The following is a 288,358-nucleotide window of genomic DNA, read 5'->3' on the forward strand; positions in this document are numbered from 1 at the left end:
TCTGTTCCCTGCCCCCCAATCAATTTTTCAACAAGTAATTCCAAAGTCTTAGTGCCAGGTGTCTTAGAGAGTGAGAAAATTAAGTTTTAACTAAAATGTATGTCTTACAAAACAAAGGAACAAACAAAATACACCTAATGGTGCTTTTAGAAAGAAGGCCACTGGGTGGATGATAGTTGCAAAATCAACAGAACTATGTTGTGTGACTGGGCCCTACATCACATCTTCCCACTTGGGTACCCCATCTCCTCCCTATTCCAAAGACCAGGGGGCACCACCAGATCTGCCTTGGAACATGGAGTCATGTAGACTGAGCCTGGCAGCAGGACTGCTCCCTCCTTCTTTGGGAGAGAGGCCCCTGGGAGCAACCCCACCTATCCTCCAGGCAGGGGAATGGGGTGGGTCTCAGGCTCCAGCCAGAGTTTTGTCACCAGGCCAGTGGTCACCTCACTGCACCATGTTATGTGATGGAAGAATTTCCACATCTGCAGGTGACTCTGGAGTGGTTTGTGCTATGTCCCTTCAGATTCCTTCTTGGCTACAATTCCCACACATGAGGCTCCAGGAATGTTTTTGAGGTTCTTGACTCAAATAAGGTGGGAGTGCACACAGAGAGCCTCACTCCTCACTGCCCAGAACTCGGAATGACCGTGAGCTTCCTTCCATTCCTAACCCTCCTTCTTGGGATCCTTCTTTTAAAAATTTCCCCTGCTTTCCTGAATACCTATTTCCTCCCATTTCTCTGAACATTCTACTCCCTTCCTCAGAAATCACATCACAAGTTTCTTCTTGTATCTTACATATTCCCCAACTTCCAGAACTTCCTGCAACTGGACAAAGAGGAGGGCCCGCTTTAGTTTCCTGGGTAGAGGCCAATCTCCAATCCCCACCACCATCTGTTTGACGAGTCAAACGACAGACATACATTCAGCCTCTTTTGCTCATTGGTAAATTGGAGATAAAACTCACCCATTTCTCAGGCTTGCTGTAGTATCAAAAACTGGCTTGCTGAGAGGTCGCCATTATTACTACTGATGGTGCAAATGGAACACCATTTTAGTTTCAAAATGGTGTTTCCAGCCAGGTCAGCTGCACCAGCACCTTTCCCATAAAGTTAGACCTCAAGGCTGCAGGTCGAGGGCAGCCTAAATGTGGTCAGCCTGCTGAGACCCAACTCCCAGCCAGCTTGCAGGTTCCTCTCTTGGACCCTCCAGGAGCCTCCATACTGTGGCTACTCTTTCAGAGGTCTGTTCAGCCAATGATGGCTTCCAAAACCTCCCCCTTCAGACCAGACCCTGTGGCCATCCCCTGCTCTGCAGAGCGACAGAAGTGGGGTCCTAGGGCAAATGCCAGGCGGAGCTCTACAACCACCTTCCAGATCCAGATTCAAGGAAGGGCTTTCCCGACCTCTTTCCAAGTTCACTCCCACCTTTCTTTTTATTTATTTATTTATTTTTTTGAGACAGGGTCTCATTCTGTCACCCAGGCTGGAGTGCAGTAGGGCAATCACGACTCACTGCAACCTCCACTTCCTGGGCTCAGTGATCCTCCCACCTCGGCCCCTTGAGTAGCTGAGACTACAGGCGCGAGCCACCACGCCTGGCTAATTTTTTGTATTTTTTGTATTTTTTGTACAGACAGGGTTTCATCTTGTTGCCCAGGCTGGTCTCGAACTCCTGGGCTTAAGTTATCCACCTGCCTCAGCCTCCCAAGGTGCTGAGATAACAGGTGTGAGCCACCGCCGCCAGCCATCCTGCCTTTTAACTGGCAAAGCCTGGGGATGGATAGTTGGAGGTGGCACAGAGTGCGGCACGTGACAGTTCTACAGACTCAAACCTGGTTCTCTCAGGTTTTCTAGCTCAGTTGAAAATAATAGTTTACAGGGTGGGATGGGGGAGCATTGGTATTTCATTCCTTACAAAGCTCCTGTTGGGGCTGGAGGGACAGTCTACAATATGTCTGATGAGATTTATTGTCTTATGGGAGTCCAGTTCCTTTATCTTATTCCCAAAAGTTTTGCCTGAAACCCAGACCCCGTAGTAAGACAGCCACCAGAGTGTGTCGGAAGTCACTGAGAACCACATTTCTTCAGAGTAGTTGGATTTGGGGAACAGGGAGCAATATTTTTTCTACAAATCAATTCTGCTGAAGGATGGTGTGCCCTCCCACCCTCTGAAATCCCAGGAAGCTTCTGTCATTGCAGTAGCAATTCAGCGTCCACTTGGTAAAAATAGCTTTTTAATTTATTGACTGGCAAAATACTCTATTTATCAAACCATTCTGGGTTCTTCTAAAGATAAAATGGAGGTAAAACCCAAAAGGAAAATTAAAGCTTTAATGCAGTCTTGCAGACTTCTGCTTCATTTCATTGTAAATTGCGTGCAATAAAACATAGCATTGGCAGCCTGCATAAAGCAGCTGTATAATTTTCTTTTGTGCAGGGAACTAATTCTGAAGACTTCTCACCTAAGAGAAGGCTTACGATGGTGGATGACTCCCGTACACTAATTATGTCTTCCTTTATATCTTTGGCTTGAACTCTAATTTGCTTACAGTTTAATGAACATCAGTTCTTGCTGAGAAATATCTAAGTACCTGGGAGATTGAACACTTAGGCAGTCAAATGCTCTCACTCCCAACACTAATCTTCAAACCCTCTGCATTCTAAACAGACTTCTAAAGGAGAGTGGCTCTTTAAAGGCTTGTGAATCACTTTTGAGCAGTAACTGTACACTTAAATTAAAAGCCATGATCTGGCAGGAGACTTGGGTTGTGCTTTAAAAAAAAAAAAAAGAAAGAAAGAAAGAAAAGAAAAGAAAAGGCTTTCCTAGTTCAGGTACAAGGCATGAATTGCCGGTTTCTATCATTGCCTGACGCAAAAACCATAAATTCTATAGCTGTTTGTTTCCCTGACTTTGGTCTTCCCAAGAGTTTCTCCAAAAAGGTTTAGTTACTTTCTGCAGGTGTTTTCCCTTTATCTCTGAGAATTTAGAAACTGAGGAGCTGGAGAAGCAGGGAGGGGGTTTCCAACCTGGACCTTGCCTCTCATTTCCAAGGTCTCTTTCCTTTAACACTTTACTCCTGGAATGGTGATGCTGAGCTTACTTTGATGGCAGATAATTTCAATATATATCATTACAATTAACGGCCATTATGTGCTTCACTTGCCATGACTTCTCAAATTTCAGTATTTGAGATGAAGGACCATTCAGATCAGCACCGGAGGGCGAACGTACAGATTCTGGTTCAGCAGGTCTGGAACAGGACCTAAGAGTCTGCATTTCTGAGCAGCTCTCTGGTGAGGGTGCCGCTGCCGCAGGACAATGCAACACACTCTGAGTAGTAAGAACAAAGCTCTGGACCTGGATAGTCTGAGTTCATATTCATTATGGCGTCTAAGGTAGTACTCTTACAGATGAGGCCACCGATGTGCAAAAGGAGGAAGTAACGTACCTGAGGCCACCGAGCTGTAAATGGCAGAGTCTGAATTTGATTCCGTTCCATTTGATTCCAAAGCCTGAGAATACAACCCCTGCACATCGCTCCTCCATTTTTCAGTAGGTGCTCTTGTGAAAAGGAAGACATGAAATGAATTGGTTCATTGCTCTTAATCCAGAATATTCTGTGGGTAGTCCTTGTAAAGCCAATAAGCCATCTCTTAATTTACCACCATTGTCAATCAAGGTTTGTCTCCAGCTGGGCATCACTGTGTTGCCATAGGAGAACCCAACCTTGACAAGCACTGAGTAGCCAGTGTAGGCTGGTCCAGTGCTCCTGGCAAGGCAAGGGAGGAATCAGCATGATGGAGATCTCTGGTCACATCTCTCTAACGCTTTCAGCACTCCCCAAGGAAGCCATGTTTTCTCTGATGACGTTGGGTCAGATTACTCAGAAGTGGATTGTAGGCGGACAAGGAAACTTTTGCACTTCACTTGAGAATTTAAAATGGCACAATGTGTTGCTTCTTCATTTGGGTGAAATAACTCACTTTTTTCTAACACTGCACACTTAAGTCAGGGCCCTAAAGAGAGGAGCAACAGCACATGGTAGTTAAATGTGTCCACACTGGAGCCAGAATGCCTGGGTTCAAACCCTGGCTTAGCTAGCTGCTATGGACTTGGGTAATTTACATAACCTTTCTGTGCCTCTATTTTCTCACCTGAAAAGGAGAGGATGATAATATTTCCCTCATAGGCTTATTGTGAGGATTACAGAATTTATTCAGGTGAGGTCCCTTGCCATAGGATAGCACCTCAAAAACGTGAGCTGCCATTATTAACAGGAAGCTGGAACAGCCTTGCGGAGAGTGCTCCCTGAAATGTGGGCGATGTTTCTTTCTTCTATACCTATAGCCCCAGGAGCTAATTTTATTGATTCTTTACAATAGGGAATAATGGGAAAATAAACTTCTGCAAACAATTGACACTATAAGTAGTCCAAAGCAGAGAGAGAGAAAAATGTATAGGGGAACATTAGCACCTTTATGGATGATGCTTCTGTTTACACGTTGAGTCTTGAAGCTATTCAAATTAAGACCTTCTGCTTTGACTACAGCTGTGTGCACAGGCGATGTTTGCTGAGCCCAGTTCCTGTGCTATCATTGCAGGACTGAAATGCAAACATACTTGTAAAGAGGAAACACACTTTTATTTCCTAAGGGCCCTCTAATCAAGGCAAAAGCTATTACTTGATCGCATAATTAACCTTAGGAATAGAAGTGTAAACAGCACAATTCATGAATTTGTTAATTGGTCTTCCCTGCTACTGATATTAGCCCAAGTTGATCTGTTGTTCTCCTCTGTTGATTATCTTAAATAGGAAGTTTTCTAATTTGGATTTCTCCAGGGTAAGCAAGGGAAAAGAGTGAAGTAAGATATTTTTAACAGATTGAGAATATTCTGTAATTTTTTTTTCTTCGAGGTGGACACAACTGGAGGGAAGATACTATATATCTTATCAGATTTGGACCTCTTTCCAGATTTCCATTCTGTGCAGTGATTAGCCACATAGCTGGCTTTCCCCCAACCTCACACCCCAGGCAGTGAATACACAAAACAACCAGTAATGTTTCATAGGCAGCCATGCTTCCTGGACTCTGAATCTCAGTCTAATTTGGTTCTAATTTATTTTTCCCATTGCAATGACTCCTTAGCTGAGTGGAAATAAACAGAAACACTGAGGGGGGTGTGTGTAGACTCAGGTCCTGCAGGTGGAGAATGTGTGTGTGTGTGTGTGTGTGTATGTGTGTGTGTGTGTTAGTCTAGGGTGGGGAGGCTTTGAGGAATATAGTACCGGGATCCCTCTCCTATGAGTTTTAAAGAATTGTACTCACCAACCAGGACACTTGAATTCTGAGAAAAGTGGACATGGCACATCTGTAGTAGGAACTTGGGCCAAGTTCCAGAAACAGCCAATCAACACTTCAGAGATTCTTTCATTCTTTCATTGGAGTCCCTCGTTATGACACCTAGTTATTCAATTAAATTAGACCTTAAGCCTCTAAGGGCTGCTTTAATTTAAAAAAAAAAAATCACTGAGGGTAGTGATACTAGGCCTGATTTATTCACACATACCTAAAAATATTTGCAGAGACATCTTAGGAATCATCACTGACAACTTCAGAAAATTAAGAAGCTGCCCATTTCAACCAACAGGCAACTTCAGTTAAGAAGGAATGGTTAAAAAGCCCTTAACAAAGAGAAACTTGCTAGTGGTCTCTTTAGCTGCTTTGAAACCTTAAGGAATCTTGCTGGGTAAGAGTCTAGGTCACCAAGCGGAAAGCCACAGTGAAACATATACAAATGAATAGCCCGTGGCTATGGGATTCAAACACCACAAACCACCAAGTGCAGAGACATGGAATGTCTGTGGTTTGGGGGCTTTCTGGCAATCTAGGATGTGTTCAGAAGGATCAGGTGGCAGCAGTCTGTCATTTAGACCTTAGGACTTAGCCTGGAGAGCTGAGCTGACACAGGGAGCCTCCCAGGCTGACTGCCACGCCTGTGGGTGGGCCTCTGAGGCTCTCACTGGCTGTAGGCCTTTAGAGAGAGCAGCCAGGGCAGATGATTTCATGGGCAATGTCTCTGACTGTCTTGGGCAGATTTGGAAAGTCAGGAGTAACTCACAGTGATGGCACACCCTGTCACAGCTGGGCTGCGGACCAATGTACACCCAGACCAATTCACACTGCACACTTCCAGGTATGAAAGACCTTTGGTCATCATGGGAATTATGAACTCACCCTAAGGATTCCATGTAGTGGGACTAACAGAGGTGCACAGAAGTCCTTCCAACTCATTGCTTCTGCTCTTCTATGGACCCCACTCGGGCCTTTTTGAAATTTTGATCTAGAATTTCAAGGGAAAAAATAGAGTCCCAGAAGGGATACTCTGAACTTCACTTTATGAAAATTTCAGTCATTTTCATTTTACTGAAAAGCATTTCCACGTGGAGAAAACACTTAAGATACCTGGTGGGAGAATCTGGAAATAAACCTCAATGAAAGTTAGGAAGAGGTGATGGGAAAACAGGTTGGAGAGGGGAGAGGGCACCTATATCCTTGAGGATCCCCAAGTGGCTGGTCCTCTTGATATAAAATGCATGGGGTTACAACTCAGTTTATCCATCTGCACATGCTCAAATCAGAACCTGAAGTCAAAAGCTCTGGATTCTGCTAGTTCCAGATCTTAACATATGATGGTTTCCACCTTGAGACTGATGAATGCTGCTAACAGTGATATTATCAAGTACTTTTTATTAACAACTCATGAGCCAGAGACTATGCTAAGCACTTACCTACATCATCTGTTCAGTCTTCAACAGCCTGATGAGGTTAGGACTATTATTGTGCCTGTTTTACAGATGAAACAAGAGACCAGAGAACCGAGGTAATTTGCCCACACATGGATTCCATCCTAGCCTCTATCTAGCTATAGAACTCCTCCAGGAAAAGCACCCCGAAGCCCCTCTTTGTGACATGAGACTGACTAGATAGATCATTCTTGTTGATGGATTCTACTGGCATGGGTAAAGAAAGGTCACTATTTCTGAAATCTGCCATACTGATTTTTTTTTTGCAGAGGGTATTGGTATTGCTTTAAAAAATATATTTCTAGCAAAGTAATGCAAATACTCAAAGTATATGAAAATGCTATAACCCTCCACTTTCCCCCCCAACCATAGAGGCAAATATTTTTAACTTTTAGCTAACTCTTTTGATATATATATATGTCCCATCTTTATATAATATGTGCATCTTATTTTTTCATTTTAGACATTAATAACTTCTAATTATGGTAGATGAGGATTTAAGTCTCCTTCTACTATCCTCTCCCACTCATTGATGTTTTAGCAATCATAATCATAGTATTTACATTTTTATGGCTACATAAATATAGTTTAGTATAGTTTCTAGGGCTAACTAGTATACTATGTTTTTAAACATACTTTTAAAAATTAATAATTGCCTTATTTTTATCTGTTGCATAGCTTTTTATATATTGAACCTTAAAAAATTTCTAAATGTACCATCAGCTGTTTGGAACCCTGAGACTTTTTTTCTCTAAAAGCTCTGGCATGATAATAAGATGATTATCATTTCCTTTTGTACTCTTGGGACCTTTCTTCCATTACTTTCCCTGCTTACACCTCAACTGCTACTTCTTGAATTCAAATGCCCCACCTACCATCCTAGAACTCCCTTCACCCATCTCCTGTGTTAAAATCCCTATTTTCTGTCACGTTTTTCTTGATTGTGGTTTGTTGGACCACATATTCATTTCAGAAAGAAAAGGTTTCTGAGAGGGAGTGCTTTGTGTCCTTCCATGCTGAAAATGTCTTTATTCTCCCTCCCACTTGATTATTTGGCTGGTGTAAATTCTAAATTGAAAATACTTTGCCTGTACAATTTTGAAGACTTTTGTCTTCTATTATAGCATCCAGTGTTGCTATTGAGAAGTCCAAAATTCCAATTCTTATTTTATTTAACCCCGACTTTTCTCTCCACAAGTTTTTAGGAAGGTCTTTTTAAGCCTAGGTGCTTCAAAATTTCATAATGATGAACATGGATGGGCAGTTTTTATTTCATTCATTTATTCAAAGGGCACTCAGTGGGTCCTTGCCATTTAGGGGTTTTCTGTCATCCAATTCTGTTCATTTTTCTTGCATTTAAAAACATTTTATTCTTTGTTTTCTATTTTCTGTTTTGGACGCCCTGTTATTTGAATGTCAGATGTCCCAGACTGATCCTCTTAAGTTTTTAATATTTTTTCTACTGATTTCCATCTCTTCCTTTAACTTTTGTTTGATTTCCTCAATTTTTATTTTCAGTTTAAGGTTTTCTTATGAAATTTCTATTATATTTTAGTTTCCATGAGCTCTTTTAAAAATTGTACCCTAGGCAGGGCAAAGTGGTTCACACCCATAATCCCAGCACTTTGGGAGGCCAAGGTGGATGGATCATTTGAGCCAAGGAGTTTGAGACCAGCCTGGGCAACACGGTGAAATCCTGTCTCTAGAAAAAAATTAAAAATTAGCCAGGTGTGGTGGCATGAGTAGTCCTAGTTACTCAGGAGGCTGAGGTGGGAAGATCACCTGAGCCTGGGGAGGTCGAGGCTGCAGCGAGCTGAGATTTTGCCACTGCACTCCAGCCTGGGGGACAGAGTGAAACTATGTCTTTAAAAAAATGTATTCTGTTCCCATATTATAAGATGCAATATCTTTTTGAGGGTATAAAACTTTCTTTCTCAAAGCTTATTTCATGAGTTTTTGGCTTACTTAGTCTTTTAAATCAGAGTCTTTTCTCAAACGTTCTTTGATTCTTGACTATCTGTTCATATTTTACAGACAGATGCTAAAAAGTGAATAGGAAGCTCTGTATGGTTGGGGCTCTTAGAATGAGAAATTTCTCCTCTGATTGGGTAGGGAGCCAGCAGTTTCACTGAAGGAGTCCTCCAATAAAATGCCAGTATCTAGAGACTTTTTCTCGCAGGTTGTTCACTTCTCTGGGAAAGAATCCTCTGATATATTTCAGACTGTTGGCATTCTAGGAGACGGTTAGGGAGAATGTAATCTCCATTTTTGTTTCTGAGCCTCTTCTGTGCCTGTGTGCTCAGTGCAAGGTGGGGTGAAGTGGAAAGTGGGATAGGGGGTAACACAGAGGTGGTCCCCTGGCTGAGAAAAGGATGTAGGGCTCCAACCATTCCATGTGTTCTCCTTTTCAGCTAGTCCCCCAGTTTTCAGCTCCTGTCTTACCTTTGCCTTTCACAGAAAAGGAATTAGCTTGCTTCTCATTTGTATCTCCCTTTCTGGGCACATTAGATTGTAGCTTTTATACTCTACTCAACTAGAGTAATCCACTCCTACATCTGTCTTCCTACATCCAAAGTTGATGAAATCTTTTGTCTACTCAATTCTCTTCTCCTGCTTCCTTTCTGGGGTCCTGATTTTTAGATTTCTCAATTGAAATAGGTTCTTTGGAGAGAAAGAAATAATTTGTCATCTTAGACTGGATTGCTTTTTTTTTTTTTTTTGAGACAGTTTCTTTCTTGTTGTCCAGGCAGTGATGTGATCTCAGCTCACTGCAACCTCCACCTCCCGAGGTCAAGTGATTCTTCTGGCTCAGCCTCCCGAGAAGCTGGGATTACAGGCACCTACCACCACGCCCTGCTAATTTTTGTATTTTTAGTATTGATGGGGTTTCGCCATGTTGGCCAGGCTGGTCTTGAACTCCTGGCCTCAGGTGATCTACCTGCCTCAGCCTCCCAAAGTGCTGGATTACAGGCGTGAGAAACTGCACCCAGCTGGGATTGCATATTGCCTTCTAACAGGGAAGACTACTGTCTTAGGTTCCCGGCACATTTTGGGAGGCAGTTCAAGCACTGCGTCCTGGAAATTTTACAGATTTCCTCTTCCAGATAAACTTTGAAATAGTAACCTGAAACATAGTTACCAATATCTTGTTAGTGGTAGTAATAATAACAAAGATGACTAGTATTCATTAAACACATAATTAGGTCAGTACTGTACCAGATGCTCTATGTTATTTCATGTAACATTCACAACAGTTTCTTCTTTACAGATGATGAAAGAGGTTCAGAAAGATTTTAAAATCCTTTCAGAGTTGCATGAGCGGCTGAGATGGAATTTGAACTCAACTGTCTTCCTCATTCCTGATTCATAATAAAATAATAATAATAGCTACAACATTTATTGAGAATTTCCTAGGTATCAGTGTAAGTTCTGCATGGCCCTGACTTTCCTGACAATACAGCATACAAGCTTGCTCCTTCACTTGCCTAGTTGTCTTTAGAACACAAGTACATCAATGGTGAATTTATTTATTTTTAACGTTTTTTATGTAACGAAAGTATCCACCTTCTGCAGAAACAGCATTTCTTTCCTCCTGAATTATCTGGTAATATTCTTTCTTTTAATATGCAATTTTACCTACTTTTCCTGAAATTTCATTACTAAGGAGATGGCTTAGAGTAGGTTCTTTCTTCTTAGGCAACTCACTCTCTTTTGTTTCTGCAGTTGAAAATAAGCAGGAGGGGATTCACACAGCCAAACCATACCAGGAATCTACTACACATTTGTTCTTCAGGCCTCCCCTGTTGAAAACCAGGCACTTGCTTGAATAGCTTTATGTCAGCTTCTAGTTTGACAGGTCAAGGCTGAGGACTACATCATTTTCTGGCATGACCTATGAGATACTACATGTTCCTGTATTTTCAAGGCAGTTGTGAATCAATATATAACATAGTGGTTAAGAGGTTGGGTTCTGGAGCCTCAATGCCCAGGTTTAAATCCCAGTTTCTCCAAGTTTTGTTTTGTTTTGTTGACACAAGGTCTTGCTCTGTCACCCAGGCTGTAGTGCAGTGGCACAACCACAGCTCACTGCAGCCTCAACCTCCCATGCTCAAGATATTCTCCCACCTCAGCCTCCCAAGTGGCTGGGACTACAGACGCGTGCCACCATACCAGGCTAATTTTTCTATTTTTTGTAGAGATGGGGTTTCACCATATTGCCCAGGCTGGTCTTGAACTCCTGGATGGTCCTCCTGCCTTGGCCTCCCAAAGTGCTGGGATTACAGGTGTGAGCCACTGCACATGCCAGCCCCCCTTTTTTTCCTCTTGTGTCCTTGAGCAAGTTACTTGATATCTTTGTGTCTCAGTTTTCTTATCTGTAAAATGAGACTTTCTATTAATAATAATAGTAAGCCATGGGATAGTTGAGAATATTAATAATTTAAAAATATTTAGAGCCATGCTAAGTGTTAAGTGCACAATGGCAGTTAGCTACAATAGTTTATTACAGGTAATAACAACAAACAACCCTTTAACAAATACTATGTGCCAGGCACTATGCCATACATTGTCTTATGTAGTCCTCATAATGTTTCCTCATTTATAGATGGGGTAGAACACAGAAGTTGAGACAGGCAGACATGGATTCATGTTGAAACTGATGAAGCTAATCTTGAGGCCCTCATTTAACAGATCCCTGGGAGAGCTAGGGGTTGCTGGGAGTTGTAGTATTTCAGGTGGGCAAGAGAAGCCAGGCTGCAATCTGAAGCATTTCTGATAATTGCCTAAAGAGATATTCTGTGGCTCACACCTGTAATCCTAACACTTTGGAAGACCAAGGCGGGTGGATTACCTGAGCCTGAGCTCAGTTTGAGATCACCATGGGGGTAACATAGTGAAGCCCTGTCTCTACTAAAATACAAAAAATTAGCCGGACTTAGTGGTGCACCCCTGTAATTCCAGCTACTCGGGAGGCTGATGCAGGAGAATTGCTTGAACCCAGGAGATGGAGGTTGCAGTTAGCCGAGATTCAAGATTGCATCACTACACTCTAGCCTGGGCCACAGAGCGAGACTCTGTCTCAAAAAAAAAAAAAAAAAAAAAAAAAAAATCTCAGAAGGATCTGCATTTCCTAGGCTTCTAGGCTTCAGTAATTTATCATCTTTCTCATTCTAAATGTTTATTTTTGGATCTAATTGTATTTTTTTTTAAGAGAGTCCTTAAGTTTGTAAGCTTTAGGCTCCTGAAACCCAGATCCAACCCTGACCAGAGAGGTATGCGGTTTCACTCTTTATCTCTATACCATACTGTGTTCTTGCTGGATGTATTTAAGCTATTCAAACTCCCTTTAAAGGAGTGGACAGCATACTCAAATTGAAAGACTCATAGTTTTTCTAACTACATTTAGTAAGGAGTAAGGGTCTGATGAATCCTTAGTGGCTGTAACTAAGTTTAAAAAGCCCTGCAAATAACCTTCCCCTCTAGGTGAGTAGCAGGGTTTAATGTCTCTTTTATAATCGATTAACCTCCTGGAAAAGGGAAAATTGGCAATATACTTTTGTGGTCTATTACATTTGAATCTTTGATTTGCAAGTGGCTTCAAAATAATTTTACTTGCAGAGCATGGCCGCTGAAGCAAAACAGAATCCAAACAGCCTTCACAGGTTCTGCCATTATAGATATTCCAAAGGAAAGAATGAAACATCAAAATGTCCACTCAGTGGCTCCTTGTCCTTAAGAATCCTGGGAAGAATCAGATCATCTGAAATAGAAACTCTGCTATTTTTATACCCAATTGCAAATTGGGAAGTCGCCAGGCTTTTTGTCTCAGCAATGAGTCTTCCTAGGAACTGGATCTAGAATTTGTTTATACTTCACGCTCTGGTGAAAGGTGCATTCTGAATCCTTTCAGCTTCTGATGCTTTTCCTTTCCCTGAAGACCCCTTGAAATTTTTTGTCTCATTCAACCTAGAAAGAGAAGGTGGCAGGGGACAAAGTTGGCAAGAACCTCACTCATTTGGGCATCACTAGTATTAACTGAATGGATAGGACATGTTGGTTAGTCAACAATGCCAGATCTTGCTATGTTGTTTGCAATTCAAAGCAATGACTAGGCACTCCCCCAAAAAGGAGCTGGGTGCAGCTACTTTGGATCTAACTTCATATCCATCTCCTGGGCAGCAGAAAATGCCCAAATCAAAAATTATGCATCAACTTTTCAAATTACCATATGGTTGCTTGATGCAGGGCTCCAGGAACATTATGCACACACATTCTCTTCAGACATAGAGACCACTAATCTATCATGGAGAGGAATATTAGGAAGTCTCCTCTTGGCCACCAACCCCTTCCCTTTATGACCCATTCCTTATTTTTGATAGATGAAAAAAAGAGGCCTAAGGGAATGATGGTATGACTCAATAAGAACAAGAGGCTTATTCTCAGTTTCCAAAATATTCTTGTGTATGTATGTGTAACTATGTGTAAACACATACACACACACATAAACAAAAGCCATCTTGAAAATGCAGTAAGGCAGAGAACATTAAAACAATCTGTGTCAGAAGCATTTATTCAAATTCATTCATCAGCAAACCTAAGCCACTGCTACTATTAGAATTACAAATGGCACTGCAAAATAGGAGGTTCTCTTCCAATTGCTATAAGGGACAAGGCTGGATCCTTTATTGGCTGATGAACCTGAAGGAGTATAGGTTACAATTCTGATTTTTATTGGGGCCGGAGATGACTAAAAGAATGAAAACGAAGCTGTGTCTGAGGGCGGTATTGATTGGGGAGAAATATTTCAAAAACTTTCCTTCTCCTGGAGGGAACCAATCAGAAAAAAATGTAATGTGAATCTATTTCTGCTATGCAAAGCAACAGAGCTTCCATGTTTCTGGTTTCAACATGGAATAGAGGGAGTTACAGGGGCAAGGACAGTGGTGAGTAGGCGCCTCTGAGATGTCTTCTCTCCTTCACCTCTGTACACCTTTGCTTCACAGTGTGCAATGTGTATCTCAGGGAGAGGTGTACAGAAAACCAGGGCTCAGCTGGGTCTGGGAAAGCTGCCCTTCATCCCCATTTCACTTTAGGGAAGAGCAAAGGAAAGAGGTCTTTTGTAGCCTCTAATCAATTCAGGGAAATGGAAGAGTTTACAACAGACTAGCTTAAAGCCAGTAGAGAAAATGGCTTAAAGAAGTTAATACAAATAACTAAATGTCAATTACTTTTTTGAAATGAAACAAGGCTGGTTGAAACATTTACTTAACCATTTGGTAGGCATTAGCTTTTGCAACCTAATGAAATAGCTGTGGTAACTGAATCTCAATAAGGGGGTTTCAAAGTGTCAAAATTATAAACAATTCTAATAAAAAAAATGAGATAATCAACTCTCTTTGCTCAATTCAACAAGTATACTAAGTACCTGCTACTGGCTTTTATGGGTTACTTTTGTGTCCTAATTTCAGCCTTAGTTTCAGGCAATGTTTGATATTTGCGAACCTGTAACATCTAAATATGAAGTGTGCCTATATCTGTTATGAAGATTTAAAAATATACAGTTACATAAGGTGAAGTTTTTCATTAAAAAGGCCACAAAATGGAGTTATCTTAGTGACCTTTTTACAACAATTATACTTTGATTCCTGTAGAAGGATGCTAACATTTTCCCTTCAAGCAAAGATCTCTTGTAATAAAGATTATTCATTTATTCATAAAATGATGTTTAATGAACATCTAAACACAGTCATCCCTCCATTATTTGTGGGTTCTGCATCCACAGATCCAACCAAACGAGAATCAAAAATATTTGAAAAAAAGGGTGGCTATGTCTGTATTGAACATGTACAGACTTTTTCCCTTGTCATGATTGCCTAAACAATACAGTATAATAACTATTTACATAGCATTTACATTGTCTTAGGCATTATAAGTAATCTAGGTATGATTTAAAGCATACGGGAGGGTTTGTATATGTTACATGCAAATACTATGCCATTTTATATCAGTGACTTGAGCATCCATGAATTTTGATATCCACGGGGGTGAGGTTGGGGAGATCCTAAAACCAATCCCCCTCAAATACTGAGGGATGACTGTATATACAAAACTACTGTTAGGTGCGCAATATCAGTCTATCTCACAAGGCTTCTGTAAGACTCAAATGAGAATCTAGATGGTTCCACTTAAAAGAACGGATTGCTGTACGTGTGTGTGTGTGTGTGCGCGTGCGTGTGTATGCTATTTTTATTGCATAATCCGAATGAGTAACAAATATATCCAATTCTCAAATATAGAAAGTTATCTGGGTATATTTACTTAAAAATTTTTAATAGAAGCTACCATTTACTGAGCTCTAAATGCCATCGGTATGCTACATGCTTTATGTTTCACCTAATCTTTATAATAACCTTAGGAGATGGGTATCCTCTACATCTTAAATGAGGAAACACGAGGTCAAGAAACATGGTAAAGGTCCCAGTGACTAGACCATATTAGAACTGAGATGAATTCAGGGCTATTTGTCTGCAAAGCCTGTGAACTCATTCTATTCTCTAAAGTTCTAAAAATGGATGTTTCTCTTCAATTATATTCTAGTTAAGCCTCATTTATATGCTCTTATGAAAAATCAAGCAGTTTCAAGAACTATCAAATAGAATTACAACTTTTTCTTGACAATTCACAGTCATCAATGTGAACAGTAGTCACGGTTTGGGCAGTAACGTGGTTTACTCTAAAGACCCTGCACTTCACGGCCTAGTAGGATTTTTGCCTTGCATTCAACCAGGTAGTTTTTTGTTTTTTTCCTTTACCCTGTCACTTTTCCTTGTTATTTTTGTGTCTGTAATTTGCTGTGGACTAATAAACCAAATAACCAAATGTACAGGAATGGTATCTAAAGCAGTGGTTCTGAAACTTTAGTATCCACAACTCACCTGGTGAGCTAGTTTAAATGCAGGTTCTTGGGTCACACTCCCAGATGTTCTGATTTAGTAGCTTTGGGAGAATGAGGCCCAGGATTTGCCCTATGAGTAAAGAACATATACTTTATGACTATGAGAAAAAGGGGAGTCCATTTTCAGTAGCTTTTATATTTTCATCTACGGCCTGGTTAGTTGAGATTACTGGATATATATATATATATATATCTATATATAGCCTGCTATTTGAGATACTAAATATCTTTAGAACTACATAGTTTCAAAAACAACTTTATTTTTCCCCCTTACATTATAAAATTTAGATTTTATAAAATTTAGATTTGTTGAACAAAATGGCTACAGAAGAGTCAGAAAGTACCAGAAAAATGGCTTATTTCCCTCTCAAACCTTGCTTTAGTCTGTCAAACTTTCTTAAAGAGCAGCATGTATTTAGTCTTTGGAAATATGGGTCTGAGTTCTGGCATTCCGCTAGTTCTATGATTTGACAAATTGCCTAACCAGTCTCAGCTGCAGATTTTTGCTCGTCTTTAAGATGGGAGATAATAGTGCCTACTTCTCAGGGATAGTGGGAGCTTGAGAGAGAATGAACAAAAAGTATCGAGGGTAAGCACTTAATACGTGGTCAAAATTTCAAAATGAATTTGTTATTTATAAGGCTTCTAGTTGTAATTATCACAAAAGTTTTGTGGATTCTTTGAGGGAACCAGATTTCATATTTATACACCCCAATGCAATCTACAGAGATGAGCACAGTGGAGTGTCCTCCTTCATCGTCTAGGAGAGAAATAAAATTTGCAGTTGCAGCACATTATCCTTACTTTCGCTGTATAAAACGGGCTTGAAGTATTGATTTCTATGTCACACAGCAGGAGATGTAAAGAAACCAAGATTTTGCTTATTTAAATATTATAGACAAATCCTAAATATTTATAATGAAGGATTATTACTTCAGTGGAAGAAACAGGCATACTAACATGAAAAAACACATTTTATTGCACTTAAGTTATAAGAAAATAAAATTTCTAAGTGAATCAAACCATAGACACAATCCCTTTAAAGGTTGTTTTCCTCCATCATGTCAGGTTGTTACATAACTAAAATTAACCAACTTGAATCTGATTGTTTTAAATCAGACTATAAATAAAACAAACAAAAAAATAAACGGAAGGAGGAAAAAAAGATCACCTAGGATACAGTGTTAAACCACTTTCACAGTTCAGCTTGAGTTGTGGCTCTTGGAGAATGAGGCAAACCATTTGACTTTTTCATTCATTTTGTTTGTTTGCATGTGACGCCTTTACTACAAAAACTGAATAGTTTCTGCTTTGTCAGTTACTCAGAGCAATAAAACTGTAACAGTTGTTTTCCCAAATACTGTAAAACACTAAGACTGACCAGCAACTTTATTTTAATTTTGTGTTTTATATATTTTTAAAATAATTTGTCAGTTTTACGATGTACGTTCGTCCATTCACCACAGCCCTCAAAAAGAAAAGTTTCTCCACAGAACAGGCAAGTAATAGCTCTGTTCCAAGGAATGTGTTTTAATTTTTGCCCAGATAAAAGAAAATAAGCTTTGCACACACTCTCAATTCTTTACTTGCAGGCAAACTTCACTCTTTATTATCTGAAACTCTTCCATTCTCAGCCTCTTAGAGGCACAGATGGCTCAAGTTTCAGTGGCAAAAAGTCTTTTCTCCATAACCAAACTAGAGCAAATTTGGAATTCAGTCTGGGACTAAAACGTCACAGCAGAAAAAAAATAAAAAAAAATAATTTGCTTTTTTTCTTTCTTTCATTTAGCAGCATAAATAAGTTTGGCCACTGGGAGTACAGTACAGGGGTGGGACAACAATCCCATATTTGAAGACCTACTTCTAGCACCAGCATCAAGAATTAAATCCATCTCAGGACTCACAGAACCCAGGACAACTTGCCACCTTTGAGCAACATATGCATTGAAGAATGTATATGGAAGCAACAGTAAATAGATTAACAGAGGCTAATACTGTGATTGATTGACATTGGCAATGGTTGGCAAAAAAAAAAAAAAAAAAAAAAAAAAAAAAGCTTTTCATGATAACTGTACAAAAACAATTCACAGTAATTTTTTTAAGCTTTTCCACTCCAGAAAAATGACTTTTTGTTGCAGATGCTCTCTAATTAGAAAGTCAACCAGTACTTGTTTTGATGTTATTGCAGTTCCTTTCTAGGTGTCTAGTTGTCAGTGGTAAAAGAACAGGCTAGCAGAATCTGTAATGATGTTTCAGCATTAACACTGCCCAATGACCACTGGAGAAGAAAATAAAGAAATAATTGCACCTGGTTTGATTTAGAAAGTCTCATTTTGCAAAGCTGCCCTCAGTCAAAAGTGAAGCCTTTTATGTGATGAGACAGCAGACGCCTCTCTTGTCAGTTATGGTTTGTCATCTCTTCTTCTTTTCCTTCTTAGTCTGTAGGTCTTTTCAGTCTGTTGCCCCAAGCCAACATCCTGCACCACTGAGAACAAGGGATTTTTTTTCTTTTTCTTTTCTTTTTTTCTTTTTGCAGGGGGAAGGGCAGGGAGTATATCGTCTACACAATTGGACAAATTCATCTTTTCTGCTCTTCACTTCATGTCCACATCAAAGTCCAGCACCAGCAGCTTGGTTTCTTCAGTCCCATTCCGACTCCCAACTGCACACACCAGCTTTGTGTTTGAGGCTCTGATCCGCCACACAACTCCCCCACTCCCCCCACTCTCCAATGTGACTAGGTTTCGAATAAATTCACCCGTTTTCAAGTCCCATAGTTTTACAGTTCCATCATCTGAGCTGGTAATTACAAAGTTCTTGTTGAACTGTAAACAGGTCACAGCACTCTGATGCTTGTTGGGACCTAGACAAAAACCAAAAGAATTTAATTACTGGTTAGAAATAATGGCTATGGGTTAGTTACATTATAATTTGTAGACTTCTACTTTAGAACATACAATAAATGCAACATTTGAAATGATACATATTTAGAAACCCATGTCCTCAGTATTTTAGGATCAGCATGGATGTAAGAAAATCTGGTAGTGATTTGTAACTGAAACATTAACTTTCAAGAGGTCTGTCTTCCAAGAAGCTTGGTTAGCTACCAGACAAATATCTTATTTTCTGGCTGTGTGAACGACAGCATTCCTTGGTGAGGATGCAGATAGTGCAACTTCGTACCTTCTGCTGATGGACAAATGAGCACTAAGAGATCTATTACCCCACCACTATGAACCACTCAAAGCTGAATGGTCACTATTCCAAAACTCTGAGGAGAGACAAAACCAATGAGTAAAAAGCTACAATGTTGCATATCAGATGGCCGCACGGAAAAAAACACTTTCTAAGGGCTATAACAAATAGAAAAAGTTAATCATGAGGCACTGCTGTACCTCATCTAATATTAGTGATTTTCACTTGTTTCTTTCTCTATTTTAGTAGGCACTATTATTCCTCTCCATTCCAGTTAAGCACGTGACTAAGCAGAGGCCAAAGAAATTTTCTATCAAGGATGCTTTTGTTTTTTTCAATAAGGCAGCCCTTTAAAATTGGACTACAAATTCAAAATGCAATGGTCAATCAAAAAATATAATGAGTATGTTGCTTCTATGATATAGCCAAGATCTTTCTTCTCACTGTTCTTAAAGGTTAAGTAGAGTCAATTGAACATGCAGGAAGTGATTAAACAATTTTATATTACATATTAAAAACACAGTTTAAAACATTTCCTCAAGAGTAGACTAGTTCTGTAAGTCAGGGTGAAAATATTCATAAACTTTTCTGAAGTAACCATTCTATATGAGGTTGACTCTTTTTGTGATGCTAAAGCTCCATATTTCTCTTGAATAATGAACTCATTTTTAATGAACAAAATGAAAGGTAACTAATACTTACCTTGCAATGTTTGTAAACACTGTCCTGTTTTGATATCCCAGATTTTAACTGTAGAATCTGCATTCCCAGAGACAAGAATATTGTCTTTGAGTTCCATTCCACTTGTTAACGACTGGTGCCCTGTTAACGTGTGAATGCAATTCCCTGTCTCCACATCCCAAACACGGATTGACGTATCAAGAGATCCACTCACCACATGGATACCATCAAACTACAAAAGACACAGTTTATTAGAATAGAAGTATGGATACTCTCCCTATCAATTACTGACCTTAATCCTAGTAGGAAAGGGGAAGAGGATGGGAAACAGGTAATGCCAGGAACAAAATGAGGTACTAAGATAAAGTGGCAATGAGGATAAAGTGCATGCTATCAAGCAACTCTACAATGTTATCTTCTCACACACTTCTATCAGAAAGGCTCATCTTTATGTCAAGCAGCTTCAAAGTAGATGCAGAAACAACTTAAAATGAAAACAAAGCACCTAAAATGAACAATATGTTAATTTTCAAATAATCTGGCCCCACCTAGCTATATATCATGGATGACTGAAAGAACTGCTATTTGAGTTTTACTTCCCACTAGGAAGCTGAGACTGACATAGCTTACGATTAATGGAATGCTTATCAACACCTAAGGCATCAAAAGGGCTAGAGATAACTTTCGTAATGTTCAAAAGTAAGTTCCATTAAAAACTGTGTGTAAAATAAAATTTCATCTATAAGAACCTAATGCTAATTAGGAAATGTGCCAAAAGATAATTGTATCTGGAATCAGAAGAGGTGGCATTTTGATATCAAAAGCAAACTACATACTACCTCTTCTCCAGCTTCCCAGCTACACCAAAAGTCAATAACAGTCTATCATTTCTATATAATAATGTGGCTACCTCTTTTCTCAATCAAATGGTTTATTTAAATTAGAATATTATATTCATTAAGCTTCTGAACATATCACAAACAGGTGCAGCCAATTCCCCTTCCTCCAAATTCATCACCTTTTCTAATTTAGCAAACATTTTTATCATACTGTCAATATTTCATGACATGGACAATATCCCTTCGATAAAGAAACAAATATCCTAAGAACAGAATTGACAGTACTAAGATTATGTATTAATTTGCTGAACATTAATGGGCAATAACTGGTAAATAAACCATATAAGCTATAGGAAATATTTTTACACTGAAAATGTTGCCTTTCTGGAAATAAAACAAGATTCATATTCTAAACTTCCTGTTCATCTAGTTAATGATGTCAAAATATGGCAATGTTTTCAAGGATATGGGCTTGAAATATAAACCAAAAAAAAGAAATCAGTTTAGTCAACTTTACTTCTTTATGACTACAAATCAGTGGGCCTGGGACAGTAGAGTGCTTTATGCAAAAAGGATCTATTTCCACTTTGAATGGGGATGGAATCACAATTACATGGTCCATCAACTTTCAGCTATCAAAGCAAAGGGGCAGCTTTTGGCCATATTAATCTTCTGCAAAGGAGTTTCTTAAAATCCAGGTTACTCTCCTATGAGACTATTTAACCATTAATTAACATAGCAAAACTTAGAGCCCCAAAGTGTCAGGTTGCAAAACAAATATTTGTATTTAGAGGAAAAACAGATCACAGAAAATCGAAAGCATTTAAATAATTTTGAAATTTACACTTTCTTCATGCCAATTTTAACGTATATAAAAACAGCACAGAATAATCTGATTAATCTTTTTTGGACTGTACTGGATCAGCAATTTGACAGTGATTATCTGAGTAAAACAACCTTATGATTCATCAGGAGAGCATTTAAGGGAGAGATAAGAGATCTTACCTGTAATGAATAGACTCTATTAGTATGCCCCTGCAACGTGTGTAGACAGGTTTCAGTCTCTGGATCCCACACCTTTACCATAAAATCATATGCTCCACTAACAACCCTCCTGCCATCATATTGAACACAGCGGACTGCTGCAACATGACCCATCAAAACATGTAAACACTGGCCTGTCTCAATATCCCAAACCCTAAGAGTGGCATCTCGAGAACCGCTAACAACTCTGCAGAAGGAGAAATAGAAAAACAAAACAAAACAAAAAAACCCACGTTTAGAATTTTTAATAATATGAGAAAACATGGTAGATTTAGTCAAGGTTTTTTAGCTTTTTTTTTTTTTTTTTACACAGCAACAACTGTTTTCAAAAGAAGTCCTAGGTAAAACCTTGGTATATAAACATAATAAGGGAATGGGAAGTTGGGAAGCCTAGAATGCTGCATGCTTGGTTCCCTGACCTGTGGACCTTAGTTCAGCACCTTAAGGTTCTGTGGGACTGAGTTTGAAAACCACTGTACTGTATTTTTTAAAAAGCAGCAGAAGCTGCCTCTAAATATATACAATAAGATTTTGATTTTAGAAATAAAATGTTAATGTGGGCTTATGTATAAAATGTTAATGGGAGAACTCTAGGTGGTAGTAGTTTAAAGAATTTAAATTTTCTTTATGTTCTTTGCCATTTTCCAAAATTTCAATTATGAATGCATATATTCCCTTGTGATTAGGTAAAAAATTCAATAAAGTTTATACAACAAAACAAGTCAGAATTTGGAATTTAAACAGCTGCAGATTTGTGTTTACACTATACATTCCAGTAAAAATTAACCAGTTTTAGACATGTCCTCAAACACAGGCTGCTTATGCTTTTAATGATTAGATTTATAAATATGCAGTAGGCTATAAAAATATTAAGAGATAAAAATTTTAAAAGATATGTACATCTTTAAAAACAATGGCTATCCCTTAAACATTTGGTTCAACATTAGTGCTATACTCTTCTGAAAACCAGAGCAATATGCAAATACTGTAATCATTTTTGGATTACAAAACAAAGCTGAACACTCAGGTATCCTTATGTCATTCTGAAGAGATAAAGAAATACCACAGTTTCCATATTTTAAAAAAGTAGATAATGAAAGGGTTGAGAGAACCCTTTGATTGAGAACATAATGTTGAGAGAACATAATGGAAACTGGAATACAAGGTCTCTTGATGCTCATCTCCCAAATTTTAACAGTATAGCACACTGTTCAAAGTAGAGGTAAATGACGATTGAAAAGGTACTCCTTTTCACATATTACAAATCTAGTGTGAAATCTGCTTAATGTAATCATTCTTAATAAAGAAGATGCTATAGACAGAATTAAAGGTAAAGACTGCCATGGATTCAATGTAAGGACCTTTCAGAGAGACCTTTTTTGACAAATGAGGTAGAAATCATGCTTGTTTAACAGGGGTACGATGAAGATAATAGATAGGATTTTAATAGGAGGGCTTTACAGGAGGAGATAAAAGCAACAGCAAAGGCACTGAGAAGAAAAAGTCAAAAAGTCCAGTTTGGCAGAAACCATTTTGAAAACTGGATCAAGGATTTCTTCCTTAATTCGTTAGTCAACAGTAGGCTCAAAAAGACTTAAGAACTGGGCAGTGACACTATCATAATTATAAAAGGACTGTATGTCAGCTGTATAAAACATAAGATGACCAAGTTAGAAAGCTGTGACAATAGTTCAGAATGAGAGAACAAATTACCCACAGGCCTCAGCTTTTGCCTAGACTTAGAGATAGGGTGGGTGTAAGGTGGGTAGGTAATTTAAAAAGGCTCAGACGCTTGAAGCCTGAATCTGTCCCACTTGCAGAAATAAGAATACCAAAAAAAGAGAGAGAAAACATGATTTCCACTTGAATATGATGAGTCATCAAAGATACAGAACAATAAAAAGGATTAGAGATTAGAGAGTAGAGAGTTTCAAAGAGGAAGCCGACAACACTAGCAAATGAGAAAGGAAATTTACAGACAATCCCCAATTTTAAGACAAAACGCTATGGCTTTCCTAGAATAGAAACATCTGAAGTTTAATAATTAAACCTAATTTAAGAGCACACTGTCACTATTTCAGTAACTCTACACAGAAAGGGCCCAAATTCACAAATAATAGAGGAAGAAGTCCCAACCATGATAAGATTTTCCCTTACCTTTTTTCATGAAGATGCATACAACGCACAGTGGAAGTATGCCCATATAAGGTGTGTATACATTCTCCAGTCTCTGCATTCCACACTTTGAGAGTCCGATCTGTAGATCCACTAATGATGATGTTGTCTCTCATTTGTGATGACCATACTCCACCTGTATGTCCCACTAATGTTCTCAGACACTGGAAAAACACTTAAGATGATTACTTTTGGGTAGAAAGGAAAAGCGATTTAAATAAAATTTAATAGCTCATTAAAATTTGGAGTAAAGTTACTTATTCAATTTGTTTGGCTCTTCAGAAAATATTACATCCATATAAAATGATCCCATCACTATTTATTGTTTTGTTTATTCAATAGCATTATAAATTTATATAAGCACAAGCAATTGAGGAACAAGTATGTAGAAAGCAAACATATGATATAAAACATGACATAATAAAAAGGAAACACGATATGAAAGCAGTTATGATAGCTCTGGCCTGGCCTCTTTGATGAAATAATACTGAAATTGCAACTGGGTTTCTTCCATGGGAATAGATTCAATGAAAGTATGCCAACAGTATTGGGTGTGGCTACATACCACATTTCATCTGAATCTGCCCCAGGGCAGTAGTTAGGAGCCAGTGAAGCTACTTCTAGACAAGTAAAGACAGACATTAAAGCCCTGAAATAAATCCCAAACTAATATTACACTATGGAAATATAAAGCTGCTTTAAAAAATTTTAACATCTGACTTGGAATATTTATAAGATACCTGCCAAGAAGCAACATGGTAAAAGACATTTTAAAAGACATGGATTTTTTTTGTTTTCATACTCTCTTCTGTTATTTTTTAGGTGGCAATTACTTAATTCATGAAAATATTCTCTACTGGACAGATAAAAATAAATATTCACTAGAGAATCATTAAGGTATGATATGGTACACAGTCAAGCTGATTGCTTGGGCTACTTTTTTCTTCAAACTTAACATTTAAATGCCTAGTCCACTCTCATCTCACAAGGGTTTGAGATAAGTATAAATTAACATGATTTATTAAGTTCTAAACTATAGGTAGGTAATCAACAAAGCAGTTTATAAGGAAAAATAAATATCCCTCAACCATGCTTTTGAAAAACATTACAAAGTAATGAGGTATAACTTAGATAGCAAATAAAAGTGGGGAAAAATTGAGCCAAGAAAAAGATAAAAGCACCCTTGAAAATGTTAAAATATCTGTCACAAAGATAGATAAATTATGTAAATGAAAAAAATTTAATGAAACCTTTATCATGAGAAGCATCACTATCCTCATGCCATTGACTTTCACAAATATGGGGAAAAAAGCTAAGTTACGAGCTCTGATATTTGCTATCCAAATAACTGAGAATCAAAAACGAATTATTGTTTTCTTTTTTCCAGTTGCTACTTGCAATGATATACACAAAATTATGACTTTGTGAAGTGTAGGAAGAGTAAACTTACTTTGCCCGTGACTGCTGACCAAACTTTTAAAGTGTTGTCATCAGAACCACTAACTATTCGGTTACCACAAAACTGTAAGCATGTGATCACATGATCATCATGTCCTTTCAGCACCTATAAGAAAGATGTGCAGATTAGAAATATGTTAATTAAATTATGTTCTTTAAAATACTGGTGAAGAGAAAATAGAAGGCATAAACAGGAACAGTAATTTGTAGTCTATCTCTAGAATTAAAATTTATATAAAATATAAAGCATTATTTTTCCTGGCTGACGAATTCAGAATTAAATATTTTCTTGTTTCCATAGTCTATTATTTATACTCAAAACATCAACTATTAAAGTTTTACTGCATCAAGACCTCATAAAGATGGTTCAAACACCAACGTATTTGACAATAATCTATTCCATCTGTTCAAACCAGAAGAATATGCCTCTAATTTTTACAACTTTGACACACAAGAACAAAATAAGCATCTATTAACCACAAAGAGTAACAATTATTAGCATTCTTAAAACAAAAAAAATCATAATATATACATATTAGTATAACAATGTCTCCCCAAATTGTTTTCTTCCAGTTGTAAAAATATGCCCAATAATTTCAAGTGTTTTTACCATTCTTTATATATTTGAAATGTTATTAGACAGAAAACCAGAATTATGCTTCAATTTATAAAAATAAGACACACAAAAGCCACCAAATCCAAAACACAGACACTCCTCAAAAAATCATGTTTGGAGTATGTGATCAGAGGAGGCAGCAAATTCTTAGGTAGAATGTGTATGACACAGTAAAATTCAACAGGATATTGAGAGATTTTCATTTGTGTAAGATAAAAAGATACTCAATTTAACTTATCTTTTATTCAAGCACAATTAGTTGTCAGATTAGAGAAATTAGCAATAAAAGAATATTGTCAGTAATACTTTCAGTTATTTTAAAATATATGGTTTTCTTTCTACAGAAGAGGGATGTCAAATTATACAGTTTGCCAAGTGAAATAGTACACTAGGTACTAACACTGTTTAACGGTTTCTGTTACATTGTGCAGAGTTCAGTTACCTTAGGAGATTTGAGTTCTCCTCGCCTCCAGTTAGTATCAATTCTGTGCTGTCTGATGTATGCACTTTTCCATGGACTGTGTATGAAACCTGGTTTTATTACTTTTCTTCTCTTGATGTGCAATGGTTCATCAATCCCTAAAATGTTACAGTTCAAGAGTAAATTGCCTTCACCAATAATAACAATTATACATTTTATAAAGTATTCCATCTTTCTCTCTGCTCAAAACCACTGAAATGCAAGACATTGTCCAATTTCTAATACTGTTATCACAGTATGTAGCAATAATGTAAAGTTTACATTCTATATGGCATATTTTTGTATTCACTATTTCATTTCTTTCTCAAAATGATTCTAAAATATGTTGGCGAAGATGTGAGGAAATTGGAATGCTTGTGCAAATGGTGCAGCTGCTGTGGAAAATAGTCTGGTGGTTCCCCAAAACAAACATAGAATTAACATATGATCTAGCAATTCCACTTCTGGATAAATAACCAAAACAATTAAAAGCAGAGTCTCAAACAGTTATCTGTACACCCATGTTCATAGTAGGATTATTCACAGTAACTAAAAGGTGCAAGCAATGCAAGGGTCCATCGAAAGATGGGTAAACAAAATGTAGCATTAGATACATATACACAATGGAATAAAAGAAATTCTGACACATGCTATGACATGGATGAACCTTGAAGACATTATGCTAAGTGAAATAAGCTGATTACAAAAGGAAAAATATTGTATGATTTCACTTATATGAGGTACCTAGAGTAGTCAAACTCATAGAGACAGAAAGTAAAAGGGTGGTTGCCAGAGGCTGTGGAGAGGAATAACGGGGAGTTATAACAGGGGGCATGGAGTTTCACGTGAAGATGATGAAGTTCTGAACACAGATGGTAGTGATAGTTGCAAAACAATGTGAATGTACTTAATGCCACTGAGCTGTACATATAAAAACGGTTAAACTGATAAATTACATACATGTTATCACAATTTTTAAAAGATCATTAAAAAAAGATTATATGGAAGAAGGGAAGGCAGAGATTAATCCCACTTCATGTATGCAAATACTTAAGAATAAAGATCTCACTGATTAATCCAAGCCCTACAGAGGTCAAAAGCAGGATGAGAAACCAAGTACCCTGGATCTTTACCTCAAACCTTTATTAACTGGACTAACCATCAATGCTTCCTACTTGACTATAACTATCATGAAGGGAATAATCACCTATAGAGTACCTACATCATGCTCTATGATTCTTTCTAAAATATTCTGCTTCTGAGGCACATAATATTTTTATATTTTATCAAAAATATTTTTCTGGATGTCTGCTTGGAAAAAACAAAAAAACAAAAAAACGGTTCTCCCAATACACAGGATAACTACTCCTCTACTAAGGAAAAAAACAGGTTTCAAGAACATAAGCTCCATGACAGAAAGAGAACTTCAGTTCACTGCTATATCCCCCACCTTGAAGAAATGTCTGGCTCATAGGAGTTGTTCAATAAACATTTATGAAAAGAATGAATTAATACTAAATATTTGGATATTTAATTGGAAATATAATTTCGGGGTTTCCTTTAAATCATCCTCATCTTGACTTTTTCATTGTTTATTAATTCTACTAGTGATAGGAAGCAAATCAGATATATTTGCTATTAGTTATATTGCCTGTTAAAGGGGTTATTTAGCTGTAAGATTCGGCTCATTTGAATGTGTAGAATAATCTGTGGATTTTATCATAAGTAGCTGAATATTTATTTTTTCTACTTGTTTTCAGAATCACTCTGCTTTTCAAAGTACAAACATATTCTCTATGCAGTTTTGAACCTTACCCTCTTCTTTGCATTTCTCTCTCCAGAGAAGGTTGTCTTCAGCCAAAATTCTCCAGTAGCGGCATGTCTGAGCCGCTTGTAGCAGGTCTTTGGGTTCCAGGAATGAAAGCACATAGAGTGCCAACTAAGAAAAAAATGCATAGTATAATACCCATATTTAAATAAATATATATATTATATAATAAGTTAATTATTCTCCACAGGATGAGATACTTGATAAATATAATTCTGCACTCTGATTTCTAAAATTATGAAAGGCAGTAACTTCAGTCCTAACAAATATATACCAGATAAAAAACACACACACACCTTATGGTTTTTATGAACTTCACTCTACTAACTCTTTACCTCTCCAAGGACTACTTATTAAACCTCTCTGTCTCTGCTCTTGCCTTTGCTCTGTGAGCCTCAACTCAATTTTTTTAAAAAATGTTATTAGTTGTTTAACTTTGTTCTCTATCCTACTACAATGTAAATTCACTGAAGATAGGACCTAAATGCTTGCCTGACAGATAAGAAATGAGATTTGTGTATATTCTGTGTGGTATGACTTCAGATCATTTCTGATAGATATATATCATAATTAACAGTCTTCAAATCAAAGTGTTTATTATCATAATGAACTTTTGAAACACTTACATCCTTGACTGTAAATGACAAAGGGGTACAATTATTAAACCATTCCATAGACATATAAAAGTAATTGAGTTCTGATTACCTTACATTACTTATAAGGATCTTCTTGATGGGCCACATAAGAGTTGTATATTTGAGCTAAATCTTTGGTATACCACTGATTTAAAAACTTTGTTTATAATACTTGTAAATTATTAATTTTTTTCAGTGTGTCAGTTCAAATAAATAAAAAGGAAAAATAAAGAGAAAAAAAGAAAGAAGGGGAATTACAGCCTCTGATTATTCAAGTAGCCTCATATATCACATAAAATTTTAAATTATGATACTAGGGAAAACAATTTAAATAGAGCAATTAAGTTCAGTTTTCATATGAACTAAATGACAAGAACTAAAACAAATTATCCGTTAAAGGGTCAAGGGTCATATAGGGAGTAAAAGCACAATTTTAATTATTTTTTGATGCTAAATGTAAATTATATAATATAAATTATGCTTTCCCAATGACTTTGCATATATAAGGAATTCATCATGGGCTGGGTGTGGTGGCTCACTCCTGTAATACCAGCACTTTGGGAGGCCGAGGTGGGTGGATCACTTGAGGCCAGGAGTTCGACACCAGCTTGGTCAACATGGTGAAACCCCACCTCTACTAAAAATACAAAAATTAGCCAGGTGTGGTGGTGCACACTTATAATCCCAGCTACTCAGGAGGCTGAGGCATAAGAATCACTTGAACCCAGCAGGTGGAGGTTGCAGTGAGCCAAGATCACGTCGTTGCACTCCAGCCCGGGCGACAGACCAAGATTCTGTCTCAACAACAACAACAACAACAACTCATCATTAATTACATATTTATTGAGTATATTCAATATACAAAATACTCCAACCAGCCAATATTCAGTTTAATACTACTACTGATGAATGATAATGAAAAACTTTTTGTGAAATAATTACTTTTGGTATATCAGAGAAGACCAGTATTATGCAGAGAAGCTGAGTCATTTAAAATAAAAAGGTCTAACTATATTCAACAATACTCACACATATATAATCTCAATATTGTACTTAACAGATACTCCAAAAGCCACTTAATTTGGGAATTACCAATCAATCGAAGCCTAGGCAAGTTCGCTTTGTGTCAGTATAGCAGTAATGTGATGTGACCATTACTAATCTATGTGGAATTGTAATTTAATATAGAAGCTATCAGGCATAAAAATATTTGTGCAAAAGAGATGCTAATTAATGACCAAGATATTTATCTAAAAACAGAAAAAGGCTATTCTTTGCTTTGCTTTGCTTTAGTTATCTAACTGAAGTAGAAATCAGGTAATTTACAGAAATAGTCAATGGATCTTAAAGACTAGGAAACAACAAATCCAGAACAGCTTAGATTTCAAAAGTACATCCCCAAATCACCAGGTAAAATTTCCAGCATTGTGATTATGAGATCATCTAGTCCAGTGCATTAAAGAGAAATATGAAGAAATACTAAGGCGCTAAAGAAAGTTGAAGTGCTAACTCTACAGGTTACTGGCACACTTTCCTTAAAAGTAGTGAAGACACTAACTCAACCAAGAACTTCAACTTATTAAATGTTTGCTTATTTACATCTAGCCAGTTCCATCAAAACATCTAAGCAATACAGAAAATACACAAAGCAAAACAAAAAAATATGAATTAAAAAATCAGAAAAGAAGGTTTAAACTAGAGAAAAAGTACAGCACAAATATGCTGTCAACAAGGTTATGTCTTACAAGGTTTTGAATTAAACTGTCAAGCCAAAAAGAGAATAGCAATTAGTTGCATGATTCTTACTACGTATTATGAGGAGGAAGTACACCAGTTCCCTCAAAGGAAGCAAGGTTTTGTCATGTAGGGCTCTAAAATGGACTGAATGTCCATATTCCCTCAAATTCCTGTTGAAATCCTAACCCTCAATGTGATGGTATTAGGAAGTGAGGTGTTTGGAAAATAATTAGGTCATGAGGTTGGAGTCCTCATGAATGGAATTAGTACTCCCATAAAAGGGACATCCCCCCCACCACCACCCCCACCCCGCAAAAAAATTACCCAAGTGTGGTGGCACATGCCTGTACTCCTAGCTACTCAAGAGGCTAAGGTAGGAGAATCATTTGAGCCTAGGAGTTTGAGGCTGCAGTGAGCTATGATCATTCCACTGCATCCCAGCCTGGGCAACAGACTGAGACTCCGTCCGTCCAGCCACTATGGTAGGGAGTTATGGGTTTCTTACAGCCAAATCAAATGGTCCAGTTAATGCAGTTTTCTATTCATTTGTTTTAAAGGTAAAACCCAGATTAGTATTTCTTCCTAAAGATCACTTCTGCCAGAGAAAAGCTGTTGAATTGAAACGTATTTCAGATAATTACCTTTTCCTTGTCCAACTCTGTAAGAATTGCTTTTTTTTATTTTTCTCTATAACCTATATAAAAGACAACCACATTGTACTTAAAAGGTAGCCAATATTTTCCCAGACTTGCTGTATTTCAGTGGATTAAACTAGTCAAGGAAAAAAAATTATTTTGAAATGTTGGCTAATCCTCTATTAAGAATTTCAGGTTTTGCTCTAGATCATCTACTATATGATTATGATTTTCTTGGTATTCACTTATAAAGACAATGCTATTCATCACAAGCCTCTCATGTGAAATTAGTGACACTTTTGTCAAGCTTTTTGAGATTAATAAGTAAATGTTTGTAAATAGTTTTGAGATATGTCCAAAGGAATTATAAGAAAAATAAGTCAATTTCCTGACAAGAAGGTAATAATGTTTTAAATAATAATACTTTGTTTCCGAGAAGATAATGTTTTCTATACCATTATTTATCCACTTAGACAATAAAGCATTTTTCAAAATAGGAATTTTTTTTCCTAGTAGTTGAAAACAAGAGGGAAACAGAGATGATATGCTAAACCAAGGCTCTCCCTTAGTCTCCTATCTAACTAATTTCACTTATTTTTCCCCAGGCAGTCTTTAAAAGAACACTTAAACCAAGAGAATCTTTATTGGATTTACCCTGGTTATTGATTATTTGTTTTTAATTCTTAGATTTTTCAAAATATTTTCATATTCTGATCTTAACATTTTGTCTGTTAAGAAGTTATTATGGAAATTCAAATAAAGCAAAACAAACCAAAAACCTCACCATTATTAGAAATAAGAGAAAAAATGAGACTATGAGAAAGCCTGCATTTTAACAAAAATGATACCCTCTAAAATACGGAGGATATCACTAAGTAAACTACAGAGAATATATCAAAGGTCAGTAAAATCACTTTCAGTCAAATACTTATGTAAGTGTTTCCCATTATTAATGCCCTTCTGGAAGCAAAGAGAGCTGACGTCACTTTCATAAGCCAAATCTATTCAAAGGATTCAGTTTTAGAATGAGCTAGCAAAAATAAAAATTTTCTTCTGGGCCAAAGTCATTTTTAAAAAGCATTCAGTAGAAAACACATTTCAGGAAGAGATTTTCTCCACTTTGCTTTTCTCTGGAGTTATGCTTCGTTCCATGCATTAAATATGATACAACTATTTTATTCGTATCCAACGTGCAATTCTAATTGGGACTATCTTTAACACCATTAGGATATTTAGAATGATAATCTTAAAAAATGATTTTTCTGTTCAAATTTGAAGTTTCAGGATCATTTGAAATGGTATATTAGTATTTTATATTGTCTTCTTAGCTGACATATAACTAGTGGCATATACATATTACTTATGAAAATACAAATCATGGTGATGCTGATTATTTAATGTTATATTATTTCTGTTCATTGACAAAATTACTAGGTCTATAATATCAATAAAGGAACTATATCTAAACTATGCCTTATAGTTAAATGCCCATATAATCAGTCTATGATAGTTTCAGCTTACATAAAAATATAAAAAGAAATAGGCATAAATAATTCCCAAAGAAGTGCTGTTAGCATGTAATTAGTATGGGAAATCTGTATTTGTGTAATGGAGATGGGGAGGAGAATGATTAGAAAAATATACATGTGAAATTATAATATTTGTATTTAAAATAATTACACAATGTAAGTACCAGAGAACTAGAATTCCATAGAATCATAAACCTATTGGTCTTGATGGGACTTAAGATATACAATAAAATAAGAGAAAAAATATTGCTATTTTAATATGGTCAGAATTTTAAAAAATCTACTATCATGAATATACCAAGATAACTAAAGGTTGGGCTTCAAATAACTTGGCAAAAAAATCTTGGTAAATAAATAATCAAATTAGTGAAACTCAATAGTTACTCTCACATATATGACTTATTCAAGTAGTGGAAAGGAGTTACTTAGCCCACATGCATACTTTAATCTGACAATTACATTATTAAGTCATGGCAATTTATCAATTTACAGCCCTCTTTACCACTAAATAAGAGTGTCAAACTGACAATACTGAATACCATAATTAGCATGACAATGTTTAAAGGTGGTAGCTGTTGAGTTATATATTCAAATAACACCCAATGAAGAATGTAATTGATAATCTTTACCTCTTTAGGGAGCAATGAAATGAAGTCTCGTTGAAACTGGGGTTCTATCACTTGCATCATATGTTTTACTTGTGTTGGTTCACAACTATCAATGAGTTCATCTAAAGCAAGCAATTTCTCTGGTCCACTCCAGCTCTATCAAAGAGAATTAGAAATTTTTATTGTTTTAACAGATGTCCCAAATTACAGGCTTATAAAGGAAAACTCACATCTACACACAACCATAGTTGAACAGGGTAGAATTGTATAAAAGTGGATCCTTATAGTGACACTTTTTCCACAAGGCATTGAAGAAGGCATTTAATTTCATCGCTTACCAACCACTTTTATTTTGTAAAAGGTTTAAAAAAAATCATGTTTGACAGAAAAATATTTTTTCATTACATTATTATAATAGTTATATGTTCATCTACCACCAAGTCACTAACTGAGAAGCCAAAATTTTATTCCAGAAACATCATTTTGGGTTACTGAGTAAATAATAGAAAATTTTGACAATTTCTCTACATTCTTTCTAGTAAGCACCATAAAATTAGATGGTTTTAATAAGGCACTCATCTGAAAGGAGACGAGCAGCATCATTCAGAGAAAAATTAGTAACTGGATATATTACACATTTGACAACTGTCTTCCACAAATTAAACAGGCTTTGATTTGTTATGTGAAAACAAATACACAATAGAAAATAGAATAAACAATAAAAACAATAAACAATAGAAAATAGTAGCTGATAGTGGTAAAATTAGAATATAAACAAAGGCCAAAAGAGGGTAAGAAAGAGATACACTATAAAAACACAAAAACACACAATCATGCTTCAGAAATAAGAGTTCCTTTAAATGACATCAGGGGATTATCTTAAAACATTATCCCAGTGAAGAACACCTGCACAGAAAAGCCATGGTTCTTAAAAGGAAAAACTAAAATGCCATGTGAATAATTCAAAATGTTACAATTTCACACATTTAATTAACCTCATAATACTTAAATGAAAGAACATTCTTAGCAGGCCTTTGTTTCTGCAAATCTATACTGATTTAAGTACCATTTTAAGAATTATTGTGTCCACTTTGGAAGTGGGTGAATAGAGAATAGGTGAGGTTTTCAGCTAAAAAGATCTGGATTTTGCCATTCCATTTCTTGTCCAAACAAAACTTGATCCAAGACATGAAGTGTATAACAATTGACAACAGATATATTAAGGATATGAGGAGCTGTATTTGGAATACTTTTTAAAGTATTTACCCCTGTGGAATCTACAATGAACTTCTTCTCTTCTTTCTTATCATAAAATATGTATTAAATTGGCAATACCATAAAACATTTCAATGGTATTTATTTCCATAGTATATTCCATTTTACCACCTAATGTTAAGGAAATACAGGTTCCAACCAGTTGTGTCCCTTCCTTTTGCTTCTACAAATACATGTATCCAGAACATTCACCTTGAGTCTTACATTGTATCTTTTTTGGTCAGGGGATTTATTATACAAAGAAATGTAAAATACTCATAAACATGTATATGTACACACATGACTAATTAAAAGCAGTTAATTTGAAGTTTAATTATCTTGTTTGGTTTCTCTCACATAACTTCAAACACTGGTTTAAAACTTACCTCTTTGACATAACTGATAGTGATCAATCTCCACTCTTCTCTCTCCATTTGGTATCAATAGAACAAACTCATTAATTTATTGATTCACATCCCTCACAGGATTTGAGGTGGGTTTTGATAATATGCTATTCCTCTCCATCTACATCATAGACAATGCATGGACACTAACACGAGGACATGCTCATTTGGAGTGATGGTAACTATGCTGACTTGATTAAAATGTAGCTTAGGCCAGGTGTGTTGGCTCATGCCTGTAATCTCAGCAGTTTTGGGAGGCAGAGGCAGCAGGATCACTGGAGCTCAGGAATTTGAGATCAGCCTGGCAAGATAACGAGACCCTGTCTCTACAAAAAAATTAGAAATCAGCCAGGCATGGTGGAATGCGCCTGTAGTCCGAGCTACTCAGGTGGCTGTAGCAGGAGGTCAAATCTGCAATGAGCTACGATCACACCACTGCACTCCAGCCTAGGTGACAGAGCGAGGCTTTGTCTCAAAAAAAAAAAAAAAAAAAAGCTAATATATGAGACATATCTTTTATCAAGGCTTTTGGAGGATAGGGTGTAGAAATTAAAGAAGACAAGACAGATGAACAGATGACAAACAACCAATTCAGACCTTAGCTAAGTATTTGAAACTGTGTCAGAAATTTCCATATATTTAAGAAAAAGTACATGGAAAAAAATTATGCCTGTATAACAAAACATATCTAAGACTCTAAACAATATTTGAAACAATGTATTTTTATTTTGTTTTAAAGAATCTTTAATAAGAATCAAAGACAATTTAAAAGGTCTCAATTTAAATTATCTATACACTCAGCAGATGTTACTTCGTGTTATCTTATTAAAAAGTATACCACTGATAGGCCGGGCGCGGTGGCTCATGCCTGTAATCCCAGCACTCTGGGAGGCCAAGGAGGGCAGATCATGAGGTCAGGAGATCGAGACCATCCTGGCTAACACGGTGAAACCCCATCTCTACTAAAAATATAAAAAAAATAAGCCGGGTGTTGTGGCGGGCGCCTGTAGTCCCAGCTACTTGGGAGGCTGATGTAGGAGAATGGCGTGAACCCGGGAGGAGGAGCTTGCTTGCAAGTGAGCCGACAGAGCGAAACTCCATCTCAAAAAAAAAAAAAAAAAAAAGTATACCACTGATAAAGACAAGTAGCAATAGAAAATGAGACTGTTTCCACTGACCACACATATTCAACTGTCCTATTGTTTAAAATCACATCTCTTTGGTGATTCTAAACAAAGATCTGGACCATAAAAACAGCTTTCCTCTCTCCAGCCTGGAGTCCTTCCTGAACTCCAGACCTGTATTATGTTGTTGCTTTTTCAACATCTATTTTTGGATATGTAATTGAAACTTAACATGTCTATGATCTTTCTCTCCAAATCTGTACTTCCACAGTCTTCCTCATTTCAGTAAAATAAACTCTATTTTACTAGTTAGGCCAAGAAGTCTTTGGTCATTCCTGATTCCTCCCTCTCTTTCACCTCAGATGGTTTTGATCCAAATGAACTCACAGCCTTAAACTTTAAAATATATCCACAATCTGACTATTACTACACTGGATTGAGCTACCAGTATGTGTCACCTAGATTATTCCTGTAACTCCCTAAGTGGTCTTCCAGCCTTCTACCTTTGGCTCTTCATTCTATTCTCCACACTACTCAGTGCTACTGTTAGAAAGTCTTAAACCTTCTTAAAATCTTCTAATGGCTTTCCATTTCACCCAAAGTAGAAATCAGTCCTTAGGTTGGCCTACAACATACTACTTTCCCATTACTTTTCCTTTTATTTATTCTGCTCTGCCATTCACACTCTTTCTGTGCTGTAAACACTCCAGGCACACTCAGCTTCACAGTATCTTTCCTTGCTGTTCCTTGGAACATTGTTTCCCTAGATACCCACATGCCTTGCTTCCTTACTTCCTTCCCTGAGCAACCTCTCTAAAATTGCAACCAGTTCCAAACTCATCCACCTCATCCCCTTCTGACTAGAATGCAGGTTTCATGAAAAAGGGTTTTTTATCTGTTTTATTCACTATTGCATACCACACCCAAGTAGGGCCTAGCACAGAAAAGGTGCTTAATAAATATTTACTGAATAAATAAATGAATCCCAAAAGAATCAGGAAATACTCTCTCTAGATTAATGCTATCATTTCAACTCTATCTCTAGAGAGTGTTTCTATTCTTTATATTTGATGGTATCACTAGGACTTGCTTGCTTATTCTGGCTCCAAGAGTGGTTTCAAATTTTGTATATACACAATTTAGCAGCAAGGGACATATACATTAACATGAAAACCTTGCAGCTAATGACTATCTACGTGTGTATGTGTGTGTGTGCGCACACATGCATGTGTATATGAAGTAACAACCTACAACAACAATTAACGAAGAATAGTTGAGAGATAACTGAATTGGGGATCAGGAAATAATTTTAGGAGATACTGTTATTACAATTAGGTTACAATTTAACGTCTTCAGGCCTTAGTTTATCTGCAAAAGCAGAGTGTTGGATAATTATTTTAATTATTATTTTACTGCTACTTGAAAAGTGGTTGTCTCAGAAAAGAGAAAAAAAAAAGTACTTCCTTTGGCCTTTCATGGTAGCCATGTTGGAACATATTCAAAGGGAGAGGAAAAATATTCCAGGTTCAGAAGCAAATTTTAATTTAAGGACAAAATTGCAAATGCAAATTTGAAAATTCCCCATGGAAGTGGTCTTTTATTTCAGGTAAATTAGGGCACAGAGGTAGCAGAGTAGAGTAGAAGGAGCACTAAACTGCAATCAAGAGCCTGGGCTTCCCCAGGAAACTCACTGTAGAACAACATGGAAGTCTCTTAACGAGTCTGAGTCTCAGAGAACCCACCTACACAGTGAGTGGCTTGGTCCAGGCCAGTGGTTCCCAAACGCAAATCAAGGATAGCAAGAATTACTGAGTTCTAAAACCCGCCAGCAGATAGTCTGATTCAGTGGCTGAAGACATTTTATTTTTTAAACAAGCAACTCATCTAGTGTTGATGTAGATGATTCACAAAGCAGCATTTGGGAACCACTGGTCTGGATGATCTTTAGTGTCCCAATTAGATAGACTGTTTTATGACCTTGGGTAGTACTGCATCTGAATTTCATGTAGTAAACAACTCACTTCTCTAGCCCCTCTAGCACATGGTTATCCAGTCTGTTTGAACAGTTCCAGGATTCAAGTAACTTATTATCTCCCATTCTACTGTGGGCCAGTTCTAATTGCTAAGTTTAACTTAATGCCAAAATCTGACTCAAAGAACATGATTCAGGTTTTACTTTCTGAAGAAACCAAGAAAGAGTCTTTTCCTACTTTTATACAAAAATCGTTAAAATATTAAAAACAGACATCACATTCTCTCCTGGTCTTCTCTAGCTAAATACATGACTTTCTTCAAGTCTTTCACACAGAACAAGGTTTTTAAATCACTGTGTCCCAAATACATTTCAAAGTAATAATAAATTCAATTTTTGGCACTATCCTGTAGTTTTTAATCTTTTGTTGACTAGCGAATAAGATGTAAATAAAGTAGGTTTGAGAACATGTACAACTTCTAAGTGTTCCCATGAAACCTAATTAAATCTTTCAATGGAGAAGTTTTTCCTCCATTTTTAATATCAAAACACATGTATTTTATACTTATCATTTTAAAATATTTTTAGTATAACATCTTTTCAAAGTACATAAATAGCTTAATTCCAATATGCTTTAATTAAAATAATGTAAAGCTAATGACATCTGTGTAAGGTTAAAGTTCTTCCATACCACTTTATCTTTGATCCTCATAGCAATACTGTGAAGCTAGTGTTAACGGTCCCTTTTTAGATCTGAGAAAATTTCTGAGGTCCACTAAGATTATTTCTTGACCAAGGGAAGCAATTAACATTTATTGAGTCTCCAATATATTTCTAAGTATAACTTCAAGCAGATGTACATGTTTTCTCCCCTTTGACAACTTTTTAATATTATGTGTTTTATAGAGTGTGAAAATAAAGGCAAGAATGGTTATATATTAATGAAATTGTTTTTAAGAGACAATGTCAAAATTTGAACTAGGAACTTGTCCTTCTATGTCATTTGTGCTATTCTCAAGATGCTTCTGAATACAAATTTCAATATAAAATAATGTTCATGTAATTAATGTCTTTACCTAGTCTGAAAATTTCAGTGAAAAACCATTTATTAGCACCTGAATGATATAAACAAGCCAAAAAAATGACCAACTCGCTTCCCTAAATTAATCTGAAGCATCAATCTGACTGCCATACAAAGTGGATCAATGGTTACTGAAAATTCAAATGGTATAAAATTTCTATTTTTTTTGGTTTTTGTCTTTAATTTGCACTTCTATTTTCCAGTGGCATTCTGTTTCAGTCCTCTTTTATGCAAAATGGAATATCATTTGTTCATACTCAATTTATAAACAGAATACAGAGTACTTTGTCAGAATAGATGGAACTGGACCAAAACAATGCTGTATCACTGCCTTAGGAGCAATAGCAGAACAGTAAGGAGACAAGCTCTCCCATACTGCTTATTATGCAACAGAAAAGTCATCATGAAATGCCCCCACAGCATATTTGTAGAAATCATGCCAGTTTAATTATCCCTCAACTCTCTCACATAGGTCAACTCATGACTCCCCACTTTATTATGAAATTATCTCTCTACAAGTTAGACATTAAAGCACTGTAAGCCTTTAGGCAAGTGAATCATTTCTAGTTACTCTGGGACCAGCCCTGAAAATAAAGGGCAGTGTACAACAATGAGGCCCTGGGTGTGTCAGAGACAGACATGGTACTCAAAAGAGGAAGGTCCTGATCTACCTGTCTAGTTGACCTTTTGTTGCTACAGATTTCTTTGCTACAGAATATTTATCTGAAAAAAATGTATATAATACTATACCTGCAGGGGTAATTCCACATGCTATTCCTGTTAACTAAGAACATGTTTTCTTCACTGCACCTACTCCTTTTACAGGACCAAAAGCTAGTCTAACATTCTTTAGCTTATTGAATAAAGTTTTTTTTTTTTCACATTAACATTTCTGAAATTGGAATGCATCTAAAAAAACTATGGTGTCTCAGATTTGATGAAATACAGTATGCGGTAACATTTGGACATTTTATTTAAAAAGCATGAGCTAGCTAAACAAGCAAACGGTGTACAATGAACTCTCTAAAATATCCTGACTAAAATAAAGCTGAAATGCCTCTTCCTATAGATCAATACTAGAGAGTCCCCTTTAAATTGAGAAATATCCTAGATAGCAAGCAAAGAATATTCTGGTATTCCAAAACGTTGGAAAAAATGAGCCCTACCACAGAAAAAGTAAATCTTACTCTGAACTACCTTCTGAAAAGAAATAAGCCTTTTCATATAAAATAAGCATTTTGGAGGTTATCTACAATGATGATAAAACTATTGCTAATAGTGTAATTTTCAATCATGTTGGTATTTTCTTATAAAAATGATATGAAATCAGTGAAATCACGTGATATGAAATCAGAATGATATATGCTGTTCACACTACATGCATGTGTTAGCATGGCAACACACAACCATATTCCTACTTCTCTGGCTTAATCAGAGATGATAAAAATCTTTAAATTATTTTTTTAAGGCTATACAAGTGTCCGAGTTTTATTTTTGCCTCTTATTGATGGATACATTTCCTTTTAAAAGGATGGGACAAAATTAAAAATTTAGAATTCTGAGGGTGTGCATAGGAAAAAATAAAAATTAATTAACATTTTACAAACCATCATGAACCAGAGGCAAAATAACTCAGGAGGAAGGGTAGGAATAATCCCTGGGGAAAAGGTAAGTTTAATCAACAAATGACTATGAAAATGAAAACTTAAAAAAAACTTTGTAATTACAGTGGCTTATAACATTTTAATAACAATAAAATCTAACTTTCATTCCTCTAACCCAGATTCTTTAGTACCATTGACATTTTGGGCTGGACAATTCTTTGGCATGGAGATCGTCCTTTGTATTGCCTCTGCTTACTAGATGCCACCAGCAGTGTCCTGCGCCCCATCCCCTCAGTTATAAAAATGAAAAATGTCTTGAGACACTTTTGTCTCAACCAGGGGAAAAACTAATCCCTGTTGAGAGCAAGGCTTAAATCTTTCAGTTACCAACCAAAAAACGGTTATCCTAGTTTTGCAGAAATCACCTGAAGGGTAGAAAACAATTTTAAAAATCCATTTAAAAGCAATACTGCTCCAAGTTAGTTTTCTACCTACAGAAGAAAAAAAAGACACATTTATCTCATATCCAACTAGGTATTTAAAATATTAGGGTTTACAAAGTGAACACCTTAAAAATCTGAAACACTGAAAGTCAAGTAAAGTATCATCTTTACCAACGATTATTGCCTTATGCATTGATTAAATACCTAACCATTCATGCAGCCAGAGGTAGGGTAGTATATTCTTTTTACATTACTATGGAGGCTAATATCAGATATCTTTACTTTACATAATTTATATTATTTATTATTTGCAACAAATAATTGAGTAAGTACTTAATCCTTGCCATGTATTTTGCTAAACACTTGATTTATATACATTATCTTACTGGAAGAAGAGATAAATCAATGTAATATCAATATCTTAGGTTATAAAATTCATAATATTCAGGGTGTGGTTGTAACCAATCTTCCCTGTACATGTCCAAAGAATATAAATACTATTAAAATATAGTAATCAGGATTCAAGCATGGTAAGCCATATACAAGCATGGCACTGAAGAAAAGAAGCTGTATTAACTCTAGCTAGTATGGTTCTTAAATTACTCTTAAATGCCTAACTTACAAGCAATGCAGTTTAGAAAACTAGACAACCCAGAAATTCAAACAAAGGAGAAGATGAAGGAAGATCTTATTATTTAAAAAGCAATAAAAAAATCTCAGTGCACAGTTACACAAATAAGTATTGGACTTTCTCAATTATGACACTCAAAAATTGAGTTCCCTTGTTTTTAATAGCATTTTTAAATTGAAATATACAGCACATAACATTCACCATTTTCAAGTGTATACTTCAGTGCTTCCCAGTATATTCATCTTGCTGTGCAACCATCACCACTATCCAATTCCAGAACACTTCCATCACCCCAAAAGGAAAATCTGTACCTATTGGCAGTTAGTCCTTCTCCTCCCCCCACTGTCAGGCAACCATTAATCTACTTTCTGTCTCTATGGATTTGCCTATTCTGGACATTTTATATAAAGAGAATCAACATGTGGCCTTTTGTGTCTGGCTTCTTTCACTTGGCAGAATGATTTCAAAGTTCATCCACAGTATACTATGTAAAAGTGCTTCCTTCTTTTTTTACGGATGAATAATCCCTTATTTTGCAGCAATTAAGTGAGGCATTTCAAGTACTATGTTTAGATATGTCACCTGAAACATTTTTAGCCATTCCTGGAGGCCTGTAGGTGGCTGGACAGATGTAATTCGGCGTCGTTGTTGCCCTTGGCCATTGGCTGCTCTGAGGTCCCCAAAAGTTGTTGGTGTTGCTGAACATGGTACAAGCCCAGTGGTACTACCAAAAAAAAAAAAAGAAAGGATAAAAGGAAAAAAAAAAGTGAAAGCAAAGATAGATACTTATTAATAATCGATTCTAGTACAAAGAATGATGATCTGGCATATTTCAAACATCAATTCAATTAATTACATTTCTTCCCAGAGATCACAGGTACACAAAACCTACTTGCTATTCTTACAGTAAGTTTCCTCCCTCCTACGTAACACCTGTTATTATCCCAGAAATGCTAATTGCAACCAAATAACAGAATCTCCATGACAAAACTGCAAGTTGTTAATATATACAAATAATGTTAAAATATTTCCTTAGAACATACAAGTCCCACTTCTCCTATGACTGGTCTTCAGTGACATAAGTAAAGTTTAAATTTTCTTTAAAAAAGGGTTGTGATACTTTATTAATGTTTTAAAAAACTCAGACATAGAAATACTATGTTCAAATGTTTTGAATTTCAAGAATCACATTATTCCTTAAGTTTGCCTCAGATGCCTTCAAAATTGTCTATAATATTTCTAATTTTTTATTGCTATTTATAAAGCTTGGTCTGAATAGTTGACAGGACTCAGTCTTGATTAGAAATACATTTATTCAAAACAGGTAAGTATTAAGAACTTATATGCAAAACTAAATAAGATCATCTAAACACTTTTATACAATAATTTAAATTTTGAGATTTAACTGTCTCAAACAAACCTGAAATTCAATTCTGCCACTAGTAAAATAAGGACTAGATGATCTCTCTAAAACTGTCTAACTACCCTAAAAATGACCAATTAATAGCAGAAAGAATATATAACTATATTACTAATGTATTAAACTTTCCTTTCTAATTTCTGCATGTGATTAAACTAAACTCAAGGTAAATATTGGGTATCCATTTTAAAGACCTTGGAAAAAAAGCAGCAGGAAGGTCTGGTTTAACAAAATTATATTTGAAAAGAAATTCTCACTCAATTCATTGAGCTATGTTGATTAATTATTTTAAATTCAAAGAACACTTACAAATTGCATCATAATAGTTAACAATCAAACTCTGATAAATTACTAATGAAACAACTCCTCCAGCTTTTTTTTTCTATCCAGCATTATTTTGTTAAAAAATGTATCTCAGTCACCAGATTTTACAGAAAAGTCTTCTTATCTACTCCCTTTAAATCCTCTAATAGTATAAATCGAAGACAATCTTTAACATTCAACAATTAAATCTATCTTTTCTTCTTTCAAATTCAAAGGTAAGTTCTATTTTCTTTTTCTCCAAAATAAAATAGGATGTGTTTATAACAAATTTTTGATGGAAAAATCATAGTTTTATCTTATTAGCAAATCTGTCAAAAATATCACAAAATATCAAATATATACCTTCCTAACTGAGAGTCTCCAAAAAAACATGGAAATAAATATGCTGTTTGGTCTAATTTTGCTTTAATAAAATTATATATTAACAGGCTAAAAATAAAACTTCTGCCTTTTCAGTTGCTTTGTCAATATAAAAAGTGAGCAACTAAAGACAAATTTTACTAAAATGTGTTCTGTAATAAAAATTCAGCACTCATTTATTCTAAGTTGCCTTAAAAACAAGTGAACAATGTAATACCTTTGTCCTGGTATCGGCCATATTAATAGAAGACTGATACATTTAAAAAATAGCATTAACAGTTAGTTTAACATTAAACGCAAATTTCTCATCCAAGAAATACTTTATCATGACTAGAAGGGAAAAGCAAAATGAAGTGAATAGTTTCACTTGTCTCTCTATCCCTCCACACCCTCTGGTGGAAGTGCCAAAACACAGTAAAACTGTCAAAAGGCAAAGAGTAACAGGAAGGGGGACAGTTAACATAAGAAAAATCACACAGAAAAGCAGCTCCTGAATAAGAGATAGCTTTATTTTTCTCTTCTGTATTATCTCTTCACTTTTTTAATGTTATTCTAATTATGATGATTTTCAAATTTCATAAAGCAGCATTTGAAAGAAATATTTTTTACAACTGAAATAAAAACAAGCTATTTCTCTGTAAGAGGCACAATCTGTAACAATGTTCAATAAAAAATTACATCTGAGCAATGTTAATTTTAGTGCATCTTATAGAATAAAAATAACTAAATTGAAATATTTTGAGAGAAAGGAAGAAATGTCATAACCATGAAGTTCTTATGGTTTCTACTGTTAACTTTCAATCACTTATTTTAAAAACTGGCAATTATACAAAAAATTCTGTTTTAAAGACCAAAAAAAAAGCTCTAAGACACTTTTGTCATTTAAATTTTAAAATATGACATTCCAAGTGACATTCAAAGCCACTTTTAATTGGTTGGGCAACAGACATTGTGCTTAAGTTAGCCTAATAACTGTGAGAGTGGGAAAAGTTTTACACTGATGTAAAATCCAAAAATAATGGGGACTGAAGTAGAAAAAGATTACAATTATATTTCGTTGTTATGGAAACTATTCTACTGGTATAGAAATGTATGTGTTAAAAACTTAAGACCTACCAAGCCCATAAAAGAAAATTTCTAACATATTAATTTCATGAAATAAGATTGAGTTAGTAATTGTTTTATTTCACTGCTAATAAATGTATCTTCAAATTTCCATACATAAATGTCTACCCTAGAACAGCTGTTGCTATAGTAACAAGATACAGGGGCTCATATTCATATTTTATGGTTTACTTTTTAGAATTCCTTAAAAATTGTAATTTTAAATTTTTATTCACAAGATAATTTCTGCTTGTGTCATACTTCAAAATGTATTAGTAACAAAACATAAACTAAGGTGGCATTCCTCTTATTTAAAATGATATAGTTCTCAATTTCTGGTAATCTCAAAATGTGTTAGTCAACCGTACTAGTAACATTATTATTCTACAAGAATAAACTAAAACACTTTCAGAATCAACTCTAAAAAACTGAGAATCATGAGATAATCAATCATTATATTTAATATTACCTTGTATATTCTGAGACTTTGCATGGTTTCTTTCCCAAAGAAAAAGAGCGGACCTCAGAACCATGGTCCAACTTTCTTTTCATCTATAAGGTAAAACAAACAAGATATGTTTTTAAAAAATCATCTAACTATCAAATCTTGAGTCAGCATGGTTAATATTTTAAATTCTTAAATTCTCATATACCTACAATGTTAATTAAATATATAAAATAAATGTTTCATAGTTTCTTCTATTTGTTCTACTTTGTTTTACTCTGAATGGAATGGAAAGGTGAATTTTTCCCCCTAATATTTTATCCAGAAGAACAGTGTGTGATGATTTGAAAACTGATATTCATTATATATATATTCCTTGAGATAATAGATCTTTCATGTTTTCCAATTTAATAACCAACATAGGGAAAAATCTCATGTTAATCCACACAGAAAATAATCATATTTAACGTGCCTTCCTCGTGAATCATTTTTCTTTAAAAACATGTTTTTAATAAAGATAAAATTCAAAATTGTAAAATCAGAAATAATTATGAAAGTAACAAACTCAATTTTAAACACTCATACCATTATAAGAGGGTAAAGAGCAGTATAAATAGTGATAAGGCATAAAGCAATTAATACGGGCAATAAGGACAGTTTTAAAAAGTAAATCAATAATAGGAGAAATCTGGAGATAGTATAACAACGCTGAGGGGAAAAGTTGTCAATTGATATATATACAGAATATAGCTCTATTGACAGATACTCAGGACAAAATATTCTAACTTGAAAAGCAACAACAGAAAGGTTTTAAAAGAATCAGGTATGCCTCTCTATAAGGTGTATCCAAAATCTACATTTTAAGGTGTTTCATTATGCCATGTTATACTATAAATATAATCAGAATTGTTTCTTGTCAACATCAATATTGAAATATTTTTATGTGACTGTATGTATATTTTAAAACTAGAAAATAAAATCTGGTAAGATTCCACTTTTTCCATTTCAACAACCTCTTTTTAAGATTTGTGTCCACTAATTAATCACTGTATTACTGCAAGTTATAGGAGGAAAAACACTCCAAAGTGATACAGAGCTATCCTCATGTTTATAAGTAGGTAAAAATCCTTGCTTTGCAGCAGCCTTATTTTCCTACCTCTTGCCTTACATGGGAACATCATAACATAGCATGATACAATATAAATACTAAAGAGACTAAAAATGTTTTAGAGCCACACTGAATAATAAAGACCATGTTTTTGTCATCACGAAGAGTTTTCTAAAATACTGGGATGATGTTACGACATTAGGGGCTAGAGGTGAGGGTACAACAAGCTCATCTACAATTTATACCTTAGTTCATGACATACCTACTGGAAAGAAATGGAATTGATCTGGCTGGTTTCTTCCCTTCAGAAGTTTATGTACTCATTACATTGTTTTAAAGTGATTCCTCTCAGAAACCATTATTTTCTTTCTCCAAATAATTTTATTAAAAAGCAAATATAAATATAAAAGCTGAAGTATATAGGTAGCCACGTGTTTCCGTGTAAATAATTTATAGATACACATATATATATATACATACATGCAAATGAATCCATCAGGAAGGTCAGTCAGTACAGACTATGTTAAAATCCAGTTTTTTGATAACTTCCACAAACTCTTATCTTCATAATTAGGAGAAACTTTGATATTTATTCTAATTAAGTTTGTAATACTGGCTTTCAGAACTTCCCAGGATACCTTGTAAAAAACATTGGTGCAAATACCATTTGCCACTAAAAGCAAACTTTATTTCCATCTTAGAAATCCTTCAATGAATAAACATGCCCAAAATGTGTATCAAGGAAACCACTGGGAAAGGATTTTATTTTAAAAATATTTTATAAAGGAAAGCACCTTCTGTATGACTAGAAGTCTTTTAAATACTGTACTGTTTACTGAAAATACTGACTTCAGAACCAAAAATTAATTCTGCAATTTTTGAGGGGTACAGAAAGTAAACATGATCTCTTTAAATATAAATCCCAAATAGTCTCATGATTCTATACTTTTAAAGAGTCAACTAATGAAAAAAGAAAAACTATATACAAGGTATAGAAAAATTGAAGGCAAAAGGTTCACTAAAAGCCAACTAAGGATAGAGTATTTCCAGGTCAGCATTTAACGGAGCCACATTTCTAAAGTCTGAATGTATTTTTAGTGAAAAATTCTCAGATTAAAATATACATTTTATCTTAAATTTAAAGCTTTTTCCAGCTCACAGTCTTTCCACTATTTGCTTACATTCATGATATAAAACAGAATACCAGACATCCAGCCACCCACCAAAATTAGAGGATACTGCAGCCATCTCTGATGATACAGATTTTCCTTCTCAGGCAGGCATACACACACAATCACATAGCATAGGAAGAAAACAGCTTACTTACTTTGTAAAAAATCATTTTTAATGTGCCGTAGAAACCCATATTTTCTGTATTTTTCCCCTTCAGTGATTCTGTGCCCCCGTGTGTCCGGCTGCTTGGCAGTCTCTGACAATATAAACCTTTTTCAGGTAGGTATGTCACAGATTCTAATGTGGACATGCTCAGGCACGTCAGAAAAGGAAGATTAGGGAGCAGAACCGGCAACAAAACTCCACAGTAAAGGCAAATGCAGCTCAGTATCAAACCGCTTCTCGGGACACACATACATACATGCAGCTTGACTGAGAAGAACTCGAGGGAATAATGAGAGAGAACGGAGAAGATTATTGGAGGAGACTATGCCCTGTCAAAGCCTTGACTGAACAGATTCCTCCCTCAGCAGCAGAGGGATCAGATTACATCTTCCCTTGAACACAGAATGGTGCAGTCCAGGATTCAGCAATGCAGACTGCACATCAATTATATGGTGATCCGCTCCAGGGAACCCGTAAGCACACAACGCACTGAACAGAGGGAGGATGTGGGCAGCAGAGACCGCCCCCACACAACAGCCCCCTCTCCCCTTTCAAACTTTCAAGAGGTTATTTTTGTATTTTGTAAAACCTGCATTTCTGAAGAGTTTTAAATAGCAAGGAACATTTCCACAAATAAGTCTTCTCAGAAACATTTTGAAAATAGGATATATTTTCATACGGTCCCCCTCAACGGAGGCAAAGCATGCTATTTTCACTGTCATCCTACCGTAGTCCTGGCACAGACTAATCAGATTTTTCAAGTAGCTTGGATGGTACAAAACAGGCAATCCCAAAAAGAGAAATTAATATTCTCTGGGGTTGACTGACAATAAAGTAAACTGGTTTGGAGCCGACAGCATTTGCAGAAATTATGTAATCTAAGTTATATTTCAAACTGCATATTTTGGTATTGATTTAATAAAAACATTCCCTATGCTTTTCCATTTCAATCCTTTAAAACATACTAATTTTCAGGAAAATTGCCATACACTTCATCAATTCTTACTAATCATGAGAATATCTTTGTAAGATTAACAAACTAGTACTACCTAAGTGTGTAAAGTTTGGCCAAAAGGCTATTTTATCCCCAAAACAGCAAACACTGCGCTGGCTGGAGAGGCTTACTTTTATTTGCTAATTTAATCTGGAGTAAACAGGAGGCACTGGACTTCTATCTCCAAAATTATTTTTGACAATCTATATTGCTTATCATTAAAAAGGCATTTTACATAATAAAGGTGCCAAAGTTTGCCAGAAGGCAACATTTTTCCTGGAATGACTACTACACAAATCTAGATATTTCATCTTGCAACTTCCTTCACAACTAGCTTCAGGGACAATTATAAGATTCCTTGAACTAGAAAAGCCCATTATTAAGGTTCTAGTTAATTTACTCCTACCCTCCCCATTAGTGTTCTTTATTACAAGTAAATTGTGTGCCTATAGTTACCACTATTTGAAGTAAGTTTCTCCAGAAAAACAAAACAAAACAACCATTTGGACTTACTAACATTTTAATACTCTCTGCTATGGTGGTAAATGGCTTTCTTTAGTAAAATGGTTCTAAATACTGCATAAAGTAGTATCATAATTTTAAAAATAAAAATGTTTACCTTTATAACTAAGACATTATGTCAATGCAACATCTTTTACTTTAAAACATAAATAAGATAACGTAAAATTTTATGAAGATGTACATCTTGAGTCTTCTAGAAATTATATTCTACTGTCTGCTTATCTTTAAAAAAAATCTCCTACCTGGCTCTTAAATTAATTCTTACCCTCAGGAACAATATGTATATGTACTCAGCAGAAGTTAGTTATCTAAATAATCTCACTTCGAAGGGAAGCAAAAAAACAAAAAAATGTAATTGTTAGGAATGGACCCATAAACCCTTTTGTTAGAAGTTCTGAGGACTCAAGATTTAGGAAAGGGGGGAAAAAGTGATTTTCCTCAATGTTCTGGGCTATGAGAACACCTGAAATTTCATCCAGAATTTGTCAGCGGTAACAAGCTTTTCATAAGACAGGTGTAATACTAGTGCTATAATAGTATATGCTTTGGCTTCAACTGAAATCATATCCTATTTCTAGTTGAACTAACCTTTTCAAATTAAAACTACTCAGTTAAGAAGAGACCAACTTTAATGAAGTAAGGGATACTGTCTCAAAACCTAAAGAAAATATCTCTTAACTTTGTATATTCAAAGGACTGCTCCCATGGTTATATGGCTCCTACTTAGGGCTGTGAGTTACAGGAAAACCTGTTCCCTACAAATATTGTTTGTATGTGGGTACTGTCCTGTAGATCCATGTTTTATTACCAGGTTTGTACGCTTCAAACATCAAAATGATATACAAAAAAGTCTACACTGAGAAGTCTTTCTACTACCACATATCCTCCATCTACCATGGTTCCCACTTGGGAATGATTTTTATTGTTTACCCTTTAAGTGAGAAATGAGTAAGTTTATAAGTACTAATGAAGACCTTGTCTTCCCAAGTATTTAAACAATTATCCCTAATATCTTATGATGTTAATTTGAACTGTGAAGAATCTGTCAAGCAAAACTAGTCAACCAAGCCTCTAACTGAATTTCAAATTAACAGAATAAAAATGATTTTCAACATTCTCTGATGTACTATCAATGAAAACTGTGATCTATTATATTACTGTCATCATAATCTAAATATGAACAAAGCAAATAAAATCACTCACATTTCTATTTATACCACTCTTGACTAAAATATAGTTTGAAACTTTATTCAGATTTAAGTTTTTAGTAATATAATATTTAAAAATTTTTATGGGTTTGTGTCTGTATTTATCTATCTTATCTCTGTGACAAGAAACATTTTAAACTTTAGATCAGTCTATTATCTCTGTTAAATAAGTTTTTTTAAAGTATTTTATGCCTTACACTAAAATATTAAGTAGTATTAATATTGCACTAAAATATTAAGTTCACAGGAAAGAAGGTCAACCAAACAGCTAAGAAACCAAACAGCTAAGTTAGTCAACCAAACAGCTAAGAAAATGCTTATGTTTGTCATCTATATTTTTAGAATTACTATTTCACTGTATTAAATATATTTTCATTACAATAAAGTAAATTTTCATGTAATTTCAGCTAGGCAATCATTCCTCTCATTCTATAAAAAATTAATTTTTGTGTTGACTGACAACCTAGAAGCATTATTGAAATTCCATTAGCAAAGGGAACGACCAACAATAAGGTCCTAGAAGAAAATCCATCTGCTAACTCAGACCCAATGCTCATCTTATCACAACTCCACTGTGCTAAGTGTAGAAGTGGAACTAGTGTGCTAGCATAGAAGTTGGCAGTAACGAGGGAAAAAAAAAACAGCACAAATATATGATGATATCTTTGCCTGTGGGGAATGATGCCACAGAATCATTAACCTGTGAGCTCCTACCAGAGAAATGGCTCTCTCTGAGCAAATAATTGGGATGACTTAAGGGCAAGTTGTGGTTGTGAGCAGAAAGAAAAAATAGTGCACATACAGTGAGAAAAATATAAACAAATGGTCTGAAGCGAATCATGTATCTTCAGAGAAATACTTATCTTTATACATAATGTCAACATAAAGGATGAAGTAGTTAATAGAGTACTTTACCTCACCTTGACTCTCAAGAGTTCATTATTTCCGTCTTATATATAGTTCTATTACTGCAGTTATCATAGTTCATTGTCATTATTTTTATACATCTTTCTCCCCTATCTCCTCCCTAAAGATTCACATCTTACTCAAATTTATTTCTAGGGCATCCAGAAAATGATACAAAACAAATAATTAATATTTTTGAATTGGCCATACAAGCAAATATCAGAAACCACAGCATTATTTTTCTAAAGCTTAAACATATATTACAATCAGTACTAAAAAGTTTAACTCAACTAAAAAGTTTATAATTAGTGGAAAATACTATGAATACTATTAGTTCTTTTCATTACCTTGCTAACATTTAAAAATACACTTCCATTTTATAATAGTAGGAGAATGTGTTTATATTCCTATGTCAGTGATTTTATTATTATCCTGACAACACTTTGTACTCTGGAAAGGACTAGGAAACCACCACAGTTAGCTGTCTTGCCCTGAGCACAGAATTTAGATTACAGACAGTTCAAAATTACAGACAGTTCAAAATTTCAACATCAATGAAAGGAATGCCAAGCATGTTGAGACTGAAATACTTTTTGAAATTTCACTAACTCACTGTCATTAACTTTCTGGGATGTGAGTGCTTATTAAAAGGTTTGCTTATTAAAACTGGCAAACTAATAAACCTGTTCTATTACAGATATCAACTGGAATAGTATATATGCCTAGCATTTACATTTTCACTAACACAAATAGGTGGCAGTATTGACCAATAAGCAATTTTCCACATTTATTCATTCAGTAAGCATTTGTTTAGCACCTACTTTGTGTTGGGCACAGAATATTATATACATTAACTGAAACTTTGTTCTTTCTCCATTGGAAATATAGTCAATTAACACAAGAGCATAGTGTAATGTAATATACACAAACATCTGACTGTTAGAACTTATACTGAAATTAGTTCTAAAAAATTTTTGAGAACATGTAAAATAAAACAAGATGAGCCAGCTTTAGTTCAAAACTACCACCTAAGTAAACAAATACTGTGACACTAGTGCCTTAGAAAAAAATCCCAAACACTAAACACTGTGATAGGTAATCTTACTTTACTTAAACTTATTTCTTTGGGGGAAGGGGATGTTTATAATAATATATATAATCCAAACCTCTGTAAATCAAGCTGCAAATCAAAATGTTATAGCCGACTGCTTTTAAATAAATTTTAATATAAGTATAATTACAGAAGTAGTAGTTTTTTTTTTTTTTTTTTTAAAGACACAGTCTTACTCTGTTGCCCACGCTAGAGTGCAGTGGCGCAATCTCGGCTCATTGCAACCTCCACTTCCTGGGTTCAAGAGATTCTCATGACTCAGCCTCCCAAGTAGCTGGGATTACAGTCGTGTGCCACCACACCGCACTAGTTTTTCTATTTTTAGTAGAGATGGGGTTTCACCATGTTGGCCAGGCTAGTCTCGAACTCCTGGCCTCAAGTAATCCGCCCGCCTCAGCCTCCCAAGGTGTTGGGATTACAGGGGTAAGCCACCGTGCCTGGCCAGAAGTTTTAATTCTTGAAGTTTAAGCTATTTAAAACTCTCCTTACAAAGACACAGCCTCTGATGATTTGACACAAATCAACTGCAGTATTAGTTCCAACAGTGTAAGTTTTTTCATTCCTTCAGATTGGGCCAAATTAGTCATCTGATGGACACATGCACAAATGTATTTATCTACAAATATATAAATATACATACATACATAATTTGTACCCAATAATGCAAGTTAAGAGTTCTATTTATGCCAGCCACAGAATAAAACAATATGGCGGTTTTATTTGCTCCTCTAAAATTTATATTGTCACAAAGCTGTCAGACTAATACTAAGTCAACATCCTCTACTTTTCCACAGACAGCTGGCATCAGTGCAATAATTTGACAACAAAGTTAGCAAGTCACCCTGGAGTTTACTGATTTATCCAGAAAGCAATGAATCCTTCATGCTTAAAATCCAAAATAAACTACCAATAAGCGTTCGGAATTCATAAGTTTCCTCTCAAAATTTTATTGTGAATTTCTTATAGTAATACCTTCAGTAAAGTAAGACAGATATCATGGGAAAAAAAGTATAAAATGTAAGTCTGACTTCAAGAAAAATGAAACCACAAATATGACCCAGGAAAGAATTTAACATGGAGAAAGAATGAAATCAAATTTCCCTCAATATAAGGCCTAAACCCTATTCACTCTTCTGCTTTCTTTACACAAATCCATATTTATTGCTGCTGTTTGGGATTTTCAAATATATTTGCCTGACTTGAGAAGAATTTTCCATAGGTGTGATATATTAATCTTGTATTCATTTCAAGAACTGTTTAAAATTCTGGCATTAATTTCCTAAATTAGTGATTAGTCATGATAAAAAAGTTTTGAGAAGAGAGCTAAAGACTAAAAAAAAAATAAGGTATAGCTACTAAATCAGCAAAAAACATTAACAGCAGGAAGCCATAGAGTGATTTTGGATGTCATCTAATTCCTCTGTTTGTGGAATGAACACAAGCAATGGAACCAGAGAAACCTGGATTTAAGCGCAAGTTTTGCCATTACCAGAGTGTAATGTTAGGTGGTTACTTGACCTTTACAAGTTTCAGTTTTCTCTTTTTATAAAACAGTAATGATATACACCTACCTTACCCACCTAAACTACAGAGTCACTGTGAGGACACAGAAAATGCCTAGCACATAACAGATACCCTAGAAATGGTAGCTGTATTTAACAGGTGAGAAAAGTAGGTACAGAATTAAGTGTCTTGCTCATGCTTAAATAGCTAGCTATATTTAGAACCTTGGTCTCTGGTCCCAAGATCAATAATTCTTACTGATTTCCATTAGATATGTGGTAGCTCAAGTTAAGCTAAAACACGAGACATTGTTAAAGAAGAAAAAGGTGTTATATTTTGCAAATAAGTATGTATGTAAACTACAAGTAAATCTTGATTACTCAGTTTATTGAATCATTATTTTAGGTCCATATTAACTATGCTTCTACTACATCTGGGAAATCTGAGGCAAAGGCCCGGTGATGGGGGAAAGGTGACAGAAACTGAGAGAAAAATTTAGGTTAAAAAAACAATCAATTGAGAAATAAGTCACCTCCTATGTCCCAATATCTGCGAAATGCTACCAAGGGCAAACAAAAACACTGCAATTACCTTCCTCCCACAAGATACTTAAAATCCAGGTGACAAGATAAGAAATGAGGCTGGGTGTGGTGGCTCACACCTGTAATCCCAGAGCTTTGGGAGGCCGAGGCAGGAGGATCATTTGAGGCTACGAGTTCAAGACCAGCCTGGGCAATATAGCAAGACCCCATTTCTATAAATAATGAAAAAAAATTACCTGGGCATGGTAGTGTGCACCTGTAGCCCTAGCTACTTGAGAGGCTGGGGCAGGAGGATCGTTTGAGGTTGCAGTGAGCTATGATCACAGCACTCTACTCCAGCCGGGGTGATAAGGCAAGACTCTGTCTCAAAAACAAACAAACAAAAACTACCAAAAACAAAACAAAACAAAACAACAATAAAAACCGCGAAGACAGGTGAGGCAGGAGAATCGCTTGAACCCGGAAGGCGGAGGTTGCAGTGAGCTGAGATCATGCTGTTGCACTCCAGCCTGGGCAAAAAGAGCAAAACTCAGTCTCAAAAAACAAAAAACCCCACAAAGACAAGAAACAAATAGAAAGCAATACTGGACTATATATCAATTGCCAAATTGGGTGGAGTGGGTCAGAAAATGGAGAAGTTATTTTAATAGTCTGAGAGTTCATAAATGATATGGTCTTGCTTCTGTGTTTAAAAAACAGAAGTTTGGTAAGTGTTGAGAGGGAAGAAGGAAATTATCACCTGTGGACCTGAGATGTAAATGGAAATACGACTATTATTAACTTGCAGGATTAACAGCATCTATTAGACTTCTAGTCACCGGTCTTACAAGGTTCATTAGGGGATAACCCATGTGATGCAATTATTTCTCCTAATTGAAACATTTAATACTAGAGTTAAAATGTTATTTAACATATTGTTAAATTTCTTCAAAATACTTCCTGTCATGACTCATCATTCCATTTTAGGGCATTATGTGTCTTTCTGTACTAGGAGAACTTTACTGTGTGGGTGTGAAGACTGTTGACTTTTTATTTTAGTTACAAACACTGACAAACAAGGGGACTTTCTGTTTGAACAGGCATTCACACCAGAAATCATACATACAAGCAAGTTGTACTCCTGAATACATGGCGTAGGGAAATGGTGAAGAAAACATTCATTGAAATTGTATATTCCCAGAAAAAGTTAATGAAAAAACAATCCAAAAAGTTACTCGGGGCAACAGGGGAGTACACAATTCACTGATTCTTGCCAATATGTGGCTGAAAGAACCTCTCCTATTCAAAAAGGTATAGCTCACTAAGAAAATTTTCATCTTGTTCTACCCCAGCCCTTTCTCCCCACACCTCTACTGTCTGGCTCCCAGACTCAAAGCCTCCTTTCTAAAGAACAGACTTCACTACAGAGCATTTTGAAGTCTCAGAAACTGTTCATCATGTACAGAGCTAGGTGACTATAGAAGGGTGACTGTAAAACTAGAAGGTATGTGAGATTCGATAACACAATATTAAGGTACTGTCCTTTTGAAAAAAAAAAGCATATATTTCACGTGTGTGCGCACTGTGTATGCACAGAGAAAAGCCTAGAAAAATATATTCAAACATATTAAATATATATATATATATATATATTAAAATGCCAGCCAACATTTGGCTGGCAGATACAGAAAGTCCAGATTCATACTTACTGCGCTTTTTAAAATATAGGCATCTCTTCTCATCAAGCGTCTTACTAATTTTCCAGAATAATTCAAAATGACAAGGCATAACTTGAACCAATCTTTTAAAACTCTAGTTATGAATCAAAGTCTGTGAATTCAAACTGATTTCACTAATTCAAAAATATTTATTGAGTACCTATTTTGTTTTGGTGCTAGGCCAGTGAGAAACAAAAATAACACTGGGTTCTTGCTCTAGAAAGTGTGCCTCATGGTGACCTTTAATCAATTCTTTGTTTTTATATAGCTTGCTTGTTCTTTAAGTATTCAAGTGTTTGACATGGCTGTCAAGTGAGTAGGGAAGAACATAGTAATCAGGCCCCCAACTACATTTTAAAAAGAGGATTCTATTCATTTTTAAAACATTAATTTAAATTTTAAAGCAATTCCTATATACATATATATACTTTAACAAATTACATTATTTGCTTTAAAAAAAAATCAAGAATTCTATGACTAGCAAATACTTACATGATTCCCTACCTGTTTAGGAGATTCCAAAAGACTCTGAAGGTTCAGTAAATATTTTCAAGACAACTTAACTTGAAAAGGTATCTAATGTATATTTGTCTTTTATGTGCAGTGAACTGTAAGACTGATAGAAGCACTTTGCTATCTTCTCAACATTCTCATAGAAATATTTTATTTACAGATTCACTTTCTTAAAATTTATTTTAGCACATGATTTAAAAAATGTTTACCAATAAATACTTGAGATCTCCAAATGTTTGAAAACTAACTTTTGCCAGGCATGGTGGCTCACGCCTGTAATCGCAGCATTTTGGGAGACCAAGGCGGGTGGATCACTTGAGGTCGAGACCAGCTTGGCCAAGAGTGAAACCCCGACTCTACTAAAAATACAAAAATTAGCCGGGTATAGTGGTGTGCACCTGTAATCCCAGCTACTCAGGAGGCTAAGGCAGGAGAATTGCTTGAACTCGGGAGGTGGAGGGTGCAGTGAGCCAAGATCACAACACTGCACTCCAGCCTGGGAGACAGAGCTAGATTCCATCTCAAAAAAAAAAAAAAAAAAAAAAAGAACAGAATAGAACGAAAAAAGAAAAGAAAAAAGAAAGCTTATCACATTTAATACATGATTCTAAAAACTCCTTTATGTGGAATGAATATCATAAGTTTCCCACCAGTTGCATGAAGGCATGGTATGTAATGATGGAATGATGACTACTAAACAAATATGAATTATAACTAAAATTACGAACTGCTCCAGATCTGAACAAGTGCATATAGCTGTGGTCTGTTACGAACTGCTACATGGTAAATTGAGAACACTTTTTAAAACTAAATCTTAGATTTCTTAAAATCTAAGTTTATGAGTCAATGTATGTTCATAATTATACAATATGAAAAAATCCTATGAGGAATAGTCTAAATCTACCCAAAAGAATATAAATTCAAAGCTAGCAAAAGGATGCTGAACTTTAGTGTAATCTTAAAATTCCAGTATTTTTTTAGTTCATGAGATAAAGAAGACACACACACATTCCTTTCTTCATTTTAAACCTTTCCTTTAAAGTTATTCCATCAACAGACAACACAGCATATTAAAAAAGAACTTGGGGCCAGGCGCAGTAGCTCATGCCTGTAATCCCAGCACTTTGGGAGGCCGAGGCAGGTGGATCACAAGGTCAGAAGTTCAAGATCAGCCTGGCCAAGATGGTGAAACCCCGTCTCTACTGAAAATACAAAAAAAATTAGACAGGCATGGTGGTGGGCGCCTGTAATCCCAGCTACTTGGGAGGCCGAGGCAGAGAACTGCTCAAACCCGGGAGGCAGAGGATGCAGTGAGCCGAGATTGCACCACTGCACTGCAGCCTGGGCGACAGAGTGAAACTCTCTCTCTCAAAAAAAAAAAAAAAAAAAAAAAAAAACGAAAAACAACAACAACAACAAGAACTTGGAATAGTTTTCAAGAGAAGATAAATGAAGATATGTTAATCATCATGATCACAACATAAACAGCAAGGATTAAAATTAAGTGGTATTTTCTAAGATATTTTTAGTCACCTGACTTTTATTAAACCATTGCAATAAACAGATTTTGTTAGACTAAGATGTAATTTACCCCCTACCAATCCATTTATTTCAAAGACTTTAACTTTGTGAGATTCACAATATTTGTTTATTATATACAGGTAGCACAGAAAAAGCTAGTGACTGAGAGTAATTCATGTGAGCCTCTAACTCCAAATTCCATTATAATATTATCAGTTTCATCCAAGTGAATCCTGAGTCATATAATGATTCTCCATTTTCTAAACAATAAAACAAGAGGGAGAAAAAATTTAGCAGTGATTCAAATGTTATATTTTTAGATACAGATCTACCACATTTTAGAAATGTTTGTCCAGGGTTACTAAAAGCCAAGCACCAAGCAAAAAAGATGCAAAATTGAGCAAGATGTAGTATCTATCCTGGAAGCACTCCCAACTCAGGAGGGAAAGACAGGCAAGTCAATAAAAAATGACAAATCCATTTGACTAATAGGTGAAACTGCTTAATTTGTATGACAATATATACAACTAGAAAGAGGAAGAGATAATATTTTCAAGAAATACACATGGCAATATTTTAAACCAAATGTATAAAAGAAAAATAAACACTAGATTTTAAACTGACCTGAATGCTCTTTCAGCGCCCACTATCAAAGATGCTGCAAACTTTATTCCGGTTTGAATAAGCAACTCCTTTTCAAAAAGATGTTTTCTTAAGAATACAATGTATACAAGGAAGGAAACTCACTATATGTCAGGCACTCTTCCTGGGTGTTTTTCTTATATTAACTCAATGAAACGGTTTAACAACTTTCTGCAGAAGGTACTATTATTATCTCTATTTTACAGATGAGGAAAGAGGCACGGAGAGTTTTAAGCGACCCCAAGGTCACTTAAGGTAGATGGGATTTGAACTTAAGGAAGTCTTGGTCTTCAGTTTACAAAAAAATAAAAATAGGGTTCTCTATATACAAAGCAAGAAATATTGGCAGTTTAAATATCTCTAAGATGTTTTCTTAGCTATTTCAGTATGCAAATGTGTGATGTGAATATAAAATCCACACTAGAGCCACTGCAGACTTGCAGAAAGAAGAGACAGACTATGCAGCTAATTGTGTACTGTGATACACTTTATTTCTGGGAATTCACCAGGGGCAGCTTGACAACAAGTTAATACACTACTGCCAGTGGCTCCGCTTGGTTAAGAACTGCTCTTATAATCTTTGACATTATATTGAGGCCAGGCAGTCATCAGTGGGCATACTGGAAGAAACACAACAACAAATGGGTTTTGCTTCCTTTTCCCAAACCCTCTCAGGACTTCTATGTCTTACTCTGCTTCCTTCATGTCCTATGCTTTATTTCCCTAAAATATGAAATAAAAGAGAGCTGAAAACACAAACATCAAAGGATCTCCATTGGACTGTCCTTTCAACGAAGGTACTAGGTTTTTTCTTCCTTACCAAAATGATTTGAACCCTATGGAAAACTGGCAAAAGTTATGAATCATAATATTTACGAAAGAAACTGCTTCAAATGCTCTGTTGATTACTCAAACCCAAATACACTTAATAAGGGACTATGACTTCTTCATTGAAAATTTTTTTAGTACACAGCCTAAAAATACTTGACTTACTAACCAAGTAGTAACATATACACAGGATTTTCCATCTGAATACATACAGCACATGCTTTTCAATATGTGGCTATCATTTGGGCCCTGTTTCTTAACTTCATTACATAAGGCCTTTTTTAAAGAGCCAATCCATCTTTAATAATTGTCCATTTGATCCATGTGTGGTTATCATTCTTAGCAGTGAACATCTGTATTGATACATATGTATCTCTGTGATTCTATCCTACACTTTATTGTCTCAAGTATCTCTATAATTATATTCTACCTAAGATACATAATTACAACACATGCAGATTTATATGGTTATTTTAGTCTGCCACAGACACTCTCATTCATTCAATATAATAGTTACTTAGTTGTCTAACATAAGCTAAACTAAGTCTTTTGTCTGTTTCATGGCTGGAGTTCACAGCATAGTGGGCAAGATAATGAGACAAAACAAAGCAAAACTGCAACTGTGGTAAATGCTGCAGAGTGTTCGAAGAGTGTTAAGAATGTTGAGGTTTCCACGTAGTCTGTGGGTTCAGAGAAGGCATCTTCTCTCTGAATGAATGACTGAGCTAGGTTCGGAGCAGGGAGGGGTAACCACCTATAGCTAGAGGACACTGAACAGAGGTAGGATGGCAGGTGTAAGATGAGGCTGAAGAAGTAGACAAGGGACAGATTTTGGGTTTTACCATAAGAGTAATGAAAAGCTAATGCTGCATATTAGTTAAGAAAAAGATATAATCAGATGTATTTCTTGAAAAAATCATTCAAAGTGTAATGCTGAAAATAGAATGGCAGTGATTGAGAGTAGATGTGGAGAGACTGTGTGAGGAAGTTATTCCACTTGACCAGGCAAGAGATAATGATGGCTTCGATTAGCTAGGTAGAAACAGAGATGCATAGGAGTGGGCAGTTAAGAGACATTTAGGACATCAAACTGATAGGATAGTAACAGATGGGTCATGCATGGCAAGTAAAAAAGAGGAAGGTATCAAAAATAACACCTGTTTTCTCACTTGTGCAATTGGATAACAAGGACTGGGTTAGTTGGTTGTTTTTGTTTTCTGGGGGCCAGGGGTGAGGAGGATCTTGAGATATCTTGGAGATAACTGGGTATCCAAATCTAATGCTCCAACTGGTTCTGGCCCAGAAGAAAGGTCTGGGTTGGAGATGAAAATATGTGAATTATCTGTATACAGGCTATCTCTGATTTCCCAGTGCTTGAAGCCAACACCTTGTTACAGTGTGAGCACATTAAATATTTGTCTGTCTTCTCCAATAGACTGTAAGTCCCATGAGGGTAGTATTTTGATTCTGTTTTGATTCTTGTTGTATCTCAGCTCCTCACATAGTTCCTGCATATAGTAGGGTACCAATAAAAAATGTTTATATGAGATAATTAGCAACATAAGACATATTCTAATCAACAATGGTAGAGCTACAGAAATAACAACAGAAAACCATTAATTTTCAACACAATTTTAAAAACTCATAATTTTCTAAATAAGAAATGATGATGTAGGTGAAAAATACATTTTACAGGTTTATCATTTTATAATTATACTGTCTATTGTTTATAATACTTAATATATTTCCCCCTCAGGGAAAAGTCATAAAAGCATTTCTAGATATTTATCAGTCATACAGTCCAAATACAAATTAAATTGGAAGAAAATAAGTTTGATGAGCAATAAAAATGCAACTTCACAGTTTAGGACTTCTGTACCTTTAAAATGCCCAACAGAATCTAAACTTTCACTATTAAAAGGAATACACAGTTTTAGCAATGCTTGTTAAAGTACACCACTTCTCACAGATCTCATTTAAATCATTTTATTTATTCATAGTTATTAACTTCACAGACAATATTTTGTACCTCCATTTTACTGACAAGAAATCTGAAGCATGAGTTTCTGAGTTGCCAAAAGTGTTGTAACTTATACTAGCTTTAAAAACTAAATGCAAATCAAAACCACAATGAGATACCATCTCACACCAGTTAGAATGGCGATCATTAAAAAGTCAGGAAACAACAGGTGCTGGAGAAGATATGGAGAAATAGGAACTCTTTTACACTGTTGGTGGGACTATAAACTAGTTCAACCATTGTGGAAGACAGTGTGGCGATTCTTCAAGGATCTAGATACCATTTGACCCAGCAATCCCATTACTGGGTATATACCCAAAGGATTATAAATCATGTTACAATAAAGACACATGCACACGTATGTTTATTGCGGCACTATTCACAACAGCAAAGACTTGCAACCAACCCAAATGTCCATCAATGATAGACTGGATTAAGAAAATGTGGCAAATATACATCATGGAATACTATGCAGCCATAAAAAAGGATGAGCTCATGTCCTTTGTAGGGACATGGATGAAGCTGGAAACCATCACTCTGAGCAAACTATCACAAGGACAGAAAACCAAACACCGCATGTTCTCACTCATAGGTGGGAACTGAACAATGAGAACATTTGGACACAGGGCGGGGAACATTACACACTAGGGCCTGTTGTGGGGTGGGGGGATGGGGAAAGGATAGCATTAGGAGAAATATCTAATGTAAATGACAAGTTAATGGGTGCAGCAAACCAACATGGCACATGTATACATATGTAACAAACCTGCACGTTGTGCACATGTACCCTAGAACTTAAAGTATAAAAAAAAACTAGCTATACTTGTATATATTTCATATATATTATATATATTCACATATTTTAATCTCTATGAAAAGAACAAGTTCTATTTCCTTTAAAATTAAATTGAATACTACATATGTTACACAAAATTGCCTAGCTTTATTTTGCTTCAGTTGCTTTTCATCAGCATCTCCCATTGGGAGAGGATGTATCAAGAAACACTAGTTAATAAAAAAAGGGCCAAAAAGACTAAGATCCCACTAAAATACTCTAATAAAAATGATGGTTATTTTAATTATACTTCATTCACTTTGGTTTTGTGAATATGCAAAATATGCAAGAAATATTTTTAACAATAGATACATTTCTGGGCATACCATTCACTTCTAACTTTGAATGCAGATAAAACATTCCTCGACTTAATCTTCAACGTAGTCAACACTATACATATTGATATCTAAATCTTTAGTTTTCACTTTCTTTTTTTTTTTTTTTTTTTTTTTTATTACCCAAAGTTGAACAAGGTTGGGTTAGTTTTATTTTTTTTATTTTTTTTTTTTTGAGCTAAACAGTGAAGTTATTTATTTATTTATTTATTTATTTCTTTTATTATTATTATTATTATTATTATTATACTTTAGGTTTTATGGTACATGTGCGCAATGTGCAGGTAAGTTACATATGTATACATGTGCCATGCTGGTGTGCTGCACCCACCAACTCGTCATCTAGCATTAGGTATATCTCCCAATGCTATCCCTCCCCCCTCCCCCCACCCCACAACAGTCCCCAGAGTGTGATGTTCCCCTTCCTGTGTCCATGTGTTCTCACTGTTCAATTCCCACCTATGAGTGAGAATATGCGGTGTTTGGTTTTTTGTTCTTGCGATAGTTTACTGAGAATGATGATTTCCAATTTCATCCATGTCCCTACAAAGGACGTGAACTCATCATTTTTTATGGCTGCATAGTATTCCATGGTGTATATGTGCCACATTTTCTTAATCCAGTCTATCATTGTTGGACATTTGGGTTGGTTCCAAGTCTTTGCTATTGTGAATAATGCCGCAATAAACATACGTGTGCATGTGTCTTTATAGCAGCATGATTTATAGTCCTTTGGGTATATACCCAGTAATGGGATGGCTGGGTCGAATGGAATTTCTAGTTCTAGATCCCTGAGGAATCGCCACACTGACTTCCACAAGGGATGAACTAGTTTACAGTCCCACCAACAGTGTAAAAGTGTTCCTATTTCTCCACATCCTCTCCAGCACCTGTTGTTTCCTGACTTTTTAATGATTGCCATTCTAACTGGTGTGAGATGGTATCTCATTGTGGTTTTGATTTGCATTTCTCTGATGGCCAGTGATGGTGAGCATTTTTTCATGTGTTTTTTGGCTGCATAAATGTCTTCTTTTGAGAAGTGTCTGTTCATGTCCTTCGCCCAGTTTTTGATGGGGTTGTTTGTTTTTTTCTTGTAAATTTGTTGGAGTTCATTGTAGATTCTGGATATTAGCCCTTTGTCAGATGAGTAGGTTGTGAAAATTTTCTCCCATTTTGTAGGTTGCCTGTTCACTCTGATGGTAGTTTCTTTTGCTGTGCAGAAGCTCTTGAGTTTAATTAGATCCCATTTGTCAATTTTGGCTTTTGTTGCCATTGCTTTTGGTGTTTTAGACATGAAGTCCTTGCCCATGCCTATGTCCTGAATGGTAATGCCTAGGTTTTCTTCTAGGGTTTTTATGGTTTTAGGTCTAACATTTAAGTCTTTAATCCATCTTGAATTGATTTTTGTATAAGGTGTAAGGAAGGGATCCAGTTTCAGCTTTCTACATATGGCTAGCCAGTTTTCCCAGCACCATTTATTAAATAGGGAATCCTTTCCCCATTTCTTGTTTTTGTCAGGTTTGTCAAAGATCAGATACCTGTTCTAATAAATATTCTAATATACAGAAACTGAAGAATGTTATTGCCATTTTCACAATGCATCTACACTTTTGTATATAGACGTAGACATTTTAAGTAAATATATTTAAGACTACGATGACAAGTTGATGAGCGATACTAGGTGACAGTATTAATGCTTTTAAAATTATACTCAAGAAAAAACATACTACTATAACATAAAGAAGAATAAAACTGGTAAGTTTTTTTGGAGGAGGTATGGTTTGCCATTTATTACTTTTTTTTTGTAAGAGTCGGTTAATATTCTAAAAAGGTCTACAAAAAAAGCTGAACAACCTCTCAAGCTCTGAATTCATGGCACTGACCTTAGACTTTCTCAGAATGATTTTTAATGCACTCTGTTATTAGTAAAACCTGTTCAAACACATGCCCCATCTGCCAGCACCCCATCTGCAAGAGAGCTTCTTATTCTTGTAGACAGTACAACTTCTGCCTGTTTCCTTCTCTTCTCTACATACCAGCTGTATGGTAATGAGCATGAGCAGCTGAAAAATACTGCATGATAACAAAGCTAATATGAAAACAGCAGAACAGCACTTCCCTTCAATGAAGCAGTTGTAGCATGAACATAGCTGATAAGCTATTAAATACAGGTAGGGGGTGGTTAGAATTTTATTTCTATGTGTGTGGGATGCCCGTGTGTGGGGATGCATGCATGTGTGTGTGTTAAATATGGAATTTCTGTATAAGACAGAAATAACAAGAACCAAGAGAAGCACAGGGTACTAAAGAAAGGTCTAATTTTCTAAGTACTTTTGTTAAAATTTGTGAATCAGTTCTTTAAATGTTTTAAGTCTCAATTCTTATGTAGTAATGATATATCAGGTACCATTTTGACAAGACAGTTTTCAAATTTGTTAAAAGGTATGTTACATTTCTTAATTACCAAATTTTGGGGGCTTCAGTAGGAAAATGGTGTCAGAACTTAAAATTATAATGGAAACTATATACTAGACATTTTAGCAGCTAACATAATATGTAAATCAATAAAATGTATTTTTAATTCTTACATAGCGATTTTAAAAATGCCAATTTAATGACATTTGAAACCAACACACTTATTCTGAACATCTGAGAATCTCCAAACAAAATACCAAGACGTCACACATGATTTTCTTCATGTAGGGAGACATAATGGGGTTAATTTTTACATATATGATAGTCACACTGAATGAATCTACATAATGTAAGTAGAACCAAATCACATTAACTTTTTATGCACAGTATCTTTCCACTCAGAGAAGATTAAAAGTCACTCAGGAAACTGTTTAAGAAAAATTATTCAAAATTTATGCTGTGCATCTTCTTTCACCACTTGAAGAAACTAAAAATGAAAAAAATACTCAAAATCTCTATCATAAGTACTATTACATCAGGAGAATTAATTATAAATTTTACCAACACATTTAAAAATGTCTTATGAGGGCTTCATAATAGTTACAGAACTCTTGTACATAACCATGCTTTCCATGGGTTATTTCATTTTATCCTTACAACAACCTTCTGTAAAAGGTACTACTATTAGCTCCATTTCACAGATGAGGCTTAGTAAGTGGTAGAGCAAAGAACTTAAACCCAGGTCCAATTGACTCTATAATCCGCGCTCTTAGGCACTCTGTTTTTCTGATGTGAACTCCACAAGGGTGATGGCTGGGATGTTTTGTTCACTGTTGTACTCTAAATGCCTAAAGCAGTCTGTGGCTCACAGGTGTTGAATAAAGTGAATACACAGATGGAAGAGGTAACTGCTCAGTTGTCTTCTTTTAAATATTAAGTCGGGGGAAAAGTTACTATATTTTGTAATAAAGTTTGTAATAACCTTAACCATTCTGACACTGAAAAAAAGATGTACCAATTAAAGAATCTTAAAAATAAAGACTGTTCGGTAATCTCAGTTTTGCTCACTTGTCATATTGAAAAATTAAGACTAAAAATTCTCATAAACATTCATTTTGAAAGGATGACACAGAGTAAGGGCAAAACTGCACTGATCCTGGTATTTTCAGATTTTTATGAATCCATTTATTCTCATTTTTATTGTCAGACAATAAAAATGCATTTTTCCTTTTAACTAAACATATTCCTTGACTTCAAATATAAATTAGGGCCAAGAACTTTCATAATATAAGAGATTTTGTATAATACATGTAAGAACATGACCTGAAAGAATAGTTCCAACTTAATGAAGCAGTACCAACCATCCTTTTAAAAAGCAAGATATAGTTATGTTATCTTAGAGAAGAACAAACTTCTAACAGTAACACAGATGTTTAAAACTCACAAATTCAGACAAGATTTACAAAAACAGTACTATACTGCCCCTACATGTTCATGTTAGTAGCAACAATGACATTTTCAAATCTAAAGTGATAATGCAGAGATTTCTATGGATTATTGAAAAGCTGTTTAAGCTGAAATTGTTCCCAAGTGAACGATATGAAATCACCCACACACAAAAATGTAATTAAGTAGCTCATAAGTTTCAATTTTCATGTTCAAGACTAGCAAAGGAGAAGAAATTTAAGAAAATTCCATTCAACATTACCATAAATTTTCTCGAATCCTCAAAACAGATTTTCCTATCATTATATGAGGATACCACAAAATAATCATAAACAAATGGCTAATTAGCCATGTGCTTTTGGGATAAATATTTAACCTTTTCTGTCTCTTTTATGTGTGGGGTTGGGAGTGCTACCTTTACTTGAGGAAGAAAGTTCAAATTAAAAGTCTTGATTTAGTTGTGAGTAAATTCCTAAAGAATGCAAACATGCAATTCCACCATAAAATTAATGTTTCAAGTTAATTATATCAAAATCTTACATGTATAGTGGATCACTGCAATGTTTTTAGCATTACCTACATTTGGAGGTGCTACTTTCAACTATTCTCTCCCTCAAAGAAAAACAAATATGCAAATAATGCCAATGTAGTAAGATGTACGTTTAAGAAATGATGGCTCTCCTAAGGAAAGCCTGCTATTTTATGGTTCAATACCTCTGAAAAATATTCAGCATAGAAAAACAGAATTACAAAAACAGTATTAATATTTGAGAAAGACTCACTGCTTCCCCCATTCCTAAATTGCAGTGAAGTTTATAAATATATAAACACAAGACACTATCAAAGTCACAAAAGAAAACTTTATTAATCTAAGATATTGACTTAAAAAAACCCTACTTTAATAATTTTACCCTTCAAATTTTAGGAGTAAAACACTATATATACAAATAAAGGGACGTGCTGCATCAGCAGATACTTGTGAAAGGAAATAACTGAATTGAAACTGCTAACATTTAGAATGTCATAAACTTTACCAAAAATGCTGGGCCTTTCTACTATTATTTCTATAGTAAAATTAACATCATATTAAAAAATCTTAAATTATATCTACCGTTATTTATACCAAAATATAAACAAATATAACACAAATATATCTACCATAAATTTTATCTACCATTATGTAACTAATTTATATGTGAGATACATGCTAGTTTATGCAACCTTCCCTAGTGGCATGGAAAAAGACAATAAGTCTAATTCTGATCCAGGAATAATTCAGAAAGAAATCACTAAGCTGTGCCTGATAGAATTATTAAAAACACCGAAAGTTGTTTCGCAAAAATATTTTAAAAAAGGAGTTAAATGGAATCCTATTTATCCTTTCAGAGCATCAAAATAATATTTTGTTTGTAATAGATACTATCTAACAGTATTTGAAAACCGGCAGATTATACATTTCAATAAGGCCACTAACATAATTCTATCAAATCAGGTAAATTGTATGTACATGTATGTAGTTATGTATACATATGAAAAAACTATAATACAAATTATCACCAAATGATTTAGAAATGAAAAGTGTATAATTTAATAAAGGAGTCTGATGACACACTGTATGTTGGCACAAACTGCCTTATGCCTTGGAGGACTTCTCAGGACCACTAAAACGTTGAAAGAACTTTTTTTCCTGTTTTGTTCACTAATGTATCCCAAGTTCCTAGAACTGGGCCTGGCTATTAGTAGATGCTTATTTGTTGAATAAATTAATTAAGCCATGTTCATCTAATTTTGATATGTGACCATGAAATGTGGACGATGAGACAAGTCTCTCAGAGACATGAAGGCATTTGTGGATTCCTTAAGGGAAAGGTGTGCTGTCTTATTCATCTTTGTAACAGTAGCAACACACACACAGAGAGTATGCATACTACATATCAGCAGATTAAAATTAATTTTGTGGTGTTAATTTCCCATGGAAATACTGGGACAATTAAAAAAATGTGGTTGAGGTTCTCTATACTCATATAAAGAATAAGTCTATTAGCATGAGCTGTATTTTAATCACTGAAGAAAAGTAATATAAAAGCTCCAAACTATCATTGTATTATATGGTTATAATAGCCTATAATTAGGTTAATAAACTTTAGGTACTCATCTATATATGTATGTTTTAAAATATCTAATATGCATGTACTCAGAGACTTAAGATAAAGCTCAGACTACTCTGACATTTCAAAGTTTGTTCAGTTTTTTATGAGTGGGTGACAGTTGTAAAACTCTAAGGTCTCTGGATTTAGTTCCATGCTTTTGGAGACAGCTGTGTTCCTAAATTCAGAATATTTTGAATTGTAGAAAGGTAACAGAGTGCATATACTATTTATTACAGAACACTTCCAGTACATCACACATTAGTGTTTTTCCAGAAAAACATATGAATATTCAGATAAATAATAAACATGACTGTTTTATGTTAGTTTGGGTTAGGTTTTGCTACCTTTATTTTTAGATTTTCAGTTTTCAGAGCATGCTGGATTTCTGCTTTGCAGACAAGGGACTGTGGACTTATTTCACACTTGTTTACCTTGCCAGGAGCTTAGTTCCAAGTTTATTTTTAGCATATTTTTCATCTGTCTTCTATATTACAAGCCTTAACATTAAGTTAGTTTCTGTAAAACCTAACTTAGTTTAAATTTACAAATTTAAATAGCCTTGCCCTTTGATGTCAAAATTATACAAATTGTTACCTAATTAAAAATTTGTTACATAAAAGACAAAATCATACAAGTTGTTTCCATGGTGTAGTTACAGATTTATAAATCATGTGCTAAGTCGCTTTGTACTCATATCTGACAACTCAGGCACAACCCAATACTACAACATCATCTGATGACAAAAACATATAGAAGGCAGTATTATCAGTAATTAGATATTGAGATCATCATAAATTGTTGGGAAAGGTAAGAATTACACATTTAAAATTCCAAGATTATATGGCAAAAGTTAACCCTTAAAACATTTGGACACTAAGGGTCTGTTCAACAAATGCCTACTCCAGATCTGTATACTGCAGTGGCTGTGATGCTGGAATAAGACTGCTCGAGTTAGTGTCCTAGCTACATTACTTACTAGCTAAGGGGCAAGAACCTTCCTATGCCTGAGATTCCTCATGTGTAAAACAGGTATAATACAATACAACGTACTTCACAAGGTGATTTTAAGGATTAAATGAGTTTATGTATAGAAAGTAACTAGAGTAGTGCCTCTTCTACATCCCAAATCATACTCTATTCTATTACCCTATTTTATTGTCATCAAAATATTAACAGTAGTATTTATTTTCTGTCTCCCCAAACTACAATCTAAGCTCCATGAGGGCATGGCCTTTGTCTATCAAGTTCACTGTTATAACTACAGGTTCTAGGAAAGTTCTCTACTCTAGGTGCTCAATACATATTTTTTCAACATTAATAAATTGACGGCAAGATGTAATTTGCAGCAGTATATTTAATATGAAAAAACATAAGACACGATCCCAAGCAATGATACAAGTTCCCTCTATCACTCCTCTGATCACCTACTTAGCAAACATCTTCATGTTTTAATTCAGGGTTACTGTGAAGCCCTTCCTGAACCACTCATTATTGAGCTCTGGGTGCCTCCTCATACTCCGACAGTACTTTGTAGGTAGGTCCATATAAGCAATTATCATTTTGTACTATAATGGTTTGTTTGTAGTTTTATCACTGTGACTTTTCATTTGTGCATGGGTGTGGGGGATCATCATCTTATTCATAGCCGGTGGCTTGCACAGCACAGAGAATGCAAAGAAAACTGACAATTACATTGCTTACTCATGTTGATGCACGATGTGTGAAACATTCTTAAAGAGAAAAAGACCAAGGGATCTAAAATAGAATGGTCTGATATGTGGTAACTGACAGTAATTAATGCCTTTATTGATAAAGTAAGTAGTGACCATAAAAAACACCAAAGGATCTGGAAATGCTTTTATTTTCCAAGTACCAATGGAAGATATATGCAAGGAAGAGAAGCTTAGAAAGCCACATTTTAGTTTCCTCACTCAAAAACAAACAAACAAAAACAAAACAAACAAAAAAAGACCCCACCACAAAACAGGCACCCTATTAAATTCCCTCTCTAAATTTGCTCATACCACCACCCTATTCTTTCTTCTCTTCAAAGTACTGTATTTTTTTCTCTATTTCAGCATTTTCTGATATTTAGGAGCTACTCTAGACTCCCAAAAGTACCACCTAAATGACTATACCATGTGTGTTTCTTTTTCATTTTCAAAATTAGTAAGTAGTAATTACTTTTAAAATTAAGTGTCAAACTGTATCTGAGTTTCGTTAAATTTAGAAAATGAAATATTCAAAATCACAGCTGCACAGTCATTTAAAAACATTTAGTAAACAAAAACATGCCACATTCTTACAGCACAAAAATTCCTTAAGGATTTTTCCAAGTTTAACAGACACTTCAATGAATCAGCCATAGAAATATTTATACTAACTTTCTCCTGCTTATCTCTGGAAGCATAAAAAGGTATTAAAAATAACCTCTGAACTGTTAAGAGTTTATAACCTAACCAAGGAGATATCTATACAAAGTTGTCATATAACATCATTGAGCAGCCCATATAGTATGCCTAAGGACCAAAGATAACAGCAATAATTGTAGTATGTTTCATTTAATGGATGAGGACAACAGTGGATGAAATCAGTGCCAGAAGGGAGGTTTCAAGAGAGAGGTAAGCTGGACCATGAGGTCATGGAAAGGATGTAGAAAAACAGCCACAAATGTAACCAGTGGATACCAAATAGCCTAGTTACTGGGGAGGAGGGGATGATGCTGGCTTTTAAAACGTTTTATATTTCCGTATGTTAAGGAGGTATCAATATATTTTTATTTGGCTAAGAGTTCTATGAAAGTGATGTTGAGTTTCGTGAAATCCCTTTTAGTCATCAAGACACTTTAGAAGAGGAGACTTGCTACAACTACTTTAAATGAGAATTAATCACAGTGAGAGTTGAATTTTTTTTTTTTTAAGGCAAACCAGGATTGGGGCTAAATGACAAAGCTATGACAGAAATGTAATGCTAAGTAACAGTGCTATAGGAAACAGGCAAGTATTTCTGGCAGCTGCTCCTGCTAGCATGAGAAGTACTCTTACAGTAGAGATTATTAATAGCTATATACTTTGGGAGAGGTTGTCACTTATACTGTAAAGATACCATGCTAAAATTCAGAAATGTAGAAGTATAATCTAATGTGACAAAAATTGAGCAACCATAAGAAGACTCGCCATATAAAAAATATGTTGAATCAATAATAAATTATCAAATCATGCATGTGGGTCATCTATTTAGATAAAAACACAGATCACAGTTTTAAAACCATGAGAAGAATAGAAGAAAATTATAGTTGAAAATAATATAGGTGACAAGTCTATGGCAAATATTATCTCCTATAAGAATAAAAAATAAAATCACTATGAGCGACAAATAATTTTTTAATCAATTGATATATTTTCCTTATGAGGCCTCAAGTAAAAACATATATCATTATTTTCTCAAAATAAAAATTCAGTTCACAGAAAACCTAGAATAATAAACATGGAAGTACAATGATACAGTATCAGCTAAGTAAAGTCCACAAAACTTTGCCATAAGAATAAATGTGCTTTAAAATATAATTTGTCTTGTAACATTAGAAACCCCATGCTGTTTTTGAACTGATGCAATTTTTTCTGAAAAAATTTAATAATATTTATCAAGAATCTAAAGAAGTTCATACTCCTTGACCCAATAAAACTACTTCTAGAAATCTGTGTACAGTGACGTGGTTAAATTTATGTATAACAATGTTCAAAGCAGGTCACAATCTAAATCAACAATAGTGAGAAATTACGATATATTTATATGGCAGATTATATACTTTTGAATACCTACAGCCATGGGAAAATACTAGCAGTATATTAAAAATGAATTAAAGTGGCAGTTTTGTTTAAAAAATTATATGCTTAAAATCCTTATTGTGGTTATTTCTGACCAGTGAGATTACTAATAATTTAGGAAACTGTAAAGACAAGTGTGTTTCTACATTACATATTTAACATGTCTAATAGTTTTATAAAGAGAAGTAAAAGATATTAAATATTGGAGGGAAATAAAAATTCATTATATAGCCATTGAACTCAGACTTTGGAGGATATTAAATTACTAAATGTGAGAGGGTAATAATTCCCAAATTTGCTTTACCAACAGAGCTTATGATGGTCAGTGTTTTGGGTATGTACAAAATCTTCATATTAATGAAAATTTTATTGTAGAATAAATAATTAGAGATGCTATTTTCTGAAACAAAGCAATGCGACTGTTTAATAAGCCTAGCAGACCTTGCTGAAAAGTTCTAACGAACCAACAGTCTACTACAGGAGTATAATAGATTAAAATTATACATCCTTTGAACTAACTGAAGTTTACACATGCAAAAACAACAAATTAGGTTATGGACTAATTTGTTATGAGAATGAGAAGATTAAAATTTTGAATATAGGCTTGTCTATTATCATGAATAACTGAACAATGAAGAAAAACCTGAACCTAACACAGTATTGCTAAGAGGTTCTATGAGAGGTGCTGTGTTTTTTTGGTCATAATTGTCAAAAGTACTAATTGATTAACTGATGAGAATGGTACTGCATTGTCTTTTGAGGATAGTCACCTGTTAGGCATCCTGTTCTCAGTTGCCTGACCCCGGACCCTGCAGTATCACCCCTCAGTTTACAAAAAGACACAGGACAAACATGCATATGGTCTGAATATTCCAGTTTTTTCATGACTAAAATTGTTACATAATCTGTGAGATAACTTTATAACTCAAAAAAAAAAAAAAACTTAAAAGAGATTACACAAAAAATTTTAAATTTATAAAGGGACTGTGCAACAAAAATTATTTGTAAGTCAATTGTTTGAAACTTTGTATTGTCTCATAGAAACAATGTCAACAGCAATAGGCCCCCAGACTAACCCTACAAGATACTAATAGTTGAAAAGTGTTAAGTTCACAAGAAAAAAAATGTATATGTTACAAAGCATAGTAAAAGAACAGCTAGTACCTGCAGCATTAGAGAGTCCTGAGATTAAATACCAGCATTACGAACTACCTGGAAAACTGGGAGAGTTATCAACTTGTCTGAGCCTCAGTTTTCTCATCTACTGAATGGAGATAAAACTTACATTGTTTCATTAACATTTAAACTATTTAAGGATTAAATGGATTAAAATATAAAAAGTAGCGGAGGAGTACCTAGAATACATAGTTGGTTCTTTTAAAATGATAGAAATCATCAATATCATTATTATACATTTAGAAGATAAATAATAAAAAGCAGTATGTTAAAATTCTAGTGATTAGGCCAGGCACAGTGGCTCTGCCTGTAATCCCAGCCCTCTGGGAGACCGAGGCAGGTGGATCAACTGTGGTCAGGAGTTCGAGACCGGCCTGGCCAACATGGTGAATGAAGCCCTGCCTCTACTAAAAATACCAAAAAAAAAAAAAAAAATTAGCTGAGCATGGTGGTGGGCACCTACAGTCCCCAGCTACTCAGGAGGCTGCGGCAGGATAATCGCTTGAACCTGGAAGGAGAAGGTAGCAGTAAGCTGAGATCGCACCAGCCTGGGCAACACAGGAAGAGTCTGTCTCAAAAAAAAAAAAAAAAAAAAAAAAAAAAACCAGAGTGATTAGATACACAAAAATAAAATTTTTCCTCCCACACAAAAGAACTAGAGAAAATGAGTCTTATAAAGGAAAGTAATGGCTTAAAACTCCAGAACCCCATTCTAAAAACTCACCATAAAATGAAACTTATACATAAGCAAAAAGCTATATGCAAAAGTAAATTTACTACAGTACTGTTGTAACAGTAAAAACCTGTTTTTCACTGTTTTTATAAATAACATTTTATTAAAACACAGTCATGCCTATTTGTTTAAGTACTGTCTGTGGCTGCATTCATGATAGAAAGGCAGAGAGAGCTGAGTGCAACAGAGGCCAACTACACGGTCCACAAAGCCTAAAATATTTACTGGCCCTTTGCAGAAAAAGCATGTGGACTCCTGATTTAAGATGACGATACATAAGATGTGACAGTAACACCTTTTCAAGTGACACACAAATATTCTACTTTTATTTCTATTTTTATTTTAAAGAAAAATAATTTTAAGTACAGTATTTGGAATAGAATTTGATATGAATATAATCACTATGAAATTGTTTTCAACCACTGGAAACATCAGTTGTGTATTTCACTATTTCCTGAGTTCCTGGATCTCAGACGCATAAATCCTCGTCCCTTATCTGTGCTCCATCCTTTCCACCAAAGCTCTACTCCATTCTCTCCTGTGTTGCTGACGCCTATGCTACACAAACTCAAGAATATATGAGGCACTCTAAATACAATATTTGTCTATAAACCAGCACAGTCAAACCAGATATATTTAAGTCCCAAATAAACCAACAATTGCATGTCATTTGGAAATTTCTACTAAAATAGTAACACTGAAGAATAATTTTAAGAGAATATTCTAAATGCTTAAAAGTGCTCCAAGCAAAAACAAAATGAGTCAAGAGATGAAATTTACGCATTAAAAGTCCATTTTCTTTCAACATACAATTATTATGGTGGGCATGGTGGCTCATGCCTGCAGTCCCAGCACTTTGGGAGGCTGAGGCGAGCAGATAAAACATTTGAGTCCATGAGTTCGAGACCAGCCTGGGCAACATGGTGAAACCCCATCTCTACAAAAATACAAAAATTAGTCAGGTGTGGTGGTGTGCACCTGTAGTCCCAGCTACTTGGGAGGCTGAGGTGGGAGGATCTCTTACGCCCAGGAGGTGAAGGCTGCAGTGAGCCGAGATGGTGCCACTACACTCCAGCGTGGGAGACAGAGTGAGACACTGTCCCAAAAAAAGCAAAACAAAAAACCATGCAATTATTAGTTGTAAGATGCATCTTAATATAATTTCTCTTATTACTAGAAAGAAAAAAATGTTGCTAGGTAAGCTATCTAGTGCCATCAAGATGTATCCTTATTTCATATATGCTTATAACGTGAAAAAATAATGCATCTTAGGATTTAAGAAATATAACATTACCATAATTAGGCATTCCAATTTCAAATAAAAAATAGTTATTTTTCTATAACCTATAAAATAACTGGTTAAATATCTTTACCTAATTATTTTATAGATTAAATAATATTTTCCTGTAAAATTTATCTTCCCTTAAAAGACAACCAAGGCTTCTTCTAGTTAAAAATTGTATTCTCAAATTTTTCTGATACTAAGAAATACCTGCAGAACTTATTTTTAATAAGTATTCCAGCTGATATTTATGACCAGGAAAATCTGAGAAAACACGAACAAATTATGAGGACTTTAAGACTAAAAACATTTTTTTCTTTCTCTCTTCTAATTTTAGCTTTTTTTCAGAGGCAAGATCTCACTCTGTCACCCAAGCTGGAGTGCAGTGGTGCCATCACAGCTCACTGCAACCTCTAACTCCTGGGTTCAAGAAATCCTCCTACCTTGGCCTCCCAAAGTGTTGGGATTACAGGTGTGACCCACCATGCCTGGCCTAAAAACATTTTCATTTGAAGGTAAATGATTAATAGCTAGGTTGCTATTTATTTACTGTTGTTAGTATTAAATCCAATGCTTATAAATTATCTCAGATGAGCAACTAGAATAATTTATATAATACATTAACTACCAGTACTAATATTACACTTAATAGTAAGGTAAATTAATTTCCTGAAAATATTTGAAGAGATATACATTGAAGTTATAGTTATTACGGCTACCTTAAAATTTTTTCCACTATTTTCAAACTTTTTTTATTTTGTGCAAAATATTAACTGTGCAAACATTAACTTGATTCAGTATCTATGATGACTGGAAGGAAAATACCATGCTTTCAAATTTTAATAGATCAAGACTGCATATAGTCTCATAAGCAATAACTATACATTACATTCAGCTCACGACTTGGAAGGAAAAAAGTGGTCTGTAAAATACAGAAGAATGTTTGCTTTGTGTGCTTTGCTGTCAAGGTGTATAGCAATCTGCTTGAAAGAAAGTAAAAATACCCGATGTAAAAGCCATACAATACGTCAGGTACAAAATATTATTAATTATAACATATTAAAAATATCTTTAAAATTTCCAATAAAGAAAAATGGGAAAGTTAATAAATAACACAGAAAATGTAAATCAACTAATCATTTGCAAAAAGGAAAGAAAGGATATAATTTCACAATCCCTCTAATATTTCTAGTAGTCAGTGTCAATGAGTTATGCAATAGTAAATTACTGGCAGGGAGGCTAAAATTGAATGGGTTCATTTTGCTTTTTAAATATCTTCTAAAAATTTTTAATATGAATTTCATTTTTAATATTTAGTTTTATTCTGCTATTACAACTGCAAGGCTATAACTATAATTTAAAATAACACAGTAACCTAGAAAAGTCAAATTAAATAGTGACCCCAGAAAGCCCTCAGGAAAGCCTTACAGTTCTCTATTAATTTATCTTACAGAATCTTCTTCTATGTCTTTTAAACTTAATGTCCATGTTAGAAGACAAAGACAGGAAATATATACTGTAACGTAATGAGGGAATCTCCCATATGTACTTGTTTATTAAAAATATTCAATAAAAAAATTAACTTGATTATTAACATCTTAACTCTTTAATTTTAAAAAGCCCTACACTTCTTTTTCTCAATTTTTAATTTTATTTGTATTGGTATTTTCTCTTACAGAGGTATAAGATAATAAATTCGTTTATTAGTGACTTTAAAGCTATTTGAGGCCTCTATAAAATGCTCAAATCAGAGCAGTGACCTCATTCAGAAGAAGCTATTAAAATGACAAGGTGAAAGCAGACAAAATAAAAGAAACACTTTCTTAAAACAGTAAAGTACAACAGTAACAAGAGGGTGCTGGGGATATTTGTATTCTGTTTTCCATGTTTAAATTGTATTACATTTTAACCTCATGTAAAAGTTTTCCAACATGGCTGCCACTTGTTTGGAGTAGAAGTGGAAACTACTCAAAAAGAACTAAGCTAACTAGAAAATGTGTTTTTATGAAGGTTAAGTTCCAGCAAATAGAAGATTCTCTTTATTAAGGAGGAAAAATATTCTTCCAGTGTTATGGATTATTCTATTTAATAGAATATTTCCCCTTTAACTAAAAGAAAAAGTACAATACAATTATGTGTCAATTAAAAACAAGATAAAACTTTAAGAAATGCACAAGAAGATAGAACCCTAACAGTGTTGATATACACAAATACACTCATTTAATCCCAAGCAGTGGTTTGTTTGTTTGTTTCAGGCTCATAAACCTATGTTAGATCTAAAAATATATCACTCTAATAAACAATTTGAAACTGGCAATTTCAATTAACTCAGGAAATACAAAAAATTGCTCATGTTAACAGGGTTAAAACTTGTTGACCGGGGAGAGGAGTACGTAATCCTGAGAAACATCCAACAGATCATACAAGTTCTACAAAACGTTTGTTAGTTCAGGATTGTCTATATATAAACCATATTGTGACTGCCACACAATAGCATGCTATTTTTATTTTATATAACAGCAAAAAGTAGTGTTCCTATTAAGTTTGAATGTAAGGAATAGCAATTTAAAAAAATAATACAGCTTAAGAGGCCAAAGAAGCCTAAGGATTTGGAATACTTTTTAACGAATGAAATGCTATATTTCCCATGTATAAGGAGAATACCATCAACTTTTTGCCTTTCATGCAAAATAAAAACTACAGATTTATAGTGCTAATATTTGTCAACGTATTTCAAAACATACCTTTTTACACTTACTAATTTTAGATAAATCTGCAGGATTCTAATTTCATGAAAAATAAATGAGACAAAAAGGTGAACTGGGTAACCCTATCTTCTAGGCTCTATATCATATTATAAAACTATCACTTATATAAGTGTTTACTGGCTACACAATGCATTGATAGTTTTAATTTTAAATATCAACTGAAATTTGAGGCATCTCTTCACTAAAAGAGGCCAAAGTACTTCATTAAAATAAACATTCATATTTTTCAAATGTGTGAGACTTACCCGTCTTCGACAAAAAGGGAGGCCTTGGGCAATGATGCTAATGCTAAATATCTTCATCACAGTTTGATGTGGTAGAGGCTCTTTTGCACTTTTAAGATCAACAGGAACCAAGCCATGGTTTAGAGTAGCTTTTCCCGGTTTTGACATTTTAAAACTCCTCTTGGTTGACGAATACTCTCTACATGTAATACAGGCACATTACTAAAAGCTCTAACCACTAAATTTTAAAAATATGTATTTAATAATAGTTTTTAAAAGGCTGAGAACCCAAGGCCTGCTGCTTTTGTCTTTCAACCTTCCCCTACCAAATGTCCTGACCTGTCTGAGGCTTGGTGAAGTGCAAACTATCCTAGAATAGCCAGGAATTATAAACTACTGAAGTGAAAGCTCCTGTTCCTGCCAGTCAAACAGCTGGTGAACCTCTCATACAAAGTCAGTAATGTGAACACAACCAAAGCAGGGCTGTGCTGTAAGGTCCCTTTTAATATTTCTCCAACTAACTAATCTAAGAGTGCTTCCTAGAAAGTGAAAGTAAATTTTTACTTACAAAAATAAAATTAAAAAAACAAACATTGTATCTTGAGTATCTATTAAGTCTTCCTTATCCAAATGTCAGCATTAATATTTTAAGAATGTTTTGAATTGTGTTTCAAATTTTGTTTTGAATTTTTTGAATTGTGTTTACGAATGGTTTAAGAACACACACACACATATATATGTTTGTTCTACCTTAGATATATTATAATGAGCACTATTTTCAAGTGTGTGCTCTCTTTCCCTTTTCCATACACAACATTCTTTATCTCATACTCACTAGACATTAAATACTGTACACTCTGGTTCTCTAATGGCTATTAATACACACTTCAGATTAATCTTTGTACTACAGTTTTCAATTGTCAATCTCTTTAATTCTGAAAAACTTATTGATTATACTTGAAAGCATAACAGTCACCCAATTGATTAAAGATATGTAAAAAGTGTATTTATTTATAAAGTAATCTATGATGGGAAGTAATTATAGTAAAATGGGAGAGTAACTAGCCAGTCCATTGCAAATCCCTAGTGCCTAATTTCTCCTTCATAGTATGGTCAGATAAATCTTCCTAAAACACAGAGAGGGAATGCGGTGTGCCGTTTACTCCTCAAGAAACTTCAATGGTTCTCCAAGGCCTAAGATAAAGTCTGGAGATGAAGACTCTCCTCAAAGTGGCCCCAAACTAAACTTTCCAGCATTATCTCAAATATTTCCCTAAATTAACCATTTGTGCAAGTGTTAATTAATCTTTATACTATAATCCATATTCCTAACAGATAGTAGATAATGACTGTGAACTATCCATTCACAGTGCTCAATCAACTATTCTCTCTTTCCATTCTATTTTCTTCTTCCAACAGCCAGTCAGCTCCACTTATCTCTCCTTCCAACTTTTAACTTCCAAGCTTTTATGGAGTTTTATAGCAGGAATTTTGAGGGAGACAAGAGAGGATTTGAAAGCAGAAAGTTAGAAATGGGTGATTTCTTTTTGATTTTGGAAAGACTAGCATTGCTAAATATTAAAGTGGGCTGCTGGGAAGGCAATCTATGCACAAGAAATAGTCCCATTCCTACTAGTAGACCTTTCTCTTATACCACAATTTAAAATGTAGTTAAAAATGCAAAATCACTGGCAGCAATGCTACACAAAAACAGATTTCTCCAAAGATACGTAAATGGTCAACAGGCACATGAAAAGATGCTCAACATCACTAATTAGTGAAATGCAAATCAAAGCCACAATGCGCTACCACTTCACATCCGTTAGGATGGTTTTAAAACAAAACAAAACAGTAAACAACAAGCGCGGGCTAGGATGTGGGGAAATCAGAACCCTTGTGCATCCTTGGTGGCAATGTGAAATGATTGTAGCTGCTGTGGAAAATAGTATGGCAGTTCCTCAACAAATTAAACATAAAATCAGCACATGATCCAGCATTTCCACTTCTGAGTATATACCTTAAATAATTAAAAGCGGAGACTTGAACAGATACCTGTATACACATGCTTATAGCAGCCTTATTAACAATAGCCAAAAGGCAGAAGTAACTCAAATCTCAATCGATGAATGAATAAACAAAATGTGACATATACAAACAAGGGAACATTATTCAGCTCTGAAAAAGAAGGAAATTCTGACATATGCTACAACATGCATGAACCTTGAAGATATTATACTAAGTAAAATAAGTCAGTCAAAAAAGGATAGTGTATGATCCACTTATATAAGGTACTTGGAATACTTAAATTCGCATAGATAGAAAATAGAATCATGGTTGTCTGAGACAGGGAGACGGGGAAATGAGAGTTAGTGTTTAGTTGGCACAGAGTTTCAGTAGGAGAAAATGAAAATATTCTGAAGATGGATAGTGGTAATGGTTGCATAACAATGTAAATATATTTAATGCCACTGAATTGTATACTTAAACATGGTTAAAATATTAAATTTTATGTTATGGATATTTAACCATAAATTTTAAATGTTTTTAAACAAAAAAGGAAATGACTAAAAATGGAACAATCATCACCAAAAAAACCTCGAGAGATCTAAGGTTAGGAGAGAGAAGAGACAATATGAGAGTGTTGGAAACCAATAAATTGGTAGTAGAAAAAGTGAGAATGATATCCAAGATACCATGTCTACAGCCCTACGAGACAACTTACTATCCTGCAGAATGAATACTAGGTTCATGCTAGTCTTAGCATCTCCTCAAATGTTCACTTTATTTTCCAACATAAGACTAATCGTTTTGTTTGTGAAACATATGTCATATTTTGTCCTTCTCTCATTAGACAATCCCTTTTGCTAAAGTAGGTCCCATGGAATATCCTTATCTCAGTTACTAACACTACCTGTTAATATTACAACAGTTTTCTGTAGTCTGAGATTATTTTCAAAAAAATTCTGTCTCAGTGATATCTTTGAAATCAATTGGATAATTAACCCCTCTGAATTTCTTTTCCTGAACTACATAGAAGATACAATTTTAACAATGTGATACTCCAATGCAGAAAAATTAGAAGAGGGTAATATATTCTACGAGTTTAACATCTTCATTTGGCATTTAGAAAAATGAATCGAAGACCTAGTTAACAATCAGTGGTTATTCCAGTGGTTATTAAAGATAATGTATTGAATATTATAATTTTTCACTTTTACATTTAAAAGCCTTCAAAGAACTCTAAAGTCACATGTATTTACATGCAGACATTTTAAAGATAAGAAAAATCCCTGATCTCAATGAGTCTGATCCTAACGGGGGGAAAAAAGATTTAGAATTGAAAAGAATTTGGATTGGGAAAATTAAAACTAAAATCAACAGTTTCTAGTTTCTAAGAGACCAAAAGTTATTATGAAGTAAAACTAGGCTTTTCATTTTCATGAAATAATTTACAATGACAACAGAAACAAAACATAAGTGAACATAATTAAGGCTGTTTGTACCTCAAATGTTGAGTTTTTTAGTGGATACCAAGTTTTGGTAAGCACAAGGGGGTAACATTCTAATTCAATTATTATTTTTTTTTTAAATCAGTAAATAGCTGCCCTCAACTGGATAATACAGGGCATTGCAACTGTGGCAAACCAAACACTGTAACAGAATCATGTGCTTGTCATAATATATTTTTGGAAAAAGAAGACATTATCAGTGATTGGGCAAAGTGAGTACTAATTTCCAAATATATATACTACAAGTTTCATTTTTTTTTGGAGGATTCAAGTAACAGTACTTCTAACGCAATATTCCCAATCAACACGAAACACTCAAAATACCAAACCTTCAAATATAGACAAAAACCCTAATAAATGAGGGAAATCATAGACAAGGTATATAAGAACCCCAACTGTTAATACTTCAAAATGCAGCTAATTCTATGTGTTCAAGAAAAGATAAAGTCTGAGTCTCAATTCTACTCTTAAAAACATTAAAGATACTCTTTAATTACTACCCAAATTCAGACTCTTAAAAACAGACAAGCTCTTTTAAAGATGATACCACAAATAATAAGGCAGTGCAATATGACAGGCAGAAGCATGGACTCCAGAACCAAACTGACTTAGTCCAAATCCTGGCTTTACCAGGTATGACCTTAATTTAATTCCTTTGTGTCTCAATTTCACCTAGGCAGTACCTACCTCATAGGACTGTTGTGAGGATTAAAAATTAGTTGATGTAAGTATACAGAGTAACGCCTCATATCTAGTAAGTGCTTGATAGTGTTAATCAAACTGTCATTATGATTACTACTACTATTAATGGAATCAAAAATCACATAGAGCTTTGTAGATTACATTTCCAATTTTAAAATCACCAGGAAATAAAGCAGAGATTCTAAAATCCATCTATAACAACTTTGGAAAAGAATATTTTAGAACATACTATCTGTAAGTTTCAGAAAGACTTCTATAATTCTGTCAAAATTTTTGCCAAAATATGAAGCTGTAGTATCTTAGCCATAGTGTCTTGGCGTTTTAACATTCCAGATACCACTGATCATCCAAGACGGGCTAAACATTAGGGAACTTGTAGTAAAGAAAAGGTCTTTATATCAGGTAACTTATTTTGCCCACTTATCACTTCCTGATTTTCTTTCTTCTAAAAATTTGCATCCGCAAAAACAATTATATATAAATGTTACATGTAATAAAATATCACCAATACAGTATCTGTAAAATGCATTACAAGTCCAAGCACTCCAATTAACTTGTAACAACAATAAAAATACCATCATGGCAATTTACTCTGGATTTCCATCTTTTCTTTCATTCAGTATTGTACAAAAGGCTAGAAATTTAACTGCTCCTGACCAAAGCCACAGCATATGAGCAGCACAAAGATTTTCCATTTTTCATGAATTATTCCTGAATCAGCTAAAACAAATCACTCAGAAGATGTAAATCTCCCTGCAAATTCAAATGGACTTTATACCAAGAGTTTTCAAAGTCTTACCTCAAAAACTTTCACAGGAATAATATCAATGTATGTTATTTGAATTCAGTATTATTCACTGCTTCTGTGAATTCAGGCAACAAGTGACTTACTCTGTTGTAGCAACAGAAAGTCCCACATGCTAAAAAGTATACCATTAATGAAATGCAATAAATCAGAATCAAAATCCTTCTGATCAGATAATACGGTATTATCAACCATACTCACTTATTTCACAGATACAGAGAAAGGCAGATTATTTTCTCTACCAAATCAGTTTTTAGTCTTCCTAACATCATAGATATCAGAGTGTTAAAGTATTTCCTTACCAAGCAATTCACAAATGAAAGCAATTCATGGTTGAAGACGGAACAATTTAAACACAGAGGAGAACAATCATAAATCAATAAATTAAACCCTCTGCCTAATGATAAATTAACTATCAAGCTTGTATTAGCAAAAACTGTAAAAAAAAAAAAAAAATCCAGCAAGCAACATATTACTTTAAATGCAGAAACATAAATACAATTAGATTGGGCATCAAAGAAAAAAATATCGCATACCTTTTCTTTTTTTTTTTTTTTTTTTTTTTGAGACTGAGTCTTGCTCTGTTGCCTAGGCTGGAGTACAGTGGTACAAACTCGGCTCACTGCAACCTCCGCCTCCTGGGTTCAAGCAATTCTCCTGCCTCAGTCTCCTGAGTAGCTGGGATTACAGGTGCCCACCACCACGCCCAGCTAATTTTTGTATTTTTAGTAGAGACAGGGTTTTACTATGTTGGCCACGCTGGTCTTGAACTCCTGACCTTGTGATCTGCCCACCTCAGCCTCCCAAAGTGCTGGGATTACAGGCGTGAGCCACCACGCCTGGTCAGGATACCTTTTAAAGTTTTAGTATTTTTTTTTTTTAAGTTTTAGTATTCACAAAAGGTATGTCAAATAAATTAAAATGTTTTTATAAGATTAAAATCACATTTAAAATGATTACTAAAAATGTTCTAAAAGATATTTATTTACATGCTCAAAGTGCTCACTCCAATTACAACTTCCAATTATAATGTATTTGAGACATTACATGTGTATAAACATTCAATGGACAACATACTGCACTTCCCTGCTAATTTTCTTCATTTGGGCAACAAGGGCAGCCCCTAACTAAGAGAAATATGCTTGGGTTCTGAAGCAGCACATACAACATACACAAAGGTTATAAAAATGTGACCTGATAATTGGACATTTGCAAAATAAAAGCATTGCATGTACATGCCTATATACACAGATATGTAGCATTCTCAAAATAAAAATGCCAGAATACTAGATTATATAAGGTATTGTAACTGCTCTGATTTATGGAATCAACATCTCAATGTTAGACATTTAAGCTGTTTTATATTCCAGTTATTTCCAAAAATTTTGCTGAAAATATAAATTAAAAAGTAAAACACAGAAAACCAACCAAAACAAGTGCTAATAAATTATAAGTTGACAGATGACAAAACCATCCTATGGTACACCAGAAACTCTAAAATTCAGGAACCTTAACTATTTAATGTCCTGCAGTACAATTACCTGGAGTTTATACTTCAGATTTCTAGAAAGAGGAGGCTAAATATTTAATACAAACAGATTATCTGACTTCTCTTCAGATGATTGAGATTAAGTCCCTTGCAGGTTTAAGAGTATATTACATCTCTAAATCAACAGAGTGAAAAGACAACCTACAGAATGGGAGAAAATATTTGCAAACTATGCTTCCAACAGGGGGCTGATATCCAGAATTTACAGGCAACTCAACAACAAAAACCAAATAACTTCATTAAAAAGTGGGCAAAGAACATGAATAAATACTTCTCAAAAGAAGGCATACATATTTTTTCATGCCTACAAGCATGAAAAAATGCTCAACATCATTAATCATCAAAGAAATGCAAAGTAAAACCACAATGAGATATCATCTCACACCATTCAGAATGGCTATTATTAAAAAGACAAAAAATAATAGATGTTGGCGAGGATGTGGAGAAAAAGAAATGCTTATATGGTGTTGGTGGGAATGCAAATTAGTACAATCTCTATGGAAAACAGTATGGAAATTTCTCAAAGAACTAATAACAGAACTATCATTTGATCCAGCAATTCCACTACTGGGCATCTACCCAAAAGAAAAGAAATCATTATTTTAAAGATGCCCAAGAATTTAGCTGGTGATTATAATAGTTATAACTTTAAGTCAACTATGATAACTAACCCACATATATATGTGTGTACACACAAACACAAATGGAATACTATTCGGCTATAAAAAAGAATGAAGTGTCTTTTGCAGCAACATGGATGAAATTGGAGGTGATTCTTAAGTGAAACAACACAGAAACAGAAAGTCAAATACCACGTTTCACTTACGAGTGAAAGCTAAGTAAAGTGTACACATGAACATGGAGTGTGTAGCAATAGACATTAAGAGACTCAGAAGGGCGACATGCAGGGACGATGCTGAGAGATGAGAAATCACTTAATGGGTACAATGTATACTATTTGGGTGACAGGTACACTAAAGGCCCAAATTTCACCACTATGTAATATATCCATGTAAAAAAAACTGGAGTACCCCTTAAATTTATACGAAAAACATAAGTATATTACAGCTCTAATAATATTACATATATGGCCTTCTTGTAAGAAGGTTCAATTTGGTGAGCTTTCCTTTATTATAGTTTAGTGAACAATATAGCTAGTTTATAAAATATATCTAAATAAAATGTATTGCTTCAATTCTTTTGTGTCTGCCTTCTTTTACAAAAGGCATGTATGCCTGTGCTGTAAATGTTTTTGTATAGTAATAAGAAAACATTTTTATTGGAAAGAAGCTACAGGCATAATGATTTTTAAAGAAATTTTTAAAAGATGAAATTCAAGAAAAATAACCTCAGGATTTTTCTGATTCCATATTATACTATAATAATATGTGTGGGTGTTTATATATTTTTTCCTCTCCTACCTACTATAGTGGTCTAAACACTAGCATACAGAGTATATTTGACTTTTTTTTTTAATGAGTAAACTTTGGATTTTATTTCTATATTTGTGCCTAAGAACTTTAGTTGTTAAAATACTTTTCCTCATCCTTTCATTAAGCATTTTAAAAAGTACTTAAGATAAAACAAAAATTCAACTATCCCACTAAATTTTCTAAGTATTTCAGAAATGCCCAGTATGAAGTCTTCAATGACTTAACATAACCTGTCTCATGATTAAGGCTTAACTCTTACAGGCTGAGCTGGGTTACCCCAGCTGTTAAAATGGCCTTACACAGCTGCTCACCAAGAATTTAGTTCGTGATTATTATAGTTACACCTTTAAGTCAACTATGACAAAAATGACACAGTAATTACAGGTATTTCAGTCATGCAAAAAGCCTCATGTAATGACAGAGTAAGTGATTTAAAGCAACCTAATTTTCCATAATTCTCAAAATAAAATTTAAGTCTAAGAAAGACAATAACTTCTTTAATATCAGTACTTAAGTCCATAAACATAAACAGTTTAAACATAAGAGTTTAAACTTTCAGTTAAAATAAATTAACATTACTTACCAATAATATCTTTCTCTTATAAAAATTCTTAAGAGTATTGCAGGCCAGGGAGTCATAATACTAATTATACTAATAATTAGGACTAAGGAAATAATATTAATATTCTTTTAAAATACAGTAAGTGTGTGTTTTTTTGCTATACAGCTTTAAAAAATTAAGCTATAACGCAGATGGCTCAAACAAATTGACAGTTCGACAAATTATAAAAATTTATCTTATGAAAAAGAAAAAGCTACACTTACGGAAATATAAAAAATCTGAAGGAGTGCTGGTGCTTTAAATAGGTAAAATAGGAGGGGAAGAAGATTATTTCCTACACTGTTGAGTTCCTGATGCAATTATAAATAAAAATCAATATATTTTGAGTAAGATAAACATAGTACCATACTTCATTTATATAATTTACAGTAATGTGCTATGAAAGTATGTGAGATTTATTAATATTAACTGAAAGTACTTCAGCACAGAATTTAAGTATAGAATTAAAGTACAGAAAACAAGTATAAGATTAAGCAACAGAAAATACATATTTAGAACTTAATTCTTGGACAGGCTGACAGTTGATACCACTGGCCTTTTATGCTGTCAATATTACATACTCAACAAAATAATTTTTCTGAAAAATATTAATGTTATTTTTTGTAGCTGAGGTTTAAATTAAGCTGAGAGCCTAAGTTTTCATTCTTTACAATAAGTAAAACACTAACTGGCTATCAAGAAAAATTAAAAACAAAGAAACAAAACTCAATTCCTACTATTCTTTAGTATGCCTGTAATAGAAAGATCTTGGGATAGAAAGATAGGTAAGTCTAAGGAGACTATCAGAGATCAGTAAGAGATATAAAGGAAGTCTACAGCTATAGGTCTTAGAAAATACGTACACATTGTTTCAGACTGAAACAATGATAAGGGGAAGAGATTAAACACTGACAAGAGTTTCTAGTAGATCATGCTTTGTATCGCTTAATCACCACACCGAAACCTTGAGGTATCATTATCCTTGTCTACTTGTTACAAACAAAACTAAGGCTCAGAAAGGCTTACAAATTTGCCCAAGGTAACACAGCTGCCAGGTAGTAGAGTTGAGATTTTAACCCTGGTATGTCTAATTCCTAAACCTGTGCTTTGTAACAGAACATCTATCCAATTCCACAGAATGTTACATCCTAACTTTGTTGTGTTACTTCCTAAATTAATTGTTCGGAGACACTTCTTTGTCAGTGTTTCAGATATGTAACTTTGTCAGATATAAATGAGTTCTAGATAACTGAAATGAAGTATTGTATAAGACATTTACATATTAAATATGGAATGTTTTAATGTGCCTAATTTTTAGGAAGCCCAAATTTAAAAAAAGAAACAGGAATAACATCAAAGATATTATGACCTCTTATAGCAAATTGTATTCTCAAAGGTAGTCACAACGCTGTCCCCTATCTTGCATGCTCTTCTTGCAATGTGACTCTGACACTCCTTTCACTAAGAGGGAGAGGCCATGTCCTCTTGCCTTAATAACATGCCAGACCTTTGTGACTATTTGGACCATTAGAGATAGTAAAAATGGTATCGTGTGACTTCCCAGGCTGAGTCATAATAAGGAGATTGAGCTTCCACCTTGCTTGCTGGAACACTCACTTGGTAGTCCTGATGTGCCGGCTAAGTAGTACCTTCAGGCCACCACGCTCTGAAGAAGCCCAAACTAGCCCAGGTAAAAAGACCGTATTATATAGAGATGTTCTGAGATGATACAGAAAAAGAATTTCTGGGTCAGCCCTCAGCTGTTCTAGACCCCTGCTTTTGCACCTCCAGCCATGATCTGACTGCCACCCAGAGTTAACAATGGCCAGATCAGCCCTCCTCAAATTACGAACCTATAAGAACAATGAGAAATAATAAAATAATTCTCGTTTGTTACAATCCACAAAGCTTTGACAGTGATTGGTAAGGTGACAATGGATAACCGAGACATCTTATAAAACAAGGAGCTCTAAGTTGGTTTATAGTCATCCTAGTGGAGTGTTAATTTTACAATGTAACAGGAATGGAAAGGATAACAGGTGATTCAAAATGAAAACGTTAAGTGATCATCTTGAGGATGGCAAAATTTTGGGTGACAATTTCCCACCTTGATACTCAATGGAAATGAGGCCTTAGCAAGTTTCTATTCTCATAATAAAACTTTTTAAAAAGTTGCATATTACTTTGGCTTGAATTTACATCTAAAGTCATTTGATGTTATGACCAAGAAAGGAAAAATCAAACTCACTTTTGGATTTCCTAAAATCATGCTTTTGTCTATATTCCAAGCAAACTCAGATGACAAATAAGACAAGTATAATAAAGGAGAAAAACAAATTAGGTTTAAGACCTGAAAAGCCCTTTTAGAAGGTACAATTGATGTTGTCATGTAAGTACATGGGCCTAGCAAGGCCATTTGTTCCATATTTTCAAAAGAAGGTGAAAAAAATCAATATTTTTATGTGAACTCTCAAGATTTTCCAATGTTGGCAACAAATTTAAATGTGTTTTAAAAATACATTCAATGGTAAGCTGTCATGATGAAAAGAAAAAGATTTAAATACCTACTATACGAGGCACCATTTTGTAACTCTATTCTGTTCCCTTCTGAGTAAAGAAGCACAAAAATATAATTAAAATAAAATGTAAGATTAGTGATAATCTGATAGAGAATAATGATTGTCTTAAAGTTTTAATTTTCTTTTCTATACCAATAACAGAGTAAAATGATAATGATGAATAAACCCCAAAACTGAAACACGTAATAAACACTACAGAGGTACCTCAGTATATTTAAGTTTTTCACTCATTAAACCCTAAGACAGATGGCAGCATATCAGTAAAGTACAAACAATTCATTCTAGAAAATTAAACTTATAATGTAGACTTATATTAATAGAACCAACATCTGTAGCTAAGCAAATGAATAACTGTTGGCACTTACTCCTCAAATTCACCAGTACCTTCTTCATACTTCCATTCCTCATTTGCATCTGATTTCAATAACCAAAAACTGCCATGGAAACCAACCAAGTAATGCATCTCCCAAAAGCAACTGCTATTTCTAAAGCAGAGAAACTACCTTTTGCATCAGCAAAAACCAACTGACAGAAGGACAAGGTACATTTGAATAAAACAGACCCTTTTCTGGGGAGGGGGAAAGATACAAAAAAATTTTAAACATCATTTTTAAACCTGATCTATGAAAACAATCATCATTCTTCCTGCATTTCATATAATTAGAGGTTAAAGTTTATATGCAAGATGCTACCCTGACAATACTTATTATAAGGAATGAAGTTAATATCCTATGTCAGATACAGCTAGAAGTTACCCCGATAATTTACTAAGTGTTCTCTAAAATGTATCCTAAAGATAATTTTAACCTACCCAAAACTATTGTTCCATTCATAGCGATTGCTTCATTTGTTTATAATCATCTCTTCACTGTGAAAAACTTAGATATTTTCTGTAGTATCAAGCAGTAATTCTAGAATTTCTACAGAAGTGCCAAAGAACATCTTCCCTTGCATTTATTCCAGTTTCAGCTATTCAGTTCAAGAACACCCAAGTATCATTAAAGAATAAAACTTGCCTTTTCCTCTCTTCTGAACATTTTCATATGAGTACTCAAAGCTCTAAGATTACCAAAATTGACCTGTAGTTTCTTTTATAAATTCCTTCTAAGTTCAGCATTAACAACCAATTAGGGAAAAAATATCTGTCAGGAATCAAGAGTGCTTCATAGTTAGCAGTAACAAAATGTGCAATATCAAACAGCTGAACTCTATGCTAAAAGCCATAATAATGTAGGCAAAAGTCAATGGAATAGTTTCAACCCACCCAAAAGAGTATCTTTGGAACTAAAAATATTTTGCATAGCATTCCTCCCAGCCTGAACTAGTAAGTTAGTTATAGCATAGACTTGTAACATTACAATAATTAACCTTATAATATATAATAGCAAATGCTCTTTAAGGATTTGCTATATGCCAGTTATTGTCCTGAGTACTTTGCACACATTACCTCACTGAATCCTCTCAATAACACTATGTGGTAGATACTACTACCGTCCCTAAGAAACTCTACAAGGTTAACCGTTTGTGCAAGGTCAAACTGCCATGAAGTGACAGAGCTAGCATTTGAAAATCCCCCTGTAGTTTGACCTTAGAGATCACACTCTACCACTACTCATGAGCATTAATGCATTTGCTATAGATATACTGTTGAGGACATGATCTACTGAGTCACTCAGGAAGCCCTATGTGGGAAATTCCTTTTATATAATATTAGGAAAGATGCATGGGTGTGCATAAGTGTGTGCATGTGACATATTTTCTCTTCCCCTGAGGACTCAGTATGTTGTCTTAATTTTATCACAGGGCAGCAGAGACACCAAACTACACACCAGTGTTTTGCAAACTTCAGTTTACATGAAAATCAGTTGAGAGCTTATTAAAAATGCACATCCCGACCCTGGAGTTTAGTTAAGTAGCTCTGGAGAGTAAACCAGAAATCCGTTATTTTTAAAAAGCACTCCAGATGCTTCTGATGCAGCTGGTGCAAGGTAACTCTTTGAAAAATATTGGTACAGACACTTAAGAGTGGACAACCTATATCCTATTACTAGCTTTCTCCAACTCATCATAACTCATTCCTTACCTCTTCTCATGACCTTGCCCTCATATTCTACTCCAGTACTGTCCCTGGTTCTGATTTTCATGTACACTTTGTCACTTTATTATATGTATTTTTCCTACATATAGACCACTTCAAATCTCAAATTCCTTGTGGAAGTTGGATACTCATTTCTTTAAAATGAGGTCAATTCATTTGGCAGTTTAATACCTAAAATCAGTATACCAAACTCATAAGGAAAAGTCTGTAGGTCACCGGCTAAAGCACTTAAAATGCTATGCATATGCCACACTTCCACTCCAAACAACCCAATTCCCATTAATGGATCAGCACTGGAGGCAAACTATCGTAATCTTGCAATGGGTGATAAACATTTCTACAGAAGTGCCAAAGAACATCTTCCCTTGCATTTATTCCAGTTTCAGTTATTCAGTTCAAGAATAATAGTCCATTCTTCTTCCCTACATGATGTCTAGTGAAAAATGGGTGGTCTATGGGTCAAACCAACCCACGGAAGTGCTTTTGCAAAATTTGGACACCAATATATTTTAAAGATTAAGAAATATCATCTGAAAATCTGAAATTCCAATGAATTTTGAAAAATTCAAAAACATGGCAATATCAAGACCCTCTTTTTAGAGAAGTTTTAGCTCCCTGGCTCTTATATTTAGTCCATTTCATTCATATCAACTAACTTTCTGGATCCTATGGTCCAGAGGGTTTTCTGCTTGAAAATCATTCCAGGTTAGTAAATAAATCATTGATGGAAATTAGTTACAGTACAGGTATATGATATTCTAGAAACATCTCTAGTATTCATATTCATACTAACCTGCTTTTTCCAAACCTCTGACTTCTGGGTGGATAAAAGTGATCTCTTACCCTTTATAAAATACTACATACCCTCAATTCTGTACTTGCCCCCTCCCATTAACCCTTTTAAAATGTAATGCAACTAACAATGAATATACGCATTTAGCATAGTAATCTACTCCCAACATCGTCCTTCCCCAACCCCTCCCTACAAGAGCTACTATTAAATTGTGGCATATCTTAGAAAAATAATGGCAATTCTTTGAGCGCTCAATAATCCTGTTAAATGAATCAAGTTTTAACTAGCAAGCCAGTGTTTTCTCCAGACACGTGTTAAAGACACAATAATGGATGTCTTCAATCCATCAATAGCATCTATTATCTCTGCCACTCAAAGAAGGAGTCCATGTGTTTTTCAACATATCCAAATACTGATCTTTTTATTTGATTTACCTTCTTGACCATTTAAGAGTTCAACATGCACCACCTATATTATGCTAACAATAACTCATTTCATTACCTGTGCAAAAGGATCAGAATTCAAGCTCAGACTTCAATTACCTAAGCTCATGTCAATCTGCCAATAAATGTGGTTTTCAGAAAATGGCAGTGATACAGAAAACCAGCAAACACACCACTAAGGCATAAGAAATATTATCAGTTAGAGAATACTGTTTATCATAGCAGTGACTTTAAAATAATAGTAAGTTCATCAATATTCAAGAGGACTAACATCTCAGTAAAATTTAGAACTAAAGATCAAAGTTTTGTCACTCCATTATAGTAACTAATTTGAAGAAATAATTTAAGGTATTAAAATTGGCAAATCAAAGGAGGAGAGACTTAAAAGATAAGATTCTTTTCAGTCTTTGAGTGAATTATTGTTCCTTCTCTCTCTTTCACATGACCCTCTTTTATTTTCTCCTCTAGGTGTAAACAGTGTGTTTCCTCTAAGTTCATCATACTAATCTTCCTTCACCAAAAGACAGTGTAAATAGTAGCTAATGAGAAATGTCCTTATTTCTTCCCCCCGAAACGTAACACAGAAATTAATAATGAAAAGTGCTGTCTAACGTATATCTAACGAAGAAATTAAAATTTAGCCAAGGCCCTACTTAGATCTTGAACTTCTTCTCTAGAAGCTATCAAAGATCCAACAGTATACAGCCCATAGATCATATGTAGCTCAAAATCAGTTCTTTGGAGCCAGCACAATGTTTTTCTTTTTCTTTTCTTGACATTTCTAAAGACAGAGTCTCACTCTGTCAGTACAGGCTAGAGTACTGTAGTACTATCACTGCAGCCTCAAACTCCTGGGCTCAAACCATCCTCTTGCCTCATATTTTTATTCTTTTAACTGAATATTAACACCTTTTGGGGAAGGCATATCTTACGTAGTTCATAAGAGCCTGAACAGTCTTACTGGCTGTTCATGACTCTCTTCACACATTGACATTACCTATTTAAGTTCCTATAAGTTGTATTTCTCATTTCTTTACCCTAAGCAGCCAAAAAAAAAAAAAAAAAAAAAAATTGAAGAAGATTAAATCAGTTGTTTAAATATTCTTTACTCCAGGATGATTAGGTGATTATACCCCACAATATTACTTTCTGTGCTAATACAAGATGACATTTAGACAAGGGAAGTAGCTTCTTTGGAGAGATAATTCTTTTCTCACATACATGCCAAGACGTACCAGAGCAAATAACAATGAGAGGCCTATTCTTTTTACATGTATATGTTCAGATACTTGAGAAATTTTCTAAAAGCATACTTATACTTCCAAAGCATAGTAAGTATGCACATACATTTATCCGAAGATACACTGTTTTATCACTTTTTGTTGTTACTAAGTAGCAAAATGCTAGTTGTTTGTTAAAAAAAAGCAAAAACAAAAACCCTAGGTATCCCACATATTACCTCACAGTGCACATAATTACTGTTGAGTGTATACTCCAAATTCTGAGCAAGACATACTATACTAAAACACAAAGTAGGAGAGAAAGACAAGCACATATTAAATATATTTAAACACATGGAAAGCAGCTCTATCTATAAGGTGCTATATGGCCCTCTAGTGTTCAGTGAAGAAACATAAATTCTTGAGGAATTGTGTGCTTTTGATATGATGTTTCACAGTAAAAAAATACTTTATAAAATTTTCTATGTATGCTAAACATACTAATATATGATTTTTACAAAAACCTAAATATTTTATATCTTTTGTGATTTTACATCTTTGTGCTTTCTTTTGAATTACTATCCATATTAGACTATCCAGTGAAAGAATTCTGAAATGTTCTTAAAATTTTTCCCACAAATAATTGTAATGCTAAATGAAAAAAAATAGCATTTCCAAATTAAGAACTAGACAATACTGAATCTAAGGCAAATTTCAAAGAAAAAACAAAAGAATGGGGTCGTGTCTACTAACTATTTAAACATACCTAATCTCAATTCCCTAACCATATTTTCTTTTCTCTGTATTCTACTTCTGATCCATCCAGCTTGATTCTTTTTATCATATTAATTTATAGAAAATAGAGATTAAGTAAATACACAAAATTATGTCTCTCAGAAGAGAGGCCAAAGATAGAACTGAGATTTCAGGACAAGAGTCAAAGTAAAAGTAGACCCACAAGCAGAAAAGAATCTCATTAATAAGACTGATAAAATTGTAACCACTGGCCAAATGTTTGAAAAATTGATAATACTGTTTAAAGTTGGTGAAATAATAATTTCAAAAGGAACTTACATTTGTTATATGTTTAAAATATATATATCTTACATTTATTGTTTATATATTGGGGTTTTATCAGGAGAGAGGTGGGAACTGAAATATGAGCAAGATACAAAATTTATCCCCAGCTTTTTCACTCACTTGCTAGCGTTAAGCAATTAACATTTTCAAGCTAAACCTTTAGAAGCTACAGGAGGACTCTGTGAAGATCCTATACTTGGCACCAACATCAATCCTTCAAATGTAAAGGAAAGGTAAATTGCCTATGGCATGGAAATTCTGCAAACAACCTTCAAAGTACCACAGAGTCATCTACTAAACCATTAAGAAATAGGATAGAAAGACTCTTAGCAAACTAGGAGTAGAGGGGAGGAACTTTCTCAACTTAATAAAGACTACCTACAAAAAGCCTACAGCTAACATCACACTTAAGGATGGAAACTCAAAGCTGTCCTACTAAGATCAGACACAAGGCAAGAATGTCCTCTTTAACCACTGCTTTTCAACATCGTAGGGGAGGTCCTAGTTAAAGCACAAAGACAAGAAAAGGAAGTAAAAGATACAGAGATTAAGAAAGAGGAAATAACACTGTCTTTTTTGGCAGATGACATGACGCTCTACATAGAAAATCCTAAAAAAAGCAATTATAGCAAGGTTGCAAGATATAAGATTAATATATAATAAGTCAATTATTTTCCTATACACCAGCAATGAAAAAGTGAAATCTGAAATGACAAATACAGTATCATTTACATTAGCAGCCCCCTGAAATAAAATATTTAGGGATGAATCTAATAAAATATGTATAAGATCTACATAATGAAAACTATAAAACTCTGATAAAAAAACATCGAAGAAGAACTAAATAAATGGAGATATATTCCATGTTCTTGTACAGGAAGACTCAATACTGTCAAGATGTCAGCACCTGCCAATCTGATCTATAGTTCCAAAGCAATACCAATCAAAATCCCAGCAAGTAACAGATATCGACAAACTGATTCTAAAACTTATATGGAGAGGCAAAAGATCCAGAATAGCCAAAACAATACTGAAGTAGAGGAATGAAGCTGGGAGATAGACACTATCCAACTTCAAGGCTTACTATAAAGCTACAGTAACTAAGACAGTGTGGTATTGGTGAAAGAATTAAAAGTAGATGAATGGAACAGAATAGAGAGACCAGAATATGGTACAGTGATCTTTGACAATGGAACAAAGGCAGTACAACGGAGAAAAGCTAGTCTTTTCCGCAAATGGTGCTGAATCACTGAACATCCACATGCAAATAAATGAATCTAAACAAAGGCCTTATACCCTTCACAAAATTAACTCAAAATGGATCATAGACATCAACGTAAAGTGCAGAACTATAAAACTCTTAGAAGATAACATAAGAGAAAACCTAAGTGGCCTTGGGTACAGAAATGACTTTTTGCTAGGGTAGAGTGGTATGATCTCGGCTCACCGCATCCTTGATGTCCCAGGCTCAAGCAATCCTCCAACCTCAGCCTCTCGGGTTGCTAAGATCACAGGAATGCACCACCATGCCTGGCTAATTTTGTGCATTTTTTTTTTAAGGAGGAGGTCTCACTATGTTGCCCAGGCTGGTCTCAAACTCCTGGGCTCAAGCGATCTCCCACCTCAGCCTGCCGAAGTGCTGGGATTATAGGTGTGAGCTATGGCACCCAGCCGGAAATGACATTTTAGATACAACAACACAATACTAACAGCATGATACATGAAAGAAATAATTCATAAGCTGGACTCTACTAAACTAGGAATGTCTGCTCTCTGAAAGACACTGTCAGGAAAATAAGAACATAAGCCACAGACTGGAAGAAACTATTTGCAAAATGCACATGGGATAAATGATTGTTATCCAAAATATACAACAGTAAGAGAACAACCCGACTAAAACATGGACAAAAGATCTGGACAGACACCTCACCAAAGATGATTTACAGATGGGAAGTAAGCACAGGAAAAGATGGTCAACATCATATATCACTAGGGAACTTCAAACTGTAACAAAGAGATACCATACACACCTATTAGAATGGTCAAAATCCAGAACAATGACAACACCATATGCCACTGAAGATGGAGCCATAGGAACTCTCATTCACTGCTGGTAGGAATGCAAAATGATATAGCCACTTTGCAAGCCATTTGGCAGTTTCTTACAAAATTAAACATACTGTTAATTTACAATCCAGGAATCACACTCCTTGGCATTTACGCAAAGGAGTTAAAAACTTAGTCCATGCAAAATCCTGCACACAGATTTTCACAAGCAGCTATATTCATAATTGCCAACATGTGGAAGCAACCAAGATGTCTTTCACTAGGGAAGTGGATAAACTGTGGTATATCCAAACAATGGAATATTATTCAGTGCTAGAAAGAAATGAGCTATCAAGCTACAAATATACATGAAGGAAAAGTCAATGCATATTACATAAGTGAAAGAAGCCAATCTGAAAGGCTACATACTGTATAATTCCAACTATATAACATTCTGGAAAAAGCAAAACTATGGAAACGGTGAAAGGATCAGTGGCACTGAGAGGCTGGGGAAGAAAGGGATGAATAGGCAGAACACAGGACTTTCAAGGTAGTGAAACCATTCTCTATGGTACTACATTGGTAGATGCGTGTCAATACACATTTGCCCACACCCACAGAGTGCACAACACCGAGAGTGAGACCTTGGTGGAAACTATGGATTCTGGATAATGATATGACAAATGTAGATTCACTAACTATAACAAATGTACTACTCTGGTAAGGGGGAAGCTGTACATGTGTGCACCAGGGGGCATATGGGAACTCTCTAGGCCTCTCATTCAACTTTGCTGTGAATCTAAAATTACTCTAAAAATTAAAGCTTGTTAATTTAAAAAGACAGAATGGCTAATGCAGGAAGTCTCCAAAAAACATTTTGCAGACCTCAAGGATCAATAATTCAAAGACAAGGTTTCCTTGTAAAGGACGAGTGTATTTCTTCTTACCAGATTGGAGAGATAGAAGAAAAAAGACACATATAAAATACTAGGTAAAGGAATGTAGAAATAATTCACATTAATGGGTCATGGTTTCAGTGAAGCAGAGGGGAGTGGGGGATATTCCCTTTGAGGGGCTGAACAAGTCAACTGTTCAAACAGGTTACCAAATAATAATAAGACTATTATTATCATAATAACTGAAAGAATCAGGAATATAAAAGAAGTATACACACTGACTCCAGCTACACAAAATACATATCCATGTGGTCAATGACTGACAAGTATTATGTAAAAATTTATACACTAATTCTTTGTTGACTAATAATTAGGTTATCAGGGTACCTGATAACACAATAAATATTATTAGGCAATAAAATAAGAAATCAAAGGGCTTAAATAAGAGAGAGGGAGAAAAACAAACTTAATACGATGAGTCACAATAAATATACCACAGTAACAGAGATTTAGTTGAGGCAACGTTTGGGGACATGAAAATAAATGTTAGGGCAGTAGCTTTATAGGTTATTTCATCACAGCACACTCATCCCAAAATTACTAATATTGTTTAACTGAATTTCCAAATGTTAACAAAAGTACAACCTGGACCCAGAATAAGATCTGAGTTCCAATCCCAACTCCACTATTTACCAGCTGACTGATACTAGATTAATTACTTAACCTCTCTTCAAATATTTCTCATCTCCATTATGGGGTTAAAGATTAGAAATGACATATTAGGACTGTTAAGATAAATGAGAAAAAATCTAAGTAAATATACACATTCTGGGAACACATCGAAGGCATTCAGTCTGGAGAAGATCACAGATGAATATGGCAGCAATCTTCTCCTATGAAAAGAGCTGTCACTGCTCTAGGTAGAAGAACAAGGACCAAAGCAAAGTCAGAGATGTCAACATAAAATAAAGAACCCTAACATAAATGACATCTAAAACTATGAAGATACTTCACATTGCAGTATTCCTTTGTAATGACCTCATTTGTAAGTTCAAGTCTGTTGGTAAAGCCACTGGGCACAGGTTTGGCCTTGGTGATCTCAAAGGTCCACTCCAATTTGGGGTCCGTCTTAGGAGACTTAAAATTAGGACTAAAAACCCTTAACATGTTAAATATATAATTAGTTTGATGAAATGGGTAGTTGGGAATACGGGAAGGGAGGGAAGGGAAAGCACTGATGATTTCCTCATAAAGCAGTGGCCACTTTAGAATTATATTTTAAGGCCAGGCACGATGGCTCATGCCTGTAATCCCAGCACTTTGAGAGGCCAAGGCAGGCGGATCACTTGAGGTCAGGAGTTCGAGGCCAGCCTGGCCAACATGGTGAAACCCTGTCTCTACTAAAAATACAAAAATTAGCTGGGCGTGGTGGCAAACACCTGTAATCCCAGCTACTCAAGAGGCTGAGGCAGGATAATTGCTTGAACCTGGGAGGTGGGGGCTGCAGTGAGCTGAGATTGCGCCACTGCACTCCAGCCTGGGCAACAGAGCCAGACTCCATCTCAAAAAAAAAAAAAAAAAAAGAATTGTGTTTTAAAATGGTAGTCACCAACCTTTTTGGCACCAGGGACAGGTTTCATGAAAGACAATTTTTCCATGGACAGGGGAAGTGGGGGGATGGTTTGGGATGAAACTGTTCCACCTCAGATCACCAGGCATTAGACTCTCGGAAGGAGCATACAACCTAGATCTCTCGTAAGCACAGTTCACAATAGGGCTCGTCCCCTATTAGAATCTAATGCCACAGCTGATCTGACAGGAGGCGGAGCACAGGTGGAGCACCCACCGCCCGCCTCCTGCTGTGAGACGCAGTTCCTAACAGGCCACAGACTGGTACTGGTCCATGGCCTGGGGGTTGGGGACACCCATTTTCAAAAACAGACTCTGAAATTGCTCAGAGAAAGGTTTTTATATGAAAAATATTCATGTTTAGAGAGAGCCAAAAGTGCTATCAAGGCTAAAGAACTCTTCAAAGAAAACAATATTAAATAAATATCTTCAAAACAAGAAAAGATACTACTATGCTATTACTCTTCTAATAATGTGTTAAGTTGATCTTAGAAAATTGCCAGGGTAACACCTGAGCCCTAGAGATGTGAACAATCAGTTACACTAGGACTTAAAGAGTTCTATGCTCTTTCCACTATGAAATGGGGGGCTGGGAATAGGGGAAGGTTTCCACTATATTCAAGCTGCATTCTCTTGCAGAGATCATGATATAATGACATTTCTTGTGAGGAATATCTTTTCATCCAATCTTCCATTAGGAGCATTACACACCATGTAAGTTATCAAAAAAGACTATATAGAATAATAATTGGTTTCCAGCAGAGTTATTTTTCTAATAGAGGCATATATGCTTGTTATAACAAAATGGAGAAATTATAAAATGTATTTAAGAAAAAATAACCTTTTATTCCACCACATTCAGAGATAATTCCTAACATTTGGTACAATTCCTTCTGATCTTTTTCTTTGCATATGTATATATGTAGATACATAAACACACACACATATATAAAAATGTATGTGTGCTTCAAAATTAAGATCACACTGTGTAGAGTTTTGAATCCTATATTTTAAATAAAATATTTTTAAGCATTTCCTGTTATTAAATATTCTTTCAAATGTGATGTTTAATGGCTGTATGAATTGCCTTCAACTGATTTCTGCATGTTAGCAAAATGATTCCTAAAGTGGGATTTTTAACTTCTCCTCAGGGCAGTCTCAATGTAACGATCTGTACATATACTGAATACCTGAGTCTTAAACTCAATTTTAATGATGTGCTCATTTACAATTTCTAGTCTAGCTTAGGTACATCTTAAGAGGTGAAATGAGGCTGGGGCATGGTGGCTCACACCTGTAATCCCAGCACTTTGGGAGGCCCAGGCAGGAAGATCACCAGAGCCCAGGAGTTTGAGACCAGGGTGGGCAACATAGTAAGACCTTGTCTCTACAGATAATTCAAAAATTAGCCAAGCGTGGTGGTGCCATGGGTGGTCCCAGTTACTCGGGAGGCTGAGGTGGGAGAATTGCTTAAGCCTGGGAGGTGGAGGCTGCAGTGAGCCATGATTATGCCACTGCACTCCATCCAGCCTGGGCAACAAAGCAAGACCTTGTCTTAAAAAAAAAAAAAAAAAAGAGGTGAAATGACAACTGTTCATGTTACAGTTTGCCAGTCTTCAATTCTCAACCTGAATTAGGACTGAAAACAAATTTACCTAATTTCTACTGCTCAAAAAAGTGAAGAATTATATGTCAACTTAAGACAAAGCTTACCAAAAATGTCACCAGGTAATACTAAATGAACTGCACCATGAAGAGAAGCAAGAACAGGTTCAAAGGAATTAGATTATCTAAATCTAGGAAGGTATTAAGATAGGAGATTTGGACTTCGATTTGAAGGATCTGGCTGGTGGGAAGGAGTATCATTCAAAACAAGTAGAGAGGAAAGGAGATGAAACCAGGTAGAAACTATGGTAAGATATTGGAAGACTTCAAACGTTCTCATTTAGGTTTGGCTTTATCAGTGGGAAATGGGGCACCAGATATCTGTACTGAGGTTATTATCTATACAGAGCTAAAAATTCATTTTTAAAAACTCATCCAATTATTCATACTGCCAACTCATTGTCAAGAATGTGGCGTTACAGCCTGATGCAAACAGAAGCCCAAGCAAAAATGCTGTTAACGTTTTTAAACACTGACCCTCCAATTTTTATCTTACAAGTGCCTGGCGGGTAAGAAAAAGAAAGACTAAGTGATCAAGTCTGTTAAATTATTCAGCAGGCCCAGACTCAAATGATAAGAAAAAGTCAAGCCACTTTTCTATCCACTGACCAGAAGACGGGACTATTGAGAGGGAAAAGAAAACCTGGGGAGGAAAATAAAAACTTGGTTTGGGGAAAGAAACAGTAGTTTTAGTTTTCAGTGGACCACTCAGATGATGATGCCCAACAGACAGCTAGAAATGCAAAACTATGGCTAGGGTGAATGATCGGAGCTTGAGAAATAATTTTGGAGTTAACTACCAAAGTGAAAACAATATTCATGATGATATATTCCTATATCCTTTTTCTTCATACTGTCTTCCCTACCACCAACAAAAACAACATTAAAAATGGATCAGATCATTATAATACACATATGAAACAGTTTTCTTTGGAAGCATTTTGAAGATAACTATTTGTGATATTTGTGTATACTTCAGTGAAGTTTATCATCTGTATAAACAACTAATCAATGGAACGCTATAAAACAATTTTAAAATGGCCCATTTGGTGTGAAGATTATTCTTTAGTCTACAATGAAACCCCATAATTAAAATACTTTTTGAGCTGGGCACGGTGGTCCACGCCTGTAGTCCCAGCTACACAGGAGAATCTCTTATGCCCAGGGGTTCAAGGTCAGCCTGGGCAACACAGCAAGGCCCCATCTCTTAAATAATTAACAATAGTAACTGTCATTACCTGTAGTGAATGAGATACAGTTTATCACCAACATTTAGAGCTATTATGGTTTAAAATAATATCAACAAATACATTTAAAACTATATTAACAGGCATTAATTAGAAATTAACCATGAGCTAAAATTCATTTTGGCATCCATATGGAAGATTCATTAAAGCATTTAAATATACAGAAGCTTTAGTTAAAGATTAGAAGAAAGTCTAGAGAAATTGACTTAAATTCTAATGAAAGGAAAGGGTACATATTTTATCAACTAGGGAGATCTGTGGGTAGCATTGGCTTCAAAATTTATGTCTATTTTTATTGAAGATGGGCCTAGCTTATTATAGTATTCTTCTAATCCTCCTGTGTACCTTTTTAAAAGAATTTATTTCTCTACTTTTTACACTAGAGGGTGATATGATGACTGAATGCTGAAGGTCGTAAAACATACATATAGAGATTGACAACCGCTGCGGGGAATGAAGTGTATTTTGTGGGATTTGGGGTAAGGCACAGGAGACAGAAAAAATGAGGTCACAAGGCCTACATCTGTAAAATATCTGAGTGTCCCAGGCACTATGCTACTTGTTTTACATATATTATTTCACTTAATCCTTACAAAAACCTTGAGAGGTAGGCATTAGTCTTTATTTTACAGATAAAGTAATAGGTTCACTGAGATTATATACTCAAGGTTATATAGTAAGTGGCATAATCAGAATTCAAACTCAGATGTGAAAAGTTCTTATCACTCTAATATGTTAGGGGAAAACCCATCTCACCCATTGTCCCCATTTCTCCCATTTCCATTATCCTCCCCACATGTTTAAAATTGGGCTAAACTAGGCTGAGTCAATGTTTCATTTTTCCTCCTTCACAAAGGTAGGGGACGTGGCTATTCATTGGGCCATGTTTACTAGCGGATGTTATTCAAGATGACTGCCTTAAATAGCATTTTTTGCTCTCTGGACATGTCTATACCAAACAGAATTTGAACTTAAGTTATTTGTCTTGCAGGTAGACTAGGCCAGGGACTTTCTGAAGAAGCTATCATTCTCTAGAACTCTACAACAGAGTGTAACTTAGAGCCCTGTTATATTTCCAATGTTAGCCACATTATCCTACAAAGCTGCTCAGCAGCTCTGGTCCTAGGAGGTGGTTGGAGAATGGCGGACCAGATACCCTGATTGGTTAATGATCCTATTACCTGATTCCTCTATTGTTCAGAACTTATAGACAAGAAAGGGTCTTACGCCTCTAAACTCCAATACACTAGATGCTTCTCCACACCTCCCTCGACCCTCTATTTATTTATTCTGAAACAGGGTCTTGCTCTGTGGTCCAGATCACTGCAGCCTCAACCTCCTGGGCCCAAATGATCCTCCAACCTTAGCCCCCAAAGTAGCTGGAACCACAGGCACATGCCATCACACTCAGCTAATTTTTGTATTTTTTGTAGAGACAGGGTTTTGTTATGTTGCCCAGGCTGGTCTCAAGCAATCTGCCCACCTCAGCCTCCCAAAGTGCTGGGATCACAGGTGTGAGCCACCACACCTGGCTATCTTTTATATATATGTATTTTTTGATAAACATTTATTTCTTATTTGAGGCAAATGGATAAAAACGATTTAATTACTAGGAGGAATCTAACAATCAAGATGGGAAAACAAATAGACCAATTTGAGGTAAGGAAGTTATGTGAGAAGAGAACAGGTGGAAGCCACTAAGATAGATATGGAAGCATCAGAAATTAGTGCTCAAACACACTTCTCTTCATCAAAAGATCAGGATACCAGATCTGGCCTAATAATCACCTCATTTGTTTTTCATGTTAGTAGAAAATTAGTTGATATTGGCATAAAATATGTCAAAGATTCTTCAATATGAGCTGGGTATCTCTTCAGAAAACAAGTTTTTTTAAAAAAAATATGATAAGGATGTTGACAAAGGGAGTTAAAACTGAAGAGAGGTGGATCACGAGGTCAGATCGAGACCATCCTGGCTAATACGGTGAAACCCCGTCTCTACTAAAAATACAAAAAATTAGCCGGGCGTCGTGGCGGGCGCCTGTAGTCCCAGCTACTCGGGAGGCTGAGGCAGGAGAATGGCGTGAATCCGGGAGGCGGAGCTTGCAGTGAGCCGAGATCGCGCCAGTGCACTCCAGCCTGGGCAACACAGCGAGACTCTGTCTCCAAAAAAAAAAAAAAAAAAAAAAACTGAGGAGACAGACATTTATATCTGGAGAAGCAAGTTGACTCTAGAATTTACAGGCTAGCCAAATTTAGAGGAATAGCCAGCACACAACCTCTGCTTTAAAAGCATGTTTTATGGATTCAAGAGAGTATGACCTCTATCAAATTTTTAACAGCGTCATTTATTCCTGATTACTTTAGCCTTGAGCTGTAAAATCTTCAATAATGTTTTGTTAAGTGCCACAAAGAAAACTAGTTAACTGAGCTCTCTGTCCTTTCTATAGGGTAGCTCTGATCACTTCAAATGGGACATAGTATTAGAAAATCATCACATGCCAGAGTCTCTTTGACTGTGTTGAAAATCTTGTTCAGTGATGTTTGTCAAATTCTACCATAGGGGGCAGCATAGCACGTGGAAAGAGAAAGGGGTTTTTTGCAATTAGGCAAATCAGGATTAAAATCTCTCATCACTTAGTGTAATCTGGGGTGGATCATTCAGCCTCTCTGTAACTTTTGTTTATTTATCTGTCGTAGGATCTTTCAAACAGTGTGAGCTTAATAAACAGCAATTCCTGACTACCACTTCCCTTGACTTTTAACATTAAGACAATATGGAATTTTTAACATATATTGCCTGCCATAAGGCTCCCAAAAGAACAAACCTTTAGTGACAAGGGGGGAAAAACTGTCCTCAGAGTTTTGACAGTTTTCAAAATGCTTTCAAAGAATAAAGCAATGCAAGGAAGAATTAAAAATCTTTTTTTCTCATTAATATCATATTTGCTTATGCAGCATATTTAGGGATGATGGATAAAATTCAGTCTAGCTGTCCACAGGGTTTGTTTATGAGAATGCCAAAAAATAAAACTTGAAAGGTATCCTGAGTAAAATTTGTAGAAAGCTAATCCTACGTTAACATTTAAAATGGGATTTCATTTCTTATGCCTCTACTCTCAAAAGTCAAAGTTTAAGAAGACTTGAATGAAACTATGGTCTAGGGTAACATCTGTAGAAGTGTCTTAACTTTATAATGATCAAGAATTTAAAGCTCTTCCAAAATAAACTACTTGAACTAGTGAGAGCTTCTATTTATTGTATTAAAACATGTATACACAGAGAATATTGACATTTTCTTTTTCAGCGAAGCAGTACTAAATGACTTTTTTAAATGCTGTTGAAAGTGCTCTGGGAATACTCTGGCAGAAGGGTTTCAGGAATGGACAAAAAGGACAACATTTAGAAAAATTTCAGACTGAAATCTTACTTGTAGAAGGGTATCACTGTCCTGGCAATCAAATAGCTTTGTATTTTCATGCCATACTTATGAAAGCAGATCATCTCATGATCAACAATGTATCAAAAAGTATACATACACACTTACACAATAAATGCATACACACATCTATACTGTACATGTGTATATATATAAATGCATACACACATCTATCCCTGCTATGGTTAGAGCCCAGTCCATTCTTTTTATCTCGTATGTACACGACAATAATTGTTATTCATGATTCAGAATCACTAGAAAAAAACTAACAAATTCAGTATACTTCGTTTTTCAAGAGGTAATCATCATACACAAAATTTTACATCTTGAAGGTAAAGAAAAGATAAAGCACCTGTCAAACTTGTGAACTGGAAGGTTTCCTACAGAATATAAGGATGACTTTTCCTTTTGGAAAAAGATAATGTTTTGTCTAACTAGATTTTTTTGCTTTTAATTTAAAGTGTAGCAGAAATCAGCAATAACTCTGCATTGTTCCGCAAGGCTTAGTTTTGATTGAACCTCTTTCTGAAATAAGTTAGTGCAATTGGATCTTAAGTATTAAACCCCTAATCCTCTAACTGAACCCTCAGGAAAAAAAGAGATGTTAAAACTCCCTTTTGATATAGTAACCTTGAAGAAGAGGATCAAGACTAGGAGGATAGAACGGAGGAATGACACTATAAAAGGTCTGAGCCTTAACAAAGTGGTGCTATAGTTGTTAGCGGTAGAGCCATCTGGCTGAGATCCAAAGCTACGGCTTCAACACCTTGAGACAGGGATGGTACAATGGATGAAAAATCACTACTTGATGTCATGTCCTTCTTAGATCATGCCAGCTAAATAAAATCTGACTTGCAGGTAGGCTAGGTAAATTAGGGCCTAACACATTTTAGAAAGTTAAGGTTTTACAAGCAGATGTAAAACATGATTTAGCATTTCAAATATTATTAATCCAAGTGTGTAAGATACTTGATTCCAAGTCAAGTTAGGTTAAACAATATGATGTTAAATCAGTTTGTATATTGTTTATGGCCTAAAATCACTGTAAAATGTAAGAAATAAGCAAGTAGGAGTAAGAAGATGAACTACCACAGACATTATTTTAATGTCTATAAAACAAGTATATTCAAGTTAAAATGTTCCTTTCCAAAATATAGTTTAACTTGTAAGTCTACTCTACATGAATATTCATTATTTCTAATTCTCAAATGATAAATAACTAGAACTAATTTGAGGCAACTTTTGAGTAATTTATGCCTTAGAGTGACACTTGTAAATAGACAGCCCACTCCACCAGCTGCATTTTGTAAATAAAAAGTTTCTTCATTACCTCATTTACACAAATCATGTTTCAACCGAAACCTCTATACCCCACACAAGCTACTAATCCCTGCCTGGGATGCAAGGTTTAGACGAAAATTTGATGTTAATAATTTTTCATAGTAATAAGCTCAATTACTTTCCCTCCATTTGTACTCAGATTGTCCCATTATTAGTATTTCTACTTGTAATACTTTCCATTACCTTCTGTAAGACAAAAAACTAGTTCATTTTATTATTACGTATCTTAAGATTAATTTTTAGTCATACAAAGACTGTGAGGAAAGTTTCATTACAAGTAAAATAGATATGTAAAGTTTCTCAGGTTAACAATATATTGAATATACTCACTTTTGTTGTTTTTGTATAGAATGGGGAGGAGAGTTGGTGAACGGGCAGGTCCACAATACTACTGGAGTTTGTGACACTGTTAGTATGTGTATGTTCATCTTCTCTGCTACTATCATCAGACTGATCAAAATCGTCACTCTCCTGGTCCATCTCCTCCTCCTCCTCATCCTCCTCATCTTGTTCACCAGCATGTTCTTCATCTTCCTCTTGTTCTTCTTGGTTTCCTGAGGAGTCCTCATCTACCGAAATAAATCTATTATTGTTTTCTTCCAATTGTCCTTGCTGGGAATCACTTTGGCCTCCAGGTCTAGGTTCTACTCCAACAACTTCACCATTCCTTGCAGTGTGCTCCTCCTCTTGTTGTCTGAGTTGCTGTTGCTGTTCCTCCTCTACCACACGATTCATCTGTTCTTCATCTACCTGGCTTGAGGAAGGGTTACCTCTCAGAGAGCCTCCAGTTCGTCGTCTTTTGCTGCCCACAGAGAGCAGTTCCTGATTCATTTCCAAAAGCCAGCTTGCTACTTCTTGGACCTTGGCTAGACTATCAGAAGATGCAAAGGTTTTCACATTCTGCAAGGGAAAATAGGGGAAAAAACAAGATTTGTACAATCTATATTATGTTCTACTTTCATGTTATATATCTACATTCTAAATATCATTAATGATTGCAAAAAAGTATTGATGCCACCAAGGCATTAAAATGTTCTTCAGTAAACAATATAGAACATTTCAATTTTAAAAATTATAAGACTTTATAAAGACATGCACAAAAACCATAGTAAACAACATTAATCCCTTTTAATAATTTTTAGCATGAAGATTTATAGTTTAATTCCTTTGACCAATAAAACATAATATTTCAAGCAAATAAAACAATTTTAATTTTACATCAGTAGTTCATAGACTATATCCTACATAAAACTTCCACAAAATTTTAAGAAGTATGTCAAAAAAAATTTTCAGTGTTCAGTTAAATTTGGGAAATGCTGAGGTGAATCAGATTAAAAGGCTTTTTACCCTCAGTATTTCCCAAACTTTTCTGATCACAGAATCTTGCCTTCAGATACAGTTTTCTAGCAGGTAACAATTATAATCATTATTATTTTAATTTTTTTACAAATGACTGAACAGAAAATAAACAAAAAATTTATTTTAAAAAAAAGTTCTTAAGTTCATACCCTCTGACCCAGTAACTCCACTTCTGGCAATCTATCCTAAGGAAGTAATCCTAAAACAGAAAAAAAAATTATACAGAGGATGCTCACTGCAGTTTATCCACAAAAGCAAAAAATAAAGATAAAAATAAATGTAAATAAAAATGAAAATAAAAATCCAAATGTTCAATATAAAGGAATCTATGAGATGGGATATATATGGTGTAATCCCTAAACATGACGTTCATAAAATATTTTTAAAAACATGGATGTTGTAATATATTATGCTAAGGGGAAAATGCTGGAAATTATGATTATAGTATGATTTTTAAACTGTATGAAGACTAGAAGACAACATTTCAAAATAAACTGCATCTTAGGCAGTGGTATTACTGATGCTTTAAACTTATTTCTTTTTATCATATTTCTCCATTTTTATATATCAAGCATGTTTACCTTTACGTTTTTTAACCTAGGCTCTAGAATTTTATCTGATACAGCATCTTTTCATGATATTCATTCTTACATTTTATCCTTTGCTGGTATCTATATGGACATCTTCGAAGTCAGATAAAATAATGCCAACATATTGTGCACACACAAGAAATTATGCACCCGTGATCTAAAACTTGAAACCGCTAACAAATGAAGTATTGTCAATTCTAGTCTTTTTCAGAGAAAACCTTTAGTATGATTTACAACAGTGTATCATAAAACACAAACATCAACAAACAGATGCCCATATCCTAAAATTTGAGGAAGGTCTTTTATTTCTTCTTCCCATAATACAAAATGTCAAGATATATCAAATATTAATATATAGCTTATTATTTTATTAGTAACTGATGTGACTGAACTTGAGTTCAGTAAAATAAAATCTGATGGCTAATAAACAACATTAAGTTGTATGGTTTTCTTGGCAACTGGACATGATGGGAATAGAAATGATTCAAGGTCAGGAAGAATACTAATAAAAGAAAGAATTTTAAATTGAAAATGTTCCTCACTTTGCAGGCAAGGTAATCAAGGCTCAAAGTGATTTAGTAAATTTCTCAAGATTACTAGCTTCAAGTAAAGCAGGGACAAGAATTTAACACCCAACTCAGTCTTCTTTCATGCACCTTAAAGTAACTACATAAAATCCTGAAAGAATATTATTCTCTAACACTGATACTGCCTTCTTTTCCAAAACCAGAATCACTACAATACTCAAAGATTATTACTCTAAAACAAATTATTTGCTGAGCATTCAATATGCTTCCTGTACATATCAATTTTCTGGAGGATAATGTTTAGAATAATGTCTCTTTCAAGTTAACCAATGACATTTCATCTTTTTTGACCAGAACCCACAGTAAAACTATGTTTAACATCACAACTCTGCATGCATGCATTTAAACATACTAAAACAATGGTTTCAGAGAAAGAGAATTATGAAACATTTCTGGTATCTAAAGTCCCTATAAATCACCACCGTTAATCAAATACAGTTGATTCGCATTCACAGTAATTGTGTTCTATAAAATCGCTGCAACCACTGAATTAACAAATACTGAGCCATTGCTCCTAGGGGAAATACAGTTCTCACAAGCCTCTGGTCACAACATTGTTGCCAACTGATCAATGCATAAACTTTTTTATGCGTGTTTCTGCCTAAATATATCTTTAATATAGATTGATTCATTAGCATTGAACTCATGGTCAACAGCATTATAACTAATGCCTGAATTAAGTTTCTTTAATACACATTAGTTTATCTTTAAGGCAAATTACAGCCTTCCTGCACTTCGGAACATTAAACAGAACTTCAGGACTATGTTTGGGGGCCATTCTAAACTGCACAATCACTAACAAAAAGCACCAAAATGAGGAAAATGCTTTTTCCTCAGGGACCATGAAAATGACACTTGTTTATGGTATGAGAGCTGCAACAAGAAGGCAGAGCATCACCCTGTAGATCTCAACTAGAAATAGGTTTGTCAGGTGGCTCAAACTTTGTGACACTCTGCACAGTATATGTCCACAAATGACTATGAAAGTATCATTCGTGGCTGTGAAAGTGACTGTGTTGTTACAGTTCTGCTAACCTAACAAAGGATAAATGATCAGAGAAATTAAAAGCTCCATTATAGATATTAATCAATAAATGTTTCAAATAAATTGAAAGTTCAGATAGCTCAGATAAAATAAAGTTGGACTTTGCATAAAATAATGGCTGGAGAAAAGAATATTACTTTTCCTTTTTTAAATGTGGGGAACAACATTCTTCTGGCAGTGTCTTTCAAGGTAGTGGAAAGTCCAGAGAGGTCCTGACCTATGGGTACTTTAAAAAGATGCCTACAGTCAGCTCCATTCTGGATGAAAAAGAGGTATAATAATTTTGCTCTTCAAAAAAATTTAATATAGGTTATTTAGAGAAAGCAGAGCTACTCCATGACTTTCCCCAAGTCCTAGAAAATACAGGGTAACTTTTAGTGACTATCCTTTGTTGATTTAGTAGCATTTCAGGCCTACCTTGGGGGAGGGGGGTATATTTTAGACAACTTTCTCATGAACTTTTTAAACATTTTCTCAATAACCTTGTTTTTCAAAAAGACCTCTGATAATTCAAAACCATTTGAAATGCTTATTCTAGGATGCTTGAAGGAATAAAAGTGGGCATAGATACAGTTATTAAATAAGTGGAGCTCTGAGAGCCTGTCTTATATTGAACTAGAGTTGCCAGCTTCAAAGGAAAATTCCAAGGCAAATACTAACTTTGAAATCATAGTAGACACTGAGGAATACAGTTTATACCAATAAAACAAGAAGTAGTTTAAGTAAATTACTAAAGCCTCTGAATCACTAGGCAACATTAACATTTTCAGAATTTACATGGGCAGGTATAATCCATTAGGCTTGAGCTACAAAGTGATTTAAGAAGCTTTAGGACAAAGATAACAAGAAAGTAAACCAACTGTACTGATCATCAGGAAGAATAACTCAAAGCTTGGAATCACTTTCTGCAAGAAGTTTAGGATTTTCACTGAATTCTTAAAAGAGCCAACACCCTCCACTTCATATATGAACTTTCTATACCCCAAATTAATAATTTATTAATTACTATGATTAGGAGTAAGTACCTGAAATGCATGATGAAATAAGTTTTATCTTATTACTCCACTGCTCAACACCCACTAAGAGCTTCCCATTTCACTCAGAGTAAAAGCCAATGTCTTTTATGGTTTCCTGTTGGGTCCTTCTATCATCTACATACATCCCCACCACTGTGAACTCATATTTTACTACTCTCTCACTTTGTTCCACCCTTTCTGTCACCGTTCTTTCTTGAGGGGTAAAGTATGCTGCAACCTCAGAGTCTTTGTGCTAGCTATTCCTCTTTTTATTTTTTTTACTTCCTTCATAGAGGACTCTGTTCAAATGTCCCCTATTCAATGATACTTCTCTAACCATCCAACTTAAAATAATACCCCCACAGCATCACCTTTTCTTTTCCTTTGTCCTGGCTTTACTCATTTCCACAGCACTATATAAAAGCAGAAATAGTACCTGCTATATAGCAAATACCTACCCATCCATCTACCCATCCATCAATTTATTTCTGTACTATCTGCCTTCCCACACTAGAATTTAAGTTCTATAAGGAAAAGGGACTTTTGTTTTTCATCACTATTATCTCCAGCACCCACAAAAATGCCTGACTCATAAGGCACTCAAAACATTTGTTTACTGAGTAAATAATTATCAAATCTTTTTAAAGACAATCGTACTAAGCATGCTCTTCACCAAAAAAGAACTTCAAGCCAGGTCACAAACACAACGTCAATTACTTTAAATACATTTTTTAAAGTTGTACTCTGTATTGAACAAGTCACTTGTAGTACTTTTGAAACTGGTAGGACATATATCCTAATATCTTAACACATATTTGTAAATTGTCTACTAAGTCATAATAAATCATTTTTCACTCTGTATCAAATTTTTTGTTATTTTCAGCACAGGATGTAAAAAACAACTATGTGACTAAAAAGATTAATACTTTGAAAACAATTATTTTTTGAGTATTTCTGGTTCCATATATTCTATACTGCAGCTGAGAAATCACATTTGTAACTTTAAAGATGAAACTTTCAGGGACTGCAAAATTTGATGAAAAGCTCCTTAGTAATGTACACTAACAAAATCAGCACAAAATGGGCAATACTGGCAAGTGTCATCATATACGCAGAAAGTAATTCATAAAGTTTTATGGATGTACACTGAATAATTTAAATCGACTTTGCTAGTCAATCATATATATCTTTACTGGAAAGGATGCAAAAGACTATTCCTCAGTCCACATGACAATATATGTTTTTTGTTATTTGAATTATAATACATATTTTGTTTTGGCTAAATTTAATCCCTGTGTGATACGCCACCACCTGTGTGATATGGGCTTACTCCATAATAACTAAATTTTAAACTGGTTGTTAAATCTCAAAGACTCTTTTGCCATTTTTGTATCTTTATACTCTGTTGGTCACTAGCTCTCTTTACAACTCTCTCCTGTCCCTTAATTTTCCTTGGTACATTCCTCAGTGCATCCCTCAGGCAGCACTGTTACTGTGCTCCACGGCTAGCTCCTCCCTTCTTTGTTGTTTCTTTGAAAGTCAGCGTTTCAACTATCACAGAAGCTAATGACTCCCCATACTATTATCTCCAGTCAGACTCCTCTACTGAGCCTATTAATTTCAAGAAGGTGTCCCAAAGTCACACCAAATTCATTATTTTAACATCCAAACTTCTACTTCCCCACAACATGCACACATACGTAAGGCCCAAATTTGTTCTCAGATCCTCCTATTATTTTCTCTATTTCAGTGAATGGAATCATATTCTAGCCAGTTGCAGATGTAAGAAACCCAGATGGGTCTTCTTCCTTCTTTTCCTCAAAAATTTAGTCAAAAAGCTATTAGATGGAGCCAAGCAAGTTAGGTGTGTATGTGGGAGGCAGGTAGTCCAAAATTTGGGAGTCAAAGCAGAATGAAAAGAACCTTTCTGTAGTGAGGGATGGCGGCGGGGAGGAACAGAGGCAGACCAACAAGGGTGCAAGGTGGCAAAGCTTGACTCTAAGAAGCATGAGGAATAATCCATATAGTAAAGAAGCTCCCGTAGGTCAAAGGCAGAACAGAGTGACGACATCCCTGTGGGTGGGTAACACAGTAAAGAGTGTCCACATGAGGGAAGGATGTCAAAGGCTGAAGAGGAGGGTGCAGTGGCCACAGTGGTACCCTAATCAGATATCCCTTCAACCTAACCTGCTATGACGAACAGAACTGCTTGACAGCCTCCATCTATCGCACCTTGGAATCCATGGCAACCACCCCTGGCCTTGCTGCCTCTGGGCTTCTCCCAGCAAGCTACCAAGCAGGGTAGAAGTACTAGAATGGGGATTGCTCCAAAAGACAATAGGAGGGTAGTAGGGTGGGGTAGGAGATTCCCTGCACATCAAATCTTGTCTTGACATCTGTGTCTCAGAAGACCCAAACTAACACAAAAAACATCTGTGTTAAGAGTACTGATATCAAAAGCTCTTGGGGCAAAATGTTTTAACATCTGAAAGATGTTATAAAATGGTTAACTTCATTAAACAAAGGTCATTTCACTCATTTAAAGAACAACTCTTACCACAAAAAAAAAAAAAAAAAAAAAAATCCACTTAGCAGTGGAAAACTTCTCAATAGGGTATTTGAACTGAAATGGGTCCTTTAAAGAAAACAGTAGGCTAGAGTCTGTTGAATACTTAAACATTAATGGCTATAGAAACCAGCCTACGTAGTACTTATTTTTCAGTCTCTGTAAGGTGTGAAGAAAATGGCTGGGTTTTCTTTATTTCAAAGGACAACATTCTTGGATTTAAAAGGAAAATGAGCTTTTGAAAAACATGTTATAAAAGAAAATCTTGAAATGTTTCTGTTGCTGTTTGGGCTTGAGAGTGAGGAAGGATATCAGCAAGTCTCAAGTCTTATTGGAAATCACCTGGAGGAGCTGCAGAAAAAAACTAAACAGATTCTCCTTCACTTGAACACAAGTGTAGAACTGGAAAAGGGATCCTGTTTCTAAATGTTCTGACTGTGAAAATTTGACTTGAGAAAAAAGGAAAAAGATCTGCAGTTTTATCATACATTAAAGATGAGTTTTACTAATCTTTCCCAGACAAGATGTAGATTTCTATGAAGAAAAGATTATCCTGCTACTCACAGAAAAACAGTGAACATTATGCTGCAGCAATTTCTCGCACATATGAACAATCTTTTTTTATTCAGCAAACAAGAATAAGCTCAGAAATAGTCTTATTTCAGTTGAAAATGAAATTAACATGATTTGCTTATCTCATGCTTGACCTGGAATTGATATGTGCAGCAAGAAACAAGGACAAAAAACAAATATAATTTTTACATTAAAGAGGTAAATTCACACTAAAGAGATAAATATAATTTTATTTAAAATTCAAAAATAATAATTTTATGCATATATCAGCCTATACAAGAAGTAATCTAACTAGCAGGCATACAATTGAGCCTGACCATATCACCGAGTAAAGAAAAGTTTTTCAAAATCTGGTTTAAAATTGTGTCTAAATTATACTTTTATTCATATTGCTTTGGCTTATGGTTTTAGCAGCTTTACTATTCAACACTGTCAATTAATTTTCATTTTGTAAACATCATTAATTAAAATCAATTTATAATCTTTATTAAATTAAATCTGCTGAGCCTAAGAAAAATGAAGTGCCATTTTGGCTTATGCTAGTTACTTAAGCAAAATGTATTCCATTTCTTATGAGTTTATAAAATTTATAAGAAGATTAATTTCAAGAAAAGTGAAGCTTAATTAACACGGGGTTGAATTTTCCCCCAAGAAAAAGTGATTTAAACATCATTTTCAGTTTTAAGAATGGGGTGAAAATTACTCTTGTGTATACCACATCACATTTGGATCTCACATAATAGAAATGTGTGGTAAGGCCCACTAGGATAAGGTAAACACACACACACATACAGTGGCAAAGTCTTAAAAAAAAAAAAAAAAAGGAAAAAAATGGAGTTTCTCTGCCTTCTGTAATGACCTTCATTGGGGCTGCTATCCTTTGTGAAGATACCACACACAAAGAGGAGGAGGTTAATGATTTCACCAATACTTATACCTCAGAAAACTGCAGGTTCAATTCCAGACCACTGCAATAAAGTTAATATTGCAATAAAGCAGGTCACAAAAAATGTTTTGGTTTCCCAGTGCAATAAAAGTTATATTTACACTACTATTAAGTGTGTAATAGCATTATGTGTAAAAAAATGTACATACCTTAATTTAAAAGGACTATACTGCTAAAAAAAAAAAAATGCTAATGATCAACTGAGACTTCAGTGAGTCCAATTTTTTTGCTGGTGGGGGTCTTGTCTTGATACTGATGGCTGCTGACTAATCAGTATGGCTGTGGCAATTTCTTAAAATAAGACAACAATAAAGTCAGCCACATCAATTGACTCTTCCTTTCATGAAAGACACTATGCTATGTGATAGCATTTTACCTAACTGTAGATCTTCTTTCAAGATTGGAGGCAATCCTCCCAAACCACTGCTGCTTTATCAATTCATCAACTAATTTTATGTAATATTCTAAGCCCTTTGTTGATATTTCAACAATTTTCAAAGCATCTTCACTAGGAGTAGGTTCCATCTCAAGAAACAGCTTTCTTTGCTCATCAATAAAAAGCAACACCTCAGCCATTCAAATTTTATCTTGAGATTTCAGCAATTGCCATGTTGTGTCAGGTTCTACTTATACTTCTCTTGCTATTTCTACCACATCTGCAGTGACTTCCTCCACTGTAGTCTTGAGCCCTTCAAAGTCGCCCATGGGGGTAGAATCAATTTCTTCCCAACTCCTATTAATGCTGATATTTTGACCCCCTCCCATAAATCATGAATGTTCTCAATGATACTTAGAATGGTGAATCCTTCCCAGAAGGTTTTTGGTTTACTTTGTCCATATTCATCACAGGAATCACTGGGGCAGCTACAGCCTTAAGAAATAAATTTTTTAAATAATAAAACTTGAAAGTAGAAATGACTCCTTGATCCACGGGCTACACAATAGATGTTATTACGTTTATCAAGCATGAAAAAAAAAATAGGAATCTCCTTGTACATCTCCATCAGAGCTCTTGGGTTACCAGGTGCACTGTCAATGAGCAGTAATATTTTGAAAGGAATCTTTCACTGAGAGCAGTAGGTCTCAAGAGTGGGCTTAACATATCTATCAAATCGTGCTGTCATCCAGGCTCTGTTCCATTTATAGAGCATAGGCACAGTAGATTTAGCATAATTCTTAAGGACCCTGTGATTTTCAGAATGACCAATGAGCACTGGCTTTCACTTGAGGTCACCAGCAGCATTAGCCCCTAACAAGAGAGTCAGCCTGTCCTTTGATGTTTTGAAGTCAGGTACTGACTTCCCCTGTCCAGCTAGAAAAGTCTTAGATGGCATCTTCCAATAGAGTGCTGTTTCATCTACACTGAAAATCTGTTATTTAGGGTAGCCACCTTCATCAGTGATCTTAGCTAGATCTTCTAGATAATTTGCTGCAGCAGCTTCTCCATCAGCACTTGCTACTTAACTTTGTACTTACACGTTATCAAGACAGCTTATTTCCTTAAACCTCAGGAACCAAACTGCTAGCTTCCAACTTTTCTTCTGAAGCTTCCTCACCTCTTACCCTTCATAGAATTGAAGTAAGTTCGGGCCTTGCTCTGGATTAGGCTTTTGTTTAAGGGAATGTTATGGTTGATTTGATCTTCTATCCAGACACTAAAACTTTCTCCATATCAGCAATAAGGCTGTTTTGCTTATAATTCATGTGTTCACCAGAGTAGCACTTTTAATTTCCTTCAAGAACTTTTCAGCTGGGTGTAGTGGCTCATGCTTATAATCGCAGCACTTGAGGAAGCCGAGGTGGGAGGACTGCTTGAGGTCAGGAGTTCAAGACCAGCCTGATCAACATAGCGAGACCCTGTCTCTATTTTTTAAACATACAAAAAAGTGAAAAAAAGAAAGGAACTTTTCCTCTGTACTCACAACTTGGATGTTTGGCACAAAAGGCCTAGCTTTTGCCCTGTTTCTGCTTTCACCATGCCTTCTTCACTAATCATTTCTAGCTTTTGATTTAAAATGAGAGACATGCAACTCTTCTTTTCACTTGAACACTTAGAAGCCACTGTAGGGTTATTAATTGGCATAATTTCAATGTTGTGTCTCAGGGAACAAGAAGGCCTGAGGAAAGAGAGATGGGAACAGCTGGTTGGTGGAGTGGTCAGAATACATACAACATTTATTCAGTTTGCCATCTTTTATTCTTCTATGGGTGTGGTTCATGGCATCCCCAAACAATTATGATAGTAACATAAAAGAGATCGCTGATCATAGATAACCATAACAGGTATAATAATAATGAAAAAGATTGAAATATTGCCAGAATTACCAAAATGGGACACAGAGACACACAGTGAGCTGCTGGAAAATGGCACCAAGAGACTTGCTCAACACAGGATTGCTCCAACCCTTCAATTTGCTTAAAAAAAAAAAATCATAAGCAAAGTGCAATAAACCACGGTGTGCCTATATAGTAAAAGTGATAACCTGATGCTTTATAATCTGAATTCTTCTAGCCTCTTGAAATCAGAAGAAATTCAGAAAAGCTCAGTGAATTCTTTATGAATTCAACTGAATTACCAGTTGCACACTGGTAGTGGAATAGTGAAGAGGCATGTAAAAAGTAAATTAACTGGCTTCAAGATATGTGTTGTATTCCCAAATCTGTTGAGTTTCCCAAATTTATAAGCCATTATGTAGTTGTAAGTGCAGTAAGTCTGAGTATTGTACTGAAGAGTTTCTATTAGAATCATTAAGACAGACATCAGGCATTTTAAGACACTTTGTCAAACTCTCTGTCTCTTTCTGCTTTGAGATGACACTTACTATGACAATTTAGAATGGAAATGATTGCTGAAGATAATCCAGATGACACTAGACTATTACTGATGAAGCTCTAGGGGAGTTTATATTAGATTAGCAGATCTATAATCTTTTTTAAAAAACTACTTCCTTTAGAGTAAAATAAAATACAGATACAGAAAACTATACAAAAACTTTATACCTTAGCATATTAAGAGAATACATTCTTGTGACCACCACACAGCAATTTGCCAGCGAGCCCAGAAGCTCCTCCAAGTGCTCTGATTCAGTCGTAGCCTTGACTGAACTTAGAGGAAGTCGTTCCCTTCCTCTAAGTAACTCACTTCTTTTAAATTATTCTTAATTACATCCTGTATTTATCATTTTATCAGCTAAGTAAGCCTCCCTAGATAACTATTATTTAATCCTGACCATTTTTAAGAAGAGTTGCTACTTCTATTCAGTCTCTTTTAATCTACAGGTTTATTTTCCATTCTTTTCTTTTTCTTAAAATTTATGTTTGATCTGGCTTTTAGTAGTGTAGATTTGACTGATTATTTACACATAACGCAATTCAGCATATTCATCTGGTCTCTTTATTTGTGGCAAATTGGAAGCTGGATCCAGAGGCTTTATTGAACTTGGTTTGTTCCTTTGTCTAATAATGTGTTACTTCACTATGTGTCATCTAGCATCTGGTTTCCTTCTTATGATTTTAGCAGCTGTTGATATTCACTGCCTCCATCCATTAATACACTGAAGGTGGCAAAATGGTGGTATTCTAATACTCTCGTTTCTTTTTAATTTATTAAAAGAAATGATTTCATAAAGAAATGCTTCCCTTATTTGCTATTTAATTCCTCAGTGCTATAGACCACTTAGAAAAGTTGGTAATGCTGTATTACATGGCTGTATTACTCTAGCATCAGCTAGTTGAGCTATTAGATAATATTTGACTTTGTAAAATATTTTGTAAATTTTGTAAAATTTTGTAAATTTTTATTGATAATTTTAAAAGTATAATTTTCTAAATTTCAGATTGGAGAAATAAAAATTTGCGAAACATGTCAAGAGTACACATTTTCCCAAATAATATACAACAGTGGTTTTATATTTGTAAAAACTTTGTAAATTTTTATTGATAATTTTAAAATTATAATTTTCTAAATTTCAGATTGGAGAAATAAAAATTTGCGAAACATGTCAAGAGTACACATTTTCCCAAATAATATACAACAGTGGTTATCAAACTTGATTTTGGTGCCTATCAGTGGTACCACCATACCTCTAAGGTCCATCAGAGGTAAACCATGTAAATGATAATTTTACCACTGGTACTTTTAAACAACAGAGAACCACACAGCAATGAGAATGAGAATGACAAACTGCAGCTAACAATACAGACAAATTTTACAGACATAATGCTAAGCAAAAACACCACAAAACAGACAGTATAAACTGTATTATTCCACTTTAAAGAGTTCAAAAAAGGCAAAACTAATCTATGGTGTTAAAAGTCACTATGGTGGTTACATTTGTGTTTGGAGGGGTGAGGTGCTAGACTATTTTCTAGAAGGAGTCACTAGAGGAGGTTCTGGAATAGAAGTAATGTTCTATTTTTTTATTTGAGTGTTATTACTTTTCTCAGTGTATGCTGTATTCCAGTAAAAGGTCAAAAAGGGAACAATTATGGTTTCCAGATTTGAGGGGGAAAAACACAACTTTCCTGCTGACAGAATTCCTTGGGAGATGCTTTTTCTTTTTTTCCATTTTTTGCAGAGATGGGGGTCCCACTATGTTGCCCAGGCTTGAACTCCTGAGTTCAAGTGATCCTCCTGCCTCGGCCTCCCAAAATACTGGGATTACAGGTGAAAGCCACCGTGCCTGGCCAGGAAGCTGCTTATTTTAAAATGTACATTGGGATTCGGTAGTAGGAACCAGTTTCTGCATTTTTAATATTTTCTACCCCCACAAGCAGCCACCCCCACAAAGCCACGACTTTGATGTGCATGGTCCAGGGGGCATTCCTTTGAGAACAAGACTTTTTGCATTTTTCTGAAACTTTGACTAACAGGACAATCAATGTTTATTAAATTTAATAAATAAAATGGTTCGAATATATTATGCACTTGACATTAAACAGAAATATAGCTAGAGACACTAAACCACACATCCAAAACTTAGAATAGTTCTATTACTTAAAACTCTCTCCATCTCTTATCATATTTGTTTAAAACCATCATATTCTTAGATCTTTTCATTTCTGTCACTAAACAAGAAGTACCCTGCACCACAGCCCACTTGTTTTAAGTGCCTGGTGAGTTACCGCATGTGTTAACAATGAGTGGAGAACGAAACCTGCTCAATTTCTTAATAGTCTGCTAGAGACACTCGAGTTTTATAATTAGCAACATGTTAAGGGATTCAAATTTAATTCATAAGTTACAAATCACTACATATCAAAGGTACGTAGGGTCAAAACCTCAAATACTAAATCTAATGCTGCTAAGGATCTAGAGTCAGCTAGTTATTAGGCAAATAAAGTGACACTGTGAACATCAAATGATATGTACTCTAGGCAAACTAAGACTTCTTGAAATTTAAAATAAAGCTAATGTTCACTTGCTTTGCAGATCACTGGCTCTGCAGGTCACTGGTTCAGACATCAACTGACTATGCATATGAATCACTTAGGAGTCTTGTTAAAATGCAGATTCTGAGTTGGTAAATCTGAAATGGGACCTGAGTTTCTGCATTTCTAACAAGCTCCCAGATGATGCCATTACTGCCAGTCAATGACTAAATTTTGAAGAGCAATGCTCCACTCTTGTCTACCTGCTTTGTTTTCACTGCTGCCAAAATAAACATCCTAAGGCATAGATATGACAGTGTCAGCTTCCTCCTTATATATTCCACCCTTTGGTGATTTCACAAGTTCATCTTCCTTACTGTGACACACAAAGACTCTCAAAAGTTGCATGTGGCCTCTCTTGAGCCTCATCTCTGAGACAACCTGCCTCATTTGCAGCAATTCCATACCCCATAATTCTATTTTAAGCCCAGCAAAACCAAACATCTCACATATCCTAACTCTTAATTATTCCCGTTTGTAATGTTTTGTTTTGTTTTCCTACTCCACCCCAGGTTCACCCTGATAGTACTTCAATACCCACTTTAAATATTGTATTCTTAGTAAAAATCTTCCAAGGTTTCCCTGGAAGGAGTTAAGTATAACTCCTAAACTCCTAGTAGAATGGCCAACTACAAAACAGATCCTATGAAAAACTTTCTCAGATGAAACAATTAAAATACCAGATAAAACAAAAATTAAAAGAGTAGGTCAGATAGATAAATATAACCACCATGTTGACATGAAGAAAAAAAAAAAAAAGAAATCCATATGGCCAAGTACAAAGGACCCTGGAAGCTAAGCATAGGCGAAAACGAACTTTTGCCCTGAGAGTTTTTCGAAACTTGGAAACCTGGGGTTTCTAACTTATGTACTGGCACAGGTGCTGAAGGCAACAAAATAAGCCAAAGGCCACATATGATAGTTCTCTAATAGGAAACACCCACATAAAGCTGGGAGCTGTACAAGGTGAATACCTATCATTGTTCAGGGTGAACAGAAAATAAACCCACCACACAAAAATGGACAGTCAGGGATTTTTCTGTCTCAGTTTTAGCTCCAGGTAAAGAAGCAGGATCCCCACCCCTGCCTACACCCCAAGAATTTATAACCATAAGCAGGCCCTCACACAGGGCTCTGTGTCGCTCTGAAAACCTCAAGCAGTGACCTTAATTAAAAGTGGTAACCAGGTGGTAATGTCCCTGGGCAACTAGCTGAAGCAAACCTTAGTTTTCTCTGAAGCAATATAAACTCAACTCAAGGCTCAAGAATTCCTACAGATAAAGCTCCAAGGAAGAATGCAGCTTGAGAGATGTATGACTAAATAAGCAAGACAGGTTAAGAGGTGTGGAAAAATAGAATCAAAGGTCTAGTATATATCTAGTTGGAGTTCCAGAAAGATATAAGCAGAAGAATGAGGAAGAGTAAATATTTCCAGAGATAATGGCTACGAACTTTTTTTTTTTTTTTTTTTTAAAACAGTCTCGCTCTGTTGCCCAGGCTGGAGTGCAGTGGCACAATCTCGGCTCACTGTAGCCTCCGCCTCCCGGGTTCAAGCGATTCTTCTGCCTCAGCCTCCAGAGTAGCTGGGACTACAGGCGCACGCCACCACGCCCTGCTAGTTTTTTCATTTTTAGTAGAGACGAGAGTGTCACCATATTGGCCAGGCTGGTCTCGAACTCCTGACCTGGTGATCTGCCCGCCTCGGCCTCCCAAAGGAAGCAACAGAGATCAGACCTGCAACAGGGGGATCCTCCACAAATAACCGGCCACTCAGCAGATGAAAACTGGTAGGTCATTTGCCCACTCAGATAACAGACAAGTGTAGTGGGCCCTCAGCCAGGACTACACGGACAAGAGAAGTCTAGCCTCTGTGAACTTTCAAAACCAGGGTTCTCATTCCATAACAGGGCCTCACAGTAATGAGAAACTGTGGGAGTGAAATAAAAACCGCACAGAATAGAGACAAAGGAAAGAGAAGGGCCACAAGAAACTTGGGAAAACAGAGTCAAGAAATCTCAGAAAACGATTTTAACACTGTACACAATACAGTGGGGAGCTCTGTAAAATTACAAAAACATTTACATTAATAGACGGACAATTTCACAGGCACAGTCAACTGGAGGTCTTTGAGAAAAACAAATAGGATGGTGACAGAGTTTAAAGTCATGCCACATGGGGAATCATTTAATGAAATTGGTGTGGTTACACTTGGAAAATAAGCTAGATAAAATTAGGATTAAATTTCATTTGTGTAGCAAACAGAGAGGCCATACCAAGTAGAAATTTCAAGAAGATTTCAACTTCAGTAAAGGAAGAATTCTGTAAAGATGTAATTGATCAAGAAATGCAACGTGTTACTCAGGGAGTGGAAGCTGCTGATCACTAAAGGTATTTAAGCAGAGGTTAGATTCTCTCTGATCAGAACCACTAGCATTTATTGATCAATGGCTGTGCATTGAGTGCTAATGTACGCATTTGACCTGTATTAACTTAGTTAATATTTACAATACCCTTTGAAGTGCATTATCCATATGCCATCCTCATGAACTCATTAAGATAACCTGGGAGTGTTAAGACCAGGCTTCCAATTAACCTCTGTAATGCATTAGCTTCTGTGACATTAGTCTGAGAACTTAAATGTCTAGAATCAGTTTCTAAACCTGTAAAATAAGGGGATTAGATAAGACTGCCTCTAAACCCTTCCAGATGAAGAGTCTTTGTATGCCTCATAATTCTGAAACCTAGAAGAGCAGTTTCCAGACCTTTTGGTCTTAGAACCTCCTTTACACTCTTAAAAATTATGAAGGACTCCCAAAAGTGTTTTGTTATGTGAGTTCTATCTGTTGAAGACTTACTGTATTAGAAATCAAAACTGACAAACTTTTAAAACATTAAGTATAATTGCATTAACTATCAGAGGAACATCATTGCAAGTTGTATAGTCAAATATACTTGGAAAAGAATGACAAGAAAAAAGCCAGTAACTTCTTAACATGTATTGTGAAAACAGGTCTGACCTTTCAGACCTCCTGCAAAAGGTTCAGCAACCAGTGGTCCCCAGACCAAACTTTAAGGACCATCGACCCTATTCCTGACCTTTGAGAGGTTAGAGAATGATTTTCTTGCCACCTAAAGAGTTGAAGCTACACCCTTTCCCATGGAACCTTGGGTATGTTTTTGGTTTGGAAGATAATTATTCTAATCTTGTAGGAAGTACCCAAAATGAGTCAAGATTTGAATTAGGTAACCCTAATGACTGCTGGTCTCGTTTCTACTGACACCATACTAAACTCATGACAAAGCAGCCCACTGGTGTGGTTATGCTTGGAAAGTAAGATAACATTAGGATTAAATTTCACTTGTGAGGCAAACAGAGAGGCCATACCAAGCAGAAATTTCAAGGAGAAGATTTCAACTTCAGTAAAGGAAGAATTTTATAAATATAAAATTCAACCGGGAGCTTTTTCCTAGTCTAATTTTATACTTACAAAATTTTTTATTTCTAATAAATATTCTTTATTCTTATCTAAAACCATTAGCTCAGCTGGAGCCAAGAATGGTTTATCTTTGACCACAATACTGTGTATTTCCACTGTCCTGGGACTGGAATTCAGAAAGAGAGATTCAAGGGACTACTTTTATCAGATGGATTGTGCCTACGAGGCAGTGTAGCACAGGTTCTGAACCTCATTTCTTCATCTGTAATACAGCATCTATATCATAAGTCTGCTGTAACAATGAAATCACAATTCATAGGTAAAACATTTAACAAGGCTTAGTACAAAATAAGATTCAATAAGAGTTAATAACAGTTATTCTGGAGTTGTGTTGAGAATTGGTAAGGAAGCAAAATGAAATATATTCAAACAAAGCTGAATATATTCTTTGGGTCAGAGTCCAGGGAATTTGATTTCATTGTTTTGCCTAAAATCTTATCAATTCAGATTGTCAAAGTATTTATAATCAAATATAAGTATAGATTGTACTTAACAGATTCACACATAGCTTTCGGAACACTTTGGCTGGGCTCATGCCTGTAATCCCAGCACTTTGGGAGGCCAAGGCAGGTGGATCACCTGAAGTCGGGAGTTTGAGACCAGCCTAACCAACATGGAGAAACCCCGTCTCTACTAAAAATACAAAAATTAGCCGGGCATGGTGACACATGGCTGTAATCCCAGCTACTTGGGAGGCCGAGGCAGGAGAATTACGTGAACCTGGGAGGCGGAGGTTGTGTTGAGCCGAAATCGGGCCATTGCACTCCAGCCTGGGCAACAAGAGCGAAACTCCATTTCAAAAAAAAAAGAACACTTTAGAAAGTAAGAACAATCAAACTGTGTACATGAGTTTTTGGGTGTGGGGAAGAAGTGAGGTGGTGGTACAAATTAACAAGACCCTTTAGTCCTGAAGCAGTCTAGATAAAACACTTTAATCAAATCTCATTTGATTTCTTTTACTTTGTTAGGGGGAAGTTGGGTGGTGGGGGGCAGCAGGGGAGGAGAGGGGAGAAGGCTCATGACCCTGATGATTGAAGGAAAAGCAATGTGTAGGAGGTCTGAGAAAAAGAGTTGTAGTTATCTTAACAAGGGTCTTTTTATATAAAAGAGTCATAATAGCATCATGTCACTGTCACCTGCACCTTGTTTTCTCTTGATACAGCAAGATACTAAGTATGCTGGAAGCCATGCTGGAAGACAGCTTGGCTTAGTGGAAGGAGCATAAATTTTGACTCAGACATATCTGAGTTTCAAATTTGGTAGTGAATCTTACTAACTATAAATCTTTGGGCAAGTAACCTTAATCCAAGCCTGTTTCCTATTTTGTAAACCAGGAATGATTTCAAACTTCGGGATTAAATGAATATGCAGTCACTAATATATTGTTGGTATGTAGTAGGCATTCTGTAAATGTTTGCTGATTAACTGAATGCAGTGGAATCATCTTTACTAACGTGAATATATAACTGGCTTCATACCTACAAGATTTTCTGCTAATATTTTAGTTCTGTATCTTGAGTAGCTAAATTGGTGTTGTAGAAAAAAGAAGGCATATTTTATGGCTTTGTTGTTGTTGTTATTGAATGAGTACTCCAATTTTGCCTGTGCAAGAGGAATAACTTCAGAATGACAAGGAAATCCAGAAAACCAGAATGAAGGAAACCTTTTCAGAAACTTGAAGATCTAAGAAATACCCCTTCAACAAATCTGAAATCAGTGCTTTTGGAGAACAGTGACCATGGTTACTATCTTTCTAGTTCTCTGAACGGCTGAGTTTAGTGGTAAAATCCTGAAGCAGTCCTCATTGTAATAAGAAATTCAAGTTGTGGCCAACTGACAATGCTTTCTCTTAGTTTTAGGTTGAATGTACAACACAGCGTTATTTGTATTGAAAGTGAGGGTGTTTTGAAGTTTGAGAATGTCAGCTACTGCCTTGTTAGGTTTGTCCAGAAATACTGTTCTATAACCTGAAAAACTTTTTAAATTTCTTGTGTGAAAAATTACAGATCATTACATAAGATATTGTTTACTGATTTATCCACTAAGATAGTATAGCTTTATTTGTACATACAGAAGATCTTTATAAGAAAATCATGATATTTCTTACCATTAAAAAAAAAAGTTCTGTCTGTACTAAAAAAAAGAAAGAAAAAAGAACAGTTTTAAGTGGGTTATAACGTTTCTTGGTGTTAGAATTAATGTTGTAGGTATCTGCAGTTTTTTGGGTTTTGTCAGTGGTGGTGGTGGTAGGTTTGGCTTTTTCAGTCACAGTATTGACAGATAAGAACACTAGAGGGAAGAAACCAGGGTAGAAAGAAGTTCATTTTGACTGGTTTCTATTTTAGTTATGCAACTTTCAGAAATTTTCTTATCTATATATCTTGCAAAGGTCTAACTAGGATGGATATTCTTCTGATAATCTTTAAAATTAGTATGTTTAAGCAACTACATTATATTTATTTTTGCATTCAGGGTATATACCTTTGGTCAGTATTGTATCCCCAGTGCCTGACATATATTTCTCTTTTCCAATTCAAATACACATTTTTGAAACCACACTGTGTGCGGTACAATCAAACAGTATCTCCTTCAATATATCCACCCAGCCTTCCTGACAAGAATTTGAAGAGGAAAATGGAATGAGTGTTTCTGAGAGTCTATCTGTCAATAGTGATTGCCAGCCATATTCATCTAACTGTGGTAACTGTTTGCCTTAGAGAGCAAGAAAAGAAATCTAGACAGGAGTTTCTGAAATGGGAAGGAGATGAAATAAAAGCAGTGTGGATATACCTGAGTTTTAACTGCATTCTGTCAAAAGACAAAGTTACAACAGTTTAGTTACAGATCTAACTGGCATTTATTTGCATTTCATGAATCAGGGCAGCCCCCATTCTGCAAGGTAGAATGAGAGGTCCTACTGAGCAACAGCACAACAGTGGGTTTTATAAGGTGGGAACAAGGAAACAGAACAGGAAAAAAAAGCTGATTGGTTAATATCAGGTTACTTCAGTTTACTTCTTCTAAGGGTTTAAAGCACAGGGGATTCAGCTAGACTGGAATCTCCTGTTTTCAGGAAAAAAAAATGGTCTGCTTTGGGATCTATCTGCTTCCTGGAAGTTTCTATTTGATTATGTGGCAGTTAACATGAATGACTACATTTTAGTTTGATCTGGTCCACTGGGGCCTAGGGCAGGAGCACAGTCCAAAACAATGGTGTCCCATAATTTTTATTGAACAATACTCACCAAATGAAACCTCCCAGGAACCCAGATAAAAGAGTATCAAACAGTAGTAAATGAAAATAAAATGCCTAATTTAAAAAGTAAATAACAAGAGGACACTTTTTTCTCCTTGTGGTTCATATTTAATAATTGCCATGCCAAAATTATGATTACTAAGATCGGAATCCTATCTTAAAAAACAGACTCACTAGTTTTATACAGTGGTAGCTTATTCTGAAGCTCAAAACCCTCTTCTAAAATGATTGTGAGGCAGAGTGGAGTCCACAGCTAAAAGGATTTGAATCAGTACTTGCTACTCTTCAGAGTCTCATTGTGATTGTGTAGAGGCTCCCTGTAAAGATGCTGAGTTATTTCTGAAATTTAGCAGATTCTGGTTTTCTCTGGTTCTGTAGTCATTGGCTGTTTAGGGTAGTGGTTTCAAATGTGCTTCCTTCTAGTATAGCTACTTATTTGGTCCTACCATATTCTTCAGTCACAATTCTCTCTACCTCCTAGAGAATGTTTCACCGTGAACTATGTGCTGACTTGGAATACCAAGAGTTGTGAACTCTAGGAAAACTGTCACCTTGCCTGTTGAAGTGGAAAAAAATCAGTATTCCAGGCCTCTGTCCTAGCTTTCTAACATGAGCATATCTGGTATTAGAACAGGGAAGTCCCAACTAAGGAGAGCAAAGAAAAGAAGACAAAAGCATTCTTCAACATGGAACAGATTCACAGTAGGAGTTACAGACAGAGATGTTTTTAACTTGCCTTCAACTAATATGTAATTTAATTGAGGTACTTTTTATATAAAGTAGAATGCACAGTGAGTTTTGAAAAACATATATATCTATGTATACAACACCTTAATCAAGATATAGAATATTTCAGCCAGGTATGGTGGCTCACGACTGCAATCCCAGCACTTTGGGGAGCCAAGGCAGGTGGATCATTTGAGGTCAGGAGTTCAAGACCAGCCTGACCAACATGGTGAAACACCATATCTACTAAAAACAAAAACAAAAAAAAATTAGCCGGGTGTGGTGGCACAAGCCTGTAGTCCCAGCTACTAAAGAGGCTGAGGCAGGAGAATCACTTGAACCTGGGAGGCACAGGTTGCAGTGAGACAAGGTCGCGACACTGCACTCCAGCCTGGGAAACAGAGCAAGACTCTGTCTCAAAAAGAAAAAGATATAGAATATTTTCATCACTCCATAAAGTTCCCTCTTTTCTCATGTCCCATTCCCATTCCAATCACTCCTTAGCACATTTAGATAACTACTGTTCCATCAGTGCAGATTAGTTTTGTGGATTTTTAAGCATCATTTTAATATGATGTTTATATGACTCATACTGCATTACTTTTGTTGTCTTTTTCCTTAATTCAGCTTACTGTTTTTGATATTCGTGTTGTCACATGTATCAGAAATCCATTCTTTTCTGTCCCTGTGTACTTTCTATTGTATGAATATACCTCAATTTATTTATCACTTCTCTTGATGAATGTTGGAGTTGTTTTCAGTTTTTGGTTATTCTGAATAAAGCTGCTATAAGCATTCTTGTGCCAGCCTATTTGTGGACATTTCTCTGTGTAAATAACTAAGAGTGCTTGCTCATAGGGTGAGTGTTTTTTCTAAGAAACTGTCAAATAGTTTTCCACAGGGTTGGGACCATTTTACACTTCCACCAGCCATGTATGAGAGTTTCAGCTGCTTCCTATTTTCACCAACATTCAGTGGTGACTGACTTCTTTTAATTTTAGCTATTCTTGTCGATGGAAAGTAGTACGGCATTGTGGTTTTAATCTGCATCTCCATGGTGGCTAACATTATTGAGGACTTCTTCATGTATTAACCCTTCTCATATCTTCTTTAGTCAACTGTTTTTTTCACCACTTTTTCACTCGATTAAAATTTGCATTAAAAATAAACAAATAAATAAATCAATGACTTCTGTGATTGTTTGCCCTTTCTCAGACAGATTTCATCTTACATATGCAAACACTGAAGTCATGGTGACTGTTGCGCTCTACCTAAAAAGAAGGAATCTATGTGCTCTCAGTCACAGGGTTTTTTCCAGTAGTCTTCAGTCTTGAACTTCAGCAAACAGAAATATCCATAACAATTTAAAATGGACACTTACATTTTCATGTTTAAAAATCAATATTCACTATGCTTTCTAGTTTACAATCTGAAAAAAAAATTATTGACTACTTTCTAGGAAATGGAAAAATTATTCCATGCATCTTACATGTATTTGTTGGTTAATGCTTTTAGAAATTATAGGAAGTAACAGAATACAGTTGTCCCTCAACATGAGTTTGAACAGCGCAGGTCTACTTATACGTGGATTTTTTTTCAATAAATACAGTCAGCTCTCCATATCCACATATCAAAAGTATTCTCCACATTCATGGGATATAGAAACCCGAGTATACAGAGGACCAACTTTGCATATATGTTGGTTCTACAGGACTAGTACACCTAGATTTTGGTGTATGTGAGGGTCCTGGAACCAATCCCCTGCAGATACTGAGGGATGCCTATATATGGACAGTAAGTGTCATATGGACAGCTGAGTTTCACTTCCTGAATGTGGAAAAGAACCAATTATTTATTGTCTGTGTATATACATGAGTATATCCTTGCATTTTAAAGCTCAGTACTATAATGCAAACTTGCTATGTGGTACCAATTAACATCAAAAAGAGGGAATAAAGTAGAAGTAGTTTTTGCTTTCTTCATGAAATTGGAAAGTAAGACATGTGCAATAGCAAGCATGTTCACTTTTCTAGCCTTCTACTTCTTATAATGTATATAAAAAAGATAATATGTTCATCAAATCTGTCCTCTATGCCTTAGTTTACCCCCGTCCTAATAATACTGCATTGCCTTCTTAGTCTCTATGTCCCCAACTTTCTCCTGAATGTTCCACCACTATTTACTGACTTTTTTATAAAGAGAAAAGAGAGGTTCTTGTATCAAGACCTATGCCATTCAATTTCCGTAGTTCCTTGACAAGGATATATAGAAGGGAGAGGGAAGGTGACTTCCTTACCAGCAGGGTAAGACAAAAATCGTTAAAGAGAAGAAAATATCATTTGCAAAGATACAGACATATGAGAGCATACAACATACTGAAATACAAATAGATCAATATTGTTGAGAAATATACAATTTCAGACAAACTGATGTGTATAGATAGAGGTTTGTATAATGTGCTTCAGAGTTTAGATTTTATCCTACAGAACAGTGGTTTTCAGAAATTCTGTAGTCACTCAGGGGTTCCTAATTCTCTGTTCCCCCAACCACCTTTCCCACACACACACACACACACACACAAGCTCTTCCTTTACATGTTTAATATTCTGCCTTCATTTGAGCAATAGGTTCAGCATGCAAAAGGTTTGGAAACTACTAATGAGATGTTGGTATTTCATGTTCTGGCAGCAGTATAGAAAGTAGATGAAAAAGGTGGGAGACAAAAGATAGGCAAATGACTAGGGATGCTATTCCAATAGTTCAAGCAAGAGACAGATGGCATCTGCTTCAACAGGACTAAACAAGTGGGACTGATTGTAGACATCCTTAAGAGGTAGACTTAGCAGGACTTAGTGATATGTATAGTGACAAAATTGTGGAGACAAGGCAAAGGTCTTTTGCAACAAATGATGTTAACCAGAATGATGTCCAAATCCCTCCCCAACTCCCCTGCTTTTTTAACTTTCAGAAAAGTTCTACATACAGTACAGTATTAAGAACTTACGTTTCCCCCAGGGCATTGAAAATAAGTTTCCAGGCCGGGTGCAGTGGCTCAAGCCTGTAATCCCAGCACTTTGGGAGGCCGAAGAAGGTGGATCGCCTGAGGCCAGGAGTTTGAGACCAGGCTGGCCAACATGGTGAAACCCTCTCTACTAAAAATGCAAAAAATTAGCCAGGCATGGTGGCGGGCGCCTGTGATCCCAGCTACTCAGGAGGCTGAGGCAGGAGAATCACTTTAGCCCGGGAGGTGGAGGTTGCAGTGAGCCAAAGATCGCGCCACCACTGGAAACTACTCCAGCCTGGGTGACAGAGCAAGACTTCATCAGAAAGAAAAGAGAAGGTGTGGAAGGGCGAGGCCTGGGGAGGGGAGGGCAGGGGAGGGGTGTCCAACATGATGCACTATCCCCTACCAAACACGTAAGTATGCATTTCTTATAAAAAGGACATTCTTCTTCATAATCACAATATAAACATTAAAGTAAGGAAAATGGCACTGACATATCAGACCGTCTATTCCTCAGAACCCATTTGAGTTTCGTATCTGAAATACTTCCTTGATCCTTTCTTTACTTTCATTCCTTTAACAACTTTGAAAGATTATAAGCCATTCATTTTGTATAACGGTCCTTAATTTTGGTTTGTCTAATTTTGGATTCACATTCTGCATCACAGGCAGGAATATGATGGAAGTGATACTATGTTTCTCTCATTGCTTTGTATTATCAGGTAGGCATATTTCCAGTTCGTCCCATTATTGATCTTCACTTTCAACCTTTCTCAATCTTTCTACACTGGAGGAACACTTAAAATAATTTTCAGATCTCAGGAACCCCTGCATTAAAATGGTTATATCTACAACTCACACTACATTAGCTTGATTACTAAGTTGTAGATATAATAATTCAATGATACTTGTCAGTGCTCTTCTGAGTAGACGATTTTTTTTCTGCGGGTTTGTTTTACAGGCATACCTCATTTTACTGGACTGCAGTTTACTGCACTTCACAAATAGTATATTTTTTTAAAAATTGGAAGTTTGTGGCAATCCTATGTTGAGCAAGTCTATCAGCACAATTTTTTCAAAAGCATGTGGTAACTTCATGTCTCTGTATCATATTTTGGTAATTCTTGCAGTATTTCAAACTTTTCCATTATTATTGTATCTATTATGATGATCAATGATCAGTGATCTTTCATATTACTACCGTAATTGTTTTGGGGTACCACAAACCGCACCCATGGAAGACGGCAAAAATGTTGTGTATTGTGACTACTCCACCAACCAGCCATTCCCCCATCTTTCTCCCTCTCCTTAGGCCTCCCTATCCCCTAAGACAAAACAATATTAAAATTAGGCCAATTAATAATCCTAAAACGGCCTCTAAGCATTCAGGCAAAAAGGAAGAGTCTCACTTTAAATCAAAAGCTAGAAATGCAAAAGAAAAGTTCTTGAAGGAAATTCAAAGTGCTACTCCAGTGAACACATAAATGATAAGAAAGTGAAATAGTCTTATTGTTGATATGGAAAAAGTTTGAGTGATCTGAATAAAAGATCAAATCAACCATAACATTTCCTGAGGCCAAAGCTTTATCCAGAGCAAGGCCCTAACTCACTTCAATTCTATGAAGGCTGAGAGAAGTGAGGAAGCTTCAGAAGAAAAGCTGGAAGCTAGCAGAGGTTGGTTCACAACCTTAAAAAAAGAAGCTGTCTTGATAACATATAAGTACAAGGTAAAGAAGCAAATGCTGATGGAGAAGCTGCAGCAAGTTACCTAGAAGGTCTAGCTAACTAAGATCACTGATGAAGGTGGCTACACTAAACAACAGATTTTCAATGTAGATGAAACAGCCCCCTGCTGGAAGATACCATCTATGACTCTTCTAGCTGGACAGAAGAAGTCAATACCTGCCTTCCAAACTAAAGGACAGGCTGACTCTCTCGTTAGGGGCTGATGCTGCTGTTGATTTTAGGTAGAACAGTGCTCATTTACCATTCCAGAAACTGTAGAGCTCTAAGAATTAGGCTAAATATACTCTCCCTGTGCCCTACAAATGGAATAACAGAGCCTAGATGGCAGCACATCCATTTACTGCAAGACTTTACTAGACATTTTAAGCCCACTGTTGAGACCTACTGCTCAGAATGAAAGATTCCTTTCAAATATTACTCATTGCTCAATGACAATGAACCTGGTCACCCAAGAGCTCTGATGGAGATGTAAATGGAGATTCATGTTGTTTTCATGCCTGCTAATACAATACCTGTTCTGCAGCCCATTAATCAAGGGTCATTTCTACTTTCCAGTCTTGTTTTAGAAATACGTTAGCTGTTTTATATATACATACATAGTGAATCCTCTAATGGATCTGGGCAAAGTAAATTGAAAACCTTTTGAGAAGGATACTGCACTCCAGATACCATTAAGAATATTTGTGTTTCACAGAAGGAGGTCAAAATATCAACATCAACAGGAGTCTGGAAGAAGCTGATTCCAACCCTCGTGGATGACTTTGAGGGGTTCAAGACTTCAGTGGAGGGCTACTCAGGAGGCTGAGGCAGGAGAATCACTTGAACCCGGCAGGCGCAAGTTGCAGTGAGCTGAGATCGCGCCACTGCACTCCAGCCTGGGAGACAGAGCCAGACTCCATCTCAAAAAAAAAAAAAAAAATTTTCAGTGGAGGAAGTCACTGTAGGTGTGGTAGAAATAGCAAGAGAACTAGAATTAGAACTGGAGTTTGACAATGTGACTAAACTGTTGCAATCTCATAATAAAACTTGAATGGATAAGGTATTGTTTCTTCTGAATGAGCAAGAAAAGTAGTTTCCTGAGACAAAGTCAAACAATTTAGAATACTGCATACACTTAATTGATAAACCAGCGGCAGGATTTGAAAGGACTGCCTCCAGTTTTGAAAGAAGTTCTACTGTGCGTAAACTGCTATCAAACAGCATCACACGCTACAGAGAAATTGTTCATGACAGGAAGAGTCAATCAATGCAGCAAACTTCACTGTTATTTTAAGAAACTGACATAGCCATTCCAACCCTCAGTAACCATCACTCTATCAGTCAGCAGCCATCAACACTGAGGCAAGACTCTACACCAGTAAAATGATCGTGACTCCCTGAAGGCTCAGGTGATTGTTAGCATTTTTTAGTAGTCAAGTATTTTTTAGCCAGGCACGGTGGCTCACGCTTGTAATCCCAGCACTTTGGGAGGCAGAGGTGGGCAGATCACTTGAGGTCAGGAGTTCAAGACCAGCCTGGCCAACATGGTGAATCCCGGTCTCTACTAAAAATACAAAATTAGCCGGGTGTGGTGGCGGGCGCCTGTAATCCCACCTACTTGGAAGGCAGAGGCAAGAGAATCGCTTGAACCCGAGACGCAGAGGTTATAGCGAGCCAATATCGTACCACTGCACTCCAGCCTGGGCAACAGAGCAAGACTGTCTCAATAAATAAATAAATAATAAAGTATTTTTTTAGTTAAGGTATGTACACTTTTTAGACAGAATGCTATTGCACACTTAATAGACTACAATACCATGTAAATATAACTTTATATGCACTGGGAAAACAAAAAATTCTTGTGACTAACTTTACTATGATATTTGTTTAATTGTAGTGGTCTAGAACCAAATCCATGGTATCTTCAAAGCATTAATTCTAACAAAAAGTGGCCAGGCATGGTGGCTCATGCCTGTAATCTCAGCACTTTGGGAGGCCAAGCCAGGTGGATCACTTGAGGTCAGGAGTTCGAGACCAACTTGGCCAACATGGTGAAACGCTGTCTCTACTAAAAACATAAAAATTAGCTGGGAGTGGCACACACCTGTAATCTCAGCTACTCAGGAGGCTGAGGAACGAGAATCACCTGAACCCCAGAGGCAAAAGTTGCAGTGAGCCAAGATTACACCACTGCACTCGAGCCTGGGTGACTGAGACTCTGTCTCAAAAAAACAAAAACACTCTATTTTAAAACATAAAGCTATACAAGTAAAGTAAGGGACAAATGGTACGGGTAAACCTACTCCATCACCCAGTACTCCCCTACCCACATGGGAGATGTGCGTGGACTTATTTAACAGCACAGAAAAAATATACAAACATGCACACCCATTGCTACTTCACGTCAATATAGTAGCAGCAATGACAAAACAATGGGACAACTACAGACAACAGACTACTTTCCTATTAAGACATGTTCTTGTAGTGTACATTAGTTCATTCATTCATCATTTGGGTGATGAGGTCAGTATAATGTGAATGTCACTTTAGTCCAAAATTTTCCCCAGCATAGTAATGTTTTAAAGCCAGCAGGGACAAGCTTTCTCACAAAGACAGAGCTTAAGCAATACATGATGACCTTAAGAAAAAAACTAGAAATCCAGAAGAGGGTAACCAGAGGCTAGTTAATGGCTTTAAACTGCTAGGCATTCCACAATGTTAAAACCATCTGGTCAAGCTGTGAGTACAGATAGAAAATCCATGACAATATTTTTCCCATGTTAATTTTTTTTTTAAGGGGTGAGAAGCAACTGATAAAAACTACACCCTGGATCAGATTTACTAGTTTTCACAATTTCATCATAAGTGGAAATGAATGTTCTCGAGGACCTACATTTCAAAGGAGAAAGCATAAATCCTAGAACTTAGAACTAACTGGGGTAAATATTTAGCTATATAATATTTTTATTAGAATGGGCACTGGTTTCGTTACTACAGAGATTACAAGGTTACACAGGAACAAGCCACTCACAAACCGATTTTCAGGGCCCAATTTTGCAGAGCTTCAGGTTTTGTTCAGAGACAACTATACTGTTATATAACAAAAGTAACTGCCTGTATTATGGTATTTAAAGAAGTCCACGGTGGCTCACGCCTGTAATCCTTGCACTTCGGGAGGCTGAGGCGGGCGGATCACGAGGTCAGGAGACTGAGACACCCTGGCTAACCCGGTGAAGCCCCATCTCTACTAAAAAATACAAAAAAATTAGCCAGGTGTGGTGGCAGGCACCTGTAGTCCCAGCTACTCAGGAGGCTGAGGCAGGAGAATGGTGTGAACCCGGGAGGCGGAGCTTGCAGAGAGCCAAGATCGTGCCACTGCACTCCAGCCTGGGTGACAGAGCGAGACTCCATCTCAAAAAAAAAAAAAAAAAAGTCCAACGTCACCTCCTGCTTCATACAGACCTGGCTTTACTTCTTTCATATGTGCTGTTATGGCGCAAACCAATCTGCACTAAAAGATTAAATTTTATTGCTACTAAACACTTAAAAATTATTTTCAGTCAATCCAACATATTGCCCATTTTTGTTTTAAGAAATACTAATAAAAAGGATTGGAGTGAGATATTCAAAATGAGTCAAAATTAGGCAATAACAAATACAGACTGTAATAACATAGGTAGAATATGTGGCCTCTTATGCCAAACTAAATTTAAATTCTGGTGTATACTATGTCTTCTAAAAAAATATTTTTTCAGTTTCTTAATTTTATAATAATGCCACAAGGAAGATGACAACCATTAGAATGACAAATTCTTCCTTTAGAAATAATCTCTTTAGCTTGCAGCACAACACCTTTGAAATTATTTTCTTTATGAAAATCTCAAAGTACTAAGGAGAAAGTAGTACGTACCATCCCTAGTTAGAGAGAATACATTTCTTTACCAAGCAGAACAATAACAATAACAAAAATTGACTTCAGCATTCAAATTTCTGTTGACAACATGTGTTTAAGATGATTCTATCACTTAGGAATGTCAAACTAACCAAAATTTAATTTTGGTAACACAAATTATTAAAAACTTAAAGTATTTAAGTTTACCTGAAATTTTGTTTTACATCAAGGTATTTTTAAAACTTCTTATGATTTTCTGAAACAGATACATCCTGAAATGTCAAATCACTAAAGTTATAAATACCAGTAGAGCACTCTTCAAAAGTGGGAAGGGATATAGGAGCTAACAAAAAAGGGGAGAAAATGGTACCTTGCACAGAACAAGTACACCCATCTAGTAAAGAGATGCAATCTAAGCATTCCCCATCCTACTCCCTGCTCCAAATCATGTTCTATATGCTTTATATAGAATGTCATTTGGACCCTGACTGTTCATACCACCTTCTATTCTCTCTACCAATTCAGGTTCAATACTGTAACATTCTGAAACACTGTTTCTCTTTCTTCATTGCTTAAGTTTATATGTTTTTTTTTTTTCAATAACTTTCACTATGCGTCATGTCTCTTCTATGTAGAAATTTTAAGATGGAAGCGGCAATATATCTTTCTTATTGAAATAAAAACATTGATCAAGAATAATTTCCACTGTGATAAACGGAAAATACGTATCAAAATTACCCAGACCTACCTACATAGAATGTATATTCAGCAACTCGAACTTATATTGCTAAATATGTTCCTCTCCTTATTGAGATGACTGAAGCTTTCAGAGAGCTGTGTACCTATCAACTTGTAGTATCTCAATCTCAAAGGTTTTGTTTCTTTACTCCTCCCTTCTTTGTCGCCTGTCTCTGAGGGGAAAAATGTAATCTCCATCATTTCTAAGACTATTAATACCATCAGTAGCTTTGATTTTCTCAACCCCTAAGCCTTCCAGAAATTTGCTCCATTAGTCACACCCCTCCTGCTTAAAGGTTCAATTTCTTTAATCTTATCTTGTCTCTTTCTGTTAATATTCACCAGTATATGACACTGATTCTTTAATGTCAATATAAAACCAATGTAAATGAGTGAAGTCTCATAAATAGAAAGAGTTGCCCCAATCCAACTATTCAGATTTTGAAAATAATAAAATGCAGTTTTCTTCTCAATTCACTCTTAATAAAGCTCTAATAATAAAACGGAAGTAAAGGAGGAAGCAACAATCAGTATCACAAAATACGCAAAGAGCCAAGACTATATGGCAATTATTTCCAATCTTTATTTTTGAATAACCAATGACTTGCTGGTTATGCCAAATTATATCTAAAAGTTAACCCAGGTCTGATTCTAAAAAATAAATTTTAAAAAGCTCTCTTTGGAGGATAGACTGCTATGACTTTCAACAACTAGTCAATTCCAAAATTTAGGAATTAATTTCCTATATAGAAGCAGAATATGTTACAAAACTTTGCTCCTATGCTCACTTTTCTTTTAAAAATTAAACCTGTTTCTTAAACATTATCTTTAAAAGGTTAACACGATTTTTATTCACTCTTAATCACACATTTTAGGGTAAAGAATAACATTTCACCATCCCTCCCAGAAAAAAGTAACCTCAATCGGAATTTTGATATTCTTCCTGTAAGTTTTGCGATCTTATACAAAATTCAAGACATTTCCAATCTTACTTCTAGGCACTAAAAGATATTGCTTATAATATATTAATCATAACTATCACATAACTTCCCCTACTTATCAAAGCAATGTTGTTGCTCTGAGGTTTCCAACTTCTCATTTCCCACTCCACACAGCTTCCTCAGGGTATTATATCCTTTCTCATAGCATCAGCTACAATCTACAGTGGTGGTTCTCAAACTTCAGTAGAGTTACAGATCACTCTGGAGGCAGGGGTTCTTGTTAAAACGTAAATTCCTAGGCTGGTAGCAAAAACAAAATCTATGGCTCCTTCTAAATTCACCTCTTCCAAGATGGCTTCCCAAGTAACTCTTCACCACTACTCCCAAACATTATTAGTTTAAAAACTTTCTGTTCCAACAGGTTCTATTTCATACCTATGTTCTGAAATACCTTGTAACTATTTTGTCGTCTGTCTCTCTCATTAGGACTGTAAACTCCAAGGAAGCAACTTTTGGCTTCTCTGTTTTAGTATTTCCAGTGGTTTACACAAGAGGTTAGCTATTAGCAGGTGATCATTAAATGCCAGTACACATGTACTGACCAGATTAAAGGATAGGTAACAAATAGTTGAATAAAAATCAGCGATAATGACTCATTATATACTTTGCTCTACACTTTGACAGTCTGAATTAGGAAGGCTTATACAACAGTTTTGTTTCCCAAGTTATGAACACTTAGAAGTTTCAGATAGACCAACAAGGACAATATCAGGGATAAGAACATGGGCCTTTAAGTTAGACATTACTGAGGTAAAAACCTAGATCCACCACTTAATATGATCTCAGGAAAGCTTATAATAGTTTCAGTGCCTCCTCAATGCTAAAACAAAGCTCATATCTAATTAATACATTCTAGGTGAAGATTGAAAGAAGTAACATATTAAAGCACCCAAGGCTGGGCGAGGTGGCTCATGCCTGTAATCCCACCACTTTGGGAGGCCGAGGCAGGCAGATAACCTGAGGTTGGGAGTTCAAGACCAGCCTGACCAACATGGAGAAGCCCTGTCTCTACTAAAAATACAAAATTAGCCAGGCGTGGTGGTGCATGCCTGTAATCCCAGCTACTCGGGAGGCAGAGGCAGGAGTATCACTTGAACCCGGGAGGCGGAGGTTGTGTTGAGCCGAGATCGCACCATTGCACTCCAGCCTAGGCAACAAGAGTGAAACTCCTTCTCAAAAAAACAAAACAAAACAAAAAACATATTAAAGCACCCAAAACCTGGTGTATGGCAGATAACCAGAATATGGTAGCTGTTACTTTAATTAAGCTATTTCTTTAAAATTAAACCATTAAAGTGTATGAAAGTGGGAGAAACATTTTCCTTTCAAAAAAAAAATACAGTAATATTTTAAAATAAATACACAAATTACTAACTTTAATCTACGGAGTTTTATGGATTAGTTAAATTACAATTAAAAATCAAAACCACACAGCCTAAAACAGGGCTTTGTGCTTAACGTGGCTACCCAACTGACTCCTGCATATAGTTGGCGGTCTTTTAAGAACCCAATTCTTTTTAAAAACTTTGAAAATTGATATTTTTTTCTCTTCTTTTGAAAGATACTTTCCACTGCAGATTAAAATCCAATCAAAATTTGCTGGGTGGGTGGGTAAAGGCATATATGCTCCATTTGCATAAACACACTCAATAATTAATACAAGAGTTAAGAATATTAGTATAAAGGGGTCCTTATACTAGCTTAAAGGATTTACAATCTTCTAAAAAATTTTAATGTTTTTCAGAGAAAGTTTGCAACCGTTCCCTGTTTTATTAATTTACTTTGTCCTATTTCAAAGGTTGAGTCTAAGATACAGTAGAAAATTTGAAAACATAAGACATGTAAAGATGAAATATTTCAAATTATCCATAATATCATCATCCAGAGATAATCACTTTACAAATTTGCTGTATTTCCTTCCAGTCTCCTTCTCTACAAAGTGTTACAAACACGTGCTTTAAAAATGGGTGCCATGTTAGGTTACACTACATGAAAATGCTGATATTATACTACTCTTGACCTACAAAACTGGTAATTTCATATGATTTAACCTAAGACCATATGCACTATGTATATATATGTATGGCCATAATTTTCTTATTTTGAGACTTTACATTAAATCATGAGCACTTTCCTATGTCTTACAAAATCTTCCCCATATAACATTTTATGGCTGGATGGTAGTCCAAACAAATGGATATAAAAAACAAACCATTTATCTGATGTTTGAAATTGAGTTGTTTCCAGTTTTTCACCATTATAGATGATAATGGTATGAACATCCTTGTGCCTAAGTCTTCCTGCGAATCTGATTATCTCCTTAGGATAATTCCTAGAAGTAGGTTTTCTGAGTCAAAGTTTATGAATACTTTTAATCCTAAACAAGTTCCTAAAATGAGTACCAAAAAAAAACCAATTTACATTTCACCATAAGTCAGAAGGATAATTTTACAAACCATATATGGTTTGTAAACAAATTCTTAAAGGAAAAGCTGCAAGGCATAGAAACAAGGTAAAACAGGATAACATTCTCAGTATCATTGGTTGTAACAATTTGGTATAACCAAGAATCATGTGAGAGGCTTATTTAAAAACGAAGATCTCTGGATCCCATTCTGGTGATTCTTTCAATGGGCCCTGATGTAAACTGGTACTTTCATCCAAAGTGATAGATACAAGTGATACCTGAACCATACTTTCTTTGTTTGAGACAGGGTCTCACTCTGCTGCCCAGGCTGGACTGCAGTGGCACAATAACAGCTCAGCTCACTGCAGTCTCGATCTGCCAGGCTCAGATGATCCTCCTACATGGCTGTGACTACAGGCGCACGCCACCACACCTGGCTAATTTTCTTGTATTTTTTGTAGAGATGAGGTTTTGCCACGTATCCCAGGCTGGTCTCAAACTTCTCGACTCAAGCAATCCATCTGCCTCTACCTCCCAAAGCACTGGGATTACCAATGTGAGCCACCGTGCCCAGCCTTGAACCACACTTTGGAAAACATTACTCCAAACGGTACAAATATGCTTTATATGAATAATTTTTCCTACGAATTATTGCTGAGCAAGAGGTGAACAAATCACTTCTTATTCAAGACTAAAAAAATTAGGTAATCATTTATATTACATCTTCAGATGAAATTTGGCTTCATCTCCACACTCACAGCTTAACTGAAAGTACAAATACAAACTGAGTATCTCTTATCTGAAATGCCTGGAACCAGAAATGTTTCAGATTTGGGATTTTAAAAAAATATTTGCATTATACTTATCAGAAATTTCAAAATCCAAAGTGCTTCAATGAGCACTTCCTTTGAGTGTCAGGCTGATGCCTAAAGTTTTGACATTGGTTCTGCTATTTCCCAGTTGTGTGATTTTTAGGAAAGTTGTAGAACCTCTCTGAGCCTCAGTTTTCTCATCTTTAAAAATAATCATTAGAGTCTTTCTCATAAATGACATAATTAACATAGAAGTGCTTAGTGCAGGCCAGGCACAGTGGCTCACGCCTGTAATCCCAACACCTTGGGAGGCCAAGGGGAGCAGATCACCTGAGGCCAGGAGTTAGAGATCAGCCTGGGCAACATGGCAGAACTCCATCTCTATTAAACGTACAAAAAATTAGCTGGGTGTGGTGGCAGGTGCCTGTAATCCCAGCTACTTGGGAGGCTGAGGCAGGATAATCACTTGAACCTAGGAGGCAGAGGTTGCAGTGAGCCAAGATTGTGCCACTGTACTCCAACCTCGGTGACACAGCAAGACTCTGTCTTTAAAAAAAAAAAAAAAAAGTGCTTAGTACAGCACTTGGTCCAAAGTAAGAGTTCAATCAATCAACCTACAAACCATTTTGCCTAGGCAACAAAGATGACTGCACAGAGCTTATCTAATAGGCCATATAGGAAGAAAGCACCAATAACATAATGGCCACCCTTCTTAAAAGGTGTTTACTAAAAAATATGCTAGGTACTGAATAAACTCCCTAATGACATTATCTTTGTTAGAAAGCCTAGAAAAAATTGGCAGCACCAGATTTTAATCCCAGGTCTATTCTATTAACCACTAGGATAACTTCCAGAATTACTATCCTACTTAGGAAATATTGGATATCAAAGGGATAAAACAGTATTCTTAGCAAAAACATGTTACCCATCCCCCCGCCCCCCCAAAAAAAGACATAAAAAGTGAAATACGTTTTAACATCACCTACAACTTGATTCTTTAAGAAACTTCATCCTTCTTCCTAACTCTAACTTCTATAGCTTCAAGGTCAGGTATTCTAATACTTCCCACTGGTAAGGGTAAATTGAAATCTTTTTAATGGACATTTTAAGAGCATGTTTAAGGGACTTTAAAATGTTCATACATAATTTGATCAAGGTTATCAAATAGATTAATGGCAGAGCCAAATTAAATCCAACTCTTTTAATGCTCGATCCAGGGCTCTTTAGAAAAGGCAGCTCCACTGAGGCTAGAACTTCACACTGCCCATTTATTTTACATAAAATACTGTCTAATCACAGACCAATCATAGTTATCTTTCTAACTTTTATAAAAAGTAGTCAACACTCTGGTGTTTACTTCCTCGTTTCCTATTTACTGAACCCATCACGAAAAGAAGCTGTCATGTATGGCACTCCAGTAAAATATATCCTTGATTAATTTGCTGGTGGCCCATCATTAAACATTTTCAATATATATGAAATTCAGACACACCCTTGACCAAATCTTCAGTGATATTAACGTGCTTATGTTCATCAGTGTTCACAGAAGGGTTTTTTTCTTGGAAGTCAGGAGAGTCTATAAACTTTTTACCTGTTGAATAATAAAAGATTACAAATACTAGTGTTTAAATTATTTTCAATCTTCTATAATTAATGTTTAAAGTATCTGAATTAAAGGAATGTGCAGACTAGCACAGATAATATTTTCAACTTTCTAGAAACACTAAGGCTTCAAACACTACGGGTGACTATTTGAGTACATCAAAAAGGAAAGTTCTCTTAACATGGTGATTTGAATACCACATGTGATGACAATTTTATGCTCCGTTTCTACTACAGTAAATTGTTAATATTATTTAATTTTTGTAAATGCTTTTAGATGTGGTTGAGAGAAATGGTGTCTCTATCATGGCAAGAACAGAAACAGGGAATGATAAAGAATTCAGTATTTTTATGTGGCAGAGTCTGTATAAAACACTTTACATGAGGTAGAGGTATTGGTGAGGAAGGGAGTGGAAAAGAGTTTCTTTTCTAATCTAACACCGTCAGCAAAATTTTTAAGTAATCAAAGTCTTTGACAGCATCTGAGTTTCTATGACAGTAGTTCTATTTTACAGTTAGCAATATTCCTACACTTCTATATTTGAACCAATTATTTGTTTAAAAGGCATAGAAAAGGAAAACAAAAATTATTTTCAAATAATCACTTTGAAATTTATAATACTTGATATCAGATTTTTAATTTGCTATATCCTTAAACACTACTTTAAAATAGCTTTATATATCCTCATCATTATCCCTTAGAAGCAATACAACTCATATTTCCTAAACGGTGCCGTACTCATGAAATCACTAAGAAAGTAAAAGACCAAAAAAGGATGCAAAACAACTGTAGTACATAACTCAAGAGATCAAGAACCTTACCATCATTCTAATTACAGCTAGAGTCTGAAGCTAATGAAATCTATGAATGTGAGGAATATTCCACTTCATTTAGATGACATAGCATAGTTACCAATAACTCATATTTTAGAGATATGCTCTCATGGTCAATACCAGAATATGTTGATATTGAGCTAGGAATATGGAGGAGAAAGACTATGAATTGATGAATGAAATAATATATAATCTCTAAAATTTCATGAGGGCATACAACTTAACCATAAAATTACTGAGGCTACTCACAAAACTTGAAACAAAGAAAACAAGAAAGAAAAACTAATCTAATCTTTAAAATAAGTGCTGCTGCTTTAAGTGGCCGGCAGTCTCACATAAACTCCAGGCTGAAATCACAACACCCATTAGAGTGTTCCACAGCTCAGAGCAAGCAAGCAAGTGGTTGTCAGTGCAGCTAGTAAATCACCTGATCCTATTACAAAATCAATTACTGCAGTGCATTTCCATTGCTACACAATCTGATGATGACAAAATGATATTGGATATCTACTGCAAGGTCAAGACTGCCAAGAACATCTTTAATTGGTCTTTTATTTTTAATCATTTGGTCTTAGTCATAATGCATCCATTTTCATTGCATATTTTCATTTGAAATAAATCTATGTAGTTACCTTTGGTTGCCTGGGACATTCGATGGATAATCTCTGCAACTGGTCTGATGTATGGCTACAAGAGAACAAATCGGAGCAGCAGGTCGAACGGCTCAACCTCTTCATTAAAGAAGAAATAATGCTGCAGCCACAGCCACACATTGACTTGCTCATTAGATGAGAATTTGACTTAAAAAATCAGAACTGGTGATGTCACATATATACTCAAAATTGTCAAACTGCCTCATTCTTCAGCTCTCTGGCTGAAAGAAATACTACTAAAAAAGAATAAAACAACAGCTTTGCTACAGAAGATGCCAGCCACAAACTCATCGCCAAGAAAAACTCGATATTAAAAACAGAAGTCTCCCAGCTACTCTTTAGAAAGAAGGTAAGGTGCTTTAATATTTTAAATTGTTTTATATTAAAGCCCAAGTACTTAACAAAGGAGCAAACTCAAGACACCCCAAAATTATACTAACCACTTTCTGTCTTCCATCAGTTTAGATCTGTTTGCCTACTCCTTCAGCTCAGCCTATCCAACCTGTTCCCTCTGTAAATGCACACGATTTCAACAACCAACAGGAATGAGCTCCACCCCTCCCCGTCTCCACACACACTGTTCAAGAACCGTTTAATATCTGGAAAAGAACTGCTGCTGCATTGCTTTGAGAAACAACAGGGAGCAAATTACTGGACGGATTCTTTAACTTACCAATCAGAACTGCTGACCTTTTATGACTCTACAATTCAAGAAGCCTGCCAAATACTCACAGTAAGAATAATCAACAAATTTTACTTCTATACTATAGATTAATTTACAGAATTGTTTTCAATCTTATTATTCAATCTGCAATACAAAAATATAGGCCTAAGTATTTTTTAAATAAACAAAATGTAGACAGTAGCTAATACAAATCTTTGAGGACTGATGAAAGAGGGTAGGAGGGTAACTGAGTAAGATATGCAAGTAAAAATTCCCTCTGGATACTTTATGCAGACTTGAGAAGTAATGAACAATAAAAATCTATAGCAAAAATACTGGTGCAGATAATGATGTAATAAACAAGCTGGATAATCCAAGAAGGCTCCTGCTATCATAAATGTTAGAAGAGTTTTAATGAGAAAAAAGGACATATGGCTATATAGGTAGGTATTGACAACTAGTAAAAAGCCATCAAAAACCTCATTGTTTTGATACTGAATTTTCTCCCACTTATTTATCTGCATTTCATTTAAAAGATTATTTTAAAAACCAGAAACCACCCTGAAAACATAAGCAACAATATTAAGTATGTTAGCTATACTATATCTTTTATACTTAAGCATTCTACCTTTGCCAATAATGCACAAAGATATTTGTTTATACCACGTAATTAATCCACATTACAATTTCCAGGACAAGGGAGGGTCACATTAATACAAATACTTTATAGTCTTCCCAAATAATCATACTTCAAATTACTGTAACTTAAATGAACATTCATAGACCAATGATTGCTAATGTAAGAGCACCCTTTTTGGGGAATATAGTCTAAAACTAAATAATAAACACCTTGATAAAGTATGTATTTTAAAACTTCCCATTGTCTGTGACACTGAAAGGTTTCTTATTTGTGTACGTAACATGCTCAATTTCTTCCCTGGTTTAAAGCTAAAAAGATCCAGCACTGCCTCTGCCTTCACCTTGCACTGCCCTTTTGATATTCATGTTATACTTAAATCAATTTCCAGAATATCTAAAAACAGGCATGCACTTCATATTCCATTTTTTAAAAATCCTTTGGTAGATAAAGGCTATGGTAACAAACAAGAAAAATAATGCAGTAAGTAACCTTTTACTCGCCTGCTGGAGGTACTGTCTGCTGCACAGAATTTTAAATCCTTATCTGCAGATGCAATTGAGCTGGGTATTGCCAAGAACTCTGCTTTTCCTGTGCTGCTGCTACACAGCTATTCATCGAAAGAGCACATTATGTAGAAAATCTGAAGTACTATCAAATCTGAAGTTTAAGTTTCTTAAATGAGCAAAAGAACTTCTAAAATCTAGCTATACCCCTGCTCTGTCACATTTTCAGATGCATGTCAGCCACGTTAGCGAAAAATGTCCTAGTGCTGCTATGTACTCCTAGCAAATGGGTAAGCTAGGGAAGCTAAGAGTAGTAATGAAAAAATTAATACCTCATGCTAACGTAAAAACAAGTACCAGGCATTAAAACCTAGTAGGATTTGTGTTGCCAAAAAATGTATAACCTGTCCATAACAATTTGATATTTGTATTAGTTTTCTAATTAAAAGCCTATAAATAAATCATGTGTCTAATATTACCAACAAGCATCAATTAAAAATCCCTGCCATACTGCTATTAATGAAAGTTATCTTACTAGCTATTCAGTCTGCATCACTATTGTTTCTAAAGAAAACTATGAAATAAAAGATTCAAAGGTATAGAATACTTGTGAAACAGCTTGACTTGCAATGTTCCTTCCTCCTCATCCCCCACACCAATATCCCTTGGATCTTATATTAATTATAACTTAAGAGTATAAGCAATATGAGGTATTTTCATTATTTATCATTTTCCTTCCACATCAGCTAATTTGATGTACAGTACTGTTGATTCTTAGGTTGCAGATAGATGGAGCTGGAAGGCAAACCAACAAAGATAAGGTTTAAAAATTAGAAGAAAAAGAAGCATAATATTGTTTATGAAAAAGTTTATAATTAACTTTGTCTAGGTACAGATATGTTTTCAAAGAGGAAAGAACATTAATACTTGCTCACTAACAACAATTAAGGATCTTGAGTATTTCTTCAATTAACTAATGCATTTTAAAGTTGCTTTCCCCTTTAATTGCAAGTAACTGTCAAAACTTGTTTTAAAAATATTTAACAATCCATTTCTATCAAATGATCTTCATTTCCTTAAGATACAAGGTGATCACTTCTCTTAAATGGTAGTCTAAAAGATGTGAAATCTACAAACACAACCCTGAACAAGAGACATCCTTCCTCAATGCTCAGATTTATTTGCATAAATAAGCATAAGCTAATTTTTATAGTTCCCCTAAAGGTAAAAATGTATCAAATAAGAATCCGGCTCCCAGAACTCTGGGATGCTGAGTTGCGTGCAAGTAGATTGCTTGAGCCCAGGAGTATGAGAGCAGCCTGGGCAACATGGTGAACCCCGTCTCCACAAAACATACAAAAATCACTGGGGCATGGTGTCACTTGCCTGTAGTCCCACCTACTTCCTACTTGGGAAGCAAAAGTGGGAAGATCACTTGAGCCCAGGACGTGGAGGCTGCAATGAGCTGTGACTGCACTCCAGCCTGGACGACAGAGCAAGACCCTGTCTCAAAAAAAAATAGAAAAAAAAAGTATCAAATAAAAACTTAGCCAATTGACACTATATTTTAAAAATTATTGTTTCATTTAAAAACACTATTTGTCACACATAGCCTCTGAGAGATGACTCCAGCAATTTTCAAAATATGAACCCTGGGAATTCCTGAGACACATGGAGTCTCTAAGATCAAAATTATTTCTATAATACTAAGATGTTACTTATGTTTTTTACTCTCGAGTATACACAAAGTAAAGTTTTTGTCAGAGTATAGAGCATGTAATATCCTAACAAACTGAATGCAAAAGCAGATATGAGCTTCCAACTGTCTTCCTGTAAGACAGACTTTGTTAATTGTGTAAACATGTAATTAGTTGTTATTTTTAAATAAATTTAATAAATGAAAACTATTTAAACTTCTCAGCTTTATTTTCTAATAGGGTAAATATTAAGAGAGACAACCCACATAAATCAAAGCTTTTTGGGGGTCTTCAATAATTTTTAAAAGTTTAAAGAGATCCAGAGAGCAAAACAAATTTAGAATCACTAAAAATCTTTGCTCACATTTTTTCCTTAAAATACAGTGTTGGTTATTAAAATGAAATTTAGAATCACTAAAAATCTTTGCTCACATTTTTTCCTTAAAATACAGCGTTGGTTATTAAAAGGACTTCAGTAATTTTAAAGCAGAGATTAGAAAAATACTCACTTTAGAATAGCAAGTATAAAATGCTTCTGAATTTTCACTGTCATTTTTAAAACCCAATTTTTAGCCATCTTCATTGTTGAGCACAATTGTTATCAGCTGTGTCTCATAATAGTGTTCAATACTAACATCTTTCTTTTTTTAAGTAGTAGAACAACTACAGCAGTCCATGGAGCAAAATTTAAAAATCTAGCTTATAAATACACGTCGAAAAAGAAAGAAGATCAGTTGTTAGGAAAAGGGAAATGTGACATTATATATTTTTAACATAAAAAGAAATTATAAGAACAGCTTCTAAAACTCATCTTGCCTGTACAAACCACTAGCTTTAAGTAATTTTTTTTCCTGAGAAGAAATACATAAACTTTAAATAGAACCTCAAGAACGGATTGCCTTGAAGTAATAAATAAATTAGGAGGAAAAACACTTTCAAGAATACATTAAAGACAATTAGAGAACTTACAGTATAAAAACTTAATTACTGGCCAGGTGCAGTGGCTCACGCCTGTAATCCCACCACTCTGGGAGGCTGAGGCAGGTGGATAACCTGAGGTCAGGAGTTTGAGACCAGCCTGGCCAACATGGTGAAACCCCCGTCTCAACTAAAAATACAAAAAATTAGCCAGGTGTGGTGGCGCATGCCTGTAATCCCAGCTACTCGGGAGGTTGAGGCAGGAGAATCACTTGAACCTGGGAGGCGGAGGTTGCAGTGAGCCAAGATCGTACCATTGCACTCCAGCCTGGGCAAAAGAGTGAGACTCCGTTTCAGAAAAAAGAAAAAAAAAAAAAACTTAATTATTTATGCTGAGAATATGTTAAATGCTTGAAATATTAAGGCTTTACAGTCAAACAGGAAAGATGATTTCTTATCTTAATTTCTTATGTAGTAGCCCACATTTTCCCCTGTAAATCCCACAGAGTTAATTTTCAAAGGGGTTCTCCTTGGTTCTGTCCTTAACCAAACCCCACGTCACCCCATGTCTTCTAGAACTCTGGTTCATTCAGTCTATTCAGTCATCCACTCAGTCATTCAAATACTTACTCAGCACCTACCACATGCTATGCAGGTATGGATAAGGAAGATGCAGCCATACAAAAACGGGCTAAAATCTCTCCTGCCTTCACTGAACTTTTATATTTCAAGGAGAAGGTACATAAAAAACAAAAGAAATATTTTTCTAGTAGACGGTGGCACCAGGTAAGGAGAAGAAATACAAGAGGAAGGATGAAATGGCCAGGAAATGCCTCATTTTCTTAATGAAAATGTAAATCGAATTTTTAAAGATTTAAGAACATTTTTTAAATGTTGAAAGAGTGGTGGCAGCAAAAACGTGGTCAATGAACAAAATTTGAATTTTTTCAGCATGTGTTGGTTTCTAAAAGAAAAAATATTTTTTAGAATTTTTTTGAATTTTTAAATGAAATTTTTCAAAACGTGGAGAAAAGAATATAATGAACCCCTATATATATATTATCACCTATATTTAACAGGTACTAAAATATTAGCAATATTGCTTTATCTTTCTTTTATTCATTTTTTCCAAGGTATTTTAAAGTAAATTCCAGACATCACGTCATTACTTCCCTCATCCATATACATCATTATGTATCATTAAATAATTTGGCCACTGCCTTTCATACAAAGTCACTATACACATTCAAAATAAGTATATTTCCACGATATTAAGTAATACCAGTCAATATTCAAATTCCCCATCTTATTTTAAAAATGTATTTTCTAGTTAATTTGATCTAAATAATCCAAAGAACTACCCTTTGTATACGACTATAGTACTGCTTCTTATATCTCTTTTACTGGAGAGTAACTCCCTAAGCCCTTTTTTTTTTCTTTTTTTTTTTTTTTTTCCATGCCACTACCTTGCAGAAACCATGTTAGGTGTCTCATATTCTGAAATTGTCTGTGTTTCTTCACTGTGTCACTTACCTTGCACCCCAATCTCCAATATTTCCTACAGATAACTTTTTTCTTTTTGTTATTTTTTCTTTTGCCTACAAATAACTTTTGATAATGACTATTCCAAATTCCAACCTGAATAGAAATACTAGCAATATAGCATCAGACATAGGAGCTCTTCTAACTCCAGAGAAGTACTTTAAGTCTATTGGTAATTTTCAAACACTGGTTGAACTGAATGCAAAAAAATTTAACAGGGTGCAACAGCTCTGAAAGGACAGAAGAGGGAACTATAATATTTAGGAATTCCACACTAAATAGCCCTTTTTTAAAAAAAATTAAACGCTGACTTTCAACTTGGCAATAGCTAAAAATGTAGTAATAATTACTTTATATATCCTCCTTCCAAAAAACAAACAAAAATCCTAGAATGCAGAAGAAAAAGATATGGAAGATAAGGATAAAGACTGAATGTACAGATATTTGTAAGTTGTATCCACTAATAAATATTAGCAAGAGCTACCATTTAAAATTATTCTACCAAACAATGCACTTCCACTTTCCAAATTAATAATAAAAAAGCATATATCTAAATAAAACTAATATATGTTTCCTTAAATAACCATTTTAGTTATAAATTAAAATGTGTTTTTTAAAATTATTTGTTTTAAAGAAAAGTCATCAGGAAATCCAGAAATTAAAGGTTTAAATTACATATCCATTTATTCAAAAGGAAGCTGTAAAAAGACTTTAATATCTCAAGAACATAGTCCACTAAGATATTTGTTCTAAATACTGATTTTTTAAATATAAATTTAATTTATAAAAACATAAATCTGTCACTTTAATTAAAACTACTTTATAACAAGTACAGAATAGAACTGCAAATGTATGTATAAATGATTGCTGCTATACCCAGGCAACACAGGAGAGTTAGTCACATAACTACAGGACGGAATTCAGGTAAGCTTTCTGTTACAATCTAAACAAGGATCTCCTTCACTTCAGTTTCCAATAACATCTTCCTCATTTCCTTCAAAGCCCTCACAAGCAGCAGCACACCTTTAACATTCACATTTCCACCAACAGTCTCTTTATGATGATTTAGGTATTCTCTAAGATGATACACATTTTCTCTACTGTGCTCCTCACTTCCTTCTGGGGCCTCACCAGCAGAGCCTTTAACATCTGTATTTCTACCATCTGTACATTCAAGATAATCTAGGTTTTCTCCATTACGTTCCTCAAAATTCTACCAGCTTCTGCCAATACCCCAATTTCAAAGCCACTTTCACCTTTTTAGGTATTTGTTACAGCGGCATTCCACTTACAGGTAAAATCTATATTGGATGTGGTAAGAAATTACTATAAACTTGGTGTAAAGCAACACAAATTCATTATCTCACGGCCTTAGCTCATGGCCCCTTCCCTTCATCTTCAAAGCACATCATTTCAACCTCTGCTGCAGTCATTCATCTCTTCTGCCCTGATTGGTTTTGCCTCCTTCTTACAAGGACTCTCTGATTACACTGGGCTCACCTGGATAATCCTGGCTAATCTCCTCATTTCAAAATCCTTAACTTAATCACATATGCAAAGTTCGTGTAGCCATGTCAGGTAACATATATACAGCTTTTGGAAATTAGGATATGGACATCTTTCAGGGGTCATTATTTGGCCTACCAAAATACAACACAAAAAGCATGAAATATAAAAGAAATATTTATTTTATTGTTTTGTATTTTTAGTAGAGATGGGGTTTCACCATGTTGGCCAGGCTGGTCTTGAACTCCCGACCTCGTGATCCGCCCGCCTCAGCCTCCCCAAAGTGCTGAAATTACAGGCGTGAGCCACCGTGTCCGGCCTAAAATATACTTTCTAAACGGGTTGACACAGTGGTCAAAAAGAAACTATGCTAGTGATGGAGCACATCTATTTTCATCTTTTAAGAGCATCTAATAAATTTTTCACTTGCCTTTACATTCCCAACTCTCAAGAGGTAGAAGATATGCATCATCTCAGTCAATTAAAAAGAATGATCCAGATATACATCATCCAGCATTATTAAGAAGCCAACACATCTACGCTGTAGGTCAGACATGTCTTAGCAGCCAATATTGTATCAGACAAACCACCATTTCACACACATCCATTTGCACATTTAAAAATGAGAGCACAGTTAACATCATGCTGGATTGTTAACACAGTCCCATATCTACCTTTCAGAGAATCAAACAGTATGACACACATAAAATTGCTTTGTAAATCAGCTCTATTAAGAGTGAACTAACTTACTTCTAACTGGGAAAAAGAGCTTGCAGTATGGATACAAGAAACTAGGCAGGAAACAAAGGGAGGTGGGGGTAGGATCTTGCAATGAAGAACCAACCCAGCTATGTTCAGCTTGCTATGCCACTTCTATGGGCCACAGGAAAGTTTCACCATAAATAAGAGACAAATAAACAATTCAATTTTTTCCACTTTATAGCACAACTGAAAGCAAAACCAATACAGCCCTACACAGGTTGACAACCACAACTGTTCCCCAACTGACATAACTTGTAGAAATTAGGATCTAGCTACTTCCTCTCTGTATATTCGCTCCAAGATGCAGTGAAATGCCCCCTAGGAGAGGTGAGGAGCCCTGCCTAGGAAAGTGGTATTCTCTACTGTCTAAGTTACTACCCAAAACAGTACAGCTGGTCCAGACTATAACTGCAGCATGACTTTACTACCGACACCAGCATTCAATCTACCACAAGTGCTACAAAATATTTAAACCAGAAGGATGACATCATTATCATCGTATTTTCAAAACCATCAGCACTTCACTTTTTCCAATCAAGCTAATTCAACAAAACAGAGTACCTATTTTTTACACTAGCTTCCACCTAGTAAATCAGATTTTATCACTACTCCATCTCTTTGGAGCAAATAAGGTACTATACAGTACCATAGCCAAATCAGCTACAACAGTAGCCATACTGTTGTATGTATACATACACAGAGCAAACTCAATAGTCATTCCAAGACTCTTTATAGACAGCAATTAATTCATACACCCTGGTGATCAATGGAGAGTCACATCACAGGCAGACTGCCCTTATATTCATACAGCAGCGGTTCCAAACCAAGGGGCAGGGCAGAAAGTACACTAGTCCTCCACTTATCCACAGAGCATATGTTCCAAGACCCCCCAGTGGATGCTTGAAACCACAGATAGAACCAAATTCTATATATACTATGTCTTTTCCTATACATATATACTTGTTAGTTTAATCTGTAAATTGGGCAAAGTAAAAGATTAACAACAATAATAATAAAAAAGAACAATTATACTGTAATAAAGTTATATGAATGTGGTCTCTCGAAACATCTTATTGTACTATAATCACCTATTTTCAGACCATGGATGACCACAGATAACTGAAATTGTGGAAAGCAAAACTGTGGATAAGGGGGACTACTATATATGAAATACAGAATAGCCAAATTCATAAAGACAGAAAGTAGATTAGACACTGCCAGGGACTCGGGGAAGGGAAATGGGAAATTACTGCTTAGTAGGTACAGAGTTTCTGTTTGGAATGATAGAAAAGTTCTGGAAAAAGTAGTAATGAACGAACAACACTGTGAATGTAACTGTGCCACCAAATTGTACAGCTAAAATGGCAAATTTTATTTTGTACGTATTTTACCACATTTTTAAGTTTTTAGAAACCTATTATACATTACTAAAATTAAACAACAACCTTAATGAGATATACCATGTTCATAAGTTAGAAGACTATTAATACGTTAATCTGTATGTCATTACATATTAAAAATTGTACAATATGTAAATTCCCAAACTCTATTATAAACCCAACAATACAGCATCACAATTTTTGCTTCAAGTCATAGGTACTTGTTTTTAAAATAAGGAAAAATATAGTTTATAAAAATTAGAGTAAATTATGTATTTACTAGTTTTGATATTGATTTCCTCCTGTAGATAGCACTTGCCATCTGGTGCCATTTCCCTTGAAATTGATTCCTTTAGAAATGCTTGCAGTGGTGGCTGGCTGGTGAAAATTTCCCAGTTTTGGTTTATCTGAACATGTATTTATTTTACCTTCACTTCTAGCTGAACACAGAATTCTTATTTGATAGCTTTTTGCCTTTCAGCTGAATGTACCATATCCATGGCTAGAGGTCGCCATTGTTTCTGGTAAGTTATTTCTGGCTACTTTCAAGAAATTCTCTGGCATTCAGCAATTTGACCACTTATGTGCTAACATCTGTCTTTTGTGTGTGTTTATCCTGCTTGAAGTTTGCTGAGCTTCCTGGATATGTAAATTGATACTTTCCACCAAAGTTGGGGGGGTTTTCAGCCATTATTTATTCCCCATCTGAGACTCCATTTAGATGCACGTTCAAACACTGTATTATCCCAAAGGTCTCTCAAACTCTGCTTATTTTTCTCCATTCTTTCTCTTTCAAATAGATGACTTTTATTAATCTATCTTTAACTGATTCTTTTGCCATCTCCAAACAACTGTTTTGCTTGGCCGAGCACAGTGGCTCATGCCTGTAATCAAAGTACTTTGGGAGGCCAAGGTAGGCAGATCACCTGAGGTCGGGAGTTCGAGACCAGCCTGGCCAACATGGTGAGACCCTGTCTCCATTAAAAATACAAAAATTAGCCAGGCATGGTGGTGCATGTCTGTAATCCCAGCTACTCAGGAGGCTGAGGCAGGAGAATCACTTGAACCCAGGAGGCGGAGGTTGTGGTGAGCCGAGATCGCACCACTGCACTCCAGCCTGGGCGATGGAGCAAGACTCTGCCACAAAATAAAATAAAATAAAATAAAATAAAATATAAAAATTTCATTCCAGTTACTGATCTCAACCCTAAAAAAATTCTCTTTTGCTTCTTCTTTATAGTATCTGTTTATCTGTTTTGATCTCCTATCTATTCACTCAACAAGACTTTATTGTTTTTATTTGCATTATTTTTTATTGCTGTACTGTAAATTTTATTATGTTTCTTCCCAACTATTTTTGATCCATGGTTGGTTGAATCTGCAAATGCAGAAACATGGAAACAGAGGGGTGACCGTATTTTTCTTTAATCCTTTGAACATAGGATTCCTTAAATTCTTCTCATTACATTTAGGGCTATTTTAAAGTCTTTGCCTGCTAAATCCAATATCTGGCTATACTTGGGGTTAATTTCTATTGAATGATTTTCTTTATCTGAAAATGAGTCATATTTCCACTTTATTTGCATATCTAATAATTTTTAGTTGAAAATACATATTGTAAATAGCAAGTTATAGCAACCGGATTTTGTTGCAATCTTTCAAAGGACCATTTGGTTTTCATGTCGTATGATTCTAATGGGCTTGTATGGACTCAAACTGCAAACTTCAGTAAGTCCTCACTTAATACCGTCGATACGTCTTGGAAACAGCAACTTGAAGCAAAACAACAAACAGCAAGGTCCTTGAATACTGTCGTTTCCTTTAACACTGTTTTGTTATACAACTGATGAGAAAAAAATGTTCTGTTATACATTGTTTCACTTAAAGTCAGATTCCAAGAACCTATCAATAATGTTAAGTGAGGACTTACTGTGTGTCTCCCTTGTAGTAAGCAACAATGATTTTGCTTAGTTCTTTCACCTTCCAGCTGCTTCCTTCTTCTAACCTGATGCCCAGGGCATCCCCTCTGCACCTGGGTAGTCTGGTGGTCAGTGAAGGAAATGGGCAGAGATTATACTGAGATGTGTGGCCTACATCCTCTGATGTTATCTTGCTTTCAGTGTTTGTTCCCTAAATTTTAACTCTTCTGTCAACAATATGTTCTGTGCTCTTGATACCTCAAGCCAGCTGTTGGCCATGCAAATTGCATGCAAGTTGAGAAATGTACTGTCAAAAAAAGAAGCAATCACAAATCTCACAGGGTTCAATTCTTTCAGGACCAGATTCCGCTCTTGTTTCTGCCTGTTTTTACACTGGGTCCCCTGGGGTCTCCCCTATGCATGTATAGTTTCGTGATTAGCCATGATTTGGACAGAGTTTACACTAAGATTTTGGATCTTACTTATCGCTTCCATGATTCCCCTGAGTAAATTTCCAACTGCTAGGCTACCCCTAACTTCTTTCCTATGCCACTGAACGACAGGAGGCGAAAATGCACCATAAGGCAAGAAAGCCACAAACATACAATTACACATTGCAGTTGGAGGCTCTCATCTGGTTTTGCCTTCTTTGGTTACTTTCCATTGCTTTTAAAACAGTTAAAGTTTTTCTTTCAATATTTTGTCCAGATCTTATAATTGTTATCTGAAAGATGGTTCACTCAACCACTTCACTAGCATCACTGCATTTTTAAAAAAAGAATCCTGAAATTCTAATTAATGAAAAATTTCTCACATCCTTGATTTCTATTCCTTCCACCAAGTTAAAATCTTTACCTCATCAGACAAGAATCTGAAGTACTCCCACTTCGTCTTTTTTTTTTTTTTTTAATCTCACATAGTACACTGAGTAATTTCTTGTCTGGTATATTACTTGTATCATTATAAAGAATGTTTTTGGCTGGGTGTGGTGTCTTATGCCTGTAATCCCAGCACTTTGGGAGGCTGAGACAGGAGCGTCACTTGAGGCCAGGAGTTCAAGACCAACCTGGTCAACATGGTGAAACTCCGTCTATACTAAAAATACAAAAATTGGCTGGACGTGGTGGTGGGCGCCTGTAATCCCAGCTACTTGGAGGCTGACGCACGAGAATCACTTGAATCCAGGAGGCAGACGTTGCAGTGAGCCGAGACATCACACCACTGCACTCCAGCCTGGGCGACACAGTGAGACTTTCTGTCTCAAAAAAAAAAGAATGTTTTCTGTGAAAACCAGGAAACATGTCACCAGAAACTTCATTTTAAGTTTCAACTCCACCATTACCCACAAAACCATAAGGAAATCACAATCTCTGTGATTTTCATTTCCACCATCTGTAGACAAAAATGTCATCTTCCTCATTAGTCAAACTTAGACCAACATATGACAACTAATATTAACAAGTGTAGACAAGAAGTGGTCAGAGATATTACAGGGCTTGTGACATGAGAATAGGTGGACAGTTAAAACCATTATCTTAAGAAAAAAAAAAAAGACAGATAAGGAGTTCGTTTATGATTCAAAAAGCATTTACTTAATTCCAACCATATATCAAGCATTGTATAAGACAAACTTTTCCACTGGGAAATAACAATTTTGGGGTGCTAAGGACATGGTGACTGAGAAAGTGGTAAAACAGGTCACTAAGAAAAATGTGGTATTTCTGAGTCATCAAATTTGTGATAATCTACATAATGAACACGACACCATCTCCTCAAAATGATGTGTAATGAAAAAGAGCTAAGAGCAAACCTTCAACCCAATTTATATATAAGTGGTATATAAAAGAAGAAAGCAGTAACAAAGAAAACAAACATTTAGCCAGAGAGAGGAGAAAAACCATTAAGGTTTATTACAGAAGACAAAGGAGAAGTGAATGTTAAGCGGCAAAAAAACAAATGCTAAAAAAGACAAGAATGGATGAAAAGTGAAAAGACAAAGATTTAGGCTTTTGGAACTCAAGTTTTATCTTGGAAATAATAGCATGTTTACAGCCAGATCCATCCAGCTAATGTTTATCTACCTAGTTAAGTAAGAAATATGTTTACTTACACTTAAGAAAGCAGAACACTAGTAGAAATAATAGTCAAACTTCAGAAAGTAGTTGAGTAAGAGTTGAGAAATTGGGGACACCTAGAATGGACTATAACAACCTTGGAGATAATGGGAAGGAAGTAACGTACTTTTCAAGATTAAGTCTGATAAGGCAGAGAACCCAGTATGGAGCATAAGAGGAAGAAAAATAGTAGAGGAAAGAAGGGCTAAGATTAAAAACAGAGATAATAAGCTTTTGAAATGAAAACACTTTATTCTTTAAGACAGACTGAGGAAAAAAGGGTATAAAATATGAAATGAAAAAGGAATAAGAGAACTAGGGATAGGACTGTTCGTTTGAGCACAGTAGAATGGTTCCAAATAACTAACATGCAGAATGAAACAGATAAAAAAGATAAAAATTACCAGGAAGGAACTTGGATAAACTAGGAAGGGAAAATGTGAATTTGTACTAGAAACCTCTCAAGGCAGGAAACTGATGAAACTCTAGCAACGCTAGGCAGCACATGAAGAGGAAACAAAAGCAGAAGAAATGAACAGCTGTAATTAATTAAAATGACAGACTAGAAATTGTGTGAAGACAGTTAAAGAGAGTTTGGAAATCTCAGGTATTCAAAATAATAAAGTCAAGACGTCTATGTATGTGGCTTAATCTGGATTAAGTTTTTCATTAAAGAAGTAAATATTGAATAAAAGCTTTTAAGAAATATTCTCTGCAATGATGTGATTACTGCAATAACTTTATTGGAAGAAAAGGGGTCAGTATTACTGTTCAATGATTTGCAGACATTTGTGCAAAAACAGTATTGGCAATTAGAATAATCCAAGTCCAGTTGAGCCTTTCTGAGTAAGATTAGTAATCAAAGATCCATCTAATGAAGAACAATTTAATTGTTCTATTCATATAACCAGAACCAGTATCTCCAAGGTGTATTATGGATCAGCAGAGCAGCAAAGCAGGACATGCCCTGAGAAGCTGTGCTACCTATTATATACGGAAGCCACTATAGACTCTAGTGACAAATTAGTGGTTTAAAGGGTACTTACCTTCAAGAAAAAAAAAAAGTCTCTACTGCCATCAAAACCTTATTTAAAATATAAATACTTAAAGAAAATTAATGTATACTCAATTATTATGATAGTAAGCACACAGAACAAGAGAAGGGAAGAGGAAAGAATCAGATATAAAAGCTATTTTGCCTTAATTCAGCCATAAATAGGTCACCAAAATCCTCTTAATTACCACATTTGATATCAACAATTGGAGATAGCGCTCAATTATGTCTTTTCATTACTGTCATCACAATTGAAAATTTAACAACATCATTAATAAGTTTTTCATTTCCTTTTCCATTGCTAAATTTCCATGAATACTATAACATAAACCATAAGAATATCAATGTATAGAACAATATTACCCATCTGGCCAGGCGCGGTGGCTCATGCCTGTAATCCCAGCACTTTGGGAGGCCAAAGTGGGTGGATACCTGAGGTCAGGAGTTAGAGACCAGCCTGTCCAACATGGTGAGACCCCATCTCTACTAAAAATACAAAAATTAGCCGGGCATGATGGCGTGCGCCTATAATCCCAGCTAGTTAGGAGGCTGAGGCAGGAGAATCGCTTGAACCCAGGAGGCAGAGGTTGCAGTAAGCCAAGATCATGCCACTGCACTCCAGCCTGGGCGACAGAGTGAGACTCTTTCTCAAAAAAAAAAAAAAGAAAAAAAAAAGAGAGAACAATATTACCCATCTAATAGGCACTCAAGTGACTGTTAGCCAAGGAACACCATGATTTTAAATCAACTAACAAGAATATCAGTGATTTTAGCACTATAAAATCTCATCAAAATAGGCCTTTTGTTATGTGAAGTTGACAATACTGTCAAATAACATGAAAGGTAAGAATAGTCAATTCCCCTAATAAAAACACATCTAGCGCATTTATATTACAACCTCAACCTTACACAGAAAGCTAATGCTTTGAAGACAAGTGACATTCCATTGTTACACACCATTTCTCCAGAAACTAAACTAGACAACATTATAGGCCAAAATACATGAAATACACCTTCAACTGATCACATAACGATAAAAAATAAGGAACTAAATTGGTACCTTAAAAATTAAAGACACTGGCCAGGCGCAGTGGCTCATGCCTGTAATCCCAGCACTTTGGGAGGCAGAGGCGGGTGGTCACCTGAAGTCAGGAGTTCAAGACCAGCCTGACCAACATGGTGAAACCTCGTCTCTTCTAAAAAATACAAAAATTAGTCAGGTTTGGTGGCACATGCCTGTGATCGCAGCTACTCAGGAGGCTCAGGCACAAGAATCACTTGAACCCGGGAGGCAGAGGTTGCAGTGAGCCAAGATTGTGCCACTGCCCTCCAGCCTGGGCAACAGAGCGAGACTCCATTTCAAAAAAAAAAAAAAAAATTAAAGACATTTACTTAATAGAGGAAAATCTTACATATTCCATACATAAGTTTACAAAAACATCAAAATATCATTGCTTAAAAATAATCTGGGCCGGGCGTGGTGGCTCACACCTGTAATCCCAGCACTTTGGGAGGCCGAGGTGGGCGGATCACGAGGTCAGGAGATCGAGACCATCCTGGCTAACATGGTGACAACAAGTCTCTACTAAAAATACAAAAAATTAGCTGGGCGTGGTGGCGGGCGCCTGTAGTCCCAGCTACTCGGGAGGCTGAGGCAGGAGAATGGCGTGAACCCAGGAGGCAGAGCTGGCAGTGAGCTGAGATCGCGCCACTGCACTCCAGCCTGGGCGAAAGAGCGAGATTCTGTCTCAAAAAAAATAATAATAATCTGTACAAGATTAAAATCAGTGAGATTATCAAAATCTATTCCTTCTTCACAAGAAAGGTGAGAACCTGATAATCCTTAGTCTAAAAAGCAATGGTTTCTTAAGCTATGAAATAAAATATGCAGTAATTGTCATAATAAACTATTGATATGGTTTGGCTGTGTCCAAACCCAAATCTTGAACTGTAGTTCTCACAATCCCCACGTGTTGTGGTGGGACCCAGTGCAAGGTAATTGAATCATGGGGATGATGACCTCCATGCTGTTCTCGTAATAGTGACTGAGTTCACACAAGATCTGATGGTTTTATAAGGGGCTTTTCCCCCGATTCACTCTGCACTTCTCCTTGCTGTCACCATGTGTTTGTTTCCCCTTCTGCCACAACTGTAAGATTCCTGAGGCCTCTCCAGCCCTGAGGAACTGTGAGTCAATTAAGCCTCTTTCCTTTATAAACTACCTAGTCTTGGGTATATGTCTTTATTAGCAGTGTGAGAACGGACTAATAACATCTATTAAAGATGGCCCCTCCCTTCTTCAATCCAAAAAAAACTAAACATAAATTCACAAGACTAATATCAATAAACATGTCACACACAGCTAATATTTTCACAGTAACACATGGGATCAAAACATAAGGTTTTGCTTAAAACAATTAGCTGAGGAACTGAAGCACAAATACAAGGATAATTGCCTCCTTTGGGCTTTGACTGTCAAACACAAGAAATGCCAATGCTTTTTCGTAGTCCTACGACAACTAAAACTTTGTCATAGACTCAGGCTATCAGTGAGTATTTATTTAAAAACAAATCTGCAATATAACACCAAAAGAACAAGCAACAAAAAACAGATCAGCTGAACTTCAAAATTAAAACTTTTCTGCTTCAAAGGACACCATCATAAAAGTAAAGAGATAATCCATAGGAGAAAATATTTGCAAATCATGTATGTGATAAGGGACTAGTTTCCAGAATACATAAAGAATGTTTACAATATTCAACATTAAAAAGATAATCCTTTTTTTTAATGGGCAAAGGAGCTGAACAGATATTTCTCCAAAGAAGATATATGGTCAATAAGCATGTGAAATGATGCTTATCATTAGTCATTATCAAAATCAAAATCACGATGAGATACAACTTCATACCTACTAGAATGGCTGAAATACAAAACACTGACAATAAGTGTTTATGAGGTCGTGGAGAAATTACAATCCTCATACATTGTTGGTGGTATTGTAAAATGGTACAGCCATTTTGACAGTTCCTCAAAGAGTTACACACAGTTACTATATTATCGAGCAATCCCACCCCATCCATATATACTCAAAAACATATCTACACAAAACTTATAAAAGAATGTTCATAGAAATGCGTTCCTAATAGCCAAAAAAAAGAAGTGGATACAACTCACTAACTGATGAATACACAAATGATATACAAAGAAATATTCAGCCACAAAAATGAATGAAACACTGATACATGCTACAACATGAGTGAAGCTTTAAATATCATGCTAAATGAAAGAAGCCAGACACAAAAGGACAAATATTGTATGATTCTGTTTTTATAAAATGCCCAGAATAGGCAAACCTATACAAACAGAAAGTATATTAGTGGTTGCCTAGGGCTGGGTGATAGAGGGTGTCCAGAAGAAGGATGATGAAAGTAACCTAAGATTACACAGTACTGGTGGTTGCACAACTTGGTGAATATATTAAAATATCACTGAATTGTACACTTAGAGATGAAATCTCCTGGTATGTAAATTTCATCTCAATAAAACTGTCACTAAAATTAATAAATTTGCTAAGATGAAATATACATGATAAGCATATAATGCAAAGACAACTGCTTCCCTCTAACTCAAATATACGCATCAATAGGGAAAAAAATGACAATAAGTTACTCTTTTGTACTTAATACAACTCCAGCAATCAGTTACCACCTTCTAAAGTAGTAAAAATCTGTTTAAGAGATCTCTGTGGCATCATTTGCTCCTAAAAGTATTTATATTTATTACAAATGTACAGTAAACAGAACAGTATAACTGTTGAACATTTAGGCATCTACTGTAGTTACTATAAAATTTAAGAAAAATAATTTGGTCAAATATTTGCTGTTTCAAACACATTAAAAAGTATAATAAAAGAAGCCAATGCTTATCTCTAAATATTTCCTCCTTAATAATCTGTTATTGACTATATTAAAAACAACCAAAAGCCTATATTATGACACCTCATTATGCAATGTCTCAGCACTTCTTTCCCATTTTGAAGCATATTTAATAACTTTAAAATCTATTATGATTAACCAAAGCATTTTATATCTATCTAATCACCAGAGTACACAGGTATAAAATACTATGTAGTTGAAGTAAAATACATTCTGAGATTGACTCACCTACCTTTACTCAAAAATAAAAAAGTAAAAGCCTTATCTATGAAATCATAAATTTATGAAATTCTTAACTACAGACACCTACAAAATTTTTCATATTTTAATCTTGGAACAAAGAATAATCTAAATAGGAAACGCATAGACCCTGACCACAGTATTCGGTTCATGTTGGCAAGTTGCAGCAAACAGGACCTAAATACAAGAAGGAGTCAAGCAATGGATGGCTAAAGAAGAAATCTGTATTAGTGTTTTCACAAAAAAGAAATACTACAAAATCTCAAGTAGGGGAAATCCTGTTTTATTCATAAAATATTAGCATTCCTGCTCACTAAAACCATTTCTTTCCTTGAACTCTTAATATTAAGGCTGTACACTGAAAGAATTTCTGGACACAACATAAAGAACAAGAGAGAGAAGGACTGGAATAGGTTTAAGGAGACAAAAATTCTAGTAACCAAGTAAAATTCAAAATATTAATTATAACTGTAATTTACACTCACTATTGTAAATGTCATTCATGTAGCATATGTGCAAACTTAAGTAACATGCAAAATATTTAACATGGAGAATATTTACTTACCAAATATTTAGATAGCCTTTTTAAAATACTGCTGGTGGTTGAGATTCCCTATATAATAAATTTTTTTTAAAAAGAAGATGAAACCATTTTCAACTTCAGAGTTACACCTACTCTGTAATGTCTACCTAAGAATTCCATTTAATGAGGGTAATTTGTTTCAGTAAAACAGTTTAAAATCCAAACCATATGCTAAAACTTTGGCATATTATACATATGAAACAATTTTTTCATAGCCTTATAATTTAAATTTTATAGGTAATATATAGAGATGCTAATGAATTATAAAGACATTGGCTGAATTTACTAGACCATGTAAAGAATGAGCTCTATCACAACTTAGACAAAAAATTATAGATCAAGACAACGGCATGCTAACAATGTCTTAGGGAAGCATTCATGCATTCAGTTCTTCCTGACAATCAACATCTAATGTAACACATTCTGGTATCTAGTTACCATCTTTTAAGTGGCACCTAGACAATCTAACTGTAGAGTCTACTGAGTTGAAACAGAGCCAATGAAGTGGGAAAATATTTCACACAGTATTCATTCTATGTTTATTAAAAAATTAACATGAGGAAGCATTTAAAAATCCATCCTATGTTGGTACTTAAAAATTAAAATATTTTATGCATAACAAAAAGAAATGTATAATGGGCAAATCAATTTTACTATTTACAAAAGCTAGCGGTTAATAATTTTATAATAAACTTACAAAAGCTAGCGGTTAATAATTTCATAATAAACTTATAGTACAAATCCTTTCCATCAAGTCTCAAGCCCAATTTATTTCAAAAATCTAGAATAAAAAGCACTAAATAATATTTATGAAGCTCTTCTTGTCTGCCAGGCAATTTACTCTGTATTTGAAAAAGCATATACATACATTTTTTAATCACCTCATGCCTCACGGAGATTAAGTCATCTGCTTAAATATTGTAGCTGCATTTGATGATAAAACCCAGTATTTTTAAACTACCAGTATGACTCCTCAAAAACAAAACATGACAAATAAGACATAAAATGACATATTAAGTAAAACTGACTGCCTTCTCTAAAGTCAGGAATAAAGCTGTTTTTAAATTCCTCTTAAAGAATCGCCAGAGTAAAAATCACCTATCATAACTAGCAGAAAATTTTGCCATACTAGAAATTATAAATTACATATAAAAATAAAAATGCTTTCTCATGAGTAAGCCACATCAATAGATCTTCTATGACTACTACTGTTAAAATCAAAATCAGTAAAATGAATAACATCTATCCACAAGCCATAGAAAAGGTGGGAAAAAAAATAAGGTATATTAGAGACCTATGTATAAAATTTTAAATAATAAAGCTTACATAGTGACAAGATAAATACTGTCATGATATTTAGGCATAGATTTAATACATAGCACAGAAAAAAACTGAATTTCATTACAAACAAACAATTTCATTACAATAACAAGGAGGGAGGGAAGGAGGGAAGGAAGGAGGGAAGGAAGGAGGGAAGGAAGGAGGGAAGGAAGGAGGGAAGGAAGGAAGAAGGGAAGGAAGGAGGGAAGGAGGGAAGGAAGGAGGGAAGGAAGGAGGGAAGGAAGGAGGGAAGGGGGGAAGGAGGGAAGGAAGGAGGGAAGCAGGGAGGGAAGTGGGGAGGGAAGGGGGGAGGGAAGGGGAAGGGAAAGGGGGAGAGAGGGGAGGGAGGGAGGGAAGGATGGAAGAAAGGAAGGAAGGAAGGAAGGAGAGAAAGAGAGAGAGAAAGAGGGAAAGAGGGAAAGAAGGAAAGAAGGAAATGACTAGCACAGTGGCTCACACCTGTAATCCCAGCATTTTGGGAGACCCAGGCAGGAGGACTGCTTGAGGCCAGGAGTCCTAGATTAGTGTGGGCAACATAGTGAGATTCTGTCTCTACAAAAAAATTTAAAAATTACCCAGGTGTGGTGGCACATACCTGCAGTCCCAGCTACTCAGAAGGCTGAAGCAGGAGGATTGCTTGAGCCCAAGATTTCGAGGCTGCAATAAACTATGATAAGGCCACTGCACTCCAGCCTGGGTGACAGAGCGAGACCCTGTCTCTTAAAAAATAAAATTAATAAAAATTAAATAAATTAAAAATGAAAATGCAAGCTACAGTGTAGGAGAAAATATTAGCAATGCACATGTTCCACTAAAGACTCATACCCAAAATATATTCTTTAAAAATACTTCAACTCATCAAAAAAGACAAGCCGATTTTTAAGATAGGCTAAAGACCAAACAAAACTTCATAAAGACATACTACTACCCTCCAAAATGACTAACTCTTATCTAAAAAAAGACAATACCAAGTGTAAGCAAAAATCTGTAGCAACTGACATTCTAAAATACTGCAGGTAAAAATGTATAATAATATAATACAAACAGTATGGGAAACTGTTTGGAAGTATCTACTAAAGCTGAAGATAAACCCAAAGACTAAGTGATACCACCCCTGAGCATACACTCAATGGAAATGTGTACATATATGCACAAAAAAAATGTACAAGAATTATCACAGCAGCATTATTTGTAAGAACCCAAAATTGATATAATTTGAATGTCCATCAGCAGAAGGGAGAAATAAACTAAGTATATTCACACAATGAAACCCTAAACCTCAGTGAAAATGAAAAATGCTGTAAGCCAAATATCCATCTCAAAAACATACTGCTGTGGGAAAGAAAGCCAGTTTAAAAAAACTTATAAATCATATAGTCTTATATACTTTATGATTTATTTATAAAAATTCAAAAAAAAGCCAAGCTAATCTCTAATTACGAAGTCAGAATATTGTTTCCCTTTCATGTAAAGGAATATGACAGATACAGGGAAGCTTCTGAGAAGCTGATATCTTGATCTGGGTTGTGGTTACAAAAGTGTGTTCATTTTGTAAAGTTCATCAATATAAAAAGCTCATATATACTTTGTGTATGTAAATTATACTACAATTTTTAAGTTTTTCTAATCAAAGATGAAAAATTACCTCTCAATAACTTTAAGCCGTCACACTAACAATATGTAATTTACTAATTAAAAAATCTGAATTTCCTAATAATGTATTTCAATTTATTTCTATTTATTATATAAAGGTAAATTAAATATCTCTGTTCATTTTATATAAATATGTTTAAGAGTAGTTTCAATATAAATTTTACCAGCAAGGTATTCCTTATGATTTTCTACTAATGGTATAAAAAATTTCCCGTAAAATCTTGCTAATGCCCAGCCTGGCAGCATAGGGAGACCCCGTCTCTATGAAAAATACATCTTTTTACTTAGCTGGGTGTGGTGATATACACCTGTGGTCCCAGCTACTCAGGAGGCTGAGGTGGGAAGATAGCTTGAGCCCAGGAGGTGAAGGCTACAGTGAGCAGTGACCTGCACTGCACTCCAGGCTGGGCGACAGAGCAAGACTGTCTCCAAAAACAAAAACAAAAACAAAAGTCTTGCTAATGCTTTCCTAGACAGACTCAAGTTAAATTTACAAATATGTAATTCTGCACACATTTTAAAAGCATTAATAGCTTAGTAAGATGTTGATTTCAAAAGCAACCAGATAGCCAAGCCAGGCATTCATAAAAACTTTAAAGCAAAGTACTTGGCCCTGTTGCTTAGAAAATCTTACATCTTTTAAAGCAGTACCTTTGGAATCTTTTGAAGAAAAACCTGTATATATATTTTAAAAGATGAGGTCTTACTCTTTTGCCCAGGCTGAAGCGCAGTGGCATTATCATAGCTCACCACAGCCTCAAACTCCTGGGCTCAAGCAATCCACCTCAGCCTCTGGAGTAACTAGGACTACAGGTGTGCACCACCACGCCTGCCTAATTTTTTTTTTTTATCTTCCATAGAAACTGGGTCTTGTTATGTTGCCCAGGCTGCACAAAACTGACTTTTTAAGTCAGTCTAACTCCACAACCTCTCCAAGCATGAAACATGCTTCTTCCAATTCAGATACTTATCTTTCTAAATGGCATATTTTCACCAAGAAAAACTTGAGACTTACAGTGATCATTATGGGCAACTTTTGATATGAACAAAATTGTTAATTTGAGAGGCACTCTAGAACAAAAAAGGAAAAAAAACCCTCCCTTATGAGAAATTTGTCTTTTCTTCCTAAAAGAGAAAGATTAACTTACTGAAAATAAGGGAAACCTCCCCAGGGATCACATATCTCAGCAAAAAAAAGACAAATACTAGACAGACTAGGAATATAGGTTAGGGTCCACTTTGAAGCCAAGAGCCAAAAGTGACCAAATTAAGACAACAGATCCCATCCCAAACCTAAATAGCCCACAGAATCAGATAAAGGCTTATTAGGAAAATTAACCAAACTTTATAACTTCTAGTAACATTAAAGATCTCAGAGAAGACTGCAAAGATACAAGCAAAACCATCTTCCCTTAAAACAAAAGATGCACAATGAATTCAGCGACCGTATGCTGGTCATTCAGCAGTAAGTCTAATGAAGACTGTTCATGAATTCTAACCATGTAAATATTGGTATTTTTAAATCTAGCATGTTTAGATAGTGTTCGTAAATTATTTTCCTAAGAGACTAATTCTTTTGTTTTCAATTTTAATTATGGCAGTAGAAAAGTTGTAGCCAGCCTGGTAAAGGTTTTTAAAAAGCACAGACAACTAGTCAAGAGTTCTAAGTAGTTATGTGAACATCAGATTTTGAATGATCTAGGACAAAGCATTAGAAATCAATTCTCAAATTACCCATCACCTATTTGATTTAGCCTAATTGTAATATTTCACAAATCAAACTAGTACAAATCAACAGTTTATCTCTACCTTATACAGAATTGAATCCTATTATCTTGTATCTTTCAAACATCTGTTTAAAACTTCATCCCATAACATTTTTTTTTTTAGATGGAGTCTCACTGTTGCCAGGCTGGAGTGCAATAGTGCAATCTTGGCTCACTGCAACCTCCACCTCCCAGGTTCAAGTGATTCTCCTGCCTCAGCCTCTCGAGTAGCTGGGACTACAGGCGTGCGCCACCACGCCCAGCTAATTTTTATATTTTTAGTAGAGACAGGGTTTCACCATGTTGGCCAGGATGGTCTCGATCTCCCGACCTCATGATCCACCCGTCTTGGCCTCCCAAAATGCTGGTATTACAGGTGTGAGCCACCACGCCCGGCACAGTAGCAAACGCCAGTAATCCCAGCTACTCAGGAGGCTGAAGTGGGAGAATCACTTGAACCTAGGAAGCAGAGGTTGAGTGAGCAGAGATTGTGGCACTGCACTCCATCCTGGCTGACAGAGCAAGACTCTCTCTCAATAAATAAATAAATATATATTTATTTATATATATTAATAATAATAATAAGAGGCCAAGTATGGTGGCTAATGCCTGTAATCCCAGTACAAGTGCGAGGATCACTTGAGACTGGAGTTCAAGACCAGCTTGTGAACACAGCAAGACCTCATCTCCACAAAAAATAAAAAACTTAGCCAGGCATGATGGCACATGCCTGTAATCCCAGCTACTCAGGAAGGTGGGGCAGGAAGACCACTTGGGCCCAACAGTTTGAGGCTGCAGTGAGCTATGATCATACCGGTGCACTCCAGCCTTCGCAACTGAGCAAGACCCCATCTCTAAAGATAACAGTAATAATAAAAGAGTAATAAAACACCAGGAACAAAGCAAAGATGTGTTTTTACCACTTCTATTCAGCATTGTCCTGGAAAGCTCTAGCAAGTGCAATTAAGAAAGGAAATGAAATAAAAGGTATACAAATTTAAAATGAAATTTTGTAAAACTGCCTTTATTCAAAAGCATGTTGTCTATATAGAAAATCCAAAGGGTTTTATGATTATGATTTTAACAAGTTGTGGAATATAAAATCAATATGTAAAAATCGACCATATTTTTATATATCAGCAATAAGTTAGTACATCAAAAATTTTTAAAGCGGTAGCACTCACAATAGCATCTGAAAAAGATTTACTTCCACAAAATATGTGCAGGATCTGTGTGCTGAAAACTATAAAGCACTGATGAAAATAAAGACCTAAAAAATGGAAAAATAACTATATTCATGGATTGGAAGGCTCAATATTGGTAAAATGTCCGTCTCCTCAGACTGACATGTACATTAAACATAACACCAATCAAAATCTCAAAGTATCTTTGTAGCTATCAACAAGCTGATTCCTAATTTATAAAGAAAATACAAAGGTACTATAATATCCAAAACAATTCAGCAAAAGAACAAAATTTGAGAACACTAATTTCAATAACTACTATAAAACTGTTACTATTTAAGGCAATGATGTATTAGCAAGAGGACACACACAGAAATCAACAGAACAGAATAATAAATCCAGCAAAATATACTTACAAATAAGGGCAATTGATTTTTGACAAAGGTAAAAAGGCAATTCACTGAAGGAAAAGATAGTCTCTTCAACAAATAGTGCTAGAACAAGTAAATATCCATATGCAAAAACAATGAACCTGAACTCTACCTCATAACTTATACAAACAAAAGGTAATGCAAGACAGATCACAGATCTAAATGTAAGACACAAAATAATAAAACATCCGGAAGAAACAAAAAAAACTCTGTGATTTTCAACTAGGCAAAAAGTTCCTAAGACAATTCATAAGAGAAAAACTTGACAGTAATCAAAATTAAAACTTTTGTTCTGTAAAAGAGATTGAAGAATATGAAAAGACAGGTCACATACTCAGAGAAAATACTTGCAAATCACATATCTGACAAAGGACTGTACCCAGAATCAAGAAAGAACTCTCAAACTCAACAATAAGAAAGCAAATAACCTGATTTTAAAAGCCAGCTATTTGAACAGATACTTCACTATCTTCTGTCAGATAAATCAGAGTGGTATATTCATGAAAAAAATTTGCCTTAAAACAAAATAGTATAGAAATGAGCAGAAAATATTACTCGGAGACAATTTTCTATGAGACTCTCATGTTTCTGCACCTCTTTGGAGCAAGACACTCACTACCCTTTTGGTCTGCACTATCCTTTTGAGGATACTTTTACAGCAATAGTGTTGGGAGACAAAGACAGTATCTTGCTCCAAAGCAAAGAAAGGCATTCTTACTTCCCATTATACACTATTATTCAAGTTCTGTAAGAAGCTGAGGATTCTGCATCTGTTATGCAATCCACAGTGTGTACAAGCATCATGTAGCCCTCCTCTTCACACTACTATATGGGAACCAGGGCTTGGAAAAGCGACAAAAAAAAAAAAAGAAAAAAAAAAAAGCAAGCTAATACTCTGGTCACTGCTACTGCTTGCTGCACTAATAAACTGTCCTTCAACTCCAACTCAGGAGTCTCATATCTTTAACCACCATCCATAAAACTACAACTGAGTAACTGCTAGCTTGCAAGTAGGGTAAAATGTCAGATTCTTCACAGTTCTTGACAATGGGACTCTAGTTCCAAAGGGGTAGATCAATATTAGAAAAACATAAAAGTTGTAAGAAGGATCCAAATAAGGCCATTTGGAAGAGTATTAGCAGTCATCGGACCTATCATCTCTTACCAGAGTGACATACTTCTATTTTTGTGTGTTTCCTTCCACCCTCATTGAACACGTATTTTAACAACTATATGCATTTGGAAATCTTACAAAGCCAAACAATGAAAATGTCTCAATCCAATTGCAGCATCATCTAAAGAGAATCCAGTAGAAGTATTTAAAAGAGGAGACATTAAATTTGGGGGAAAAAAATAGTAAACCCAAAAAAAACCCATAAATACTCAACCACTGCATATTTGTCATTTGAATTTTTCATATATCATCCCAGTATTTCCCAGTTTTGCTTCTTAACATTTTTGCATTTTTAGGGTATTCTTAAATATGATCAGGTCAATAACCATCTACTGTGCTGAGTTACTTGTCCTTTTGATCTCTTCTTTTTCTGTGTCCACAATCTAGGAAACATGACACCTTTTCCAGTTTGGTTTATTTCTATAGGGCCAAAAGCAGAAAGTGTTTTTTAATCTGCAAATTTAAATTGCTGACTCTGTATAACTTAACGTGAAACAAAAAGGACAATAAATAACATGATACGAGAGTACTGAGCTAAAATTCTTTACTGATACTCTTTTTCATTTATATAGCTGTAATATTTCAAAACACATATAATTTTTAATACATTTTCAAAGAGGGAGCAATGAAACAACAAAAATTTTATTAGTGAAAATATTTTTCACAAATAACATCAAAATACAAACTTTTACTTTAAAAATATTTTTGTATCATAAAATATACATAAAATGTACCATTTTAGCCATTTTTAAATGGACAATTCAGTAGCATTGAGTACATTCAGACTGTTGTACAACTATCACCACTATTCATTTCCAGAACTTTTCATCATTCCAAATAGAAACTCTATACTCATTAAGCAAACTTCTCATTCCTCCCTCACCCTAGGCCTTAGTAACTTCTATTATACTTGCCAGCTTTATATATTTGCCAGCTTTGGGTATCTCATCTAAGTAGAATCATACAATATTTTCTGTCTAGCTTATTTCACTTAGCACAATGTTTTCAAGGTTCATCTATGTTGTACCATGTACCAAAATTTCATTTGTATTTATGGCTGAATAATATTCTACTATATGTATAAACACATTTGTCCATTCATCTGTTCATAGACATTTGGCCTTTTTCATCTTTTATTTAGTATGAGTAATGTTGCTATGAACACTGCTGTACAAGTTATCCAGTTTGTGTCCCTTCTTTCAATTCTTTTGGAGATAAGCCTAGGAGTGAAATTGTTGGATGATACAATCATTCTACATCAAACTTTTTGAGGAACTAGTAAACTGTCTTTCAAAGCAGCTGTACCATTTTACATTCCCACCAGCAATGCAGGCATGGTTCCAATTTTCTCCACATCCTTCCCAGTCCTTGCTATTTTCTGTGTCTTTGCTAATAGCCAAATTGTATCTAAATGTGGTTTTGATTTGCATTTCTCTAATGACTAATGGTGTTGAGACTCTTCATATGTGTTTATTGGCCATTTTATATCTTCTGTGGAGAAATATCTGTTCAAGTCCTTTACCCATTTTTGAATTAGGTTTTTGTTTTGCTGTTGGGCATAGTACTTTTCTAAGGTTATAAAAAAATTACAGGCAATCTTGCTTTAATGAAATTAACTGAGTCAACTGTTATTCTCAGATTAAAGAACTAAAATAGGCTTAAAAGCAGTAATCTAATAAACGATAAACAAGGATGTAGTAGATCTGATTACACAGCTATTAAATAAAGCAGAATATGATGACGGTGAATGTCCTTCAAAGCAAGCTACTTTGGAAGACAGTTACACATAAGCTGAGCTTTCATCAATGGAGATGAACCTCTTAAGAGATGCAAATGACAAATATTTTATATTTACTGATTTTATCATAGACTATACTGAGTAGTGAAACATATCTTTTAAAACAAGTCTTACAAAGTAATAAAACCATTAAGACATCTAGTCAAAAAAAGTAAAAACAAGGTAAGCTGGTATCTTGATGTTTTCTCAAGTGTCTCAAAGATATCTATTTTTAAGCCTTCAGGGTTGAGAGAGCAATCCAAGGGCAAATGAAAATTTATGTATAACATTTTCTTGTTATATTTCTTTGGTCTCACCTGTCCTAGAATAGTCTCTCGCACACACACCTATCTTTTTCTTAAGACAATGATGTGTGAGGACTCATGGCCAGTTTTCTTATAGAATGTTCCACATCCTAGATTTGTCTGACTGCTTCCCAGAATGTATTCTGACTTACTCCACAACTTCCTGTATTTCTTGGAAACAAGATCAAGTCTAGAAACCTGATTGGATTGTAGATAAACATTAGGCAAGAATACACCCAAGGTTATATCATTCCGTATTACATCATAACAAAAGGAACACGGTATCAGGATGTCCCATTATAAGTGTGACCACTTAGTTCAAGTGGCAATCTACAGATCTATTGCAAAGGCACATTTTCCCTTTGTAGTCGTACAAGATTTACAGAATAATTGGGCACCACTGCATACATATCATGTTCACAGCACTCTTACACCTAAAGGTTTTGGCATCCATTGATGCTGTTGGCACAGATTGTTTCTTTGGAGTTTACAGTAGTTTTCCAGTTCTAACACTGCTACTACAATTCTCTAAAGGAGGGCCTTCCTTTTCTTCTTATCTCTCTGGACTCATGGAGTATTTTTTTCAATCCAAGGTTTTACAATTATAGGTATACCTCATTGTACTGCATTTCATTTTATTGGACTTCAAAGATATTATGGATTTTACAAAATAATGGTTTGCGCAACCCTGCATTGGGCAAGTCTATTTGATGCAATTTTTCAAATAGCATGTGCTCACTTTGTGCCTCAGTATCACATTTTAGTAATTCTCACAATATTTCAAACTTTATGATTATTACTGTATCTGTTATGGTGATCCGTGATCTTTGATGTTATTATTTTAACTGCTTTGGGCCACCACAAATCACAAACATAGAAGATGGCAAGCTTAACTGATAAATGTTGCAAGTGTTCTGACTGCTCCAACCACCAGCCAATCCCTCTGTCTCTCCCTCTCCTCAGACCTCCCTATTCCCTAAGACAAAACAACATTGAAATTTGTCCAATTAATAACCCCACAATGGCCTCTAAGTGTTGGAGTGAAAAGAAGAGTCACACATTACTCACTTTAAATCAAAAGTTGGAAATAATTAAGCTTAGTGAGGAAGGAACGATGAAGGCCAAGATAGGCCGAAAGCTAGGATTCTTGCGCCAAACAGTTAACCAAGTCAAAAAAGGAAAAGAAAAGTTCTTGAAGGAAATTAAATGTGCTACTCCAGTGAACACATGAATAATAAGAACAAGAAAGAGCCTTACTGCTAATATGGAGAAAGGTTTGGTGTTCTGCACAGAAGATCAAACCAGCCACTATATTCCCTTAAGCCAAAGTCTAATTCCGTGCAACATCCTCTCTTCAATTCCATGAAGGCTGAGAGAGGTGAGGAAGCTTCAGAAGAAAAGTTTGAAGCTAGCAGAGGTTATTTCATGAGGTTTAAGGAAAGAAGCTATCTCCATAAAAGTATAAGATGAAGCAGCAAGTGCTGATGGAGAAGTTACAGCAAGTTATCTAGAAGATCTAACTAAGATCACTGATGAAGGTGGCTACACTAAACAACAGATTTTCAATGTAGATGAAATTGAACTCTCTACTGGAAGAAGCCATGTAGTACTTTCCTAGCTAGAAAGGATAAGTCAATACTTGGCTTCCAAACTTCAAAGGATAGGTTGACTCAGCAAGTTAGGAGCCAATGCTACTGGTGACTTCCAAGTGGAACAATGATCACTTATCATTCCAAAAATTGTAGGGCCCTTAAGAAATAAGCTAAATCTACTCTGGCTTGTGCAGTACAAACAGAACAGAGCCTTGATAAAAGCACATCTATTTTACACCATGGTTTGCTGAATATTTTAAGTCCACTGTTGAGACTGTTGCTCAGAATAAAAGATACCTTTCAAAATACTACTCATTGCTCATTGACGATGCACCTGGTCACCCAAGAGCTCTGATGGAGATATACCAGAAGACTCATGTTTTTTCATGCCTGCTAACACAACATCCATTTGGCAGGCCACGGATTGAGAAGTCCTTTTGACTTTCAAGTCTTATTATTTAAGAAATATATTTCATAAGGGTATAGCTGTCATGGATAGGGATTCCTCTGATAGATGTGGGCAAAGTAAATTGAAAGCCTTCATCAATCTGGATGCCTTCAAGAACATTCATTATTCATGAGTGGAGATCAAAACATCAGCATTAACAGAAGTCTGGAAGAAGTTGATTCCAACCCTCATGGATATGAGGAGCTCAAGACTTCAGTGGAGGAAATCACTGCAGATGTGATAGAAATAGCAAGAGAACTAGAAGCAGAGCCTGATAACATGATTGAGTTGCTGAAATCTCAAAATAAAATTTGAATGGCTGAGGTGCTGTTTTTTATAAAAAAGAGCAAAGAAAGTGATTTCTTTAGATGGAATCCACTTTTGGTGAAGATGCTGTGAACATTATTGAAATAATAACAAAGGATTTACAATATTACATACTTAGTTGACAAAGCAGCAGCAGGGTTTGAGAGGACTGCCCTTCAATTTTGAAGTATTTCTACTGTGGGTAAAACACTATTAAACAGCATCACATTCTACAGAGAAATATTTCATCAAAGAATCAACTGGTGTAACAAACTTCATTGCTGTCTTATTTTTAAAAATTGCCACAGCCACCCCAACCTTCAGCAACTATCACCCTGACTGGCGAGCAGTCATCAACATCGAGTCAAGACCCTCCAGGAGGAAAAAGATTAGAACAACTCACTAAAAACTCAGTTGATCATTATCAGCATTTTTTAGCATGAAGTATTTCTAAACTAAGGCATGTACATTTTTTAAACATGTTATTACACACTTAACAGACTACAATATTGTATAAACATAACTTATATGCACTAGGAAAACAAAAATGTGTGTGACTCACTTTATTGAAATATTTGTTTTATTGTGATGGTCTGGAACCGAATCCACAACATCTCCAAGATATGCCTCTGATTGCAATCACTATTTCAGAGGTGGCTACTAGAACTCCTTTGAGTTGGTTCTTTTTTACATAATTCCTCAGTTTTTCACCACTTCCTTGTTTTCTGGCTTGCTGTGTGTTTTCCTAAGAACTGGGATCATCTATTTTTCTAAGACATCTTGAATTCTTTCAATGGGGAGCCATATCTAGCAACCAAGATGCATGTAACCATTGCTACTGAGATTGTCCATGCTTCTTATATTTTCTGGTAGACAGAACAGGGTGGGGGGAGAGATATTTCTTTATTTACTCATGGATTCATACCAATATTTCCAATTAATCTGATGTAAAATATTTTTCTTAGTTCCTTTTATTCTATATTTGTGTCTTTATTCTCTTACAGTGATATATTTTAGTTCCTAATAATATTAATAGGTTAACTTAAAAGTCCCTATCCTATAAGACAAATAAAATAATTTTAAGTTTACCACAAACAATAGACCTACTGAGTTAAATAAATGAGATCATACTACACAGATCATTCTACAGTTTCATGAATAATGTGGGATATTTTGCCATACCTGGTCACAAAGATCTTATTCTTTTTAACCAGCTTGCTAATATTCTAAAATACAGATGTACCATTTCCCTACTGGTGAACATTCAGATTATTCCAACTATTTTGTTGGGATATTATTATTTGGTATTACAAATAATGCTAAAATTAACATACTTGTACATACATCTTTAGGCATATTTCTATGAAAACTAATTTGTGTACATTCTTTGAATTATTTGTACTTATTCATAACCCATTTTTTCAATTTTATTAATTTTTAGAAGGTCTTTATTATGTTTGTTAAAACTTTGCTATATGTTACAAATATTTTCTACTAGACAGTCTGATCTTGTTAAAATGTCTTCTCTCACAGAATTCCATTGTAATAGAGTCAAATCTGTTTTCCTTTTTAGATATATGGCTCTTTATAGAAAAAAAAAAAAAAAAAAAGCTTTTTGAGGCTGGGCGTAGTGGCTACCACCTGCAATCCCAGCTCTTTGGGAGGCTGAGGTGAAGGATCACTTGAGCCCAGGAGTTCAAGACCAGCCTAGGGAACATGACAAAACCCAGTTTCTACAAAAAGTACAAAAATTAGTTGGAAACAGTGGCACACAGATATAGTCCCAGCTACTCATGAGGCTAAGGTGGGAAGACTGCTTGAGCCTGGGAGGTCAAGGCTGCAATAAGCCATGATCATGCCACTGCGCTCCAGCCTGGGCAACAAAGTGAGACCCTGTCTCCAAAAAACAAAATACAAAAAAAAACCCTTTTTGGGTTGTGTGTGTGTGTGTGCACGCACACACTTGCATGTGTATACAATTTCCTTCTCAGTTTTTATTTATTTGGACTCTATTCCTGTATCACTAGCATGGTGTTTTAACTACTATACCACTATAGTATAGCAAGCAACACAGTACAGTATAACAATACCGGTCTTATTTTTATTTTTAAATTTTACACTGGATAGTCTCATTCACATACTCTACTACACATATTTGACAGTCAGGTTGTCAAACTTCCCAAACTTCTCAAAAGAAAAAAACAGCTATTTTGACTAGAACTGCTATTAATTTTATAGACTAGAACTTTGAATAGAGTCTACATTCGACACCATTTGGTTTTTCATTCTGAAAAATAGCTGTCCCTTCATTTGTTTGATCCTAGAATGAAGTGTTATTTTCTTCATACAAATCCTATTCATTTTTTTAAATTTATTACTACTTATTTTATGGTTTTACAGCTTTATGATTGGGTTCCAACATCCATTCTACATAAATTTCTAAGAACTATGTATAGAGGATTTTTTTTCTTAAAATGATAAATATCAAATATACAAAATGAAAAATCAAGATTCTTATTAAAGAAAAAGTAACCATCAGCCTTTGCCTTTAAAAGAGAGATAAAGCAAGAATATGACCGTTTTTGCAGTTCAAATGCACAGTATCTACTTGAGGGGAAAAAGAGAAGCTCAGATACGGCAAAGTGCACCAGTTTTTGTAATTACTTGGCTACACATACAAGGGGAAAAAGGGACAAGTAAACATACTAACAATATTGTAAAAGCTCCATAAAAAGGGAAAATCAACTGCAGAACAACTTACATGTGGCACATTATTCATATAAAATAAATCCACTCACATGGTAATTTTTTAAATTATTAAATGCTCAGACACAAATTTTCCTCAGAACACAACATTTATGCAAAGGAATGTATAGGACGGGTACGGTGGCTCATGCCTGTAATCCCAGCACTTTGGGAGGCCGAGGTGGGTGGATCACCTGAGGTCAGGAGTTCAAGACCAGCCTGGCCAACATGGTGGAACCCTGTCTTTACTAAAAATACAAAAACTAACCGGCCATGGTGGGAAGCGCCTGTAATCCCAGCTACTTGGGAAGCTGAGGCAGGAGAATCACTTGAACCTGGGAGACAGAGGCTGCAGTGAGCTGAGATTGCGCCACCGCACTCTAGTGTGGGTGACAGAGCAAGACTCTGTCTCCAAAAAAAAAAAAAAAAAGTATAAAGCCCAACTAAATGGATAAAGAAAAGAAAACATGAATTCTAGTTAACAAAATTAAACATAGTAATGACCAAAAAAAACCCAAAAAGACTGGGAAACTATAAGAGCTAAGACCAACATTCTAAATATCTAGAGAAAGGAAGATTTTTGTATTAGTAAAAATAACTTTTTAAAAAGAATAAAAGAAAAACATATATAACATAAAACAACAGTAAATATAACATATCAATTAGATTAAACATACTAGTTATATCAAGATAAGTAAATAGGCTTAATCTTCCTATTAGAAAAAGTTTCAAATTGCCCATGTGAAAAACATAATTAAAATAACTATAAGCATAGCACTCTGACTATATACCTTTACTGGGCTATATGCTATAAATAAAAAACTGCATAGAAATCTTAAACTTTATTGAGATTATTATTAGTAGTGGTATTGCTATAGTAATTCCAATGTTATATCATGTATAAGACAGAGCAAATGAATAAACATATATTGATGTTATTGGTAAACTGGATCTTCATTATGGAAGAAGAGGAATATGAAACAAGGAAAGAAAAGAACCTTGGTGTCACTAGGAATTCAAATATCACTAGTTTTTAAAAGTATATTTTCTTGTTCTGTCTAATGAAAAGAACCAATAGAAGCAATGACACCCAGTAATGCATCCATGATGTTGGCTTCCAAATACCATTCCCCACTAAGAGAAACAAGAACTTTTGGTAAAATAGCCAAGTCCAGGTCTGGGGTAAGAAAACCATAAGGTAAGGAGAGAATGTTTTGTTGTGCCACAAAGCAAACTGGTGCTATAAAAATGAGGGGGCATGTCAAAGAAACAGAAACCAGACTGACTGAGTTCTCGCTGGCTAAATTTTAACAATTTGAGTCACCAAAGAATACACAGTCATGCGTCACATAACCACAGGGATATCTTCTGAGAAATGTATTTGTTAGGCTATTCCCTCACTGTGCTAACATCACAGAGTGTATTTGCACAAGCCTACATGGTATAGCCCATTGCTCCTAGGCTACAAACCTGTATACCATATTACTGTACTGAATACTGCCAGGTAACTGTAACATGGTGTGTCTGAAAATATCTAGACACAGAAAAGGTACAGTAAAAATACAGTATAAAAGATTTTTTTAAATCATACGCCTATATAGGGCACTTACTATGAATGGAGCTTACGGGACTGGAAGCTACTCTGGGTGAGTTAATGATTGAGTGAGGAGTGAATGTGAAGGCCTAGGGCGTTACTGTACACGGCTGTAGGCTTTGTAAATATACACTCAAGCCACACTACATCTATTTTTAAACATTTTCTTTCTTCAATAATAAACCTTAGCTCATATAAACTTTTTGGTTTTTAAACTTTTCTGACTTTTGTAATAACATTTAGCGTAAAACTAACATATTGTACTGCACAAAAATATTTTCTTTCCTTTTATCTTTATTTTACAAAGCCTTTTTTCTATTTTAAAAAATTCCTGTTTTACTTTTAAAACTGTTTTGCTGAAACCTAAGACACAAACAAACACATTAGACTAGCCCTACACAGCGTCAGGATCATCAGTATCACTGTCTTCCACCTCCACATACTGTCTCACTGGAAGGTCTTCAGGGACAATAACATGCACAGAGCTGTCATCTCCTATAATAACAATGTCTCTGGAGTACCTCCTGAAGGAACTGCTTGAGGCTGTTTTGCAGTTAACTTTTTTTTTAAAATAAGTAGAAGTACATTCAAAGTAACAACAAAAAGTATAGCACAGTAAATACATAAACCGGTAACACAGCTGTTTATTATTATCAAGCATTATGTACTGTACGCAATTATATGTGCTATACTTTTAGACAACTGGCAGCACAGTAGATTTGACTTACACTAACATCACTACAAACATGTAATATGTTGGTTGTGATGTTAGTCCTAACATGTTATGACAGCTACAACGTCACTATGCGACAGAAATTTTTCAGCTCCATTATAATCTCATGGGATCAATGTCGTATATGCAGTGCATGACTACATGACAATAATGGATTTTAGTTCACCGAATTAATGAAGAAACCATGAGCCCATAGTGAAAGGACAGAAACTCCCTTACAGAAAGAAGAATGCCAGCTAATAAATGTGGAAAGAATAATAGATGTAGAAAATCATTTTGCAAGCATCAATGTAACCAATAATTCAGGCATAAATCAATAACGGATGTTAAAAACACTGGGTGAAAGGCTGTTGAGAAACAATGTTTACTCAGTCTCAAGGCATTACCCCACAGATTGATGATTAATTATCAAGGGGAAAAGGATACTTTTACAATAGAGAAATCAGGTCACACCACCTTAACCAAGTAATCAAACTTAACATCATAAATAACGGAACAAACCAATAATACAGAGGATAAAATAAACTTTAAGTACATACAAATATCAACATGAATAAATCTTGATGTAAATAAACACTGAGTGAAAAAAGCAAGTTAAAAAGTTATGCCAACAATATATTATTATTTACATTTTAAAACTAAACCAGTACTGTTTATCTTTTTATACAAATACGTGGTAAAAAGTATTGAAAACTTACAGGATACCTTTAGAAAAGTAATTACCTCTGAGAAGAGAGGCAAAAGAATGAGATTAGTAATCTTCAATTATAGTTTTGATTTATTTTAAAAAGTTCTGAAACAATGATAGCAAAAAGTTGACATTTGTTAAATTTTGGCAGTACAGATACATAAGCATCTTACATTCTTCCTTGTATTTTTTATATTTTGAAGTATCATTTAAAATTGTTAAATTTAAAATGGACTGCTGCTACATAATTTTTAGTTTTAACAGCCATACAATACTTAGTTCTGTAATTCTTGCTATTTAAAACAACCGTTTTGAAGAACTTTGATTTAGAAGGTCACCAGTGGTTCCTATTTTAATCTTTAATGTAAATTAACAGAAGCAAATTGGCACTTCCAAAATGATTCTAATAAGCAAAATGCATTCCATTTAAACAAATAAAAAATAACGTGAAAAATATGCCATCCAAGTGGCATTACATCTTCTCCAGTTTAATACTTCCTGTATCTCATATTGCTTTTAAAATTGAACATTCTTTGGAGAATTGAAAGTTTGCCTATTTTAATAATTTGCTTTTGTCAATCACTTTGACAAACTCTACAAAATCATCCTATTAAAGTTATTATTTTAAATATCAATTAATAGGTCTATAAAATACCTACTGTTATAAGACTGGTGCACAAAAAAATATAAATTTTTCAAGTGATTTAGCAGTAATTTAGTTCTTCATCATGTTCCTTAAAAGGCTTTAATCTATAATCTATTTGTAAAAACTTTCTATTTTCTCCTTAAGAGAAGGTCAACGGCTTTCACTTCACTTGTCTAACATAATCATGAATTGAAATAAGAACTCTCAGCTCTTTGGAACGACAATGCTACCAGTATGCCTAGGCCAATAAAGCGATTCGTTCATTAATGCTGCTAATAAAGCAACCTTTTGTTAGTCTATGAAACATCAGAAACCTTACAGACTCTAACTTTGCAATTTTTCCCTGTTTTGCCACATGAACTTAAAAGTTCTCTTACATGCCATTTACTTTAATAACTAAAACACTATCATTCAAAAATTCAACCTTCCACTCTAGGTAAGTTAATAACTTAAAAAATATTCGCTCCAACTGCAGAAAATTATTTCTAGATGAAATTATGTTTTAATTAATTATTCTCTTGTGTTTTCCCATAAAAACCAATCTGTATAGAAGTCTGTGCTATCTTCTATTAAACAACTTAAAGGAACTACCCATATAATATTCTCAAAAAGAAAAGCATAAATGTTCATTTATTCAATTAGCACCAATCAACTGCAGTAAGCAAGGCAAAGAAAATACGGCAAAGATTAATACACAATTCCTGCCCTCAAGCAACTCAATTTAGGGAGTAAGCCAGGTATCTGTAAAAATTACTGTAAGGTAGTTTATAATATTAACTACTAAATATAATAGTATAAAGAATATAATTAATTGAGCTTAGACAGGATTTTTTAAAACCTTCCATGAGACTTTTGAGGCTAAATAGAGAGTAGTCTATTTTAGGTAAGTAAATAGCATGTATAGAAACACAGATGAATCAAACGCCAAGGTAAATTCAGAAACTCTTAATTTTGTAAGGCTCAAGGGTATCATGTACGTAAGGAATTATTAGGAAATGTCTATCAGTTCACGAAGGGCCATGTTTGTGTTGCTCTAGAATTTGAACTTTATTCTAGGCAATTGGCAGTAATTAAAAGGCTATAAGAAGTAGTGTATGGTGCTCCGGTCTGTTTTTTAGAAAAGTCACTCCTGAACTACCTGAATTCCCAAAAGCTCTTATTTTCAATAACTTCAGAATACATAAAGCTTTTGGTAATTCAGGTACCTCAAGAGGACATAAATGGTAGGCTTCCAAGCCTACCAAGACATTCGCTAACTTAGGTTTAGCATTTTCTAAACTAACTGCCACTTAAAGAGAAAAATCAATACATGAAATATTGGTTCTAATATTAGTCAACTATTTTTAAACCTCTTCAAAGTATTGGGAAAATATCAGTTTCCAGGAACTATAAAGGCATGTTATTGATACATTTTAAGAGCTGCAGTTAAAGTCAACAGGATGTGTTTAGAATTTATAAAATTAATCTTAAAATTTAGCCCACTGTAATCCTTACTGTGAACATCCCTGGAACTGAAACCTGGCACCCTTATCTTCTTCTGAGCACTGTCTTTTATGCTTACTACCCTCCTCTCAACATCACCCCCCATGCCTACCTTGAAAACTCCATGTTCTTACATGACCCTGGGCTACAGTGAATTAGTCCAACTTGAACCAGCCATACCAATGTTTTCAGTTGTTACCTATTATGACTAAATCCATAAGCATTCTTTAAAAAAGCCTTGCAAACATGTTTTCATTTCTATTAGGGAAGTACCTTCTTCAACCACAAGAAATGGAACTAGAAGTCAATAGCTACAACATGAATTAACTTTGAAAATATTATGCCAAATGAAATAAGAGAGGACAATAAGACAAACATTGTATGATTCTATTTATGAGGTACCTAGAATAGTCATAATCATAAAGACAGAGAGTATAACAGACATTACCAAGAAATCAGGGGAGGAAAGATGGGAGTTATTGTTTAATGGGTATCAAGTTTTTATTTGCGATGATGAAAAACTTCTGGAAATGGACAGAGATGGATGGTTGCAAAATATTGTGAATGTACTTGATGCCACTGAATTGTATATTTAAAAATGGTTGAAATGTAAATTTTATACTATGTATATTTTGCCACCAATAAAGAAAAAAAACCTTAGAGGAAAAATTTGTTACTTATTGGACTCCCTAGAACCCAAAAAAGTAAAAAAGATCTGACACTTAATAAGTACCAGGCATTACATATACTACCTCACATAGCCCTCCCAACAACACTATAAGGTACACTTAGTATCTCTGTTTTAATGAGGAAGAAACAGGCAAAACAAAGTCACAGAGCTAGAAAATACTGGGCATAGGACTCAAACCCTGGCAGTCTGACTCTGTCTCTCAAGCAGCAGCGTAAGTTAAAAAAACATTCATTACAGAAATCTATGTTGTTAAAATTGCCTAAATACTCCATGGAAATATGAACTGGCAAAAATCAAAACATAATCCTGCACCTACAATACCAATAGTGTGTATCCGCATTAAGGACAACATGTTTAATGGTATAATTATAAGCAAAGCATATTTCTTCTATCTTTATTACTTATGAGCTCACACCTTCACTTGGCAGTAAGATATATCAAAATTTAAAACATACAGCAAGCAGTACAAAAAATAACAAAACAACAAGCTCTTAAAGATCGCTGTCCCTGATAAATACCAAAACTAATAATCAAAGGAAGAAGCACATTAGAGAAGAGAGAAAAAAGAGGTGAATTAGAATATTCTTTGTAAAGAGGAAAGGGGTCTTTCACTCACATGGCTTAATACTTACATAGTAAGGAAGAAGCATAATAAAGCTCAAGGGCATTTGAGAACCAACTGACAGGACTTTCCGGACATAGTTCCAGATCTAATAACACAGTATTATTGCCCCTTGTTTTTATCAGATGCCAATAAAATCAGAAAGAAACCATTATCATTTCTCAGTCATTCTCTCACATTCATACATTTTATAATATACTGACCTTACAAAGTAAGCAATAATAGAATAGCTCTTCAATTTGGGTATCCTTCAATTTTTTTAAAAAACTACACCAACATAATCATTCAATAAATGTATTATTATTCTAGACACTAAAACAGCAAGAATAGATATATCTTTCCCTCCAAAAACTTAGGCTTAGTCTAATGTAGAGATTGATAATAGTTAAGCAAATAAATCATAATTAAGATAAAAGCTATGAAAGGACTTAACAGGGGCACTTAAAACTAGTGAGTGTTCTGAATCAGAAAAGTCTTTCCCCCATGGACGTGATGTTTAGAATGATATTTGGAAGACGTCTTAAAAAGTCAAGAGGAATTCAGGATAGTGGTTGGTGGGGAGAAAGGAGTGCTGAATCAGGGTACAATTTACAAGAGAAGAAAATTACATTAGTAAGCATTCTTTATTAAGCTGGTAGTCAGACCACAGGTGCTGTTTAAGTGTCTTCATAACTTTGATTTTAAAAGATCTCTTTATGTGGAAAATTTTGAACACACAAAAAACAAACAAAATAGTATACTAAACTTCCCCACATCCATTACTCAACTTCAGCAACCACCAACGTTCTGCAATTCTTCTTTCATCTACACCTCCCACTCCGTCACCTAACTCAATTATTTCTATAATTTTTAGATAAAATTTGTATATTTTATCTAAGATACATGTATGCCATTGAAATACATACTTCTTAGCTGTACAACTTTAATAGATAAGCCCATGTAACACACACCTCTATGAGATATGGAACATTTTCACCACTTCAGGAAGGCCCCTTATGCACCTTCCCAGTTGAATATCAGCATTTTCCACAAGCAAAAGGCAACCTTTGTTCTGTTTTTATTTTTTCACTCCAGAGTAGCTTTGCCTCTTCTAGAACTTAATATAAATGCAATAATACAGTATCATGTCCAGCTTCCTTTGCCAAGTATGTCAGATTCATCCATGTCATGTTGTGTACATTTGCCATTCTGTAGTTCTTTTACCACTGAGTGGCATTCCATTGTATGAATATACCAAAAAATTTTTAGTCATTAATCCTATTGACATTTGGGCTGCTTCTAGTTGATAGCTATAAGGAATAAACAGACTATAAATATAATTTTTAAAAGTTTTTTGTGGACACGTTTTCATTCCTTTTCCGAAAACACCTAGAAGTAGAATTGCTGGATCCAAAGGTGTATGCTTAAATTTATAAGATATTGCCAATGGTATTCCAAAGTGGCTCTCCCATTTTATACTCACACCAGCAATTTATGAGTGTTCTGGATGGCTTCCTAGAATATTTGTCGTTGACAGTCTTTTTAATTTTACCCCTTCTAGATGGTTTTAGTAATTATTTTATGGTTTAAGTTTGCATTTCCCTAAACTAATGTTTGTATCTTTTGTATGTATTGAAAACTGGGTAATGTTGTAAATGAAAAATGAGGAGCATATTAACATAGGAAACAAGAGCAAAGACTCTGGAGGAAAAGGTATATTACGCCTGGACCAAGAGGCCATGCTTTGCTATAGTGCAGCTATGGCAAAGAGTAACAAATAGTAAGGCTAAGGAGGTAGATTAGGGTCAAATCACATGGATAGGGATTATTATGAGTTCAGATTTGAACTCGTTTTTTTAAGGTACCTCTGAGATAAGCTAAATGGCATTATTAAATAGGTCTGAAACTTAGGCAAATTAAGTGCTGGAACAACAGGTATGCAGTTCCTTCATAAGTGGAAATCAAAGTGGTAAGACTGCCTGGGGAGAAATAACAGAAGTAAGAGAAGCAGAAAATACCAAAGGAGCAAGACTCAAGAAATTTCTACTTTTAATGACCAAGCAGAAGAGAAGCCTGTAAAAAAAGGATGAAGAGCAATAGATCAGAGAGGCAAAATGAAAACCAAAGAGTTTAAAGGATAGTTTTTTGTTTTTTGTTTTTTTTCCAGAGACAGACCCTCGCTTTGTTGCCCAGGCTGGAGTGCAGTGGAGTGCAGTGGCACGATCTTGGCTCACTGCAACCTCTGCCTCCCAAGTTCAAGCGATTCTCATGCCTCAGCCTCCCGAGTAGCTGCGATTACAGGCATGTGCCACCAAACCTGGCTTATTTTTGTATCTTTAGCAGAGACAGGGTTTCACCATGTTGGCCAGGCTGGTCTCGAACTCCTGACCTCAGGTGATCCACCCACCTCGGCCTCCCAAAGTGCTGAGATTACAGGTGTGAGTCAATGCATCCAGCCAAGGATAGTTTTTTCAAAACTGTTTACACCTGCTAGGAGATTATGTGCCAAACTGTCTCCCCCAAAATTCACGTGTTAAAGCTCTAACCCCCAGTACGTCAGAACATGACTGTATTTGGATATAGGGCCTTTAGAGAGGTGAGTAAATTCATCCTCCAGGCCCTAATCCAATCTGGACACAGACACCAGAAATGCATGCATACAGAGGAAAAACCAAGTGAAGACACAGCAAGAAGGCACCCTCTGCAAGCCAAGGAGAGAGGCCTCAGAAGAAAACAAACCTGCCAACACCTTGATCTTTGACATCCAGCCTCCACATTGTGAGAAAATTAATTTCTGTTGTTTAAGCCACCCAGTCTGTGGTATTTTATGGAAACCCTAGCACACTAAGTGAGAGATCAAATAAGAGCAAGTCTAAAAATATTCACTTAATTTACTAACAGAGAGGTCGCTGGTATCATAAGCAAATACTATTACAGTGGAATGAATAAACTAAACAGGTGAGTCAAAGGTGAGAAATGGAAACAATAATTTCTAGCATTTGGCTAGGAAAGAGAACAGAAAGGTCAGTAATGTGGTACCCATGAATGCTTATTGTTTTTATTTTTTAATAGCAGGAATTAAGCGTGTTTAAATACTGACAAGAAGAATCAAGTGTAAAGAAAAGTTAAACATACAAAAAAAGGGAAATCATCAACAGCATAAGGTACTGCAGAGAAAGGGAGAGAGCCTTAGATAGAAAGCAAGACTACCTCTATTTTAACATTAAGAAGGAAGAAAATATAGAAAAGATAGTGGGCAACTAAGGGTTGCACCAAGTACTCCGGTTTTCACTGGAAAGTAATAGGAAAAGTTTTCTGTAGAAAGAGAAAGGGCATGTTGGAGGTCTGAGGAGAACAGATGATTGAAACAGTCATGGTAAAGATGAGGAAACTAGCTGACAAGGATAATGCAATGGATTTCCATGCAGTATTAGGGTCTGTGATCGACAATCATGAATTTATAATTTTTTTTAAATGTCCTTTGAGGTAACTTTCTACTGCAGCATTCAGGTGGTATAGGAATGAAAGAATCTGATAACCGAGTTAATCCAGAATTAGGATTTTACCAAATAAGTGAAAAATCACTTGTCTGAGGAAGAGAAAAATCAGTAGATTTGAGGAGATCAGGGAAATAAGACCAGGATATTGGAGAGTCTATGTAAGGATGCTAAAATGTTTGAGAATTATTGTAGGACCTGGAATGTACAAGGAGATTATGAGGAATACACCACTATCTTCCCAGAATAAGTAAAATCTACCAGAAAGGCTGTAGATAACAGCTAAAAGGAGGTTGAGACCAATAACTAATACTGTTCTAAATGCTTTACATTATTAACTTCTTATAATAATCTATAAGATATGAAATGATACTATACTACTAATATTGATGAAGAAACAAATATAAGGAAGTTTTAAGAAACACCCAAGGCTGCTCTCTTAAACTAATCGTAGGACATCAAATACCAGAGTGAGACAGCTTCAGGGTACAGAGTTCCCAAATAATGTGAAATTTCAATTAAGGAAATTTATATAGTATAAGCTATACTTCCAGTCCTAACACTGTATCAGATCAGATCACCTGAAAAGCCTTCCCACAGAAATTTCATGCAGAAAGGATATATCAAAATAATTCTTTTAGGCTAGGTGCGGTGACTCACGTCTGTAATCCTAGCACTTTGGGAGGTCAAAATAGGCAGATCACCTGAGGTCAGGAGTTCGAGATCACCCTGTCCTACATGGTGAAACCCCATCTCTACTAAAAATTAAAAAAAAGACAAATTAGCTGGGTATGGTGGCACGCACCTGTAGTCCCAACTACTCAGGAGGCTGAGGCAGAAGAATCGCTTGAAACCGGGAGACAGAGGTTGCAGTGAGCCGAGATCACCCCACTCCACTTCAGCCTGGGCAACAGAGTGAAACTCCAACTCAAAAAGGAAAAAAAAAATTATTTTAAATTAATCCTTTAGCCACCATGAAACAGAAATCTTTAAGTGTGTGCCAGTAACATGGAAAAAACAGTAACATACTAAAAAAATATATATTAGGCTACAAGCTGGCAATGTTTCTTCCCTACAATGGGTTGCTGGTCTTAACCTATATTTATCCTTTGACTCATATGTAGAGACTAGAAATGAGACTTTTGGCCCTTAGTGGGAGACTTTAGTTCTCAGACACCCCTTTCTACTCCATACATTAACACACACATAAAGCCAAGGCCCAGGAAAAGCTGCAATTTTAGTAAAGGGGTACTACATAGGTCAATAACAGAAGAAAAATATAAAGACATGGGCTTAGAAAGCAACAAAAACCATCTTTATTCACTAATTATATGATTATCTGCATGAGGTATCCAAGAGAATCTATCATTAGAAGTAAGAGTTTAGGCCAGGTGCAATGGTTCATGCCTGTAATCTCAGCACTCTGGGAAGCCAAGGCGAGAGGATCGCTTAATACCAGGAGTTCGAGAGCAGCCTGGGCAACATAGCAAGACCTCATCTCTACAAATAATTTTAAAATTGGCTGGGTGTGGTGACATGCAACTGTGGTCCCGGCTACTTGGGAACCTGAGGTGGGAGAATTGCTTGAACCCAGGCAGTCAAGGCTGTGGTGAGCAGTGACCACGCCACTGCACTCCAGCCTAGGTGTCAGAGTAAGACACACCGCCTCAAACAAACAAACAAAAACAACTAAGAATTCAGCAAGATTGAGAGATACAAAATCAAGATACAAATAGCAACTTGTTTCTTAGCAATTTGTCTCTTATACTAATTGGTTTGTAACTACCAGTAACAAAAAGTATTTTTATAAAAATTTGCCATTCACGATGGTAACAAAAATCATAAAGACCCAAAAAAAAAAATCTAATGAAGACTTCTATCAAGAAAAAAATGGAACTGGGCCAGGCGCAGTGGCTCACGCCTATAATCCCAGCACTTTGGGAAGCCGAGGTGGGTAGATCACCTGAGGTCAGGATGGCCAACACGGCGAAACCCTGTCTCTACTAAAAATACAAAAATCAGCCGGGCATGGCGGCAGGCGCCTGTAATCCCAGCTACTGGGGAGGCTGATGCAGCAAAATCACTTGAAACAGGGAGGTGGAGGTTGCAGTGCGCCAAGATCACAACAAAAGCAAGACTCCATCTCAAAAAAAAAAAAAAAAAGAAAAAAGAAAAAATAGAACTGCATTGAACAGAAATATCAATGACAGTCAACCAATGTAAAGGTGACAACTATCCCCACTGTAACCTGTAAATTCCATGAGATTCCAATCACATTTTCAACAGGGTTTGTTTTCTGTTAAATTTTCATTAGGGTCAGGTGAAATATGATTAGCTGACCCAAAATTTTCATTAAGAGAGAAGATTCACCTTATCAGATATCAAGATTTATATCAAAACTATTAAAATTAACACAATATTTAATGACATGAAAGCAGACCAAATAAGCTATGATACAGAAGAGCGATTCTACAAATAAACTCATGTAGTAAATCTGAAACTTTTAAACAATGTTAAAAACCAACACGAAGGCCGGGCACAGTGGCTCACGCCTGTCATCCCAACACTCTGGGAGGCCAAGGCGGGCAGATCACCTGAGGTCAGGAGGAGTTGGAGACCAGCCTGGACAACACAGTGAAATCCCGTCTCTACTAAAAATACAAAAATTAGCCAGGTGTGATGGCGGGCACCTATAATCGCAGCTACTCGGGAGGCTGAGACAGGAGAATCACTTGAACCCGGGAGGCAGAGTTTGTAGTGAGCCAAGATCGCACCACTGCACTCCAGCCTGGGAGACAGAGTGAGACTCCATCTCAAAAAAAAAAAAAAAAAAAACCACACACACAGACTATAAGATACTTGCAATGCATATTAGCAAAACCATTAATATCCAGATTATAAAAAGAATCACCACAAATCAATTAAAGGTCCAATACCCAATAGGAAAAAAAATCAGCAAAGAACATAAAAGATTCACAGAATAGGAAACTAGAATGATCAAAAACTATGCAAAGACATTCAACTTTACTATAAATCAAAGTAATGAAAATGAAAATCATCAAACTCCATTTCTCATCTTTCAAATAGGCAAAAAAAAATAGCTAGATAAAATTAAATGTTGATTTAAAAAAAGTGGGGAAACATGTTAATGGGTATAAAATGGTAGCTCCACTTTGGACTGGACTCGGCAATACTTGATAAAGTGGCACCTGAACCCTGTGATTCAGCAATTCTACTTTCAGGTGTCTATCCTAGATAAAATTACACTAAGTACTTATGTACGAGCATTACAATATTATTTGCCAAAAGGTAGAAATGCATTATCTCTATAAAACTTAGCACTATTCAACCTGGAAAACTAAACAGTACTTAAAATGAATGAATTAAATCTACACATGTCAATATGAACATATCGAGAAAAAAACACAGGTCATCTTTTGTGTAAATGTTTTATGTGTACAAAAACAGCAGGGGAATAATCGCAAGGACTTTAGGATAATGAGTACCTCCAAAGAAGAGAGATAAGTATGGGGAGGGAAGAACTTTAAAAGAAAATCAAATCAGGCAAAACGTTAATATCTGCTTGACCCTGAGGTTAGGTACACAGGTGTTTGTTATACTACTTTCTGTACTTTTTTTGTATATTTGATTTCCTAATTTACACAAAATTTTAAGAGACTGCAAATAGTAAGCTTGGTGAAAAGAAATCGCAGGGGGCACAATGGAAGGAACTAGGAAGTATGAGAGAAATAGGCTTTTGTCAAGGCAAAAAAAAACTCATAAAACATTAAGAAGATAGTAATTCAGAAGATATGATCACCTACTAATGAAAACTACTGAGAGGCAAGTCTCAGACTCCTTGAGGAAGATGGAAATTGGGCCTCATGGCCAGACTATGCATCTAACTAGTTTATTATCTCAGCTCATTCACCTGGCGTCACTGTGATTCTCAGCAACTCTCATCACTATATATTATGAGGGTGACTGTGCTGAACCTTGAATCTAATAGGTGCAAGACATTCTGTTGGATAATGCAAGGGATATAAAGAGGCATAGTACTAGTTTTCAGGGAGCTTATCATTTAGTGTGGAAGCTAAGATGCATACAGAAAAACAAAACAAAACAAAACAAAAAAACACCCTGCACTTAATGTCTAAACAAGTGCTACTGGAATTCAGAGGAAGAAAAGAATCCATCAGGGATGGTATAAGAATCTTATGCTGGAATGGTATAAGAAAGGTTTCATAACAATAGTGGAGTTCAAGCCAAGTAGCAAAGAAGAAAAAGCAATTCAAAAGGTACAAAAATTGGCATTCCTGGTAAGAAAAAATGACAGCAAAGGAATGCAGAGCTCTAGGAAGGGAAAAAATGGAGTATAAGTGCTTGACAATTTTTAGATTTTAATTAGAAAAATAAAATATTTTGACAATAAATAAAATCTTTAAAGTTAGACGATCAATCAGGGCTCCAAGCTATAAACAGAATCTATTTGAGGTGGTTTCAAGAGAAAATAAATTTATTAATATATTAGGTGATTCCAAGAATTATCAGAGAATTGAAGAATCCACTTGGAGATATGATGCCAGGAAAAATACCTAAGTCTCCCCATCAAATTGTTCCCACCCTTCAGCCCTAGTACCATGAAAGCTGAGCCTAGGACAATAAGGCTCACTAGTATCTCTGTCACTGCTACCTCTAAACAGCTCAATGTCTCGTCACTCAACATCCACATTAGGAAGCAATTCCAGGCAAGAGCTGTTACCCTGCATTTCTCTGACCCTGAATTCATGTCTTACACAGATGCATCTGATCAATAAAGCCTAGGTCATATGCCTGTGCCCTAGCTGCAAGGAATACTAGGAAATTGAGTTCTGACTCTATAAAACATGAACATGCAAATTCATCCAACATTGAGAGGCTATTTGAAATGAGCAACCACAAATACAGATCAAGTCTATGCTTCCAATCAAGATCCTCAAACCTGACAGATTATAACTAAGCCTTGTACAAATAAAACTCCCTCTGTTCCTCATACGGAGGTAAGAACCAGAGACTTATCAGTTATTGCACACAGCTCCAATATCAGAATCTTTCGGTGATATCCCCCTCCTTCCTGTTTTCTTATATAACCCATGAAGTAAACTGCAAAAAGGGGGCAGCCTCCCGAGCAGCTGGGACCACAGGCCCACATAGCCATGCCCAAAACACAAAAGCTAACTTTTGTGGTTTCTTGTAGAGACAGGGTTTCACCATGTTGCCCAGGCTGGCCAACTCACTCTTACGGTAGTTCAAGTAAGGCCTTCTCCTATAAGACCTAAAATTTTTTGTTCATACAGATAAAGTAGGATCTTAATAGGCTGCCTCTCTATTTTAGACCTAGGGATCCATGATCATTTAGCCATAGCCAAAAAGAATTCAAGTCAGTGCATCTCTGATCATCATGCCTGTCAAGCTACCTTATGAAAATGATGCCTGGGCCTTACCTAGAATCTGGCCACACCCCCTGAAGTAAAAAAGACAATTTCAATGAAAGTATCTCCTCCAACCTACAGACAAAAGCAATTGAATTACTTTTCATATATGCTGGCACTGCCCTCAAAGTATTTCTCATTAGGTTGGTGAATGAAGTGTCTTCCAGACCTCTTAGTAGAGAATACTGGAGAGGGAATAGGGGAGGTAAGTGAATGGTCACAGTGATAAATCCACTCCATCAGTTCTATTTCCTTTAATCTTTTGACTTCTTCCTCTATATTATGCTATGAGTTTTTAGGCATTCAACTTCATTTAGTGTAAGTCAATGCTGAGACCAAAGGAGCAAACAATTAGAACCACTCCTGGCTACTTGAACGAGAACAATGAATTCAGAATCTCTGATAACTGCACCATACCCATACATTCAGCCAAATGCAAAAGCATGTTTCTTTCTCTCTCACATCATCATCATCACCCATTTCTATACATATTCCTGAAGGTTTTGCTGCTTTGTCAGCAAAAAAAAAAAAAAAACTTAAAAAAAATTACATATAATCAATCTTTTTCTTCCCATTGTGACTGCAAAGGTGCAGCATGATATAGTCTGACTCCAGTTACAGGTATGGAAACATGAGTATCATGGGAAGGGGTATGAGGAAACTAGCTTCCCCGTGGATAGTAACTGTCTTAAGCAAGGTTGTTAACACAGGGAAGGATGGCTTCTGCTAGCAGGAGAGACTCAGAGTTTGGAGACTTGAAGTACTATGTGTCCGCAATTCCTCATATACAGAAATTTATTCAAAAGATTATTAGAAGCCAAAAATATCACATGTACAATTTAAAAAGTGGGTATTTATAAATTGCAATTCTGTTTCCTCATATTTTCTTAAAATTAAGCAACATAAGATTTCTTCTATTTGGTTTTGTTACCATGCATTTGATTAATATTAATTATTACAACTTCACACTAAGATCAGGCAGCATTGCGGTACTCAAATTTAAGAGCAATTGAATTTGTGCCTCTAGAGGGCAGCATTTCTCACAGGATAGACAAGTCCGGTTTAAAGTTACTGTGGAAGAAGCTTAAGAAACGCAGGAAGACAAGCTTTAGCAAGTTTCTTTTTTGTAAGATATCTCAAAGCCTTTGATATATTAATGTGCATGGTAAAATATTCAATAGGCCATTATTATGGTACACAGTGTTTCTTCAAACTTAATTACAGAACTCTTTCAAGGACCATCTCTAGTGACTAGCAGAACGCATTTTGGAAACCATCTAAATAGGCAAATTCTCTCAAGACAAGTTCCACTTCCTTCTTTATTCATGAACTTACGCTTCATAGGATTTTTAAAACAAGTTTTCAGACATCTCCTTATATTCTCATATCATGAGATCAAGACTGAATGAAATAAACATCAGCAATAACATTTACTTCTGTAGAAATCAAAAACATGGAGAACTTATTGCCTAACTTGCTCAAAGGATAAGAGCAAAGTAATAAAGAAAAAAAGGTTGGTGCTTTAATAACTAGTCAAGATATGGCCACTACTGGTTTTAAAACCACAGAGGAGTTGAAGTACTTAATTTTAGAAATTGTATATTCATCCAAACTCAGGATATTAAATATTTGAGCTCCACTGAAAATCTTTCCACAATCCACGTCAACTGAAATTGAGCTTGCTAATCTAAAGTTTGTTGTAAACCTGATGAGATCTCGATAGGTCTCTACAGATGAACATCCTTTTTTTTATTTGTGAAAGAGCTATTAAACAAAATTCCTCTCTTTTTTTGGTTTTTCACCCAAATGATGAAACAGTCTTTAGAATATAGATACTTTTCCACTCTCCAACTACTCTAGTAACATACAGGCAAGCTATGATTTCAAATATGTATATCCAAATGCTTTTCTGATCAAATCCTTTTATCCATGAAAAATGTTTGAAATTTTTTCTACTAATTCTTCATGCCTATAAGAGATGCCACAGAGAAAATGCAAGTAGTTCTAAGTAGCTCTTTCTAGGGTGCTTGATTCAGAAGTCCCCTTGGTACTGTTCCTATGACAACAGCCTTATCAAAAATGACTGTAATCTCTAGTCCCAAGTAACCAAAATACTTTAATCACATACATAACCAACTCTCAAAGGTTTAATTTCTAATACATTAGCTATTAGCCACATGTGACGACTGAGCACTTGAAATGCGGCTAGTGTTACCAGGGAATTGAGTTTTTAGCTGTATTTAGTTGTACTTAATTTAAATTTAAAAGCTGAAGCTGTGTAAAATGTCTTTCTACTAAAGAAAGTTTTATTCTTTTGGCAGTACTACATTTCATTGTGACCACTGCACTGCATATTATACTCCACATCTCAGGATACAGTGAGTCATTTCTAGTATTACACATAAAAATACTGATCTAGTCAGTAAAAATTAACTAATTCAGTTAGAATGAATATTTTTCTACTCAGCAATCTAACACCGTAATGCGTTTACTTAAATATGTTTTTCACAAATAACACAAGTTGCAGTGATGCCTATGTAAATCACAACTGGTAACTAAATTGCAGTACTTTTTATTTTTTAATTTTAATATATTTTGAATATAATTAATTTTCTTGCTTTAAAAATGAATGGACAAGAGGAGTACACATTTTTAAAAGTAAAAAGAAGGCATTACAGCAACACACAATCAAGCAGAGATACAGAAGCTAATGCTACCACCAGAACAGTAAAGTAAAAAGAAACTGGAAGAAGGTATGCCAGAAATTTTCTAATGAATGACAATTACAATTAGCTGTGACAGAGCAAAATTAAATGCTATTTCTTGTGTTTTAAAGTTTTACAAGTAGACAGGAGACATTTTCAACAAATACATAGTGAATTTTTATAAGAACTTTCTGCTCTACAGTCAGAAGAAAAGCAACAAAATTAGCCAAACAATGTCAGAATTAAATGTCCAACAAACGTGTTTAAAAGATTTTTAACAAATCTGGGCTTGTAACTCTGGTCAGCTATAAACTGGCTTAAATTCTTGTGCCAAAAGAAAGAAAATCACATTTACATAAAGAGATGGTAAAGAAATTATTTCAATTATAGAAATTTTGTTAGAAAATTATGAGGAATACTAAAATAGATACTTTACAACACGTGGAAGATATTCAATTAAGACACCATCCATCATATGGAAGACCTAATAATATGAAAAATCAACAGATTCAAAATTTGAAAAATTACTATTTCCCTTTAGCTTTAGATGAGCTATGTGATATAAGAGACACTACCTTATTAAATCTTTTTTTTTTTTTTTTTTTTTTTTTTGGAGACAGTCTCGCTCTGTTGCCCTGGCTGGAGTGCAGTGGCGCAATCTCGGCTCACTGCAACCTCCACCTCCCAGGTTCAAGTGATTCTCCTGCCTCAGCCTCCAAGTAGCTGGCATTACAGATGCACACCACCACACCCGGCTAATTTTTTGCATTTTTTAGTAGAGATGGGGTTTTGTCATGTTGGCCAGGCTGGTCTCGAACTCCTGGCCTCAAGTGATCCACTTGCCTCGGCCTCCCAAAGTGCTGGAATTACAGGCGTGAGTCACCGTGCCCGGCCCCAGTTAAATCTTTTAGGTGAAATTTATTTGAAAGAACTTCTAAACTTAAGAAAAGTTGTCACTATATAGCTGCAAAAAAAAATAAATAAATAAAAATCAAGAGTGGCATATTTTTTAATCCTTTACCTCTGTCAAAGAATTTCAGCTAGGTATTAAACAATTAGTTTCTATCACAACAGACAGCTCCAGCTATGTTAGGAATTTTAAAAGCAAAAATTGATGTTTCTCCTATTCTTTTATTCCACTGTATGATACACATTGAAAATATCTGTGTTCAGCTTTCTGAAACAGACTACGAAAAGCCCTATGTAAAGAGTTAAATCATTCAGTATGTACATGCCAAAAATATGAATCCTAGCCAGTTCACGGAAATGTTGAAAAACTAGAAAACAATATATTTAAAACATCTGTGTTCTTTGCTCACTGGGTATAGTGGAATAACTTCACAAAGATCTACTCTAATGTCAACTCTGATTTTAGAAAGAGATGCTTTTCACTATTAAGTAATAAAAAACAAAAATGGCAGTATTGTTTCCTCACTTATATCTCAATGCCTATGAACAAGCTTAACTTGAAGCACCAAAGAAAGGTAGAGTTTATTTATGACCAGGCTACACAAGAAAAAGTAAAATAAAAAGAAACTGGAAGAAGGTATGCCAGAAATTTTATAAGAACTTTCTTATAAATTTACATTGAAATTTAAAGTTTTCATAACACAAATCAATAAAAAAGATTTTATACTTTGCTCTAACATAAATCAACATGCATAAATTTTAATTATAATTGACAGTGTTTTGCAAAGTGGCTGCAAAAATTACAAAAAATCATTGAAAAACACTTTATTTAATATAGATTTGCCTAACATCCAATATCCTTTTGAATATAATGTCAGTAATACAGAGTTGACACAAGAGTTCATGAATTTGCTTAACTTGAGTGGCTCAATTTTGAAATGGATACAGTTCCAACGTGAGGCTGATACTATACTAGCAGGGGACCACACTTTGAGAACCACTGATAAAGACAACTTACAGATAAAATCAATGTGCAATATGCACACTGATTGTGTAATGCACAATATGAATGAATTCTGTGAAGCCAAAACAACATGGTCTACCTAATACCTTGCTTAGTTAAAATCTCAAATATCTAGGATCTGATGGCTGGTAAATTACACACCACCATGTTTCCCTTTTCCAACCTTCTAGAAACTGCAAATTTGAAGTTATTGTCTACTTATTATACACATAGGAGCATATGCATGTATTAGAAATTAAATGATCAGAAAAGACTGAAATATTTATAGACACTGAAAAGCCTAATCAAAAAGGTACTCTGGATAGATGGCAAATGACCCTCCCACATGGAAGTGAACTGAGAGTACCTGAGACAAAGTCAAGATTTTTCTTTTAAAAAAACTTCTGAGATCACTACACCAAATAAACAAATGAGAAATGTAAACATTCCTATACCATATAATATTAGAAGGAAGCTCTTAGAAAAGTTTTTTAAATTGTTATTATCAAATACCCAACAAAACTAAAGAAAAAATTCAATTGTGTTCCCATGAAATAACATATCTGACACAATGTAACTTGTGAAGAAATCCCCCAGGATTAATCAGTGCAAAATGAATCTGCTACAAACTAAACAGAGTCTGCTACAAAAAGAATGACTGTGTATAAACTAATTTCTGTACATCAGGGTAATGTGTCCAGATCATCTAACACGGTTTTAAGACACGAAGACTTTTAAAAAGATGGTAAGATACAAGTACTGGGGGCATGGGGGATGGAAGAATTCCAATTTCCAATAAAAGGAATCAATATTCCTTGGTGAAATGGCTGATTTCAAGGCTGGAGCAGAGAAAAGTACAAGATGAGACTAGAACATTTTGTGCTACTAGAAAGTTAAGCCTTCTGACCAGGTGTGGTGATCTATGCCTATAATCCCAGCACTTTGGGAGACCAAGGTGGGAGGACTGCTTGAGGCCAGGAGTTTAAGACTAGCTTGGGCAACACAGCAAGACACTGTCTCTATTGGAGAAAAAAAAAAAAAGGCGAAAACTAGCTGGGTGTGGTGGCACATACCTGGCCTGTAGTCCTAGCTACTCCGGAGGCTAAGGCAGGGGGATCACTTGAGCCCAGGAAATCAAGGTTGCAGCGAGCTATGATCATACCACTGCGCACTTCAGCCTGCGTGACACAGCAGGACCCTGACTCAAAAAGAAAAAAAAAAAAAAAGAAAGAAACAGAAAGTTAAGCCCTCACAAAATGATGGAGAGACGTCAAAAGGACCAGGGACCTCCTTGAAGAGGCTTCACGGGGCCAAACCTGGGATAATTAGAGCACCAAAATAAACAATGATGATAACAGATGAAATCCATAGAAGAATCTGTAAGTCCATCTGATATAAGAGGGGAAAAAAAATCCACGAGTCCATTCTGATATACATAAAACATTAAATAAATACATAACAAGGGAAAGTTCTTCCTTACCAAAAACCACTAATGTAAATACAGAAGAAATGATGGAAACAGAAAATCACCATGACAGAATCATCAATAAAAGTTAAAGTCTAGGGCCAGGCAGTGGCTCACGCTTGTAATCCCAACACCTTGGGAGGCCAACACAGGAGGATTGCTTGAGTCCAGGAGTTCGAGACTAGCCTGGACAACATGATGAAACCTCGTCTCTACAAAAAATATGAAAAATTAGCCGGGCATGGTGGTGTGCACCTGCAGTCCCAGCTACTTAACAGGCTGAGGTAGGAGGATCACCTGAGCCCAGGAGATCGAGGCTTGCAGTGAGTCATGATCGTGCCACTGCAAAAAAAAAAAAAGAAGAAAAAAAGCAAGGAAGTTAAAAATTGGTAGAGTATGATGAGAAATGTTAATTATCTGGTTTCAAAGTACTTATTTTTAAGTACCTTCCCATAGGATACTTTATTTTTCCTTTTCTTTACCTAGAATCTGAATCAACACTACTTATGAATCACAAAGGAAAAAAAGCAACTAGAGTGGACAAACCTGACTGATACCACCTTAACCAAAGGAACTGAAAGTTAGTATCACTGATAATTGGACAAATCAGCATCATGTGCCTCCAAATAAGATTCATAAAATCATTTTTGCAGTATTCTTAATCAAAAATGCTTAAAATTAATTGAATCAAAGGAAAACATACAAACACAAATTGTGCAATATTCCACAAAATTACTGACCAGTACTCTTCCAAAGTATAACAGTCACAAAAGGCAAAGAAAGACTGGAATTGTTTCAGGTTAAAGAAAACTAAGAAAACATGATAACTAAAATACAACACGTGAGTAATCTCATATTGTGATCTTGGACCAGAGAAAGGCCATTGGTGAGAAAATGGGTGAAATCTGAATAAAGTCTGTAGACTATATATCAGTATTACATGAATGTTAATTTCCTGATTTTGATAATTGTTCTGTCATTGCATAAGATGTTAAATTTTGGGAACTTGAATGAAGGGCATATGAGAATTTACCCTTTATACTATTTTTGCCACCATTTTCCCGAGTCTAAAAAAAAAAGGTGAAACCACCAATCAAAACCAAACTGGCAAGTCAGGATACAGTCTCATTTTTCCTATAATGTCAAATTAATGTATGTATCTGTGAAGAAGCTAGTCTCGTCTCCTGTTAACCCAGACTTTCATGGTGATAATAAGAAAAACGACATGTTTTAGAGTAGATATTGAGGTTAACGAACGTAAACTATTATTGCTTCCTGCTTTAAAAAAAATGAAGGAATAAAGATAAGTCAATAACAATCACGAATAATCTTATATAATTCCTGCCAAAATTTTTACAACAGTAATTCTCAACTGGGAACAGTACTACCCCTCAGTAAGTGTTGGAGTTGTTTTTTGAATCAGTAAGTATATACATTTGTGAAACAATGACCTCACAATGAGGGAGAGGAACCAAGAAAGTTAGGACTATCACTCAATGGGTTGTCCTATTGACACATACTCCCTACACGATGATGAAGAATGTGACTATGGTCAACAATAGGTAGTCCATTTGTTACTGCTATAAAATAGTCTGAAAGGCCCATATCTGCAGAACCTCCTGCTCAGTAAGGTTAAAGAGCTTGTTATAAGTCACACACTCATTTAGGCAATTGAGCTGTGATTAAAACTGAGATCTCCTGTGCTCCTTAAAGTATAAGAGGGGAAATAAAGGGAAATAACACTTACCTAAATATAGCCATTAAGAAACATTGTCAACAGTGATGAATGGGTAGCACACAGACAAAGATGTTCACTGCAGCATTTTTTATACTTATGAAAAAATTGGGAACAACTTAAACTTCCAGTAAATTACAACATATCTCACCATTTTGGTAGAAGAGTTAGAATAATAAATGGCTCAAATAAATGCTAATTCTCTTGTCAATAAACACTAAGTTATAAAAATGATTCTTCTTTCAAGTAAAGTTATGTCAGTATATCTGTACTACTCAATTTTGGAAGAACAACTGCTGATTCAAGATGCCTGTGTACTTTATTTTGATAAATACTGTCAAACTGCTCTCCAAAAAGGCCACAAAAATGTATACTCCCAACAACAGTATGAGAGTAACTTTCCCCCATATTCAAAACTTATGTATTATCAACCTTTTTCATGTTTGTGAAAAATAATTTTTTAACCTTACTCATTGTTTTCATAACAAGTAAAAAAGGGAGGAGAGAAAGAGGAGGGCGGTACATATGAAGAGTACCATAGATCTCTCCAGCCACAGGTCAAGCCTAATACAGGGCAAGAGCAGAAATAGACTTTTCATAACTAAAAACATATTGGGAAAGCTATGAGATTAATCCAAGGTGATGTTAAAAATCAATTAAGGAAAATGCAAAAGACAGTGACTGGGAAAAAAATGAAACTTTCATGAGTTCAGTACTCACTGAGGTCAGTCTATTTAATAAGGCTAACCTCATGACATCCTTCTATATTACCTTTTGCTTTCATTTTTAAATTATTTTTTATGTAAAGAGTAAGAGCAAGGGACAGGGCTTTTTCCCCAAATGAATAGAAAGTTGCTGCAATATAAATTAGCAAATAATCCATCTTCTCCCCCACCAATCTGAAATGCTGCCTTCGATATACATTAAATACCTACGTATACTGGGATCTCATTCTGTCACCCAGGCTAGAGTGCAGTGATCATAGCTCACTGAAGCCTCAAACACCACGGTTAATTTTTTTTTTTTTGTAGAGACAGGGGGTCTTTTCATGTTGCGCAGGCTGGTCTCAAACTCCTGGGCCCACGCCATCTTCCCACCTCAGATGATCCCAAAAAAAAAGTCTGGGATTTTATTATTTTTCTCCAAAAAGTTGGCGACTTCTCTCCCCTTTTGCTCATAACATGCAGTATGAATATAACAGGAAGGATAGGAGCTTATTTAAAATCAGGAACACCTGGGTTAGCATCCTGACACAGCCCCCCCGCCCCCGACCCCCACCATGCCCAGTCCTCTGTGGAGTGCATGACCATGGACAATTACTTAAAAGTTCTAATCCTCCATTTTTTCATCTATAAACAAAGTTTTTGAAAATCTATAGTTTCTTTTTTTTCTATTTATTTCCCTTTATCTCTTCCTCTATGCTTAAAAATATGGGTAATCAAATTTCAGGTGGATATATCTTTTGATTCAACAATTTCACTTTTGGGAAATTATCCTGCAGAAATATTGGCATACATATGAAATGATACATGTACAAACTTATTCACTGTAGTATTATCTGTAATAGTGGACCTGGAAACAACCTAAATGTCCACCAATATGGGACTAGTTTCAAAAACAATAGCATATTCATCACAATGGAATAAACAATACTATTATGAAAAAAATGAGAAAGTTCTCAGTATGCTAATATTAAAAGATCTCTAAGATCTACTGTGAAATTAAAAAACAAAGTATGTATACTATGCTTTTCTCTGTAAAATGTGAGAGAATATCACTATATATTTGTATTTGTTTCTAAGTGTATGTGTGTGTAAGACATTCTGGAAATATTTTTAAGAATAAGTAAAAATATTTCATTTTTACTATTTCAAGCATGTAAAAAGGAGAAAAAGACTGACTCTATCTGGATTAAAAAAAAACAAAAGACTCAGAAAAAAACAAACTACTAAGAAAGTTAACCAGAAAATCAATGATTTGAATGAGTTCCTGTGTATCAAATGTTTATTCAGAATTAAGGTTTTTGTTCACATTATACGAAACTAAATATTTCTTTCAATGGACCAAGGCAGAAAAAAATTTTGTTTTACTATAATGTTTCTTCTTTACTGATACTTGTCTTTCTCAAATTCTCCATACTACACATACTCCTTACTTTGTCAGTATTCAAATTCACTTTTTAAAAATTAGATCAGATGACAAGGTTATCTATATTGTCTACATAATTTTATAATTCATATGTAGCACATATTTTAGACACAGTAAACAACACCAAGATGGAAAATAAGAGTGGAAAACAAAGTAACTTGAAGTTACACTTTGTAAGACTGAATGCAAACTAAATATTTTTCTATTATGTTTATAGACAACAGGAAACCACTGAAAGCTTTGACAAGAATGGAGGAGGATATTAAGAAATTAATGTTCTTGAAGAATGAATGTGATCTCAAAAAGCAGAAACAACCCCAAAGTCCATCAACTGATGAATGAATAAAATGTGGTACCCTCCATACAACTGAATACTATTCAGTCCTAAAAAGAATGAAGTTCTCATGCATGCTACAACACAGAAGAACACCGAAAACATCGTGTTACGTGAAAGAAGCCAAACACAAAAGGCCATGTACTGTATGATTCCATTTATAAGAAATGTCTAAAATAGGCAAATCCATAGAGATAGGAAGTAGATTAGTGGTTGCCAGGAGACTGCACAAAGAGGAAATGGGAAGTGACTCCTTAATGAGCATCAGGGTTCTTTTGAGGTAATGAAAATGTTCTGGATTAATAGTGATAATTACTGCACAACTGTGTGAATACAATGAAAACGACTGAATATTTATTTATTTATTTATTTATTTGAGACGGAGTTTTGCTCCTGTTGTCCAGGCTGGAGTGCAAATGGCACCATCTCAGCTCACTGCAACCTCCACCTCCCGGGTTCCAGCGATTCTCCTGCCTCGGCCTCCCAAATAGCTGGGACTACAGGCGCACACCACCATCCTCGGCAAATTTTTGTATTTTTAGTAGGGACGGGGGTTTCACCATATTGGCCAGGCTGGTCTCGAACCCTTGACCTCAGGTGATCCGCTCGCCTCAGCCTCCCAAACTGGGATTACAGGCATAAGCCATTGCGCCCGGCCTGAATTGAATATTTAATAGAGTGAATTTTCTGGTATGCAAATTATGCCTCAATAACTAAAAAAGCTGTGGGATATGCAAAGAGATCACAGATAGTTAAAATAGAAAGCAACTACACTGGTTTAGCAATGAGTACATAAAAGCCATTGAAGTTTCTATTGTTAACCCTAATCCAGGGAAGCACCATTCAGGTTACTGTGCTCCAGAGTACTCCACTCACAGAGACCCTATTGGAGGATACAGCCCGAGAAAAAGAATACATAAATTTAAACAAAAAGGTAAAAGAATTGTCAATAATAATGTATGTCTGAATGTGAACAGGAAGGAATTATGACAAAAAAAGAAATCTATTTTCTCTTTGATTTTAAAAAGCAACATTCCCAAAGAGGAAATTCAATAAAGTTTACCATTGGTTATCTCTGGACTGAGGAAGTGAAGACAATTTGTTGTCTTTTACCCAGACTTTTCCAACTCTTCAACAATGACATTACTTGTATAAAGAAAACGTATAAAAATGTATTTACCTTTATAAAAATAAAAAACTTTGCATCTCAACCATAGAAACCATTCTGAAACACTAAAGCCCTAACCTATGAGAGTCAAACAGTTGTTAAAGACAATTTCTTGTGGAGTCCACATGCTATTGTCTTTTCCTAAAAAGTTCATAATCTACATCTACACTGTTCACTAAGGTAGTCACTAACTAATGAGCACTTGAAATGTGACTAAGTCCAAATTCAGATGTCTTGTAAGCATAAAATATACACTGATTTCAAAGATTTAGTATTAAAATAAGAATTTTAAATATCGAAGTCTTCATAGTTTTCATATTGATTACATGCTAAAATAACATTTGGGATATACTGTGTTAAATAAAATATATTATTAAAATTAATGTTGGATGGTTCTTTTTTTGCTTTATTAACACAGCTACCAGAAAATTTAAATTTAACTATCTCGCTTACATTCCATTGGACAATGCTGTCTCAGAAGCTACGTGGACTTTTTAGGGACTTCATTTGAGTCTTCCCTTGGGGTTCCCCTTTTCCTTACGTTCTAAGAAGCAACATTCTTCCCAGAGCATTTCCTGCACCTGAAAACACTATACACACCAAGGAGCATGAAACAAGTGATAAATATAAGAACTGACTAGAAGGGAAATCTTTCCTTCATGTTTCCTACAACTCATACTGTAATATGAATTCCCAACAAGAAAATCTGAGATTAATACATTTTGAGATTCTCAGGGGTGGGGAGGTATGTTCTCTAGGGGATGATATAATTTGAATATTTGACACCTCCAAATCTCAGGTTGAAATCTGATCCCCAATGTTGAGGGTGGGGCACAGTGGGAGGTGCCTGGGTCATAGGAGCAGATTCCACATAAACAGCTTGCGCTATCCTCAAGGTAATGAATGAGTTTCCCCTCTGTAAGTTCTCATGAGAACTGATAAAAAGAGCTTGACACCCCCTCTCCTCTTTCTCTCCTTTCCTGCCTCACCATGTGATACCTGCTCCCCTTCACTCTCTGCCATGAGTGGAAGCTTCCTGGAGCCCTCACCAGAAAGCAGATGTTCTGACATCATGCTTCTTATACAACCTGCAGGAACCATGAACCAAATAAACCTCTTTTCTTCATAAATTACCCAGCCTCGGGTATTTACAGCAACACAAAAACAGACTAGGACAGGGGGTATGTGACAGGTGAAAAGCCTCAGTAACACTGAGGCTCCTAAAAGGCTCCTAAAGGCTCAGCTCTTAAAGGCTGCTATTCTTTATCATCAAAACAATTTCTAAAACTTCACATTATTATAAGTGATATAATTCAATTTCACAAGTCAGCAAGATAAGGGGTAATACTAATCTCAACACTGCACAGGTTTAAAAAAAAATTGTAACTTCTAAGAATTTATTTCTTCCACCAAGTAGGCACACAAACAATACTGTAAACTTAGTATGGTTGTTTCCGCTTTTTTTGTTTGTTTGTTTTTGAGACAGGGTCTTATTTTGTCACCCAGGCTGGAGTACAGTAGCACCATCTCGGCTCACTGCAGCCTCTACCTCCTGGGTTCAAGCAATCCTCCTGCCTCAGCCTCCCAAGTAGCTGGGACTACAGGCAAGCGCCACCACACCCAGCTAATTTTTGTATGTTCAGTAGAGATGGTTTCACCATGTTGTCCAGCTGGTCTCGAACTCCTGAGCTCAAACGATCCACTCGCCTCAGCCTCCCAAAGTGCTAGGATTATAAGTGTGAGCTACCGCGCCAGGCTGTTTCTGCCTTTCTAAACCAATGACATATATCAAAACAGAAGCCCAATCTTGGTCTTTATCCATTTCTAAGGAAGTGTAAATAAAGTTGGAGGGATGGTTTTTTTAAAAAAGTTAATTTTGAGATCTAGCATGGCCACATTATTGGAGGCAATCATCCAGTTTCTAAGAACCTTGGTAAACTCGACTATTTAAAAAAAAGAAATACAGAAATCTGAATAAAGTCTACTATCTAGTTAATAGTATAAATAAACAAATGGAATAATAATGCATGCTCTGCCAACCTCATAGAGTATATAATTAAATGCCAATGAAAATAGCCAGTACTTCTATAGCTCTTATTGTGTGCAAGGCACTGTTCTATAAATAATATATAAGAAATAAATTTACAGATGATACAGACAGTATAGAATAAAGACTAAGGTCCCAGGCTCTAGAGCCAGACTGCCTGGAAACAATCCCAGCTCCACTATTAACTAAAGGTGGGACCTTGACCATGTTTAACTTCTCTATGCCAAATTTTCAGCTATAAAATAGGGATATTAACAACACTTACCTCATAGAGCTATCGTGAGGACTGGATGAGGTAATACACACGAAGGACACAGAACAGTGCTTGTCACATAATAAACACTCAAATACCGATATCGATATTATTTGTATAGTGGTGCCATATTAACATTCACTTCTAAGAAAGGAAACCTGTAGTAGATGATGTCAGAGGATACTAATGAGCCTAAGACTTAAAGTCTGAAAATCTTCAAGTACTTATCTGATTCTTTCTACCCCAACCCCTAAATTCTATTTACCAGAATTTAGTTCCACTTAGGCATTTTTAATCTTTTACAGAACATCATTCAGCACTCAATACTTATTTTTTTCTTTTTTTCTTCAAGACAAAGTCTCACTCTGTTGCCCAGGCTGGAGTGCAATGGTGCAATCTCAGCTCAATGCAACCTCCACCGCCCGGGTTCAAGCAATTCTCCTGCCTCAGCCTCCAGAGTAGCTGGGATTACAGGTGCACACCACCACACCCAGCTAATTTTTCTATTTTTAGTAGAGACAGAGTTTCACCATGCTAGCCAGGCTGGTCTGGAACTCCTGGCCTCAAGTGATCCACCTGCCTCGGACTCCCAATGTGCTGGGATTACAGCCATGAGCCACTGCACCCAGCCTACTATTTTATTTATTTATATATTTGAAACAGGGTCTTGCTCTGTCACCCAGGCTAAAGTATAGTGGCAGGATCTTGGCTCACTACAGTCTTGAACTACTACACTCAAAACCATCCTCCCACCTCAGCCTCCCAAGTAACTAGGACTACAGGTGCACACCACCACACCCAGCTAATTTATTTTATTTTTGTAGAGACGAGGTTTTGCTATGTTGCCCAGGCTGGTCTCTAACTCCTGGCCTAACGCAATCCTTTTGCCTCAGCCTCTCAAGTAACTGGGATTATAGGCATAAGCCATCACGCTCAGCTTCAGCACCCTATACTTAGTATTTGCATGTAACTTTTGATAAAATTTTATAAAAGCATATAATTAAAATTTCTGGAAAGGGCAAAGTTCAAATGTATTTAACTATAGTTACAAATACAGTATTTTAAATGGAACCAAGAGAAAATCTTTCACAAAACATTTTTAAAGGCCAACATCTAAGTTTAGCTCTTTTTAAGGTAACAAAATTACAAAAACTAAATATCCTAATGAAAAAACAAAAATACAGATATAAAAACTATGTTCTCACAGTATTAATTAAATATGAAATATCTATAAATAAACTCACTGGGTAGGGAATAGTTCTACAAAGTATGTAAAAGAAGAAAAAATAAATTTTTTTTAAATTACAAACACCAAATCGGCAAACAAAAATAGTTTAAGAAATTACATAAGGGAAGCCAGGCGTGGTGGTTCACGCCTGTAATCCCAGCACTTTGAGAGGCGAAGGCGGGCGGATCACGAGGTCAGGAGACCATCCTGGCTAACAAGGTGAAACCCCGTCTCTACAAAAAATACAAAAAATTAGCTGGGCATGGTGGTGGGCGCCTGTAGTCCCAGATACTTGGGAGGCTGAGGGAGGAGAATGGCGTGAATCTGGGAGGCAGAGCTTGCAGTGAGCCAAGATCGCACCACTGCACTCCAGCCTGGGCTACAGAGTGAGACTTGTCTCAAAAAAAAAAAAAAGAAAGAAAGAATAATCAGATACCCACTGACTTAAACAATTTATACCCAAGAGACTAACAAATGTTGATTCTCAGATTTTCTGCTACACTTCACAAGGATGCCAAACCGTAGGTTTTCAAATCCTAAATAATGTATTTGAGGCTCATCCTCTACCCAAGAATAATCTCCTGCAAAAGATTTAACTCTCACTAAACAACACATTTCACATATAAAATCAGTTTTCTCCATAATCTTAGACAGATTTTGCCTAGATAAATTTATTCTACTGCTAACATATCTGGGACACCTGTCCTGATGATGATTCCAAAAGCAAGACTAAAAAACGAGGGTTAATGCAAATCAATTCAAATGACGGACTTCAATTTCACAATTATTTTGTATAATGACATAAACCGGGGAATTACTTCTTCACGAGTCTGTTAATCTGCCTTCCAATAGGATGATTTTCTATCATTTTCCCCTCCTATGTCAGTACAACTTTCCATTTTCAATAAAAACTTAAGAGACAGCATGCATGATTAAAAGCATAGACCATGGAGTATGACAGATCTAGATTTGAATCCCAGTTCTGCAAGTCAAAATTCCTAACTACGTGTTCTTGGAAATTTCTCTGAATTTGTTTCCTTTGCCATAAAACATCAGTAGCTATTTCATATGAACTGCTGTGAGGAGTACGTTAAATAACGGTTGTAAAAATCCTTAGGACAGTTCCTGACATACAGTAAACATTCAATACATGGTAATAATAATGATCATGTATTACAAAATCTACATTCTTATCTTCTAGATTCATACCCCTCTCCTTCCTTGCTAATTCTTTAAAAATAACTGGGGGTAAAAAATCAATCATTACCAAAAGAAAAAGAGATCTAGTAGGTCACTTCTTCACCTCCAGTTGTCCTCTTTCTTTCCTACACCTCAATAGCCTCAGTCATTACCCATACTTAAGCATACATACTCACTTTATTTGGGCCCAAATGTGCAAAGGGGACCAGAGTCCTTATTTAACACTTTTACTTAATGATGGCTCCTCCGTGATGTAAAAATGATACTACATATTCATCTTTCCAACAAACTCAGCACCGGAACGGACCTATGTTGTGAAAAAGAAATCAGCCAAAAGCACTATTCAGGAAGTATTCATTGGTTCAAAGTTTCACTAATGAGTCAAAAATAGGAAGGTCGACTTTAAGAATAAGATGTTCCAAAATATCTAAGCTACTTTACTTCTAGGATATGCTTTCTAGAAATGCAGAAGAAAAAAGTTCACATGAAAATTTTATCAGCTCCTCGGATTTGCTTCTAATTCATTCAACAAATATTTGCTGAACACCTATGGGCAAGCACAACACTAAGAACTTGGAAACAAAGGTGACAAGATAATGTGTGGTCTCCCCTCCTGCCAACTCCCATAGAACTTATTTAAAAGCTTTCCAGTTTTTTGTCTCTCCCATTCATTTCTTAACATACTATATGTCTACAATGTGGCAGGAATGTTAGGTACTTGGGGGAGCAGGTGTTGACTAAGACAAGACTCTTGCCCTCGAAGAACTGAGAGATCAGTAGAAGAGAAAAATACAAATAAGGATGTTAAGCGCTATAAAAGCCACAGAGATACTGTGGGTAACCAGTGGAAAAAAATTACTAACTCTAGCTATATTAATCAGGACACACTTCCTAGGAGACCAATATTTAAGTAGGGTCTGAAGAGACAAATGTTCCCCAGATGAAAAGAAAAGAATATTCCAAGCAGAGGAAATAGCAAGGTGTAGAGACAAATATACATGAAAGAATATACATGTACACACACATACAAATGGACATTAAAGTATATACATGCTGTATATACGTGGACACACAACCAGTGTTTGGATACAAGTGAAAGAAGTCACCTGAACCACAACATACAGAAAATGGTATGACTTCCCAATTCTTCCAAACATAATACACAACCCTATAAATAGCAGAAAAGTCAGTACATTCAAATTCCAGCCTTAGGGTATTAAGGCTGAATTCTCTCCCAGAAATAAGGGGACAGTGGAAGGAGCTCTGAAGGGTAGATTGGATCTGGACTAGAAGGGATCCCAAAGGAATCCCAGCAAAGAAGAGTCAATTCAAGTGGGAATACAGAGAAAGAACAGAAGCAAGACAATTAAGAGGCTCCTGAAATGGACAAGGAATGGTAAGGGTCCAATTTTTTTTTTTTTTTTTTTTTTTTTTTAAGACTGAGTCTCGCTCTGTCACCTAGGCCGGAGTGCAATGGCACAATCTCAGCTTACTGCAATCTCTGTCTCCCTGGTTCAAGCGATTCTCTCTGCCTCAGCCTCCCCAGTAGCTGAAATTACAGGTGCACGCCACCATGCCCAGCTAATTTTCTGTATTTTTAGTAAGGGTCCAATTTTAAACAGTAAAGGGGAAAAGTGCACACAGAAAAACAAGATCTTAAGTTAAAGAGCCCTTGACTTGGTGAGTAATAAAACATATGGAAAGAGAGAGAGCTCCAAGGTTTCCCCCAATAGATCATTCCATTTACCTTGATACTTGTTTTTTAAGTGTACGTTTGACTTTATGAATACACACTACAGCACTCATATCTCATAAGCCCTCTATTCATAATATACTTTTACATGAATAGTTTGTCATTAAAAAAATTAAATTAGTAAAATCCATCTGGAACCTTTTCTCAGTTTCTGAAAAAAGTGTAAGCACTTTTAGATTAATTTTGGAGTAATTTCCCTGTAACCTTAAAAAAAATGAAACCTACTAACCTTCTTACATGTCTGTCTTTTAAAATGAATGTTAAATGAAGCCTATCCATGTCTGTGACTCAACTATATCAATAATCAGCATTTATACAGAATCTAACTGGCAAAGTACCTTATACAAAGGAACTAAGCTGGGTTTCCCAATGTTGCTTGGCAGGGCTGGCATTCTGGACCAGGTAATTTTTTGTTGTGGGGATGCTGTCCTATACCTTGTTTATACCTAACCTCTACCCACTAGACACCAGTAGCACCCTTCCCTCTCCCCACTCCCCCAAATGACCATCAGAAACATCACCAAATAGTGCCAAATGTCCCCCGGGGACCCTGTTATAGATTGTTATATACTAAGCACTGTTTCAAGCTTCTCATTTACTTCCTTTAATACTAACAAAGAAGTAACCATGAGGTAGGTAGATATCATTTTCCCCTCCTTACAGATAAAGAAACCGAGGGAGGTTAAACAACTTGCCAAAGGTCATACAACCAGTAAGTGTGGTAGCCTGTACTTGAACCCAAACAATGATGGCTCAAGTTCCTGCTCCTAATCACTGTTGAGCTCTACCACTAATGACCCAGCATTTATCATCTGACACTTGAAAAGTAGTATTTTGAATCTTATCTAGCACTAAAACTAAAACTACCACCAAGTGAAAATTAAAAGTTCACAAACTCAATTCAAGATAAATTAACAAGCATTTTTTAAGCACTGATTATATGCACAGCACTAACTTTTAGAAACTAGAGTGGTTCAAAGAAGAAACTACCATTTATTAAGGATGTGGCTGCAGGACCCCTTTCACACATTATCTCTTTGAGATCTCACAACATCCCTGGGTGGTATTATCTTTTTTTCAAGAGAGTAAGCTCAAGGTCAAAATAGAAAAGTGGTCCCTGACCTAAAAACTTTCACAATTTAATTGGAGAGACCAAAAAAACCACATTTTTAAAGAAAATAAGCAAATTAAATATATCAGTTAACAATAAATAAAGGGTAGAAAACACAAAATATGAGAAAGAAAAGTATACAGTTAGACTAGTCAGAAAATAAATCTAAAAAGACGTTTCTAGTATCCCCTCCTCTTAAGAAAATGGCATAGAAGAGCAAAAGAGGAGCAGCTGGGGAGGAACAACATCTCTGAACGATGTGAAATACAAGTTTTGGGGACTGAAAGTTTTGAGATAGCCAATTTAAGTAGTAAGTCAAGGAAATGATGAAAACTATCATTTAAGGCTGCCTTAAAATTAGGATCAAGCTGAAGCTGGAGACAATAAAGCTAGTCTATGATATGCTTTTAGGGTGCCCCTACCTCCAAACACTCTCAAGCACAGCAACAGGAACAATCAAAAAGTATGTAAAGGTTAAGACTGCTAGGGTTGGTTAATGAAAGCTTAGACAAAGTCCAACAACCAAATTTCCTGAGTGACACATCATCTATTTTGTTTTGTGTATTTTATCTCTCCTAACCAGAAAGTAAGTTTCAAGAGAGCAGGATTTTTGTTTTGTTTATTTAGATCAATTCCTGGCATAGTAGGTGTTCAGTAATTCTGAACTGAATCTGCTGCTGAATAAAGGCAGTATTCAAAATAGTAACACGTTCAGGAGCAAAGATCACCAATGTCTCAGCATTCAGAAAACCAGCACCCTCACAGAAATAACAATAACTTAATACTATAATATTTCTTATTATTGCAGCAGCTAACATTTACTGGATGCTAACTTAGCCAGACACTGTGCTAATGGCTTACATGCATTATCTCACTCAATCCTCTTAATTACCCTATAAGGGAAATAGGTACTATTATTATCATCCCAGTTTTAAAAGAAACACACATGGAATAAATAACTTGCCTGAAATCACAAAGCAGCAGAGCTGGAACATGGATCTATCAACTCCAAAGCTTGCCTCTCAGCTAGTATGTCACATATAGAATTATAAGCACCCCTCTCAGAAAAAGCTAGCGAAATAGAGTCAATGAGGAAAAAACAACAGAACAAAAAAACTCCTCTGTAAGTCAAAAACTCTTTGGCCATCCCCTTCTCCTAGCAGGTATGGTGGAAATTTGCCCACCCTAAAATAACACTGATTATCCCATACAAACTAAACCTTCAATGGTTTAAAGAACCCAAATGTTGAAAAGCTATAAATAAAAACCAATAATTTAATCATCATTTCAAAGGGTGACAGATAACAAGTGGTAACACCTCATGTCCACAACCCAAAGAAATAACAGGGTGTGACCTCTGACTAAGACCGAATTCAAAACTTCCGGAGCCACTCTCCCTGATATCTGCCTCTTCTTTCCTCCCTCCTTTACTGCCTCTCTCCCCACCTCTATACAACCCCACTCTCTTCTCCTGCTCGTTTATTTTAAAAAAAAGAAATTTTGTTTCCTGTCTAAATATCTAAATCTGGTAATATGAAAGTTTAGTATTTATCCGCAGGGGGGAAAAAATCCGCCTGCATAACACTCAGTAGAAAAAGGTTTCCCCACTCACTGTATAAGCATTCTAGTTTATACTATCAAATTCACAGAGCAGTCAATTAAGAGAACACCAATCATGCAAAAGAAAACTTACAACCCAAATATTTATTTACACAACCTTCCAGTATTACATACACAATAATCAGGAAGAAATCAAATAAACTAGAGAGAACATGCTCTTCTTCCCATCCAGGAACTTATATAAAGTCTTTTTTGAAAAACTATGAAATGTAAAGATCCCTAGAAGCATAATCCAAATCGTTACCAACAAAGAAAAGTATTTAAAATGCTGAAATTTTTTTAAACTAGAATATTCATTAATCATCTAAACAGAGATCCACTAGCAGATAAACCAATCTAATTTCTACATTTACACCAAAATCTAAAGCAAACTTTCCTTAAAAGGAGAAGTCACAGCTAGCAAGATAATCGGTGCTAAAGAATATATTTTTTTAACTTTTATTTTAGGTTTGGGGGTACATGTAAAGGTTTCATAGGTAAACACATGTCACGAGGGTGTGCTGTACTTATTATTTCAACAACCAGGTATTAAACCCAGTACCCAAAAGTTATCTTTTCTGCTCTTCTCCCTCCTCCAACCCTCCCCCTCAAGTACATCCCAGTGTCTATTCATTTTGTTCATAAGTTCTTACCATTTAGCTCCCACTTATAAGTGAGAACACGCGGTACTTGGTTTTCTGTTCCTGCATTAGTGTGCTACGGATAATAGCCTCCAGCTTCATCCACACTCCCACAAAAGACATGATCTCCTCCTTTTTTATGGCTGCATAGTATCCCATGGTGTGTATGTACCACATTTTCTTTATCCAATCTGTCACTGATGGGCATTTAGATTGATTCCACATCTTTGCTATTGTGATTAGTGCTGTAAGGAACACACGTGTGCATGTGTCTTTATGGTAGAATGAATTATATTCTTCTGGGTATATACCCATTAGTAATGGGATTACTGGGTGGAATGACAGTTCTGCTGTTAGCTCTTTGAGGAATCGCCATACTGATTTCCACAACGGTTGAACTAATTTACACTCTCACCAACAGTGTATATGTGTTCCCTTTTCTCCACAACTTCACTAGCATCTGTTATTTTTTGACTTTTTATAGTAGCCACTCTGAATAGTCTGAGATGGTATCTCATTGTGGTTTTGATTTGCATTTCTCTAATGAGTAATACTGAGCTTTCTTTGCTTGTTGGCCACATGTAAGTCTTCTGAGAAGTGTCTATTCACGTCCTTTGTCCACTTTTTAATGGGGTGGTTTTTCTCTTGTAAATTTAAGTTCTTATAGACGTTGGACAATAGACCTTTGTCAGATGCACAGTTTGCAAATATTTTCTCCCAAGAATCTATCTCAGTCTTTTTTTCTAGCTTAAGATTTTTTTCATATACCTTAAATATACAGTTCTATTCAATAAACAGACTATGAAGGAAAGCATACCAAAACTGTTCTCAACATAGAATTTCTTTCCAAATACAAAAACCATCAAGAAGCATTTATTTATTGTATTGGCCAATAAAACACTGATTATGCCCTGCTCAAAGAAAAGGTATTTCTGAAAACCAATCTTGTATTTAACAAATATTAAGCACAAAAAAAAGGAATTTTTAAAATCCACATACTAACAATTTCCGGAAAAAACAAAAACTAAAATTAAGTAGTTAAAATAGAATCATGTAAACAAAATTATTTCGATCTGAATTGAGATGTAAATGACACAGATAAAATTTCTGTTCAACTTCTTAATGATTTTTGAAAACTTTTTATTTCCAGGGGTTAAAGAGATGGGCAATTAAAAAGGCTGATAACTGAATTAGATCCTGCTATTTCTAAATGGGCAATTTAAACCACAGTCACTATCATAATCACTAACTATTCAAAAGAGGATTCTTTTCTGGTCCACGCACTACTGAGATCTTTGAAAATAAATTCAAATTCCAGTTATGTTCAAATCAGTCTTTCTTTTCTATTAAAAAAAAGCCCAACAGTTCTGTCATTTCTTCAGTTTTTAATAAAATATTAATGAAGTTTTAGATGTTTCTGAAAACACAGAATTACTTCAGTATTATTTGTCAAACTCAAGTGTTGAATTTAAATGTTGGGCTTAATATAAGGCCTGATTTAAATCTTCTATCTACAACACACTGTAAAAGAACTTTAACTTAATAAATTAACACTGATGGGTCAAATGCTATATGGCAGGCACTGGATTAAGAGCTTTGCATGCTTTATATTATCGCATTTAATCCTAACAACCACCATGTAAAGGACACGTTTTCCTCCATCAACAGGTGATGCCACCAAAATTAAAAGGATAATAAATAGCTTGTCCAAGGCCATGAAGCCAAGAAATTATTGAATTATGAATTATTGAATCCATATTATGAATGTATTTTATTAGGTAAATGAGAAGTAAACTAGCTGCCTCTTGCTGACTCCAGGTAGACCTGTTTTCAACCATTTGGTAATTATAAATTACATTTTTAGTGAAGCAACTCCTTCTCAGACCTAGAGAATGTCATGCAAAGGTAAATTACCCCCCATTCACCCCCCTAAAAAGCATGCAATCCTAACAGGCTGTTAAAAAATATACACACTCCGACCGGGCACTGTGGCCCAAACCTGTAATCCCAACACTTTGGGAGGCCATTTCGGGAGGACTGCTTGAGTCCTGGAGTTTGAGAACCAGCCTGGGCAATATAGTGAGACCCTGTCTTTACAGAAATTTTTTTTTTAATTTGCAGGATGTGGCAGTACACACCTATAGTCCCAGCTACTCAGCTACTCAGGAGGCTAAGGTGGGAAGATCACTTGAGCCCAGGGAGTCGAGGCTGCAGTGAGCAAGCATCACACCACTGCCCTCCAGCCTGGTGACAACGAGCGACCCTGTCTCTAAAAAAAATAATTTTATACAAACCACACACACTCTCATAAGCACTGACTAGATCAAGAATTTTTGTTAAAAATTTAAAAATTATATATATACACACACACATACATTCTTCCAAAAACAAACCAGCAATTTGCCTTGAGACTTCACATTTGGAACTGATAATAAACATTGACGGGTTCATTTAAGATGCTGTGAGATGAAAACGCCAAAGCCACAGGATGTGATCCTCTCAGAGAAAAGGCTAAATAATATTAAAAATATTTTGTAGTCTTTTAATATTTCCTAAATTCCAGAGAAGTCATGCAGAAATGAATATCTAACACAATACACTAGGTACATGTACACAGACACACATACACACAGAGAGAGAGAGAGAAAAAAAAAACATGCTATCTCTTTCTTACAGCCAGATTTCCAGTAGCTATCTTCCAGCTAGAAAGAAAGGGCAAAGGTGACACAGCATAGCAACAGAAACTGCACAGTATCTGACTGATCCACTAGCTGTCCCTTAGGTCTGATGGGGGAAGAGCAGAAGATACTCAAGCAGTAAGGTCTCTTGTGCATTTCTGTTTCTGATTTTCAACTACCTGCATGGCAGGATAATACAAGACGAACACTGGCTCTCATATTTTCTTCTTATAAGCCTTCTGCTTTACAGAAATCAAGTGTTAACTCAAAAATTGTAAAGGAACACCTCAGAAAAATTTAGTTAAATGTTAAGTTTGTCATTCCCATATCCAGATCAACTGCTCAGTGAAAACTGCAGATGCTCCCTCAAATGTTTCACAATTCTGAAGTTGTAATAGGAAGAAATTTTTAAAGATACTTGCATGTAAAAATATAATTACTAGAAGATATATATCCCATAGTGTTCAGAAAATGTCACATACTTTGAGAAAATACATTCCATTTAAATATACTGTGAAAGGTATCATGAGAAAGTACCAAGGAGGTATCATCAGAAAGCAGCAAAAACATAAAAGTACATTAAGACATAAAACAGGATATTAAGTGATACTAAAAATATTTTGTAAAATCTTTTAATATTGCCTAAATTCCAGAGCAGTCATGCAGAAATGAACATCTAGCACAATACGCTAGGTACATCTACACACACATACTTTGTGTGTATGTGTGTGTACATTTTCCCCCATTATACTTAATGGGGGAAAAGTCTAAAAACAGGACAAATTAACAGCAAGAATTCATTATTTAAAAGCAACTTTACTCATCTTTTTGTAATGACAATTCAGTCACACTAAAAAAAAACTAATACACATTTTTCCCTGGTCCACTCAAAGTATCAACAAACTAGAATATTTCTGTTTGCAAATATTTCTATTTGCAGATAGAAGACGCACACCTTGTGTCTTTTAAATTGCCAGTCATCCTTAGGCTTGGGACAATGATAAAATTACTTGAAAAGGCAAAAATTAAAAGATTTTTTAAAATAATAAGGAAATAATCCTTTCCAAATAAACAGGAAAGCAACTTTATAGTGACCTTCTAAAAGATGTACTAACATTGTCAGATTATATACTCTTTTTTTAAAAGGAAGAAGAAAAATTAAAAAGTAAATTGTTAGTTCAATTTAAGTAACAATATGTAGAAATATTATATATAAACTAAAAGCAGGTTTCATACTAACTAAAAAGTGATCATTATTGCAAGAGTAATCTCCACCCCTGCCATAAACAAGGGAATCCTAAAATAAATAGGATTTATGAAACTAAATATACCATCATCCAATGTTGGTATCTGCTGACATATGAAACAAATATTTTAATATTAACTGTAATGTAAAATTGCACAAAGTGAATTACACTTTCTGAACAACACATGTGAGAAAGATTCACCCTTAAAAATATAGCAACACTGGCCAGGTGTGGTGGCTCACACCTGCAATCCCAGCACTGTGGGAGGTCGAGGTGGATGGATTACCTGAGCTCAGGAGTTAAGAGACCAGCCTGGGCAACATGATGCATGGCCTCTGGGGTTATCTGGTGGGTGCTAAAATACACTCACACAAACATATACCCTCGAGGCTCTCTAATTCCCTATCAATCCAAAAGTTGTTACCCATCTCTATCAAAAATACAAAAAAATTAGTCGGGCATGGTGGTGCATGCCTGTGATCCCAGCTACTCAAGAGGCTGAGGTAGGAGGATGACTTGAGTCCAGGAGGTGGAGGTTGCAGTGAGCTGAGATCACACCATAGCACTCCAGCCTGGGTGACAGAATGAGACCCCGTCACAAAAAAAAACCAAAAAACATATATATATACACACACACACACACACACACACACACACACACACACATACATATATATATATATACACGTATATATATATATGTATATACATCAAAGCTTTTTAAAGTACACATTTAAATGATTTAAGTGATTTGTTAAGACACACTAGTACTTGAAATTAACAAAACAAAAATTGCGGAGCCAATAATTCTACACACTGAATTAGCCACTACAAGAGATTAAGACTTTAATAGCAGTATCAAACTTTAATGCTCTTATAATTTGACTCATATTATTCAAACCAACCATAAACACTTCTAATTTTACATACGAAGTAAATGCTTTACATTTATTTTCAGAAGGTTTCAAAAGTATGCCCACAAGCTTCCTTACAGATACTTTTGGCCATGATACAAAGCCAGTATATCACTAAATGCCAACGGTGGTTATCTTTAGATAAGAAATGCAGGTAGTCCCTACTTTTTAGCTGCATCCCTTTAAAGATGGTATCACCCCTGACCCTCAATCCATAGTTTTCATCACCATGAAGGCAAAAGTATTTTGTACAGTAGAGTATGTGCTTTATGCAGAATCATTTTAAATGAACTCAGAGAAAAACATCTCATCTAGAAAACAAAGACCACCAAAAATAGCCAGTCCTAGCTTTGTAGTGTAATAAAGCTCATACTGTTTGTTGGTGGATTTGGCAGTTGTCTATACCAGGGGTCCAAAAACGTCGGCCTATGGGCCAATTGGAGCACAGCAACATTCATTCACTTCCTTGTTGTCTACAGCTGCTTTCACACTATAAGAACAGAATTGAAAGTTGTGACAGATCATGTGGCCTGTAAAACCTAAAATATTTACTAACTGGCCCTTTACAAAAATAGTTTGCCAACTCCTTCTCTATGCAATGAGATGTCAGAAGCACCAGAAGACTTCTCCAAGAACCATCTCCAAAGTACAATGAAATGAGCCTATGCATGGCCTTTGGGGTCATCTGGTGGGTGCTAAAACACACACACACACACACACACACAAACATATACCCTCAAGGCTCTCTAATTCCCTATCAATCCAAAAGTTGCCAAGGCAAAGTACATAAAGTTAGTACTCTTCCCACTGTCCTTACTAGTAAATAACGTTAACTATAAATGTCTGCCTTCTAAAATTCATCTGAACATGGCTTCGACTGCACAAAAAATGTTGTGGAAAGTGGAGGGTGACAAGAGAAGGCCTCCATATGGCATATAATCCAATCCCTATATCTTCACCCTAGAATCACCTTAGACCTATCTCCTTGTTGAAACATCTCTTCCCCAGAGTTTCTGCCATTTTAATAATCACTGTTAAGAAGTCAGAGAAGCTACTGGGAAGGTGCAGAATTCCAACTAAGGAACACAAAAAAGTGTGGATATATATTTCCTTCCTCACAATCCTTAATCCTGTTAAAGTCAATACTAAATGCAAGCGGCAAAAATGTCTACATTTTTTTTAAGTGCCAAGTTGCTTTTTTGTTTTTTAATAAAAAGTTTAAAAGGAAAAAAAAAAAAAGCATGTTCAGCACTACTGTGCCTACACAGGGATATCCCCTCCATTGTATGGGACACAAAGACACACACCAACTGTGAACAAGGGAAGCAGCCTTCTCTGTCAGCTATTTTTGGCCTCACTTCGTCATATTAAGACCAAACGTAGGATAATAATGCACAGCAAACTTTAAAACATGAATTTGAGGAAACAAATCTGTCCTTCTATTTATAAATTCCTTAACAATGAAATTATTATTAAGTATACTCTTCTGAACTTAATCTCAAGGGACCTATATACCCTATGTAAAAAAAAAAAAAAAAAAAAAAAAAAAATTTTAGCTTGTTTCAAAAATACAGAACAATATACCCTGGGACTAAACTGGTGGCCACGTTTAAAGCCTGCTCATTCCTTTTTAACTTCCACTCTTTTCCACTTCTAAAACATCTATTTTAGGTAGTGTCTCATTCATTCAGATTTTCCCCCTAACTAAAAATACCCACTTTTCAGCTCTTCACTTTCCATCAGTACTCTGGGAAACCTAAATACTTTGAAAATAATTCCAACTTTACATTTTCAGTATATTACCTGCTAAACTATTTTGCTGTTTTGAAACTGCACCAGTATCCAATTGTTGCCCTAAAATTTCACATCCAAAGCAAAGTTTACTGTCCCATTTCCAAACTCTTTTTTGTAAGAAGCCACTTCCAACACACTAAGCATCTTCTTTTTCACTCCTCCTTCTGTATAGCCCTGGATAGCCACGATATAATAAAAATGTTGGTTCCCTAGAAAAACAAAATCCTAATCCAGGCATAATGGCTTTTGCCTAAAATGTAATTTCTTCCCAGTCATCTGAAACTACTCTCAGGAACACTCTTCTCAGTTGCTTCTTTGAACTGTAATCATGTGTCTACACAAACACAACTGACCCTAACACTACTCAACAACCTCCATCTGTATTCCCTTCAAACCAACTTCGTAATTTTATCTGTCCCTTACCCCTTCCAATTCCAAAAGTCTTAAATATTTTGTCTCCACCTGCTCTTTTCCTCCTAAAAGAAATCTTCCCAGATTTGGCTTCAATACTTCAATTAGTTCTATATGTACACGTTCAAAAGCAACATTTCCCTAGTGAAAAATGTAAAAATACATTCACATCTATAAGTTGCCAAATAATATCTAACATCCAGTGTGGTCTTAGATAAATATTGGTCTATTCCCCCTCTCCTATAGCTTTGTGCAATTTGTGTTTGATTGTCTCCACCACCTACAAGTAAAAGCATCTCAAAGGCAGGGACCCCAAATACTTTGTCATTTCTACCCAAACATGCAATAAAACATTACCATAATTTTTTGGCTGGACGCAGTGGCTCACGCCTGTAATCGCAGCACTCTGGGAGGCCGAGGTGAGCAGATCATTTGAGGTCAGGAGTTCGAGACCAGCCTGACCGACATGGTGAAACCCCATCTTTACTAAAAACACAAAAAAATTAGCCAGGCTTGGTAGCGCATGCCTGTAGTCCCAGCTACTCAGGAGGCTGAGGCAGGAGAATCGCTTGAACCTGGGAGGCGGAGGTTGCAGTGAGCCGAGATCGCTCCATTGCACTCCAGCCTGGGTGACAGAGCAAGACTCTGTCTCAAAAAAAAAAAAATACCATAATTTTTAACCAATCTATAAAGCAATAAAAGTAGGTCCTAAAGTTAGTAAGCAACTTTGACAGAGTGCAACCCACTTTCAAACTATAGTTTCTTAGTTTGTCCTCCCCTCCTTCCCAAAATACAGCTTCTACATGACTACATTTCTCTTTACAATATCTTAGTGAAAGACAGAATACGTGACTCTGATTCTAAGTCTAACATTACATCCACTATTCAGTATTTTCATGTCAGTACACATTTAAAAGACAGAATTTAAAGTTCCTTACCAAAGCATAACAAGGCAACTAAAGAAAAACAATTCAGTGGGAGAAGTTCCAGAGGAGGGAAAAGTGGTCAAAGAAATGAAAGACATTTTTCTAAGACAACAGTTGGAGAAACTGACGGTAGAAACAATGAAAGTCTATAAAATTAAGAAAAGGTGAACTGAGGCTTGTCCTGATAATTCTTAAAACACAAACTCTGACTATGTCCTGAAAGTTTAGGGACACAGGTATGGAATATGTAAATGAATTGTCACTTAATACACAGGCTAATAAACTTGCAGAACTCATTACTTTAAAAAAAAGGACCAAACATTGTTAAGTTTGAGAAAGTTTTAAATTAATCTAATCAAGATCCTGAATGGAGAACTTCTAATAGAGAGATAACCCCAGGCTTACATTCATTCCCACAAAGTACCTCTCAGCAGTGGCTTCAGACAGAACGAGCCCACAGTTGTCTAGATGGACCACAATTCTCAGTATAGTACTGTCTATGCCTTCTCACATAAAATTCTGCTCTATGTTTAACCCTTAAGGTCTGTATATGAAATATTAATTACTTTCATGAACCTTTAATTTGGTACTCTGACAAGATACCTAAAATACAAGTCAAAGGTTTTATAAACTTCAGCTTTAAAATAATGGAAGGAAAAAATCATTCCTGACTTAAATATCAAAGATGTATCCTAAATTGATACAGAAATAAAGACAATTCAAAAAAGCAAAGCCTCAAACCAAATAAAAAAGTGCTGTAATTTGTTACTCTAAAAAAAAAAAAAAGGGGGGATGAAGGGAAAAAAAATCACAACTTTTATAAAATGATTAATGTGATAAATGCTCTTCCCCAAGTAAGTTGTGATTCCTAACAACTCAAGTTCCTGAGTAACTGACATCTGTTACAGTGTCCTCCTGACACACATGAATTGGACCCAGGAACTGAGAAGGTTAACTCCTGTACCAATAGGTACTGAAATGAACCTCTCTCAAGACAGGTTTGTTGTTGTTGTTGTTTTTAAAAAAAGGAATTTTACTTTCAGGGGTCCACGGGGTAAGTAGTTCTCACTCGGGAACCTATATGAGAGTACCCCAGAAACAAAAAGTACACCGCACACACCCACGGTACCAGGAAAAGGTTACAGATACAGATGGCCTCTGTGCGCACATATGCTCTGGCTTCCTCAATTTCCCTTTGCCAATTACTGGCCAGAAAGGTGTGAGTATTCACTTTGGAGAAAGAACTCCTCCAAGAGAAACCTGCATACTTGCATTACTCGTACAAAGAGCTAAAAAGTTACAAAATACAGGCCTCCCTAACACCTTCCCCCCTCCGTGAATAAAGCTAGACTCCCTCATTGATAGACTCCCAACACTACTGGAGAACATCAGCAAAACTCCAGAAGGAAGCGCCGGCATCCTCCCACTTTCTCCCCCTCAATTCCCTCTCCCGGGGCCACTCACACTTTTAGAGAAGAGCCGCGGCGCCGAGAAAGTGGGTTGGTTCCCTTCCTCCTTCGGACTGAGGCGGCAGCTGCGGAAGGCTCCGGCGCGGTACTGAAGAAGAAGCGGTGCTCGTGTCGCTAAACCAGACGGCCACCCGGGTCTCTTCCGCGCTGCCAGGGGAGGGGAGGCGGCGGCCCCGCTTACCTCCTCTTTTCCTCTTTCTGGGTCTTTTCAGGCTGCGACTTCTGCCCGTCCAGGGCCACTTCTGCCGGGACAGTCAGGTTTGGGAGACTCCGGATTTTGTTTTTATAAAGTTTCCTCTGGGTGGAGGCTGCGGCCGGCCCCCCGGGTCCCCCCCGGCCCCGCCGCCCTCGGGACTGGGGCGGGGGAGGGGGGCTCTAAGAACTCCTCCCGGAGTCCAGCCAAGGAGCCGGGGGGCCAGCGACTGGCCAAGGGAGAAGACCCCCGGAGGGGGCTGAGGGGAGGGGGAAAGTGAGGAAAGGACGGCGGCGTCGGTCCTGCTCTCTCCGCCGCCCCAGCCGCCGCTTCACATCGGGGTCCCCGCCCCCCCGGCCGGGGGGTGGTTGCCAAGCTTGGTTGGGGCCCCGATTCATACACTCCAGGGCAAGATGCTACGGCCCTGGGCGGGTGGCCGAGGCGGCGGCAAGGCGAGGGACCCGGCCGGCTCCGCTCGGCGCCGCCCCCGCTCCCGGCTCCCGCATGTGTCGCTGCGGCTGGGACCCCCCCTCCCTACACCTTGGGGGTCTCTCGCCCCACGCCCCACGGGACGAGGCAGAAGCTCCGGCGCCTCCTCAGCGTTCTCTCACCGCGGAGCAGCTACCCAGTCCCGACCCGTGGTAGCCGCCTCCCTGCCCCCCAAGCCGCCGGCTCCGGCTCAGCCTCGGGCTCCGGCTCGGGCTCCGGCTCCGGCTCCGGCTCCGGCTCCGGCGTGTGCAGACGCCGCTGCCGGCCGGGAAGGTGAGGGGGGGAAAGGAGTGCGGCCGCGGCTCCCGCTGGCCCAGGTGAGAGCGAAGGTCTCGGCGGCGGCCAGTGCAGGGGGGCTGGATCTCTCGGATGCTCCTTCGCTCTCACTCTCAGCGGCGGCGGCAGCGGCGGCAGCAGCGGCAGCGCCCGGAGCTCAGCTCGCTGTCTCCCTCGCTCTGTGCGGGGCTCTCGCCTCACTCCAGAGAGAGGGGCGGGAGGAGAGCGGCGCCTGCCGATGACGCAAGTAACCTAGCAACCGCTCTCTTCCCCCTCCCTCTTCTTTCCGCTCTGAGGCTTCCTCCGTTGGCCTTTTTTCCCCTTTCAGCCACCCCGCCCTGAGCGCCTCTGGCGCGCTCTGATGACGCTCCAAGGGAAGAGGAAGTGGGGATCGGCGAGCGGGTGGGTGCGCCTCGGGCCGCGGGACTCGCAGCCGCCGCCGCCGCTGCCGCCTCTACGGCCGCGTCAGAACAGAAGAGAGGAAGGGGAGGAGCCGAGTCGAGCCTAAGCTGCCGCCCGATCTTACCCCTGACCCGAGGGCGGCCTGGAGGCTTGGTCTGTAGCGGTTTCCTTCGGGGCAGGTGGGGACTGCTCCTTTGGGAGGAAGGAGGAGGCCCAGGCCGCGCTTTCAGGCAGCTGCGCGCACCACCCGAAGGTGAGGCATTTGGCCCCAAACAGACCCTCGAAAAGCCGGACTGATCGAGGAGTTACCCTACAGCCTGATCTGCTGCACCTGCTCCAGGGAGAGAGCGCCCCACCCTTCCCGTGGTGTGGGGTGAGACCCGGCGTTGGATAACGTGTGGTCGGGCCGAGCAAATGTTTGATGAATGAATGAATGAATGAATGCCTCTCTCACGTGGCACTCGCGAAGCTCAGAGGATATGGTGGAAGTGCAAGCGCTTTGTAAACTACAGTGCATTGTAAAAATGAGTTGTAATACATTCCTCCCCTCCCCCTAGCCATGAAAGGAAACAGGGGTGCGGCTTGAGTACAGAGTCACAACCTGAGTCTTTAGTGGAAAAGGAGACGAAATGCCGGGCAGGGGAAGGGACCCATCCTCGCGCAGATTCTTAGGGCGGCGGGAAGGGAGGATTGGAAGGGAGCCATCCTCTGGGAGATTGTTGAAGGATTTTTGACTGTCAGGGGAAGAATTTAATAGTGCCTCACTTTTACGAATGGTTCTTTCTTATGATTTGGAGCTTTCGAAAGCTTCTGGTCTTGGTTCATCCGTGTACGTTGTCATCAAGAAATGTTGGCCTGTGTTTCAGGTCTGACTCAAAGGTTATTTTCTTTCTAAAATAAATGTTATTACTATTATGCAGCTTTCCCTACAGATGTTGTCCTGGAAAGGAAAGTCAAGTAAAAACTCATGAAGTTTAAAGTGTAGTTCTCTAGGAAAAGAAATTTAAGATAAAAGGACCAGAATCCTCAGAAATCTGTCTTCACTGAATAGTATGAGAAAAAGATTAAAGCAGCAGCAATAATGAAAGCAGATTCCACAATTCTGTCCCTGGACCCTAGTACACTCTACCTCCTTGGGAAGTAGTAGTAATGGATTTTACAAGTCTTTCCACCTGGAGGAGGGGGTAAGATAGGAGCAAGTGTATTATAGACAAATGTGGGAAGCTCTGGGTTTCTCCCACTACTGCCACTACCATCTGCAAACGGTAGACTAAGGAAACTTTTAACTGGGTAAATCCAAGGGCTCGTGTTCATTAAAATGCTGCGGGAAAGGTGGTGACAGGGGCAAAGGAGGATGTGGCAAAACCAAGGAGAGACTCACAGACTAGCACCTGACCCTACTGCCCTTGACCTGAAGTTCCAAGAGCCAGGTTAAATATCCTGCTTAAATTACCTCGGATTTTTCTGTCTTTACATGACCAATCCCCTGCTACAGCCTTCCAAATAAGACTCACAGTTAATCAGACCAACAAGTGATGATCTCACATGGCTACAAAATAAATATTTTTTGTTTTTCCCTCTCTTCCTATCTTACAGCAGGGGAATGGTGGAAATTAAAGGAGTAAAACACACAGATTTAGGGGATTTTGTGAAGCTAAACACCTCAGAGAGTTTAACCTTTGTGGGCTTTGAAGGAAAAGAGTGCAAACATCAGAGTTCTGCAGCCCAGCGGAGAACACCTCCAGTTAAGTGTGTACCACATAGGGTTTTTCAGCAGCGTGATCTTCTGTTTTCGTTGTCAGTGGCTCCACCTTACAGCCTCGGTGCTGAGGAACAGAAGGGCACTCAGGAGAGCCTGAGCCACTTACTTAGAAAGTATTTAATAACAGCACACTAAGCTTACTGGGCTAGATACCCACCTCAACACCCAGCTTGATAACAGGAGGAAACAGCTGGAACTGGAGACTGGAGAGAAGGAAGTTCATACATTTCCAACTTGGTCTGCATCTCTTTAGTTCCTTGTATTGCTTATTAATCCAGAGGAGAAAACAGCTACTTAATTAAAAATTCCAAAAAATCTGAAGTTTTAGCTAATAGTTCCTTCCCTGGTTCATCAATTTAAGATAAGGATCTAAATACTGTGTTAAAATATAGAAAAATGGAGACTCTTATAAGGTTTTTGACCTCTACACTTGAAAGTGAGCTCTTACAAGACTAATCAGTGTTTTGCTATTCCACATCAGTGGCTTTTACTGTCAAAGATTGTGTAAGCTAAATTATCTGGCAAAATTTTGCTTTCCAGGAATACTATCTATATTAATTTTAACATTTTTATTGTGAAATATAGTTTAAATACATAAAGCAATTATATAGTATAAGTGATTATGAAGGAAACCACCATGTAACCAATCAACCAGGTCAAGAAATGGAATATTTCCAGCACCTCAGAAGTTCCCCTCCCTGCCATGACCTTCCCAAACACAACTCTTTCCCTCCCTCCTAAATGTAGCCATTATTCTAACATTTGTGATAATTATTTCCCTGCTTTTCTTTGTCGCTTTGTCGCAAGCGTGCATCCCTAAACAATATATTGTTTAGTTTCACTCTTTCTTTTGAACTTTATGTAACTGGAACAATATAATATGTAATCTGTTGTTCTTGCTGCTTTTGCTCAACATTGTTTTTAATTCATGTTGTTCAGGTTGTTCCTATAGCTGTAATTTGTGCATTTTCATTGCTGCATATTACAGTGTCCCATTGTAACAGTATGTGACAATATGTTTAGCCATTCTATTGCTGATGGACATCTGGGTTGTTTCCAGTTTAGGATTGTTATAAATGCTAATGTGAATATTCTTCATATATGTATTCCATCACATCTACATCAGTTTCTGTATAGCATATACCTGGGAGTGTAATATGTATCATAAACTTGAATAAATAATGCCAAGTTCTTTTCTAGAGGGTTACACACTCAACACTAGGTATGTATGAGTCCCATTGCTCCACACCTTCACAACACTTGACATTATTGGTCTTTTCGGTTTTGCCAGTCTGGTGGGTGTGTGGTAGTGTATCATTGTGGTTTTAACTGTCATTTCTCTGATTACTGATGCTGTTGAGGCCCTTTTTGTATACAACTAGCTATTTGGATTTACATTTTTGTGGTGCGTTAGTATCTTTTCAATGTCTAAGTTTCTGAGATGCCCAACTTTTCAATATCCTTTCATAGTCCACATTTGAACAGGTAAAGTAATGTTATGGGATGTTTAGGGTGTCGCTTTTCTGGCCAGAAACCTCTGTGGCCTGTGGCGCTTTTGCCCAAGTCTTGCTCAGGCCCACTGGGCTCATTCCACCTTCTTGGCCTGGCAGGCTGTGCTCAGCTTATGCTACCGGCCTGGATCGCACACCTGCCAAGGGCAAGTACAGCATGGAGCGGCAAGGCATGTGTTAGCGAGCGTGAGGTCTGGCTACTGCGCAGTCAGACACACCAGCTGCTGCAGTGGGGCAGGCTGCTCCAGATGCACTGGCTCTCTGCAAGGCTGTGGCTGGACCAGGCATACTGCAAGCAGCTTCCACAGCTGGCACCAGGGAACACATTGGCACCCAGAAGCTTGGAGACGCCAGGAGCTGCAGGGACCCAAAGAAGGAGTCACAGTGTTGGCTTGGGGAGCTCCCAGGTCTGGGCTCCCCGAAAGGCCACAGCCCTTCTCTCCTCTTCACCCGCAACGTGGCAAGCAACGGGGATGTCTCAGCCCCATTTGTGTTATATCTCTTTTAGCCTCGCCATTTGGCAGGTCCCAAGTTCTTGTCCTGTGACCAGGAAGAATGAGGTACATAGACAAGTGGAGGGTGAGCAAGATGTTATTGAGTAATGGAACAGCTCAGAGGAGACCCACAGCAGGTAGCTCCTTTCTGCAGCCAGGGTGTCCCAATGAGTGTTCAGCTGCTAGCAGAGAGGGCAGCTCCTTTCTGCTAGGCAGGTTGTCCTGATGAGTTTTCAGCTCTCAGCAGAGAGGAGAGCTCCTCTTTGCAAGGTAGCTCCTCTATGCAGGAAGCTTGTCCCAACAAGTGTTCAGTTCTCAGCAGGGAGGGTAGCTACTCTCTGCACCTGGTCATCCTAACAAGTGTTCAGCTAGCAGCAGAGAAGGTAGCTCCTCTCTGCAGCTAGTCATCCATCGCCTGCTCAGTTCTGACTGAGACCTGGGCCTCAGAGGGGAGGAAGTGCATGCTGATTGGTCCTTGGGCAGGCCTAGGAAAAAGCACCATAAGTTCCCCCTCTGGTGTGCAGGATGGGCAGTCCAGTCCCCAGGCTTCAGGCCTTCCCCGGCCTAAAGGTGGGGCTTCACTGGGAACCTGCTCCTTTCCACTCTGGAGCCTGTCTGCCTCCTACCACTTTTCATGGCACCCAGGCTATTCCTGCAGAGAGGCGCCTGTGGGGCAAGCACAGAGCTGCTCTCAGCCCTGCCAACCCTTGCCTCCCTCCCATGCTTGTCAGCGCCCAACATCTAGAGGGGGCGGAAGCAGCAGTGGGCTAGCATGTCAGTACTGCCCCAAGCCTGCACATACCCAGCCAGGCTGTGACAGTGCCCGGGCTTGGCCCCAACCCCATTCTGAGATCAGAGCAGGCGCTGGGAGCGGGGAGAGGCCAAGCAGTGGGAACAGACACCCCTGGGCCTGCAGGGGCAAGGGGGCCTTCCCGTCCCCCAGAGGGTGCAGAGTGCGGACATGCCCTGGTCCTGCACCTGGGAGGGTAGGGCTGCCGCCTGCTGCGTGGAGTGTGCAGGCAGCCCCAGCTGCGCCTGCTTGCAACCCAGCGCGGGGACTCCAGGTCCTTGCTGGGCCCTTCTCTGCCCACCTCTCCGTGCCCGACCATGCTGCTCCCCTGCTGGCAAGCAGCTCAGCGTTGCCCCTTCACAGCAGCCCCCAGGGCAGTGGGCTGTGGGAACTGTCGGCCTCCTCCCCACATGCTCCCCACAGTGGCAGTGGGTGATCGCAGTGATTCAGGGTCAGGGTCTGGAGCAGTGGAGGCTCCAGTACTGGGAACGGGTCCTGCCTGGCCATATGAGGATGGGTACGGGGGGCAGCACAGTTGTCCACCTCGGGAATGCGGGGCACAAAGGTCCCACAACTGCCACTGCCACTCCCACAGCCACTCCTGCCACCACCGCTCACACATCCATGCTGCAGCCAGCATGGTGGCAGTGGCTGCTCCGGACAGCCTGCCACTGCCATCAGTAACGCCACCACTTGAGTTATATTTGGGACAAGTTCCTTCCAAAATAAGAATAATTATAGCTTACCTAGTTATATTTTTTTATTAATTTGATTATAAACTTTTTTTTTTAGACAGGGTTTCACTGTGTCACAAAGGCTGGAGTACAGTGGTTCAATCATAGCTCATCGAAGTCTCAAACTCCTGGACTCAAGCGTTCCTCCTGCGTCTGCCTCTCAAGCAGCTAGGACTATAGGCACGTGCCACCACCCGGCTAATTTTTGTATTGTTTATAGAGACGGGGTCTCACTGTGTTGCCCAGGTTGGTCTCAAACGCCAGGACTCAAGCAATCCTCCAGCCTCAGCCTCAGGTGTGAGCCATCATGCCCACCCTATAAACTTTTTTTTTCTTTACTTTTGTCTTTTTCTTTTTCTTTTTTTTTTTTTTTTTTTTTTGAGACAAAGTCTCAGTCTATCACCCAGGGTGGAGTGCATTGATGTGAACACAGCCCACTGCAGCCTCAACCTGGGCTCAATGGATTCTCCCGCCTCAGCTTCCTGAGGCCACAGGGATGCACCACCACACCCAGCTAATAAACTTCTTAAAAGTAGGCCTATAGGGCTTTTTTTTTTCTTTACCATCCAAAATCATGCAATTTTTCAACTATTAGGCTATTGCCAGCAATCCCTCATGGTGGTTTTTATTTTTGTTGTATTTTAGTTTCCTCTGAGAATATAAAGGCAGTTTTAATTCTCTTGAATCTGTGTAACTAAACTTGGTTTTTATTGCTTTGTATTTTTCCTCAAGACAATCGTGTAAAAAGTTGTTTTCCCTGCACATATTTTTTTCATTTCCCAGGTTCATTTATTTTTTAAAAGTCACAGTGGCTTTTTCTTTCCTCCTAACATTCCTGCTACAATTTATGGATTTTTTTTTAATTTTCACTCATTAACATCAAATAGACAACATTGGTATCACTGCCTGGTATATTTTCCCAACATACTACATTTTATTATTTTCATTAATTGCTTATCTCTCAGTTCTTTGTTTAGAATCGGTGATATTTTAAAACTGGAGGAAGGTGAGACCCAGAGAAATTGGCTTACCCAGAGTCAGGAGGGCAAGTAAATGGGAAGCCTGGACTCCACCCCAAGTCTTCAAATAATGGTATGCTTGCCATTATATCACACTGACTCTGTCTTCTGGAACAATAAGGTAAATTAATTCCCAAGGTCTGTAGAATATTGTTCATTTCCACATGGCAGACCTCTTATTCTACAATTGAATAAAGTTTATTTTAAGCCTAACAGCTTTAGGATCAGATTAATATTGATACAAATAGAAATAATTTTTTAAAAAATTAAAGATTAGGCTGGGTGCAGTGGCTCACGTCTGTAATCCCAGCACTTTGGGAGGCCGAGGCAGGTAGATCACCTGAGGTCAGGAGTTCAAGACCAGCCTGACCAAAATGGAGAAACCCTCTCTACTAAAAATACAAAATTTGCCGGGCATAGTGGCGCATGCCTGTAATCCTAGCTACTTGAGACACTGAGGCAAGATAATCGCTTGAACCCGGAAGGCAGAGGTTATGGTGAGCCGAGATCGTGCCATTGTACTGCAGCCTGGGCAACAAGAGCAAAACTCTGTCTCAAAAAAAAAAAAAATTAAAGATTAATATAAATAGTAGCACTAAAAATGGATTAAATGGAAGAAAACTTGCTTTAAAAAAAATAAAGTTTCTCCACTCTCCCCTTCATCCCTTATGGCCAATCTGTCATTGGTCCCTATTGCTTCTTCAAAGAATCGCCATACTTCCTTAATAACTGAGAAAAGAATTTTACCAAATAAAAGTGTTAAATGTTGCAGGAATGCCATTGGATTTGGTAATGAGTTTCTTAATAATTTCATAGTACTGTAAAAATGTTGGAGGTGCTCAGAATTTAATGATATTTTAAAATACAAGAACAGGCCAGGCACAGTGGCTTATACCTGTATTCCCAGCACTTTGGGAGGCCGAGGCAGGCAGATCACTTGAGGTCAGGAGTTTGAAACCAGCCCGGCCAAAATTGTGAAACCCCGTCTCTACTAAAAATACAAAAATTAGCTGGGTGTGGTGGCTTGCGCCTGTAATCCCAGCTACTCGGGAGGCTAAGGTATGAGAATTGCTTGAACCCAGGAGGCAGAGGTTGCAGTGAGCCAAGATGGTGCCAGGACACTCCAGCCTGGGTGACAGAGTGAGACTTTGTCATAAAATAATAAAATAAATAAAATAAAATAATTAAAATACAAATCAACCTGGAAAACTTACAGACTAATGATGAGATTTCCCCTGTGTTACCTTTCTGATCATCTGGGTTTGCAAAAAGATTAATTCTGAAGATTAATGATAGATGACTACTGGTTTTAATAGAAAATAAAATAACTATGAATCATTTATAATCATCGAAAGTGTAACCTTTAGCTTTAGAGGAATCCTTCAGGATACAAGCCAGTTGGCTTTGTCATGAATAGTCATGAAATATTTTATCAATAAAATCCAGCTATTTTTAAAATTAAAAATTGAATCAAACAGGATTAAAAGTAACTTTATAAAAATATTAAGGTAGGCTTAAATGTAACTAAACTTGTAGAGCAAAGGCTTTAAAATGTTCTGGCTTGAAATTCAAAGTTAAATTATTGAATTAACAATAGGGAGTTCCCAAAAGGACCAGCTTTATAAATATTATTAGTATATTTTTTGTTTTAACGTCCAAAAGGTAGTATTGAGTCAATAAAATTTTACTATCACTTACTATTTTCTAACACTAGAGCAAAGTGCTGAACATACAGTGATGAGAAGAGGAAAAAAAAGACCTTGTCCCTCCGTTCATGGAGCATACAGTCTGATACCTAGAATGTGCCAGACTCAGTGCTTGACCCCAGCCACTACCATCTAAAATTATTTAATCTAGGCCGGCCACGGTGACTCACGCCTGTAATCCCAGCACTTTGGGAGGCAAGGCAGGTGGATCACTTGACCTCAGGAGTTCGAAGCCAGCCTGGCCAACATAGCAAAACCCCCTCTCTACTAAAAATACAAAAATTAGCTGGGTGTGGTGGCACATGCCTATAATCCCAGCTACTCGGGAGGCTGATGGAGGAGAATCACTTGAACCCGGAAGGCAGAAGTTGCAATGAGCCAAGATCACGCCATTGCACTCTAGCCTGGGCAACAAGAGCGAAACTCCATCTCAAAAAAATTAAAATAAAATTATTTGATCTATATTTTCTGAGGATGTGGTCTACAAATAAATGAGTCACTGCTTGCATTCTCAGGATAAACAAATGGCATTCTAGAAACCTTCAATCCTATTTGTCATTTTTCAAATTTTCATTATGGCAGTTTTTAAAAATACAGAAACATGGCCTGGCATGGCGACTCACGCCTGTAATCCCAGCACTTTGGGAGGCCAAGGCAGGTGGATGGATTGAGCCCAGGAATTCGAGACCAGCCTGGGCAAAATGGTGAAGCCCCATCTCTACAAAAAATACAAAAATTAGCTGGGTGTGGTGGCACATATCTGTAGTCCCAGCCACTCAAGAGGCTGAGGTAGGAGGATTACCTGACCCAGGGAGGTTGAGGCTGCAGTGAGCTGTGATTGTGCCACTGCACTCCAGCCTGGGCAACAAAATGAGATCCTGTCTCAAAAAAAAAAAAAATACAGAAACATTGAACATTACAATATATAATACACCATAATGCTCATAATACCATCATATGCCCAGGCTATTTCTCTTCCTTTGCCATCTTTATTGCCATCCATGTCATGTTGACTTTTATCATCAAACGCGTTACCTGATGACTCACAGATAAGCTGCAGATCCTCTGGAGTCACATCCACACTGATTATTTTCCCAATATTCCCAGCACAATTCTGTTTAACTCTCCTTGATAGAGTGGTGTCTTAAGGCCATACCCAGCTCTAAAGGAGGCTGAGAAGGCCCCGAGCATTGTTGCCCAAAGTGAGGTTTGAGGTCTATTAATAAGGAAAGCAGAAAGAATAGTTATAGGGTAGAAAATTACCAGTGTCTGACACACTCTTAAAGATGTTTTTATTAAACAAAAGGACCATCTACCCCACAGATGAAATGCCACTTTCTAAACCCCAGAAGTAACTGCCATTGGTTTTTCTTTTAAATGGCAATTTCCCCCCAATGCTCTGCATACAAGTATCAGCAATATGTTGAGTCTCCTTTATGGCTTCTTATAGTTTAAAAATTCTAGCAATTTAATTTCAGGAGCATTCTTTAATGTATGAGTTTGTGGTCTCCAGATAGTTGGCTTTGTGTCCTGTACATCATCATTGCAAAACACATTTTGTTGTGTGTGTGTGTGTGTGTGTGTGTGTGTGTGTGAGATGGAGTCTCACTCTGTCACCCAGGCTGGAGTACAGTGGTGCGACCTCAGCTCTCTGCAACCTTCACCTCCCGAGTTCAAGCGATTCTCCTGCCTCAGCCTCCCAAGTATCGGGGACTACAGGCACATGCCACCACGCCTGGCTAATTTTTGTATTTTTAGTAGAGATAGGGTTTCCCATGTTGGCCAGGCTAGCGTCAAATTCCTGACGACTGATCCGCCTGCCTCGGCCTCCCGAAGTGCTGGGATTACAGGCATGAGCCACTGCGCCTGGCCATAACACGTTTTATTAGTGGTATTTTCAACTCTTTTTTAGGCCCATATATAAGAATGATTATCATTTCCTTTTAAAACCAAAACTAAACATTATGTTTATTTATTTTAAAACAATCTGAAACCTACAGAAAAGTTGCAAGTCCACTACAAATCAGTCTTTTATATTGAGACATTTGGGAGTCAGTTGCTAACCTGATGCCCTATATGTGGGACATTCTCCAACAGAAACACAGTACAACAATTAAAATTGATTTTTTAGGCCGGGAATGGTGGCTCATGCCTGTAATCCCAGCACTTTGGGAGATAAAGGTGGAGGACCATTTGATGCAAGGAGTTCAAGACCAGCCTTGCCAATATGACAAAACCCCATCCCTACTAAAAATACAAAAATTAGCCAGGCATGGTGGTAAACGCCTATAATCCCAGCTACTCAGGAGGCTGAGGCAGGAGAATCACTTGAACCTGGGAGGCAGAGGTTGCAGTGAGCTGAGATCACACCACTGCACTGTAGCCTGGGAGACAGAGCTACAGTCTGTCTCAAAAAAAAAAAAAAAAAGTAAAAATTGATTTTGTAATCCATTTAAATTGATTTAAATTTTAATCCATTTTTAATTATCAGTTGACCTTGATAATTAATAATGTCTAACCTGAAATCCCATCATTTGATCAGTTATCCCGGGAACATTCCTTATAGCAAAAATAATGGATCCAGTTTAGAATATGTGTTGCTTTTAATTGTCACATGTCTTTGGTGTCCTTTCTCTGAAACATTTCCTCAGCTTTTCTTTTATGTCCATGACCTCAGTACTTTTGAAGATTACAGCTAGTTATTGTGGAATATCACTCAGTTTCAACGTGTTTGCATTTAGCAGGAGCATCACTAAATTGATGATATTCGTCACTTTACGTTCTTACTGCATCTCATCAGATGATGCTCAATTTTAATTCCTTCTGTTACTCATGACATTCACTTTAATCACTTGATTAAAATGGTATCTGCCAGGCTTCTCCACAATGAAGTTACTATTTTGTCCATATGGAATTAATAAGTATTTTGTGTGGAGATAAGATCTAGATAAATATTCAATTCCTCATCAAACTTCCATTTTATTGTTTTATTTCTATTAGGCTCATGGCTCCCTATTTTGTTAAATGGATTATAACCTGTTACTATTATTATTTATTTATTTTGATGCTTAAATTGCTCCCAAATTTGGCTAATGGGAGTCCCTTTAAATTGGTGTCTGTGTCATTTCGTCCCATCATTCCTTGATTATTTACTTTTTTTCTTGCACAGAAAAGTGTTCTGGCTCATCTTATACCTTTCCTGACCCAGTATTGGAATCAGTTATTTCTCCAAGGGGTAAAGTTGCTAAATAAAATACAGGGTAGTCAGTTAAATTTGAATTTCAGGTAAATATATATTGCATGTATGTCCCATGCAATAATATCTTCTTTGCTAAATATTTACTGTATTTTCATTTGCCAAATCTGGCACCCTACCAAGGAGCCCTGATTCCTTTAAGTGGTAAATGGTATTTAGATGCCACAATCTGGCCAGGAGTGATGGCTCACGCCTGTAATCCCAACACTTTGGGATGCCAAGGCAGATGGATTGCTTGAGCCCAGGAGTTCGAGACCAGCCTGAACAACATGGCAAAACTCCCGTCTCTACAAAAAAATACAGCGATCAGCTGGGCATGGTGGCATGTGCCTGTAGTCCCAGCTACTCAGAAGGCTGAGGTTGGTAGAACACTTAAGCCCGGAAGATGGAGGCTGCAGTGAGCTGTGATCGTGCCACTGCACTCCAGCCTAGGTATGGGAGTGAGACTCTATCTCAAAAAAAAACACAACCAGAGCAGGTCTGCTGATTCCAGTCTTGTTTCTTGTCCACTCTCTCAGTGGACTCTCAGGCTCTCTCAGTGGACAGTTCTCAGGCTCTCTCAGTGGACAGCACTAGGGAACACACACACACTCACATACACATTTACCTCTATACATGACAACATTGACGTTGATGTTATATGGATACAGAAACATTGCATTCTATGAGTTCACACCGATATTCTAATTCTAATTCAATACCTCAGGGATTATTCCAACTTTCTCCCTTTCCATATTTATGACTCCTTTCAAAGTGAGAAACTGGACTCCCATGAGCCTTAATATATTTATTTGTTTGATCCATCCCCTGGTACATTAACCAAACTAACATTGCTGCCACTGCTCCCTCCCCAGTGTCACTGTCCTCCTCAGTCTGTGCCCTGACCCTTGTGCCAGGCCATCCCCACATGTAGACACCCCCTTCACTCGACTTGTGCTCTGGTAGCTCACCCAGGACACCCCACAGTGTGGATGCCCTCTTTACCTTGCTTGGGTTCTGGTACCCTGGGTCAGGTCACCTTACTGCATGGATCTCTCCTCCCCTGCTCAGGCTCTGCCACCATACAGCAGTCTGTCTTCCGCTCATAAACCCTCCTTGTCCTGCTATGGAACTCACACCACCCAGATCCTTCCCCAGTGGGATATCCCTCAATATCAGTGTGTTTGTATTTAGCAGGAACATCACTAAAGTGATGCCATGGACACCCTCCTTACCTTGCTTTAAGCACAAAAATTTTATATAAGTCACACTTAAGTTTGAACTATTATATTACTCATTGCTGATAATACAAACTGAGGTTTTCAGTGTAAAAGGAAGTTTGGCAGAGGCAACTGGAAAAATAGTTATCCAATGATATTTTTATTCATTTAAATTGAGTTGATACTAACCAATATTTATTGACTAATAATAAAAAGAGAAGTCAAAATTTTAAATGTAAACTCTTGGCTATAAACCTGTATTTCCACTTCTTCCTAAAACCCGCTAAGATAACAGTAAAGGAATGAAAATGGTACAAAAAAATACAAAGAGAACAGAAGAGGTGATGGCAGCAGAAAAGAATTGTCAGGAAATTCTAGAAGATAGAAAGTACTTGGACAAGGAATGACTGACTTAGAGAAAAAAAAGCTAAAACCTATGTTCCTGCACCAGTGTCCAGCACTATCAGGCTGATCCTTGATGCAGAACCCCAGAAAATGTCAGAAATTGAAGTCACTAATTGCCTCTCAAGACACAGGGTAAAGCAGAAAGCAGGCTTTCTCTTAAGCATGAATTAGCAACTAAGGATCACCACATGTTTGAGGAAAGTCTAACATAAAAGTTAAAAAGAAAATTAACCTGGAGAAAACTAAGACAAAATGGAAGTACAAGTTATCAATATTGTGGTAAAAGTATATTAAAATGAAGGGAGGGGGACGATGGGGGTATGCATGAGTTTTAAGATCATTAAAGACTCATCTTTAATTTTAGGAAATTAATAGGTGATGTGTTGATTTCAAAAATTATGACACATATGTATAAGCATGTTAGTTAGATGCAAATACTAAAGTAAAAAACACCTAAAAGAGTGGAAAATGGTTGCTCTAAGGAAGCCATGGCAAATGAGGGGAAAGACAGGTGATACTTGGTTTTCTTTACTATAAGAAACTCTTATTTTCCCCTGTATTACTTTGATAAAAATAATTTAATTTAAAAAATTAAGTTCATACAGATTGATGCATCTTAATATAGCACAGTTTGACAAGAAGGAGACTGTAGTGGAAACAACCAGAACTTGGCACCTAGATTCAAATACCAATTCTGCCCATTTACTGTTCATGTAACTGTACAACAACCCTTGAGATTCAGTTTAGACATTTGTAAATTGGGGATAATTATACTTGCCCTACTGTATTAGCTTCCCAGGACTGCTATAACAAAATACCATGGGCTAAGTGGTTTAAAACAACAGAAATTTATTGTCTTACGGTTCTGGAGGCTGGAAGTCCAAGATCAAGGTGCTGGCAGGTTTGGTTTCTCTGAGGTCTCTCTCCTTGGCTTGCAGATGTCCACCTGCTCCCTGTCTTGAAATGGCCCTTAGTGTGTATGTGTGTGCATTCCTGTTTCTTCCCCTTATAAAGGTATCAGTCATCTTGGATTAGCCCCACCCCATGGCCTCATTTTAACTTAATCACCTCTTTACAGACCTTATCACTATATACAGTTACATTTTGAACTACTGGGCGTTAGCACTTCAACATATTAATTTTAGGAGAATTCAATTCAGCCCCTAACACCTACCTATTACATTCACTCATTTGCTTAGATTTATTGGTCTCCTTCCATGTTCCAACCTGTGCTAGGCACTGAGGATTGAAATTGAGAATCAGATGAGATAATGACATTTTGAAAACCAACTTAAAATACAAAAAAAAAAAAAAACCCACACATTAAACTATAGCCCACCCACATAATGCTTTGCTTGCAGGAAATCATTAAATTGAATGAAGTTAAATGACGAAAATGAAAGCTTTCTAAAAGAGGGAAAAAATGGGAAGCATGGACAAAGTTATAGAATAGCAACTATTATTTTTAAGCGCCTGATAGGTGCCAGGCACTGACTATAAAACTTATGTAAATTGCCTCATTTAATCCTTACTATGACCCTGCTGGGTAACTGTTAACAAAACCATTTTACTGGTGAGAAACCTATTACTAAGAGACTGTAACATCCCTGAGGTTATACAGCTTTGTGGCTTGAATTTGGATCTACTTAATGCCAAAGGAACTCATGTTCCTTTTACTACTCTCTACTGTGAGTCAAAAACATAGAGAACTATGGTTAGGCTCTATTTCTATACATTATTTTTTGTTAAATATTAAATATGTTCAAAAAACCATTATTCACGTGTATGGAGAATAATAATAAAATGAACACCTGTGTACTCACCAGCTGGCTTGAGAAAGAGAATATTGCTGGTACCTTAGCAGTACCTGCATACATCTCTCTAGCCCCATTTTCTTCCTTTTTTTCCCAGAAGTAACCATTATTCTAGTTTTGTGCTTACCCACCTGTGATACACACACACACACACACACACACACACACACAAATTTTCATTTTCCATGTTTTTTTTTTCACAAATAGGACTTTTTATTTGCCATTTCAAATGTCTGAGTGTTAAACAGACTCTTGGACTGGTGGTTCATATCCATCAGCTCATTCAACTTTAGAACCTGTCTCTTCTCCAGTAGCTTTTCCAGAACTGCTACCTTCACCATGAAGCTCCATGAGATTTCCCAATTCAAACTTGGTCTTCTTCAGCATTTTTACTTTTCTAATGAAGACATCATTGAGAGAATAAATAGATTGGTAAGCCTTATCTATGTCTTTTCCAATGCTGTCTGGAATCAATTTACTGACCACTTCTTTCAAGTCATTTCTCTGTACCTCTTGGGTCATGATTTCCATCATCTTCTTCCAGATTTGGCAGACCTGTTTGTGCTGAGCGTAAGAGGTCTTCCATATCTGATTGTTACATTTTTTAGTAAAAACAGTACAGAATAGACAAAGCAAGTAACCATCAGTAGTCTTAACATCAACATGAGCTTCAATCATGTCTGCCATTTTTTGACCATGGAACACATTCTGCCACAGGTAAGATCCATGCCATGGAAGTTAGGCAGTTTTTTCCCCGGACACCTTTAGTAATCAGCTTGAATTTTCTAAATGCAACTTCATAATTTTGCAGATCAGCAAGACTCATTTCAAACACACGACCCTTGAGGCCATCTGATGCAATTTTGGTTCCTTCAGTCCTGGTGACTAGTGTCTTTCCAATATTTCTTATGTTGAACATAGCAGGTGCTTTCACATCATACCAGTCTTTCTTAGAAAATAGATCAACTAGGCCGGGCATGGTGGCTCATGCCTGTAATCCCAGCACTTTGGGAGGCCAAGGCGGGTGGATCACGAGGTCAAGAGATCGAGACCATCTAGGCCAACATGGTGAAACCCCGTCTCTACTAAAAATACAAAAATTAGCTGGGCATGGTGGCACTCACCTGTAGTCTCAGCTACTCAGGAGGCTGAGGCAGGAGAATCGCTTGAACCCGGAGGGCAGAGGTTGCAGTGTGCCAAGATCATGCCACTGCACTCCAGCCTGGTGACAGAGCAAGACTCCGTCTCAAAAATAAAAAAAAAGAAAATAGATCAACCACTTTCTTCTTGGTTCCCCTTTTGCTGCCTTTCATGAGGCACTTGTTCTTGCTGCTCAGAGAGCCAAAAGGCATTTTGCATATTTTCAAAATCTGAATGACTCATGTGTTCTGCTGGGATTCACTTGTTTCCTACTCAATATTAGGTTCCTGACTTATTCAGGCTGATACACGTAACCATAATTATATCCCCAGGGCCTCTGACGGTCTAGTACCACCAACCTGGCTGCTAGAATTCTGTTATTCCCATTTACTCTGGGGCATTTCTTACCAACAATCTTGATCTAGAGGACAAGCAGTTCTGAGTTTCTCAGAATATACTAGCATATTGCTTATCACTTTAGTAAGGGAGTATCCTCTAGGACCTCCCAGGGAACATTGTTGGCTGGTGGGTTCTCTGGTATTACATAGTAAATGCATTCTTGGCCAGGTGCCGTGGCTCACACCTGTAATCCCAGCACTTTGGGAGGCTGAGGTGGGCAGATCGCTTGAGCCCAGAAGTTCAAGACCAGTCTGAGCAACATGGCAAAACCCCATTTCTACAAAAAATAGAAAACTTAGCTGGGCATGGTAGTGCATGCCTGTAGTCCCAACTACTCAGAGGCATGAGGTGGGAGGATCGCTTGAGCCCAGGAAGTCAAGACTTCAGTGAGCTGAGATTGTGCCACTGCACTCCAGCCTGGGTGACAGAGTGAAACCCTGTCTAAAAAAAAAAAAAAAAAAAATGCATTCTTACTTCTAATCTCTTTGAACTTGCTGACCTCTTCTTCATCTCTCTTCTAAGAAGTTCCAGCATCTCCATCTGCTCATTATTTTCAAGTTTCAAGGAGCTGTTTCTGCAATGTATTAGGTACAGTTCTAGGCATTCTGCCAGGATAGTGAGTCCCATGTCACTGAATAATATACCTGTATTAACAAACTGTCCGCTATTCAGTCTTATATTCTGCCCTCCCTGATTTGGCACCTTTAAGATTCATTTCCAGGAGAGTTCTCCCACTTCCTGCTAGTACCTATTTGCCAGGTTTTGCAGTGCTTTTGGTGAATAACCCCTCTCTTCACATAACAGTATTTCCTTGCTTGGCTCATAATAAGATTTCTCATTATTGGTCTAGAAGCAATGAAGAGAGGTAGGGATGGATCTTAGAGACAAGCATCATCCTGCAAGGCATTTGCCCTTGCTACGTGAGGCCTTGGTATAGTCTCCAAGCACCAGAAGTCTGATTTCTCCTAGCAAGGAGAAAGGCTCCAGAGTATTCTCACTCTCAGTTTTAAGAGGAATCTGGGGTTTTAAGGTCCTCGAGCCCATCTACCCAAATATCTCCATCGGAACTCTCAGGGCCCCTCTCCTTTTTCAGGTCCCTTAGTTTAGCATTAGAAATTTGGGGGCTGGGCACAGTGGCTCATACCTGTAATCCAAACACTTTAGGAGGCTGAGGTGGGTGGATTGCTTGAGCCAGGAGTTGGAGACTAGCTTGGGAAACACGGTGAAACCTCATCTCTATGAAAAAAAAAAATTAGCTGAGCATGGTGGTGCATGCCTATAGTCCCAGCTACTTGGAGGCCTGAGGTGAGAGTAGATAGATCACTTGAGCCCAGGAGGTTGAGGCTGCAGTGAGGCGTGTTCGCACCACTGCTCTCCAGCCTAGGTGGCAAAGTGAGAACCTGAAAAAAAAAAAGAAAAAGAAAGAAATAAAGCAAAAGAGAAAGAAAGTTGGTGGGCTGTGAACTCAGCCTCCTTTTTAGCTCTGTTGTATTTAAGATCAAACTTGGGGTCTTATTCTTCAGCTCATTCTACTCTGTCTACAGATGAGACTCCCTTTAAATGATGCCATGAAAGATTTCTGGCTTTTAACCCATGCTCTAAGTCAATGATTACCTCACCTGAGCCTGCTATTTCCTTCCTTTGTGGCTTCTCTAGCAGTTAACAACAAGCAACCAGCTCCACAGTTCTCATAATTATCATTGTCCCTGTATCTTTCAGTTCAAGAGCTACTCTATCAGCCAGTGCATTTCCCCGCCACCTACACACTACCACAGTTAATCACAGGCAAGACTCTTAGTAATAGTGATGCTATAGCACTCCAGAGATCATCACTGCCCCACTTACTAACAGTGATGGGGTTTTTGTTGACCTGCTCTTTGTTGGCCAGCAAGTGATCCAATGCTAGAATCTCATTCTGAGGGTCTCCTGCCTTGGACCATTCCTAAGACTTACTGACTTAGGCTAGGTTCCTCCAAAACTAAGGATTTGAGTACAAGTGGTATGTCTGAAGTGTAAAGTGTACCAGGAAGAACTAGTAGAGTAGTGGAGACATGAGCCAGCAAAGTAAAGAGGCCAGCAGAATATTTAATAGCTAAGTTACCCACTGAGAACAATTGGGGCTCAATCCCACCAAAAACCTGTGGGAGATGTGGAATACACATCAAAATTTTCCCACCCAGCGGGGGCAGGAAAGCTGGGGTGTTTGTCTTTCAACTCCCATTTGCCCTTGGGTAAGAGCTGTTCCCCCAGCATGGACCTGCCACAGAGACAGAGAGAAGCCCTTGGGCCACAGGCAGAGAGTCACAGGTGCTTCCAGTAGCACTGGCTTATACTAGATCATCCCAAAGGACCTGGGGGATGTGGGCAGGGCACTGATGGCTGTCAGCTATACATGTTCCAATGACTTCCTGTCTAAAATAGCTTCATCACCTTTCCTCATCATTACCCTTCCTCTTCAGCTGCTTTCTTTTACTTCTGACATTGTATTATATTTCTATTTGTTTTCTTTGTCTTTCTTTCTCTGCTTTTTTTTGTTTTTTTTTTTTTTTTTTTTTTTGAGACAGGGTCTGGCTCTGTTGCCCAGGCTGGAGCGCAGTGCAGTGGTGTGATCTTGGCTCACTGCAACCTGCTTCCTGAGCTCAAGCAACACTCGCACCTCAGCCTCCTGAGTTGCTGGAACCACAGGTGCGCACCATCATGCCTGGCTAATTTTTCGTATTTTTGGTAAAGGCAAGGTTTCACCATGTTGCCCAGGCTGGTCTCAAACTCCTGACCTCAAGTAATCCACCTTGCCTTGGCCTCCCAAAGCGCTGGGATTATAGGCATGAGCCACCATGCCTAGCCAATATTTATATTTATTTTCTCTTCTGTCTCTCCACTCCTACTAGAATATAGGCCAGGGACTTCATCTGATTTATTCGCCACTATAATACATCCTTATACCCAGAACAGTGCCTAAGACATAGTATGGACACAAAAAAAATTTAGAACGAATGAGTGAATGAAAAAAAGTGATATTTGCAATATAGTTTGAAAACAGCCTCTGTGACTAGGAAGTTAGGAAGGAGAAGGAAATTATTAGAGTTTGAGAAGAGAGGTTAATTGAGTGGAGCCATAAGAAGTGAATATGAATTTGTCAAGGGAATCAAACATGAAAAAGTTGTTCCATTCAAAAACTTTTTGGTTTCAATTGACTAAGAAGAAAACAGCCAATGCATTGAGAAGAAATAACAGAATTTTTAAAATCCTTAAAAAAAAAAAAATGGAATAATCAATTTAGGCAAGGATTACCAATGGACACTAAAACTGTTAGGAAAAAGTAAATGCCAAACAAGATACTCACTTGTGGTTAAAGTACAGCACACAGATTGCTTGCTAATTGCTAAGGAAAAAATATACCTTCATAGAAAAGAGATCTAGCAATCACCACCTTAAACACACGATCAAATTTAGCATCACACAGTGAAACAGCCTATTTACCTCATCATGTGATACAATATGAAGGACCCAGCATGATCTAGGAAGTATTCTTGCCAAAAATAAATCAAGCCTTTAGGCCTAACTTCCAACACATAGAGGTGTAAGTTAAACATCATCACAAGGAAATAATTAGGCAAATCTTTTTTGTCTGGATTTTTTCACTTAGCATAATTATTTTGAGTTGGTTTTTTTCCATCCTGTATCAACGATTGGTTTTTTTTTTAATTGCTGAGTTCCATTGTGTGGGTATATCACAATTTGTTTTTCTATTCACCTGTTGATGGATATTTGAGTTGTTTCCAGTTTGGGGCTATTACAAATAAAGCTACTAGGAACCTTTGTGGACTCATGTTTGTTTCGACTTTTGCTTTCGTTTCTCTTGAGAGAAAAACCTAAGGGTTGAATGGCTGCGTAAGTATTCATATACATTTACAACTGGCACGTATGTATGTAATTTTTAAAGAAATGGTTCAACCGTGCTTCAAAGTATCATTTTACATGCCCACCAGCAGTACCTGAGAATTCCACATTCTCATCAGTGCTTAGTTTGGTCAGTCTTTTTACTATTATCCATTCTATCAGGTGTGTGATGGTATCTCCCTGTGGTTTTAATTTGCATTTTAATTTTATGAAGCCCAATTGATTGATTTTCTTTCTTTTATAGTCCAAGCTTTTTGTGTTATATTTAAGAAATCTTTGCCAAAGCCATAGTCACTTTTTCCCTCTGTTTTCTTCTAGAAATTTTATAGGTTTTTTTGTTTGTTTGTGTATTTGTTTTGAGACAGAGTCTTGCTCTGTCACCCACGCTGGAGTGCAGTGGCGCGATGTCGGCTCACTGCAACCTCTGCCTCCCAAGTTCAAGGGATTCTCCTGCCTCAGCCTCATGAGTAGCTGGGATTACAGGCACAAGCCACCATGCCCAGCTAATTTTTTTTATTTTTAGCTTTTGCGTGTAGGCCCTATGATCAAATTTAAGTTACTTTTTTATATGATGTGAGGTGAAAGTCAAAATTTATTACTTTTGTTTAGGGTATATGCTTATTCTAAATCAGGTGTGAAGTGCTGAGATTGAATATAGAGAAGATACCAGTGAGAAGTTAGACACTGATAGGAAAAGGACTTGGTGATTGATTACAGCCTACATTTTCCAGGACAGTCCCAATTTTTAATTTTCTGTCCTATTTTCCTCCCAACTTTTATTATTAAATAGTTCAAACATACAGAGAAGTTGAAATAGTCCTACTATGTAGAAAACCCATATTCCTACTATATAGATTCAACAGTTGTTAACGTGTTTCCATATTGCTTTATTTAGATATTTTCCAGAACCATTTAAACATAAATTATAGCAACTGTGACACCTTACCCCTAAATGCTTCAAAATGCAACATTAGGCTAGGCTCCTACATAAAAAGTAATACAATTTTTACACCCAAGGAAATTAACAATGATTCCTTATTGTCATTTTGTATTCAATCCTATTCAAATTTTCCCTAGTGGTGTCTACAGTGTTTTCAAACCAGCATTCAATCAAGTTGCACCCATTGCATTTGTTTTTTTTTCTTTTATTTGTTTAGTCTTTTAGTCTGGAACATTCCTCCACCTTTTGAAAAAAGAAGCATCTTCTAGACTGTAGCATAGACAGTACATATTGCATAATTCCATATATATAACACTTTGGAAAATGCAAATTAATCTATACTGACAGAAAGCAGATCAATGGTTATCTGGGGAAGAGGCAGAGTGGGGAAAGGAAGGAAAAGTGGATTGCTCTGAGGAAATTTTTGGGGTGATATGTACATTATTTGATTGTGATGATGGTTCCACAGTTCTGTTCATACATCAAAACTACTAAGTTGTACATTTTTAATATGTGCAATTTACTGTATATCAATTATAATTCAATACTCTAAAAAGCTGGAGGGGACAGAATGTACTTGCTTCTAAATTTGTGATATCCTACTTCCACTTACGGCACTTTACAAGGGATTTGAAGAGGCACCTATCTTGAACAATAGCAACAATACACTTTAAGTTTTAAACTACATTTTATGAAAGTGCCTGAAAACAATTTCAGAAAACATTTTAAAATGCATTTTCCTTTAAAATCAAAAGAAAAAAAATTCAGTGGCTGCTCATTAATTGCTCACTGAATTAAAGAGGGAGCGCACAGAAGGGTCTAAACCTTTCTTTTCTGCCTTTTCTCCCATTACTACCTTATGTACATCCCATCCCAGATTGACTGAAGCCTGTGCTGCTGATGCCTTTGTCCATGTTCTTTCTGCTTGAGAGGCCCTCTTTCCACATGGGCCTCCTTCTTCCTTCAGCTGTCTCTGACAGGCAGAAATCCTACTCATCCTGTAAAGCTTTTTCTGGAAGCTTTGCTGATTACTCTCACCCTAACCAGATGTGTGTTCATTCCCACAGGTACCTCCACCCATGGTTCATCCTGCCCCTGGTGTTCTTTACAGGGCTGGGACCAGGGAGAGGCAAGTGAGGCAGTTACTTGAGTTGCAAATTTTAAGGGGATGCCAAATAACTCAGTAACCCAGTATTTTCAAATCAGCATCTAATCAAGTTTCACTCATTGCGTTTAGTTATGTCTCTTTAGACCCTTTTCATCTAGAACATTCCCCCACCTTTATAAAATGTATCTTGCAGAATGTACCATATTCAGTACATATTGAATAACTCCATTTTCTAATTGTATATAATATAGTATTTTAAATAAATGTCTTAACAAATCAAAATAATGCAAGAAATTGATGTTGAACAAAATATCAGAATTTAAAATAAAGACAGGGTCAGTATTACTGATTCTTCCTGAGCCTTGTGCTCCAACATGGCTCCAGCCAGCACTGGCTCCTTTACAAACTGCTGGGATACAAGGACTCACTCATCTTGTATGCCCTGCCACACCTGTCCTAGGGCCTGGCAAGTCACAGGCACCCATTCGTCTGACAACAATTTTCTGCTCCTTCCATGTATTACTTCCCTCATTAAAAGAAGCAAATAAAACAGCAGCAGTGATTAAGTCATCTAAGGACAGATTCATGAAGGAAAAAATATATAACAGGCTTGTATTCAAAGAAAATAAGAATTAATTCTAAGGCAAAGAATTTCAGCTACATCCTACAAGTGAAGATAGACCACAAGGGGAAAAAAAGCTATTATTCTAAGTATTTTTCATTTTAAAATGCTCTTTTTTATTACCAATAATAATCATCCTGAATAACTGAAATCATCACATCCCCTTCTTATCTTTGGTATAGAAATTTTTTTTGGTCATAAACAGATGCACAATTATTGATATAAAATTTAATATATTACACATAGCCCCATTTCCAAATTTTGTTATCTTTCAGTTATACATTTCTTTCTTGCAGCCGGGATGAAATGAATTGTCTGTTTGTGGGTGTTCACATTCTTTGTGATTTAATAACCATTTTGACTGTCCTCTTTTGTAGGCCTAAGACTTTAAAATAAAATCTAGGAAAAGATTCAATGACAAATAGGGTATCTCAGTATCACCATTGTGTTCCTGTATTAATCAGAGATTTAATTATTTAATTCATCTCTTCGAGCATCATGATATCATCCTATGTAGTCTATTTTCTAATCTGGCTAAAACCGGTTTGGTTCTCATGACTCTGTAATACACGGATAGTACAGAAAACCTCAGTGCTTAAAGGGGAAACAAAACTAAAATAACTTACTGGTCTGCTGTATATTTTCATGTTCTTAGAACTATTGTTTCTAATTTTATATGTACAATTAGACTGCTTTGTTTGGTAATATATTCAATTTTTAACATTATCTAGTCTTATCAGGAGATAAACACAGCAGAATTCAAATGGATTAAGTACTCTCTGTGTAAAAGGATAAATTCTTGCTCCTTAAATTAGGGTAAACTATGCCCCACATTCACTGAAAACTTAAAACTGCCATTAACTATCATGGAGATCCATCAATTTAGTTCCATCTTAAGAGTGAACAATAATGAACAAGGATAAGAAGCATGAAACATGAAATGTTTTTAAATGAAACAAAACTGATTAGAACCTAGGACTAGATTCCTCCATTTGTTAATCCAATGAAATCTACCATATATAAGAGTATCTTGCCTATCTTGGGGGGAAAAACCAGCCAAAGACTTGGAGGATGCCTTATGTATTTTTTCATCAATATTATTGGTGATTCATAAATTGTCTTTTGAAAGTTTAATTATAATTTTAGATTTTATTGCTGACAATAGGCAGAAATGAATTGATGTATGTTAGTTATTTGCTAGGAAGGAAGATCTAATTATTCTTTAGGTTAAAAAACAAAAACAAAACAACAACACAGCTAGAGACCACCTTTTTGGGGGCAGTTGACTTTCTCTTGCTTCATCAAGTTTTGTAGTCAAGAATTAGAATAGGGCCAGGTGCCGTGACTCAGTGTCGAATCCCAACGCTTTGGGAGGCTGAGGCAGGAGGGTCACTTGAGGCCAGGAGTTCAAGACCAGCCTGGGCAACATAGCAAGGCCCTGTCTCCACAAAAAAATATAAATAAATAAAATTAGCTGGGCATGGTGGCATGCAGCTGTGCTCCCAGCTACTTGGGAGGCTGAGGTGGGAGGATGGTTTGAGCCTAGGAGTTCAAGGCTGCAGGGAGTCATGATTATGCTGCTATACTCCAGCCTGGGTGACAGAGCAAGGCACTGTCTCTCAAAAAAAAAAATTAGAAGAGGATCTGCATTGTAAACTAAACCAGGAGGGCTCATTCCTGTTATGCGAAGGAGCTGGTACTGGTTAGTCTGGAAAATGGTAAATCAGTTATGGGATTATGGGTAACATTGATCTCCTCATAGATGATGATGTAAGCAAGTGATTTCCTCAGGGAATGAAGAGAAGAGCTTCAGCATACCTGGAACAGTGCTTGTTGCCTTGGAAAATTCATTGTTGCTGGACACTGAATATTGGACAATTTCAAAGCTTAGATCAAGAACAGTAATCTTGTTTGTCTTGTCTACTCAGCACCCATCACCATGTATGGCACGTAGTAGGTGTTTAATACAGATGACGAAGTGTTTAAAGTCTATAATCATGAAGATATGTGGAGGAAACAACAGCATATAACTGAGTGAAAGAAGCCAGTTTGCAATAGATACATATGATTCTAACTACATACATTCTGGAAAAGGCAAAACTACAGAGATCAATGATTGCCAGGGGCTCACAGAGGGAGGGAAAGAAGGATAAATCGGTGGAGAGCAGGGCAGGGGATTTTTAGGGCAATGAAACAATTCCGTATAATCTGTAATATTAGATACATGTCATTATATATTTGTCAAAACCCATAAAATGTACAATACCAAAATTGAACCCTAATGAGGTTCAAATTTGAGTCCTAAACTATGGACTTTAGTTAATAATAATGTATCAATATTGGCTCATCAGTTATAAATAACACATGTACTGCACTAATGCAAGATATTAATAATAAGGGCAGCTGTGGTAGGGGAAGAAGGTATATGGGAACTCCCCGTACTTTCCTGTTCATTTTTCTGTAAACCTAAAACTGTTCTAAAAAGTAAAGCCTATTAATTTTTTTTAAAAAGTCTGCTTTATTGTGCCCCGACTTTTTTTTTTTTTTTTTTTTTTTCTGAGATGGAGTCTCGCTCTGTCGTCCAGGCTGGAGTGCAGTGGTGTGATTTCGGCTCACTGCAAGCTCCGCCTCCTGGGTTCACGCCATTCTCCTGCCTCAGCCTCCCGAGTAGCTGGGACTACAGGCAACTGCCCCCAAAAAGGTGGTCTCTAGTTATGTTGTTGTTTTGTTTTTGTTTTTTAACCTAAAGAATAATTAGATCTTCCTTCCTAGCAAATAACCACACCTGGCTAATTTTTTTTGTGTTTTTAATAGACACGGGGTTTCACCATGTTAGCCAGGATGGTCTCGAGCTCCTGACCTCGAGATCCGCCCACCTTGGCTTCCCAAAGTGCTGGGATTACAGGCGTGAGCCACCGCGCCCAGCCTTGTGCCCCTGACTTTCATTCTAGGATGATGTAAAAGGAGCTATCAGAAACTGGGTGAATAAATGAATGTGATATCCAAGGTAATATTCATTAGCATCTATTTTGTTTTTTGTTTCGTTTTGTTTTGAGATGGAATCTCACTCTGTCACCCAGGCTGGAGTGCAGTCGTGTGATCTCGGCTCACTGCAACCTCCGCCTCTTGGGTTCAAGCAATTCTCCTGCCTCAGCCTCCCGAGTAGCTGGGATTACAGGTGCGTGCCGGGGAGTAGCTGGGATTACAGGTGCGTGCCACGCCGGCTAATTTTTTGTATTTTTAGTAGAAACGGGATTTCACCATATTATCCAGGATGGTCTCGATCTCCTGACCTCGTGATCTGCCCACCTCGGCTTCCCAAAGTCCTGGGATTACAGGCGTGAGCCACCATGCCTGGCCCTCATTAGCATCTATTTTCTTTTGAGTAAGTAACTATTGAGTGCCAACTACAGGACTGCTAGTCAATGTGTGGTATAGAAAGAAAATAAACTGCTCCTTATCTGAGAATTTCAAATTGTTCTCAGGTTTATTTATTTGTTTTCTCAAACAAATAAAAGAGCTGTTTTATTCTCTTGACCACAAGATTCTTCAAGATGGAAAATATTTACTGCCAAAGAAGAAAGAAACACTTTAGGGAGTATGACTAGTACGAATTTAAGTAAAAGTGATTGGGTCAAAAACAAAGGCTCAAAATTAAATGTAAGAAGACAGGGAAAGCATCTCAATAAAAGTGAAGGTGCATATAAATGAATATCAGAATTAGGATCTCTTAAAACAGTCAGAAAGTTTATGTATGTATGATTTTGTAAGTCATCTGTGACACACTATAATCACCTGGAATTGGACAAAAGATGGAACAAAATCAACCCCTTTGCCTGCTTGCCTTGGGCCCACCTCCAACATACACATGCACACATACATGCATGCATACACATGTGCACACACAAACACACACAAACTGTATTGTTTTTAAGGATCTCTAAGTTATAGACAGTTCAACGCAGCCACCGGAGGTAACTGGCATGGGAAAAGGAGATGTCCCATCTGGTGTTTAAAATGAAACAAAGCAAAACACAGGTGTATACAATTAAGACATCTTTCTCATCATGAAAAAGGCACAGGTAGTTCTGCTTCTTCCTAGTTCCACACCCACTCCTTTGGCTGACCTTTTGTAACTTCCTTTATTCTTCATATCTGGCTGGGTGTATAATGTAAGCTGGTTTTATCTCTACACCAATTGCAATACATCAAGTGGTAAAGAAGGTGACAAAATGAAAACAATACAATTTCCCTAAATCCCACCCCACACAAGGACAGGCCAAACTTGAATGAGGTGTTTTGTTTTTGTTTTTGTTTTTGACAGAGTTTCGCTCTGTCACCCAGGCTGGAGTCCAGTGGCATGATCTCGGCTCACTGCAATCTCCACCTCCCGGGTTCAAGCAATTCTCCCACCTCAGCCTCTGAGTAGCTGAGACTACAGATGTGCACCACCATGCCTGGCAAATTTTTTGTATTTTTAGTAGAGACGGGGTTTAGCCATGTTGGCCAGGCTAGTCTCAAACTCCTGGCCTCAAGTGATCCACCCGCCTCAGCCTCCCAAACTGTTGGGATTACAGGTGCGAGCCACCGTGCCCAGCCAATTAAAAAAAAATTTTTTTTTTAGAGATGAGGTCTTGCTGTGTTGGCCAGGCCGGTCCCAAACACCTGGTCTCAGGTGATCCTCCTACCTTGACCTCCCAAAGTGCTGGTACTATAGGTGTGAACCAACACACCCAGCCCGCAACATAGATTAAAACAAAACCAAACAACAACAACAACAAAAACCAATAAAAACCAACAACCCCCCCATCTGGGAAGGGAGGAGCACCTCTGCCCGGCCGCCACACCGTCTGGGAAGTGAGGAGCGCCTCTGCCTGGTCGCCCCGTCTAGGAGGTGAGGAGCGCCTCTGCCCGGCCGCCCTGTCTGGAAGGTGAGGAGCGCCTCTGCCTGGCCGCCACCCCATCTGGGAGGAAGTGAGGAGCGTCTCTGCCCGGCCGCCCCGTCTGGGAAGTGAGGAGCGCCTCTGCCCGGCCGCCCCCTCTGGGAAGTGAGGAGCGCCTCTGCTCGGCCGCCCCCTCTGGGAAGTGAGGAGCGCCTCTGCTCGGCCGCCCCGTCGGGGAAGGGAGGAGCGCCTCTGCCCGGCCGCCCCGTCTGGGAGGTGAGGAGCGCCTCTGCCCGGCTGCCACCCAGTCTGGGAGGAACTGAGGAGCGCCTCTGCCCGGGCGGCCCCGTCTGGGAAGCGAGGAGCGCCTCTGCCCGGGCGGCCCCGTCGGGGAAGTGAGGAGCGCCTCTGCCCGGCCGCCCCGTCTGGGAGGAGAGGAGCGCCTCTGCCCGGGCGGCCCCGTCTGGGAAGCGAGGGACGCCTCTGCCCAGCCGCCCTGTCTGGGAGGTGAGGAGCGCCTCTGCCCGGCTGCCCTGTCTGGGAGGTGTACCCAACAGCTCCGAAGAGACAGCGACCATCGGGAGCCGGCCATGAGGACGATGGCGGTTTTGTTGAAGAGAAGGGGAGGAAGTGTGGGGAAAGGAAGGAGAGATCAGATTGTTGCTGTGTCTGTGTAGAAAGGGGTGGGCATAGGAGACTCCATTTTGTTCTGACTAGGAGAAATTCTTCTGCCTTGGGATGCTGTTGATCTATGTATGGCCTTTCCCCCAGCCCCCTGCTCTCTGAAACATGTGCTGTGTCAACTCAGGGTTAAATGGATTAAGGGTGGTGCAAGATGTGCTTTGTTAAACAGATGCTTGAAGGCAGCATGCTCTTTAAGAGTCATCACCACTCCCTAATCTCAAGTACTCAGGGGCACAAACACTGCAGAAGGCCGCAGGGTCCTCTGCCTAGGAAAACCAGAGACCTTTGTTCATGTGTTTATCTCCTGACCTTCTCTCCACTATTATCCTATGACCCTGCCATATCCCCCTCTCCGAGAAACACCCAAGAATGATCAATAAATACTTCAGAAATTAAAAAAAAAAAAAAAAAAAAAAAAAAAAAAAAAAAAAAAAAAAAAAAAAAAAAAACCAACAACCCACACACAATCCCCAAGATTCCAAGCATTGGGAAAACCTTCTTAAAGAGTTGAATTATAATAGATTCGGGGTATTTTTTGAATATCCCTAATGAGGAAGTAATATAGAGTTAATGCTTTATAGTTGAAGGCTCAGTTCTACTACTTACCAGCCAGGAAAGTCACACAGAGTGTCTGAATCTCATTGTCCACATCCCTAATATAAGGGCTGTAATAACACTTATCCTTTACAACAGACAGTTATAACAAAGATAAAATGAGATAAATAAAGCAAAAGTATCTATCATCATCATCATCATTGTGATCATTATTCCTTCTCTCCCTTGAAAAATACAGATTCCCCAAGAGATACCCAGGAAAGTGCCTACATATTTTTAGGGTATAATTCAACCTTTGGTGAAACCTTGAAAAACTGGAAATATGTAGGTTTGCTTTCAATTTCAGCAGATTGTTATCACCAAAGCTGCAGCATTTCGACATGCTGGTTATGCACTGCACAGCTCCAGGGGACATCATTCATGTAATTCAGGACCCATAGCTGAAAACTAAGGTTTAGTAGGTGAAGATTTCAGATCCCACTTTCTGTAATAAACGCATAAGTGGTTAAGCAAACCAGATAGCTAGCTATCCAAACAATTGGCACATGGCCCTCATATTTTCAAATAAATTTGAGAAGTATAGAAAATTCAGTGAACAAAAAGGATCTCTATTCTGGAGATTAAACTAAGCCCTTTTTATTATTTATTTATTTATTTATTTATTTTTGAGACAAAATCTCACTCTGTCACCCAGGCTAGAGTGCAGTGGCGCGATCTCAGCTCACTGCAACACCTGCCTCCCAGGTTCAAGCAATTCTTGTGCCTCAGCCTCCCGAGTAGCTAGGATTACAGGCGCCCGCCACCATGCCCAGCTAATTTTTGTATTTGTAGTGGAGATGAGGTTTCACCATGTTGGTCAGGCTGGTTTCAAACTCCTGACCTCAGGTGATCCACCCGCCTCGGTCTCCCAAAGTGCTGGGATTACAGGCGTAAGCCACCGTGCCCAGCCAACTGAGCATTTTTTTAAAGTGATAAAAGATATATACAAACACTAAAACTAAAAAGAGACAACAAAAAGTAGAGGAATTTTAGCTAAAAAAAAATCCCACTGTTTTGGAAAGGTATCCAATCTTATTTTACTACAAAGAAAGTGCTAAAAATATATTAAGTCCTACCTCCAATTCTGATATCAGCCACAATAGAAATGTCTCCTAAAATGCAATTTTTAAATAATGTTCTAAGGGAAAATAACACAAAGTTTCTTCCTCATGCAAATGAATTTTGCCCTCAAAAAGAGGAGACTGTGATACCAGAGCCTCATCTTCTTGAGGGCGGGCAACTTTGAGCCTACACAAATTTGGACATTTTCCAGAAGTTTTTGCTCCTAAAGTATATGCAGTTCCCATCAACAACTCAAACGGATTTTTTTTTAACTTGAAAGTTATCCCAATCTTTATCTGGAAGAGTAAACACATTAAAATAACAAGAACATTCGAGAGCAAAATAAAGTAGGGAGCTAGCTCTACCAGGCACTAAAACATATTATAAAGCAAGCTTGTCTAACCCATGGCCTGTGGGCTGCATGTGGCTCAGGATGGCTTTGAATGCAGCCCAGCACAAATTTGTAAACTTTCTTAAAACATTATGAGATTTTTCTTGCCATTTTTTTCTTTTAGCTCATCAGCTATTGTTAGTATATTTTATGTGTGGCCCAAGACAATTCTTCTTCCAATGTGGCCCAGGGAAGCCAAAAGATTGGACACCCCTGTATATAAAGCAATACCAATTAAAACTTGGTGGCACTGGTATATGAATTGAGTTGACAAAGCTCTCAGTGAGACATAATAACCTATACATGAATTCTAGTGTGTATAAAATACAGTTAAAAGTTGTATCACAAATCAATTGGGAAGAAAAGATCATCCCATAAATTGTAATGAGCTGAATAGCCAACAATTGGAAAAAAAATCAACTCATGCCTTCACTTCACACCATAAATAGAAACTAAATTTTAGAATATGTAAAGAGATGAAAAAGAAAAAAAAAAGCTTTAGATGAACCGAAAGAAAATATAATTAAATATTTTTCAAGCCTCTGAAAAAGTATGAATTTCCAAGTTTGGAAACAATAGAAGATATAAAAACTTGACAACATAAGAGCAACATAATTTTCAAAGGTAAAGTGAAAAGGCAACACCTGTGATCCCAGCACTTCGGGAAGCCCAGGCGGGAGGATTGCTTAAGGCCAGGAGTTTGAGACCAGCCTGGGCAACAAAGCGAAACCCTGCCTCTAAAAAATTAAAAAATAAATAAATAAATAAATAACAACAACAACAAAAATAAATAACAACAACAGCAAAAATAAATAAAAACAACAACAAAAATAAATAAAAAGGCAAACAGTAAACTAGAAAATACAGTCACTTATGGGAAGGGACTAAGAAATCTAAATGAATCAGATAAATAGATAAAAAATGATTAAGACTCTAACAGATGAGTGAGCAAAGGGCGTGTGCCCTAGTTTAAAAAAAAATTACCTGAAGCTGTGATTTTAAAAAGCAACAAATAAAACAAAGATGCATCATTTTTACCTATTAAATTGACAGAATTAAAAAGTGATGATAATAATATAGCAGGTATGGAGAAATTGATATATTGTGCGTTTCTAGTGGCATTTCACAGGTAAACAACATTTTAGAAAGCAATAAATTTGACAAAATATGTCAGTAAAGAAAAATAAATGGTATACCTTCAATTCAGGGGTTCCTTTTCTGGAAATGAAGGAAATAAAAGGTATGTAAAAAGCCACATGCTCTAGGATGGTCATTGAGTATTATTTATGACTATGAAACAATCAAATTATGAGCTGGGTGTGGTGGTTCGTGCCTGTAATCCCAGTCACTTGGGAGGCTGAGGAAGGAGAATCACTTGAACCCAGGAGGCAGAGGTTGCAGTGAGCCGAGATTGTGTCACTGCACTCCAGTCTGGGCAACAGAGTGAGACTCCTTCTAAAAAGAAAAAAAAATTATGTAACAATTGAGAATTAATTCAGTAAAGCATAAAACTAGACAAACGGTCATTTGGAACAACAACAACAAAATAATGAATGATTGAAACCAACATATCATAGAATATTATTCCATGAAAAAGAATTTAGTATGTACATTGAATGACCAAACAGTGTAGCTATTGTTTGGTAAGTCGGGGGGTTCCTCCACTGCACAGCATGCTTACCAATCTCCTTCTGATAACAACATCCCTTGTGTTGGAGAATTTATTTCCAATTTTGTGTAATCCTGGTGGGGATGTAGGTCATGGTGGCCTACCCTCATCTCTTCCAACAGGTGAGCTTATGGCCCAGGTTGACTAGTGACAGTACAATGCTGCCCTGTACATGGTAATTGGCCAAAGGAGGGATACATTGTCTGTGACTGACCAATTTGAGTCTTTTCCCAGAATTCTCCAAACTAAGGTAGACAGAAGCTCTCTCTTCCTTTTGGATGACCTCAGGCTATTGGTGGCTGTACCCCCTGCTCCAGAAGTGCTGGAGGAGAGGATGGAGGCAACATAGAAAAAGAAGCAGAATTAATGAAGAAAAAAGACAGATCTGAGGACATTCTCTGGACTTCTGGATATAGCCCTACCTAAAGCCCGTATATTTCCCACTTACATGAGCATTTCTGACACATGGTTTGACATGTTTAAGCAGATATGAGTTAGAATTCAGTCTTTAGTATTTGTGTACACACTCATGCAGAAACAATTTCTGTACACTATTTTTGGTGACCAGAGTACACTTAAAAATTTAGATCAGACGTGTCATTGCCATGTTTAAAAATCTTACAATAGCTTCACATTGCTCTTAGACCAAGAGATAATCTCCTTAATGTGTCCAGTGATGTCCCCTTCTCTCTCTCTCTCTCACTGTCTCTCTCTGTGTCACACACACGCGCACACACACACACACAGCCCTCTCCCTCCCTCTTTTCCTTCCTTGCTCCTCTGGCTCATTTGCTCTGTCTGTATTGGCCACCTTTCTGTTCCTCAAACAAAGCTTATTCCTATCCTGGGTCTCTGCACTTGCTGTCCCAAGTGTGAAAAATGCTGGCCCAAACCCTCATAAGTCTGATTCTTTCTTTTTTTTTTTTTTTGTGGAGATGGAGTCTTGCTCTGTCGCCTAGGCTAGAGTACAGTAATTCTCCTCCCTCAGCCTCCTGAGTAGCTGGGACTACAGGTGCATGCCACCACAACTGGCTAACTTTATTTTTTTAGATGAAGTATCACTCTTTCACCCAGGCTGGAGTGCAGTGACGTGATCTTGGCTCACTGCAACCTCCACCTCCCAGGTTCAAGCGATTCTTGTGCCTCAGCCTCCTGAGTAGCTGGACTACAGGCGCCCGCCACTACACACAGCTAATTTTTGTATTTTTATAGAGACGGGGTTTTGCCATGTTGGGCCAGGCTGGTCTCAAACTCCTGACCTCAGGTGATCCTCCTGCCTCAGCCTCCCAAAGTGCTGGGATTACAGGTGTGAGCCACTGCACCCCACAGATTCTTTCTTGTCCAGCAGGTCTCATCTCAAATGACCTCTCCTTGAGGCCTTCCCTGACTACTCACTCCACATTACCCTCCTTTATTTCCCCTTACTTATTTCTATCATAAATTATCTTACTTATTTGCTTGTTTATTATCTGCCTTCTGTTTTAGAATGAAGGAAACATTTAGGATAAAAACTCGTATGTACACGACGAATATAGCAAGGGAACAATAAGCATTTGAGAAAAGATTAAAAGAAAATACATATATTTATAACATTGGGGTGATGCAGATGGATTGTGTCTTAATTCCCTTCATCTTTTTTTTAATTATCCAAATTTCCTGTGATGTGTTTATACTGCTTGGTGATTAATTAAGACACAGATAGAAAAAAATCATATGCTTTTCAGAATCCACTAAACTTCCTGGCATTTTAGTAAAGAATTTCAGTCTTAATTTTCAGAAACTGTAGCAACAGGTTTTGCCAACAACCACCCTCACAAAAATCTCTTGGTTAAAAAAGAAGGGGGAAAAAACAGAATAAAGCAAAAAAGAACTGAAAAGGAACATTGGTGTGGTGGTTCATTAGAGTGCTCCTAATCACTAAGGATAACATTCGCATTGCATCATTTGTTAAAGCTCCCGAAGCACAAAATGTACTGTGGTGGGCTTCTATACATAAACATCAGCGCACATCAAGACCTATCAAAGATCAGCTACAACAATAAAAGTTCTTAGAATTATCTGGCCCAGGCCGGGCGCGGTGGCTCACGCCTGTAATCCCAGCACTTTGGGAGGCCGAGGCGGGAGGATCTTGAGGTCAGGAGATCGAGACCATCCTGGCTAACACGGTGAAACCCCGTCTCTACTAAAAACACAGAAAAAAAATTAGCCAGGCGTGGTGGCAGGGGCCTGTAGTCCCAGCTACTCCGGAGGCTGAGGCAGGAGAATGGCGTGAACCCGGGAGATGGAGTTTGCACTGAGCCGAGATCACGCCACTGCGCTCCAGCCTGAGCGATAGAGCGAGACTCTGTCTCAAAAAAAAAAAAAAAAAAAAAAAAAAAAGAGTTATCTGGCCCAATGCCACAGCCAAGTGCATGATGAACAGAGTCTGCAGCCCAGTAGTTAATTGAGAATAAAAGGCCTAGGGTCTATATGTTCTGCAATTTTTATAATTTCAGTGGTATTCACTTTTTTAATTTAACACTCCATGCTATGGTTTGAATGTTTGTGTGTCTCAAAAATTTGTGTTGAATCTGAATCCCCAATGTAGCAGTATTAAGCGGTGAGATCTTTGAAAAGTGATTAGGCCATGAGGGCTCTACCCTCACGGATGGAATTCATGCCCATATAGAAGGTCTTGTGGGAGTAAATTCATCTGTACTCATTCTTCTGCCATGTGAAGACACAGCGTTCATCCGCTCCTGAGGACACAGCAACAAGGCGCCATCTTGGAGGTGGAAAGCAAGCGCTTACCAGACACTGAATCTGTCAGCGCCTTGTTCTGGGACTTAGCCTCCAGAACTGTGAGAAATAAATTTCTACTATTTATACATTACCCAGTCTGTGGTACTTTGTTATAGCATCAAGAATGAACTAAGACACTCCATAAAAGTTTTCCCAGCCTAAGGTGCTCACATCTGTTTGTTCAACTCCATGGTGATCTTCTACTTCCTGGAAATCACATTTCTCTCTTTCCAGGCCCTCTCCTAACTCGATCATACACATGGACCTTGAGCCTCTCAGAGATCCCAAAATCACCCTCTCTGGTTTATTTGAGTTTCACATGTTTTTCAACTACCTAGTCTCACCTTGATGAATAACATCATTTACTTTTTCTATAAACAGTTCCTGAGTGCCTATGTATCATAGATTCTAGCCATTAACAAGGATGCCTCTTTTCTTAGAGCCTGTAGTTTACTAGAAGAACCAAGCAAAACCAAGTGAACAAACAAAATAAACACAAATTTTGGCAAGTTGTAGGAAGGAAACAAATAGGATTGCCTGTGAGGATGATTAGGAAAGGTCCTCTGAAAAGGTAAGCTGAGATCTAAAGCATGAGGAGGGACAGCCTGGGGCAGGAAAAAACCACAGCTTATTTGAAGGCTTATATAGCTGGAGTATCATAAGCAAGGAGCTAAGTGGCATGAAAAAAGATGAGTGTAGTTGGAAGATGCCAGATCAAGCATGGCCTTAAAGGTCCTGGTAAGGAGTTGGCTTTTATCTAAAGTGCAATTTGAAGCAATGGAAAAGCTTTAATCTTAAAAACAATATATATAATTTACTTTTAGTTTTGTTTTACCCTTTTCCTTTACTTATCAATTCTCAAAATAAATGAGTGGGTTCCTAAGGATCATTTCCATATAAACTTTATAATGAGTTTGTCAATATCCACAAAATAACTGGGTGGGATTTTGATTGGAATTTTACAGAATCTATAGATCAAGTTGGGAAAAGCTGACATCTTGACAATATTGCACATTCCTATCTATGAATATTGAATATTTCTATCTCTCCATTTAGTTGTATCTTTGATATCTTTTATCAGAGTTTTTTAGTTTTGCTTATCCTGCAACCTGGCTATAATCACTAACAAGTCCAACTTTGCAGTAATCACTAATGAGTTTCTTTTTTAATGATTCTTTGGGGTTTTCTACACAGACAGTCATTTGATATCCTTCAAAGTTTTTTTTTAGTACATCATTATTAACTCATGAATTTAAACATTTTGATCTGGTTCAATCTCTTATAATTATTGTTTTCATAATACTTAAATTATCCTTTATTGGGCCAGTGGGATTCTCTTTAAGTGGCCTCCTGAGTCCTTTTGACATGACCTCAGTAGCCTTGAATTGCTTCACTGCTAACTGGTATGACAAGATATTCCAGGCTAGTCTTTCACATTTATGCCCCAGACCTGCAGTCAGCTTATTCTCCAAGTTGCCCTAATTTCTTTTATTGGAAAATTGTATTTAGAAGTCACAATTCTGGATGTTATTTTAAAATAATCCTTGCTTTTTTGTGAAGAATGGGATAAAAGAGAGCTGAGTGGAATTGGAGAAACTGGTTAGGAGGCAGTGTGTGTTACCCCCAGTGAGAGACAATGGCAATCTGGACTGAGTTATTGTCAAAGGAATTGGAGTGAAATGGGCTGATTTGAAATATGTATTCGTGTCATGGCCAGTGAACTTGCTATTGGGTTAGATGTGGGGAAGTGAAAGAATAGAAAAACTTGAGGACAACTTTCAAGTTTTTGGGGGAAGACAGATGGAGCATATCGTTATCAGAATAATGACTCTTCTGGGATAGATGTGAAGTGGAATATTAAATCCCTATTTGAAAATCCTAGTGGCTTAATTTTATTTTAAATATATTGTACAAATACTGTTTCCAAAAATCCCACATACTTTGTAACTGTTTATATTACTTTGTCTACTCTTGCAGTCTTTGTTAACTAAATCTGCAATTTAGCAGTTGCAAGCAATATGTTCACGCAGTCTAATGGTCTGCATTTTTCCACGTAGACAATTTAAAATATTGCTTTAAAGAGTACTCAGTATACAATAAAAATATTCAACATACAATAATTTAATTATTTTGTGGTATTTGAGTTGCTTCCAATTTTTAATTATTATATCTTAGTTAAGACTCAGTTATAAGCAACAACATGTGATTTAAGTTACTTTAACTTGAAAAAGGTGATTTATTGTAAAGATAGAAGGGTATGCCATGGGGTCAAAGAATAGGAAAGCAGTTGGGCATCTGGAAGGAGACAGAAAGTTGTCGGCCTTTTCTTTGTTTCTTACTTGTTTCTCTCGGTAAATCTGTTTTGTTCTTTTTTCCTTTACCCTAATTACCTCTTTGTAGGGCAGTAGGGTTACCTCATAGCCTGAGATTATTTTAGCACCCTGACCACATGCAAAGACTAACCTGCAATTCTCTGTTCTAGTTCCACATTCCAGCTTGTGTTAGACTCATTTCTGGTTGAATTGTAGATCAGGAGGTGGGACTACCCGAGACAAACATGACTGCTAGGGACTCACCCTCTCTAATGGGAGTGGGAGGAGTTCTAGAGAAGAGAGGATGGCTAATGGGCTGGGCTGACCCCTAAAAGATGTCTCTATATTTTGAATAATGTTACTATAAACGAATTTGCAGAAGCTACTTTTTTTCTTTGTCCTTGGAGTACATTCATCGAGGTGGAATTACAGGGTCTCAGAATTGGAACAGTTTCATGACTTACTCCCTATGCCAGCTGGGCTGTGTTGATGACATGAGAGGAAATAAGGAAGTTAGGAAATACTGGTCTGGCAACTCTCAGAAAACTCTTCCTTATCTCCATGATTCACCTTTTAAATCACTGCCTCTTCCACTCTCAGTAAGTACTAGAATGAATATGTGCTCTTCAATTTTTTTTTTTTTTTTTTGGTTCCCTCAGTAATGTTTGTTGAACAGAGGAAATGAGAGGGCAATCCAATCCAATGCTCATGTAGTAGCATCACATCTTTAAGGGAATTATGAAGTCACAGATTAATTTCTTCTCACAAATAAATAACCCACACCCTCTCATTTTCTTATTGGTCCCATTTTTCAGTCCTTGTAAGCACTTTTCTGGTCTTTGCCGTCCTCTTTCTAATTTCTCCCCTCAGACTGAGGATCTGAAAACGTCCCCTTCAGAGTACAATACTAAGAAATACTCATCCGCATGAGCTATTAATTTCTCTGAGTAAATGATAACTTTCAAGAATATTGATCACCTAAGTACTTTATGTTTTTTTCACAAAAGTACATGGCTCTTTTTCAGTCAGGTCCAGAATTTTAATCTACCCTGGGATTCCCTAGCTCATGAATTTGGGAATTGGACAGGAGTCAGTACAAGATCACAGGAAGTGGGAGGAAGAGTAGAGAGAAGCAAGTCCAAGGATTTCCCAGGTCAATGCTGTCCAGGATGACATGGGTTGGAGACCCTGAAAGAGGCCATGTGAAGGCAGATAGGAAGTGAGAGGACAGCCAGTTGAAAAGATGGGAGGCATCCAACTAACCTAGAGGAAATGACAAAGTATGGCCTCTGAGCAGCATAACTAGCTACTGAAACTAAGGGTCCTGACTGGGCAAGGAGGCAAAAGTAGGCATGGAGTCCAGGTGTCCAAATGAGGCTCAAAGGGGTAAATAAACCTGGTCCAGCCAATGGACCAGACAGATAGCCAAAAAGATTTGATCCCATATATTGTGGGAAGTATTTGACAGTGTTTTCAATACATTACAGTGCCAAAAAATTGACCTTTTTCTTCACTCTATTGTAATGTCTCCACGTTGCTTTATTAAAATTGTGTAATTGACAATTCACCAAGAGCCTGACTCTTGGTTCAAAGTCTCATCCTTCTGTCTTGTTTTTAAATGCAAATGGAGAGGGCTGACACAGTCTGGCAGGCATGTTTTTGTCCACAGCAAGACAGAACTCGTCATGTACCATTGTCTGGGGCTGCAATGTCCTCTGGAGGGTCACACAGTCCTTAAAATTTGAGTATTTCCACAGTTATAACGGGGAATGAAGAAGTCCTTTCCTTATATCATTCATTGTTTCACACACCCCAACCTAATTTTAAGGGTACAGAGGGAATGGCAGCTGGTTTCTTAGTTTGCAGGAAAAAGTACTAAGAGCAAATAAGTAGTCGGGAAATTGTCTTGACATTTATGGAATGAACGAGGTATTACTGTGTAATAGAGAGGTTTATAACTGTTCTGGGAACACTATTCCAGTGTGTTAGAGATGGTTGGCCATTTATTTTAAAGAATTAAAAGAAGAGCAAAAGCCACCCTAGCAGTTTCAGGGGAATAGCTGTGGGCAAACATTAGAGAAGGGGGGAAGGGAAATGTATGAGGGCTATTAAGCAGCTGTCTGTTAAGAAACATTTAATTTAAAATAAGATAAACATCCATTGTGCTGTAAACAAACAAACAAACAAACATTTTTTGCAGCATTTTCATTCCGACCTCCTTACATTGGTGTTTTCAGACTTTATTAGAGTGTAGTATTGAAAAACAATGTGAAACTCAGATAGATTATGGTTTTATCCCATTTGTTAGTATTGAGGGAAGTATTTGGCATGTGTTTTCAATACATTATAATTTTAAAAAATTGCTTTTTTCTTCACTGTATTGCAAGTCCCTCCATGTTGCTCTATTTAAAATTGTACAGTTCATAATAGATTAGGAATTACTCTAATAAATATGGTCAAATTTCTCATTTGACACAGAATTGTGTGTGCTTCTGTCTTTGTTAGTGACTAGCCGCCTCTGGGTACTTAGTTCTTAATACATATTAAGTTATGTATTTGCTTTCATGTCCTTGGCTAGAAATTACATGACTGGCCATACTCTGAAATTTTGTACCATTATGGCTAATACACTTTTTGTAATAATAAATCAAAATAGATTTATTGTCAAATGCTTTCTTCAATTCAAAGTAGAGAGAAAGGAATCCCAGGATCTTGAAAGCACTAGGGAAATGTGACTCTGTAATGGAATTGTGTCTAATGAAATCTCCAGGACAAACTGAGGAATGTTCTTCTTACCATAAACTCCAGAATTCGAAGAATTCTTTCAAAAGAGGAATATCTCAAATGAGATGTTATTAGCAATTTTAACAATTATTTCAATTATCCCGGGTTATGCATGATAACTTGAATCTATTAAAAGGAATGAATTGGGCTCTGAATTAACTAGATGGGACTATAATTTTTCAAAGCAGTGAACTCCAACTTGTATTTAGTAGGATTTTTTTTTTACTATGTTTCTGACCTACTTTCAGACATGGACTTGCAAACTCCAGGTCCCCAGGAGAGTAGGAAGAAAAGTTACTCACTTATATTCTGCAATTTATTACCCTAATTTATGGTCCTTCAAGTCTGGGCAGGGGATGGGCTGTTGTTTTATAGAAGAACCTTTTTGTCCTTTGTTGGGGACATTTCCAGCAATTTAACAATTGACTCTAATAGAATCTTATGAATAAAACTAATGAAAACATGAAGAAATGAACTCTAGAGACCAAACATACAGTAGCTTATTGTTCACTCTCTGGAGAATAGAAATACCTTCTCTAACAAGGTACAATGGTGCAAACAGGAACTAACACTCGGGTTTCAATGCACAAGGCACTCAGGGTCAGGAGACGGCCAATACTGCTGACCTTAGTCAGGTCAGCATGAACAAACTCAAGAAACTGGATAAGCAAACAAGTAAATGTGCTTTAGCTTTTAGATGTGTTCATATGATTATAAAAATTATTTTAGGAGAGAACAAATGATCAAATCTAGTTCTTTGTCCTTTGACCCATCTCAATGCTTTTTTGTTTTTTTTTAATTTATTTTTTGTTTTTTTTTAGGGGCCTATGTATATAATAAGCAGTGCTTTCTTCTCTTTCTCTAAGGCCAGTCCTTATTTTGATTACTCTCTTGGATCTTAGGGAGTATATGGATAATATGAAAAGGAAGGATTAGTACAACTGAAATACCTAGATGGTTTTTAATTACCAAATTCATCAATACATCAAGCCTTTTACTGGAGTTGCAAACATAGACTCCACCAGGGCTAATTACTTCACTTGCCTGGGTCTCAGTGTCCTCATTTACACGATGAGGGGTATATGTGATCAGTGCTATCCAAGTCTGTTACCCATGCCACTGGTAGTATAGAAGATGACTGTAGGCGATAATGGACAATTGCTTTAAGTTATGTATTTATTTTACTACTATTAAACCTGTGACATTTCCAGTTTGTTTTGTTTGGTTTTTTGAGCCAGAATCTTGCTCTGTCTCCCAGACTGGAGTGCAGTGGCCCAATCTCGGCTCACTGCAACCTCCACCTTCTGAGTGATTCTCCAGCCTCAGCCTCCCAAGTAGCTAGGATTACAGGAGCCCACCGGCTAATTGTTGTATGTATATATGTTTCTTTTTTTGAGATGAAGTTTCGCTCTTGTTGCCCAGGCTGGAATGCAATGGCGCGATCTCCACTCACCGCAACCTCCACCTCCCAGGTTCAAGCAATTCTCCTGCCTCAGCCACCCGAGTAGCTGGGATTACAGGCATACGCCACCACGCCCGGCTAATTTTGTATTTCTAGTAGACATGGGGTTTCACTATGTTGGCCAGGCTGGTCTCGAACTCCCAACCTCAGGTGATCCACCTGCCTCGGCCTCCCAAAGTGCTGGGATTACAGGCATGCACCACTGTGCCCGGCTCGACACTTCTGAATATTACTGTTTAGTAGTAAAGTGGGTATTTAGTTTTTAAGGGAAAATTTTAAATAAATGATACAAGGATGACAAAAAGTGACACATTATTTTCTAATGAGTGATATTTGGGAGACACTAGACAAGCTAATCCCTAAAGTATATTTTAGCTTTAAGTCTAAACTGTCTATAATTTTTAAAACCTTTCTTCCAAACTTTACTCAATTAATCTCACTAGAGAAGCCATAATTAAATAAAATAGATGAATGTTAAACAGTAGAAGTAGAAAGAAAGAAAAGCCAAGTGCTTGGAAAATTCTTAGACTTGAAAATCACTCAAGAATTAAAACTGGGCCAGGCATGGCAGCTCACACCTGTAATCCCAGCACTTTGGGAGGCCAAGCTGGGCGGATCACCTGAGGTCAGGAGTTTGAGCCCAACCTGGGCAACGTAGTGAAATACCGTCTCTACTAAAAATACAAAAATTAGCCAGGCATGGTGGCGTGTGCCTGTAGTCCCAGCTACTCAGGAGGCTGAGGTGGGAGAATCGCTTGAGCCCGGGAGGCGGAGGTTGCAGTGAGCCAAGATCGCACCACTGCACTCTAGCCTGGGCAACAGAGCAATATTCCGTCTCAAAAAAAAAAAAAAAAAGAAAAAGAATTAAAACTGAATACCTTTTTCCTTACATAGGATTTTCATGCAATTGTCTAAGCAACTTCATGGAACACTTTCATAAAAGCCTTTAAAAAAATCCCCATCTTAAATTATAAATTCTGTAAATGTGTCCCAAATGTTTATATTATGATCATCACTGGTGTTCTAAAAGAGTTGTAAAGTCCATTGTGGTTACCCTTTAGCTGCTTGTTGGAATGGTGGCACTTATAAGACAGGTAATAATACACATACTAATTTTGTTTCTTGAGTGCCCAGCAGTAGCCTTGCACTTCATAAACTTTACCTCATGTAATCCTTACAACAACCCTACAGACGTATTAGTTCCCCAATTTGCAGGTTAAGAAACTTTAGTTCTTTGAGTTTCCTAACTTGCTATTACTCAAGGGTTCACAGCTAGACTGTGGTGAGCATTTAAAAAAACACTACGGAGGTCTGTCTCATTTCTAAGCACATGCTTTTTCTACAACATAAAAGTTTTACGTAAGAGTTTTAAAGAAACATCCCTCTCTCTCTCTACATAGGAAATAAAGAGCCCTTTGGACTTGACCAAGAAAAGCTTTTGGAGGAACTCAAATTCTTGAAGAGTCAGTCAGAGACTTAGGCTGGAGAAGTAACTACAGGGTGGGTCATTTCAAAGAAATAAGTGGCTGCCCTAGATATCTGTCATCTCATCTTAACAGCTGATGCCAGCTCCCAGGGTCTCTGGATTGAGGCTCTTCCTCGCCTCTGCAGATCATCACCCCTGCCAGGGCAAAAGCTGGCTTCTTTCCTTCCTGCAGTGGCTTTTTCCTCCCCCACAACTTATCTGTTCATATACCTAGCTAGGAGCCTGCCCTCTCACTGCCCTCTCCACCAACTGTTAACTTTCAATAGATAGTGATCTAGCTATTTGTCAAGGTAAAACATCACCCCCAACCTTCCCTCCCCTTCTATCATCAAGGAGTCCCCTTTAGGATGCTCTTAAGAACTCAGAGGAAAACCAGCTATTCATTCCTTATCTTTGATAAATCTCTATGTCATCCCAAAACACTGTGGGAGATCTGAAGTTAGAAATTATTTCTGAAAATAAAATGACCGACCCTCCGATCCTTGCAAGAAAAGAAGTTTTTACATACACTACGTGTTTTTTTGGTTGTTGTTTTTTGTCTGTTTGTTTGTTTTTTTAAATAACTAGACCAAAAGAAGTATCTTATCAAGTGAGGAAATAAAAGTGAAAACATCTCTGGTATTTGGAAAGCAGTTGTAATCATCAGGATGCTAAGGTGAGAAGGAAGCTACCTGTAAGCATACCTTGTTTAAAACACAATGGTTTCAGTTACAGACAGCTGACAGGTGCTGAGAGCAGTTGCTCAAGGGCAAAGAGCCCAGCAAAGAAAATATGGATACAAACCCTTGGCTTAATCTCACTATCAATTATCTCTTAGCTCACTATCCATTAGCTCCTTTCTCACTCATAGGTGAAGCCCTGAAGGAGGCTGCATCCATAAGGTGCCTCTTCAAGGGCCCCCCCAACCCAATATATGGATTGACATTTTTATAGCTCAAAAATGGCCGAATATCAGGAATACCAATCTGTACCTTTCCTCCCCATGATAGGAGGCGGGATGTGCACTTTTGTATTTTACTAGGTCTCTGCCTCCATCGCTTTGCCTCATCCACACTGCACACTGCATGTCTGCATGTGGATTGTCCCTTTGCAGTGCCAACCCCCACATCCAGACATCATCTTAGCTCAGATTGACCCCTGAGCTTCAGCCTGTGCAGATACTCCGCTCTTTGGCCCCTGTCCTTGTGCAATCTGCTTGGGAGAGAGTTTTAACTTTAGAAGGATCCTATCCAGATAAAAGTAGGGACAGGATGTTCTTTAGGGAATTCCCAGCACTGAACAGGGCCCAGAGGGTCACTTAGTGTACATATACACACCAAAGCGCAGATGCCCTCACCCCTGTTACATACTGCACACTGACATTTTCTTTTCTTTTCTTTTTGGAGACAGAGTCTGTCTCTGTCGCCCAGGCTGGAGTGCAGTCGTGCAATCTCTCACTGCAACCTCTGCCTCCCAGGCTCAAACGATTTTCCTGCCTCAGCCTCCTAAGTAGCTGAGATTACAGGCATGTGCCACCACACCAGGCTAATTTTTATATTTTTAGTAGAGACAAATTTTCATCATGTTGGCCAGGCTGATCTCAAACTCCTGATCTCAGATGATCTGCCTGCCTCAGCCTCCCAAAGTGCTGGGATTACAGGTGTGAGCCACCATGCCTGGCCACACTGACATTTTCTAGTTTATTTTTTTCTATTTTATTTTACTTTTTAAATGCATGTGGGTACTCACTAAATTTATGTCATGATCTGTGGATGGGCCATGACCTACAGCTTGAAAATTACTGCTCCATGGGGAAAATGTAGGAGAAGGCCTTCGGGATAAATTATTTGTACAAATGAAAACTTATTAAAGTGAGCTGCTTTATTAAAGTGAGCTCGCTTTCCTTCATGCCATGACCTGGTCCTCTGGTCTTATCTCACTCCTTTTGTCAGGACCATGACCCAGCGTTCTGTGATGGAGGGGGCTGGATGGTGGCTTTCCGACCTTATCCTTGCCATCCTTCGGCCTCTGCTCCCCGGCTTTACTCCAGGCTTTCTTGCCCCGTGGAAATGTATGTGTGCTGTGATATGAAATTGTAGCTTCAGAGACTCAACAGTTTGCCATTTTAATGAGCCCATGTTTTAATCCAATTTTGAACATTCAAGATGTATTTGGCACAGTTTATCTTAACCAATAACACCACACACAACAAGTGGACCCAAATACTAACATCATATCAATTATGAAAAAGATTGAGATTGAGAAATGGCAAAATTACACTTCCCTAGTATGATATTTTTCAATGTCTATTCTATTCTCTGAGATTAAAACCAAGTCAGAATTTGTCTTCATAGCTTTTATTATAGATTGTGTTTTTTATTTGTGGTATTTGATTAGTCACAGTGTCCTCTGCTAGAGGAGTTCAATGAGAACAGAGATTAGTTCATTCACTCCCCAGCAACTAGTACACTGCTTGGTACACAGTAGTTTTCAATAATTATTTGTGGAATGAATAAAGAATTCCCTTTAAGAAGACATCTGTAAGCTATTTTTTTCCCCCACAAAGGCTTTAAACTTTCATGCCTTATAAGCTAGAATAATGAATGTGGATTTGACATTGTATCTAAAAATGCACATAGGGGCCTACAAGTTTGGGTTATCTTTAGAATCCCAATTGGACCCAAGCTTCAATTGTCACTTTCTAATTATGATAGCTGCCATCTATTGCAAACCTCACAATAACTCCAGGAAGTGGGTCCTATTATTATCCTCCATTTCTCAGAAGAGGAAATTGAGGCCCAGAAAGGTTTAATCTCTCTCTCTTAAGGCAATGCCATTTTGACTTTATACTGCCCTTTTTGAAACATCTTGTTATCCTAAAAACAAAAACAAACAAACAAAAAAACACATTTTTTTATCCCTATTCTTCTGAGAATCTTTTGTGCAAAGGGAGCATTAAGAAATGGCATGGAGAGGAATGACTTTAAAATCAAGTTATTCTGGCCAGGCGCGGTGGCTCACGCCTGTAATCCCAGCACTTTGGGAGGCTGAGGTGGGCGGATCACTTGAAGTCTGGAATTTGAGACCAGCCTGGCCAACATGGTGAAACCCTGTCTCTACTAAAAATGCAAAAATTAGCCGGGTGTGGTGATGCATGCCTGTAGTCCCAGCACTCGTGAGGCTGAGGCAGGAGAATCACTTGTACCTGGGAGGTTGAGGTTGCAGTGAGCTGAGATCACACCACTGCACTCCAGCCTGGGTGACAGAGTGAGGCTCCATCTAAAAAAAAAAAAATAGATCAGATATTAAGACAGACCTTTAAGGACCAGGCTAAAGCTGCCCTTGCCAATACCTAGATATCAGTGAAGGTCGGCTGTTGGTTCTTCCACTTTCCTTCCACTCCTTCTCTTCCCTTGTCCAACCCCACCTCTGACCTTAGGAACTACACTGACATTCTATCTGCTTGTTCACAATGGAAAGGTGCCAACAACTAATGAAGAATTAGCTGATAGCATTAAAGCAACGGTCCCCTTAATTTCCTCTCCCAGCTAGCACAACTAGGGCTTGGACAGCTGCTAAGGATGCCATGGTGGTCCAGCCAGCAGGAGGAGCAAACCCATGGAATCATGTTTAGGTGTAAAAATCAAAGAGGGAAATTACGCAGATAGCGATTGATCCTTTGGTGGCCAACTCTGATCTTCTATGAAGAAGCAGTTAGGAAACGGGGTGAGAAATAGATTTTAGGGCTACTGAAATTGATTGTTTTGCAATACTAAGGAATGGCGGGAAAAGGACTATACAACATAATGAGGGAGACCTGTTACTGGTCTTCCCACACTGACTCACTCTGACCCAGGGTCATTTCTTATCTATCTGGTCTGATGATTTCACATAGGCAAAAATATATATATACATATGTTAAGCAGAAACTACAAAAACCCAAGTTCCTTTTTTTCCATGTCATGTAAAATAAATTTTTCTTTGCATTCTTTTTCGAAAAAGATAATACAGTGGCAATATAAACATCATTTTTTTAAAAAAAACATGTAAATATTGTAACTAACAAAATTTCTTCATTTTTGCTTGTTACCTCCCACATGCATGGTTCAAATATAGTTTTATTTATAGTGTACATACATTTTGTGCAGAAATATTTAACAGTAAATAAATCCACCCACTTGAACAAAAATCTGTACTTCTGTTCATTAAAGTTTACTATATACATTGCCAGATCCTTTAATTTACAAATTCTCCATAAGTTCATTTATTCTTATTCTTTCCAGGAATGAAGGCTCCTACAGGACATTAGACATTTTGCCTAACTTTCAGACTTGTGCTGTCAGGGGGATTTTACTTGTAAACTAAACTTTAAACACAATTGAACCAAACAGAGCATTTACAACCACAGTGAATTCACAACAGCAAAGATATGGAATCAAGCTAAATGCCCATCAAGGGTGGAGTAGATAAAGAAAATTTGGTACATATACACCATGGAATACTACGCAGCCAGAAAAGAGAACAAGATCATGTCCTTTGCAGCAACATGGATGGAGCTGGAGATCATTAACCTAAGAGAATTAATGCAGGAAGAGAAAACCAAATACTACATGTTCTCACCTGTAAGTGGGAGTTAAACACTGAGCGCACATGGACACAAAGAAAGGAATAATAGACACTGGAATCTACTTGAGGATGGAGGGTGGGAGGAGGGTGAGGATCAAAAAACTACCTATTGGGTGCTATGCTTATGACCTGGGAGATGAAAAAATCTGTACACCAAACCCCTGTGACACCAAAGTTACCTATATAACAAACCTGTACATGTACCCCTGAACCTAAACAAAAGTTGGAAAGAACAAACAAACAAACATAATAAATAAAACCACAGTGCCTTTCGGGTTCTCCCTGGCTTTCATATGGCATCAGCTTTGACCACTCCATTACAGTTTCTCCTCTTTCAATGAGAGACCATCCCTCTCCACCTTCTCCAGACACTCTCCTGCCTGCTTTCCTGACCTCACATTCCCCTCGCGCCCTTCCTGCTTCTTCAGCCATTCCTTCTCAGGCTCTTTTCCGGCTTCTCCTCCGCAACAGTCTTTAAACGTTGGGATTTTCCAGGCTCCAATCCAGGGCCCTCGTTTCTTCTCTCACAATATCCTCTCCCTAGGGCAGTTCATCTCTTCTCATTTTAATTACTTCCCCACCCTCCTCTCTAGGCTCATATACCCCACATATTCACACTACCCCTACTTATCAAACTGCCTACCTGCCATTTCCCTTGTTTTACTGAAGGTGGAAGATGCTGGTGGAAATAATCACAGAAGCATCATAGAGCAAGGCCATCTTTAAGAATTCAGAACTTTCCTCTGCCAGTGTTTATGGGAAGAGATAATGTCAATAACTGCGTTAAACAAGGCTGCTCTTGTTGAATTATCAGCAAAAATAAAGAAGTCATTTGATCTGACAAAATGAATGACAAAAGGGGTTTATCATCATGAAATGGGTTCTGATAAAATGTTCAAACATCTGGGATTCTCTCAGGGTTGGATATCCCTTCCTGGTTTATGAAAAATGCATTTTTAGAAAATACTTGGCTTGAATTCCTTCCATTTTGTTAATTTGGTAGGCAGTTCAAAATTTCAAATAGTGTGAATTAACCAGTCTATTCAAATGTTTCAGAAGGGAAGGAGTGTGCAGTGAGTGACATTATAGAACTAGAAAGCAAGATAATTTTATAATATTCCTTTAGATATTTATCACTTTATTTAACTATACAAAACGTATGCAAATTCTTTATTATCTACCTTAATGGCAAAAGATGGACAGAGTTTTTTTGTTTGTTTGTTTGTTTGTTTTTTGAGCCAAAATCTCACTCTGTCACCCAGGCTTGAGTTCAGTGGCACAATCTCAGCTCACTGCAACTTCCGCCTCTCAGGTTCCAGCAATTCTTCTGCCTCAGCCTCCTGAGTAGCTGGGATTACAGGTGTGTGCCACCATGCCCGGCTAATCTTTGCATTTGTAGTAGAGATGGGATTCTGCCATGTTGGCCAGGCTGGTCTTGAACTCCTGGCCTCAGGTGATCCACCCACCTGGGCCTCCCAAAGTGCTGGAATTACAGGCGTGAGCCACTGTGCCTGGCCTAGAAATACGTATTGATTTAATTAATTACATGTGTATCTTTGGCTGCAGCATTATGTATAAGGATTCTCTAGAGGGACAGAATTAATAGAATAGATGTATATATGAAGGGGAGTTTATTAAAGAGTATTGACTGACACGATCACAAGGTGAAGTCCCACAATAGACCATCTGCAAATTGAGGAGTAAGGAAGCCAGTCTGAATCCCAAAACCTCACTGTAGGGATACCAACAGTGCAGGCTTCAGTCTGTGGCCGAAGGCCCAAGAGCCCCGGCAAACCACTGGTGTAAGTCCAAGAGTCCAAAAGCTGAAGAACTTGGAGTCTGATGTTCGAGGGCAGGAAGCACCCAGCACAGAAGAAAGATGAAAGCCGGAAGACTCAGCAAGTCAACCTCTCCCACCTTCTTCTGCCCGCTTTATTCTAGCTGTGCTGGCAGCTAATTGGATGGTGCCCACCCACATTGAGGGTGGGTCTGCCTCTCCCAGTTTACTGACTCAAATGTTAATCTCCTTTGGCAACACCCTCACAGACATAACGAGGAACAATACTTTGCATCCTCAATCCGATCAAGTTGACACTTAGTATTAACCATCACACATTGTATCAGCATGTTTCAATTGATCAAAAAGGAAATAGCTCAAATATATAATCAGGTCTAAGAAGAGCTGGGCTGAGTGACCAAGCAGGCCCTCCCAGAGGCCCTCAGTTTTTCTTTTAAATGGAATAATCCCCACAGCAGAAGTGGCATTTTTGCCTGAGTGTGTGGGGTGGTGGGGAGACAGGGACTTGTTAAGATGCAAAGTTACCAACCCAAGGGAGCAAATACGCCCATATTAAAAACAGAAAGAGAGGAGAGCCAACACCTAGAAGGGTTGAATAGCAAAACCAGGGTGTTTATATCAGCCATGACTTCCGGGCAAAATAGGAGATTTTTTTTAAGATTGTACTAAAACTAGATGTTATAAACATCCTCTCTACTTCTGTGAGAGTTTGTGGGGACAGCTCAACACAGAGCAAAGGATCAACTGAGAGAGAGAGAAAGAATTTCCTGGGTAACAGGTGGCTGCTGCAGGCACTTGCTGCATGTGTATTGACAGAGGGAACACTTGCCTTCTGCTCCACACTCATACATATCTGGCTTACAACAGAAACACAGTTGACAAAGGTTCTGTTCTTAAAGGGAGTGCTTTGGACAACTGCAGATGGGGAAAGAAAATTAATGAAGAGCCTTCATGCAAGGAAATGACCATTTTGATGGTGACAGGCATGGATGAAGAACAGCATGGAGCCTGGAAGAGGATTCTGAATGAAAAATATCTAGGGAAAGTAGATCCTGAGAGCCCAGCACAGACACAGCGACCCCTGTGAAATCTGGCTAAGAATCAAATTAAATCCTTAGTGAGGAGAGATTAAAGGTTAACACCAGAACTGGTCTATACATTTTTATATGTTTAGTAGATATACATTTTGATTGGGTTAACTATTTGCTTAACTCTATATTGTTAGTTGTCAGAGTATGGATTCAATCAGTCTAAACTTATTTTTGAGGTGTATGTAAAGCTCTGAGTTAAAAAAAATTTAGAGGCTTTGTTAAAGAAAGAAAGCTGTCCTTCATGAACCCCACTGCCAACTGCAATCCAGACTCCAGAGTGGACAGACCACCCTGGAGAGTGGTAAAACCAGGTAAGCAGCACCTCTTCGGGAACAGGGATGTAAGGAGGTTTATTCCTGCCTGCTCATACTTGTTTTACTTCATACTTATAAGAATTGAGGTTAATGAACGTGACAGCTTCTGATTGTACAGTGAGAGGCTGAAGAAATAAGGAAAAGGACTAATAGAAGGTTCTTACTTTACCATCTGCCATAGTTTGGATGTTTGTCCTCTCTGGATCTCACATTGAAATGTGATCCCCAGTGCTGAAGGTGGGCCTAGAGGGAGGTTTTTGGAGGATGGGGGAGGATCCCTCATGAATGTCTTGGTGTCCTCCTCACAGTAATAAGTGAGTTCCTGCAAGATCTGATTGTTAAAGAGTCTGGGGTCCCTCCTACTTCTTGCCTCCTTTTGCCATGTGACATTGTTAAAGAGTCTGGGGTCCCTCCTACTTTTTGCCTCCTTTTGCCATGTGACATTGTTAAAGAGTCTGGGGTCTCTCCTACTTTTTGCCTCCTTTTGCCGTGTGACATTGTTAGAGTCTGGGGTCCCTCCTACTTCTTACCTCCTTTTGCCGTGTGACATTGTTAAAGAGTCTAGGGTCCCTCCTACTTTTTGCCTCCTTTTGCCATGTGACATTGTTAAAGAGTCTGGGGTCTCTCCTACTTTTTGCTTCCTTTTGCCATGTGACATTGTTAGAGTCTGGGGTCCCTCCTACTTCTTACCTCCTTTTGCCGTGTGACACACCTGCTCCCCCTTCACCTTCCACCATGAGTGGAAGCTTCCTGAAGCCCTCACGAGAAGCAATGCTGGTGCCATGCTTGTACAGACTGCTGAACTGTAGCCAAATAAAAGTCTTTTCTTTACAAATTACCCAGCCTCAGGTATACGTTTAAGCAATGCAAAATGGACTAACACAGAACATTTGTACTGAGGAACGGGGTGTTGCTGTAAAGACATATGAAGATGTGGAAGCAGCTTTGAAACTGGGTAATGGGCAGAGGTTGGAAAATTTTTGAGGGCTCAGAAGAAGACAGGAAAGTTTGAAACTTCTTAGAGAGTAGTTAAATGATTGTGACTAAAATACTGATAGAAACATGGACAGTGAAAGCCAGGCTGAGCAGGTCTCAGACGGAAATGAGGAAGTTATTGGGAAATGGAGCAAAGGTCACCCTTGTTACACCCTAGCAAAGAACTTGGCTGCATTGTGCCTATGTTCTAGGGCTCTGTGGAAGGTTGAACTTGAGAGTGATGACCTAGGGTATCTGGTGCAGGAAATTTCTCAGCAGCAGAACATTCAAGATGCTGAGCGGCTGCTTCTAACAACCTACCATCAGATATGGGAACAAAGAAATGACTTAAAGCTGGAATTTATATTTAAAAGGGAAACAGAGCATAATGTTTGGAAAAATCACAACCTGGCCATATAGTGGAGAAGGAAAAAGCATTTCAGGACAGAAATACAAGTAGGCTAAGGAGAAACCACTTGCTAGAGAGATTTGCATGATTAAAAGGGAGTCAAGTGCTTATAGCCAAGAGGCCTAGAAGGCATTTCGGAAATCTCTGAGGTAGTCCCTCCCATCACAGACCTGGAGGCCTAGGAGGAAAGAATGGCTCCAGGGGCCAGGCCCATGGCCCCTTGCCCTGTGCAACCTTGGGACACTGCTCCCCGCATCCCCACTGGGGCTCAAAGGATCCCAGGCACAGCTTGGGCTGTTACTTTGAAGAGTGCAAGTCACTGTAAGCCTTGGCAACTTCCATGCAGTGTTAAGCCAGCAGGTGCACAGAACGTAACAGTGAAGGAGGCTTGGCAGTCTCCACCTAGATTTCAGAGGATGTATGGGAAAGCCTGAGTGCCCAAGCAGAAGCCTGCCATAGGGGCAGAGCCTCACAGAGAGACTCTACTTCCTCTTGCTCCTTTTTGCCATGTGATGCACCTGCTCCCCCTTTGCCTTCCGCCATGAGAGGACACTTCCTGAGGCTCTTGCCACAAGCAATACTGGCTCCATGCTTTTACAGCCTGCAGAACTGTGAGCCAAATACTTTTTTCTTTATCAATTGCCCAGCCTCAGGTATTCCTTTATGGCAATGCAAAACACACTAACGCGTCATCTTTTTGACTTTTGTCTTTCACCTTTTCAAAGTATAGATGGTCCTCAATTTACAGTGGTTTGACTCACGATATTCTGGCTTTATGATGGTGTGAAAGGGAAATGTGTTTAGTAGAAACCATACTTTTATTTTTTTTTCTAGTTTACACTGGTAAGAAAGATACAGACTTTGTGTTAGATTATTTTGCCCAACTGCAGACTAATGTAAGTGTTCTGAGTCCATTTAAGGTAGGTTAGACTAAGCTATGTTGTTCAGTAGGTTACGTGTATTAAATGCATGACAATGCATATCCTGTCAACAGACTTAGGATATTTTCAATTTAGGATGGGTTTATCAGGATATAACCCCATCATACGTAAATCAAGGAACACCTGTATGTGTCCCTAAAAGCCAGGCTGCAATCTCCCAAGACCACTGGCAGCCCTTGCTGGGGATGGTGTGCAATGCGTTATCACCTTCACTCCAAGGCAGTGATGACTGAGCTGAAATTTAGAAAAACAGATTTGAGTTCATGATCTGTATTAGCAACTAGCTGGAATGACCCTGTTCAAGTCTTCCGATTTTTTCCATGTCATTTCATAATCTAGTTCTGCTGACAGCACTCTCCCCTCATCAGACCCAGGGCCCTCTCTAGCTTGGCTCTGCCTACTCCCACTCTATTTAACTCTGCCTGGAGAAGCTCTCCATGGGTGGGACCCATAAACTTACCTGGGCTGGGGCCTCTTTCCAAGAAAGCCTCTGTCAGCTTGCAAAGGATCTAAGACATTTCTCTACTTCCATCCCCTCTCCCAATCCCCCTTACTTATCTATCATTCCAATGCCTTCCAGGCCAAGTCAAATCCTGATTTCCCCAAGAAACATCCCCAGAGTCTCTCAGAATCTTTCCTCTGTCCTCCAGGGTGATTTATGTCCATGTCTCTTTCTCCTGCTCCTGCTTGATTATGGATTCCTCAAAGGAGGGGTCAAATCTCCTTTGCCACAGACCCTAGCATTTTGCTTTGTTGAATCTGTTGGACAAAATAATTGCTTTGAACAAAATAATTCTCACTAAGTTTTTATTAAATAAATGTCATTGGGATATGTGTAGAAAATTTCTGTTAGGTTATTGAATACACACACAACCTATTCTAAGTGTTTTTTAAATGCCTTTATTGAGATATAATTTACGTACCAAAGAATTCACTATGTAAAGTGTACAATTCAATGTTTTTAGTATATTCACAGGGTTGTGCAACCATTACCACAATCCAATTTTAGAATCTCTTTGTCTCTCCAAAAAGAAACCCTGTACCCATTAGTAGTCACTCTCCATTTCCACCTATCACCCAGCCCCTGACAACCAGTCATCTACTTTCTGTCTCTATAGATTTGCCTATACTGGACATATAAATAGAATCATACAAGATGTGGTCTTTTATGATCTGAGTTTTATGCTATTGAAACATTCAGAAATTTTTCTTTTTGAAAGTTTGGCTCCTTTAAATAAACCTCTGGCAAAATCCATTCCAGAAGGGAGAAATCATTAATCAGGCAGGAGGAACACTGAATGACCTTTTAAAGGGTATTTGTATTTTAGCAGAGAATAACAACAACATCTCACAAATAAATGATTCTTATTTAATAGGAAGACACTTTAGGCAAATGTGAAATACATCATGGGAGCAGTTGTCCCCTCCTAAGGCTGACCCTTGCTTCTGGCATCTTCTGCTCCTCCCAATCCTCCAGCATACCCTGCTTGGAGAAATTGTCAAGCTCTTGGAAAAGGCCAAAGTTCACTATGTACCTTCTCGCTAATAGGATGAGGCCGAGTTTTTTAAAAAAATAACTCTTGAAAAGTTTCCTGAGAGGTAAATCTATCCTCTTTAAGAACAACTATAAATCTTTATCACCAATTTCATGCATTCTAAGATGCACAGTTTTTCACACATAAATGTTCCTCAAATTGGGATGCATCTTGCAGTTGCTTCTGGCCTGGTGATAGTCAAGGAGCTGCCATTGCTCACAGGAGCACCAGCCTATTGTAGCTCTTCATAGGGCATTTTAATTGAGATGTGTGCCTGGTTGTTACCACCCATGTGATCTCCTACGCCGCTGGCAATGTCTTCAGAAAGTGTATACTACGATTTGACATTGACTTTCTACACAATGTCAATGTGTAGGAATTTCAGGAATACCCTGGCCTTATATTTTCCTGTTAACGTATGCACAAGAGTGATATGCAATCTAAAAATAATCTGTGTCTGAAGAAGTCTGAAGGAGCATTTTCAAACTGATTATAAAGAAAAAAGCTTATGCTCGAGTTTAATTAGCAGGTATCTGTTCCCTTTCTTAGTGATACAAAAAATAATGATACATTTTATGATCTTCCATTCTGCATCTTAAACTCAGTATATCCCTGGTGTGTTATCTCAGTCTATGCTCTTCATGCATCAGAGAAGGGTTGTGAAATGAAGCAGAATTCTGACTCAAGTAAGGTGAGCTGAAAAAGGGAGCTTTGCTTTAGAAACTTTTGAGGTTACTTCTCATGCCCTGGTGCTTATACAGAAGACAACAACAAAAAAATCATGTCAGAGAAAAACAAGTTGCGTTACACAAGATTCAAGTGGTATTCAGTTTTCAGAGTGCTGGCAAACAGCCTGGAAACAGCTCTATAAGCTCCTGGAATCCTCCAGAGGACTGCAGAACTCCATAAACCATATGCTGACATCATCCCTGTCTGGGTATAGACAGGACCAGCAGCCACCCAGGAATGGCCTTAAAGAATCCCTAATGAATTAATCATCATAAACCAGCTTGGGAGCAGGAGAACATGCTCATGCCGTCAGTCTGCCTTTGCCCAGGAGTTCCACCTCCCATTCACCAATTAACTTTACAGTTGCATCTGCCTTTCCCGCCAAGATCTCCCATAAAGGAATTTATCACCTTCTGTTCTGCTTTTCTTCCCAAATGTGAATCAGAAACCAACAGCACTATTTAAAAAGGCACTTTCAGCAAATCCAATTATGCCCCCAAGCACCTTTACACAGAATAAGTGAACTCTTCTGCCTTGCCTTTTGTGGCTTTATTAAACCCTGCTGGCCCAGAAGCTCACTGCTAGCTTGGGCCAATAATAATAAGAAACACTTGTTTATGTGCCAGGTACTGTTCTAAGGGTTTCATATATATTAACTCATTTCATCCTCATGACAATCCTTTGAGATCAGTACTGTTATTATCCCACGTTACAGATAAGGAAACTGAGGCACAGAGAAGTTAAGAAACTTGCCCAGGGTCACACAGCTCCAGGAAGATGAGATGAGGGCTGAACCCAGGCAATCTGGCTCCAGAGTCCATGCTTGTAACCACTCTACATTCTCCACAATGAAGAAAGATGGTCAGACATTTTACTTTGCCTTTTACTAAGTAAAGATGTGAAAGTTAGCTGGTCCTGTGGCATTCACATCTTTAATCAGTCTTACTTGGAACTCAGTATATATAAAGGATCCGATCAGAGATGTCTCGTTTGAAATGGGGGTAAGGGCCTGCAGGCATTGCGCCTGTATGGCCTTCCTGCTGAACCCCTGCGATGGCCTTGGGCATTTCCTCGGACACCAGAGGCTTCTGGAAATCACAACTGGGAAACCTCCACCTGCGTGTCTCTTCTTATTGATGAGTTACCCGAGATCTCGGAGCAGCCAGAGTTCCCAAGGCTGCAGAGCTCAGCAAGGGCAGAGCTGCCGGCAAAGCCCAGCTTCCCTGACGCTCCACCAGATTCTGGCTCCCTGGCCCCGCCCCAGCATGCTGCCTCTGCAGGTCAGTTAGCGCGTGCAACACTGCGCTTATTGAAGACAAACAAATGTGCTCATCGCATTGAGTTCAAGTGCGAATGATGTGATCTTTCTGCTCCTGCTTAGCAAACCTTTCTCTGGAAAGATCTAGGGCAGACACCGCAGAGCTTTAAACATCGACTTCCAGAGAGCAGAGGTGGGTTTACTGGGAAGCCCTCAAAATCAGACCTGCAGCAGTTCCGATTAATCTCAGTTAGTCTCATCTTCCGGGGAGTTTCCGCTATCACTATTATTTCATCCCTGGATATTGTTTGGAAGCCTGTCCTTCTAACCTATCCCTAGTAAGATAGGGGCTAGAACACTTAAACCACCTGAGAAATTTGGAAGGGCTCATGCAAGTTGGTAATATCTCTTTTTTTCTGGAGTATAAATTTCCAACTTCTTCTGTATGGATCACTTTGTATTTGCAGAGAGCCCACAAAGCATCATTGTTTTTGAAAGCATTGCCTCTTGAAAATAAATCTGTGTCCCTTCCCTCACAGCAGGCGCTATCAAGACCTTTTCTGAGGGCTCAAACCAGACAGATGGAGTAAGTGGCCATGAAGTAATACTAACTTACAATTACTGCTCTGTATTTTTAAGTTAATAAATAAATAATTCTTCAATTGCAACACTTTCCTTTGTGTTAACTGAACTCTTACACATGGCGTACACCCACGGTGATATTAGGAGTAATATCTCCCAAGCATATTACAAATAATATCACAGGGTGTACACATATGGTGTACACCCACTGTGATATGCACACGCACTGTGATATTAGGAGTAATATCCCTGGGATATTACGAATAATGTCACAGGGTGGACACATATGGTGTACACCCACTGTGATATTAGGAGTAATATCTCCCTAAGATATTACGAATAATACCACAGGCTGTACATCCACTGTAATATTAGGAGTAATCTCTCCCTAGTATATTATGATATTATGCACTCACTGTGACATTAGAAGTAATATCTCCTTAGGATATTACAGATAATATCACAGGGTGTACACCCACTGTGATATTAGGGGTACTATCTCCCTAGGATATTACAAATAGTATCACAGGGTGTACAGCCACTGTGATATTAGGAGTTATATCTTCCTAAAGTCTTATGAATTATATCACAGGGTATACACACATGGTATACATCCACTGTGATATTAGGAATAATATCTCCCTACAATATTACAGATAATATAACAGTGGGTGTACACCTGTGATACACACATGATGTACACCCACTGTGATATTAGAAGTAATATCTCCCTAGGATATTACAAATAATATCACGAGGTGTACACCAACTGTGATATTAGCAGTAATATCTCCCTAGGATAGTAAGAATAATATCACAGGGTGTACACCCACTGTGATATTAGGAGTAATACCTCCCTAGGACAGTATAAATAATATTACAGGGTGTACACTCTCTGTGATATTATGAGTAATATCTCCCTAGGATATTACTCCTTGTATCACAGGGTGTACAGCCACTGTGATATTAGGAGAAATATTGCCCTAGGATATTACGAATAATATCACAGGGTGTACACCCACTGGGATATTATGAGTAATATCTCCCTAGAATATTATGAACAATATCACAGGTTGTACATGCACTGTGATATTAGGAGTAATATCTCCCTAGAATATTATGAATAATAACACAGAGTGTACACCCACTGTGATATTAGGGGTAATATATTCCTAGTATATTACGAATGATATCACAAGGTATACACCCACTGTGATATTAGGAGTAGTATCTTCCTAGGATATTATGAATAATATCTCCCTAGGATATTATGTATAATATCACAGGGTATACACCCACTGAGATATGAGGAGTAATATCTCCCTAGGATATTACGAATAATATCATATGGTATACACCCACTGTGGTCGTAGTAATATCATCTCCCTAGGATATTACAAATAATATCACAGGGTGCACACAAACTGTGATATTAGAAGTAATATCATCTCCCTAAGATATAACAAATAATATCACAGTGGGTGTACATACCTGGTATACACCCACTGTGATATTATCTCCCTAGGAGTAATATCATCTCCCTAGGATATTACAAATAATATCACAGGGTGCACACAAACTGTGATATTGGAAGTAATATCATCTCCCTAAGATATAACAAATAATATCACAGTGGGTGTACATACCTGGTATACACCCACTGTGATATTATCTCCCTAGGAGTAATATCATCTCCCTAGGATATTACAAATAATATCACAGGGTGCACACAAACTGTGATATTGGAAGTAATATCATCTCCCTAAGATATAACAAATAATATCACAGTGGGTGTACATACCTGGTATACACCCACTGTGATATTATCTCCCTAGGAGTAATATCATCTCCCTAGGATATTACAAATAATATCACAGGGTGCACACAAACTGTGATATTAGAAGTAATATCATCTCCCTAAGATATAACAAATAATATCACAGTGGGTGTACATACCTGGTATACACCCACTGTGATATTATCTCCCTAGGAGTAATATCATCTCCCTAGGATATTACAAATAATATCACAGGGTGCACACAAACTGTGATATTGGAAGTAATATCATCTCCCTAAGATATAACAAATAATATCACAGTGGGTGTACATACCTGGTATACACCCACTGTGATATTATCTCCCTAGGAGTAATATCATCTCCCTAGGATATTACAAATAATATCACAGGGTGCACACAAACTGTGATATTGGAAGTAATATCATCTCCCTAAGATATAACAAATAATATCACAGTGGGTGTACATACCTGGTATACACCCACTGTGATATTATCTCCCTAGGAGTAATATCATCTCCCTAGGATATTACAAATAATATCACAGGGTGCACACAAACTGTGATATTGGAAGTAATATCATCTCCCTAAGATATAACAAATAATATCACAGTGGGTGTACATACCTGGTATACACCCACTGTGATATTATCTCCCTAGGAGTAATATCATCTCCCTAGGATATTACAAATAATATCACAGGGTGTACACAAACTGTGATATTGGAAGTAATATCATCTCCCTAAGATATAACAAATAATATCACAGTGGGTGTACATACCTGGTATACACCCACTGTGATATTATCTCCCTAGGAGTAATATCATCTCCCTAGGATATTACAAATAATATCACAGGGTGCACACAAACTGTGATATTGGAAGTAATATCATCTCCCTAAGATATAACAAATAATATCACAGTGGGTGTACATACCTGGTATACACCCACTGTGATATTATCTCCCTAGGAGTAATATCATCTCCCTAGGATATTACAAATAATATCACAGGGTGCACACAAACTGTGATATTGGAAGTAATATCATCTCCCTAAGATATAACAAATAATATCACAGTGGGTGTACATACCTGGTATACACCCACTGTGATATTATCTCCCTAGGAGTAATATCATCTCCCTAGGATATTACAAATAATATCACAGGGTGCACACAAACTGTGATATTGGAAGTAATATCATCTCCCTAAGATATAACAAATAATATCACAGTGGGTGTACATACCTGGTATACACCCACTGTGATATTATCTCCCTAGGAGTAATATCATCTCCCTAGGATATTACAAATAATATCACAGGGTGTACACAAACTGTGATATTGGAAGTAATATCATCTCCCTAAGATATAACAAATAATATCACAGTGGGTGTACATACCTGGTATACACC

At 36.8% G+C, this 288,358-nt stretch overlaps 1 protein-coding gene and 2 pseudogenes across 9 annotated transcripts; 1 reads left to right on the plus strand and 2 right to left on the minus strand.

The window, feature by feature from the left end:
• Window positions 1-16,719: 16,719 nt before the first annotated feature.
• On the minus strand, window positions 16,720-227,815 carry FBXW7 (F-box and WD repeat domain containing 7). 8 transcript variants are annotated; one of them, XM_063664198.1, is made up of 16 exons: window positions 226,828-227,815; window positions 226,642-226,734; window positions 212,280-212,410; window positions 209,688-209,833; window positions 109,597-109,646; window positions 108,419-108,988; window positions 45,394-45,476; window positions 42,299-42,440; window positions 33,225-33,359; window positions 28,047-28,170; window positions 26,214-26,350; window positions 25,148-25,261; window positions 23,680-23,861; window positions 21,484-21,709; window positions 19,661-19,871; window positions 16,720-18,626 (listed from the first exon to the last, which is right to left on the minus strand). In XM_063664198.1, exons 6-16 carry the CDS (start codon window positions 108,917-108,919, stop codon window positions 18,358-18,360), a joined length of 2,124 nt encoding a protein of 707 aa, XP_063520268.1. In that variant the 5' UTR covers window positions 108,920-108,988; window positions 109,597-109,646; window positions 209,688-209,833; window positions 212,280-212,410; window positions 226,642-226,734; window positions 226,828-227,815; the 3' UTR covers window positions 16,720-18,357. The 8 variants fall into 8 exon arrangements, with proteins under 8 accessions (XP_063520268.1, XP_063520269.1, XP_054340329.1 ...); XM_063664199.1 differs by lacking the exons at window positions 209,688-209,833; window positions 212,280-212,410 and adding an exon at window positions 79,035-79,212; XM_054484354.2 differs by lacking the exons at window positions 209,688-209,833; window positions 212,280-212,410.
• Window positions 227,816-227,969: 154 nt separating this feature from the next.
• On the plus strand, window positions 227,970-230,984 carry LOC129034615 (uncharacterized; annotated as a pseudogene). The gene has a single exon (XR_008501962.2). The product of XR_008501962.2 is annotated as an uncharacterized LOC129034615 (transcript).
• An 11,952-nt stretch (window positions 230,985-242,936) lies between these two features.
• On the minus strand, window positions 242,937-243,828 carry LOC129035417 (small ribosomal subunit protein eS1-like; annotated as a pseudogene).
• Window positions 243,829-288,358: the final 44,530 nt, after the last annotated feature.

Source organism: Pongo pygmaeus, chromosome 3 (assembly GCF_028885625.2).
Source record: "Pongo pygmaeus isolate AG05252 chromosome 3, NHGRI_mPonPyg2-v2.0_pri, whole genome shotgun sequence".
Classification (NCBI taxonomy): Eukaryota; Metazoa; Chordata; class Mammalia; order Primates; family Hominidae; genus Pongo; species Pongo pygmaeus.

Bases quoted from the DNA above. Each gene is read 5' to 3' on its own strand.
- FBXW7 (XM_063664197.1), bottom strand. From the start codon at position 108,919: ATGAATCAGGAACTGCTCTCTGTGGGCAGCAAAAGACGACGAACTGGA. The intron at 19,872-21,483 runs GTAAGATCTCTT...TGTCTTTTGTAG, and splicing joins ATAGAGTCTATTCATTACAG to TTTGATGGTATCCATGTGGT. The intron at 18,627-19,660 runs GTAAGTATTAGT...GTTTTTGTCTAG, and splicing joins GTGTTTACAAACATTGCAAG to GTCCCAACAAGCATCAGAGT.